Source organism: Anser brachyrhynchus (genome assembly GCF_964034855.1).
Source record: "Anser brachyrhynchus genome assembly, chromosome: 1".
NCBI classification, from domain to species: domain Eukaryota; kingdom Metazoa; phylum Chordata; class Aves; order Anseriformes; family Anatidae; genus Anser; species Anser brachyrhynchus.
The window spans coordinates 121,971,315-122,257,709 of NC_137694.1; the positions used below are offsets into that span (position 1 = coordinate 121,971,315).

Genomic DNA, 286,395 nt, shown 5'->3' on the forward strand with positions numbered 1-286,395 from the left:
AGTGCCTGGAACTGCAAATAACCACAAACTTAAATATTTGGAATTTTTTCTATGACTGTTTGAAAGCTGAGCTGAGAAGAAAAATTGACCAAGACTATATTTTCAAATTCAAGAAATGCGACACTTGTTCAATACATTCCTAGTACCAAATCCATTCTCCTATTAAAAGCAAGAAAACTACTTCACAAAAATCTGATTTGTGTTACAAGTTCAGAAAAGTTTTTTAAAGATGTCTTGAACTTGTCTTTCAAGCCTCAGTCTTCTGGGTGATTTTGCAAAACTGCCATCCTAACAAAGGCACAGAATAAGGGTTGCATTGCACAGGTAAACTCTGGAGCCAAATCCCATCCAAATGAATGCACATCTCAGTATCGCTACGTCTACAAGGCTGATTTCAACCAGTCCGTCAAGGATACGTTCACACTGTTAGTTATGCTCACACTTGCATCTAAAGCTGAGCTGTAACTCACAGGCTTTGTAAACTGTTAAATCTTTTTGCCTTTCCCAGGGCACCTCGAACACCCCAAGAGCTGGAGAATAGTGGAAAAAGAGCATCCCAAGTGAGCTCATGCAGTAAGCTCTGCAGAAACCCCTGCAGCTGACAACCCAGGCATAGTAAAAAACAGCCAAAAAACATCTGCGGTTAAGCTGTCTGAGCAGGTGGAATTGCACCTACACCATTAGGAACAGCACAAAAGTCATTTAAAAGCTTGTTGATTACTGTGACTCAAATAGGATTCGAGCCTCTTCTAATATGGATACCAAAACAGCAGTTAACTAACAGCACGTGCTGCTGACAATTTAGCTTCTTACACTTACTAACCAGGCAAGGTGGGTTTGTTACCAGCACCTGGTTTCTGTATTGCAGTAATGCATTTTCAAATGGCTAGAAAAGGTGACCCAAGAATGGCTGTGGCCTCAGGGGTTTGGATTTTGTTGGGACAGCTGATGGAGAAGCAGCAGCTGCATTCAGAATGGCAGTGGCTCCTTGTACAATTCTACCAGTCCTGTATAAACCCTACGCTCTTAAGAAGAATATTTTAAATGAAAGCCACTGCTTTGGAAATGGGTGGCTGGAAGGACTCCCAGAAAGAGAAAGCGAGAGATACCTGCTCCATTACGGTCTGCTTCAGGGATCCCAGCTGTTCCAGCACTTTCTCATACTGAACTGTTACCAAAGCCTTGCAGCACAGATAAACTTCAGAGATAATCACTATTTATTGCAGACTTCTAACCTTTTACTTTAATCTTTTCTACAATATCTGTGCCAATAATAACAGCCTAAGGCAAGCCTTTTTCCCTTATTCTTCCACTTTCAAACAGAGTAACGTTGGTCTTTTTAATCTCTCCTCACGTGGAAATCTGTTCTTTCCTTAGGCTGGTAAACTGTAATGGCTCAGATGATACTGCTGTCATTTTTATTTTTTATTTTTAAACAAAATGATAAAAACTGAATATTGAAGTTTGACCTAGTCCAGCTGCTTCTGCAGTAGGCAGAGCACGATCCCATGGGAGAAGAGCTGGTGCTGAGGGTGCACACCCGGGGCAGGCTTCAACCTCTGACACCAGGCTGGGTGGATTCGGGTGGGGAGGGATGCTTCATTCCTGATCCGAACAAAAACTGTTTAGAATAAAATATTTGGGAGGAAGCTCCCAAATGCAGCACCCATCCAGATTTTTACTGTTGTTACTGGCAGGATCCCATTTCTTAGGCCACTTTGGTATAGCCAGCCTCAAAGGTGGGCAAAATTGGTATCTCACTTTCCGAACTTCCATTTCCCCTTGAGATGACATCCTCCCTCTGACAACTGGTGCCTCGTCTTTCTAAAGGAATATTCCATGACTTACGGGGTAAGATTCCCCCATCTGCCAGTGCTTTGCTGGGAATAGGGCAGCCCATGGGTGGGCTGTGAGGAGCCACCTTAGGATGTCCCCCTCCTGTCCTAGCGCACAAACTCTTTCTTCTCTGGCAGCACAGCAGCTTGGGCCCGTGCTTCACCGCACCGCCAGCAGCTTTTGTACACGTAGATGCTACCTCTCTAACATGGAAAAATAATAATAATAATAATAAAAAAAAATAACTAAGCCTAGCTGTAGTCAAGCTTCAGGGCTGACAGATCTCCAACTTTAATCAAGTGCTGGAACATCTGATGCTCTGCCTGGAGCCCTCTCTTCTGTAGGCTAGGATTAGGGGAATCGCTTTCATCTGGCAGGGGGTGGGAGGAAGGCTTCCAGTCCTTGTGGCTCTGGCAGAAAGCCCAAAAACGTGACCCCGAGCACCCCGGCAGCCCAAAACGTTGGGGGTAAACTCAAAGACCCCGCACTTTTCCCTCGTAACCCTGCTGTTCAGGGGCCCGACTCGTGCTTTCTGGGCTGCCCTTCCTCACCCTCCCCTCCCCGCCGGGGGAGGCTGCTGGGGGCGAAAGGGGCTCGGCTCCGGCTCCCTCACGGGCTGCGGGTCGGGGGGACCCGAGCCCCGGGTGAGGGAATGGGGCCGGGACCGGCCTCCGACCCGGGTCAGGGGCAGGGGCGCCACGTCGGGGCCGGTCCCGGCGGGCAGGGCAAGGCGAGGGGAGGCGAGGCGGGGCCGGGCCGAGCGCCCTCCGCAGGAGGAGGAGGAGCCTCCGGCCGAGCCCGGGAGCCCGCTCCGAGGATGTCTCCGTCCCACTCCTCCTCCTCCTGCCCCTTTGCCGCGCAGCCCTCAGCCGGGAAGGGCCGCCGCCGCCGCGCAGCATGGCGAGCCGCTGCCTGCGCCTGGCCGCCCTGCTCGCCCTGACCGCCTGCCCTGGCCGCGCCTACCAGGGTAGGGAAGGGGGCGGCCGCCGCGGGGACCGGGAGCCCCCCGAGGGGGATGAGGGGGGCTGCCGAGCCGGGGCGATCTGGGACGGCCCCGGGGAGCGACCCTCGCCCGGCTCGGGGGGACTTCGAAGGGGAAGGGGAAGGGGAAGGGGGGGCGGCTCTGGCACCGCTCGTTGTCCCCTTCCCCGGGTGGAAACCGGCCCGGTGCGCCGGGCTTCTGGTAGTTAAAAAGTCCTGTATTTGTGGTGTTTGGCCTCTGGTCGTTTGCACAGGGTTTAGCGGAGTTTGAAGGGGGGGGATTTAGGCCCGGTTTTGGCGGGGAAAGAAAATGAGCCCGCCGCGCTGCCTGCCCGTGTGGAGCGGCCGCGCCGCGGCAGGTCGGGGGGGGGCTGACTGGGGACACTGCGGGTACAGCCGGGGGTAGCTGGTGTGCAGGCGTGGCTCAGCAGGTGTACGCAGTGAAAATCCGGGGGCAGAGGTGTTGGTTCAAATGCAGGTGCGTTACTGGGGGTTGACACCGCAGAGAGGTGATAACCAGGTAAGGAAGGTGTCTGGTGCGGTTGCCAGCTGTGCGTGGGGGCAGCCGCTGTTTGTTGCTGGTTCCTACTCTTTGCATCCAGCAGCCATCCCTACGTAAGTGCTAGCCCTGTCTGTGTAGGGCCATAAAATGTCCTAGTGATGGTATTTGTGAGTTGAAGTTAGCTTTTCTTGGGTTTGCTGGCATGCAGCAACAGATTTCTTTCCAGCGTGAAAGATGCTGGAACGCGCGTTTGTGTTCTTCTTTACAAAACACTAAGGTATTGGACGCATCAGTTGCTAAATCAACAAAGACAACAGAAGTTTCTGTCCTGGCATTTCTGTGAGGACTGTTGTGCTGCCAAACTCCTTATTTTCTTAGGAAGATGACTGGATGCCTTATTTGCGGTTCATGTGAATGTTAGTCTTCAATTAGTTTGCAGAGGATGCTAATATCCTGCTCTTCTCTTTCCTCTTAGAAGGCCAAATGTAACTTCTCCCATCTCAAAAATACACTTTTTGCATGTAATCTTCAAGCTGACCACACAATAGCCTGCTTGTTTCACCCTTCACTCATTTGAAAGTCCAATTTTCCTATTAAGCTTAGCGATAAAGGCTCCAAACTGTTTAAATCATCAGCAGCTGTGTTTGTAAACCCTAATATCGAGTTAAGGTTTCACATTCCATTTCTTCTGTTTATTTTGTTAAGAGAAAATGTGATATTCTTTCAAACCTTTATTCTCAACATGAACTCTAGCATTTTCTTTCGTGACACTGTGTTGGTCTCTAACTGTGCTCATCAGGTGACCGAATGCCTTTAGGTAAATTGAAATAGCTTCTCCAAATAATTTCAATGGGAGGTATGTGTATGTGGCCCCCTTGAATACAAATTATACGTGCGTGTACTGTAATGAACTGTTACTAGGAACTGAATGCTTTTTTTAATTGACAAAGCCAAGGAGCCTATTTTAGAGCCACACAAATTGCTTATTTTTGGTAGCAGATTGTTATTTAAACAGCAGGAGTAATTTAATCAGCTCTTGAATTCATAACTTGATAAAACTGAAGTTTTTATTGTAGAGCGTCTGTGCTCCATAACCCAAAGGCTATGGTGAATGATATACTAAATAAAAGTAATTTAGGTGCTATAAACAGAGTTCTGTGATCTGTATTTGATGGTAGGCAGTGAAAAACATTGAGTGATGAGTTAACTCTGTCCTTGGGATTAGGAAGGTGACTGAAAAATACCTGAATTCTTAGTTTCTAATCTTGAAAGATTTCCCTTGGTTCTTTTACATTGTTCTGTTCAAAGCCCGTGATGCGCTGGTGAAATTTCTTTCATGGCACTTGTAAGAAAAAAGTCCATTTGCCCTTCAAGAGCGTTTTAGAGATGCACCTTTTGGAAGTTAAAACAAGGGGATGTGTTTGTTTATCCCTAGGGAGTAAAGAGAGAAACTAAAGACCTTTGAGCTCTTGAGTGACTCTTTCCTCATCAGGTTCTTCTTGCCTTCCCCAGAGTTCTTCCCATCTTTTTTTTTTCTTTTCTGGTTTTCAGAGCTGTGGAAAGCCCAGGTAGATCCTTTTTCTGTTGGGCTCAGGCAGAGCACTGATGACCTTCCGGTAGGGCCGGATGAGAGTACAGCTAAACATATGTATATAGGAAATCACTTGTTCAGTACTACAGGTACGTGGAACTGAAATCAAGTGATGCTGCATGGTATAAGACTGTTGTAGTCATGTCTTTACGCTTCTGGTAGACAGTTGTAAGGAAAAGCTAACCTCTGACAAAAATAATGGGAAGCAGTTATACTGCATTAAAAAAGAAGCTGCGTTTTAGAGGAAAATACTGGTGTGAAGGGTTTACGAACCTCAAGAGGTGCCATTAAGATCACCTAAGGAATATGTAATACTAGAGAACTGTTTTCAAAACCTTTATGATATTTAAATAATTGAAAAACAATATATATGCATAGTATGTTTGTAAACATATATATATGTTTGGATACTTGGATATATGTTAAATAGGAGCAGACCGATGTCTGTCTGGTTGCGGGAAGGGCAGCTCTTCTCAAAGCTGTAGAGCAAGGGGTGCATCTGTGGGCGAGACTTCTCAGTGCTGCAGCCTTTGAGGGAGAGCCACTCCTTGCCCAACTGAGCTTATGCTGCAAATAGACAAGGGATTGAAGGAGAAAACTGAAAGAAGTAAATATTTAAGATGGCTTAGAGTCGTGTGGCAGGCTTTAAAAAAAATCTGGCGTTGCAATTAGTGTCTTGATTCCCAATTATAGCTCCTATCCATCAGACTGGGCTGCAGCAGTCAAGAAACTGTCTCCAAGCCCCTAAGCAGCTGGAGTTCTGCATTGCCAAGGGTGGGGCCCGTTGTGTCAGCTGAGGTTTTCCTTGTTGCTTTTTTAATGCAGTTTGCTCTCTGCCCGTTAGTCCTAGGTGACAACTTTCGTAGAAGTACGTACAGGACCCACTTGTGTTCTTGGTTCTCTGTGTGCTGGTCCCCTGAAGCCAACTGCACCGATGCTGAGCTCGTGGAGGATGCAGACCTGGGTGTCCTTCAGGCTCTCTGAACCCAAACACAGAACAGAAAGGCACAATCTGCCCTCAAATAGCTTGCAGGCCAAGTAAAAGACAAAAAACATCACGTGAATACAAGCAGATAAGTATGTCCTAAGGCACAGCTTTATCCCAAGAGTTGTCCTTTGGACCAGTTGTCTCCTCCTAAATAAGTTCCAGATAGCTGGATGACTGTATGTGAAGAAATAAGCAAGGCTCCCAGCCGCAGAGAGACCTAGCAGAAATGACATGTTAAAGTGACCTCGAATGCAACAAATGTCCTGTTTATATCCGTCAAGAACATTGTCGTCCCTTGGTGCTGCATCTGTGCTTTCTCACATAAAGTTGGCCATCGTCATGAGGTACAGTCATTCCCACCGAGTGTTATCAAAGCACCGTGCGTTTCTTTCTGGGTGGTTCTTAAGGGATCGCATCCTCAAGGACGGATGTCAAGGAGATGCACTAGAGCTCAGAAGCAGTTACTTTTCACTCCTGCCAGCTGCTGGGTGCCGCTTGCTGCTGGTCCTCTGCAGTAGTCGATGCTAGCAGGCATGACACAGGCTTCCTGGGAGACTAGAGTGTATGAACAAAGGGTTTATAAAAACTTGCAATTGAGGTTGCTATCAGTGCAGGTTAGAATCTTGTCTGTGAAAAAGTATAAATGAGCGTGTGACGTGGAATATCTAATACCCCAGTTCTTAAACAATTTGATGGTGTTGAGATGCATTTCACTGTAGTCCCCTCGCTTCTCTGACAGTTGAAACCACGAGATGTCAATAAACTGAATTACTGAAATATGCTTATTTTTTTCCTCCACTATACAAATAAGAACGGAATTGGTAACAACTGAGTCAAATTTGTGGCTGTTGAAGATGCAAGGAAAAAAATATTTGGCATTCTTTGAATGGGCCACTGTGTTGAAAATTCAAGCTCTTTGACATATAACCTTGTGCAAGTTGCTTAGGCTTGCTTGCTCTTCCTTGCTTTCCCCCTCTGTAAATTAAAATAGCATAAATGTGTACCATTGTGAAGTGATTGGAGAAGCCTACGTAAAAAGTCCACTGTGCAGATACTGCTGTGTACTGATTTACAGAAAGAAAGGAGTTGGAAACGGGCACAGGCTTCAGCCCGTGCTTTCAGGTGCCTTGATACAGTGCCTACAAACTTTGCATAACTGGCTGAAGGCCAGAGAGTGTGTGAAGAGCACCATTTGCATTCATGTACTATAAAGGCACAAACATTGAATGAGTATAGACTTCCTCTTTATTGTTTTTTATTTTTGTTGTTTGGTTGGGGGTTTTTTGATCCCATGCTGGGATTTCTTGCAATTCAGTTACTGCAGGTAGGCCATCTCAGAGGGGTCGCTGAAGTAACCTGGAGGGGAGGCACTAACTTGATTGTTTCATAGCTTATAAGATGTATAAAAATATTCTACTTAGGTAGTCCTGACTCTTGAGCCTTGTACTGTGCTGCCATACGTGAGGTGAGGGCAGTGCAAGGGTCCCAGGAGCACCTTCATGGGGAGAGGTAAAAATGTTTTTTTTGCCAACTTGGTTAACAAAGTAGATGTTCTTTGAAATACTTGGCTAATTTTTCTGCTTCTGAAATGTCAGTGTTTTTGTTTTTTCTTTCATTTGCTGCTTCAAGTTATGTCATATGTGAAGTACCTGTGATATGCTGGGGATAGTTCGTTTCACAAGATCTTCATTTAAATTTTTTTAGTGGGGTAAGTTGAAAGCTCAGCATGCAGAGCATTGCTGGCGGGCCGTCAGTTCTCTGCCACTGCTTCTAACTATTAATTATGTTTAAAGGAACGCTGTTAAAGCTGTTCAGACTGAAAATTTATGCTGCAATACCTTGAAAGTGGCTCCAAATTAGAGGTTTTAACTTTGATTCTCTTCTTCCCTGTAACCTGAGAGAGCTGCTTTAGAGGTCTGCCAGATTTTGACGCAACTTTAACTTGTCCTTTTGCATATCTCTACGTGAAGAGAGAAGGGGGTTTTATATTCCTTCAGAGATGACAATGGAAATAAATTTACCCAAGTTGATAAGTACGGAAAGCTGAGCTTTACCAATGTCTTCTGTTAGTTTTCCTGAACAATCTTGACAAAGTTTTGTTGTGCTTGAGGAGGTAAATGGTGTCTTTGCTGTGTACTTAACACACAGAAATGTGAAAGCAGCAGGTATGTGGAGAGTAAAGTTCTAGCAAGTGCAACGCAAGGATGATTAGAAATCCTTCCCCCACCTTCCATTATCTTTAACTAGTGTGTCTTGGCAGCTGCAGGTTTTTTCCTGAGAGAAATGTCTAAAATTACATCTTCCCCTTAAGTTCTGTGAAGATGAAATGAGAATACGTTTAGCATGGGAGCACTTCAATAGCCTGCTACCAGCATGCTGAAGTGAATCTGTCAAAATATCTTGGTGCTGGACTAGAGTTAAACTTTTCTGCGAAAAGGCTCATTTGAGGAGGAAGTGTTGCTTATTGGTTTCTTGTTTGTTCTGGATTCTCTATGTGCTTCATGTCCAGAAGTCTCTAGACTGGCTGGCATGCTGTTTCCAGGCTTGGATGGCTAGCCTTCATCACCAGCTATACATATATATATATATATTTTTTTTTTGTGCGCTTTCTTCTCTAGTGCTTAGGAAATGCAACTTTACAAAAGCAGCTGCTTTGTGTTCCTTCACAGAAAAACATCACTTTATAGGGTACTTCTGGGAGTTTTGCCTTCCCTCCAGGAACCACTGTGCGACTGCTTTTGCTGATCAACGTGGGCTCCTCTCCCCTGCTGCCTGGGCTTCCTTGTACTTGTCCCTGCTGCCCAACTGCTGGGATCTTTGGCAGGATCCCTCACTTTGGCCCCTGTTGGTTCAGATGCTACAAGGTAGGGTTTGGAGGCTCCCAGGGGTGTCTGCAGTACAGGAGAGGTTTCCCAAATTCCCAGCAGGGCCCTCTGGTGCATCCTACACCAGCAGTGCCAAACTGCAACGTGTTCTCCTTCACCCTCCCCTGCAATTTGGCACAAAATAAGCAGCAAGGGTGAGATGCGCTTTATTCTCGCAGTGGTGCTGTCCCTTTCAGCTCTTCTGCAGCTCTCCCCTGGGCTGCTTTCGGCTGTGTCCCGAAAGCTGCTGCCCCCCTGCAGTGCACAGGGCGAACGAAAGCCTGGGAGATGAAGGCACCCCTGCAGCATTGGATCGCCCAGCCTCTGCCAACGTGTGCAACTCCAGTGGGGGAAAGTCGGGCGCTTTTGGCAAAGGCTTTAGCCATTTGAGCAGATACCACTTGTATAGCTTCGTGTGTTGTGCTTTAGTCAATGAGAACGTGCTTTCAGCTGAGGACAGGTAACGTAAGTGTGGTTTAGGCTAGGAGCTGTTGTGAAAGCAAGTTTTACCCGATGCGTAGAGCCCAAAAAGAAACAGTGAGAAGGCTTGAAATGATACATGTTCTGGGTTGCTTTTGTGAGATGTCTGCAGGCCGTCACGAGCTATTTTCAAGGGGCAAAAAGCCACAACCAAAACATTCAAGATGCATATCAAAGATTTTTTGATTGTGTTTTTATTTATTTGAAACTGGTGAGTAAATACCTATACATGTGTGTGTAGATCTTTGGTTTGTACAATGCTTGAATTGTGACATGCAGCCGTGTCCTTCAGGGAGGCACAGAAGAAACTTCTGCAGCTTTGCAGGAAAACATAGCAGTAAATTTTATGGTATCTTTTGCTTCAGATCTCGCAGTAGACAAAAATATGCATATGTGAAAATACTTCATATATGTAATTTGGATGATTTAGAAGCTTGTGTTATAATGAAAGTTTGTTTTGAAGACTCTGAAATTACTATGTTGCTGTTACAGAAAGAATCCCTTTTTTCAGTCGTGACAAATCTTAAATTTCACCCAGCTCTGTACGGACAGGTTTTCTTACAATTGGAGATGTGATTAAAGACGACTGGTTTTAGTCTTCCCTACTTCTTGCCCTCTTCTTCTTTTCAGGAAATGCCATTGCTTTTCAGGGTACTGGATTTAGGCATGCCATACATCTATACACTAAGAATAGCAGCACGCTTTGGAAGCAGTCGTGTATTCAGGCTTCTCCAGCAGTGCCTTGTCATGCTGCACGGTTTACCCGAAGCCTGCACTTAACCAGCGTGGGCTGGCCAAGTGAGTCACTTTGCAAAGTCTTTCCCTCGTGGCTGTCCCATGAGTTTTAACCTAGCAGGGTCTGTGGTCCTTACTGGTGTCCCTCAGAGGTCTTCTGCCAGACTTCCTGACACTGGCTTGCCGGATGGGGTGAGATGCTGCTTCCAACTCCCACACCAAGCTAAAAGCCTCTGCCAATTACACTTTTCTTCAGAGTTTTCAGACAATGCACTTAAAATAATGACTTACTTTGAATCTCCCTGTCTTGAGTCTGTCCGTTGTGGCTCTCTATTTATAATGTGTCGCTCATAAGTAAAACAGGCCAAAATTTGCATGCCTCTATCCAGCTATTCTTGAAGATTAAAAATGTGTTGGCTCACAGCCATTAACTGCTCTAAGCTGCCCAGAGACAGATACCAGAAACAATGCACCAGACACTGAGTTATGGTGGCAGGGAACGTTTAAATAAAAAATAATAATAATAAAATAAATAATAAAAAGGTCTTTCCCATATTTTATTTTTTCTGGGAAAGGAGTGGATGTGAGTGCTCCAGAAAGCTATTACTTGCTGAAAGAAGGTATGTTCCTTATTAATGTAGCAAGGAAGAAAAGACATGGCTTGTTGAAGGTGTCTTCTGTGAAGGCATCTGGCTGGTAATTTGCTTCTACTTTGTAGCACTGATTTCTTTTCAAGACATTAAGGGAGCTGGTTAGCCTGTGTCTGCTGGATCCCTTTTATAAATGGTTTATCTGACCAGAGAGCACACTCGGAAGGCTTTGGCTGAAAACCTTCATATAAGGAGCAAGCACTATTATATGTGCCATGCATCATATTAAGTGAAAACATGTGGCTGTGTTTAGTTATGGAACTGCTACAGGAAGCTCCTGCAGCTCTTCAAAACTGGAAAAGTATGACCTGAGCATGACTGCTGTTTGGGGCCTATCCATACGCTCGCCTGACTAGTCTCTCCATCCACCACAACATCTGGATGAGTTTCCTTTTCTCGTAGGTATCAGGAACCACGTTCTGAGTATCTCACTGCTGCTGGACACGCCGTAATTAGACAGGAAATCTGTGTCTGGGAGAACCAGGAGATAACTCTTAACTGGGAACATGCTTTGACTTCTTGTTGACATCAAATGAAGTCATATGATCAAATGCATCAAATTCTGAGCAGTTCTGTAATGAGGGAGGGCAACACCTGCATAAATGCTAGCAGTGCTCTTTGTGTTATCACCAATACTTTTTTATCCTTTCCACCAGCACGCTGGAAGTTTGCAGCAGTTAACTGCCTGAGAACTTGTCAGCAATGTGTCCTGTGGTCTTTTCTGCAATTGTGAATGCCTGAATTCTTTTATTTTTGTTTCTTCTGGTTGATGATTCTGTGTCTGGGACTGAGTGTTGAAACCAAGAATATTAAACAGCATCTGTAGATGACTTCAGGGCATTTCAAACCCCTTAGATACCAGTAATGGCACAGGCTGCACGTTGCTGCCCTGCAAGTTCTTTGGTTTTGCTATTACTCAAAATCATCTTCTTGCAATATTTCTGGCTGCCAGTTTGTTTAGGAAAATCTTAGATGTGTGGCGTATTTATAAAATGCCTCAGATGTTTTATCTGTAAAATACATTAAAACCACATACATTGCTTGTGTGCAGTAAAAGACAACTTGTAGCTCATCAGAAAGATAACGTGATTGATTTATGGCTGTCTGTTTCCCCTGCTGGAAACGTAAGCCTGTTTGTCAAAATGAATCAGTACAGAGGAATTGAAAATAAGTCTTCCATTTCACGTATAAAATATTTTCATATCTGTAAGCTCCTCGCAGTGAAAGCAGCTTTTGATTTATTTGCAGCTGATGAACCTTGTTTCTGAAGTACAGTTCTGGTCTTTCTCTACTCTTTTGGCTGTAACAAAGTTAATTCTTTATTGCATCGAGACTATGAAGAGGAGGGGGACAGGGAACAGAAAGATTCCATATTGCAGTATGTGGCGCAAAATGAATTCATTTATTGCTAATGATTTTGGTGGTGTAAGGGCTGATGCTTCTCAGGGTTCCACTTCACACAGAGCTGTCTTCTCCAAAATGTTTTGAGTCTGATTTAGGTGAAGGTAAGAGGGACTGACGAACAGCAGAAATGCAGGAAGGGAAGGCATAAATAAAATCTTGTGGCTGTATAAATTAGCTCTTGCACAATTTAAATAAACTTCAACTGAAAAACCCAGCACACCAGCACTGTCAGCAAGCTGCAGGCTCTTATCACACCCATCCCAAGCTTTTGTGAGAGCTGATGCAGCAACTTATGTTTTCGGGTATATTTGCTTGAACGGTTCTTTTAAAACCACTCTATTTAATTCTTTTTAGTCACTTTTAGTTTCCTCTGTGGAAGGAGCTGTGAGGAGTCAAAGCCGTCACAGTGTGTGAGTGAGCAGGGGAGGAGGAAGGCTTGGCAGGCTCCACCGTACGGCAGTTTGCAAGTTCATACAGGATTGCATCTCTTCCAGGCCTTTAGTTGTCAGCTGTCTGCCGTCAGCATGCTTCAGCCCCATAACAACCTCCTGAAAACTACTGAAGACCAGAGCGTGTTTTATATCGGGGGCTGGCTGCTGGATTGGTCCTACTCATGCTTCTTGCTGGGGCAGCAGGTTGTCCAAGGGTGGTTGAAACCAAACCCCAATGTTACTGCTTTTCCCCAGAATATGTTTTCTTCCCACAGAGCTGGCTGGGTTAGGGATTTGGTGAACCGGGGTGCTTTACTGTCAGACCTTGTTTGAGGCTGCCCATTTGTCTGGTTTCACGTTGGCAGATGTTGGCGTGTCATAGGCTGCTATTGAGCTGGCTTCTTTGCAAGGAAGGGATGCCAGGGAGCCCCCTGCTGCTGAGGGGCAGAGTGGTGAGGGGCAAAGGAGTGAAAAAGCAGCAGGACACAGCTTGTGTGACCCCTGGCCTTCTGCCAGGACTGTGCGCTCGGTGCCGCGTCCCGTTTTCATGTGCGTAAAAAGGCCAGTACAGGACTTCGTTCTGTGAAATTTCATGTTTGGTTGAGCTGCATAGAAGACTGTAGAGTGTGTGTGTGTATATATATATATATATAAAAGGGAAAGGTATCTTGGATTTCTCGTTTCTGCATAGCAGAGTGTAGGGCCAGGGCCATCCTGGCACAGCGAGGGCCAGCAGCGGGGCAGAGGCCTTGTCGAGCGGCCTTGTCCCACCATGGCCAGGCCGTGAGCAGAGCCAGGCCGGGGTGGTGACAGGGGCCCGCAGGGACCCTGGGGCTGTGGGGACATGGGGACAGGGCAGCTCCCAGTCAGAGCTGGGGGACCTGGCGGGGTTGGAGGCTGGTGTGGGTGCTATGGGAAGCCGTACGTGTCTCTCATGTTTGACCTCCAGCTGGATTTTGGGTTAAGTTCCACCTTATTTAGGGTTTATTAGTTCCTGGTAATGATTTAGATGATGGCTGCACTTTTCTGTGAGATTTTTTACTAGCTTGGTACTTTTTTTGTGGATTTTTTTTTTGTCCAGAGTGTTTGACGTGGCACCCATATCTCAGGCCTGTGTAATAAATGTGCAGTTTGTCTATCAACCTTTAAGAGCATGCCCTGAAATCTCACGACCAAGTCTTTCAGGCTTTGACACTTCCGTGACGAGGAAACCTAGTGAGAAGCGTGATTGGGGCCCCTACACTGTCTTTAAAAGGCAAAACGACTGATCTTTGCTGTATGCCCATTTTATTAGGTAACAAAATATTTTGATGCTCAGAAAAGAAATGTAACTGGTGTGACTAGAATGCAAACAAACCCATAAATCTGTTATTTAAAAATGTCTCACTTGCTATGAGCTTGGCTTGTTAAGAGCCTCTAGTTTCTGTCTTCAGGATGTTTATAGAACTTGAACAGTTTTTCTGTACTAAACTGCCTCTGTTGGCAGCTAAAATTGGTAGAACTAGCTGTTAAATCCCAGAATGGTTTGGGTTGGAAGGGACCTTAAAGATCTAATTCCAACCCCCTACCATGGGTAGGGACACCTCCCACTACACCAGGTTGATCAAAGCTCCAGGACTATAAAAAGGACTATATCCTAATGAAGGATTTGAAGGACTATATCCTAATGAAGTAAAGTGAACCCTGATCTTGGTAATTTGAAGTTGGTCATTCCTGCTAGACGTTGTTCATCAGCAGTAGATGTCAGCCTTTCCTTAACAAAAGGTTGCCCTGTGAGTTCATATTTTTCTGATTAACCCCATTGCTTCCCAGCAAGTGCTGCCCTGATGTCAGGAGGCTGAGCTGGACTTCCACTCTGTGCTGTGGTGGTGTTTCCAGATGTCCTTCACAGAAGACCTGGTAGCCCTAGCTGTGTCTGAAGAGGAAGCGAGCAGGACTGCTCCTTCTGGTGTCTCCTTCTCCAGGTTGCTGGCTGAGCTGTGCTGGGTGGCTCTGGTGAAGACAGGACATGGTTACCAATGGAGGATGAGAAGTCCACAGCATCTACTGCAAGGACTGAGACAAATATATATTTCCATTCTGTCTTCAAGCTTATACCTTTTGAAAAAAAAAATATGGATTGGCTTTGTACATATTTCTCTTCTCTATAAAAAACTTTTTTTTGGAGTCCATCTGTAGCTGCTCTGGCCACCTCTGCTGTTTCTGGTAGTCACAGTGAATTTTCACTGCCCTTTTCTGTCTCCTCAAGGAGTAGGGTGTAAATTCTGGAAAACTGGCTTTGGTGCATTGATTTAAGTGGTGATTGATTTAAGTGGTTATATTGGTATTGCCAGGTTTCTCTTTGCCCTAAACCAGTAACTAGGGTTCCAAAGATTGGGGACATTTATGTTGATTTCATATTTATTTTCTAGTTTGGGGCATTTGAGGATGCAGGTTTTCTAAGCATTGTCTTTGGCAGCAAAGCTGTATTTTTATTTATTTATTTATATATTTTTAAATCTAAAGCTAATTCTTCTCATAAGTAATGTAATTTCAGGTATAGTTTAAAAGAATCACCAAATGATCAAAGTCTATTGTATCAAAAGCCAGCAATACAATATAGTTGTTTTTTGTTTGTTTTTGTAATACTCCTGTCACTTCTGTGATATGCATGTGTCATTAGCGAAGCTGAGATTTCAGAGTCAATATCCTCACAAATGACCTTGGTGACCGCTTTCAGAAGGAAACTTGTTTATTCTCTTGTTCTAAATGTGAGAACTTGGAGAATATTCTTTCAGTTGGGACTTCCCACTGGAAGGAGTATTAATGAAAGAGGAGTGATGATTTGGAGAGAGCATCCCAAATGTTCCTTTAAAATCTGCATTATTTTATGCTGGCTGTAGCAAACTCCTTTGAGTCTCCCTGAGGATATAATTAACAATCATTCATTTAAACAAAATGAGCAAGCCAGTTCTCATCGGTTGCTTTATACACCTTCTGTGCTTTTGGCTGTGAACTCCATGTTAAATATTGTTTGCTTTGAGGCTGTTTTTAATACAAGTCTTCAGAGATGAATTAAATTCCTACCTCCTGAGTCTTGACAGCAGTCGTTTCCTTTTCAATTGATTAGCTTGCTATTTAATTTTAAGCTCCTCTCTACCTGATTTTTTTTCCTTTTAAAGTTCCACCTGTTTTTCCATCTTGTTTCCCAAGTTTTTGACCTGCTGACTGCCATACATGGCTCTCAGTTGTTCCTTCAGCTCTTCCTCCCTAGTGTGATGTCATTGTTTTTGTTTTGTTTCCTTTCATGCTACCCTTGCAAAGCACTGGCAAAGTGTGAGTAGTCGTGGAGTCCTTAGAAGTCTATTTTTCTTCCAAGGGGTCCTCCGCTATTAATACCAACAGATCTCCATGCTTTCATCTGTTCATGGGGTTTTTGCAGGTGCCATGGATTAAACAGCAAACTTTCTAGAGCATGGGCTTTGTAAAACAATGTGTGTGCTTCCAGTTTCTCAGAAAAAGAAGTTGCTCACACGGAATTGGGACTTAAAGTACACTGCGACAGGCTTCTGGACTGCCATTGTATTTATGCATGAAAAGGGAGAAAATGCAAGCTAAATTGGGAAGATGTCCTGCTTGAGCCAGTTAAGGATAATGATCCACAACAGTTATACATTGGATCGTTACATTACAGATCTTTACATCACGTTGGATCTTTACATCTTACATTACTAAGCATATATTACAAAATATATATATACTGTACACATATGTTGCTTTTTGTAAGTGGTGACTTGAGCAGAGAAGGTAAGGAAAAGTAGTGTAGGGGAGAAACCCTCGAGGGAGCTCACTGCCAGCATGGAGTATACAGTAGCTCTGTGTTGCTTCAGACACTGTGACTGCTTATTAAGGAGTAAGGTGAGATCACAGTCAGTAACTTCAGTCATTAAATGTATGTTTTCCCCCCTCCTCTCCTCCTGTTTTCTAGGATCTTGATAGAGGGTTTCCTGTGGAGTACAGATAGCTCCTGATGCTAGCTTTCAAATATTGAAGTAATGTTGGATACTTAAAACTGGGATATTTTTTTTTCTAGGGAGCCTTTCCTTTAGTCTCCTTATAAAATCTGAAAAATGTTTGTAAAATGGCAGAGCTTCAGAAATAACACATGAATTGTGGATAGAGAGAAGGCAGGAAAGTAGTATACCTGGTGCTATACTATTAAAAGTTAGATATTGAGATGTGCCAGTTTCCACTGTCTGCATTTAAAATAATGAAGAAAAATAAAAGAAAAAGTATTTTCTTCCATCTGTCACCAATTCAGAATAGATCAGGGCCGGTTTTCAATCTCTTCCTTTGGAAAGTTATCCTAAAGTCCCTTGGAACTTGTCATTAAGGAGATTTTCAGCTTAAATGTGCTTTGTTTAATTAGCTAGTTACTGGCAGTTATGCCTTTTTATTTATTTATTCATTTATGATTTGTTGTAAACTCATGTTGTAGGAGAAAAGCCCCAAACCCCCAATTCTCTGCTCAGTGCAGAAGGTGGCATGGCCTGTGAGCCCTTTGTGCCGCGGGGGTTTGTGCCGTGATTCGTCCTCAGGACCTGCTGTCCTGCTGGAGATGTGCTCTGCCATGGGGGATGGGGACCACTGTCGTAACAAATCGTGTTCCTCTCAGCAGGTTTTCGTCCCAAAGCCCACCGTAGTCCTTCGCCCTTTCGAGCAGCCTGGAGGCAAACTGGTCCTTGCGGCCATTTTCTGAGGGTGGCTGCTGGCTGGAGTACACAGTTCATCCCATGTCCTGGTGGTTCTCCAGCCATCACAGCTCTTGGAAACCTCTGGTGAGACCAGGTGCGCACAGCCGAGCGATGCTGCCAACGCACCTTTGTAGCTTTGTTTCAGGGAGGTGAAAACTCTTGAGGGCCCTGCCAGTTCTCGTGACTGCATTTATAGATCCCTGTGATTTTTAGGATGCGTAAATAAGATCTGTCAGCAGAAGGCCTTTGAAAATAGTGCCTCCGGACATGGGTTATGCGTGTCCGTATGCAGTACCAGTCTCCAGAGTCCTGGCAGAAGAGGAGCAGTGGCTAGCAGGACGCAGGTGGGAAGTTCTCCGGTCAGGCTACGAAACCTCTGTGGAGAAAAGGGCCGCAGGCATGTAAGGGGTATGTAAGTGCTGTGAGAAACTAGTGTGGAAAACCGAGGGCAGGTGGAGACATGCTGCAGGGTTATAAAGCAGCTGGAATTTCCTTGATTGCTGGGAACTTTGTGCTTAGATGAGGTTATTGTAATCTGTTTGAACGGCACCAAAGCTGTGAAGGATTGAGATGAGCGGGTGCCCGCCGGGATGGGGCAGATCTGGGCTGAGCTGTGGACAAGTGCTCCTGATGGCTGATGCTGTGTGAGAGCAGCAAAGAAACAATCGATGCTTGTGGATGTCTGGACCACGGGCAACATACGGACAGACTTCGCAGAGCCTCCTGTCTTAGTTTGTCAGACGATGTGTATTTTTCTGTATCGAGAGCCGTCTATACATTTTCCATGCACAGCCCTCTAACTGCTGTCAGTTGCTGCCTTCCTGGTCTGTTTACACTCTGGCTTACACTTACCTACGGAGCGTATGTGCTCAGAATAGCAAATATATTATTACATAGCATGAATCTATGGTAGTTGTGTTTACATAGATGTAACGCAGTGTGTTTATATAAAGAAGTTAAAGAATATGCATTCTATTCACCTAAACTGATTTATGTTTCAGTGTTCGTGCCATATTTTTCTCCTCTTTGGAAGCAGTCTGTGGTATTTTGACCATCCCTGATCATGAGAAGAGCCTTTATTATTTTTTTTAACCATTATTTATTGAAGAGGTCCTTAAGCAAAAATCAAACTTGAAGTTCCTCACAGCCTGAACAAAGGGAATATTTTTCTCCAACCTCTCTCTATTGGCCTCCTGCTGGCATAATATGCTGCCATTCTAAATATTCAAGGATGTCTTTTGTTCCTCTGTCCTTTTGGGGTTTTATTTTGTTTCGCTGGATTTCCAGTTTCTAGTAAGCTCATCATCAGATGCAACCTTTTAAAAGGGAAGGGCATATGCTCTTGGGCCTTCTCCTGACAGCTTAAGAAAAATCTTGGAAACCAACTTCTTCCTTTTTCTCTGCACCTAGTTATTTAAATGTTTAATTTGGCAACGAGTCAATGAAAAAAAAACTAACTGGCCGATCTGAAAATCAGCATTTCATGAGAGCGCTGTTCATGTGCGTAATGTTCTGATTTTCCTCCGTGAGCCAGGCTGCCAGCCTGACCCCCATCGCCCGTCTGCTTGATGAATCATTGTGGTACCTTGTGGGATGTGCTGCTCGGCAGTCAGGGGAGCGTGGACCATGTGGGAAATGAAGAGCAACACAGGAGACGAGTGGTATTTCTCTTGAAGATATACCAGTGTCAGCTCCCAAGTATATCTTTATTAGCTTGTTTAGCTTTTTTTTTAATTAAACAGAAATGAACACTTTGTTTCAATAGCAAAGGCCTTTCATCCATGTTTCTCCTTTTCATCTAGATTTTCCTTAAATGAATTTTCTGTTGAAAAACAGCTATATGTATGAACATATATTTTGCAACTCTGCGATTGTATTTTAAGCAAAATGTGATGAAGTCCTCTCTTTCCACTGAGTCATTTGAAATCTCACAGGAGCATCCAGTGCAAAGCATACGTCAGGATTCTGGAAATCCCTCATTTCTTCCTGGTGAATATAAGGACACAATTGTAGTGAAGGATATTCACAGGTTTTTTTGGTTTTGTATTTTCTGTTTCAACCATATAGTATTTAAACAGTTACCCAAGGCCTTTGGACATTTTATATGTATGCTATAAGCAGTATGCACTCCTCATCCTGGCACTAAACCCATGATTATAGTAAAAGCAGATATATTATCAGGGAGCACTGACGTCCCTGCACTGCATGCATGTGTTGGCAAGGGCGTTCGTAGCCTCTCGTGAAGTCTGCCAGCCTTTCCCTCGACCGCCGCGTTGTTAAGGGACTTCTGCCAGGGTTGGCTCGGAGCCACCTGCACAACTTCCACTTCTATTGCCAGTCTGGAGGGGAAGAGAAAAATAACACAAACCAGTGGTGGAAAGCGTTCTGCTTTGGATTTACTGTATCTAAGATGTCTACGTATGTGCACAAATGGGAGCAAAGTGGAATTGTTATTTTGCAGAGCGTTCCTCGATCAGCACTAACTTCTGTGTCCTTGCCATTACTCTCCCAAAAGCCAGCGGCGGGATGGAAAAGAGCACGGGCAGGGCTTGCCTAGTTCTGGGTATGTGATTTCCTTGAAATAAACGAGACCTTATGCCAGTATTAATTGTTTTCCTTCTCACTCAGTATTTGGCAGCACATGAAAAGAGTCTGTTTTGTAAGCTGAAGGGTGTACAGTGATGGTTTTCTCAACATGTGTAATTAATCTCCTCTGCAACACCTACGTTGCGTGGTGGCAGCTGCAGTTTCCTCATAGTCACATTAGGTCACAGAAGGCAAGGAAAGAGGGAAGAGATTGTCTTCGGGGACAGGAACCTGTGCCTGCATTTTCCTAATCGGATTCGTGATTTCTGAGTAATTGGGTGGTTTTATTCCACAAAGCATAAGCTACTGCTGGCACGCAAACTTCAGGCCTCTCTGACCTCTTTTGAACTTGCTAATTATGAAGCTTTCTGTTCTGCGTTTGGATTGTGCTTTAATTACGACAACTTTGAAAGAGCTGTACTTTGATGGGATCGCATAGGAGGCATCTCTCTTGAAGCAAGTTAAAACCTGTGCTTTAAAGCAAGCTATTTGCATCTTAATCAATGCTGAGTTGTGGTGAATTAATGTACGTATAGCCCCGAGGGGATCTTCCTGGTATAGGATTACCTTCTGTGCCTGAAAGAGTTTACACCTGCAAGAAATAGAAGCAAAACAGCGGCGTGTGGCTTATGGGTGGGCACAGAAGCTCAAATCTGAGCTATCCACGTGCGTATCGCCATGCATACAGGCAGGGAGACTTCTAGACATCACTGGAAGTTAGTTAATCATCTGGGCTTACAAAGCTGTGTAGATGTTTATTGAAAAACCTGGTAACTTGGTCTGAATAAGTCAGCTGGATTTGGATTTGCTTGCAGGAATATGCTGTGGTTCTCAGGTCAGCACAGCTCTTGCTGCATGTCAGGTTTCTGTGTTTTAACTTGCTTCCCCCTGCGTTGCAAAGACACTTGGGACTATTGACTGAGTTAAGCAGGAGGCTGAAAGGTGGCATGGCCAAGTGGGAACATCCTTCGAGGAAAGAAGAGGCAAGTGTTGTCTTTTGAGTTACTGTGCATGTTGGAGGCTGCTTAATGCAATCAGTCGCCATTAAATTCTCTCTGTTTAAATGTGTTCATTTATACAGGTTGCATTTGGCTGGCTCTCATGCTCCTATTTGCTCTCCTTTGAGTTCTGTAACAAAATAAATCTTAAATTTGTTGTGGCTTTTATGCCTTACAGACCGGATGCAACCAAACAATTGAGTGTGCAGTCAGCTTTTAAACCAATACTGAAATCCCACCGAAGCCAATGACATTTAAGCATGAGTCTTGCAAAAGTGAGGTGTAACATTCAACCGGTAAAGGATGAGATCAAAAACCTGGCTTTCTAGCTTTGCTACTATCATAAAATGAGTGCAGGTATTTTTACACCCAAAGTAAAGCTCTCTAATATGAAGGTCGTGACCATTTTCAGTGCCCTTTCTGGCTCCTGATGGACGTCTTCCAGACTTCAGAGGTCTTACCGTGACCCAGCCCTGCCTCGCTGCAGCAAGCTCCGCGGTCTGCTGCACGTAAAGCTAAGGTTTTGTCGTTTTGTTCATATATTTGATGTGGCTTTAAAACTCGGAGGCAAGATGTTGGTAGAACTAAATGCAGATGGCATGAACTTACTGGTGGAAACTCATTATCTGCATTTTACATGTTTAAACTCATCAGTTGCTTGAATGTAGAAGGAATTCCCAACTACTGAGCTCTGTTTCGAAGGATAGAGAGCATATGGGAATGAGCCTTTTCTTTCCTCTCAGTACCAGGAATAACTGGTGTCTGTAGACCATACAAGATGCTATCTAGGCTCATTTAACTTGCTTTGTTTCTCTGTGTGCAACCCAACGACATTACAACTGACCTTTTTTTCCTCCACACTTTTGTTTTTTATTGTTATTTTTTCTCTCTGAGATTTGCCATACAGCTGACGCTGGAAATTGGCCTTAGCACTGTATTTTTAGGGCTGTGTTCTTTTTTTTTTTTAACATTTCCCAGCAATGTTCCAAAAATTGGAAATGTACTTATCTTCTCTGAAATACATATTTAAGTAAATTGGTGCTGTGTTTAAGACTTCAAGCTTCAATAGAAACACAAAGCTGCAACTGGCACGTTGACTTTAGCTGCTGATTTTTACAACACAAGTTGCAATTTTAGGTAATCTTGTAAACCCTGAGCAAAAGAGCATGAGAAAGGGCATGGGGGGGAGGAAAAAAAGGCTTTAGAAATTCCATGGTGGAAAGTGACAAAATAGTGTTGCCTGAAAACATCAGAGCTCTTACTAATCTGCATCTGTAAGTGCATTAGATGCAAAACTCTTCAGTTTGCCTGGTGCTAAACGAGGGAGGAGAACAGAACTGTCCAGAATAAAGCCCCGTCTGCAGTCAGAGTGCAGTGGCCTCTTCCACCTCAGTGCCTGAACTTGTACTGTCTCAGGGTAGTAAACCGTAAAAAGGTTCTGACTGGTTTCACGAGGAACACTGTTGTGGTCTGTAGCTTATTTTCAGTTGATCTAGGACAAGAAGCGTTAAGAAGTTTGTTAGTCATGGGAAAACAAATTTTCTGTGGCTAATCTGCCTCTTGCAGCCCACGTTCCTTCCTTTTCTCCGTTCTACAGGATTTGTAACACAATATCACATTAAATGCTGTTCATGTACGCACCTGCCTATGCAGTGTCTGCCTTGAGATTAACTTCTGGTCACCTCAGTCTGCCAGCAGACCCACATGGGTGAACGTTTGCCATGGGAAGATCATTCCTGGGCGCATCCCTGAATTTGCCCACGTGGCATCGCTTACATAGTCAGTGACATCAAACGGTGGGGGCACAAGTCCTCATTCCTTTTGCCCAGGCAGGTGATCCCAGTGACCTTGGTCAAGGTCTTCTATTGAATAATTCTGCTAACATTTATGTGGAGCTGAAGGCTTTCGTGTTCTGGTTATCACTTACTGGTACTTTGTTTTTTTTTTGTTGTCATTTTTAAGAAACCAAAATGATATTGCTTTCTCTTTTTGTGCGTTTTGATTATTTTAAACCTTGCCTTGCTTTCAAGGCTTTGGGAAACCTGATCTAGTAGCAGGCATCTCTGCCCGTGGCAAGGGGGTTGGAAGTAGATGATCTTTAAGGTCCCCTCTAACCCAAGCCATTCTATGATTGCTGCTTGTCAGAATTAAATGATCCAGTGAGAAAATGCCTGACTTCGGCTTAGATAATCATAGAATCATTCAGGTTGGAAAAGACCTCTAAGATCATCCAGTCCAACCTTTAACCTAGGACTGAAGTCCACTGCTAAACCATGCTATGAAGTTCTACATCGACACATTTCTTGAAGACCCTCAGGGATGGTGGTGACTCAACCACTTCCCTGGGCAGCCTGTTCCAATGCTGCACAACCTTTTCAGTAAAGAAATTCCTCCTAATATCCAACCTAAAAGTCCCCTGGTGCAAGTTGAGGCCATTTCCCTTCATCTTATCACTTGGTGCTTTGGAGAAGAGCCCAATCTCCACTTCACTATGAGGTGATTGTAAGGTACGGTGAGGTATCCCCTGAGCCTTTTCTTCTCCAACCTAAACAACCCCAGCTCCCTCAGCTGCTGTTCATAAGACTTGCGCTCTAGACCCAGCTTTATTGTCCTTCTTTGGACACCCTCCAGCACCTCAATGTCCTTCTTGTAGTGAGGGGCCCAAAACTGAATGTAGTATTCAAGGTGTAAATTCTAGTGAGGCTCACCTGAGCCAAGTACAGAGGGACAATCTCTTCCCTGGTCCTGCTGGCCACACTATTTCTGATACAAGCCAGGGTGCTGTTGGCCTCTTGGCCACCTGAGCACACTGCTGGCTGCTGTTCAGCTGGCTATCCACCAATACCCTCAGGTCCCTTTCTGCTGGGCAGCTTCCAGCCACTCTCCCCCCAGCATCTAGCGTTGTATGGGGTTGTTGTGCCCCAAGTGCAGGACATGGCACTTAGCCTTGTTAGCCTTGAGAAGGTGCGAAGTTTGTTGTAGGATCAAGATGGCTAAGCAATTCATGATAATTCTTACAGTTCTGGGGAACTTTGAGGTGGTAGGGCAGAATGAAAAGCTTGTTTTCATGCTATGGATTAATACTGTGTAATATCTGAAAGGTGTTTTTGTGCAAGCTACCTACCCGTTAGAGAGGTTTTGCCTTTCATGGGCTGAAGTGGTGTGCCTAAGATTTAGGATCTTGTTTTCCGGAATAACTTCCTATCCGCTTAGGGGTCTGTGTTGCACAGAGGAATAATGTACTTAAAAGAAGTTGTTGAGCAAAACTGAGGAACAGCAGGAATCTTCTTAAAACTTCCTCTGCTGTTTGACAGCATTTGTCTTCCTTCTCTGGCAACTTGGTTGTCGTTCTTAGCTATCGGTCTAGGTACTCCCATCTCAAAGCTTTTGCAGCCTTATCAGTAGGGAAAGGGGAGGGTGATCACATCCAAGAAATACAGCGTTTTTCTCAATGCATGTTTGGCTGATTGTATTTAATTCATACTTCTTGTATTGTTTGCAGTTGTGGAGCTGACACTGGAATCTGTGCTAATTCACAAGTGCAGCTGTATGCTCTGCTTCCCTCCATTTGTTTTTCAGAGGACCAAGGTCCCAGGCCAGGAGAGCAAATGCTGGGCTGGCCGTAAGCACGGAAATAAGAGCCATCATCAGAAAGCTGCCTTCACAGGGTGTAGACTGTGGTACAAAAGCAACGAAATACTTTGTTAGATGACTGACATCGAATGTCAATGTCCGCAAACAATTTTGAGTGGATTTAGGGTCAAACAAGCGGCCTCCCTGAGGCTGGTGAGGCCACTTAAGGAGATACTTAAAAGTTTTGTTGGAGGAAAATTGGTGAAGCCTTGACAGCTGACATCTGTAGCACACTTGGAGGAGATTTGGCAAGCACAAAAAAGACAACGTTGCTCTTGAAATGTTCTGATTCACGTTCAGTGCAATGAGTAACTACTGTGTGTCTGAGCGTCTCATTAGGTTGCCAGTTTGAGCACTAAATGTAAATACTTGGAGAAAGATCGTATTTCTTTTCATGAATTCTAGTTACACAAGAATTTTTACATCCATCAGCATGCTTAAATGCTTACTGTTACCACTTGTCCTGCTCTGTTTTACAGTTTTATCCATGGATCTCTTAATTCAGCACAGACTACTGAGTGGTCAATAACAGACAGTACTGCACATTTTCTAGTAGCTTGCCTGAAGTTTCATTAAAATACTGTGCCCTAATAAAATATAAGAAAAGGTAAAGATAAAATATAAGAAAAGGTAAAGCTTTCGTGTATAACCTCTGGTCATAAAAGTGTAGTAATTATTTTGTGAATGAACGAATCATTTTTCCTGACATAAACAGATCAAGTTCCATAGGTTAATCTCATGGGAGGTTCATGATAAAATGGAAGTGTTACTTTGTGGGTCTTGCTTGTAATCTGCCTGAACAAAATCTGCAGCCGGTTTTTGTAGGGTTTTGCTGCACGTCCCGTGATGTGAGATGTCTGTCAAGCAGCTCGTTGCTCGTCCTCCTTCCTTGAAACACCTGGGGTTTGTACGGTGATAATTTTAGCACTTTGAACTCAGACGAGTACTTTACCTTCACAGGGTTTGGTAGTTGATTTTGAACTTACGTAAAGTTCCCATGGGTGATGTGAGAAGACATCAAGGGAAAATGGGAGTGGGCCCCTCCAAATGGACAGCAAGGAAAAGCTTCTCAGCACTTACCCCAACCCAGGCCTGCTATGATTATTAACAGTAATGAAACGTTGCTCGTTAGAAAAGAAACCTGACTGCTTTCTCACTTCCAGCTATAAAATGTGCTGGAATTGGAAGATGTCAAACAATAGCTTTCTGGATATGTTCATTCTATTTGTTTTCATCCACAGCGTATGGCAGCAAATCATGAAGAACAGAGCCTTATTTTAGGGCAAGGGTAGGAACACCTCTGAAGGCCATTTTTTATTAGAGGACTTTCAAAAGCATTTAATTATTTCTTATCTAAGGAAAGATAAATATGTGAGAGCTCACATAGCCCTAACTTATGCTGATGTATAAATGCTAAAGTCACTGCACAGTAGAATTCAGACAATTAGAAAAAATGTTACCTCACTGTTTTCATTTTTAACTCTCAAACTGAGTAATTAGCTAAGAGTATCCCAATTTCTGACAGAATAATACATGTTGAGAGAGGTGCTCATTCACATATCAAGGTCTTCACGGAGCCCTCAGGGATCACAGCTTGCTTTTTTATATTACACGCTCAGACTTCAAATGCAGCAAAGTTTATGTTGAGGAGTTTTTAAGATGTTGCTGTTTAGGCATCAAAAATTCGACAGCGACAACAAAAATAAAAAATCCAGAGAAACAGCTCCCAAGCGATAGGAAGTCTGTGCTGCATAAAACCCCAGGTTTCAGGGGAGAAACTGGAAGTTAGCTCCACAAGGAGTGAACTCAAAGCCTTTGAAAACTGGCAGAGGGATCCCCAGTGATTACAGTAAGCTTTGAATCAGATGAATTGTATTTTTTTACTGCTTTTATTGCAGGCATGGCTCTTGATTTTTTTTTTTTTTTCCAATGCAGGAACCTAAGTGTTTTGCACAGCTGTAATATCAGTGCAAGGGTTTGGTCTGCAATGGGGTGCACGCGTCCCCCTCTTCCCTGCAGCTCCCAGAAGGTGCTGCTGAACACCAAGGTCATGAATCCTGGGCACTTGTGCCTGACATTCAAGTAATGCAGCAGGAAGGGTCACGGGCGATGTAGAGTCTCTTCTTCAGGTGGTCCAAGCCCTGGTGAGCAGTGCTGCATTGGTGCTGTGCAGGGACCTGCCCCGTTGCAGAAGAACCCTATGCACTGTGGTTTCTCCCGTGCAGCAGCTCCAGATACATGGGCTGGGTTTCTCTCCTGGGTTTTGGATGAAATGGTGAGGAAGTAGATCAGGGAAGCTAGGTTTGCCATGGCTTTTAGCTCCTTGGCTTAGCCTGCTAATTGCTTTGTGCTGTTGTGCGGGGAGGAGAGGGGTTGCCTTTGCCCAGCTGGTGGGGCAGAGGAGAACGTGTGCTTCCTTCCAGCTGGTGGCCTAGGCTGGAAATTTAGAGACAGTGGCATAAATGGAAACATGTATGGAGGGTAGCAAGGTCAAAAATGCTGTGATGCAGGAGTGATGCATTGGCTGTACAAAAAATCCTGAAGGAACAAAGTTAAGTTGTCCAGAGGCTGGTGGGGTAATGAAAAAAGTGTTACTGGTTTGTGGGGAGTCTCTTGATAGATGCTGACAGTCATGTGGGTGAGACAAACATTGCTTTGGTAGCTCCTTCATCCTAATACTAAATCATCCAAGTCATTAATGTCTGATGGGTTTGATTTCAGCAGAAAGTGGCGTGCTTTGCACATGAAATCAGTAGCTTACTGAGGATCTTAAATTGTTTTATTTAGCCTTATTCTAAGCAGCGGACTACATACAAGCCATGGTCTTGGACCTCAGCAACAGGTGGTGAGATATCTCTGCAGCTGTAATTTGGGATACCATCTGTGAGAAGCTGCTGTAGAGTGGTGCTGAGCCTCCTTAGCATCTGTCCGTTGCATGCCAAATTTTTAGCAAGATATTGCAGAACAGAAATCTGCGTGAGCCCTTCTTCTTGGAGAAGGTTTATCTAGAATTCAGACTGGATGGTGTGCTTCTGATTTTAAACAAATGTCATTTAATCTTTTGAAGGCTTTATTGATGGTCACCATGATTTATTGATGAATGACTTTAAGGTTTGCACTCTGAACGGTTTCTGATTGTTATAAAGCAGTTTCTACCGTTGTTATAACAAAACTTATAGGTGTTGTGCAGATCTTTAGAAGTGCAGGAATGTACAATTTATTTTGAACAACCACAGAAGACTGCTTGATAGCAAACTGTTTTTGATATGAGTGTAACTTGTGTTTGCAGGTAACGTAACTCAGTGTTCTGGTTTTGGTGTGAAGATCACACAGGTTGTAAACGAGGGTTGTTCTTGAGTTACACACATTTTACTTCTGCTGTTTGGCCTGATGACTGTTAACAATGGCCTGATGGCCACTTACACTGTGGAACCACTTTATAGTGAAATCTTTGGTGTGGCCCTTCGCTTGTGCCTCCTCTGCTCAAGAGATCAACTTCTTGACGGGTGGGCTTTCCAAAGCAGAGGAGCTGTGACGTGAATTGTGCAGCATGGCATTGCACGACATAGCTCTAGGAGCTGTGAGAGAGATTTTCATTTCACTTGATTATCAAATCAATTTGCCCCTTCCAAATTCACTATAAATTGGGTCTGCTGTGAATCTGAGCTTCGGAGAAGCCCATGCTAATGGCATTGCATAGATTATTGCATCCTAATCTTGCATGTCTTTTGGCAAAGCTTTCTTTTATTCTTAATTTATATTTCCTTTCTTGCTGTAGTTTTTCTCTCTTTATTTTTCTGTTGTAGGATCGGGATATTCACCCCTTGAAGACGATGAAGATGTGTATGCACGCAGTAGATATAAAGGTGAATGCTTCGCTTATGTGCTAATTGAGGATCAGCTGGTTGCTGAGGGCTTCCTTTTTCTTTTCATGGATTATAAAATCTTGCAGATCCAACTCCATGGGTTTTTTTGTTGTTTTGTTTTCCCATGGATTTGATATCAAGATTTACATTTTACCTTTTTTTAACAACGGAAATTAGACCAAGTCTCGATCGCTACTCATGCACAGAATAAGTAACTTTTGCACTGCTGTGGCTCTTGGTAGTTCAGGCTGCAAGATCATGAAAATCTGTGAAGAGCTTCTCTTCTTTCTTCTTCATACATCGTAACAAAACCATCAATGATAAGCTGACTAAAAACCTGGGCCTATTGATGGTAACGTATAGAAGTACATGCAAGAGAACGTGATTTTCATGATTTTTTTCCATAGAATAGTTTTCATTTCAGGTAAACTTGCTACCTGAAATGTTAAGTGAAGTGTGTTTAACAAATGAACACGTATGTTGTAAAACAAATTCTGTAGCTGGATGAAGGAGTGAATAGGCTTGCATGTTTATAAAGTGAATTCAGGTTTTCTTCCATATTCTAGAAGATTTTTCTGTTCAGCAAGATTGAGAAACTTTATGCCACTAGTTGTAAATCTTCTATTTGCTATGCCCATTTTCTTGAAAAAGTCCATCTCAATATGGCTCTCCTCTGCCAAAATCCATCAGAAGCCCAAACAATAAAGAAACTTGGTATTTGTTTTGTCACTTTAAATGCCAGCTATTGCTTTTTAGTAAACTGGTCTGTGAACATTCAAGAATTGTAATGTATTTGTTTTGATTACTTGAGAACACTGGATGTTGGTGTTGTGTTGCATGTTAGTGCTACTTCACAGAGAATTAATGGGCCCTAAAGAAGAGGTAAGTCATAAAGTAATTCAGACATTTCTGAGCAGCAGTTGTACTGTGGTTAAATTGCTGGTTTCATAAAGTTCTTACATTCCTCACAGTAAAATACTTCCATGTAAAATTTTGCCTTAAACCAGATGCATATTTCTCTAAAGCTTTGTTTGTGTAAACTAATTTTTCTTTGCCTTTTAACATGTAACCCTCTGTGGACCCTTAGAAAAAGAATCCCAGAGATCATGAAGATAAATCAATGCCAATTCATGCCAGGGCAGGCAAGTAGTTAAAATGCGGATTCTGTATAAATTCCTTTTGTACGGTGATCCAAAATGGATTATATTAATGTCAGCCAAAATGTCACTGGGGTAAGTGAAACATAATGACTCATTCACACAGATATTAAAAACTACCCCGAGCTTGGAAGCTCTACTGCCAAATGTTGAAGATCAGACAATGTGAATCTAAGAGTATAAAGCATGGAGCAGAAAAGGCTCGCTCTTCATTAGCATACTTATTTAAGTTGGTAACAGGGGGAAGGGGAGTAGAGAAGGACAAAGCGAGGAAAAATGGCCTAAGTAGCTGTGTTCAGAGCAGCTCCTTGAATGTGCAGTCCAGCATTTTGGTTATGGCCTATTGCTTGGTCAACAAAACTTCCCAGTAGCAAGTAACTAAATGAGATTGCTTAACTTGTGTTAACATACGTGAGCAGTGCTGTGTTTTTTTCTTTGCACACATGCACACTAAACAGTGCACAAGCAAGCACACGGATTTGTCCATATTAGACACGTGCAAACAAAAAAAATGGCAGTTTATGGGAGGGAACTGACCTCCTACCAAACCCTTTTGTCTCCATCTGGATGTTTTTCAGCTTGCTCAGCTTTCCAGAGAAACATTGCTGAGACTTTCTGTATCTGCAGCATTTTTACAGAGCTTTTCCCTCCCTCCCTGGTGAACCTGCTGCTCTGCTGGCTGGTGTACCCGCCAGTACAACAGGTCATTTTGCATGCTGATTACGAAGGAAAACTGAGACTGATGTTTAAACAGGGCTGAGGGGGCTGGGGAAAACGATGCTCTCAAAAATGCTTTCCTTCCTGCCACTTGGCATGGCTGTCTTGGATCGCGTTTTACGAGGAAAAGCTTCCCAAACACAGCAGTTCCTGTGTTCATCACTGCTCTAATGCCAACGGCTCCGATGGTCCTGGTTCTCCTAACATGTTTTCTCAAACACTGTAGTGAACAAACAGTAGCCCCAGCTGTAGAGGTAACATTGTGGCTTTGGCCATTTCTGCTTGCGGTCTCTTTTCCAGTGGTTTCAGATAGAGCTGAGTCTTTGAAGTGTTTTACTACTAAATGATAATGCAGCCTATTGTATCGCTAAGGAACGGTGAGAACTGTCCATTAAACAGAAAAAAAATATAAAGGACTTGTACCTAAAAACTCAAATTTCATTTGCTTGAACAGAACCCTTGTGAAGCTCCAGAAGAATGCCCAGGAAACTTGGAGCCTCTCTTACAGCCAAAGCCTCCAGGAACAGGGCTGATCTTGTCTTGAGGCAGGGAATAGATGTGTGACCTCTCCAGCCCTTATGCAGCCCTAATATTCCAGAAATACTACACGTAGCTGCTTAGCCTTTGAAAAACAGTATGTGCCTTCACTTAAAAATAAACAGGCTTTGATCTGAAACTTTGTAGTGTTGTTTGATGTGCTTTCAGGCACATAAAGCTTTTCAAGTTAGCTGGTTTTTATTCAGTGATATCAGTTGGTCCAAACCCAGATCCTTGCCTCCTTATGAACCCTGCCTCACCCATTTTCTCCTAATCGCTTTCAGTTTCAGAGTAAGCATAATAATATTTTAGATCAAACAGATGTTCCTCCTAACCTCTTCCAGTTATCTGCATCCAAAAGCATGTCTGTTTTTGTTTTTTATTTCTAACAGTATCATTTGGTCCAGTAAAAGAAGTACTACCCCTCCCTAGTAGCCTTGCCCTCTTTCTCTCTGTAGACCACCATAGGTGCCACGATACCACAGCAAGTTGTTCTTTTTTTCTTCTTCAGCATTCAGTTTGTGCATTTGTTAGCTGTTAGCCATTTTTTTTTAATATAAGTGTAGTTGTTTACTCAAGGCAAGCATGTTTGTAAAGCCACAAAAATTCTGAGAAAAACTCTGGCACGATTGCAGTACCTGGAGCAGCTGCTTTGCCTTACCGACTGGCCTCCCGATCGTATTGCACAGTGTGTTTGTCTTAGCGCCCTTCACCAAGGAAATTGGTCATGCTCATTTGCAGTTTATGTACGCAGAAAACCTTAGGCATAAATAATTAGAGCTGATTAGCCAAAAAAATGCCTAGCTAGCTCAGCCTGGCACACTGTGCATTACCCAACTTGTGCCCCTTCAGTCAGTGGCGTTCCCGTACAGACTTCAGGCTTAGGCCCTTATTCTCATTGACGTCCGGGGCATGAGAAAAGAGAGTGAGACAGAAGGGATTGAAATCTGGGAGGGAGGGTTAGTCAGCCCACTGAAGGGGTGATTATACAAAAGGTGTAGTTAGCTCAGGAGGAGGAGGAAGATTTCTGCAGCAGATGGAGGAGGCAGAGGCTGCCTCTGTGAATCCAACGGGCAAGGCCTGCCCGCAGGTCTGAGACTGCGCCCACAGCAGCGGGGTCAGCAGCTGAGGGGGCTGCAGAGATGGGCACTGCTGTTGCTCATGACTTGAGCAGTAGCTGACTGACTGTTAGTTCTTGATAGCTTGTGCTCCTCGTGGGCTCTCGCAGTTTTCATTTGGTTCACAGCAAGCACTGTGAGAGAGCCATGATGATACAACCCTTTAACAGAGTGGCCTGAATCATAGAATCACAGAGTGGTTTGGGTAGGAAGGGACCTTAAAGATCATCTAATCTCAACCCCCCGCCATGGGCAGGGACACCTCCCACCAGACCAGGCTGCCCAAAGCCCCATCCAGCCTGGCCTTGAGCACCTCCAGGGATGGGGCACCCACAGCTTCTCTGGGCAGCCTGTGCCAGTGCCTCAGTCAGTTGATAAATTTTCTTTTTTCATTTTTTCTGTTATTTATTTATTTATTTATTTTGGTAGCTATAGGGTAGAGATTAAGTTGAAGAACAGGGATCAGTTCTTCTAAAACAAACAAACCCACCCTCCACCAAACTATTTTTTCAATATTGTGAGGTAAATAGTATGTATTTGGCATTCAGTACTTTCAGGAAACAGGAGGATAGGTGGGGAAGAAAAAAAGAGTGGTTGTGGGCTGGGCCAAAAAGCTGAGCTGCACTCTGCCCCAACCTGCCGTTGGGCTCCTCTGCTGATTTCCCCCTGCCTCAGTTATGGCACATTTGGTGGCGATGCAAATAATGCCACGTATGTGTCTTTGTCAAGAGATTTCAGATGTATTGGTGAAATTCAAAAATAAGCATACCACAGTGCAGTAAGACTTCTTCAGAAACCAAATAGCCTAGAGCTCTTAGACTAGTCAAAACCCTGATAACGAGTCTCTGATCTTAGTCCTCAGGTACTCTTACTGCTTCTTTGCGACCAACACAGCAAAATGTGGGCTGTAAATCCAGTGTCTGTGGGGAAGGAGCAAATATGGCCTAGAGACATCCTACCCTGAATATAAACTGTAACAGCCTGTGTTGAGTTTTGCTTTTGTATGCAAAACTGATCCCAATCATGTAGAAAAATGTACATAACTACTACAAGAATTAAGAGTTAGAAGTAAAAATCTGCCAAAGCGTTGCTTTTTTTCCAGAAGTTATTTTTAAATGTCTCCTATGACTTAGTAAGGATGAAAGCTAAAACTCTTTGTCCAGGGCTTTGTTTTTTATTTTTATTTTATTTTTCTCTTTTCCCATCTATCTGGCAGACTTCTCTAGGACCTTGAAAGTTTTGTTACTACATCCCACATGTCACACAGTGTCACGCAGGATTTCAGGCCCTGTTGTCTCTCTCTTTTGCCTTGCAGTCCCTTCATCCCTGTAGACATGTCCTTCTCAAGTCTTGGAGCTGAGAAGGGGCAGGCTTAGTCACTGCTTGTGTAGGAAACTCCTGCTGAAAAGCTGCCCAGTGCAGAAGAAGCAGTGCTTTCTTAGTGCACGCTGTTGTCAAAGCTCAACACAGATTTTGAAGCTTTTTCTGTGAAGCAGAGATCTATCTGATACTGCACCCATCGGTATGGTGTTAAGTACTCACAAGAAGACAGTATCTACATTGTGACTACTTTAAAGTGATGACTAATTATTAAAAATTTAGTTTTATAGGCATTTGGGTTTCCCTTTCTCCCACAAATTTGGCAGAAGCATTATCCATGAAGTCCCAGCAAAATTCCAGCTTTCCTCTGACTTGGCAGATGCATCCACAGGCTGAAGGAGCTGGGCTTGTTCAGCCTGGAGAAGAGAAGGCTCTGGGGACACCTTACAGCAGCAATCCAGGAGCTATAGGGGGCCTACAGGAAAGCTGGGGAAGGACTCTTGGTCAGGGAGTGTGATAGGAGAAGGGGGAATGGCTTTAAACTGAAAGAGGGTAGATTTAGATTAGATAGTAGAAAGAAATCCTTCACAGTAAGGATGGTGAGGCCCTGGCACAGGCTGCCCAGAGAAGCTGTGAATGCCCTGTCCCTGAAGGTGTTAAAGGCCAGGCTGGATGAGGCCTTGGGCAACCTGGTCTGGTGGGAGGTGTCCCTGCCTTTAAGGTCTTTAAGGTCCCTTCCAACCCAAACCGCTCTGTGATTCCATGATCCACGTCACTGTCCTGCATCCAGGAGCAACTAGAAAGTGGTTCTCCTCCTCCAGGCCGTGGGTCTATGCTATTAGGGAAGGTGGCCCCCTACCCACCTTTGAGGTGAGGAGTACAACACATAAAGACTGGACTTGTGAGAACTGGATTTAGAGCGTGATTTAGGTTTCTGAAGCTTGGTTTCCTTTTCCTGTGTGCGTGCTGAGTGTATGCTCATAAAGGAACAGACACCCTCGGAAGGATTTGACAGGAGGAAGTGCAGGTTTTGTGCTGTCACATACATGCGTTGTGCCTGAATGCACACGTTGCACGGGGAAGCTTCAAATGACTGCCATAAACAGTTAAATTAAGGTTAGATCTTTCTCAAGACCTCCTCAGGTGGTCTTCTGGAGCAGACGGTTGCCTTCAGATTTAACCATGGCAGTGATACTGTACGCATTTGCTGGTAGAAGGCTGTTTTGTTGGTGATACAGAGAGTGTTTGAATGTTTCAGTGTGGCACTAGAGACCTGCTGAGAACTGTAAGGAAGGTGTTGTACTTGCCCACTTTTCGGTCCAGCTTTAAGCCTGGGTGCTAACTTGCAAATTAAACTTGCAAAAATTTGTTACCAAAGAGAAGTTAGATGCATCCTTTAAACACAAGAGGAGGGAAAAAAAGCTCTGTCTGTCATCACTCTGTCCACATGGTGGCACACTTATTCCATGGAAAAAAAAAAAAAACAGATTTCCCCCTCCTACCCCCCCAGTATATTGGCTATGAGCTTTAATGTTTGTAATAAAAAAGAGCTGCCAGGCTTTGAAGGCCTGACCTTCTGCTGTGTGAGCACTGTTACTTCTCCACTGTTGAGGATAGGGGGCTTTTTAAATAAGATATTTTTTCTGTTTCTTCTCTGTGACCTTGAATAAATTTATATTTGTGTCTGACCTTTTACATTTTGTGAAGTATTGTGTGTGTTGTTTTTTTTTTGTTTTTTTTTTTTTGTTTTTTTGTTTTTGTTTTTAATTCTCTGTGCTAGAAACACCATGGTGCTCTCCCATTAAGGTGAAACATGGTTATGCAAACTGCAGGACACCTCAAGGGGAATATTACAAGAACGTGCTGGGGACAAGATGCGACATTCGTTGTCAAAAAGGCTACGAACTGCACGGCCCTCAGCAGCTCATTTGTCAGTCAAGCAAACGCTGGTCCGGGAAGGTGCTGTGCAAACGTAAGTAGTGCTGGGCTCCGTGCGTGTGGGCTGCTCCCCAGACTGGGCAGCCACTGGGCTCTGCTTGTTTTGGGGCTTGGTGTAGCTGCAGCCTGCGAGTGCTAGGGTGTTCAAAGGAAACAGCCATCTGCTGATGGTCGTTTGTATTATAGACATCAACAATTTGTTTGGCTACGTAGACTGGCTTGTCACCTGAGGATGTTGCAGGAGTACATGGCATGATAAGTATCGTGAGAGGACAAAGATAATGAGTGTGGGATTTTTATGAGTGTGGGATGTTGATTTGTAGGGAGAGTTTTATGACAAGAGCCATAAAACTTCTTTAAAATGTCATCCATCATGGGTTTTGTAAGCTGACGCTATTTGTCTCGGGTGTCTTGAGTGGGCTCTTGCAGTAAAACATTTTCTGAGAAGACAGTAGCTGAGTGACACTACTCTAAAAAGTGGGATTTCCATAAATCCGTGTTTCCCGTTTTGCAGAGAAGCGCTGCCCCACCCTCTCCATGCCAACCAACGGGGGCTTCAAGTGTCTGGATGGCGCCTACTTCGGCTCGAGGTGCGAGTACTACTGCTCGCCGGGATACCAGCTGAAAGGCGACCGCATAGTGACGTGCATGGACAACAAGGTTTGGAGCGGCCGGCCAGCTTCCTGCGTGGGTGAGTAGGATGCTCCGTCTGCATCTTGAGGGCTCTCTGGACCTGCTCCTGCTTGGGTCCTGCAAATGAATTCCAAAATGTGCTTGTGTCTGGTTCCTGGGGGAAGAAAAGCAGCTGTCCTTTTTGGAAACAGGGAACAGTTTTGCAAGGGATACAGTATGCTCTCTGTCCCGTAGTACTCAGTCACAAGTGGCCATCTTTCTAGTGCACGCGCTGTCAGCTCCAGGCATTACCACTTTAATAAAGATCATAGAATCATTAGGGTTGGAAAAGCCCTCCAAGATCATCTGGTCCAACCATCCCCCTACCACCAATGTCACCCACTGAACCATGTCCCTAAGCACCACGTCCAACCTCTCCTTAAACACCGCCAGAGGTGAGGCTACTATCAGTGGTCTGTGCTTTACAACACTTACAACAACCCTCCCTGATCTCATGGGTAACTCTTTTTCTAGGTTGTAATTACCTTGCTGCTTTTCTAGCAAGGTCTCTGTGCTGCCATGCTGTCTGTCATGCTGCCTATAATTTAATGATAAAACAAATTGGAAACTAAACCCTTTTTCTGACCTCCCTTGTTGCATTCGGGTTTTGCTATCAAGGCCTCCAGCCATTCCTGGTGAATATGGGTGGATTATAGTCATCAGCGTGCTTGCAGTGAGCTAGGCTGAGTTTCAGCCAAGTTCACGCGAGTTACGCCAGCAATTTGCATTAGGTAGTCAGCAGTCTCCTTGGAACCCCGGCTGGAATAACTGTTTTTATATCCATACATCAAAACGGAGAGAAACAAATGTTGAGATTTAACTTTTCTTCTTACTAATGAGATTTCAGCAGATAGTGAGGTCCCAGCTGGTGTTCTTGTTTCTGGGAAGTCTCTGATTAAAGGGTCAGCAGCTACCCACAAAAGAAAGCAATTTATGGTCATCTGAATTGGCTACCAGTAATCTAAGCTCATGGATGGCAGGATATTTATGCTCAGGTTTTTTTGTGTATGATAATTTGGTTTTCCTCAGAGTGCCTGTGGTTCAGTCTAGGTTAGTAGATATCTTTGGAGTCTCTCCACTGTGGCTTTCCATTCGTAGAATTTTATTTAGTTTTCCTGTTACTTGCTGTTGTACAAATGTATAAATGATCCTGCTGCTTAGATCCAACCTGTTTGTGGTATCTCTTGTTTTTATTTACAAAAACGAGCTGTGTCCTTCTCAGTGGTGTGTGCAGAGGAAGAAAAACAAACCTTTTTAGGTTTGGGAGTGATAAAATGTTGTTTCTCTGTATTTCCTGGCACTTTCAGAACCTCATCTGCTTGCAGCAACAGGGTGCTTATTACAGAGGATGCTGTCTTGCAGAGTAGGGGGTAAGCAAATACGGCTTGATCAAAAAAGAGAAGCTAGGGATAGCACTTACACTTCTTTTTTGTTCCAGAAGTGCAGGTTGGTTGTTATACAGGATATGATTGCAAGTCCCAAGTAACCCAGTAAAAGTAAGACCATTATTTAAGTTCTGACAATACCACACAGAGGTATGGAGAGGACCCCTTCAAACCTTGTGTGCACACAGTTCTTGCACTTAGCAAGTTAAGCACTTAGCAAACTGTTGAAGATTATTTTTGGCCTGTTGACAGGTAGGAAGGGGACTTTTTTTCTGACCGGACATGACCGTAACAGCATAATGCGGTTTGTGATTCAACACACATCCCTTACTGTAATTCAGTAGTACAAAGACACCGTCAGTGAATTGGGCCAAAGCTTCCCATGGACCAGAAGAGAACTGGCTGAGCAAAGGCTCTTCCTTGTTTTCAACTGAGGATTAAAATTAACGTGAGGGGAGCAATGAAATGCAAAGGCAAGGGGTTTTTTATTATTTATTTATTTGTTACTCTAGACATATGAACAATTAGTTGCACTGTGCACAGCGGGGATGTTTCACATGATCACAGGCACGGGCTGGTAAAGCTCATGTCACTGGGAACAGGTAGGGAGGAGACCTGGGGACACCACAGGTATTACCATAAGTATGGATAATTACTCCAGACCCGAATTTATAATCCTCTTGAAAACACGGGGCTCTCCTCTACCCGTTCATACTCTAGTTGCACTGCTTAGCATGTTTGCCCATAAGTGCTTGGGGTTCACAGTGCAATATTGAAAACCCATGTAGGAAAGGGATCAGGCTAGTATCATTGCTGAAACAGGTATTCGTTAAAATGGGAAATATTATTTTTTCCAAGAAAATTAGGTATGTTTTAACAGTCACTTATGGAAGTCCTTATAGAATTCCTACAGTATTCTGTCCTAAAAAAGGAGCCTGTCTCCTGTCGCTCCTGTAAGGAGAAGGATGTCCTTCAAGATGCTGAAATAACTTTGACTAAAAAAGCTCAATGTATAGCCAGTTCGGTTATCAGTTAGCTAAAAATGCCAATGCTCACTTGAATATTGTATGCATAATGCACTGTAACATAGATTGAAACAGGTATTTTCCTCCAGAAGATTGAAAAATGTCACCTTTTTTCCTTCCATGAAGGTTTCATTTTCCTGCAGATTGTCTAAGAGGTGCTGTGGTAAATGGCTTGCACCGTGCTAAGTCATCCTTCTGTCACCTCCTCGGAAGATCGTATGGATAGGTAGTAAACGAACAGCTTCCAGCCACGATGCCTGAAACAAGCTCTGCACTCTGAGTCATTAATTATACAGGCTCTGATAATGGATGTTTTGAAATACAGAGCAGTGCCTTTTGGAGGGGGTGGGGAGAGCAGAACAATGTTTTTCATTCACCCTTTCATGCTTTTGAGTCTCTTAATCTCTTCATGCTTTTGACGCAGACTAATGTTTTGAATTAACTTCCAGCCATCGGTAACATCATCAGCAAGCAGTAATGACAGGGTTTTTATGTAGCAGCAGGCTGTTTACCTACCCCACACGGACTCTTAAGTAAGCATTGGCCATTCAATACCATCCCCTCTCCTTCTTTCCTGGTAAGACCTCTCCTCACCCCAAGCTCACAAGCAACTGCGAGCGAGGCAGTAAGGGCCACTCCCAGAAGTACGTAAAACAGAGTAAATCCAAAAGCTATTTAAAAACTTAGCATTTTTGCTCCTCGAAGTTCAAAAGGCTGCTTTAAAATTGAATACTCCTCCGCTGAATATTCCTCTGCTTTAATGCTGCCATTTCTGCAACACTGCTGCCAAGCATGGGACAGGGTACCAGTTGCTGCTGCTGAGGAGCCAAGAAAAGTGGTATCTGACCAGAATGTAAGAGCAGTGGCTGAACAGCTCTGAATTTTTTTTAAGAAAACTCCTTTTCCCTGCCTATGCTGTCAACTTTGCAGGCAAGATTCACCCATTGACTACACAGCTCTGCCAAACAGCTTAAATAAACGGCTCTGATGTGTCATCGGTCTTTCAGCAGTGATGCTGCAGTAACAGCGTAAGAACAGCCGTTGGGGGCCGGAGCACCTTGCAGTGTCCTGGCTCCAGCTCTGGCCAGGAATTACGTGCTAAGTGAGAGTCTGCAACAAGCCACTGCTTCCAGGATCTTTTTTCCCCTCCTCTAAACCCCCCCCCAGCAGTCAGCAATCTTACCTCCGCTGGGGTTTGTTTTGGAATCAGCTTAATTTTCTAACCTCCAGGTGGGCACCTCACTCATGTCTCACGTTTGCACTGAAGATTTGGGGGGTTGTGTTTCGGTTTTGTCACCTGTGCGTTTGCCTGCGTGTTCTGTGGTCACCACCTCTGCATTTAATTGATTTCTTTTTTCTGCCCTGTCTTCCCTCTGCCAAGCTGTGGCCAAGGTGCTCACGCTGCAGGAGGACGTGCGAAAAAGGACCTGAGAGCTGGAGCTGCTTGGCGTAACAATCCCAGAGGCCCCTTGAGATAAAGAGCCTCTTCGGTAGACAGCTGCGTTCCCGTGGTCCATTTCAAAGTGGAATTATTCTTTCTGGTGGGGTTCGTTCAGTGCCTGTTGAATGCTAAGGGACATCGGAAATGACCGAAGAAAATATCTTTTCCAGGATTTTTTACGTCCAGCTAACAAGGCTGCCTGGGCCCTGGCTGCTTGGTGGTTTGGTTCCTGCAGGAGCTGTATTTCTTGTCTTGGTGATGTGGAAGTCCAAGCTGGGTTGTACCAGCCAGTCTTCTCCGTGCTAAATAATGCAATGAGCTTTCTAATGAATTAAGTGCTTAAAGCGCTGGGTCCGTAAATACCGCTCAGACTTTTGTTCCATCCTCACATTTATTTAATTCATCCTGTCAATACCGGGGTGCTGAGCTGTAGCACAGCAAACTGACCAGGCAAGAAGCAGACGTGGTGAGATCTGGCTGGTTTTCACCCTAGTTCATCTGTGCCATGGGTTACTGAGAGCAGCGCAGTTTTGCAGAGGAGGGCAGAGCTCTCGGCTACGGTGTGAGCAGGTCTCCACACATAACAGGAATGTATTCTAAAAATAAGGGAGTGAAAAAGAAACATGAGGAAAGGAGACAAAGTGCTCCCTGCAGCTGGAGTGGAAGCTTGGAAATCCTGCTGACTCATCCTACAGCAGGATCTGTGTGTGCCCTCACCGAGTGCATAAGTTAAAAGAAGCGTAAAGAAAAAAATAAGTGTGTTATGTATCTTTAGTAAAGCGTGTTAGTGTAAAGTACAGGAAACTTCAAAAGCTGTTCAGAGGACTCTCTTTATTTTTGCTGTACTCTGTGTAGTGTGAACCTACTCTTGCTAGCTCCAATTTCTAGTAGGATCTAGAAAGAAATGAGCAGTTATCATACCAGTACTATAGGGAGATATACATTTCATTGTTTATTAAAAAGAAAAAAAGAAAAAAACACAGTTTTTCTTTCTGTAAGGTAGTTTGTAATATTCCCCATGTTTTCTGAATAACGTTGGTATGACACTTACTTGCCAGTGCCTCCCCCCCCCCCCCCCCCCCCCCCCCCGTAAAATTAAGACGGGAGTTCTTCCTATAGGACTGTCTCACAAAGATGCTGTCTTTGGGGTTGGAGGAATACTCTCACAGAAAAAATAGGGAGAAGCCAATTTTTTGGGGTCCTGAGTTCCTGGAACACCATAGCAGGGTTGCACTTGCCCTCATTATACTGGTAGGAAACACTGTGTTGCTTTAGAATATGAGGGTCTATAAAATCATCTTATATATTTGATGCTTTATAAAGACCTAAACCTTTTCTCGTTTAATTTCCTTTTTTGAAAGACAGCCAGTTTGTAATTTGCGTCTGCCATGCAAATGAAAAACCAAGGCCTGCCACCCTTTAAATATCAGCAGCATTTTAGGGATTGTCTTCTATTTGCAGGTGAAAAGCAATCCCGTGTCACTGCTTATTTGCAAAGCCTGGTGTGTGACTCCATGGATTTAGACTTCATTTTGGGCATAACCCAAGAGATGGTAAAAAGAAACAAAAAAGAGACTAAGTTGTTTAAAGCAGATGTTTCAGTGCATGTGATGGTGTTTGGACTTGGTTCACCTGTGAATTTCTCCTCTGCTAGCTGTATTGACAAGGAAAGACAAGTAGCTGTGCATCACCTTTATCCTGCACATCAGCATCTCTTATCATCACCACTGGTCTCTTTCTGCTGAATGACAGTCGCAGCATTCTGGTAGCACTTAATCAAACTTTCACTCGAGCTCTACATTTTGCTTTGTATTACCTTTAAGGCATTATTACAAGAATTACTTGAGAAAATCACATGCAGCAGCAATTCTCAGCAAAATAATGATGATTTTATCAATCTTCTGCTGCTTCTCTTTTGCCATTGCTGCAGGAAAAAATAACCAACAAGTTCATGGCAATGTGCAAAGTTAACGTGCAGAGACAGGTTTATGTTCGGCGCTTTACAGACATAGGTAATCCCAACAAACACTGCACAGATGTACGACAGGCAGAGCAGGTAAACAGAAGGTCCGTGCTCCGTGGGTACAATCTCAGGCATCCTTCCTTAGAGTTCAAAGCTAAAGGCACGTAATTTTTTGGCAATATGTTTTAAATGGTGACTATATAAGGAAAGTTATGAGAGGTACTTCGGCTCCGCCTGCCTTGGTTGGATCAGCCCCGGTGTTGAGGAGGCCACCCGAACGCGGCCCCGGGTTACACCAACGGCAGGGAGCTGTGAAGAACGTGAGTTGCTAGAACAGACGCGCAGGTGCCCATTTCTCTGAGGTTTATTTCAACAGATACAGAGCCTCCGAGAATCCAGTGCCCGAGCGTGAAGGAGAAAACCGCAGAGCCCAACAAGCTGACGGCCAGAGTCTTCTGGGACACCCCGGAGGGAAGGGACACCGCCGATGGGATTTTGACGGAGTAGGTGGAAATCTCTGATGTCTGTATTTTCTCTTTTTTTATTCCTAGGATCCTTGGTTAGTAATTCAGCTCATGAGGGTGGCCAGGACTCTTTCCTCTTCACTCATTAAAGATGCTTATTTATAGCTGTCGTGTATCAATGACCTGTAAAGAATTGCTTTAACTGAAAAAGAAAAAAACTGACAGCTTGGAGGTGAATCCCCCAGGACCTGGCATGTAGAATGGTAGCAGATTGGTGTGGTTATGTCAGAGCTGATGGATTAAATAACAGTAGCATTTTGATTGCACCTGCGAAATTTTCCAGAGCTTCTTTATGGGTCTCTTCTCATAGTCGACAAGTTCTTTTACACAAAACAATGAAAAGAGAATACTGCATTGGAGGTAGGGAAAGACAATTTTGACTGTCTTTAAAAAAAATATTGTGTCACAATATTTGTGATCATTTTTAAGCTTCTTCCTGAAGCAGTGCTGGCTGTCAGAAGTCTCTAACTGCTGTTAAAGAGTTCTTCGGTTACCTTTAAAGTAATGCTTCTCATTTGAAACTTAGGTAGCTATAAATATTTCATTTAAACTTAACAGTTTCTTCAGAAATCCTGTTCATCTTTATGGTTTCGCAGTTCTACTTCCCAGAAGAGCAAAGGTGCATATGCGATGGTGCCACTGTCTCTGATTTGCCCACCTATATCATACAGGATTTATATCCATCTATCTAGCTAGCTTATTGTAAGGGTAGCAGTATAGTGTGTGTATATATATATATATATATATATGCTTCTTTCAGGAGGCAAGTTAAATCTTTTAAAAGTATATTACTGGACTGGTTAAGCTTAACCAAAATTTCTTGGGCGTGACATGATGGTTGGCTATGCTATGAATTGTCTTTTAGGAAACACGCACTCCTGGACTGCTCTGCTCCCTTCTTGTCAGCAGGACAGGGCCCTTTTGTTAAGAACAGGACCTGCATATCTGACTGCCCTGGTCTCTGCTTTGCAGTTTCTTCCTGTGCTTGCTCTCAGTCTTCAGTCATGTAGCACAGCCAGACAAGCTCAGCATGCACCAGACTTCACTCTTTTTAGGCTTCTACAGCTTTGGCAGTAGGACAATACTGGTGAATTTATGAATGTTTGTCCCATTTTATCTCCTGTTTTAGTGTTATTTTGAAAGGCCTGCCACCAGGGTCACATTTTCCAGAAGGCGACCACAAAATCCAATATACTGTATATGACAGAGCTGAAAACAAAGGCACTTGCAAATTTCTCGTTAAAGTCAGAGGTAAGACTGATGTTTTACACTATAAATACAGGCACTGATTTGCATCTAGCTTCGGAGGCAGTTTTAGAAACATCCTCAGCTCTATATTTGTCTGCATAAATATGTGTATATAAAGTTTATGTTGACTCTGTAACTGAGTGCACCATCCTGCTCCTGCTGGCTCCCTGGGGACCCAGGCTTGTAGCAGAGTGGGCACCAGGCGCTCTGCAAGTTGGGGAAGGGCTCTGCTGATCAGTCCTGCTCCACAACATTGAGCCCGTGGGCTGCTGAAAAAAATAACTGAGGGAGTTTTTTCAGCAATGCCTCACATCTGTCAAGAAGGTTTTCTCTTTCACCAGGTGTTGCAATCTGGAGTCAAATCCATGGAGAAGGGATCTCTTTGTGCACCGTGACCTTTGGTCACCCTATACCACAGTCACATGTACACACACACACGCACATCTGCGTCATTTTAATTTACATATGAGTTAAGAAGGGGGTTGGTTTTTTTGTTTGTTTGCTTGTTTGTTTTTTGGTTTTACATCCTTTAACAATAGAGGTAGCAAAGAGAAAAACATCTTCCATCCTGGTATTCCATTGGCCGTGCTACCCGAGTAGCGAGCGGATTCATGCCTTGTCTTTCATTTTTTTCACCTCTTTCTTGCCTAAAGTCAGGCGCTGTGTGAAATTAAACGTCCCGGATAATGGCTACATCAAGTGTTCAGGTGATGGAAATAACTACGGTGCTACGTGCGAGTTCTCCTGCATTGGTGGCTACGAGCTGCAAGGAAGCCCGGCTAGAGTGTGCCAGTACAATCTGGGGTGGTCGGGAGTGGAGCCAACCTGTGCACGTAAGTGAGTATTTCAGCATTTACCGGAAGGGCTACCGGAGCACTGGTTCTCACGGAAGAGAGAATTTGGGAAGGGGACCTGGGGTGGAATACAGCTACAAACTCTAATGCCCTAGAGACAAGAAACTCGGCATCTTTGTCTTCCTGCCAATTTGCATTTACACCTGGAACATCGGCTACCTTTGGCTGTTCTGTCCTAGGAGATAACGATGGTGCCTTAAAACTGGCAGTGTGTTTCTGCCCGGACCTTTGTACAAAACTTTACATGCTGGAGTCGATCCACCTTGTAAGCCAGAGTACAGCTTAAGATAAAATCGTTGGCTTCTATGAGGCCAGTCTTTCACCTGTATCCTCTTTATATTATTCTCTTGTTGCTGTGCTTCTGGTACCTAACAGTTGTTTGTCCTTTTAGAACTAGATCTCTTTTCAGTTATGCTCTATAACTTCTGTTTTAAATTTAATTCTAGCCATGAATATTAATGTGAATGTGAGGACTGCAGCTGCGCTTCTGGATCAATTTTATGAGAAGCGGAGGCTGCTAATTATTTCAACTCCTACTGCAGCCAACTTCTTCTACAGGATGCAGTTGGGAATGCTGCAGGTAAAGCACAGTTCAGGGTGGGTTGCAGGGGGTTGTAGCAACCAATTTTACTCTTTAAAGACACAGGAGAACAAGCTCTACTGTTGATGTAAATCTGTAAACTTCAGATGCTGCACTGCAGCCAGCAGAGGATCTAGCTGAAGTGGTGGTGGTTCTGGATTAATCCTTTTAATGTTTGTTTTACTTTAAACATCTCCCCGGTTTCTAATTTGGCTCTTTTCTGGATTGTACTGCCTCTGACTGACCAGTTACTCAATCCCAGGCAGTTCTGGCCCTCTTCCACCCTCCCAAGATTAATTTAATATTAAACTTGTGCTCTAATAAGCACTCCCTAACTCAGTTCCTAGAGGAGTTAGGAAAAAAAAAAAAAAAAACATCCAGCACTTCAGTGGCTACACTTCATGCAAACCAGGCTTACAGGCTTTGTAACTACAATATGAAGAATGTGAAGAAACAGAGAGAAATAAAATAGAAATAACTTGTGTATCAGCAGACAAAGGACCAGAGGCTCAGCATAGAAATCACCCGGAGTGGAGATACCACTGTGGTATTTTGTTCCAAAAAAGGAAAAAAAAAAAAAAAAGAACACCTGGTAATGGTCCTTATGTTATTTTTTTTTCTCTTGTTGGGTTCTTGCTAGACTAAGAGGTGTACCTCAAAAATGTATCTGTGTCCTGGGGAAGCAGCCAGTCCTGTGTTCTTTCATAGTGGCAAATGCTTGCACATTGTTTCTTTTCCCACAAGTGGAACAACATCCAGAAAGAATAGTCATTGTGATATGAACGTGATAATGTTTTTAACTGCTGGCTTTGGTCACAGGTGTGTTAGAAACAAAATGAAAAGCTTTTCTTTTCCCACAGTAGATTACTTGGGCAAGAAAATTCAATATATTGATTGAAATGAGGTAGTTTCAAATACTATTTTAATGGCTGTATTACTTTTCCCACTGCTTGGTCAAGCAAGTTGGCATGAAAAAAAATGACTTTCTGCAGTTGCCTTCCGTTTCACGTACTTTGCTTTGATTTCCAAACGAGATTACTGGCACAAAGCTTAATACACTGATACGTTGGCATCTTTTCATGTCATTACAACACAAGTATACATTTCTCCTAGGTGGTCCCTGTGTGGTGGTGTTCTCAGAGTAGCTAAGAATCCATCATTTAACTGCCCTTGGAGTTGTGAGGCTGTAGTTCTTTGCAGCGGGAATGAGAGACCCTTCAAAGCACGCTCATTTCAGTTTAAACCGTCTCACTAACACAAGATCAGACCAGTTACGAACAACAACCCAATGTTCTCTCTAACATCTCTCTCTCTTCTTCTAACCCTTGCAGCCAGCACAGTGTGGCCTAGACCTCCGACATGTTACCGTTGTTGAGTTGGTTGGTGTCTTCCCCGCACAGATAGGAAGAATAGGGGTAAAGCTGCTGCCCCCATCACTTGCACTGCAACTCAGGTAAAGTGAGGTTTGGCTACTGTTGTGTGTGCACTGTAGCATATACAATGTATTGCTTTTGATTTCCTGCATCTTATTATCTAAATAGGTGTATTATACTGTAGTGTACTTAGCTCAACATGGGAAGGTAGCTAGATGTTCATGAGTAAGTTTCAGCATTAGTTCCCTCTCTATTAACTGTGAAATAGCTGCTGAAAATTCATAGGCATTTGGGATTTATGAAATTAAGAGCATAGGCTTCAGCGTGTTTCGTATTTAAAGGGGCTGACTCTTTCAAGTGCTGTGCCTCCCTTGCTTCTTTGCTCAAACCAAATGGCACTGAATTTAGGTGAGCCCTCTGTGCATCCCCTTATGTCTTTATGGGTCTAAGTCACTGAAAACACTTCGTGTTTGTATTTGTGCTGGAGCTGGCCTGCTGCAGTCCTGCCGGCCTGCAATCACTTTGCAAGAACAGCCTCGGAGCAGCTGCCAGCGCAGCCCCAAACGTCACCACCGGCTCATCGTGGCTGCGGCCAGGCCAGAGGAGAAGCAGTGGTTGTTTTTTGAAGTCCCCCATGTAGATATGATATGGGCAGTATTTCAAAGGGCAAATGAGCTCAGCCTCCCCAGCCTGACCGACATTCAACAGTTTTACTGAGGTCTAAACTGTTTTGACTTAGTTTTGGACAAGCAGGGGGTTGGTTTTTACTTGAAAGGGAAACTTCAAGTGCCAGCACTGCCTAGGGTTAGGAGGACTACAAGAGCCAAAAGCAAAGGCCTGTTTGGCAGGGAAAGAAGTTGTTACTTGGGAAAGAAGTCCAGGAGCATTTTAGGCAGCATCTTCTGTGATATGCCTAAGAAAATGGTGTAAATTTTTATTTGGAACAATAAAAATGTGTTCTTCTCTCAGGCTCCTGACAAGTCTGAGAGTTTTTTCGGATCGAAAAAATAAATAAAAGCATTTGTTCCCTATAAAAAGAAAGGGAACACAAAGAGGTGCTTTTTAGTTAAAAAAAAAAAAGAAAGAAAGAAAAAAAAAAGTGCATTTACTAAAGTTGAAGTGGTTTTCTTGTGGCTTTGTAGAAAATAAGCTCTGGTAATAACCCTGTTCCCTGAGTCCTCCTGCTGCCTGCCACCCCACTCCCCACCCCCAGCCTTCAATTTCAGAAATTGGGCTGCTATAAAACCTGCCCTGCACTCAGTGGAAGTTAGCTTTCCATTTGATTTTTTTTCCTAGACTCTGTTGCTACCACGGTATGAGTTAGTATTCCAGTTCTAGAAGGCACTTAAATCAAAATGAAACACTCCCTGAAACATCTTGAATAGAGATGCTGTCCAGAGTTAGTACTCTGTCAACTAACCAGTCACAGGTACCCTAGTTAAAACTTCAGCAAACTCGGAGGGGTTGGCATTTGGAGTTGTAGAGGGTAAACATTTTCATTAAGAAACCACATTCCTCCTCTGCCTTATCTCACTTATCACCATAAATTAGCTCCGACATTGTTTTAGTTTGAAATCAACAGCCAAGCTCTCTCACCATAACAAAACAACAACTAGAGTACTTGAACCCATTGGAAGGCAGAAGAAGGTCAATTTTTATGCTTCAAACATTTCTGAAATCCAGCTCCCAAGAGACCCTCCTCTTCACGCCAGCTTTCCTGTCCTGACCCCATGCCATCACAGATGCCTGAATTTATTTTCCCCACACCAGTGATGTTGACTGTATGCATGTCTGAGGATCTTATAATTCATAACTCCTCCAAGGATGAGATTAAATGAGCATCAAGGATAAACTTTTCTTACTGTTGCACCTCCAGAGGAGCTTGAATGACCCATTTCACCACTCCAAAGGAAAGGACTCTGCCCTGATTAGTGGTGGCTTTTTTTTTCTGCTAAATTGGAGTTGCCACCAGGTAGGTAGTTACTATTAGGAAGCAATGAGAACTGACTCCAGTAATTTTGCTCTGCTTTTTTTGCTCTGTTTTTTGTTTTGTTTTGTTTGTTTTATACTGCCTGGCAGCAAAGAAAATAGAATAGCCTACCTGTAAATCTTGAGCTCCATCACATTTTTTCTTTAGGCAGTGCATATAGTATTGTACTCTGTCTTTTTTCTTCTCTTCTGAGAGCAATAGGTAGGGCATGTGCCATACTGCCAAACCAGACGTCTGAGAAGAAAACAGCGCCGAGTGCAGTTACTCTGACCCTCCCTTACCGCAGAGGTACAGCCTTGCAGCACAGGCAGACCCCTGCTCACTGCCTGACTCCATTCTTACAGCTGAGACAAAGCAGACCCTGTGTAGCGCCCTCTGACCATCCCCAGAGTCCTCTGCCTGGAGCCAGCAGCCTGGCTCTGCCATTTATCGCTGTCTGAAGTGCCTAGGCACGTGATGGGCTTTCACAAAATGACTTCCTTATTTTGCAGGCTGCTGCTGAGGATCCCCCATTATAATTTCAACATCGTGGTGATGGACAAGCACGGAATGGACAAGGAACGCTATCCTTTCCCAGCAACGCCAGCCGAGCTCTTTGCACTTATTGACAATTTTCCCTTGAGAAAAGAAGAGATGAAACTGCAAGCAGAAATTGGCCAGTCGTGCCCCTAATTGAGAATTGCAGGGCTTGCATTTGCCAGTGATTTTTTTTTTCTCCACATAATTCTCCCCTTGGTGCTACACAAAGCATGGCTTTTGTAATCACTGATGTACAGATTTTTTGTGTGTATTGTTAGGTCTGTCCAGCTGTGTAGCTGCTCTGCATAGACATATGCATGATGCTTTTTTGTACTTTCAGCCATCTTTAGAGAAACGTGTACGTAGGATTACCAACCAATGGAATTTCTTGTACAGACAGCAAAGACCTGAGGCACGTCTCTAGGAGTTTATTTTGGATTTTTCATTCAGTGTAAAATTGGGGTTTCTTTCTTACTGTTTATAAGTCTTTTTAATAAAATATTGTTTTGCAAAGAAATAATTGTCTAACCCTCAGAGATAAAGTTGACTGATTTACTCAAAAGTTGAATCAAACTACCCCTCTGTAAACCATTTAAATCAGAGGCTAATGTTTCTGTCTGTAGTGTACAGCAACCCAGCAGTGTCTTTCAGACCCGTTATAATACAGTCAATCACAGACACCACGTGTAAGCCAAAGGCAACACGAGTACCTATTTTCAGCAGTGGCAAAGAAAATAGGTGACGGCAGGAGTATGGAAATCATTGCCAGAAGGAATTCAGTAACAGAAGAGTGAACAACACAGAAAATGGGTGGTAAATTACTAGAGGCCTTATACTGCGATACTTGATAGAAGATCTGCTCCTACCTGGTATGTGTCTGCTTCTGGTGTTACGTGTCCAGTGACTTGGAGTAACAGATTTCTTTCCCTTTTCATCTTGGAGACAGATCGGGCTCTTGATTTGATGGCAGGGGAACATCCCCTACAGGGAAGCTTCATCAAGGATTTGTCATTTCCAGATCTGTGGAAAGATTTTTTTTTTTTGCAACGCATCATTTACAATTTAACAAAAAAAAAAAGTTCACTGCTTAGCAAAAAGTGTTAAGAGGCAATCAAAACAGGAAATAGTTCTCTAGTGTTTTATTATAATCCACAATCTTGACAATCCATTGCAAAGAATATACATCATGCATGAAGAATACAAACCCAAAGGAATGAAAATTGTAAGTTAAAGCTTTGGACGCTTGCTTACAGGATCAGGTGCATAATTTCACATCACTGAAGAGCATTTCAGTGGCTGTGCTGTTCATACTGTTCAGAGCAAAGCCTTTTTTTTCAGCCAAATGCTTGTTTGTCTTTGACTGTTCAATTTTACACTCCTGTGTCAGCAGGGGACCAGTTTATCAGCATCCTTAAAGCATTCCTTAACAAGGAATACAATCTTTCTTACACACTCTCTGAAATTAGGATTTAAAAAAAAAAAAATGTTGCTCCTGCAAACAAATTAATGAGGGAGTGAATGTGTAGATAGGGAATTCAGTCCTGACACTAGCTAAGAAAAGTTCATTTGTAGACTGAAGTGCAAGGGTATCGAGGCAGAGGGCTCTTCTGCGCAGAACGGTCTGCCTCTGAGCTCGTTAGGAGACTTACCAAACACCCGAGAGTAGGCATGAAAGCCTGATGCAGCCAAGGCGACTGCCTGCAGAGCTGATGCCAAAGGCAAAGAAAATCCAGATACACCCTGACCTCTGCAGGTGGTGCCAGGTCTGTGAGCATGACCAACTGGAGGACAAGGAAGCCGTCCTTTGCATGAACTTTCCCAGCACTTCCAAGATGCAAGGACAGGTTTGATGACAAAAATCACAGAAATAAAGAGCATTTCTGTTCCAGACCTGGCCAAACCAAAAAGACATCCTCGATCAACTACAACGGAGTAAAGAAGGTAAGCGCCAGTATGCCGATGGATACAGCAGTACCCCACAAGTTTCCTTTCTTCTGCTGCCTGCATAACACTGGAGGTTATGGAAACCAGACAGCACACCAAATCACTTTGTGCCTTAAAAGTAGAGCAGCCAGCCTGAAGACACAGCTATATACATACTGCTATGGCCACAGTGCACTGGCTCAGATGCTTTGGCATGCATGCACCCATAACAAGAGAGGACAGGTGGTTTCCCCCCAACTCTCCTCAGTCAAAAAGCACATCAACTAATCCCCAATGATTTTTTCAAATAAATCTGGAGGTCTGATGGGTCTGATTTTTCTGTTGTATTCATGCAGTTCCAACCTGCTGCTGCTCCATTTTGATTTGGGTGCAGAATCAACGCATCCAGTTATCTGTAATGCCTGGCGGAACAGGAGTGGGGCTTTACAATCGCTACAACCAGGAAAGTGATTGCAATCACTAGGCTGTTAGAGGAAATCGAATTAAGTGGATGGAAGTGCATAAGTGATTGGATTACTGGTTAGAGTTCTACACAGAACATCTGTTGAAATCTTGTGTTTATGTTCTTGATTACGAATATCAGCTTCTTGGCATTTTCTGTTGTACATTTTTGTGGGGAGGAATGGAACAGTGAAAAACATCATGTGCCATCTCTGTTTTGGAGTCAAATCATCCTGCAAGTATGGTATGCAGGAACGTGGCAGATTTGCCTTTCAGGAAAGGACTGTTTGAACAAGAGACTTGGTATTATTGGCTTTAGCCCAGCTTTTGTATATCTAAATAAATCCCAAATATTCAAATATATTCGAGTAGTTCATCCTGTAGACTTCTGGTCCCACAAAAATAATGTTGTGTAAACAAGGTGCAGTACCTACACTAGTGCTTTTTTTTTCTCTTTTTTTAATGTTTAACAAAAAATTTACCTCCCTCAAAATCACGCAGGTTTGAGTTTTTGTTGTACTTCCAACATGGCTCTTGCCACAGCTGTTAATCTTACCACTGCTGTCAAAATGCAAATCCTGTTTAAAGCACAAATTGGGTTGGGAGGATTAAAGGCTGTTTCCAAGAAGCCGGACCTGCAGCGATTCTTGTCCTTTCCTCTCCCCCTCCAGGCTATTCACTGCACAAGTGACAGATCACAGTGTGCAGATAGCGCCACAGGCTCGAGGTTTTTGCATCAATGTGGAGATACTTTTCAGTTGTGAATGTGTTCTCAACAACCCAAGGAGCTCAGTCATTTTAGAACTGAACAGAATTTCTGTCGTGTAAAATCTTTTGCAACAAACGCTGTGATAGGTTGTAGGAGGCAGCAATTTCTCATGACCCCAAACAATTCTCTAAATGGCCTGATTTTCCCCCAGTCCTACCCAAGAATCTACCTATTTGATGAGAACGATCCCTGCCATCATCGCACAACCCAAAACCATTCTACATCTACAGAGGGAGAGGCTAACGTCAAAGTTGCATGTCCCTAACTCTCGAAGCTCAAACCCTCTCCTCTGGGACAGAAAGCCTCACATTTTAATGAAAGCACCAATGACCCTTGCAGCTCCGAACTGAGGCTCTGCGCTAAATGACTGCAGTGTGTCGTTTCGTTACAGCTCGGTACTTACATAAAAGCATGAGTCAGACTGCATAGCGTAATTAATGAAAACACAGCGGCTAAAAAGTAACCTGAAGTGCATTTAAATACTCTTACAATCACAATCCGCTTTTTAAATTAAGGCAGTGAAATAATGGAGCTCAGGTTATGCAACATTGGTGCTCAAGCACTGCCAGCCACTCACCTCGGTCCCGGCCTCCCCTGGCAGTGGCTGCTGTGCTGCACGTCCACAGCAAGGACAAAACGTGTGCTTCACACCACTTGGATTTTTCAGGTGGGCAGGACCTTGAACTAGGGACTGGGGAGGAGATCTGGAGATGGAGGAAAGGAACTGAATGCACGGGGTTAAGACACAGGTAAAATAATTCTCTAGCAAGGTGGAAAAGTGTGTATTTCCAATATTCTTAGCTAGAAAATAAGTTTAATGCTTATGAAATAAAAATAAAAATAAAAATAAAAATAAAAATAAAAATAAAAATAAAAATGATGTAATATGTAGAAGTGAAGAAAAAAACAGCAGAGGGAAAGGCTGTGAATGGAGTCCCATCTCTGAAGACATGCCAGGCCTCTGCTGTTATTATTACATTGAAATGAAGCAATGTGCTTACCTCATTTAGATAATATGGGATATTCCTGAAAGACGTGCTTATAGTTCACTGTACTGAATTTTAGAAGAGATGTGACACAGCAACGTTTCATTATTTTAATTTTAAAAGATAGAACAATAATCTTGACAACAGCTGCAAATGTATTACCAGCCATCTTTGTCCACAAAACTGAACATACAGTGCACAGTACAAAAATGTTCTGGGCAGGAAACATTCTGTTTTGGCTAGATTTGGGCAGAACTTAACATACTGCAATGGCATTTACTGCTACCTCTGTTCAAGTCCAGCAGAATAACCAAACAAATAGCTAGCAACAGATTTTAAGCAGAACAAAGGCTGCACGAGGGATACATGACATTCTCTATTTGCTGCAACAAATGACTACAGTTGGCTTTAAGCAAACCCCAGCAATTAGAGCTACCCTCAAAAATACACACCCAACTCTCAGGAGCAGTAGTACATTATAGACGTGTTATTGCCACAAAGCAGAACTGTTGAAATAGGTAATCTAAATAAAGGGCCAATATACAGCAGGGGTGAGTTTCAAAAGCAACCTAAAGAACACCTAAAAGGAAGTTGAGATTCACTTTCCAGTGTCAATATACACAGTATAATTAACACTGAATTATTACCACTTACCAAATGGCATTTGCAAACATGAAATCACTAGGCAGGAAATTCAGGGGACACAGTGGTAAGGTTCTGCTAGCAGGCTTCTCTGTATCTCAGACTGAGTTATGGTAAGAGACATCTCTGCAAATAAAAGTCTGCATCTTATTTTGGAATTAATTGCATGTTCGTACAATTAATTGCAAGTTCTCTAGGGTTCTCAAGTGTTAACATGTCCACACGTAAAAATAAATAAATTATAATCATCTTTAAAAAATGTATCAAAAAAAAAGTTTATAAAGTGCACATGGAGATGACTACTTCTGTCCATCAAAAATGACAATCGTGTGTTAGGGAAGGATAATTTCAGTTTTTACCTCATACAGATGAAAGTAAGCGGAGTTATCACTTAACTACTGCATGTGCCTTCTTCTGGGTACTGTAGATTCATGTTTGGGTGGGACGTGGGGTCACAGTTTGGCATACTGACAGAATCTTTGGAGAATTTCCTGGTGAGGGTTGCTGAACTGAAGAGAGGGATGGAAGGAAAAGATCCTGCAAAGATTCAGGTACAACCCTTAATGTCTCGTGTGAACCCACAGACTAGGCAACTGTGGAGACAGGACTCAGCTCTTTTTTTAAGGTGTAAGAGATCCAAGGAGCCTTCGTCCACTCAAGCAAACCACAAGCTTTACGTGTCTGAAGTTGGTCAATGTGCATACCTCTTGTGAAGCCAAAATAATGCCAGTCTTTATGCAACCTTCCTGTTACCTCACCGTATCAATTGGAACCAGTGGATGCTCAATGGCTGCTCTGCTGTTGTAGTTTAGTTCATATTTGCAGAATACAGCCTTGGACACTTGCACCTGACAGGGCCTAACCAGGCACGAAAATAAAATCAAAAAACAATACTTAAAAATGCTTTTTTTTTTTTTTCCCACGATACCTTTGCATAATCTGTATTGGAAGAGACACAGAACGGTAGGTTTCCAGACTAATGCATGGGAGGTGATCATCCCCCTGTACTCAGCTCTGATGAGGCTGCACCTCGAGTGCTGTGTTCAGCTTTGGGCTCCTCAGTAAAGGACATCGAGGCCCTGGAGCGTGTCCAGAGAAGGTCTACAAAGTTGGTGAAGGGCCTGGAGCAGAAGTCCTGTGAGGAGCAGACGAGGGAACTGGGGTTGTTTGGTCTGGAGAAGAGGAGGCTCAGGGGAGACCTCATTGCTCTCTGCAACTGCCTGAAAGGAAGGTGTGGGGAGCTGGGGGTTGGCCTCTTCTTGCAGATGCGACTAGAGAGAATGGCCTCAAGTTGTGCCAGGGGAGGTTCAGGCTGGAAATGAGGTGACATTTCTTCTCAGAAAGAGCAGTCAAGCATTGGAACAGGTTGCCCAGGGAGGTAGTTGAGTCACTGTCCCTGGGGGCGTTCAAGGAAAGGTTGGACGTGGTGCTTAGGGACGTGGTGACACTGGGTGTCATTGGGTGGGTGACATTGGTGGCAGGGGGATGGTTGGACCAGACGATCTTGGAAGTCTTTTCCAATCATAATGATTCTGTGATCATGGTCAAAGCATACTCACCATCCCACTACCTTTTCTCATAAACCATCTGCTAAGCATCTATGTGGGAATGAAAAATCAAAATGTGGTGTCTAAAAGGCATTTAAGGCAGGCAATGGCACTTTGATCAGTACAGGAAGATGGCAATAGCCTCACTGCCTTTGCAGCTTTCCTCTCACCCTCATTCAAATGTAATATGATGGATGTGGAGGAGACAAGGAGTCCATTTTAACCTATTTTAGCATCTACATATGCAAACGAGAACTTTTAGAAGCCTAAAGTCCCTGTATAACTGATAAGCTGAATAGAGAAACTTCGAGAAAACAGGTCTGGATACTCAAGTCTGATAGCAGGGCTTGGACAACCCTCAGCATCAGCTCTTCCTGATGGATACTGGCAATAACCACACTGTCAAGAGATTATTTACTGTCCCCACTTGACGCTTTACAGCCAAAGCTGTATTTTAATTTTTCTTTAATGGGTCAAACCCTCAGAATCTAATCACAAGGAGGGAGAAGACAGCAATGAAAGCCCTGTAGTTCCATTGCTAGTAACGTGTATCATGTTTCACATTTTAAAAAAAAAAGTGTGGAGAAAAGTTCTTCTCCACTGAAGCATCTTAAGTTATTCAAGTCTGTGTGGAGAAATATTTTAGAAACATCAGCTCTTCTCTGCCTAATTACTCAGGATGGGAGTTTATGAGTCAGTGTTAACATTGTGGCTATTTTCTCCTAAAAGTTAGCCTTAAACCAGCCATACATTCTCAATATCACAAACATACATACATAAGGAAGGCTTTAGTCTGACTCCCAGCTTTCCATCTTTTTGTGCAGCCTAGTAATACATGGTACACGATGACACACAATTACAGGCAATTGGTTCAAATATCTGGGAAACAAGAAATCACATCTGCAGTTAATCATCTCATGCTTTTTCCAAACCATAAATCATTTTTGCAAAGGAAGAGAACAAGGATATAAGAGAGATAATTAAATGTGACATTTTCCACAAATCAAATCCTTCCTGTTGGTAACATCACAGAATAGCAAAGCCTTCCAAATTGCTCTGGTGTTTACACTGATGATCATCATCTCTCTGAGGCTCATTTGAGGCAGAGTATGATATGCATTGTATGTTACCATAATGTAGAATTGTCACTGCCAACCTAAGAGGTAATTTCACTGTACCTACTCCAAATCCTATCAACGGCTAACACCACTGCCTTGGCTGAAATAAATACTCACTTGAAATTGTTCCCCTCATATGCTGAACTGCAGGTGATGCCTAGAATCTGTTCATAGCCTGGTCTATGCTTTGAGATGCAGGCCGAAAGAGAAATTTTGGCTCTTCCAGAAGCCCATGTATGAGCCAGGTGATGCCTTCCAGGTGAGTACATTCATCATAAACTCTAACACAGGACCTAAAAATGGGAGTAAATTGGGCAGAAGCTAAAGTAGTAAAGCATGGACTACTTCCTTTCAAAGCAAGACTAGATTTAACTACAACGTTGATGCTTAGAAGGTTAGAAAATACCCTTCAAAAATTAGATAAATGCTCATAATCCACTTTAAGTAAGAGGTTTAGTTCAGTTCCAAATTATTTTAAGGTTTTCAATCTGGTGAAAAATAAAGGTTTTCACTGTGGGGTCCAACATGGAGGATTTTTTGTTATAATTTTCCCAGTTTAAACATCAAAATGAAACAAAAACAACTCAGACTTACCGCTGTTCCTCTATAAGCCTAGCTGGAATTTCACCCTGAAGAATCATTTCCTTTAGATTTAACAGGCTTTATCTTTTTAAACCAACTTACAGCAAGTGAAAAATCAAGCATGTGGCTCCATGTCAACGTATTATTACTCCCCAAATAAATTCTGGTTTGTGGTGCAAACAAGCAAGACAACTCAGTTTACTGACTCTGTAGAGACATAGTTTAGGTGCCAGAAGTTAGGTTTGGTTTCACTTTGGGGATGCTGATACAAAAAATCTAGTATTTAAAGAAAGTCTATTATGATAAAAGAAAGGTCATAAAATGTATGTGCTTGGTATTTGTGCTCTGCTTCATCAGCTCACACCATCTGCAGCCTAGGATGAAAAGCAGGCTAAAACTAAAGTAAGCTTGCTTCACTGCCCAATTTGACCAGGATTTCAGATGAAAATGAAGAACAGATGAAGAAGGAAAATGAAGTCAACTGGAACAACTATTGACATTTGATTCCCTACTTGAGATTCTTTATGGAAATTCCAAAGATGACTCAGCAGTTTCTAAAACTGGGGGTATCAAATTGGGCAAAAGCATTACCTTCAATGGCATATCATAATTTTAACCAAAAAAAAATATTTTAAATCAATCTGTTTTTATAAAACTAAGATTCTATTTTTAACAAAAATAAATAAAACCAAATGTATCTAATAATAATAGGATTTTTAAAGACTGCTTGCAAACTTCCCCACAGTTTCAAGCCACTCAAACCAAAAACAGTATGATATTTTTGGGGGAGGAGGGAAAGAGGGGAGCAGTGGGAAGGAATGGATATTAAATGTTAACATTTTGGATTCAGCTCTAAGTACATTTACTGACTATACACTAGAACAGCAATGGATGACAAAATTTTAACCTACACTTACTTAGTTATGAGTTCTCCATATGTTGTTGCTCCATCTAGAATTCCTGCAATTTCTACATTGTGAAGAACAGCATTTCTCTCTCTCAAACAAGTAAGATTTTATGGCCTTTATTCTTCACAGAAATCTTTAAACACTGGTGTTTTGATAAACATTTGTAGAAAAATAAGGGATAAGTGTAGCTATAGATTAATTTACCCATTCAAATAGGAAGCTATGTTCCAATTCTGAAAGATTTAGAGGATTTTTCATTCAGTTTACCAATCTTCCTTTGTTTCATACCCTGAGCAATTATGTGCGATGCAGTTATATTTTTATCCAGACTTGTGCTGTCCTTGAAAGAGTTTATAATCCTCTCTGATTATGGTACTACTGCTGTTTAAATGCTGCAGTAGCCCACAACTATACAAAACAGCATGTTCTTCACAAGTGACCTGAATAAGACTGCAGAGGATGGCAGATCTAAGCAGGTACAAAGATCCCTTTACGAAACCAAAGAGCAAAATTACTCTTGAACACTCGTTGTGGTTAATAAGATTAATGACTGAATTGGCCAAACCTACAGGATCCCAGCTCCTTCAGAGAAAATTCAACGTTTTTTTTATGCTCCAAACGAGTATGTGTCTCATCTCAGCAACTCATCAGGTGGGACAGGCATGTGAACATATTCTCTCTGTTCAATGACATTGGGAGATCTTAGCTAGAGCTGTCAACTGAATGAAAGACATGGTAATACCACATAGTTGTAAAAATTTTATAGGGATTTGTTATTATTTTCATTAGAGGCTCTTTGATCACATTGAACCAAACCTGCCTTATATACAGTGCACTGAAATAACCCAGAGAATGCTGCAACATTGGCACTTTATACCCCTTCATCTGCTGACTATTTCTAGTGTGCAATGACGAGTGCATTGGCTTTCCTTAGAGGGCTGCTTGGTCCCAAGCCTGCCTTCCTGCACACTGCATAGCCCAAAAAGCAAACATGAAAAAGAAATGTTGTTTGTTATCCTTCAGAACATTATGGCTTCTCATCTTGCAAATAACAAAGCACAGACTCATTCTGAATCTGCTTGTACTGTATCACTACTGTCTTCTAGGCCATCTTTGACCCAGGAAGAGATATGTAAAGCAAACTTTACTTACTAAATGACTATCTAGAGAGTTTGCTAGCTCCATGTCCCCCACCAGCAGAGGTGTTTACCATCTGTGCACCAGTTATCAGAAGGGACAGAGAAAGCCAGTCTGATCTCTGTACAAGGTCAAATTCTCACGAGCTTCAGGAGAAACATAATCTGTCCAAGAAGCCTGGGTTAAAAACGTGTGCATGAAAGTGCAGAATGCATTAAAATTTCACTTGGAGCCTTAATATCCAAGGCAAAGAGTACAATCCTTCACCACTTTCCAATAGGCAAAGTGTGAGGAGTTGAACACCACTGAAATCAGGAGTACCTGTGGTACCCCTCATTAGTTGAAAGTCTTTCAGAGTCTACGTTTTCCCATGCTGGATCTCAACATTAATATCCCCTCCACAGAAGCTCCAGGACTGTCAATCATCTTTTGCCAGAGGTGCTGCTCTTCTCCTTGAGAGTCCATCCAGTCAACCTCCTTGCCATTACTTACACCTGGCAATTGCAAAAACACAAACCATTTTGGTGTATTAGTAAGCAGTTACTTAATATCATTGCTCATTCACTCCAACAGTCTACAGAAAGATGGCAAGCACTTTACACCCCTGCCTGTATACAGATTTACTCCCAGAGAGCACCAGTTTGTTATTCAGCTCCTTTGTGGTACATGGATGCACATAAACCTCCCCACTCCGCACCACAAGCAAGCTTCTCCTAACTGAGGAAGAACGAATTCACATCTCTTCCAGCTAATACCACTGTCAGCGGAAAGGCTGCTGCTGGTTAAAAGTAGTTTCTTCCTCCTCAACAGGATTCTGAGAAATGCTTCCAAGCTATTCCTGGTTCTTCTAGGCTTCTCAGAAGTGCAATTGGGCACCACATATTTGTGTCTCACTCAATGAAGGAAAGAACTAAATCATCTATACAGATGACATGTTGCCTTTTCTCCCCTTCCAATCTCCCCAAATTCCCATATGCTATCCACACATTCAATAACATTTCTATCCCTCATGTACATGAATCACTTGGGGTGGGAAAAGAAGAGCAGGATAAGAGCAGAATAAGAAAAGCAATCACCAGTTAGATGGGACCTTACCACTTCCAGTGCTCAAACGGACACCTCCCAGAAAAATATTACTGGAGAGCGACTCTTTGTCCCACACAGTTAATTCTAGGCAGACATTATGTATATCCCGGGAATTCAAGCCACTGAAAGCAAATGTATGATTCCACTGGGGGTTCACATTCTTTTTTATTATGGGAGTTTTGTGTTTTGTAACTTTGCTGTCATCTGGGAGCAGGTATCTGGGACATATAGAAATGGAAAGTTGAATATGTCAATAGGATGTCATATAATATCAACAAAGAATAATAATCACGTAGAGATGTCATATAATATCAACGAAGAATAATAATTATGTAGAGATCTCAAATAAGATCAAGAGCCCATTTCCCACTGTAATTAAATTAAGCGTATACCAGAAGTGCATATGTTGCATTTGTGCTCCATTTGTTCTTAGAGTTACAATGTCAGTTATCAGAAAATGAAATTATGTCTCCTTGTCCCATACCTTTCACTTTTTATAAAAATACTTATTTCAGTGAGACTAAATACAGACAGAATCATAAAAATGTTGGCTAGAAGGAGCCTCTGGAGTCACCTCGTCCAGCTTTCCTCTCAAAGCAGGTCCTCCAGAAAGAAAAAAAAAAAAAGAGATTGATAAAGAAGGAACTTCAGAAATTTGGCACCAGTACTTTGAATTGCCTATCACCCTACTGAGAGCAGAAACACTGATACTGTAAAGTCTGACATCCTTTTTCACATTTGATTTTTAGTGAAGAATTCCCTTAGTGAAACTAAGTAAAAATAATACTCTAGTTTCAAAATCAGAGTTCAGTACACATTTTCACAGTCTGTACCTTCACATTTTTCAGCAATGTTAATAAAATAACTATGGAGTTGCACATGAATATTAAAGGGTCGGGCGTACAAACAAATTATATCACTAGACCTCAATCATGCTTCCTGTCCAGGCTTTTACTTGAGAACAAACATGAGCTATTTCATTGCAGCAGGCTATTAAATTACTTTAATTTAGTATCAAAATAGCAGTGTGGATCAGACTACTGCTGTACCTCTATGGGTTCATGGCAACGTTGTTATGCATTTAGCCATGACACGACAGACAACCAATCAATAGTCCCAGGAAAACAGACGCCTGTTTCACCACACTGAATAACCCATGTCAGCAAGAGCAGATGCCACTAACTAAAAATACTCCACGGAATTATTGGCCACACGTTGCTACTGCTAACATAAAAAGGCTTTGAAAACATTTTCTCCCTGAGACCTGTTGCAAGCTCCAAGTGGAAAAAAGCCATAGCGAGATCAGACACTCTATTTTTCAATAAAAGGAAATGCCCTCACATGTAACAGAAGAGAGATGGCATAGGAGAACAAATGCATACAAAGAATAGCTCAAACTTTTTCTATATGATGCGTATGAGCTCAGTGATTGTTCAAAGCACACTGAAGACTAGGACAAACTCTCAGCTCTGCCTACGAGTCAAGGGCAAGATGTTTTGTACGGTCACTGTTTAGCAAACAAGACTCAAACCATTACTGATAAACTGGAGCATATCTAAAAGTCACCAATTTTCAAAACTAGCACTGAGACCAAAAACTGGCAAAGAAAAATATTTTAAGATCATTATTTCCTTAATTTATGAAAAATTCAATATGATGAGGTGTGCAGAATTATGCTCATTTTATTCAAATGCAGGTATATCCTATATGTAGTGTTTTAAATAGTCTGGATTTTGACTGTCCAACAAAAATGCTTCTTATTGAATAAAAAAAGATGTAAATATGTATTTCATATTATATACATATATGTACATACGTGCATATAGGCATACAAGAGACACATACCCAACATTATTCAGAAGAATGCATCTTTAAAATCAAACCTAAAAACCATTAGAGCAGACTTTTTAAATGCCTTCTGTCAAAGAATATTAAATGTTAACAATGAGAAACAATTAGAATTAAGACACTGTTTGAAGTCAGTGATAGACTTTCTGGGAACCCTTAGGACTTGAATGTGCTCGTTGACGCGGTACTGCATGACAAAGATCTTCCCCAATTAAACACTAAAGAAAAAAAAAACTACTTACGGTAAAAGAGAGAAAAATCTTCTAATTTAGCATACTTATTTGACTAAGAACAGAATTTCCTCACACACATCATGAGTTTTCTCTTTCTGCATGTTTCAGTTGACATCCACTAGAAAGAACCTCAGCGTGATGGAGCAAGCCATCAAGCTATTTGCAGTTTTATAAGGAATTCCAACAGACTTGTTTCTTCCTGAAAACAAGGTTATTTCTCCTAGTCAAATATATATATACACATATATATATGTATTGTTTCAATTTGCTGGAAACATAAAAGTCACTGTCAGAATAGGTGTCATCTCCAATGTGTGAACCCCAGTTTACATCTTCTTGCCTTCAGGAATAACTGATGTTCACCTACCTTTCTCTGCCAACTCAATGGAAGTGTTTTGTTTATATTCTCTAACAGTGTGCACCTTAGCACACTGAATATGTATGTTTGAATGGAGTCAGTGATACAGATTAAATACTGTTTCTTGACTGAGTCCAGACATGCTGGTATTTAACCACTGGGACAACTCATACCTCCCTGCCCTTAGCCAACAGCATCCTTCGCCATACCATTTCAAGGAGCCAGTTGCTTTTCAGTATTGACATCCAACACACACATATACAGATATATTGAAAAAAATAGGGCCAGACAAAATACTCTTCAGTGCAGGCATTAAAATGCGGAGGAAAATAAACACTGACCCTTTCACAAAAGTGTCTGATGTGCCTCCTGATTTCACCGCTGTTAAATTCTTAGCTTCTTTGATGAGGACTTCTAATATACCTCCAGATGGTAGACGAGTCTCTCCCTTTTTTCCTTTTTTAAAGCTCTTCTTTCCTACATACACAACAGAGTTGCAACATCGTTATCACAATCAGAAACTATACACTGCAAAACTGATTAGGACATCTAAGTTCTCTTGGCTGGATTCTTTCACTCATTTCCTTCAACAGGATTAAAGCATTTCTTATAAGCAGATCCTGATTGTCAAGGGTATAGAAACTGAAAAGTCAAGGGCAGAAAATCACTCCGCACTTGATAAAGAACTTGACTGTCTAACCAGGTATCCCTTGCTGGACACAACTGGGTGTCCTAACTGAAGTCCTTTCTGAATGTAATCATTGGTGTGGTACTATGCTGAACAGAAAGAACAGCACATCCTGTGAGCCCTGCTCTCTTCTCAGAATCCAATTCCATCACTGATGTTAAAGCAGCCTGACACCACAAGCAAGGTATGTAACATCTGTCCTAAAATTTAAAATGCAGAAATATACTGTGTATATTCCTTTTGTAAGGATAAACTGCTCCTCATAGCCCATGGCAAAGGACACGGTGCTCACTGACACACTACTGCATTTGAATGGCTACATGAGGACACATACTTGTTGCTGTGGATTCTAAGGGGGTATATCATCAGGGATCATGCACATCGTTTGGAAGTGGAAACATCAGAAAAAAGGATGAGGAATGATGTTAAAGTGTTACTAATTAAAAAAAAAAAGTGTATATCTGTACTTTTCAGACAACAATTAGTTTTTGAGAGAAAAAACCTTGGGATTGCTTCAAGCAGAGAGAATATCATTTGTCAAGAGAAGAAAAAGAAAGAAAAATAAAAAGTCTAATATACCTATCAAATCCTAATGCTAAACAGCATTATTGTCACTAAGAAAGAACTCTTCTTGGACTACCTGTACCTGGTACATCTCTCAGGTGCTATCCCGTGACTGCTTTCTCTTCAGATGATTGCTGTTCCTCATGCTACTACAATGCAAGGAGTAAGTATATCCCTTGCTCATTACTAATGAAAATAATGGGTTACCCCAAACAATTCAAATAATATTTTACAGGATTGAATTAGAGGTGTAATATGGCAAAACTGAACAGAAGTTAAAGAAGCATGAAAAAGACTTAAAATGAGGAGATAGATAAAGTTATGGACAATTAAGCAAGAAGAACTAAGGGAAGTTTGTTACTTTGATCAGCTATACACTGTATATAGCCAGCTGAACAAAGGACACACAGACTACAATTTAGAAGATTTATTCATATGTGGCTATCCTTGATCATATTAACTAATGTCTGAGAATTTTTTAATTAGGTAAAATCCATGCACCAGTACTTAACTATGGCACACTCCTCTTTCCCTTCCCTCTCCTTAAGTCCAATGTAATAGAAAAGGATGGAGGAAGAGAAACATACTCATGACTCAAAAGTTACACAGATAAAGACAACTAATATATTTAAGTCTAATTTCAATCTTCTCTAATTCCATTACTTCGCACTAGTTGAGGATTTTTAATACTCAGAGGGATGCTATCATAAATTGCCATTAACGTTTGCTTTACCTTGAAACTGCCCTAGAGGAAGCATTAGGTTTCTGTCTGGGGGAATGTAACGTAAAACAACTGTCAGTTCTCCTTTATACTGAAGCCCAACATCTGTTGCAACCTCCACCTGAAAGGAAAAAAAAATTAATCAAAAACCATAAATCCAGCTAAGGTTAATCATTCACTTTCTCCATTTGATATTTAATTTTATTGTACCAATACTGTTTGAAATGTTTCTTAAATATATCAAGACTTATCATCCTCCTTTCACATAATTTAACATTTCAGATTGAATACGATCACATTTTAGAAAACTTTATGGGGAAATGCAAGGGAATGCAAGCTCTCAGAAGAACAAAGCCACGTGGCATTAGACACAGTGCAGAGAACAAAAGCAGAAAGGAGAGATCTAGCATGAATGAGTGACGCAAATAAACAAAGAACTTGAACTTATTTCTGAAGAAATTGTAGCTAATTTAAGCTGACATTCTGATGCCCTTATTTACACCAATTAGGTTTTAAATCCATAATTGGTTTCATGTATTTTAGAAGAGTCACTCTCGAGTCACTCTTGAAATAGAGATATGGGGAACTACGGCAGCAGAAGAGAGCAGAGTCCAGCTCTGAAATAGAAAACTGAAAACTAAGGTTATTCTCAGTATCCTTTTCCACCCAATAATATTTCTGGTTCCTTCTCTTTTGAAATGTTTGAATTTCACCCAGAAACAACACATTCAGTAGTCTTCAGAAGTACCAAGATGGCACCAGTGTCTGATGCCAGTTGCTAAAACAGAGGACAAAATAAAAGCTGTAGTAAATGGCTGTGGAATAATTTTAACAACAAGAAATTATTATTTAAATCTTGCTAGTTAGGCAGTTCATTTAGGGCCTAAACTATGTAGGTTTAGCATCAGATTTCCCATAAAGTCAGCAAGGATTACTTTTTCTGTTTTTCTGGTGGACAAATGACAGCATAAGTTCTTACATCAGGAACAATTTGCAAACCTTCCCCTCTCCAAAACCGCGTATACCGTGACTCTAGACTCTTCCCCCCTCTTCAACCACAGAACTATTTTCTGATTTAACCATGCTCCTCTTGAAAATTGGCCACGCAGTGCTCATAGAAGAAATAGGTCTTAAGTCTCCAACATTTTCACTAAGGCAGCTAAATGATTCATGATAAAACAAAGCAATGTAGTAAAACCCAGGGAACATTTCACTGCCATTCCTTTCTGTATCATGCAATTCATGTGGGAGAACAGCATGTAACTTGTTTGTATGTTAACCTGTACTTTTTTTTAAATTTCAAAATGCAATAATTAATCTTTCAGAAACAATATTATCTTTGCCAAACAACAATCTTAGCAGCATTTTAAGTTCAGAAACATTATTTGTAACAACTTAGGAAGCAGACAAGACCAATTTTGTGTTTGCTTTCTTTGGTAAAAAAGAACTAGTTTAAAAGTTCTTTTAATGGGTTTGGAAATAATCAGGCAAGACCTTCCAGTTGGAATGGCTTAAATGCTTAACACATCATTACTATTTTTCCTGAGCAGGACTGTCTCGAGACTTTTTTTTTTCCTGTTTGATTAAAAGAAACCACCCATACCCATACAAAGCCCCCAGAGACTGAACTGAGAAGACAAAGAGATTACTGCATGAAAAGACGCTCAATTTCAGACCAATGTTGCATACAAACTGTAAGCGAAACAAATACAAGATACATCGACCACAGTAGAATGGTTGGTACTAAATAAGAACAACATCTAACACCAGCCAAGGATACAAGAGAGATGCAGCAGACATTTAGTCTACTCCAAGAGTAGACCCAACAAAAGCAAACTACATGATGCAAGTTGGGTGAAAGTTCTGCAAGCTTGTAAGAAGGATGGTATAATCCTGGCCTGGACACAGCGCTGACTGAAGTTTGTTTGTCTTCATTGGCCACTTTCTCTTCCTGGTATCTCATGCCCCTTTTGGGCTATAAAGGAAAAGCTGATGGTCACTCTCATTAATAAAGCTAAACGAGGAAACTAGGAATGATCTTCCGTGCCAGTTTTAAAGCGTGAGGTGTCTGAGTGTTAAAAGGAGACCAGTTTCCTTATGTATTTTCTGGCTAATTATTTACTGAAGTATAAATTTGTGACGGCTTAGCACCAAAAAGAGCTATACCAGGAAATTATAAAGCAATCAGACTCATCTGACATTTGAGGGTAATACACAAATCAAACAGTCCCTCCTAAACCCCAAACATAATATTTCTTTAAATATAATGAACATGGAACAAAGGAGTCACCTGAGTCTATCTCCACGTCATCTGCAATACAGTCTTGGATTTTTCTACAACAAGAAAAATAAACTTTCCGAAATAGCAGTTTAAACCCCTGAAATTCCTAGGGATCCCAGCTGCTGCAGAAGCAAGCAACTGAGAAGCCTTTAATCCTCGAGTTTACAATGGCTCTTTGAATCTCTTCCAGAAATAAACACCTTTGCCAAAGCAGGGGGGTGCCCTAAAGACAGAAGTCATCCTATCCTTAGCTAAGTACAGTGAAAGTCCTATTTCATAAACCGACTGATTTGCCTGATGAGAAGCCTCATCTTATACCTTCCTAGTCAAGGTAAATAAGAGATTAATAAGTCATTTTGTTACAGCTGAAAAGTGTGAAGCACACTGAACTGAATCAAAAAAGGTCTTTTGCTTTACTGAACTGTTCAGGTTTGGGTAGGGGGGAGCGGCAAAAAAGCCCTTTGGTTTATCTTCTATTTTCTGAAAGAAAAAATAAATCAATTTCTTTACTAGGTCATTTTTCCTCTGCAGTTTGTTGCAAGACAAACTTATATATTATTTAAGGTGCTGGGTTTTGTTGGTTTAAGTGGCCAACCAGACAAAAAGTTTTCATGAAGACTTCAGGAACGGTGGGTTTTGACTGAATAAAACACAAAGATACTATTTTTATTGCCACATTAGACAATCACAAAGTCACCATTTTAAAAACGTGTTCCAAAGGAAAAATAACTAAGCCTTGGTAAATTTGCTTCTCAGCAGTTTCATTGGCCCCTGGAAGTCCTTACCTTGGGCTGGAGCACAAACCACTCATCGCCCTGATTTTCAAAGTTCCAGGAATCGAATGGAATTTCCACTTCTCCAAGAAAGCTGTTGCGTCCAAATCTGTCATAGTGCCAGACAGAAAGCTGCAGGGTCCTGGTTTCTAGCTGTGTATGACTGATGACATACTACCAACAGAAAAACAGAAAAAGGAACCCTCAGAATAAGCACAAATAATAGTTTCCATGGAGCCTTTTACAGCAATAGCTAAATTTCATGAAGCCCACAGCAGCTAATAAATGGAGCATGAAAGAGAGATTTGTTTTCATTGCAAATAAGATGTCTATAGCTAGAAATCTCACAGGGAACTGTTAAACCTCTTTTCTTTTTTTTTGCTGTATTACTTACTGGGTATTTATGGCTGTAAAGTCAACAATGATGATTAAAACAATCATCCTGTTAATTCCTTACAGCTTATGTAAAAGAAGTAGATCGACAGCAAAGTTTATTTTGTAAGAAGAAACCCCACTGGATCTTTCATCCCTAAAGAGAGGCTGCTGTACACTGTTTTCTAGAAGTAGTGTTTTCTTCTCCTATTCAGTTTTATCTTTGTAACTTGTGAAAAATGGTTCTGAAAACAAGTAAAACTGTATCTGCAAAGCATTCACCAAAATTCCTCAGTAGCACTGTTGGTGCAGCTTGGTTGAAAGCTATTAAAAAATTGATTGAAAGCTATTAAAAACTCCTCTGAGGTAGCAACATATCCTAACAAATATATAGAAAATTATAAACATCTGGAATTCTAGCTCTGCTTTCAGGGAAAGGACTACTAATTCCATGAAATTCACCCTTCTTCTAGTGTTAATTGAGAAGATCCAGATGTCTTCTTTTTTTGTTTGTTCTCAGGAACAATATCTGGACACAGACGTGTTCTCCAGAAGCTGAAACAGTCAAGTCAGTTGGCTAGCCACACAAGTAGGCTATTAATGCATAGATATGTCTGCAATGCTTATATGTTAGATGCCAACTGTGAGAGCTGCACTATTCAGCAATACTAGAATAAAAGCCAAAGATGGAAGATATAGATGTATTTTTTTTTCTTTTTTTTTAATGGTAATACCAGTTGCAGCAAATAGATTTAGCTCTCGTTTACCTACCAACAATACAAGTAAGCCCTCTTGGACACAATCTGCATTTTTAGCAAGCTGCTAGGTCCTAATCCTGCAGTTCCCTACTAGCAAACACGTTCAGTGCTAACTACATTCCCTGCTAAAGAGAGTCTAACACCTTTTTTTTTTTTTTTCCCCCTCCAGTTCAGGCAAATCTTAACTTTACTAGAAACCATTTAAAAATGAGGCTGTGCAGGACACTCTTCCTTGGAAAGCAGCCTGGCCAGACCAAGTATGTGTAAGTTTGCAAAATCGTTTTGTAGCCAGGTTAGGTCAAGTATACTGGCCAACGAACATCTATTAGCATCTATTATATGAAACTTATTTACATTTCTTAATCACTGAATTTCCCCTCAGAATATTTCAGGATAATACAGAAAAGTTTCTGGCTTCATGGCAGCTGTCTGGGATGACTCTTGACAGTTGACAGGAAGCAGAATCACCAGGAGCCTGCGGTCCCGGTGCCAGGCAGTGAGCTGGGCACTCACACTCTGCCATTCCGCCCTGCACCACAGAGCCAAGCAGGTAAATAAGCAGCTTGTGAGGAGCACAACATCTTTCCAGCCTCTGTAGGCTGGACATGGGTATGAGAAAAGAATGGAAAGATCCTGGGCACTTGGGCTCCACCAGTCAAGACAGTAGTCTATCATTTTCTTTTGCAACACAAAATATACTTCAGTCAGCTTTTTAGGAACACAGTGAAATGGCAACAACAGCTTCACTAGCTATCAAAGAGCTTTTACTGCAAAAGGTTATTTTCTCTGAGAAATCAGTTAGATAGGATTTTTTAAGCTAGTTCTACCTCAGTACAGTTGTAACTTAGGGCTTGCAAAGTCTTTAAGGTGTGCTTAAGAACTCTGAGCTCAGGTTAGATGGGAACGTCAACAGTTTTGAAAAAGATACACGCAAAGTAATGTAAGTTTTACCTGTAGAGGGGAGAACCAAACAAAAACAATTCCTCAATGCTGAAAACCAGAAATTAAAACTCATAGGATTCCTAGATGTTTTGCTTAAATAACTTCCCTTTGAGGCATCGCTTTCAAATTCTAATCCCCATACTGGAGCACTTACAGAAAATGCTTGTGAGCACAAGTAGAACATTCATCACAGCCCATGAGAGAGGCAGTGTTCTCACCTTCAGCGTCTCATTAAATTCTGGATTGGTGCTGTTACTTTTAATTTTGGTCTTGCGTTTACTTTGGCGGGACTTATCAGGTAGAAGGTATGCTTTGACATATCTGCAGATCAAGTAGTAAATTATTAGCAACGAATAGAAATGACCAGTTTGAGCAAAGACTTGCCATTCCAGCATCAGTAACATATATGAGGAAATTAATTTTTGCAGTCTAAACAACGTACACATGTAAGAGACTTTGTGAAACATGGAAAGGTATGGACTTTATCTAGAAACACTGCGATGTTGTTCTGTTAGGCTTAGAGTAACAAAAGGGCTAAATTAATTTACAGAACTAATTTGCAGAAAGCTTTCCTAGCACTTCAGCTTTTGTAGTATATTACTGACTGATTACATATGACAACACATACACTGAAAATACAGGAGAATTAAAAACTTTATACCTTACAACAGGATTAGACATGATTAGAGATATAAATTATTAATTCCTAACTATGAGAGAGTTTACATTATATACTGAAAACTAAGAATACACAGAAAGCTAAAAGACTCTCATAAAACACGGTCCTTGAAAAGTGAATCTATGGATTCACAGTATGAAAACCAGAAAGCTATTTCCCTCCCTCCCTCTGAAACACCATCATATACTTTAGTATTGCTTCTGAAAGTAAGAAATCAATTCAGTCTCCCTATGCATTCATATTTTTTGTCCTTTTGAAGAGATTGCTAGCAAACAGGTTGATAATTGAAGTAATATTATTGTTTCCCCAGAATATGGCCATGCTGCCCTAAGGAATATATTGGAAATATATTTCACATAGGGAATCCAAAACCAACCATCACCCAAATGCTGGTTTGTAGCAACTGGATCTTATGAATTCTCAGGTTTGTATCACAACCCCAGGCTACATCACTGATGACTACAGAGAGTAATGTGTTAGAGGACAGCCCTAGCAGGGCCTAAAAAGGAATTTTCTGTGCTTACGGATCAGTCCTTTGCTTTTTCTCATCTGCAACAGCCAGGTTTCTGCAGCTTTTCACCAAGATGTTGAGGGCACCTGTTTTGTAGCTGTAGTTGATTTGGAGAAGGATTTCACCGCTGACCTTCACGTTGCCATAGTCACCAGTTTCACTATATACGCTCAGCATGCTGTTAATGCTTGTCTGGAGGGAGAGAGAAAGAAGCTTAAACAAATTGTATTTTCCGAATCTGCTTTTTCATGCAGCCACAACCCTACAATACTGTCTCACTTGTTAGGACTTGCTATGAAAAGAGACATAGGATAGAAGAGAAACACCACCTGAGTCTATTTGATGTAAAGGGAGTAGGAACTGCAACTAATAATAGCATAAATGTCTAGACTGTTGATGTTTTTTACACATGGGACTCAAATCTATTTATAAACATGACTAAATCTAAATTACTGCCATTTAATTCATGCATGAGCTGAAGAGCAGTCAGGCTACATAAACCGTAAGCTCACATAAGTTCTAAGCAGATAAAAATGACCTCACTGTCTCAGCTGTCCACCTAAATTTTACTGAGTCTGAGATAACTGCTGACAGAACCATTAGAAAAAATTATGATTCCTGTAATGAAGATGATAAAAAACATGTTTGGTTAAAGTGACACCCATCCCTCGTTAGTAATTCTAAAAGAATGAGCAAACTTCCGATACCCGTTGTTTCTGCAATTTTCCTAAAGCCAAAAAAGGTTTAGCAAAAATCCCACAAGATTTTCCACTGTGGCATAATATATCACAACCCAATCTCTTGTCACTGATACCCTATGCCATATTGCTATCTGGATATCCTCTTTCAAAAGATTACAATTGGAAAAGAAGTAAATGTTTTTAAAGAAAATTGGACCAATGTGCACAACCCTGGAACCAAAGGCATTCTAGAAATCTGGCGTACATTTTGTTTTGAGTCCTTGAGCAAGACTGCTCAAGAACATACATAACCATGTAAATCCTATCACACAGGAAGCTTGCAAGACAGACAGGCACAGTCTGGAACACAGAGGGATAAAAGAGAGAAACCTTCAAAGTTAAGCAGAGGATTGAGGAGAACTCACAGTATCACCATCTGTTTCAGGCACATTTAAGTAGGTCCATTTTCTGTCAGAGGCTTCTGAGAAGTTCTTTAAAGAAGGCAGTGGAAAAGGTCAAGAGAAAAGAGCATTAGGTAGCTGTAATAGGAAAGAGTAAGTGCAGTGAAAAAGCTTTACTGATACAGACAGGTAAATAAAGTTTGCGTTGCAAAGCCATAGCGAAAGAAAAGGAAAAAGGCATCACCAAATCGGAGAAATGCAAAGTGTTTTCCATATACATCAAGTATTGAAGGGCTCTGAAGGTAATAAAACAGAAGTGAAGTATCTGCTGTATCAAAAGAAAAAAAATGTTTTAGAACACCAACTCGGCAGATTTGGGTTTGTATTGGATTGTATTTGGATGTATAGAATTATAGAATATCCCGAGTTGGAAGGGACCCATAAGGATCATCTAGTCCAACTCCTGGCACCGCACAGGTCTGCCCAAAAGTTTAGACCATGTGACTAAGTGCACAGTCCAATCGCTTCTTAAATTCAGACAGGCTTGGTGCAGTGACTACTTCACTGGGGAGCCTGTTCCAGTGTGCGACCACCCTCTCGGTGAAGAACCTCTTCCTGATGTCCAGCTTAAACTTCCCCTGCCTCAGCTTAACACCGTTCCCGCGGCTCCTGTCACTGGTGATTACGGAGAATAGGTCACCTGCCCCTCCACTCCCCCTCATGAGGAAGTTGTAGACTGCAGTGAGGTCCCCCCTCAGCCTCCTCTTCTCCAGGCTGAACAGGGCCAGTGACCTCAGCCGCTCCTCATATGTCTTCCCCTCTAGGCCCTTCACCACCTTCGTCACCCTCCTCTGGACACTCTCCAACAGTTTTATGTCCTTCTTGTACTGTGGTGCCTCACACAGTACTCGAGGTGAGGCCGCACCAGCGCAGAGTAGAGCGGGACAATCACTTCCCTCGACCAACTAGCAATGCCGTGCTTGATGCACCCCAGGTTACGGTTGGCCCTCCTGGCTGCCAGGGCACACTGCTGGCTCATATTCAACTTGCTGTCAACCACAACCCCCAGATCCCTCTCTGCGGGGCTGCTCTCCAGCGTCTCGTCGCCCAGTCTGTACGTATAGCCAGGGTTGCCCCATCCCAGGTGCAGGACTCGGCACTTGCTTTTGTTAAACTTCATGTTGTTGGTGATTGCCCAGCTCTCCAATCTGTCCAGATCTCTCTGCAAGGCCTTTCCACCCTCATCCGAGTCCACAACTCCTCCAAGTTTGGTGTCGTCGGCAAATTTGCTCAAAACACCTTCTAGTCCTACATCCAAATCATTTATAAAAACATTGAAAAGGACTGGCCCTAAAATGAAGCCTTGAGGGACCCCACTAGTGACCATCCGCCAGCCAGATGTGGCCCCATTTACCACAACCCTTTGAGCCCTGCCCGGCAGCCAATTGCTCACCCATCGTATGATGGTTTTGCTTAGCTGTATGCTGGACATTTTGTCCAGTAGGATCCTATGGGAAACCCTGTCAAAAGCTTTTCTGAAGTCCAAAAAGATCACATCAGCTGGTTTCCCTTGATCAACTAGATGGGTGATCTTATCATAAAAAGAATTCAAATTTGTTAGGCAGGACCTACCCCCATGAACCCATGTTGGCTGGGACCAATTGACTGCATTGTCCCCCAGGTGCACTTCAATAACTTCAAGGATCATCCTCTCCATAATTTTACCAGGCACTGACGTGAGACTGACAGGCCTGTAATTGCTAGGGAGTACATAAATGTACTCCATTTATGTCTCCATGAACTTAATTCTTTCTTAATCTCGCCAAAAGCTGAGCATTCATATATTGCAGAGTTGGTGCCTTTGTAAAAAACTGCAGTTTCTCTGTAGAGTTTGTAAGGATATGTGAAAAAACACACATACATGTTTAAACATGCCACTCTGGGGAAAAAGTACAGTAACAGAATGATGGGAAAAGCATTTCTCCCCTCTGCTCATTTGAGCAATTTCTGGCAGTCTAACTAATGAATTCATGGGAAACTACATCTTGAGCTACCTCGTTCCCTAGCAGCTAGAGGGAGGAAGGAAGAACAGAGTTGAAAGGAAGGGCCACACAAAAAGAACTGGTCTGTGACAAAACGCAAATCTCCAACCATCTTGTCTAAAGGCTCCACAGCAAAGAAAGCTGGAGCGATAAGCAGGCTTGTGTCCATACGGTGAACATCAAGAGAGATTAAGAAACTAAACCAGCAATCATTCTTAAAAAAAAAATAAAAATCCAAAAAAGTTAGTTTTATACATCATGTAGGAATAATAAACAGCAAAAAGTTCATAATTTTTGTATTTTTCTTTTTGTTTGTTTTTCTAATTTGGGCTAGCTTTCTTTATCCTTTCCTTTAAACAAAAAAAAAAAAAAGAAGAAGAAATATAAAGCTTGTCCTTTTGTTACCTTGTATGGTTGACTGAGATTCCATGAACAAGACTGCAGGACAATTAGCAACACACACTGACAAATGTGTCATATTTCTTCCTATTCTTAACACACCTCAAGCTAAATCTCAGCCTTTACCTTTTATGCATTCCCACCTCTAGCATAGATAAAATGGGTATCCTTGGACACTGTTCGTGAACTCAAAGATCCCAGTACGTGATACAAAATGCCAACATTATCCCTGTAATGGGAAAATAACAATGCACGTGCCCACCTTAAAAAACTAACAAGGTTACACCAATGTGTGGAGGGAGAATAGTTATTCTTCTGAATCCAAGTATTCTTTTCCTTGATCTTTAGGTACATTGGCAGTAAAGGGACAAATGATTGGGAAAACAAACAGTCAAAACAAACAAAAAAATAGATGTCCTCTGATGCTAGAATTTATGCAAATGCAATTTCTGAATTGCATTCAGAAAATGAATCCACAAATGAAACAACACATATTCAGTAGAAATATTTGACATATTTGACTTCTTTCCCCACAGACTCTGTTCTGTGGCATTTACAATGGCCTTTATATATGCTAAATGCAATATCCTTAGGAAATCTACTCATTTTCCACTTTCATAAGTAGTAAACAACTGCTACATATGGAGGTTGCTGAGCCTCACTTTAGTCCATCACTAAGAATTACATTTGTTTCACATCTCTTATTGGTGCAGTAAGACACTGGAAAAGCTCAGATTTACTGACATGATGGACCTCGACAAAAACGCATTAATGTGTTTAGGAGAGGAATCAGTGAAGGATGCAGGGAAAACTCAATACAAAGTTCATGTATTAGCTTTGGGTAAACACAGACAACAATACCCTAATGCTGAGATGCAATTCCTGTTCAGTGTCACCTTTCATTCGCATTTTTGCTCACACATGATACAGGCAGATTTAAGTGTCTTTACCTTCTTGAAATATTTCCTTTAACCTCAAATGCTCATTGCTAGAATACCTACGCAGTACTTTAAATTCTCATATTTAATAAAAAAAAGATGCAAACAGAACCTACTTTTCATTAACAACATTACTTCAATGTGACATAATAATGTAGATAGCCATTTGATGGACAAGCAAAATACAGGAAAAAATTCTGTACAACGCAGAAGGCTCAAAGGCATACAGCAAGCAGAGAAAAGGCAAAAATAAGAGAGAGGGAATAGCTAGTAAAACACACTTAAAGAAAGTCACAAAGAACCTGTAAAACTGACCTGCTCTAGCAGGGAGCAGCAGCTTTGCCATTCAAAACTTCTCCATTAGCATAGCATGCAGGGACACTAACAATCATTTCAGGGTGAATACAAAGAAACAAGAGCATTGAGATCTGAGATTACCTCAAACCTACAGCAGAGGAAAAGCTGTACTCTGCTTAAGAAAAAGGTTGAAGGGAAATCTACAGAAATGGACAAAACCCAATGCACAGACAGAATACAACCTACAGTACGCAGATGGAAGGTTCTCTAAATGCAGGTCCTCAGTTAACGGGCTAAACTGAGAAAGCTCTTCAGCACCTGCAACACTCATATCAATATTCAAAGGAAAGAAAAATAATTCTGCCTACAAAATCAATGGGGCCAGCAATGATTGGAGACAGTGAGTCACAGTCAACCTCAGGGAAGTGGGTGGTGTTAGACCAATACCAAAAAAGCTACATTTGCTCAGGTCTGATTTGGTGCAAAGTGCCACACATCTCTGTTGCATCTGTTTCTTTGAATTACACAAATTAGAAGGGACATGGCCAGATCTAAGATACCAAAATGCTCTGCAATGGCAATTCTCTCAGCTCTTTCTCCTCCCCAGGTAAGCCGAGCTTGGGTTCAGTCAACACCATCTCTTTGGGATCGAGAATTGAAATGAGCATTCCCTGGGTGTTACCTGCATGGAGACTAATGCAGATACAGCCTAGAAAGGACAGCTCATTGATTAATGTCATGGACCATATTTTCTCTTCCCTTTTAGCATAAGACTCCTCAGGTCTCTTCATCCTCCTGAACTCTCTCATCTTCTCCTTCATGTTTGTTGCAGCTTACTGGTACTCTATGTGCTCACCAGAGCTATTCTTAGCACAAGGCATGAAGAATAGTGGCCAGAGAGGGCTCCGTGACTTTACTGAAGATGCTACGAGTTGCTCACATCCTGAGTGCCAGACCCCAGAAATGTGCAACACAGCAGGTATTTATAAGCATGTTAAAGGCTATTTTTATCAACCATTTTCTTTCCCAGCAAATAACAGACTGTAAAAAGGGCTACAGAGGGCTTGTTACACCAATTTTGTTGCATCTCAAGCACCTGTAACAACCTGAAAATGCAACCATCCTTTCAAGACCAACGCTAAGCTGCAACAGTTAGATAACCATGAGACTCAAACAGATGATTTGCATTATATAGTTTCTGGGCGTGACCAAAAAAAAAAAAAGTATAGCAGAAAAAAATACAATTATTTCAGGAAATAGAAAAGTCGTCACCAATCCACCCTCCCCTCCCCCCCCAACAGCTCCCTCCTTACTGTAAAGAGAATACTTTTTGAGATGGGGGTGGCATAGCAATCATGTTGTGGAGAATGGGAGAAGCTAGGCTGGGGGTGGACAGAAATGGCATGCATGCAAATGCACAAACAATTATTTGTGTCCCAAGAACCTTAACATTCAGAAAGTGAAATGAGATGAAAGATCACATCACAGCCTTGTTCTCTTCATTTCAAGTGAATTAAGATTAAGTGCTCCTCTGTAAAACTGAGTAGTCACATACTGCAAACATCTATGTTTTGCCTTCCCAAATATCAGCTTGGTAGTAACTTGAATGTGTGGAGAAATCTGCAGATGAGTACACAACATGGTGCATGCTTTCCATGTGCTCTGCAGAACAGCATCTTAGCTTTGAACAGCCTTAAAAATATAATAGTCAGAAAAACTATCTTAAAGTTAAAGGATGTTTCTCAAGTGCAGGATGAAAAGTGATCAGCTATAAATTGTTAGGAAAACTACTAAAATATAAAACAGAATGCTGCTAAGTGGTACAATGTTAAACTCCATTTTGGAAGAAGAATGGGTCTTATGTGAGATGAAAAAGCATCTGTTTTCTACTCAGGATCTTACTCTTGATAATGCACTTGTCAGATGTCCTTGTTTCCTTGAATAACGAGAGGCCACTATGTCATCAATATCTTCTTCTGTTTCATCCAGGTAATCCTAAATGACAAAAAAAAACAACAGGGAATTCAGTCATTGTGTTCTACTCTATATTTGGTCAACCAAATTGATTTTGTTTCACGTATTTTCTGCTTCAGGAAGATGGTACATGATGCATCCAAAATTCCAATCTCTAGAGGAATTTTGATTTACATTTTCCACATCTTTGCACATAGCAGAAGGGGAAAAGAGGTCACCAGGATTTCAGGTTTCAATTGCTTAAGAACTGAAAAAAAATGTAACACACGTTTCCTGACTTCTTCTGTAGACATATAACTCTGTATGTCCAATAACTGTATAAATAAACAAAATCCACTTCCACACCTGCTAACAATCCCCTTCAAATTACCTTATTTTACTTAGTACTGTTTGCATTCAGGAGTTTGGGTTTGGAAATGTTAAGAGGGACGTAGTCAGCATTTTTCAAATCTTAATAAAAGGAACCAGTAAATTAAGCTCTGATGTCACTCAGGGGATCACTGATACTGGTTTACCTGAAGCCATTTGTAGTCAGAAGCCACCACCAATAGATGACTGATGTGGCTACAATCCAGGTTCCGTGTTTTTATTGGATGTATTTTTACAATCCAGTGATCCAGCTTTCAGATTATTGTCTACATTTATATCAGTCACACTCTCACACACTAACAGACAAGCTTACAGTTAGTATTACACTTGCACCCTTCCACGTTATCTTTGGTGACAGATGACAACTCTACAAACACAATCACAAACATGGACATGCTTTCTAACAGACAAGGCTGAAAGTCCCAGGTTATTGTCAAATCACACGGAAAGAAACTTGTCCTGACATCATACACACTGAATATATTTGAGGTGTAAACAGCAAAAACAACAACAACAAAAAAACCAGATGTGTATATTTTTATAATTATTACATTTCTGTATTATTTCAATAATAAAAACTGCAGAAAAAACAGTAACTGCACACCTTCATATATATGATTGAATTTTAATAGCACTGAATTCTAACACCTCTCGTTTATATTCAGGGAAAAAAATATTTTCATTTCTAAAACAGCAATAAAGTAAAACCCAACATGAAACTTAAAATCCAACTGACAGTCCTAATAGGACTGTTAACTTGAAGTTACAAGAAAAAAATCAGACAGCTACCATCCTATTGAGAGTAGCTTGGAAATTTCAGGTTTCCTTAAGCCTTGTGGCAGGTATTTTGAGGACTGCTTTCAGTTTTAATTGAAATTGAATGTTCAAACCCCTTATATCTGCTTTGCAGCTATAAAGTCCCATGTGGTGACCTACCTCACTATTGCTCACTCATTCTCTCCCTCCCTTAAACTAAGCAGAGATGTACTGTATTCGAAGTCAAGAGTCTCATACTTCTGTTCTAATCAGGAAAAACAGAATAGAAGAGAAATGCTGCAGGAAAGCTGAACTGTCACAATTTTTGTAAAGATCTGCAGTCCATTTATTATTAGTATGGCTAAAACTAGCTGTTATTTCTCTTCTCCTTTCCTCCAGTGACTGTACTGAAATAAAACCAGCTGAAAGCAATGCAAAATTTTCTATTACTACTTTTCAATTGCAATTGTGAATATTTAATGTTGAGCAAGGGGAAATGAGGACAAGCCATCAGTTTATTTGGGACCAAAATTTACATACTGAAGCAAAAATTCCTCTTAGCTTCATGTTTTTGCAATGAGCCTCCTCTGTTGGTCTCTTTCCTTTCTGCTCTGAATACGGCACCCCAAAGAACAAAGAAAAGTCACGGATACTTCATACTCTAAGGAAAAAGTCCATGGAGACGCAGCAAACTATTCTGGGGAGACAGATTGCCAAATCCTTCAAAAGTAAACAAATAAATCAAAACAAAAACAAAACAAAACAAAACTTCTACTCTCGTTATTGATTTTGTTCCTGCCAATATATCAGGAAGAAGCAATTCTGGTAATACATCCTAAATTTTTTCCTTTATACTGCTGTATATGTATATGTAGACTTAAACAATGCTACATTTTGATTGCTGTATAATTAAATACAGGACAAAAAAAAGTAAGGTAACATCTTCAAGTTGGGGTGTTTCAGGTTTTGACACTCAAATACTGACGGCGCTTCACAAAGACAGCTAGCTGATCACCGATTTTTGTCTGCAAGCAGATATATAACATTAAGACAAATGGTTAACGTTTAACATAAGATCTTAAATCATTTTGCACTACAATGATTATGTTTCTCAGGAGGTGTTACAGAACAGCAGCGACATAATTGGTTAGTGTTATTAGCTTATAAAAGCTTATTAAAGTTAGAGCTGGTAGGACATTAATCTCAAGGTCTCCAGCGGGGGTTATAAAATGCACATTATCCAATTATTCCTAATAAAGCAGCTGAGCATGTAATGAACACTACTTGGTCAGAAATTCAGCACACACCTCTCTAGATAAGGTGCTCGCGCTTGAGCGCAGCCCTGCATTTAACTGGTTCCCTGTACTCCTTGAAAAACACCTCCCGCAGTATGCAGGTTTCTGGAGACTGTCCCTTTTCACTACCAAGAGCAGTGTCAGTTAAAGAAGGAAAATACCCATTCGGTCCTCCAGCTCATCTCTCTGCAAATTTAAGGGGTTTTATTGATAAAACCGGGAGCAAACAAGCTAAAAGGCTTTTCCAACCCTTTCAGCTGACAAATTTCAGTAATCTGCTTCTCCTATTGACATGTGGCATCTCCCACACCACTGCTGCCAACTCCCATCACCCAGGAGTAAGAGGCTAAAGGATCTCAGCCACATCCACCAGCCAGCCAGGAGAAAGGAAGGCGTAACTTTTCCCAGACTGAAGGAGCTGTCATTACTTTCATCAGACATTCTCCTTTTTGTCTGTTATGTCGAGCACCACAACAGCTAAACTCCAGCAGGAGTACAACCTTCATCTCAAAACGCAGTACCCACAGTGAATGCCAGAAGGTGTCTTGAAGGCAAGACACTGAAGGAGTCCCATGCATCAAGTTACCCAAAAAAACAACATGGTAACACTGAAGAAAAAAACTTCTTAGCAAAGAAGTTGGAGAGCTGCTGAGACGAGATGCAATCTGAAATTTCATGTGGAGTCAGCAAAAAAAACCACTGAATTCTGTTCGAAGAACAGAAAATCACTCTGCACTTGGCTTTTCTGATGTCCGCTTCAGAGAAATCCCTAAGTGATAACTATCACACCCTTAGAGCACAATTAGAGCAGGAAATCAAAATTAGAGCAGGAAACCAATGTAAGATATTTAAAGTTTTTATTTTCTTATTGCATGCTTCTCTTCTTCCATCTTTTCCAACTTCTTAATCAAGAACACAACCTTTTACTAAATTACAACCCCAAACATTTATTTTTGAAAGTTTATTTCAACATAAATCTGACACATAGGAACGGCTTTTTTATTTCTTAAGTAATTAATCCAAAGAAAGCATTGCTGCAGGCAAATTCTCTGAGTGGTTACAAACAACAAAAAAAATAGATGGGAATCCCAAAATGTTTTTTTCTAGCAACTTCTAAGTATCAAATGCTACAAGAAAGGGAAACATCCCCCATGGCCAATGCCCCCTTGAAAAGAGCAGATGTTAGGGAAGTACTGTGACAACAGACAAAACATTACTGTTGCAGCAGGTAATTTTTGTTCCTCTTCTCTTTCCTTCTAAGTGAAACACACACATTTGGAAGCTTCAAAAAAAAACTATGATTAGATGAAGAAATATTTGAATTACTCCCTTTTTCTCCTCATGCGTATTTAACAAGCTGGGACTTTTTTTTATGGCATTGATGCACATCTGCAACTTGTGTAGCCTGAATACGTGCATAATATGAGGGGGAAGTTGATCATCAGTTCAGGAAAGGCAGTCCATACAGAATACATAGAAAAAGGAATGGAGATGCATGGGAGAAAATGATAAACAGGAAGAAGAGATCAGCAACAGTGGTGGAAAAGAAGGAAGGAGCTTTGTCTGCTAAAAAAAAAAATTAGGGCAAAAACCAGAAACTGATGAAGATTAAAGCCTTTAAAGCATAGCATTTTTCAGCATCAGAATTAAAATTTAGGGAAGTATGAATTAACAGAACTTTGTAGCATCTATAACCTACTACATGAAATTTCTTTTCCAGACAGTTTTCATTCACTTAAACTCAAAAAACAGGAAATTAATAGCAGACTGTTATTCATTGAAATCATTCTACAGCCAACATACTAAAAAAATGAAGCCGTTTAAAAATTCATTAAATATCCCCCAAATTATTATTTTTTTCTTTCTATTACTTATAGTGATATAGTGCTGGTTTTCTAAGTCTGAACAAACAGGATTTCTGCTAGATAAACATTCACATATTTATAAACTCACCAGGTCCTCATCTAAGGCACTAGGTACAGATTTGCTTCTTATGCTCAGGGTATCCTCTTTTCCTTCAGAAAAAGATTCACTCAAATCTATCTCAGATCGGCTACGGTCTAGAAAAATAAAAATAATGAAAATGTTCATTATAACTTGTATTAAAAATTCTTTCTGTTTCACCTTGACACTCTTTTATAAGTGTTGTCTTAAATTTTCTTTTTAAGTAAAAAAAATCAAAACTGTATTTCTGCAAGTATCTGTCACAAACTCTATGGCAACTGAACATCAAGATGAAAAATGGAAAAACATATTTTATGATGCTACTCGGCCTTCTGGCCAACACTTTTTACCCTGCGCTGTTGTCTGATGTAATTGTCTCTTATGGACAACACTACAAATCAAGCTTTTGACTTTGTCCGTTAGACCTATGAGCTTGGAATATTGCGAAACCTGCAGTCCAAGCATTTGTAGTGATGATCACATTTCATACCACCACCAAACTCCCTCCACCATCTCCTTCAGAATTAAGCACCTAGAGATACAGCTGGACATAGAAAGTGCTTCTGCCATCACTGGTGTTTGTTCCCTGTGCAGAAAAGGACAAAGTAAATAAGTCTCAAAACCCACACAAGTTTTTTCAGCCCTACAAGTCTCTCATCCCATAGTTAATGGCATAAGAATCATAGAATATCCCGAGTTGGAAGGGACCCATAAGGATCATCAAGCCCAACTCCTGGCACTGCACAGGTCTGCCCAAAAGTTTAGACGATGTGACTAAGTGCACAGTCCAATCGCAGAGAGATTTTACATGTCTTGTAGAAATATTTCCTTAGTCTTCCCCATTAAAATCTTTTGTGGCACTACTCAAGAAATTGAGAAAGAAAGTGAGGGAAAAGCATACTTTTAGATCCTGTAGGTAGGAATTGGTGAAATTTCAACTGTTCGCTCTCTACCTGGGCTATAGCTGACATGACAGGAAAGGTCACTGTCCTGAGCTTTATGTCCTTTAAGATCCTCCAGCAAGAAGACAATGAAGAGTCTGAGGCATGTTCCCAGGATGCCTGCAATTTTGCTCAGCATCTATCTGCTTTGGTAACGTGAGGCCAGTTCTTAATTACTAAGAAGCCCTTTAATTTATAAGGCAGCAGAAACAAGAGAATCAATCTTTTCAGAAAGAAAGTAGTAGTCAGGAAAGCCTCTGTCAGGAGTTGCATAATGCAACATTCTCAAAGAAACCCTGTTGCTTTCAAGTAGAAAAAATCTAAGGTGAAGAATGTAACTCCTTTGATTAGCTCTGTGGGATACGCCCCTAGGTTTCTGCTTTGGGATAAATTCAGCTGAAACCAAGTAAGCCCTGCTGTCCTTCACAGAGAAAGCTGTAAATGTGAACCCACCTTTCAGGCCTGTAAGAAGATGACTGAGTAAAAAGCAGAAGAGTGCAGGGCACTCCTGCTTCCTATTTCAGGTAGAAAAAGGAGGATCTCCATCCACTCTTGCAAAGTGGCTCTGACAGCATCTCCCTGTGCAAGCCTCATTTCCCTAACAGCCTCCAGTGAAATGAGGTAAATCACAGCCGAATCAACCGGTTCAGTGCATCATGTGTAAAAATGAAATGACATGAAGGCTGTAAGGGACTTGTTCTCTGACAGCTCATTGTTTCTCAAGGTGATCTGTTTCTGGGCAAAGTGGGTGTGAAACGTAATTGCAGAAGCATGGCAATATTTCATACAGATTGCACACAGGTAGTATTTTACACAGTTGACCACAAAGGGAATGATTTAACAAAGTGCAACCATGAATTAAATCTTGTAACAAGACTAAGAGTATGTGATTTACTCAAATACTAACTCTATGCTAACATTATCTTCAATTTTTTCAAACACAAAACCTAACAGAGTGGCATAATCTTCATCAGTAAAAATGAAGAATTTGCAGAAGAAATATCAACAAGTATATGAAACATTTTATTGTACAATATGAATTAAAAACAGAAATTGCAGAGCCACAAGAATAGGAAATATCCTCAGATGATAAAAGGTGGTGGAAAAAAGGAACACTTAATACTTGCCTGATGACAAAGATACTCTAGAAACTGCAATGGAAGGTGTTCCAGATGCTTTCCTCCTATGCTGCTTCTTTACTAAATCTTCGGGTACACTTTCACTTGCTGGAATAACCATGCCATTTTCTAAGCCTGTGTTCTACCCAATAAAAAAATGCACATCCCATCAATACAAAAAGTGAATTTATTCACCATCAGTCTACAAAAGCATCATTTCTATTAATTCCCAGAACTCCAAAGCTCCTTTAGAACCCAGTCTATTACAGAATATATCTAGATTATGATCTAATCTGTGTTGCTTAGCACAGATCATGAATAAAATTTGTAGAAAGATGCAGTTCATGCATACTTTCTACGCTTGCAACAGAAGAATCAGAGCAATACATCAGAAGTGACAGAAGGAAAGTAAAACAAATCTTTTCAACGTTAACTTAGCCTAGAAACTAAAGAAAACAAAAAGAAGAATAAAAATAAAAACTATTGGCGTTATACTAGCATAGTAATTTCAGTCATGGTAAAACTAAGTGGACTTGAACTAATTAAATTATGCCAGCATAACTCCTTAAATAAAGCTAATATGCTTGATATCATTATGGCTTTTTGCCTTCCTGTAAAGGAATAGCTAACAACATAATTGCATCTAAATTAAATGGATTTGTCTTTTTCAACCAGATCTAATGCATCTGAAATCAAGTCAACCTGTGTGCCAAGAAAAACATAAATAAAACAAGTATTAACATATTTACAGCTCCCAAAGCTGTCCTTCATATATACCGATTTGTTTTTAGGAAGGATAATATATTAGAAAAAGTATTTGGAAGCTGGAAAAAATGGATGTGCTCTTTCAATGAGGGTGTGAGCAAGAAGGCTCATCTACTCCTGTCCAAGCATTAATGATAAAAGGCATTACCTCTGACTATAAATTTGACTTTCCTTGTACACTTAGGTCATGGCAACTTGAACAACCCTCTAGAATGATCCTGATTTATTAGGAGCGGTGACTGAAAGAAATTCAGGGTGCCCCACCCAGTGCACAGCCAGGAACAGCTGCCTGGCAAACTGGCAGGCTGTCTGGGAATGAAGACGGCTTCTGCTTCTGGCTGAGGTGAGCCACATCCTTCTGCTTACTATGAATCAGCCAAGGTTGCTGACTCAGACATGGCTATCAACATCCTTAGAGACCTAACAGCCAGTAAGAGGAATCCCATCTTTCAGTTTGATAAAATATCTAGTGCACATTAGATGTTATGCCAAAATTTACACAGAGTCCAGTGTCCAAATCCAGAGAAATAGCTAAAATTGGTATGGCCTGATTTTCTACAAGTGCTGATCTTCTTCCTTTGGAAGTCAGTGGGAGCATGCTCGACCCTATGTGCTGGAAAGTCACATCCTTAGTCACAGCACTTACTCAAGACCCTGCAGTGCCAAAAATGCTTACTCCCATCCCTTGTGCTTCCCACTTGAAAATCTGTAACTTATTATATAATGCTAGACATTAGCAGCAATTTTTAGACATAAGAAAAATGTCTGCCAAACCACAAAACCGCATCACTGATAGAGCAAGACAAATTCTTTTCTAATAGATAACTTCACTGGACCCAACTGAATTAAGGAAGAAACAAAATCTTCTCTGTTGAGCTTGTCCCTCCTGAGCTACAAATTGATCTAACAGGGCAGATACCAGCCAGACCATCTTGCTTGGCGCCAGCCGTATGGCTGTATTTGGTGTCAGTCCTACATCAGTGAACTTACCCTGCTATAATCTGCAGTCATGCTGCGTGTGCTCAGTGCTGGAGACCTCGGGAGGGAAGGTATGGAAACACCGCTTCTGTTTGCAGGGCCCACAGCCCCTTTCAGATGGCCTGCAGCAGCTTCTGTATCGCTGCTGTTCAGCGAAAGAGTGCTCCCTCTGGGAAGGAGATAAGAGTAATAAAGCATTATTGCTTTTAGCAGACCATGCAATGAAACAGCGATTAAAACAGTTTACTAGAATTACATTGCCCTGGATGAACTGTGATCCACTGCAAGGAAATGGTCACCTGGAAAGACAAACACAAGCAAGGGTGAATTAATTACTTTATACCTACACCTATTTTCAGCACTTCTGCCAGACATGTAAATAGCCTGTGCAGGCATCTCTTGTCCAGGCTGCCCTCTGGGCTGCAGAAGCTGCATTCCTGCGTGTTCGTTTCATACTACTTTCACATCCCAACAGTAGGTACAAGGCCTCCTGTGTGACACTTCCCACCAAGCTGCTCCTCATTCTGAAGGAAAACTACCAGACCATGACAGTTCTGGCCATGTCTGCAGCTGATGGTATTGCCTGCACTAACCCTACAGAGTCTAAATTCCTCAGCTGTACACTCTCCTTCCTCTACAGAAAAACAACTGTCCTCACTCCTGCCTAGAAGAGCACTGTCCTGTTTGCATTGTGATAACGACTCTTGACCTAAACTGGCTGATTATTTCAACTAGCTTGGAAAGCTGTATGACTCTCTTTGCCAGGTTTCTTGTTAGTCAATAGAAGTGACAAAAAAGAATCTATGATCAGCATACCAGAATCCATTTGCTGTCTAACACCATAACAGGCAGATTTTTTTTTCCATGGCACATTTTCTATTAGAAAATATCGATTACTCTGTGTGAACAATCAGTGCTAGAAAGGATAGGCTGCTGTTTTTTTTGTTTGTAAGTTTTGCCTCCTGAAAAAATGAACATTACTTTAAAATGTATTTTAATGTTTCCAGTGGAAGTTCTATTTTCATTTCAAATTTGATTTACAGCAAAAGTAGAACTTCCTGGCTAATCCACTTTTCTCTCTTTCTCTGCAAACATAAGTTCAGCCATTTTCATTTTTCTTTCTAATTTAGAGAACTCTCAAAGAGTCTTGCAAGACAGTAACAATTCTGCATAAACTCCTACTTACTACTTCAAACAATTACTGGTCAATAGCAACTGAGGCAGGAACTGCAGTCTTTACCACATGGAAAATACAGCATCAGAGGACGGGGGTACTGCAGTTTTGCTGGAAAAAAAATGCTATTGAAACTTAAAGCACATTTTCAGCAAAAATAAGCTTGCTTAATAAATATTTCAGATCTGCAGGCATCTTCATTGTGCTAGATGACATCTGAATTTCATGTTCACTTGGCTTACCCTGTCATATCATGTTTAGGGTAATTGCAGTGAAAATCTTCTCTACCACAATGGAAATTTTTATCAGAACTATTGCTGAACTGAGAAAATATGTTCAACTCTCACCACTACACTAAGCAGTGAACACAGATGCTGAATGTGCTGAATTCACGTCAGTAGAGTTACTGAAAAAAAAGGAATACAGAGGAAAACCCCAAACAGCAGGACTGTCTATTGATGTTGCACAACCATATTTTGTCCCTTAGTGAACATATACAGTAACCTTTTAAGCAATTGCTATTCAATTTATTGCATTAACAATAGTAGATTATGCATAATAAACACACTCCTACGCATGTACACTTCACATACATGCACTGCTACTTTTTAATCTGATGAATCAGTGATCAACAAACCCTAAAGAATGTGTTTTGGTTGAATTTTAATCCTATCTGCTCACATAAAGATGTGTTTTCAGTGCCGTGAAGTCAGAAAATCAAGGTTACTGACTGTCATCTGTATTTTGTCAAAGCTCCTGTATTTAGCTGCACACTAAATTAATTTCTAAACCTGCCAGTGCATGACAAGTAGCCAAAATGTTGAGAACATGAGTTTTATTGCATGTCACGCCGCTTTTGATGGATTGTTGTGACTTTCTGTTATGAAAGCTGCTGTTACAGATTTTTTCCTCACTCTGTAAACTAATGTAAATCAACAGAAGTGTTCAGAAGTCATACTGGACTGGGATAAAAAAGCTTTCAAAATGTGTTACAAGGGATTCTGTAGTTATCAGTCGGACTGAGCACTTGAGCATCAAATCTACTGTGCAGACCTCTCTAGTCTTTTGCTCTTGTTCCAGTCTGCTATTAGAGGGAGGCTCAACTTATTTGATGCACATATTAAGTAGACAACAAAAGAAAGAACCTGTTATAAGGTGACTATACCATGCATTTCCATGTGGTAGACAAGACCTCAGTATGATGGATGGGGCAGTGTGCTTGTGTAGATGAGTCTAAAATTCCTATACTATTCCTCCAAGAAGTATCCTGATAAAACCACCTAGTTCATTCAGTTCCAAAACCAGTAAACATCATTGCTGGATCAGAAATAAACCAGTCCAGGAGATGAACTCATGGCCCAAGCTTCCCTGTTCCCAGCTCAGTACAGCTTCGCTTAAATCAAAATGTTAGGAAAGAATAAAAATTCTCTCTTGGTCTCGCTGATGGTAGGTGAAATACTTCAGTTTTGGCAATGCTAAAAGATGAGGGCAATTACAAAAATCAAAAATGTGCAAGAAAATCTAAGACAGCTGCAGCGCCACAACATACTGTTATATTCCTTTAATTTGCAACTCAAAACAGTTAAAGAGGTTAGCCTGGGAAGGTTTGTTGTTATTTTTAATAATTACTACCCGGCTCTATAAATTAACAATGGAAGAACTAAAGCAAGCATCTTTGTGTATCTAATTAAGTATTTAACCACACTTATACAAGGTGGGAATTTTCATCCCTCTGCAAAAATCCAGATTGTAAAATTTCTAGGTGTGTGCACCTCAGCAATATATATAGGTCTACATTCTGTATAGATTATCCAACTGAACAAGAAGAAAGTGAGCCATTTTTTGCCTTCATTTTGGAAGTGGGACATGAGAGAAATACTGCATGTAGCATTTTATAATGCAGTTGACAGAGGCAATAACAGAGATTAGGCCCAGAAGAATGATAAATGGAATTCTATTTGAAATAACTGTGACAAAAATTTTAGAAAGAGAAGGGCAAACAGAGCCCTTGAAAAAGAAAATATAAATTATAATCAATTAACATGTCATTACAAAAGCAAAACTTTGGAACAAAGGGCCTCAGTTCTGTACCATGAGCACAGCTTGCTGAATTAAACAACAGAAAACAAAACCCAAGACACTGACAGCAATCAACATGCAAATGCAAAGCATGAAAAAAATGCAAAGAAAAGGGGGATGGACAGAAGTTTGTTGTTGTTGTTGTTGTTGTTTTTTATATTAGCATAAGCTCTGCTTCTCAGGTAGTGCTCATGCTGGGCATTCAAAGGCAGAGCAAGTCTGGGGACTGGCATATCCCCTTAGGTCAACCCCAGCATAAACTAACAGATTTCTGCTGCTTACCTCTCAGAACAAGGTGTTGACTTGCCACTGCACAGACTTTGGCTTTCAGCTTCTGGGCCTATGTTCCTTCCACTTTCATCTTTTGTATACGTAATTTCTCCTTTGGTAACTGCCCTAATTAGCTTCCTGATGAAAACAGGGAATAAAAAAATAATGTTTTACATGTCACAAGATCTTTCCCAGAAACTGCAAACTGGCTGAAATATCACAAAGTGCACTTTGTATTCATTTCACGTCTGAACAATGAGCAACTCTGGATATAATGGTCAATAAAGTACCCAATCTAGATATCAAGCCGATTCCTACAAACAAAAGCAATATCATATTTACAATAAACTACTTTAAGACACAGGACATCAAAACATGGTGACTTCCAGCCTTGAACCAAAAGTATCTTTTGTGAAAATTCTCATATTTTTACAGTATATACACATCAAAGGATTTTTGATCAAATGTGCGTATTTTCTTGTAGGAAATTACGCTATGTTTATTTTCCCTTAAAGATCTCTTTGTGGTTCCTACGATTATGCACAGCAATGCCCCAAACACACTACTTTCCAGAAACATAACATCACCCCCTTACACTGCACTATGTGGTCTAAAAAGCCAGAAATGAAATGAGGTGTTGCAAAATAACACTATGTTTCACAGACTTACAAACAACAACAGTGTGGTAGGGTTTCTCATGACACTAAATTTCAGAAGGAGTTGGCCCCAAACTGGCTTCGCTAAAGCAAATCCACTCATGTGATATATGAGCATGGAACTTGAGTGAGGAAGAAGGAGCAAGGAAGGAAGAGAAGTAATTAGTTACTTCTAAGAGAAGCGGCCGATATCTTGTAGGATTACTTCTATGGGGAATGTCACCACTGCAAAACATTTCAGGCTGCAAACTTAAAAAAAAATGCTGAAAACCACTAAAATAAATAGCAGACAATAAAAAATACTTTGTTTCTCATAGGTAAATACAACTAAAAGATCTGTACAATGGATTTAAATTAAAAGAGGATTAGAAAAGTAAATTTTAATGCACTCTCACTATAGCTACCAATTAGCATGATTTAGAGCAACATCAAGGTTCCACTACAATAGATTCCCTAAACCAGTTCCTTCTTCACCTTCACTTGAGAAGGCAGAGGTTTTCTGATGCTCTTTTTCCCACTATTAAAGAGAGAAAAATTACTTGTGCAGATTTCCTAAATGACTAGAGCAAGGAACTCCATACCCAGAACTCCTCAAAAAATCAAAAAGGTGTAGAAAGCTACCTACCTACTCTATGTCTGGTAGGATCCAGAGCTTCAGCCATGACAGAAGCATTCATCCGATCTTTCTTTCCACTCACCCAAAAGCCTCAAGTTATGTCCAGACACCACCCACACAACCATATATTCACTGCATCTGTCCCTGTGCATATATTCACTGCATCTGTTATGTCCTCTAAGGGCATAGCCAAACTGGGGTTACACACATCGCAGTCTGTAAAATGTCCAGCAACATATCTGCTTATTCAAAATAAAGGAGCACTGCTTGATTTTTAGACTAAATTTGCACATATGGAAGCCAAAGGAAAACGTGACTTGTAAACCAAATCAATCAGTCAAAACAGGCCTTCCGAATACTGTTTCTTGCATTTGCTTCCTCAGCAAAACTGCTTTTAGAGACCCACTGTTACTTCAAAGTATAAACAGGAAAAATCCCAGAGTAAAATTGCCTTCTTTCTGCTACCTCTATAGCTGAAGGGTAATTACGGCTGCATTTCCTAGGAGACAGCACTTTACTTATAGTAAGCAGATTTTAAATGAAGATTGTTTCTAACTGCAAAATTTGGGACTGATGTGGAATGCTGGAGAGACTCAAAAGAAAATCCATCCAATATATGCAGCTGTTATCTGATTTATCAGTTGTTTTTTTTTTTTAAAAAAGGCTTTACCCTATCTTTCTAGGTCCGCCAAAGACTGATTTATGCCCAGTTACGGAGGAGGTTGATATATCTGGCCCTTTTTCTTCATTCTCTTGGGGTTGATCTGTGAATGTTCTTTCTTCATCCTTACTGGAAACTGTATCTTCAGTGGAGGGGGAAAGAAAAAATAAAATCAATGTTTGCACAAATAAAGGCAGCACATGTCAAACAACCTGCAAAAATAGGCTTTCCATTTTTCAATACTAAATAAAACCATATTATAAACCATCATACAAAAACAGCTGGGGAGGGCTTTGGTTTCCCTTTTTAATAAAGGAAAATTAAATTTTAAGTAGTTTGAAATGTTTTTCCACTATCAGCTTTACTGTTGAACTATGCTTCTGAATTTACCACTGACAACGTAGTTAAAAACCAAAGGACCCAAAATACAATTTTGCAGTGTAAAGCATTTTCTGTGTTAAATGAAAGAATGTTTTCTTAATTAAAATGTATGTTCATCTGGAAACAAAATGTGGGAAAAAATGGCTTATTTTTTCCAAATATGTACATAAAATGTAAACATATAGTAAAAAATCACAAAATACCCAATTTGACAGGTTGCATAGTATCAAAAAAACAAGAACATTAGACACATGCCAGTTTGACAGTTTCTGAAGAACACTGATAATGGAAAGATGAGCATTTTGCCAATCAGTATATTTGCACCAGAATTTTTTCCAAGAGCAGTAAACCTGTCCTTCCGCTAAAAACTTCCAGTAACTACCACATTCCTACTGAAACTGATGAATGATACCTCTGAAAATAGACTACCTAAATACCAGCTTCTGTGTTCAGAGTGAAGTAGTTACATGAAGAGAAAAGCATCAGGATTCAGAAAAAACTCCCATTTATTAAAGTAGGCAAGGTACCACAGCAGCTCATAGCCATGGTATGCTTGCTTCACTAAGAACCATGGACTTTTTTCTGTTCCTTAATTTGCAGGTGCAATTTATTGGAGATATCTCGGTAAAAGGTATCTCTTCATTCTTACTTGGCTTTCCAAGTAGTCTGGATGTAGCCCATGCTGCAGCATACAGCACAGGAGTTAACATTTATCTTTCCTATTCGGAGTTAAAAAAAGAAAAATGGAATCATACTTTTTACATATCACCATTACAAATAAGAGAGTCAAAGACAAAAAACGGTTGGTTTTAGATCTTTGCATACAGCCAAGCTTCCTGGCAAGAACTGAGAACGAACGTTTAGAGTCCCTGCTTCTGGCTTTACAGCTGGACAATGATGTCCACCTGTTAGGAGTGTTACATTTTGAGCAGCCCTCTAGCCCCACCGAGATACTTCTTCATTCATCTATAGCTTACCTCTCCTATATACTAATCATTCACAAACCAGTGCATAGTAATACCCAAACGTGAAATAAAGATTAAAATATTTATTATACTTATACCTTCTACAGCGAAGAATGAAATATAACACAAGTACGACACTCTGAAAACAACGTTTGAATGTATTAAACATACACGACAAATCTCTCTCTCGAGGTCCCTACCTGGGGATTTGCGTAGGATAGACTGTCTGACAACATCGGTTCCAAGATTTGACTGTCTGAAGCGCTTGGCTCTCTCTTCAAAAAACCATTCTCCTGTCACAATCCTTAGCTGTCTATATGGGGAGAAAAAATAAATAAGCCAGGGAGACGTGCACATTAACAAACTTGGCCAACCAAAACTGTTGCTTAAACCCACATGTTTCATCATTCACCCATTACGCTCACAAATTCTGGACATCATTTGCACAGTTCAAAATAAGAAGTAAAAAGACTGAGAAGCTCGAGATAGGAGGACAGGTAGCAGAAAAAATAAAATCCTTTTGCTTTGTGAATTAAAAGTAATTTTCATCACATGGAAATTTACTTAGTAAAAAGTGTTTCAACCACATTTACCAGATTTCCATAGAAAAGATGAAAAGATAGAAAAGATAATACATGCTATCTCCCTTGTCCTTTGGATAGGGAGCTACTTAACTTCGCGGTTTTCAGCATCTCCAAAAATGTAAGAGCTGTAGAAACAACCACAATGTATAGAGCAAAAAAAATAAAAACCACAACCTGCCACCCAAGTCAACAGTTCATTGACCCACTCTGGTTATATAGAGTTTGCTGCAAGCTCCTCCGTATTTTTCGTGCCCTACTGCAAGTTTCACATGCTGCCACAGTATATGCAGTTTCTTCAGATGACAGCATTGTTATGAATTAGCTACATGTCTGAGCTTCAGAGCAATGAAATTTTGTCTTTGCTACTGTTTTGGATAATGCTGATTCTACTGGAGGTAACCGGAAATTTCTGAAATTCTTCTGCCTATATTCACAGAAAAAATCTGGTATTGTCATTGCTGATTTCCATAGGTATGTTTTTGAAGCTAATTGCTAGCCTTTCCCTGAATGAGTTTCATTATGCTAAAGCATCACTACTTCTATTGTCCCACTGTGTACAATTGATAGCAAAAAGCTACTACTCATGAATACTAAAAAACAAAACAAAAAAAACACACACACAAAAAAAAAACCATCTTTAGCTCCAGGCATGTTCCTGATTACTTTATGCTCAGTAAGAAAAATTAGTTACAAACCTATACCAGAAAAGAAATCATCTAGTCTTCTGGGCATTAAAATTACTGCTGATGGATTTAGAGCACTGATCAGTATCTCCTCTATTAAATTACTTGCTCGAATGAAGAGTTTGACTTGGGAAAATACTAAAAATTACAGAATAGGATTCTGCCACTGCTAAAAAACTACCATTATATCCTCAGTTCTTCCTCACCTATTAATGAATTATGCACCTTCACATTCCTCTAAAAAAAAAATCGAAATACAAAATGTGCACACAAATGAGATAATAGAAGATTGTCTTATCTCATTGTTGCAGACTTGTAATGACAAAAAGCCATATAATTTGTCATCATCACAATCAGACAGTCATTATGTTAGGCATTAAATAAAATCTCTACATTTCCACTCAGAAATTTTTTAAGACTTTTTTTTTTTTTTTTGAGATACAAACACTGGAAAGGATTCATTGCATTAGAACCTATGCAGTATGAGAAACAGTTTTTTGTTGAATGTGTATTTTCACAATTCATTTACACCATGCACTTCCCTGTGCAGTTATTTTTATGCCAAGGTTTACAGCAAGTTTATTGCTTTATATCCCAACATAAATCTGTCATACCCGTGACTGTGACATCATTCTACTACAATATAAGTGACAGTTTACATGGTCTAAATGGTTCATTCATTTTTCCTCAGTTACTGCCAGGTTTGACCGCAAAGCTCCCCAAGTGCCGTTCTCCCCTTGGATACGGATCTTATTTATGTCTCATATCTCACTAGCAGTGCTCAACTTGACAAAGAGTATTCCCCACCCCCTTATCCAGGCAAGCGTCTTCACCCTTCTCCATACTCAGAACAACCTATGATCAGGGTTTTTGCAGCATGGGAGTCTGCCGCACATAAAGCCACAGGCTTTTACAAACAGAAACTTGCAATTATTTCCACACCCAGCCCTGAATGGTCCCACCAACCCAGAAGGAATGACTGTGGAGGACTTTCGCTTTCTCTTGCCACCCCCCTGTAAGAGTAATGACCAACCCCACAACTGCCTTCCTGGCAGCCTCCAAAAGGCACACCAGAGAGAGGTTAGCCTATTTGGGCAATAACAGTTGATTCCTGTGTTTTCTGGCAAAGGATAAGTCAGCCATCTACTCTCAGTAATCTCCCTCTGCAGGCTGTAGCCCACTGCCATCAAATAGCCTCTAATTACGCAGCTGCTGCCCTCTTCTTCCTTAGCCAAGGAAGCTCAAGGCCATTGCTGCCTGTTGTGGCAAACACAAACAGGTCCCTCAAGAAGATGAAGGTGTGAGCCACCCCCTTTGCAGGTCCAAGTGGGCATTAGAGGCTGTGACAGCCAGTACCATGATGGAGCTGGACTATGTGCCGGTTCAGCTAATGATGGTAAACTGAATTACTGACCTCCTTCATCAGGCTGATCTTATTAAGCAGTCAATACTGCACTGTGAATAGAGATGTTCTCCTCCAGACTGCCAGCTCCTTGGCAGGGCTACCCTGAGGAGGCCTGCACTCCTTCTGCTTCAACCCCACCAGCACAACCAGGTCTGAGGCACAACACAGCTGTGGCATGAAACAGCAAATAAAGGGAGAATTGCCTTTGATAAGAGCTTTACCCAACTTTGTTACCCACAGTGAAGGGGAAAAAAACACATCAATAGCCATCCACTGTGTCGCCCAGAGCAAGCCTAGAGGCCTCCACCTTCACATCAGACCTTTTGTCCTTATCATGACCAACATCACTTTCAGTCTTGGGTCCCCAGCTTCTGCTAGCAGTCCATTTTTTTGTGAAAATGTCCATACCCAAGAGATCACTTCTACAAAAATACCACTTTTAAAGGAATAAGGCGGTGAAGTGTTGTACTTTTGACTTTCTAGCTCGCTCATATTGGTTGGGATACGTGTATATGTATTCTTCATGTATGTTCAACAATTCATAGAAAGCCTAGGGTTTATATCACCTTAATCACTCATATATTTCGGGAATACCTATAAAAATAATTTGTGTTCTACACAAATGGAAATGAATTCAGATTAAATGACTGTCCTAGTTTCTGACTTGAGGTTTGAACTTCATAACTGCATTGACGTTCTGAAAAAAAAAAAAAGAAGAATGAGACAACCATCTTACATTAACGTTATTTTTATGCATTTATAATTATTACTGTCTTTCCTGCTGAGCAAATCTTTCTCCTGTTTCTGATGCAGAACTTAAATGAACCATTTCCATCTAGATAATTGTTTCAGTGGGAAGAGAATCAAGGGCATATACACAACATTACATAAAACCAATGTTTGCTGGTTTGTTTTCTGTTGTTTTTAAAGTGGGTTCAAGTTCCATGCTGACTGTAATCATGGTATATATATGCGTTTTCTTTCCTTTTTCAGTTAGCATGTAGCATACAAATTAAAAAAAAAAAAAAGTGAAAAAAAAAGCGTTCTAACAAAAGGTGTTTAGACCGGCCTTCCTGGGTATACAACAGATTCTAAAGTCAGTAGCTTTAGTAAGAAAGAAAACAATGTTATAAATTGTAATAGCAGTAATTTTTTTCATGATTGCTCTTCCATATATTCAAAACAGCCAGGAAAATTTTAAAGAAAATCATGGACAAGTAGCTACATTTAACACAAAATACCTTACATATTAGATGAAGTTATTATATACATAAATTACTGATCAAGCTACTCATATAGATATGTGAGAGGGACTACTTTATGGTTCCATGCTTCTTCTTCCTCTATGATCTCTCAATAAACAGATTAACTTCATCAACACACTGCTCAGTTTCAAAACAGAACATAATCTGTGGCATGAAATACTATACAATACTTATGAGTTTGGGGCATTCTTAGGATACTTACTAGAAAACAACGTTTTTTTTGCTAAATTTATGCAGGAACTCAAACACTTCTATATTTAGGTAAGTTCTCCACAGAGGCTATTTAACTTGTAAGCTAGTATGTTCCTAATGATACTCCAAAGAGCTGGATGATGTCGGGAATTTAGATTAAGTATGGGTAGACCTTAGACTCTGGAGAAGAGCTAATTAATGCAAATTCTTTAACTGTTTTCTGGAAGCACAATTTAAGAAAAATGTTGGCTTGTACAAGTACCTTGTACTACAGGAAAGTTGCTTGCAGCATGTGCTGACCGACCATCCACTAGGTAGAGATATGCCTAATGCAAGCCAATGGTAGAGCTTTTATAAACTGAATATGTCTATTTAAGCTGAAAGTACTATTTGGCATTTATATCCATTAGTCTATATCCATTCAGCCGGTAGCTCTTACTCTGGCTATCAGACAGGGTTACAGCATGGATGATTACATGGGTATTCGTTTTCAGTAGTAAATGGTCTTGATAGTTGAGCTGTAGTAGGAAAGCTCTCAGTGCAGCATATCATGAACATAGTAATGTGGATGCATCTTTGTATGCTTTCTGCTGTTTTAAAACAAAGTGGAAAATGATGGTTGGACCAGATGATCTTGAAGGTCTCTTCCAGCCTTAATGATTCTATGATTCTATGATTTTGTGTCCTTGCCAACAACTCAGCTTGTGATTTTGCACTCTCAATTTTGCAAGACACTTTATCGTTAAACGTTCAATTACAAAAATTCCACTTAAGATGGGAAGTCCCAATTTTTACCTTTAATCTTTTTTTCTGGAGAAAAAAAACAACAGTGGTAGAACAGTCTGACTGAACATCCGACCTAACACTTGCAGTAGAGGAAAGAGATTCATTCCAGATTCCTTGTCCTCTCCCATTGTCCAAGTATTTCACTTCTTTGGGAAGAAAAATTTGGAAAAAATGGCAGGACCAGAGGCTGGATAATGTGTAGCCTATAAATAAATACCCCAAAACATACACACCCATCTTTGCATGCATTCAATTGAATGGAATATTTTCTATAACATTAATTAATTTCAGAGTATTTTCAATAAGCAGGGAGGCTTATTTAATAAATAGAAATCTGTGACCCTATTAGAAGAAGGTAAACTTGCCTGTAAGTTTTTGTTTTGTTTTGTTGGGGGGAAAGGGGAGAATCTGAAGAACACTTGTATTCTAAAATAATGAAGTATCTATTTTCAGACTCCTAATGTGCATAAATGTTACTAAGATACTGATGAATTTTCATGACGCTTTGAAACAACATAACGATTTCAAAGATGAAGACAAATTTCCCATTACCGCTTAGTTCTGCTGTAATAACTCAGGCCACCTAGGCATTTTTATCTTGCTGAGTAACTCGAAAATAAAGGCATTGTTTGTAGATATCTAGACACATTCATAATGAAAAACACAAACAGCATCAAGATGCAAAATCCGTTTGTCAGCAGACTGCTCGAAGAACATGATTTCCCTCAATCTATCACTGACCATTTTTCATGCTAAATTTAAAACACCAACCAATCACATTTTAAGAAGATGCAGGGAAAAAAAAAAGTGACCTTGATGGCAAGTTTCTTTTTTAGCACCTATGTTTGAAAGCTACTAACGACCACCTTTGTTTCTCGTATGCAGGGAATGGAGTAGAAAACTTGCTTTTTCATCAACTGCATCACTGCATACAGGCTCGATTTGCCTCATTAAATACACTAAAATACATTAAAAACACTACAACATCTCATCTCATCTTATTAGTAAAGACTATCTTGTTCTCTCCGTGACAGCAGACCTTAGAATTCGGGAGAAGACTTAGCTCTAACCCTTCATGACCTTTAAATGATTCATCTTGCAACTTTATATTCTGTTAATATCTCTCATGGGAAAAAATAAAAATGAAACAGTAATTTTCTCTTTATGTACATTCAAGGGGAATATCCTTCTACAGTAACTGGAAATTGTAAGGCAATTTATATACAAACCTCAGTCCATTATCCTTAAAAATCCTGAGAGACATCTCCCACTTTTCATGTTCCAATTTCTTTCCTCAAATTCACTAAATCTCTTTTTGAAAGTGTTTTAGAATGTAATTAATCATAGAATCGTAGAATATCCTGAGTTAGAAGGGTCCCATAAGGATCATCTAGTCCAACTCCTGGCACCACACAGGTCTACCCAAAAATTCAGACCATGTGACTAAGTGCACAGTCCAAACGCTTCTTAAATTCAGACAGGCTTGGTGCAGTGACTGCTTCCCTGGGGAGCCTGTTGCAGTGTGCGACAAACCTCTCAGTGAAGAACCTCTTCCTGATGTCCAGCCTAAACCTCCCCTGCCTCAGCTTGACACCATTCCCGCGGGTCCTATCACCGGTCACTAAAGAGAATAGATCGGCGCCTTCCCCTCCACTCCCCCTTGTGAGGAAGCTGTAGACCACGATGAGGTCTCCCCTCAGCCTCCTCTTTTCCAGGCTGAACAGGCCAAGTGACCTCAGCCACTCCTCATACTGTGTTGCAATGAACTTCTCCATCACCATAAGCTGTTCTTCAAGCAACTATGACTTTAGTGGAAGAGCAGAAAAAAGGTTTTAAATTTTTTTGGTAGCTGGACATAAACCTACCATAAATGTTAAAGCAATGATAACACTTCATCACAGGCCATGTTACAGAACATGCTGTACTACAGGTATCCCCAACTCCTGTCCTGTGAGTGGGTAGGCGGGACTCAAGATGCTCAGAGAGAAGAAAAGGTCAAAATGCACTAAATGAAGCAACTAACAGAAGCTGGCTGATATTACCCACACTTTCCTTTATTACCATGATATTCTTTGTTTCAGCAACAATTTTGGATTATTATTTGTGTAATTCAAGGGATTTCTCCAGTAAACTCTGCAGTACTTGTCAACATCTCTTTTGTTAAATACACTCAATACCCAGTATCCGAATTTCTTCACTGACACCAGATGAAACACAGCAGGCTTCCCAAGAGCTCAGAAATGTTCTGAATGTATTCCTGCAGGTAGAAGAGATGACTGCATACTGTATTGTACCGGTTACTGCTACCACCATCACCTTCAGTGGAAGTTAATAAGACATTCTTGGGAACAATTTTGGCAGAACAACCAAGAACTAGCACAGCACCAAAACCAGAAAAAGTTCATCAAGGCCATGAATCCTTCCCAGTGTCTTTTAAGGGTCTCAGCATGGACAACAACATACATACGTTATATCAGGTGCTAGTGTCTATGCTGGTATCGACATAAACTTCATTCATCAAGGTTGCTAAAAGAAAAGCCGGAGTTAAAAAAAAAAAAAAGGAAAGATTCTTAGCACATATTCACGTTTTGCAAAGCCACTAGTATAGTAAAACAACTCAGTTTAACAGACTCACTGTATGCAAATAAATGCTAAATAGCTAACGTTTTTTTCCTTCCTGTCTTCCGTTTCCTACTCACGCAGCATAACTAAGCATCTCTTAACACAATTCCCATTTTCTTTTCCTTGCTTTCTGCCTTTCAATCTTGCTACAGGCCCTCTTTCTATTACCTTAATCAACTCCTCTTTCAAATGTAATTCAAAAAGCCTAAAAATCCCATTTTTCCTTGCATTTCTCACTTAAGTGAGACAGAGGAAAGCAGAAATGAAAGAATTTAAACTAGAATTATGCACAGTGATTGGATTTAACTGAAATACCTGTCTCCAGCATTCACCTCTACACTGTCCACACAGAAGATAATCTCTTTGTGTTCTCCTAGCAGCATAAAAAGCATTTTAGAGATCATTAACTTCCATTATAGCCCTGCAAAAGCACTAGATATGAAAGAAAAGAAAGGACAGGAATAGATTTCAATTTAGTATTGATATCAAACACTAACGATACCTTAGCACTTTAAACAAATTACACCACAGTTTGTAATAACTTAGATGCAGGCTTCTAATGGAATTCATTTCTAACATGATTGCTAGGACCATTGCTTGGCATACAGAATGCAACACAATCACGAGAAACAGGTGTGGCATACATTTTGAGAAGTTTCCCCACCCATTTTTCAGCCACAAAACAGGACGTACTTTACTGATGTCATCATTCCTGAGAAACATTTAACCAACGTTTTTAAAACAAGATTCTGCAACCTCCCCAAATTATATCAATAATTTTTTTTCATACCACCTAATCTAATCCTTTTCACTGCAAATTAAGTATCTCACTGCTTTTTGTAACCAAAGTCAGTATATAGAACAGCCTATATGCATCCACAATGAAGCTGCCTTTGTACATTCAAAACTCAGTTATTTTCATTTTTTTGCTTGCCTAGGCCAAAAATTTCTGACTCCCTTCATTACTCTGTACGAACCATGCCCTAGGCTTGTGATCTTTATTTTCTACTGAAACTTCTCCAGATGACCAGTATGATGTGCGCTACTGTGCTGGGTCTGCCTGGGACGGAGTTACCTTTCCCTGCAGCAGCCCACACAGTGCTGTGCTCTGCACTCATAGCTAGAGCAGCACTGGTATCACTCCAGTGTTGTGTCTATTGCTGCACAATACTGGCACCGCATCAGGACTCCCTCCAAGCCCCCAGGAGCCAGCAGGCTGGGGGTGGGCAAGTGATGGGGAGGGGACAGCAGCGGGGCAGCTGACCTAAACCGACCAAAGGGATATTCCATAACATGTGGTGTCACACTCAGCAATAAAAAGGGGGGCTCTCGTGGTGGAAGGGCCTGTCCTCCCAAACAGCCGTTACGCGTACTGAGGCCCTGCTTCCCAGGACGTGGCCATTTCCTCTCTCTCTGTGCTTCCGCGTGGCCTTTTGTTTGTTTGTTTTTTTGTTTGTTTTTTCCTTTCCCCTCTCCCTTTTCCCTTTAATTAAATCATCCTTATCTCAAACCTTGAGCTCTTTGTGTCTTATTTTCTCCCCCTTCCTCTTCGAGGAGGGGGAGTGAGACAGCGGCCGTGGTGGAACTCAGCTGACCACCCGCGTAAAACCACCACAGCTACACAAAATGGGGCAGGGTACTCTATACAAAACAGGTATTATCATGTATTTTGTAGACCGTAATTCTGTATTACATCCTGTGTGATGCAGGACTTTTCCACAGTGGCAGAAAACTGTTGATTCATGTGCAGCTTTTCATTCAGTACAACATCCAGATTCATTCTTAAGGAACAGCTGCATAAGCTATTTTTATTTTTCTCATTCTGTGTTGCTGCAGCTGTCTTTGCCCAAGTGGTACTTGCATGTGCCCACAGGGAGCCACCATTTACTTTTACTTCAAACATCTTCTCTAAGCTGTATCACTTTGAACCCCAAGCCCATCCTTCAACACGTCTGCAACACCTCGCAGTTTCACGTCACCAGCGAATGTAATTGGTAAACTCACGTGCTGCATCATCTAAGTCCTAAACTAAAACACCGACCAGTAAAAACCCAGTGAAAATTCTGCTCTATACCACTGTTACTTTGATAGTGAAACACTCTGAGAACAGAGCTTTGTAGTTCTCCTGGCAGGTCTGCAATTACACAGACACCATTTATTTTGGGGCACAGTCCCCCTTGTTTATAAGCTTTTGAGAACAGTATGAGAACCTATCAATAGGTTCACTAAAGTCAACTTATAAGACATCTACAGATCCTCCTCTATCCATGAGGTCTGTCATCCTATCAACGAAGGAAATTAAATTGCTTTTGACATAATTTGTTTTTGAGCCAGCTCTTACTCATCGTCCTGTCAGCTTCTCTCAGCTTTCAGACAGTACCATGATCATTTGTTTCAGTATTTTTAGAGAAGTTAAAGGTAATCTGACAGGGCCAACAAATCCCTTGTTCTTCCTTTCTTTGTTTTTTAAAGAGCAGCATTATATTTGCCATTCTCCACTCTGTCATCTTACCTGAACCCCATCATTTCCGAAAGGCACAGTACTCAGGTCACCTCAGGAACTGGCTGAAGCAAACCACAAGGAGTAGTTTGTCAACATTTCACAAAATCAAGTACTTGAACATGGTTCATCTTAAAAGAGGTGAAACATTGTTCTCTGGTTGCATCCCCCACTGAATGCAAGAGAAGGTTAAGGCATCTAACTAACAACCCTTAGAGGTTAGCCTTCTAAAGCTGAAGTTAGAAGACAAAAACACTAAACTCCATGTCCTGCTGCATTAATTCTTCATTAACTGTCTAGGTAGCCAAAGTCTGACATAACTACCATTTTGGATTCACTTTTTGATACAGCTTACAAAAAGCTTTATCTTCCTGATATTAGTTTGATAGTCTTCAAAAAATGAACAAACAACAAAATCCCCACTCCCACTCTGTGAAATTACTGATTCTTCCCCCCCTTAACGTAATTATTTTATCACATCTTTTCTTTATGTGTGCATGTAATTCCCTTATGGATGTAACAACATCCAGTTCTTACATCACGATACTTAACCGAGTTCTATTGCACAATACACCTCTCCTTTCCTTCATGGTTATCTTGCTGAGTGAAGCTACGAAGTTCCATATTACTATCCCAATCAAGGGCAATATTCCTTCAAGTATATATGAATTAAACACATGTATTTTTGGACATGTAACATCTCCTTGTTTATTTACTTGATATCCTGCGTTAAAATACCAATTCTCTGCTTTTCAGCAGTGTTCTTCTATCCTCCTCCATTCTCCATACTTAACATTCTAACAGTGAGAAATGTGAAGATTAATCTACTTCCTTTTGTTTTACCTCCCACCATTGCACAGCTTACTTTAGAACTCTCTCTTATTCTAAACAACCAGGGGAAAAAATATTATAAATACACCCTTCTCCCTTTATGCAGAAATGCCCAGTTACTGTAAACACAGGAAGAAGCAAGGATAAAACCATGCCTTGAAATGCTTGGACTCACGATTTTTACATCTCTTTCTTTACAAATCCACCTACCACATCAGTCAGAATGTACAGTCCTCACTTGTTCTTAATTTTGTTAATTTTCAATTACTTGATTCTTACATTTATGTCTTACTGTGAATAGACTGTCACCGTTTTGTAACTGATTTTCAGAGCATTGCACACCAACGACCTAGTATCTGTGATGCTTGCAGCTTTCTTTAGAAAGCAAGCTAGTTGAAACTAGCTTGGAACTGGAAAAAAAGATACTGCGAAATACTGCAGCAAATCAAAACAGCAGAAAGCCTCTTACCTTGTTTATCTGCTATGCATATACTTTTGTGCTAAGAGGAGATAAAACTAACAACAGCATAAAATTACTTATGGGGAATTAATCTGTAAATGTATCCATAAAAGCTGCACAACTTACGCAATCTTAGCACACACCGAGCATTTCCACTGCCCATCAGCTCCCACGACACGACACTTAGTGCAAACTCTAAGCTTGCAGGTTTGGCACAGGTCTCCTCTGTCAAAGATTAAGCCCAGGCTTTTCTGACAGCGAACGCAGACTCTGCTGTTATCCTGTTGACAGTGTCGGTTTCCACCTTTCCTTCTCACTTCCAGAAGCTCATTTTTCAATTTCCTAGAAGGAAGAAAATAAAGGGCTTGAATTTGGAGATACAACTGATTTTTGTATGTTATTCTGATGAAACCTTTTGGAGATCAAGCAACATTTCCATCTTCCTGTGATTTGTATAAACTTTCTAACAGATTAAGATCTAGCACTATAAACTACAAGACACAAATAAGGACAATATAAGTGTGTTTTATATATTAACTGCATTTCTGACACATACATGGCAAAGAAGAATACATCTATCCCCAACCTCTCAGACATAAAGCCAAAAGGAAAATCTGCAGCCTTGTGGTTGGTGTGCAGACAGCTGAGCAGTTCTGGACCACTGGCAAACCATCTTTGCCTGTCCCTCATCAATAATTCAAGTCATGCTGAGCCCAGGTTGACTGCAGCTCAAAACTGGGACTACTCTGTGCTTCCACATTAGAAAAAGAAAATCTCTCCTGTAACTAGTGTGCATTTAATACTATGCCAGGGTAGAGTTAGCTAGGAAAACAATTGCAATTCTGCACTGGCCTCTCAAATCTTGAAACAAAACAAAAGCAAACACCTAAATAGATGTGGCATCATGGCATAACACCACTAATTTTTTAAAAAATTGAGAATATCAGTTTAAATAACGTAACCTGAATGTTACCAGTTCCACCGCTGACCCTGAAGGATAAAGGTATCTGCATTTAAGACCTACTTTAAAGACTGCAATTTCAAGGTTGCATGAGTCAAGTCCTTAAGGGAAAAATAACCTTATGTGAGAAGTAACTACTACTACTACTACATTCCCAAAGAAAAAAAACAATAATAATAAAAAATCTAGGGACTCAAGCAGGACTCCGTCATAACCCAAACCTCTCACTAAGAGCTCCTTGTACCTTTGTTCCTGACCTCTACTCCAGAGCTTTCCCTCCCACACCAGAGCCTCAAGCTCTCATCCCTCACACCCCAACCCACAGAACCATCCAGGTTGGAGGCAATGTTGGAGGTCACATAGCTTAAACTGGTGCCCAGAGCAGGGCCAACCAGAACAGGTTGCTTAAGGCCTTGTTCAATTGAACCTTGAATAACTCCAAGTAAAGAAAGCACACAATGTCTCTGGGCACCGGTCCCACAAACTGACCAACCTTATTCTTTTTTTAATGAAACAAACAAAAAGAGTGGAATAAAAAAGCTTCCATAATATCTAATCAGAATCTCCCATATTCCAGATTGTTCACAATGCTTCTTGTGCTTTTACTGTCGTGGAGACTAGAACAATTTCGTTCCACTACAGGCTTGAGAGCAGCAGCAGTTGAAGGCAGCCACCAGGTCTCCCCTTTGCCTTCTCTTAATGCTGAGCAAACCCATTTCCCTCAGCCTACAAGATGTAGAAGGGGCTCCAACCGTCCTTATGGCCCTCCATTGAACACATTCCAGGATGTCTGTGTTTCTCTTGTACCAAGGAGCGCCCAGCTGGAAACTCTATTCCAGATACGGTCTCACAAGTGCTCAGCAGAGGAAATAATCGCTAGCCTCAACTGCTAACGTAAGCCCTGTATGCAGTCAAATTTGCTATGCCCTCTCAACATGCCTCAGCAGAAGCTCTGTCCACTCAACCCCCAGGCTCCTATTATCCTCTCAACTTTCTCAATAAACAACCTACAGTGCCCCTGCCCACTCCAAGCTCTGTCCTTACTTTCCCCTTGCCAAAACTTCTCCCGTTCTAAGCTCCTGCACCTTTTCAAATCCTTTCCACGCTCCAACCTACCCCAGAACATCCCCTTTTCCAGGGCCCCAGTTCAGTTCCCTCGGCTTTAGGCAGCTGGGTATTGCTGTCTCCCCATCCCATTCCTCCCCTACACTTTCACGCACTGCCACCAGCCTCCGGGGCCCCTCTGCCATGAAGCACTGCGGCTAACTGGACTCACCATCTCCACACATACCTCAAGAGAGATTCAAAACACCTGGTTACCAGTTTCACTTAAGGATCAGTGAAAAGATCAGGAAGGAAAAGACTCTGTGAGCACAAAACCAATAAAAGATTATGGGTTGGAGCCCCAGTGAAGGAGGCAGAGAACATTGTGTAGGTCACCAGGGGCTAAGCTTTGACAGCAGTAGGTTATTTGTGGCTACGTGGCCTTGTTACAGGGATGGCCGGCATTTTGCTTCCCACTGGGGTACCCAGGAACGAGAGCAGCTCTGCAGCCACCTGGTCTGGAGATGCTCAGCCTCAGACAGCTTTTGAAAAGGGCATGTCCCATCACTCCAGGTAGCAACTACAAACCCTGGCAGGCATTTTCCTCTGCTGGTCTCTACTCAGAAGTGATTTCTTCGTCATACAAGGTTCTGCTTTGGATTCTTCTTTTGCCACGTTAAATCCAGACAGCTCTTCTCCCATGCCATAGACTGCAAGAGTCTGTCCAGGCTTCCTGAGCTTTCTTGGTACTTTTCTAGCTGTTCTTGCAGTTCATTGATTGCATCTCACATCTATCTACCTCCTGCAGAGATACAGATAGCTACAGGTCCGTGTCCAATTTCTTCTAAGTACAACCAACAGCCACTACAGCATATTCAGTTTCACTCATTCCCCTCCCCCCAAAATAAAACTTCCTCTGCATCAATGCTGAGTTTACGTGGCAAGGTGTTGGAAGCAAGGGACCATTTGAGCTAAAAAACAAACAAACAAACCACCAGTGGCTCACTGCATTTCAGGAACTCTGTGGACACTGATGTTATCTTTTTAGTACCTATCAGTGTGTCCTGCAGGCTGGATCCTAGCACATAACGTTAAAACAAAACCTTCACTGAACTCCTTCCATTCTGGCCTCCCTGCCTACCCTCCACCCCAGCTTTCAGGTCCCTCCTTAACAAGAAGCATCGCTGAGCACAACATATGTGTTTTAAGTAGTTACAATTTTAAATATGGAAATCTCTCTCTCCCCAAACCAATAAGCACTGATTTTTAAACAAGAGCTTTCTTTGAGAGCAACATGTTGAGAAAAACTTATCAATGTTTCAGTGTTTCTTTGACATTACAAAGGCATTGTTCCTATTATCCTGTTATTATTAATGGTGGTCACAACAGTAATTTCCTCTCTTCATATGGTACAAAATCTTGACTCCTTATCAGATGCTGGTTGATCTACCAACACCATGAATTTTGAAAAGCGTGACTTGTTGGTTTTTGAATACAGGTCTACATTCAAGGACTATCAGGAAACCGAAATAAAATAAATCAATCCACAGCTTCCCTGCTCACTGTAACATATAAAATACAAACATTAAAAAGCAAGCAAACAAGGTGTGGACAGATATACCGAATCTGAACTTTGGGACTCCCTAAACCACTTGCTGAATTGAACTACTGATTGACTGTAACAAATATGTTCGTATCTTACGAAAATAAAGAACGAAAATGTCTTGAGGGCCAGAAAGATTAGAAGGAGGTAGGTGAGTCATCTAAAAAAAAAAAAATCCATCATCATAACAGCCACAGCGTAGTTGCACCAGCTTCATAATACTGAACAGGGATAACATGTGCGGCATGTAGCTGGCCTGACTTATCAATAGCCTTTATCTCCCCAGTATGGGAACCAGCTATATCGTAAACATTCAATTTCCTTTTGCCATTCCAACATTTGAGCACTCCTTATTTTTAAAGGAATCTCATTAATCATGCAGTTAGACATTTTTAATCTCAAACATTAAACAACAATTTATCTTTATTGATCCTCTCCTAGTAATATCATAAAATCACAGAATCCCGGAATGGTTTGGGTTGGAAGGGACCTTCATGACCACCCGGTTCCACCCCCCTGCCATGGGCAGGGACACCTCCCACCAGACCAGGTTGCCCAAAGCCCCATCCAGCCTGGCCTTGAGCACCTCCAGGGATGGGGCATCCACAGCTTCTCTGGGCAGCCTGTGCCAGTGCTTCACCATCCTTTGAGTGAAGAATTTCTTCCAAATATCTAATCATAGAATCATTCAGGTTGGAAAAGATCTCTAAGGTCATCTAGTCCAACCTTTAACCTAGTAAAGTAATCTACATCCATCCTTTTTTAGCCATTCCCCCTTGTCCTATCACTGCACTCCCTGACAAAGAGTCCCCCCCCAGCTTTCCTGTAGGCCCCCTTTAGGTTTTGTAAAGTATCTGTAAGGTCTCCCCGGAGCCTTCTCTTCTCCAGGCTGAACAACCACAGCTTTCCCAGCCTTTCTTCACAGGAGAGGTGCTCCAGCCCTCTGAGCGTCCTTGTGGCCCTCCTCTGGACTGGTTCTAATAGGTCGATGCCCATAGTAAACAGAAAATAAACTCTGCAGAAGCCAATTTAATAAGCTATTGGAGAAAGAATCCTATAATACACTGAAGTTTCTAAACCATCTATAATAATAGCCGTTTGATGGATGATAGATAAGAAGAAGAAAATTGTTACTGACAATGATAGCAGAATATTTTGCCATTCCTCTAATTGTGAATTTATATTAAGATTTCTCTCCTGTTTGATGAAATACAGAAGTGAATTGGAGAGGAGTTTTCTTGTAACTAGTATTCCAGGTAGCACTGAATGACTTAATCTGAACCCTTCCATATGGGGCCTAAAATACCTTATAGAGTATCAAAGCAGAAGACAAAGAAGACAACCTACAGCAAATTTAAGAAATGGCTCATATACTAGATTAGGTCCACCGAAAAAGTAAACATGAAAAGGTGAGGCCTTGAAAACATAAGGAAAAAACATGCAGGCAGCATAGCCAAGGAATGACCAGCAGTCACAGCTCCAGGCTCTGTCGCCCATCGCATGCAAGAAGCACAAAACAGCCCCCGAAGGAGCCTGGCCCTTCCCTACTGACTGCCTCCTGGCTCCACGCATCAAAGGTGCTCGTTCCCTTGCAATTGCAGCCTCCAGAGATGGAACATCACAAACCCTTACCATCTTGCACAGACCAAGAAGCGAAGAGTAGCCTTAAGAGAGACATTTTTCTTAATGCGCTTTACCTAAGAGAACATTTATTCCCCAAGTTTAGAAAAGCTGAATAGTTATACTGCTCCAAGAGGCAGACAGGCGCTGCTCAAGCCATTCACTTAAACAAATGTCATCACTGTAACCATGATCTACTTGCTCTGACTCAGGTAACTCATTTCTTTCAAGACCCCCCCTTTTTTTTTTAATTTCGATTGGATTTTGGCAAACACTTATTTTGGAAAAAATAAATCTACCTCATTTCCACTCTCTTTTTTGATAAGCACTATAGAAAGCATGGTATGTGATTCCTCAGTTTGATTTTTCAAATTGCTTCTGCATCTTCCTTCTCCCCCTTGTTTTTAAAGACTTTTTCATCTTAAAAGATGTAGAACAACAGAACTCAAGTATTCCTAATTTTATTTTGCTATTCTAAATTTTCCAGAGTTCAAACAGTTGTAAAAAATTTCATTTAAAAAAAAAACTGTTCTCACCCAACTACAATTGAAGACCTAACCAGAGAAAAAAAAAAGTTTAAACATATGAAATTGCTTCAGTCTTTGTAATGGCTTTAAACTAGAAGAGGGTTTAGATTAGATATAAGGAAGAAATTCTTTACTCTGAGAATGGCGAGGCACAGGCTGCCCAGAGAAGCTGTGGATGCCCCATCCCTGGAGGTGTTCAAGGCCAGGCTGGATGGGGCTCTGAGCAATCTTGTCCTAGTGGGAGGTGTCCCTGCCCATGGCAGGGGGTTAGAACTGGGTGGTCTTGAAGGTCCCTTCCAACCCAACCCACTCTGGGATTCTATGATTCTGTGAATCTTGCACCTGTTCGTCAGAAAGTGAGTTCCCACATTCTCCATCTAGAGCTGGGCAACTGCTAACTCAGATACAAGACAATTTTTTTTTCTGAGCAGAAAGTGGTAAAAACAGTTCCTGGAGCTGTGGGAGAAAGGAAATTTCTTCACCAGACTGATTCTAAATGCCTTCTGTAAATGCAGCCAGATTCCCTCCACTGTCTGACATGATATCTGGAAAGTAACAGTAAATATTGACAACTCACAAAATGATTAGCTATTACCAATTTACATTGGCATCTCCTTGCATTGTAAAAATAGAGCCATTTGAGTATCGAAAATGTGTTAGGCACTTGTTTTACAAGCAAATATTTTCACATTTTGCTTATAGAACAGGGATTTTTTTAATAATAAAAACCATCTTAAGAATATCTGAGTATGGAGGTATACCGGTGACAATGAAAAGGGGATGACAAAGAGTGGATTTGCAAAGAAAAAGAACTGGAGTGATGAATAGCAGAATGGAAAGGAGGCACGGGAACTGAAGTTATATTGTAGAGGAATAACAACACCTTCAACAGATGAACCTTTTCATGACCTACTCCTTCAACCTCTCCACTAAAAACTATTACCAAGATTAAAAAAAAAAAAAAAAAAACATACAACAACACACCACACCACCCAAAATGCACAAATTGCCTGTTGGTTTCTTACTTACCTTCGATGAAGTCAACTGTAATCAAAGTATAAGAATATCAGAGTTAACCACCATCAGAAATTCTTTCACCAACAGAAGAAAGAACAATGGAGAGCAAAACAGGCACCTCTGCCCTTAGAGTACCAGCAATAGGAACTACTTTGTTTTGAAAAGTCTCTGGTTCAAAGAGTAACAGTGCGTTAAAAGAAATAATTCACTTTTCAAAAGTCACAGATGCCAGACACACAACTTCCCTTCTTCTCATCCTTCCCATATGGATGAACAATATGCTTTAACATATGAACTCTTTCCTTAAGATATTATTTATAGTCAGTGTTGCAAAAAACAAAGACCATATACCATACCATATACTGATTTATAATCATTTTGTGCTCACAAACAAGTCCAAATATATAATCAGCAGGTAAGTCACTTACAACTCTTGTTACTCAGACTTAAAAATAAAATAAAATAAAATTGCTGGAGTATTTGCCTGTAGTTACCACAGGGTGGTATCCATGCTAAGTTTCTCCTATACTGTAATGGAGTTAATACGTTAAATTGCTTCTGACTGATAAGGAGATGCCATTTTAGTTATGTGAAGAGACAGGAATGCCAACTTTCTTTGGCAATACAGAACTGAGATTGATGCAATCCTTGTACACCTTCTGGAAACCTAAACACTGGGGGAGTGATTTAGGTAATTACTCAATAAGGCCTTACTCTTGGAAGAAATTGGCATGTTCCTTCTTTGTTTTCTCAGTTCAGCAACTATTAGACTGGTGTCTCCTCTTCTAAAAGCCTGGCAACTCACAGCTTGGCTTTGTAAACAGTGACATGAACCTTTGTATTTTAAAAGTTGTCTAGGAACACAGTCAAGGTGAGAAAGCAGTGTACATTAGCAGCAAGCGTGTCATGCGTGTTTGCTCTGTGGTAGCATATTCATATTGAGGTGAAGTGCTAGCTCCAAATGTCACAGCCATCAGGCCCAGTTGCTTCCATAACACCACAGCTGGGGAGGATGCAGCAGGGCACATAAGCGAACCAAGAATGAGATGAAACGCACCTGCTACAGGGCACACCTCCCTTTCAGCACGCAGATCCCTCTAATGGTTTGGTTTTCATTTCATGATGTTATATGGGTTTGGATGAAAAGGGTCTTAAAAGAATAAAACTTCAAAACCAGTAAAACGATAGGAAAAAATAAACATTTCAGTCAAGAACATTCAGTTCAGAGTGTATTCACTGACATACTCTGGATGCAAATTTCACACTGGATGCGAATTTCTCCCAGCAAGTCAGATGTTCAACCCTACATTCCCCACCCCACCCCCCCGCTCAATTTCACTATTTGTAGCTATTTTAGCTCTGTGTGATTGAATGATTTGACCCTAACAATCTTGTCCTTTAAAAACCATCATGATGACTACTCAGCTGATATCAAATGTACAGTAGAGCAATATTTAAGACACTGTAGGCTATTTTCACAAGTAATCTGCAACTTTAAATCCATATTCAAACAAAATTTCCAGTGACATACAACACACACTTTAAGAACATAACTAAATCCTAGTATTTATTAAAATTGGTTACTTTTTTATTACATTTTTTATAGTATCAAAACTAGACCACAGAAAGCATACGTGTTGCCTTCTGTGTTTTTCTCACATGTAGGTGAAATATTTATACATCTTATCAAAATATCAGAACAGCCACCTGCATTCCAGAACACCAGTATGAGCAGAGTGAATATAACTCTTAACAATTTCAGTGCTAGGATGTCCTCCTACACTTACTATTGCTTTCACACTGAATAGAGACTCGTAAAGAAAGACACTGTAAGAAGTTGATACCACTTTTTTGTTTGTTTTAAGAGTAATCAAGGTATTACTGTGTTTTGTTATTTTTCTGATGACTTTTGAAGACATAGAGAAAAAAAAAGAAAAAATCTGTTATCAACACAGATTCAGAGTACAAGAGACAAATAAAAATTCTTCTGTGTAGACTAGAAGCAAGTATCTTGCCAGAATGAAAAAATGCATTAAAAAAAATACAAAAGGACTTGTTCTTCTGCGAAGTACTTCAATAAAACATGTAACAGATTGCACCAAATGGAATTTCAAAGACAACACATGTTCCTCTGAAGTATACTTATGAGACATAATTAAAGATATCCTTGCCAAGTTGTATTCAGAAAGAAAAATTATGAAGCCTCCCAGGAAGCAGTTACCCTCCCAGCTTTTTATAGTTTGCATATCTTGGAAGTCATTTACAGACTACATTCCACCCTTATCAGACACAATATGTTCCAGTGACAATACTCCAAAAATACCCTTAATCTAAAACCAACTGGTTAGTATAGGTGCCAGAAGTATGTACGAGCCTAATATCACAACCTAGGTTATCCTAATTAGCATCACATTTCAGATTAACTTCATTTCCAACCTTTTCTTGAGGTGCCCTTTGCATTTGCACCAAAATACAGATAACCCTAATGCCACCGGTTCCTTAGCTGAACCATGTCCTCCAGAGGTGCCTTCGGTTCTCAGTAGGTTTGGCAGTGATTTTCAGTACCACAGAAAGAACAGGTAAGTAGCATTTTTAAAGACATCATAAAGAACAAGAAACAACAACAACAACAAACAAAACACACATACAAAACTTTTAACTCACCTATTACTGCCATGTCCCACTTCAGACTGGTACACAGCAATAACAGGAAAGAAAGGTTTGGGAGGTTTGGGAAAGCTGGTGACTTGTTACACTCTTGCTCTTAATACTGAAGGCTTTGATAGATGACTGATACACGGCATACATTTCTGAGGCCAGAGCCTTCTAAAACAAAATACTTACTTTGAAATGCTTATCCTATTACAAAACAGAGCACAATGCCTGGAACAAACAGTGCTCCATCTGTTTTCTTGTGTTCTGTTTTCTTCTTCATCTGACAAATGATGAAGGAAGTTAAACAACTAATTTGCCCACTCCATCATAAAGAAATTCCCTTTCTTGCCACTCCTGTACCAAGACAGGCACGCCAGTTTTAGCCCACTCCATTTAGATGAACCACTGTGCTTGCCCAGTTAAAAGGGCTGCACACCAGCAAGGGCACTGCACTTAGACCTGGTTATCTCAAGAGAAGAAGCCTTCCAAAGCCAGTGGCTAACTCTGCATGGTTTCCCAAATAATAGTTTTGTACAAAAGAAGCCTCAGCAGCACATGTCTAAAAGGCTTTTTAGGAAATCAAAGGGAAGAACAATGCAGCCTGGCCTTGGAGTTCATGGACAGAAACCAGCAAATGCTGGAAATCTTCCCTTTGTAATCCATTATGCTTGGCAGCCTCGAGTGCGACACTGAGTGCTGCACATTATCCACACTGAGCCTGTTTCTCAGAACCGACACTAGATAAAAGGACAGCAGCAAGAAGTGATGGGAAGCAGCAACAACATACTGGAAAAGCATTTGAACTTTTGCAGAACTGGTACTTCGCTGAACTAACTGAATTTGAGTCATCATCTGAAATAACTGGATCTCAGACTGCCTCCACACGTTGTTCTCTCAACTCTGATTTTACCTTTTTTCTCAGAAAAGAACACGTGAGCTCTATTAACACCCCCTGAAGTCTCTATGCCACCCATCAGTTTGTTCTGAGCCACACCTGAGACCTTCAGTTTTATTCTTTGATTTATTAGTAAATCTAAGCCATGTGAAAAATGAAGTGTCCCTCCTCCTCCCTGCTCTGTAAATACTGCAAGAGAAAGAAAAAGGTTGTTATCACACATTTCCCCTGTGTTGCATGGACTCCTGTACACAGCCCCCCCCCACACACACACATATTCTCTCCCTGTGACACCTCCCAGCATCCCCCTCCCACACAAAGACACAACACATACAGCTGTTCTCAGAGGACAAAGCTTCAAGAGCCTGACTAAAACCTTCCATTCATGTGGGATAAATTTAGCCAAACCGGGCAAAATCTACAGAATCTGAAATTCAAAAACCATCGCTGTATATTCTCGCACTTGTTGCCAGCATGAGTGTTAAGCTCTCAAGGACACTCTGAACATGTCTACTAGAAAATAAAGTATTTCATTTCTAAGAAAATTAAACCATCTTTTATTTTAGTGAAACACATTTTCAGTATTTGAAAGATGTTCTTGAATTCAGGGCATCCATGCAGAAACCCAGCTTATATATTCATTTCCTTGAGGCTAATTGAACATTTGAGAGAATGAAAAAGAATTCTGGGATTTTAAATGTAGTACTGAAATCAACCAAGAGAATTTGGATGTACTTTTAGAGTAAGCACTCAGATTTCATTACGCCATATTTCCATTACATTTTAAGCTTTCTACAAGCTTATGAAAATCGAATGGCAGCTTTCCAAGAAATACTGTAGTTCTAAATGTTATTAAACTTGAACTATGAATAGGCAATACATTGCAAATTAGACTTATATGAAATGATTACCAGAACAAAATCACTAGCCTTCTTGCAGTTCCCTACATCAATACATGGCCTGGGATTGAAGTTTGAGGTCCATTAGCTTTCTTACTCTTTTGCTTTGAAGCAATGGACACATCACGATCTTCCATTTATAGAAGGCCACACTAGCAAGCAATTTTCTTTCTTTCAACACATTTTGACTTGTAATTAACTGTGCCACCTCACAAAACTTATCATTCTCCCAAAGCATTTAGAAAATCTTCACTGGGAGCCATATAAATATCTACACCAGAGAATTATTTTTTAAAGAAGAATAATAAAAAGGGTTACCTTATCCTTTTATCTTCAACTTTTTTCAGATATTCATCTCTCTTCAATACTCCCAATATCATTTCCCTTTCATGTTCCAACAAAAATGACAGATTGATGATCTCCAAGTGCTTCGCCATGATTTTTCAGTGAGTCCTTTGTCCAAGCAATTCTTCCAATGAATTATTTGCTCAAGTCCCAAGGCACTTTTGTGTCCGAGTTACAAGATTCACAGTTGAGGTATGTTGAAAAATGCTTCTTGAAGTTAACCAGGTGTCAAAGCTGTATTGCTCTGCCTTCCAACTACACAAGAAATAAAGGTTTCCTCTTTGCTTCTTCCTCAAAAAAGCCACTAATTTTCCTGGTTGCTGAATGCCCCCGTGTCCTGGCTGATGCTCTCTGGCACGCCGCAGGCCTTCAATCTGTGTTCAGAAACAGCTGCAGAATCAACTTCCTGGCATAATTGTAGTTCAGAGCCACAAAATAGCTGGGCATAATTATTTCAAACTATCTGAAAGTCAAAAGAAACAAATGGAAATCATCTTGACGTTACCATTGTGGTCTGATTTAAGGCTTAATCAAATACCAGTTTAAAAACCACCAAAGAATGAATGCCTACTTGCACTGTCAGGTTATCTCAGGGAATACATATATCTCATATATTCTATGTTGTTGTTTACTTACTGTAATGGATGATTATCATACTCCCATGAGGGCTCTGTCTAGTGCAATACAATTTGCAATTACTTCCCTACTGCAATACACTTAAATGACTGTATTCACCTTGTAATACTTCCATCCTAATAGTAATAAGCATCAGGGGTGGGGATGGGGGGGGAATCTATTCATTTTTCTGAAATCACTTCAAGAGAAAAGTAACAATTAAGAAGTGGAGAGACTTCAAAAGGTAGCACTGAAGGTAAGACTCACCCAATAACATGTATTTATCTGTGTCTCAGCAAGTCACCCATCACGCGCAATTCACAGTCAATTCAGAGAAACAGGAAGGAGTGATTTATTTACACTCTTAAGGAGTGATTTATCCACCTACTGTAGACATTTAGTTTCAGATTACAAGTCCTAGAAGAGCCCACTAAATACAACAAAACCCAAGAACGACTTGTTAATGTGTAGCCACCCTGAAGTAAGACAAACTTCACTCTGTATGTTTTGTCATTTCAAAGCAGAAATTAACTTCCAAGCAAAAACAGAAGAGGCACCCTAGCCTGCAGTGGAGCATTGAACTTGACCCTCTTTGGAAAAAGTCACCAGGAAGCTGCTTGAAAAAGTATCTAAAACTTCTGGTCAACTGGTTGGAACATCCAGCCCTCACAGTCTTGTAAGTAAACATCAAGTTTCATACTGAAACAATGCATGACCTCCAAGACACTTTAATAAAAAGAAGTTACGCGAATAGATACTCACTGCACTTTGAAAAGTACACACACTTTACATGTAATATATGAACATAAACCACATTTACACTCAAAGAAGTGCACCTACATTATCATAAGTGCAAATACCTCTGTGTTCATATATAGGTGCATGTGTGCCAAGGATAATGCAGATTTATTTTCTATTACGAATGCTGAAAGAACTAAAAGAGCTTTTAAGAATTTTGACATTTACAGGAGAGTGCCCAACCACAATGCTCAATGCTGTTACAAAACCTGTTAGCTTTCTTCCTCATTTTCCAGTACATACTTATTTTAATAGCAGCCCTTGCTTCTTTAGCTTTCAACAGTTTGGAAAGCTTTTGACAAAGATAAATAGCACAGAGAATTGGAGCAACAGTGCTCACTAGGAAGGACTACGGGTATTTGACAAAATATCCTTCAGTTTTCATTCATAACAACTGCTAAAGAAGCAAATGCTGTTGTCAATGGCATCAAATGAAATTCTTGTGTTGTTTTTCGTTAATATACCTCAGAATCTTGGTTTTGATTAACTTTATTCTTCAAGTTAGCCGACTACTTATTAGCAAAGGATACAGAAGTCACAATTTAAATTTAAATGAGATTCTTCCTTAGAGTATTCTTGCATGGGAATTTCTTCTGATATTTCCTAACCTCTATTTCAATTAATCTTAAAATTTTTCAAATGAATGAAGATGATGATAAATTATACACAAGTAGCAATATATGTATCTTCATCTAGTTTTTCTTTTATTTTTTCCCCAGTACAACATTAATATAAATCTCGGGATTACTTCAGCAATACAGATCCATATCGCTGTCACTTCTATCAGGGAAAAAAATGGGACAGAAAAGTCACACAACAAACAGCACACAGTCAATGCAAGTCAGAAATACAACTCAGGACTGCCAATTATGTACTAACTGTCATTGAAAAGTGGGAAACAAACATAAACCACAGAGTGCTAACTCTGGCTAGATTGTAATATTAAACATATAAATGTCAAGGAATGAACAACACGTGGAAAATTTTTACTTTGTTTCTCTGCATTTAAGAGAGAAAAAAGAAGAAGAAGAAAAAAAGCACAGGATCACTATGCTAACTCTTAGATTCTTGAAAATAGTGTTTCTTTCAATACCATGCCTAAGGCCAAGTTATTTGTAAGCAAAGGAAGAAATCCAGTATGTAACTTACACTTATCTATAAGGGTAAATTCTTTCTTGAACTGCCAAGGAAAAAGGCCTGGTGAAAGCTGTACTTTCAACCCAATCAGGTCTCAACATCACAGTGGTCTAGGGAGCATGGGGCTCTGGCACAGAACAGCGACCCAAGCCCAGCAGTGAGAGAACAAGCTAAGTTGTTTGATGGGTCAGGGTGCTCTGAATTTTTGTTTGCAAGTTTGCCTTGCAGCAGTAGAGTAGGTGGCATATAGCATAATTCCGAGAATTTTTTTTTGATGGAGAAAAACAAGTTCTATTGGAAAATGGAAAACCAAAAGGTTAAGGGTAAGGAATGAGCAATGCAATTAGAAACTGAGTGCAACAAAAGTGTTAAAAATTGCTCCTGATAGCACCATTTCTATCATGACGATACCCTGCAGGTAACTGTTTTTGTTTTTGTTTTCAGTAAAACAATGCAGTAGTATGACAAGCAGGCTGATAACAATAGCGTATCTTGTAAGACGTATTCTGGTATTGGGAATTCAGGGTTGAGAAAAAACACTCCAGAAGACCCTTCTGGCTGCATCTTACCTTGACATCTGGACATATTCTCTGAGCTTTTTTGTTTAACTCTAAAGAAGCTGGAACTCTTAGCAGAATATCTGGAAGCCTCAAAAATTCCCTTTGGCTAAGCATAATGCCTATCCTTGGATATCCTGGGTAATTTTGCCCTCAACAGGGGGAGGCAGGTTTTTCCAAAATATGAGGTCCAAAATTACTAAGGTGACATGCCACAACTGTGTATTGGGCTTATGCAGCAAGGCTTTGGTAGGGGATGGGCTGCAGTGGCAGCCTCTGTGAGAAGAGATAAGGACAATAATTGGGAGAGGTAACAGGGAAAACATGGAATGGACATTGTTAGAGAATATCATAATAGTGAGCAATTTGTGTTGTAACGTGGTGAAGGGATCATGGGTGGAATGTGTGTAAATCTTCCACCTTTATCAGTGTTTTGATGACGCTACGTTCATTTTGGTGTGGGGGTTGTGTTGTTGTTGATATAAGCGAAATTTGTGAAGACTGTGAGGAACATCAATGAATGTATATTTAAATGATAATTCTTAAATATGTTTTTCACAGAAGTGAGGGGTGGATTGTACAGTGCTTACATGGCAAGAATTTTGTAGCAGGGGGGCTGCAGGAGTGGCCTCCATGAGCAGAGCCCAGCAGCTGCCCCATGTCAGACCAGAGCCAGCTCCAGCCGGCTCCAAAGGGACCTGCTGCTGGCCAGAGCTGAGCCAGGGAATGATGCTGGGTGGGCCTCTGGGAGAGCAGATTTAAGGAAGGGAAAAAACATGCAACAGCAGCTGGGGGAGTGAGGAGTGAGAAGCAGCCCTGCAGCCCCCAAGGTCAGCGCAGCAGGAGGGCAGGAGGTGCTCCAGGCAGGCAGCAGCAGTTCCCCTGCGGCCTGTGCAGGGAGAGGCCCCCGGTGGAGCAGGCTGTCCCCCTGCAGCCCATGGGTCCCACACGGAGCAGATCTCCACGCTGCAGCCCGTGGAGGAGCCCACGTGGAGCAGGTGGATGTGGCCTGGAGGAGGCTGCGGCCCATGGAGAGCCCCCGCAGGAGCAGGCCCCGGGCCGGAGCTGCAGCCCGTGGAGAGGAGCCCACGCAGGAGCAGGGGGTCTGGGGGGAGCTGCCGCCCGCCCGTGGGGGACCCGTGCTGGAGCAGTTTGCTCCTGGGGGATGGATGGACCCCGTGGTACGGAGCCGTGTGGGAGCAGTGCTGGAAGAGCTGCTGCCTGTGGGCAGCCCCCGCAGGCTCAGTTCGGGAAGGACGGCATCCCGTGGGAGGGACCCCGCGTGGAGCAGGGGCACAGAGGGACCGTGAGGGAGCGGCGGAGACGAAGCGTCAGGGGCTGACCGCAGCCCCCATTACCCTGCAACGCCACAAACTTAGAATCCAAAGTTAGTTCATTTGTCACTTGGAGCATAGGGTCAAGGATGTAGACTTTGGAACAGAACTAAGTATCAGTAAGGGTGATGAAAACAAACAGATTTAATGGACTTAAAATTTAAGAGATAACTACTCTATCCTGAGCCAGATGTACACCAACTGACAGGTCATTTCATTAATGGTCTTACAACTTTTGCCAATGAGGAAATCTTGAACTGCAGAACATGTACCACCAGCAGCAGAGAAAGCAGCTGCTAGTAGAAAAAGCTGGTAGGATCTGACGTCCATGTGAATGGAGACACTTTAGAGCCACAGATCAACAGGCAGTCACTGCAAACCCCAGCCATGGTAAGGAACAGGAGGGGAAGTGGCTGGAAGTGCCAGTGGTTTGAAGTCATGGAGCACAGAAACACACAACAAGAGGGCAGTGAAGGAGAGACAGGAAGAATGATGGCTCCCAGCCACAACATAACATTGCAGCTGTTCTCAAGAGTACCACTGCCTGCCATGCCAAATGAGATTGGCTTAGAAACTCTAGAGCAGACTCAATCAACGGTAGCCTAGTCAACAAAATCCTGGTATCTGGAAATAGATCCTTCAGTCCCATTTATGACAAAAATCTCATGGATGTTTTCATCATATAATTATGGGATTTTGCAACTGTTAGAAAATATGTTTTTACCTGCTTGTATGTTCAACCAAGTTTACGTAGGTTACAATATCTTGTGAATTAGCAAAGATATTCTCTTATAAAGAGCCAGAATGGCAGCCAACTGTTTAATGATTTTGCAGTCAGCACTAGCAAGCCAACACTTACCAATGAGTGTCTTAGAAACCAGCATCTTCAAATTTTTCTTTTCCAGATTTTCTTCTCCGCTGTGAAATTGCCACTTCGCTTGGGGTGAAAAAATAATTGGATTATCCTAACCAGTCTCTACCTAGCTACCAAAGTTTCAGCAAATATCTTAAGAGAAACTCATACTTGTTCAGACCAGATTGCTTCTAAAGTCATTACACCATTAACTCTGCTTAAGCAATATTCTCTAACCTAAGCCTGCCGAAGTGCTAGGAGCAGTTAAACTGCGTAAGCTAAGTTTTCCCACTTCTTAGTTAATGCTACTATGGCAAGGACATCATTTAAAAAATTGTGTTGAATTTCAAACACTGTCTTCCTTGCTCCATGGACTGTTACACGAGGTGCCATGCACAGGTACACACAAAACATCACCTACTTTATAGCAGCAGACTGTGTTTTAGCTCCCATGCCCTCCGCGGTAAGCATTTTGTTTAACAAATATACGTATAACAGAAAAGAATAGCAATTATGAAAACAACAGGGACACTTTCTCCATAAAAACGGGAAGCTAGTAAGTAAATGAGATACTGTTTCTAACAAACTAGCGCTTAAGACTTCCCTGCTTCACACAACACATGATTGGAGACCAGGCCTGTGGTTCATGTTAAGATTTAACCAGAAAAAATGGTTCCTCTCCTGCACAGCCTTTTGTTCTCTCTCCAGAATAAATCAGCTGACAAAAGCTGAATATATGAACCAACTTAAGGCTTGAAAGCTTGAAAACAGAATAAACCAGCTAGCTTTTAGAAACTGACAATGTCTAAGTAAGTCCTCCTTTTAACAGACCTTTGATGTTTTATTAAGCAGCCCTGTGGATAGTTGGGAATTGTCATTGTTTTCATCCTAAACTGAATGAAGATCTCACACAGCAGAGCATTTGGTGAACGCTAAATCACAAATGAGGGCACATGGAAAAATGCAAAGCTCCCTAATAGGATGGGGTTAATATTAATCTACGTTCAATTTGGGCCAGAGCATTAATTTCTTCATTCAGGGTAAGGCAACGATCCACTGCTGGACTTGCGGTAGAACTAGTGAAGGATTAGGAAGGAATGAAGTGACAGAATGGCAAGACCATATATATAAGTGAGCCTTTTGAGTATGGGTTCGTTTTCCCTTGCCTCATGGAAAGGAGGTAATGAACCCCTCATGGGGACTATTTATGTACTTTTCCCACTTCTGCAATCCCTGTGGGAATGGTATTTCCAGAATAGATCCTCCCTTTCTGAAGCTATTGTTGAGGGAAAATGCACTAGAAATAATACTTGTTAGCACAACGATTGCAAAGTTAGACACAGCTGAACAATAAGGTGCACTTTATTCTCCTGTATCCTATGTATCCACTGTATACGGGTACCCAGCCTATCCAGAGAGCATTCGCTCACTCTCCCAAAGGGAAAGAACTGGTTAAGGCTTCTTTCAAAAGAGGAGAAACCCCAGCGTTGCTGCATGGAAGAACATGCCATTTCCTCTTGCTAATTGTTAGCGCAGCTGCTTGTGACAACTAGAAGCCCAGCACCCCTGAAATTGAGTCTCTGTGAGGGATGCTGATTAAAACCAGAGGAAATACAGTGAACCCACTGCAGCCTGCTGCACCGCTTGTCACCACAGGTGCGGTGACCGCTACTGTCCCTGCTGCACGTGCCCTGAATGCAGCAGGTCGGCAGCTCCCAGACACCTTCCCCATCTCTCCCATCTCCGCAGGAAGGAGGGGAAGCATCCTGCCCCGGGGAGCGAGGCAGAGCTGGGAGGCAGCGAGACGAAGGGTGAGGAATCATCTTCTTTTCTTCAATTATCAAGAGGCTTGCTGCAGGAAATTACTCCCGCCACCAAGCCATTATGTTTACTTCGTCAGAAGCTGGTACGAGGAACCATTTCGTGACTCAGCAACAGGGGCTGCGTTTTCTATGCGTGCTGCAGCAGCAGGGGGACCATGGCATCGCCTCACGATGCTCCACTGAGGCAGCATCACCTACTGCTGGCTGGTGGGGATTCCTTTGCCAGCAGAGAAACGTGCTGCACATATTTACTAGCACAGGAGTATCCGGGACAAGCACAAGCAGGATTTCTGTACTGGCACAGAAACTCTTACCAACAGCAGCCAAACACAGCACGGTGTGGTGGGCCGTAACTGACCAGATGAGAAGTTGAGATGTGTTGTCTCTCAAAAAGGCGCTGACCACGAATTGAATCACAGCTGCCCAAAGCACGATGGCAAAGCTGGAGCAGGCATGATGGCACTGCTGCCTCTTGCACATGCTCCAAGAGGCCACAACTCCAAACCCAGTGCTGGCACAGTGTAACACAACGTGATGGACTCTGATCTGATGTACCCAGCTTTGGCAATCAAATGAGAAGAGAAACATTTCATATGTGCTGCTTAAAACACTCCAGTCCTACATATCCTGAGGTCATTCACACGGGGTTCTGAAATGAAATACAAAACTAAGATGGCATTACTAGGTAGCCATCAAAACATGCTCGGTGTCCATTTATCTTTTCTGAGGCCCACAGCTGTATACAAATCTCTGATGGGAGAAGGATGGGAAGGACTGTTACCAACAAGTCTAATAAAACATCAGAAAGACATAAAAGGCATTTGATATCAAGAACCTTCAGCAAATGTAAAACTTACCACCTTCAGAGGGTAATACCCAACTCACCTCTCTTCCTGCTTTAACAAAAGCAGACCGCTTCTAGCATGCCATATACAGGAGCAAGAAAAACCAGCTACCCTTCTCAACAGTCTGTTTGCACAGCACACACGCCCAAGTATGCTAACTAACCACCAGGTATTGAAACACCAGGAAATCTTTGTTGCACCAAATGAATAAATATGCAAGGTAAGGAAAAGCAACTCTTCCTTCTTTGGCAGATGCTAAAGTCAAGTGGCAAGAAAAGAAAACCAAATTTGATCTCAGTTAATGGTACACAGATTAGCCTGAGAGCTTTACTCAGTATCATAATGCAAGTAGTAGGAAAATGGATTTTTACTTTTTTACTTTTTTTTTTTTTTTTTTTGACAGTGACCAAACTTCAAAGATCTTTAGATGTGAAAGCTGTCAGATTTATGAACTGGCAGGTCAGATATTGCATTAAAGAAAGGGTCATGCATGTGTGGCTGCAGCATTGTCTGACAAGACAATACCACCATACAATCTGGTATCTGTGCATGAGAATGAATTTAAGCTGAGAGAAAGGCCAAAACATCTGACTTTCTAAGTCTCAGCCTCCTTAACTCATTTAGTCTAAGTGTGTTTGATTTCATAGTAATAAAGATTCAAACAAAAACAATGGATTCAGAAGCAGGCTTTTTTTTTTTTTTTTTTAGGTCAGGCACCATGCCAGCTTTCTCATAATGTCTTGGCAAAGTTCTTATTTAGCTACAAGACTGCAGTTTTTTTCTCCAGCCATAGTCAATGCGTTCAAGTTTCATCTAGTTTCCAGCATTGTTGTAATAAAATCTCAAATTCAAAACCCTAAGTTTTTAAAGTCTAAAGCCATAATGTTAATGCTTATTAAGCCCATGAAGCATTCTACCTTATCATGAAAGAAATCAGTAAGTTAAAATGCCTAACTTGTACAAGGAGAGAGTGATGAGGAAGGCTCAGCACTGCCGGTGATTCATTCAAACCGTGCTCCTAACAAGAGGTGTCCGTGTGTTTATTTTTCAGCCCTTAAAAAAAAAAATAAAAAGTCTTCAGGTAACATTGGAAAGCATTTATATATAAGTAAATGTGTCATATCTTGTTTCCTTGACATAGCAATTGAGGCTTGCCGTGCTCCCCAAACGGTCAGGCTACATAGTGCATGCAACAAGTAGCCTGACTGCCCAGTGAAAACTCCCTGAAGGACACACAGCTTGGCCTCCCAACAACTTCATGCTATTTTTTTGGAGTATGTTATGCCAGGAGAAAGACATGCGCAGAGGAGCAAGTGCGGATCTGGCCCACAGGTTGAAAGTTCACTGGCCAGCAGTCATTTCTGAATACGAGCCCACACTTCCTAGAGATCCTACAAAACAATAAAATTGAGTTTAACCCTTTAGATGAAGCTTTGGGATACACAAGTCTCTAGTAACCTTCCACATACTACACTGCTTTAGCTAATATACTTACAAGTCAAACACAAGGAGGGGGAACAGGGTGGCAATCTTTTCCTTTTGCTTTGCTCATCCTTCAGTAAATACATTTCACTATCCTGGCTGAGTGTTTAAACAGAAAAGACAATACATCCCAGGGTAAGTATAGAAATAAAATCCTGTATGTCAGCTTGCAAAATTAAGCAAACAAAAAAACAGATACAAACCAAGGAATGAAGGAAGTAGAAATATATTTCTATTGTTAAGCAAAAACATCTGTGCGATATTAAATCACCCACGAAGATATGACTTAAGGCTTGAATCATCTCAATCTTATCGCTTACTCACAGTTTGTATGAAAGCAGTATTCATACAGTACGTAATTTCACATTTATGTTATTCCTTGTGCCTACACTTTCTGTGATGAAATGGAAAATATAAAGCAATGAACTGAGGTCTAGAACAGAACAACTTTATACACAGCTGTAAAGCAAGTTTTAATATGTACCTTACGTGTGCCTTCTTCGGCAATTAGGTAAGTTATAAATTTAAATTCCATAAATGTGAGTTTTGGTTAACTAAGACAAGTTAAAGAAAGTCCACAAACTGCTTACTTTAAAAATTTTATAACATCCTTTTCCAAGGCATGACCTTTGGGAGCAAGAAATCTCTTCTTGATGTGAGGTTCTCTTACATGGCAAAAACAACGCCAGCAGATCTCCCAACCCTTCTTTCTAACCACCAGCATCTCTTACAACATACCCCTCCAGCCATCAAACACAATGAGTTTAAAAGTTAAATTAATACGTATGATATGACACGATTGCATTTGACACCAGGACACCTGAAAGGCACTGACACCTCTTACAGGCCAGCAGCTGCTGCTTCATGGTCTAGTCTTGACACATCTCCATCCTCTCTCCTCCTTCAGTGCCCTCTCTGCCGTTCACTGGGACTTGAGGCTGCTCCGGCAGCAACCACCACGTGTAAATGTGTGAGATCTCTGGGGTGCTGGTCTGTGCCACAGCATGTCAGTTGAAGCTTCTGTAGTAATGAAGTAGAAGCTGCATGGTAAAACAACAAGACACTCTGACAAACAAGCCTATTAGGTATGAAAAGAAGGCTTGCTTCGTTTTGATGCAGCAAGAGACTGATTGAAATATCAATAGATTTGCCTGATTTTTTTTCCTCCAACAGAAAAGCTCCTCAACAGAAAATCACAGATTCTGCAGAATCTTACGAGGATTCTTCAGAGATTTCGACAGAAGCTCGTTCATATTATAAAGCTCAAATGTTTTTGCTAATTTGCTGAATTAAGTATACTCCAAAGCTGGTGCTTTGACTTTATCAAATAAAACGTTTTATTTTGCAGATAAACTCAGGACTATCAATCTGAGGTCTGGTCCACATGATAAAATTCTGTCAATGACTTCTCCTTCTCCATAACAGAAAATGAGGTGATCTCTGAGCTTTGCAGTAGGGCAGGGCAGCACTAAGGCTGCTGAGGGGCTGCAGCCAAGCTACAGAGCCAGAGAAGCGGGAACCAGCATTTGGAAGAGAATCCACCAGAGAAGCTGGGGAATCCCCCTCTTGGTTTTGGGGTGATGGAGAAGGGAACCATGGACCTTGCATAGGAGTGCTCTGAAGGAGGAAATGTGTGGGTGGGTGTGCAGGAGATGAAAAATCCAGCCCTCCACTATTTCAGCCTGTTAGATGCTAGGCACTCACCTTTCTGCAACATCCGTAACGTGTAGTAACACTCAGCCATTATCACGTGCAGTGGGTGATATTTGATTCAGTAAAGCAACTGGATTCAGGTTTTAATGAAATGAAATAAATTTGTTTTCACACATAGCAAAAATAGTGAACATAACCATAGATTACACAAGTTCTCTGTAGAGGCATGAAAAGATCTTGAAGAGATTCATCTCTCCTATCGACTCTGACCTAGTCATCCCCATCTCACTCCCCAGGCAAATGAGACAGACAAACAGGCATTTCTGGGGCATGACTCACCTCATCATGAGAAGATTTTAAAAAGGTCAGAGGAGCCCCTGTCTAGTAGCATCCCTCTCTCTCCACTGACTGCGAAGGAGATGCAGCATGACTACCTCAAATGCAGGCATACAAAACACGTGAGCAAATGTACTCATTAGCAGTGTAAAACATGACAGAGCTGTTCAAAATGACACTTGTCCAGAAACCTACCAGAGGATGCAATAGCTTAATCATAAAGTGGAAAGAGCTTAGACAGTTGCCTTGTTTTGTTTTCCTCTATACACAATGCCACAATGTTTTGTTTTTCTCTATATACAATGCTCTCCTAAACAGAGAGCAAATAAAGCCGGTCATGAAATGCATCAGTGCATTGTCCCACTGCATCCACCTCGAAGTGAGCATGGGTGGGGAGTCTGGACTTGAAAACCTATCAGTTAATCCAATAAACAACTTCAGTAAAAGGCTACCTAGTCTGCCTGACAGAAGCTTACAGGATCAGCGTCTTTTTTATACACTGTGTAAGAAGCCAATAAAAGTGACAGAGTCCTCCAAAAATACCGCTCATCAAATGAACGGAGCATCTGAGATCATTATTTGTTGGACGTTTTCAAGCTCTTTGCCCTCTCAGCACAGCCAGTGCCTCAGTTGTACCTCTCCATGCAGCTGAAGCTGCCAGAGCTGAACAGACTGCCTGCCTTCGGTCTAGCTTGCACAAAAAGCAACAGCGGAGATTCAGCAGCACAGTTTTCGACACTGGCCAGCAAGCAGCAGTCAGACACAGGGCTGGAAGAGTAAAGTTCAAAGCAGGTCAGTGGATCGTTGTGTGCGGAGTGCTCCGAAGTGGAAGGAAGCAGACGTAACTGCCGAAGATGACTTTATAGGACATGACCAAAGACACAGATTTCCACTGCAGAAATATTTTTGAGACCTGAGGCCTCAACCCCTCGTTGTTAGCATCCAAATTTTTCAAATGTAAAAGCTACCTAAAGTACACTGCACTCTGATACTTCATGCTGACTGCAGGGGAGAACACAAATAAATAAATCATGAGCTGTTTCATATATCCTCCTGGCCATGACCCATCAAGCCAATTCCACAATCTAATACCAGCGGGTGCTGTACAAACAGCAGGAAGGCACAGAACACCTCAGGAAGCTGCTTCTGCTCTGACACAGCATAAAACACACCCTTATTCAGTTATCTTCACATTCCATATATTACCATAGCTTACGCTTCTCTCCTTTCCAGCAAGCTGTGTAATTCCAGCAGCACTACAAATGAAAAGCTCAGGAACGTGGAGGTGGGCTTCCAGAGTTTTTTCCGGTCCTAGAACTACTCTTATAACATTTGGGGAAAACAAACAAACAAACACACACATGGTGGGCACAGGCACCATATTCCTGGGATGCTAGATTTTAGGAGAAATGGCAACAGAGAAATTATTCAGAACGATGGTGCAGAGCTGTGCTCGCAGGATATTAATCATTACTTGACCTTTCCATAGCAGCCTTCTGCCGCCTTTTGGCCAAGCTTTACTTCGGCTCTTTGCATAGTAAATGTTTTGCCTTCTGCCTTGCAATACACGCACCTTATGCCACTTGATACGATGCTAAAATATATCATTATGTGAAGGTCAAACTACCTCATCGGTCTGGGTTTGAAATGGAAAGCACAGTTGATGAACACTTCCAGAAGGAAAAATCTATGAAAGATGTTTCAGAGAGGGACGGATCGTCTCCAAGATGGTCTGGTGGACGCAGAGCAGGCAGCTGAAGTATGCCAACATGGAAGGGATCCACAGCCTCACCTGGAGGGCACACATTCTCCAAGATGATGGGCACAGTCAGGGGATGCCAGCAGCAACAGCTCTTGCCACTGCTCCTGCCCATTTCTAAATTACTGCCATCAGCCCATCACCACCTGGCTTTTGAAGCCAATTTCCTCATTCGCCGATGCAGCTTTGAGAAGTTAAGCATACACTTATGGAAGACTGGTTAATAATTTATCAGTGTCAGAACTGTCACATTTTTTTCCAGCAATCAAATGCCGTATACTCATGTTCCACAGCTGAGCATTTCTCCTTGCAGACGGTGACAGCTCTCTTTACGTATCGTGTACAGCATCTACAGTTTGATAGATGTCCTCAGGGAGTATATAGGAGTGATAAGGACAGTTTTTGCTTGGGAATACTGAAAGGTTAATAAGATTTATATATTCAATCACTGCCTCACGCAGAGATTTGGGGTTGGTTTCATTACTTTTCAAACACTTATTAATATATCAGCTTGTTACACACAGCTCAAGCTCTTCAGCCTAGCAGACACCCTCTGAAGGATTAGCACAGACAAGCTTATCTTCAACAAAGTCTGGAAAAAATGCCTCCCTGCATGATAAACCTAGATAGCAGAGCAAGAGAAATACTTTTTTTTCCACCCCATTTTGCCCAGGGAAGTGGTTGAGTCACCATCCCTGGAGGTCTTTAAAAGACATTTAGATGTAGAGTTTAGTGATACGGTTTAGTGGAGGACTTGTTAGAGTTAGGTCAGAGGTTGGACTCTGTGATCTTGGAGGTCTCTTCCAACCTAGACGATTCTGTGATTCTGTGAATCAAGTTATTCCCATTGGATCAAGTGATCCCATCCCATTGGCAGTAAAACAAGACTCACCTGCAGATACTGCCCCACATTTCCACGTGCCGACATTTGGCTACTGACAACCATTTGGGTTCTCTCAGAAGCTGTAGAGAAAGAACCTGTCAGGACTGAAAGTCTTATTTTATAACAGAAGAGCAAGCTTCCACAGATAAATAGGAAGTGCATGATTTTGAGTATTTACTACATTTTTTTTTTCAAAATCATTATTGCAAATCAGCATGTTCAAACACACCTTTTCCTCTTTAAGCAAAGCCCCTTAAAGTAACCTTTCCAGAAAGCAGAGTGAAGGCAAACAAAAAAGATGTCTTCACAAACACTTACTCATCATCCGAAATTAATAAGCTATAACAACTCCTGCCTTTACCACTTGGGAATATCAGCAGCAGTCCAACTCTAAGCAACTAAGCTTGTGTATGCACAAAATTTAAAACAATTGCCCAACTATGAATGCTATTCCTGGAATTCTTAAACAAAAAACCCTAAGCCATGAAATGTCAGACACTACCTTTGGCCCAACACCAGACTTTCAGCTGTTCAACACCTTAAAAGCATACGTAAATTTTTTATTCTGCTCACTTGGAACATTAAGTTTTTAAAACACACAACCACAAAAGGTACTTTTCCACAGAAAAGCAAAATCCTTTAACTTAATGACAACATCTGCAACATGAGAGGGGAAAAAGGGAAGGGAAGGAAAGGAAAAGAAACAATTCCATAACTCAATGCATCCCAATGGCTGGGCATTCCAGTCACAGAGCACCTGATTTTTCAGGTATACTGGGCATCCACAGTTCCACATTATTTTAAATAAATGTAGGGACTCCCAGCACCTTTGGATGTCAGGCCCTGAAGTATAAAATACTTTTTGCACTTAACAGAAAAAGCTTCCACCCCTTCACAAGCCTTTAAAAAGGATAAAAAAGCCAAATCAAACGAAAATAAAGTTAGAGCAAATATTAATCAGGGCCATAGTAAAACCCAACTAATAATGGTCATTACGATTTCAAACCAGTGTTTGAAAGCAGGAAATACAACCGGAAGCTAACAAACAATGGAGCTTTGTCTTCACCAAATGATCTACTCAGCAAAAGGGACAGCCCGGTAAAGAAACACCTCAGACTACTGAAAGTATCAGGAGCATAAAACACCCTCCCTTCCAATTAACCAGCTTTTGAGGGAATTCTACTTGGTAAAAGATTTGTGAACCTTTTTCTTCTCAGTGGCTTCAAGCATAACCCAAAAAACTCCAGACCAAACGCAACAATAACAGAGGCTAGTTTGATCCCTTCTGTAAATCTTCATGTTCTCTGCAGTGGTAACTGAGGATTAAATACTGGCTTAAAACATTATCCAAAGACAACATTGTTAGTAGAATCACAGAATCATGGAATCATTAAAGCTAGAAAAGCCCTCCAAGATCATCTGGTCCAACCATCACCCTACCACCAATGTCACCCACCAAACCATGTCCCTAAGCACCACATCCAACCTTTCCTTGAACACCCCCAGGGACAGTGACTCGACCACCTCCCCGGGCAACCCGTCCCAATGCCTGACCGCTCTTTCTGAGAAGAAATGTCTCCTCATTTCCAGCCTGAACCTCCCCTGGTGCAACTTGAGGCCATTCCCCCTTGTCCTACTTGTCCTATCACTAGTTACCTGTGAGAAGAGGCCAACCCCCAGCTCCCCACACCTTCCTTTCTGGACTTACAGGGGAACTAATTGCACTAGTAACATTCCCTTCAAAAAATGGAAGCACTGCACATTTCGAAATCTCGTGGAATGGCAGATGGAAAAGCTTCCTAATTGAGCCCAGTATTGTTCAGCAGCCTGTTTGATCAGGCACCTCTGCAGCACAGTGATGCCAGCCCATAGGTCAAACACAGTATGAATTCAAACATTTGCAGAGAGCCCGCAGCACGCAGAGCTGTTTGCATGGAACATCCTCAGCAAGGTTTCCTGCCGTAGGGAAACCTGTGGTGTTCAAGCAGGGAACACCACTGCATTAAACAACACTAATTCAAGGAAAGCTTAAACTTTTTTAAATTAGAGTTCAGACAGTTTCTTTGGTGTACAGCAGAGGGAAGAGAAAAGCAGTGCAGATTCAAATGTAATTTCCTAGGAAAGAAATCTATTTTTACATCATTGAATTTCATGACCAAGACATGAGGAGCTTAGATATTTTATCCATTTTACCCAGTACACTTGGTAAACTCATACACAGGTACATTTATTAGATGATGGTAATGATCACTAGTCAGAGCAAAATGGCTGGATGGTCTCTCTACTGCATCATTCAACTTTGCCAGCAGTACATAAAAAGATTGAGTGCATCAATATAATGCATTTCAATCAACTGCCTGGTAGCTCATCAAAATCATTCAAAGAAAAAAAAAAAGAGTGGTAGTGATGGAATTCTATTTTTTTTTTTTCATGCTACAGTAAGATTTGAATGTCCTACTGCTAAAATGGGCTACAGGCACTACTGAAAACCTTCAGGAATTGCTTATTTGTTTAATTTCATATGCATCAGGACAAAAAATTACCCCAAAACACAGTCTATTATGTTCATGGAAATCCAGAACACTGTTAGGGAGCTTCTTATGCCAGGTCTGCTCTGTGAAAATTCCTCCATGCAGTACAGCTTGAATACAGATGTGATAAACTACCACAAAAAAGAAATTAAGTTTCTTCTTTATACAAATGACCTCATTTCTTAACTTTTTTTTTTTTTTTCCTCTGGAAGGGAATTCTTATTACCAGCAATGTAGACCTGTCAAATCTCATCTGTTAAGATTCATTCAGCCCCTATCATAGGCTTCCCTTCTTGTCGTGTCTCCATCACAGTAGCACAAATGCTTTCCCCTGATCTGTGAACTCCTGAAACGACGTAGCTGAACAGTTCATCACACACCTGGCAGATGAGAGGATAAAAACTACAGTGCTGCCCCATAACTTGGCATCTCTGCTGGTGTTCCACCACGAGGATGCACCGTCCACAGGTGGCGTTGACGTGAGCAGATCCAACCCTTTCAAACAACCTGACGTGCACTGGAAGCATCCATCACACGGCTCACCCATGGGATGTTCTCCTCCTTGTTAGTGAAGGGAGTAAGCCAGGCTACCGTAAAATAATTTGTTTAAATAGAAACCAAGCTTAACTGCTTATACACAGTCCAAATGTTTGCAAACAGGGAAGTTCTACCCATGAAGACAAACCAGGAGAGAGACAGTTACATTTCCAGGTCTCTAGGTGTGGACTAGAATTAGTTTAATAATGAATCCACTGTCCCCAGGCGTACTTAGCAGCAGGCCTTACTGCTGTGACAAACCAAGAAGATTACTCATGACCTACTGTGGGGGCAAAGAGAGCAGAAGTAGATAGATGTTTTCAGACCCTGGAAGACACCCTCCAGTGTGGAGAGGCAGATGAGAAATCAGGATTAATCGACTGCCTAATTGCTAGGCACAGATTACTCAGCACCACTCATCTTTCGTTCTGCTGCAGAATTGGATAAGTAGGACTGGGGCCATCAAATTCAAGAGAATGTTGGGGAATACATAATGCTCATCTTATGTGCATTTACATCTATAATATCACACGAGACTGTTCTCAAAATCCAGCCATCAATTTGTCTGCTCATATAGAGCTCTCTGAAGTTTTCATCAGTGTTTCAAATATTCTTTTCTCCTGCAGTAGCAGGCAAAGCTGCCCTACAATTCATTTAAAGGCATTTAAGGATAAGACAGTTTTAATGTTATTTGGCTCTCTAACACGTAAATCAATTTTTGTCTGCTTAGTAATTTATTATAGAAACTTCTGAAATAAGTGCCAGCCTTACAACTAATTTTCATGTAAATTATCCTCAAATACCGTAAATCTTGGGACATTTCTTAAACACTTTTGTACGTTGTCATGTAAGTGATTGGTTTACCCTGCTTATGAGAATCTCTATCACCCTGTAAGGAAACGAACAGTGATAATCCCAGAGAGGAACAGCAGACAGATGCTGAGGTGAAACTGTCTTCACCATCAGCAATGCACAGCAGATCTCCTGGTTCTCCTTACTCCAGCTCCTAGCTATATAGGAACAACTCCTCCTCTCATCTCAGGATGCTGTTTGGAGGCAAAATTCATGCAGGGATGCCAGGCTCCCCGATATCATGAATATACCAGACTTTTCAGATTGAAAGAATGTGCATATTTTAGTGAAGTTTTATTTTATTTTCTTTTTTCATTTATTTTTTGTGCTAAATAAGCTCCCTTCTTTCTTGATTTGCCTATGAATTTTAGGGGGCCAGGAAACCTCCCCACTGCAAACTGTTTTTTCCACTGTAAAAGGTTGCTTTTCTATCAACTTTGCCAAGTTACCTATCAGAGCTGAAATTTTCCATGGCACTCAAGTTGAGGTTTGGGGACAATCTACAGCCAAAGTTTCTGAGAAGAGCTAGAAAAAGAAAATCACATTATTACATCTGTGAAAAAGTAGAAGCAATCTTCATTCCCACTAATTCATATAAAAGTTGTAGGCTGGGACTTAAAGCTTAAACAGGAGAGGAAATATTTTCTTTCATGAAATATATTATTGTGGAAGATGTTAAAATAAATCTAATTAAAATGAAATTTTAAACTTGTGAAGGAAGACATAGCTCATACAAATTTGATAAAGACTTGCTAGAGTGACCAATAACATGAAGACAGACAATTTTCAAGGGTCAAATTTAGACTGATTTGGGGGGAACAGAAAAATACAGAACGAGAAAACACCCTAAGTGTGAGACATTCTGGGCAACCTCATCTATAAGCATTGTTATTTATGCCACCTAGAATACATCCAGACCAACTAATTACCTCACTTCTCACCCAAACCAGAAGTGAGGATCTTTTGAGCACATTCCATAATCATTTCTGTCTGCACTTACACAATGAAAATGAAGTTTTTTGAATAGCTGAAACTATTTTCTTATCAGAAAAGAAGGGATAGTATGTATCAAACCAAGTAATTCATTTGAAAAAGAAAATCTTGTCTAAGTCTCAGAACTATAAATGGTTTAAAGGTTAGTTAAATGGGTAGATTGACAGAGAGGCACATAAACCTTAGACTGTGGACTATCTACCCTGGGCTGTTTAAATATAGAAACAACTCCACTCAGTAAGTTTCACTGAACTTAGAAAGCTTGTCTTAATTTTCACTGTTATCAGGTCTATGTATCTGAACCACTGCAATTTAAACTTGAATAAGGAAACACAGGGGTAGTGGTTCCATTTAATTTTGGGAGCTACAGAAAATTGTTGGGAGTGTGTGGAAATAAGGCATTATTCCATATTTTCCCCATTTCTTCCATTCTTTCAAATGGAGAGATAGAAATGCCAGCCTCTTTGGACCTTTTTATCTTGACCCACTGCAAGTGTTTTTATGTTTTGCTTTAAGAGATCATAAAAGAACTGCACTAGCACGGGTCATGAAATCTCAGCGCAAAATATCATGGTTAATGGTTGTAAGCCTTAAATACCATCCTGCTGTTTTCAGCTTGGCTGACTGCCCTCCTTCAAGAAGTGGGTAACTACCATCCTCTCGCCCCCCTGAACCACTCCCCTGCCCCCCCCCCCCTTTTTTTTAAATCACCATTTTTCTGTGCAGTCTTTTAGAGAAGTGAAGGTATAACGGTGTTTAGGTACAGAAGTCATTCTGTCCCAAGTATTCCACTGGAATACAAGAGTGAAGAACTATTCTGCCATGGGTTGGAAAAGTAACTCGTTACTTTAGAGATGGGAAGATTTTTGATTTTGTTTGAGCTTGAGGCAATTATTTTCTTCAGGTTTTGGTCACCACTACAACAGTCATTCTGATCAAATTCAGCCTAGAATAAAACTTACTCAAACCCATTTTTATGGGGTTCAGTATAGATTTTATTCTAATCCAGAAATACCACAAACCCTGGAAATCCTACTTTAATTTTCAAGCTTGTCATTAAAATCTGCCCCCATAAACACACACATCTCAATTTCATATAACTTAGGTTTTGGTAGAAGAATGTGAGAGCTGACAGTTCTGCCACCACCCTCCAGAAGTTTTCCAGATGTGCAGAGGCATGTACATGTGTGTCCATATGCATGAGGGAATGAACCATTTATAAAAAGAGTAATTGGCAAAATTACAGTTTATTTCTAGAGAAATAATCCTGGACGTCAAGTAACGCACATTTCACTACAACATCATGACGGCTCAACTGTTCCTATACATTGTCTCATGCTGATCTTGCGTTTACACTTATGTGATAGGGTTTCAAACCAAACCAGCTGGAGAAGTGAGCCTCTGTTACTGGAGTAGAGCAACAAAGCCCACAGGCAGGAAGCCAAAATCAGGCTGTACTACGCTGTTTATTTTAGAACTGATATCCTCAAAACACCAACAGGTGTTACAGGAGGTGCAGCAGTAATAAATAAGGTGGATCAAAACTGTGGGATTCCTCAAATAACAGAAAACTTAGTGTATTAACTGTCATTGCAAATAATTTGATCGTGCTCCCTTTGTTTAATGATAGAGAAATTCCATAGTACAAAAATTGGCAACTGGCAAGTTCAGAAACAAATGCTTGAATATCACCTCTGACCAGTAGAAAGATTTCTCCTTAGCTTTAGGGAGTCATGCATGAGGCCTGTTTTCTCTTTGCATTATCTGTATTCCCTGGTAAACAGAGAATATCATACGACAGGGATAATGCATTAACCCCAGCCATGTTTTCCACTGCTATTTTCAGATTCCCTCTCAACAGAACTAGGTTCTGTCTTTGTGCTGTGTAGCTTTGAAAACAAACCACAAGCTGCTCAGGTATACTAGGTCCTTCAAAACCAAAGAGACAAACACACCGGGAGGTAGAACACAACTCCTTCTAAACCACAAAGCACAGACTGCTAATTGTCAGTGGCTTCCTGCTTATTCCCTCCCCTGCCCCTCGAGACATGATGTTGCATAATCCTGCTGCATAACCCAAGCAACTTTCCTAAAAGTTGCTATTTGGGAATGCATATTAGTGTAACAGCAAAGGAAAACCCTTTACAACGGCATTAAAGAGTGCCCGAATTACTTATCTCCAGGAACCCCAACATAAACATACTTTTAAGACCTTGTATATGTATTTTTACCGCTTGTCTTCCCAAAATGCTATTCAAGTATCATCTTATTACTGAAAGAAGAATACATTGTTACATATTTAATCGTTTATAAGTTACTGGCCTTTTGATTTTTATTTTCCTCCCAAAACAACAACAAAAAAGTAAGTGGAAAGATAACAATGGGGGATCTTACATTCACAGCAAGGCTCAAGAAAATATCCAGTGATGAAAAGAAAGCTTTCAGTCTCCTCTCTTAATTTATGCACTAACAACTGAGTATGACTTCATTGTTGTCCTCAGGCATAAGCTATCTGAAGATGTATTTGCATAGTTATCTAACAAATTCTGTTTCTGATTTAGAGTTTCCTATTTATATGAATATATACACATTTATTCTTCCCAAACACATCTCCAGCTTTTACTCTACACAGACTACAGTTAAACTCTAATGTTGAACTTTTGAGGGTATTTCATTGTCTTGACCCGTTTCACACTTGTGCTCTCCTCTCTCCCAGGAGCAAGCCACAGGTGCCAGACAACTGGGAGCATGCAACAGTCCCCAGCATATCCTCCTGCTAACTATCTCGGCATCTTCACCTGATGTAATGAGAAGACAGGATGGACAGAAACCCTCCAAAGCCAAGAAGGAAAAACTACTTATTTATCCTCTGGCTTCAGATTGCACTTATGTAAGTGAAAAGCATCTCCCCTGGAAAACCAACGATGGCAACAAGACAAGAAGCTCTGCTCCATTTAGTGACCCCTGTCTTATTACCAGTTATTTTGTCATTTGGATTCCCAATTTAAAAAAAAAAAAAAGCCACATCTACAACTACTTGAGACTTGCACGTGGTAACATTGTATTCTGTTCTTCTTACCTTTGTTCTGCCTCTCAAGTACTACAATGAAAAAAACGTCACAGCCTAGTCTCATTCTCTCAGCATTACCAAGAACAGGAGGGCCAAAAGGGATAATTTTTGAAAATGTCAATAATAAAGGCAGTTCCAAGTAAGTGCAAGTTTGTACACCAGCTGCAGTCTGCTCACAAACAGAACCAGAAGAACTGTATTGAGTCAAAGGACAGGAGTACCAAACTAGGCTCTGATCATTTCTAGTGTTAGGGCATAGGTTTTTTTGATCGTCCTATATACCATGCACAGTATTTACAACAAACTATTCCACAATCGTTTGTACAGTTAAAGATCTTTAATTTTTCTTCACTCATGGAGTTTTCAAATTTAAGATCTGCTTTTTGTGCACTAGTGATGCAAATAAAGAAAAAAAAAAAACATCCATGCTATATTGTCTGGTAGCTTTCTTTCCAGTATCACCTGAATCTTGTTCAGATTTAAGGTTAAGGAACAGTTACTGCTTTTCTAACATGCTTTTTCAACTGAAGGGAGAAAGGTCAGGCTAATGAAGTATTATTTGTGATATTACTACACATTTTAAAGTGATGTTCTACAAACATTTAGCATGTCTCTGAACCAATGTGTTATGTTTGAGGTGAAGCTTAATAATGAGACTAATCCATTAACAAAGCCCTCTCAGAGCAACCTCCTCAGAAGCCAACATATGACTGGCTGTGGAGGTTCAGTGGCTGAAAGCCAGAACCTTTACGGCGACAGCAGGCACAGAACAGGCCAGCAGAGAGACCAAGTGTGCTCTGCGCTGGTGCGGCCTCACCTTGAGTACTGTGTGCAGTTTGGGGCACCACAGTATACAAAGGACATTAAACCATTAGAGAGAGTCCAAAGGAGGGCTACAAAGATGGTGAAGGGTCTGGAGGGCAAGACGTATGAGGAGCGGCTGAGGTCCCTGGGTTTGTTCAGCCCAGAGCAGAGCAGGCCGAGGGGAGGCCTCATGGCGGCCTGCAGCTCCCTCACGAGGGGAGCGGAGGGGCAGGCGCTGAGCTCTGCTCTCTGGGGACAGGGACAGGCCTGTTCTGAGAAGTCATCAACACAGTACTTTGTTGATGATTTACAAGTTCTACTACTGATGTTTTGTTACTGTTAATGTAGATCATAACAGAATTTGCTCTCCTCACACAAAAGGCACAGAGCTATACAAACACCGATGAAATCAGAAGCAGGATTGCGCCCAAGCTTGTGCCTCAGTTAAAACCATCTACAGTCTCACTGGAAGCTGAAGGATGTGGACAATGAGCACAAATGCTTTAGAACATTTATTTCTCCTCATTTTCTCAAAAACGAGTTTTACTGTAGCAACCTAATCATCAGCATTATCTTCGCTAAGTTAGTGAGAAGGCTTTTACATGCACCAGTACTCCACCAAGCCTAAAGCTGAATGCTTAAGTGCTTTTACTTCCACATGTAGTCTTTTTATAGCTGGAAACATGGTGTGGAAAACAAACGTTAAAAACACCCAAAATTAATCAGAAATGAGCTCATGATTTCAATTCAAAGTATTTTTTTTTATATATAACTACTACATTATGTATTTAAATTCTTACTTGAGAATGTGAGTTTTCAGAACTCATTTCCCACAAATCATTCTGAAATGTTTTTGCTGCCTTCCGTAATAGAAATGAAATATCATCAGCGAGGTCATGATTCAAAGTGACTTCAGGGTAAACTACAAATTCCTGGCAAACCAGAGAGCTTCTCAAACATGAAGAAAAGGGCTGATCAGGTTAGACTTGCAGCTTACTACAGACGCTAGTATTTGAACAATGCTCTAAAAGATTATCGCAATCATAACCAGAACAACCCCCTGCCTAAAGACATTGAGATTAGCAGGAAATCCAGACGAGTGTTATTTCTTGTGTGCAATGCCAACACCCCAGGTATTAGTAGAACGTGCAGTTAAATTGACCTAAATGTTCTCCATTCAGGTCCTTCACTTTGAAAAGCCGAAACCAGACAAATGTTTACCAACGAAAGTACAGGATCCAGCAATATACCAGCTCCACCACATGTTGAACTTGTCACGCCCTCATCTGTCAGTGCATTCCTTACTCACTGCAGCGCAAGCCAGATGACACCCGTGTTTGCACTGGTTACTCATACTTCTCCACCCTTCTTTGCTGCTATACTTTCACTGAAGGATGTACACCTCTGAGCAGAAAGAAAATACCACGAAGGCATACCCACCTCACTTGTTAGTTTTCAGTTGTGCCTAGTGAATCATTATTCTCCAGTGCATTAATCCTTTTTCCTCCATACTGCATCCACCTTGTTCCTATTTTTCTGAGACTGAGGGCTTCAAAACTAGGCAGTGTTTACACAACACTCCCACTATAACCTTAGCTATGGCTTCTTTCTTTTTTCCTTCTCTAACATTTCACGCAGGTAATAACAATGGAGAAGGCTGTACTCTATATAAAGATGCCGCCAGTAAACAGACATGCTCACTAGTATATCACCTAAGCCTACTTAAAGTACATCTATAGATCGAAGGGACAGCAATACTCCTGGAGAGAAGCATATATTTATACCTTAACTTCAGAGCATGACAAAAGTCAAGGAACCTGCTTCATAGTTAGCAGCCATGAGAAAGTTTGCAGGTACAACAGTCAGTGTACAAAAAGCTGCTAGAAAAAGTGTGTTCTGCAATGTTACATAACACTTTAGGCAGCCATATTGCCATTTTTTATTATTTATCTCCAAAAATGGTCTGAACCTACTCGTTTGAAGAATACTCACTTTCATTATATTCATGTCTTTTAGATCACTTTACACAAGATGAGATTTCTGATATTACCCCTCCATATAAAACTCATTCTCTTCTGTCCCTCTTAACAGACTCCATAACGCAGTTAGTACTATTTCTGCACTAAAGTGAATGGAAGGTAATTTCTACAGCAGACCTTTATTTAATTGACAGTATGTATGAGTTATACTTCTCTTATCCTTCTGAAGTTATGTCCATGTGTAAGCACCTGTCATCTTTGAGTTTATAAGCCTGTTTATTATTTTAAGCAGGCTTAATATTCTGAGAACTACAATTCATTTCCTTTTCCTCCATTTTTCTCCCCCCAGCCTATCAGGCCCTAGCAATTTTGTGTAGAGACTCAAGAAAAGGAAATGAGGTTTTAGATATTTAGTGTCTCTTCTTAAATCTGACCTACCTCTTCCATAGTTCTGAAACGCTCATGAAATGAGGAACCAAGCTCAGCTTCAACTTGTATACAATTGCTCAAAAAGCAATCAATCCTGTCATGTAGTAACTGCAAATGAAAAATATCGTTGACAAATGGCTTGCTTTCAAATAGTGTTTTCTCCCAGAAGTCTGTCAAATAATAGAATCCTTGGAAACAACGTTCCCATGGTCATGGACATTTGCTTCCATGGTATTCAGATAACAACCTAGAAGTTCAATACCATATGTACAAAAAAAATTCCCTCAAGCTCGACTCTGCTGTTCTAGCCATAGAAACGCATTGGTGCTATGTACAATTCCTACACTGTCTCCATCTCCATTATACATTAAAAAAATGGTACGTTCATGCTGTGAACATGTTTCGCTTTCATCTGCTGATGCACCACTGCTTCCACTATTCATAAGGTGTACAGGTGAAGGATATTAGTCTAACCCTAAACCCAGCAAAGTCTCAGAGAAGAGATACTAATAAGTTCAGTTGCATTCAGATCACAAGCCATCCCAATGCATAATACAATCAATCCTAAAAGCAGTCTTCCTTGCAATAGAAGTCTGCAGTGAAAGGTTATTTCTCACACATACACAAAAAAAAAATGGCAAATTCATCTGGAACCAAGACACAGACCAACTGAAACAAGAACTTACGTGTCAACAGCAAGAGATGCCCCTGAGAATATAAATGTTCCAGAGATGCATTGAAGTGAAGGTGCAGAGCCAGTCTCTTAAATAAAGAAAACAAACAAACAAACAAACAACAACAAAAGCAGATCATTTAAGGACATTCCTGTTAACACTCATTTGCAGAACGTAGCATGAACCACTGTGGAATTTTGTTTCATCTCTAAATTTCTAAGCAATACAAAAAGCATACCGAGGGAAGAGTTACAGTGAAAATAAAAAGGTGCAGATTACAGTAATTGCATTATGAAGAAATTCCAGTTCAGGCCAAGGTAAACATTAAAGAAAAAAAAAACACAACCAAGAACACACAAATTCAGCTCCTGCACAATTGGCTCTACAGCTATGCCTCAGCATATTGGGAGGGACACAAAAGATCCCAACACACAATGGTAAAAAATAATTAAATAAATTAAAACCCCACTGAACTGGGCCGCTTGGTCACAACCCAGGACAGCCTAAGATAAAAGCTTAAACAGATCTTTCCTGTTGCAGAGCAAGGCTGCTCTGAACAGAAGGCTTCATTGCCATGCATTGCATGTATATGTTTGTGGTTGTCCTGCATAAATAGATGGAAAAAGTGCTCTAAAGATCCGAAGAGAAATATACCTCCATCAGCTTCCTACATCTACTATGCATACACCTTTTACTACTCCCCTTGGACTCAGGGCCATGCTGTTCTTCAAGGTTCACTCTTCCAGCCATTCTTAGCTATTCTGCTTTCTTATGTTTCCAGGCTCCAGGACAACACATCAATACGTTAATCCCTGGTATCAAGAAAGTTTGGTAAGAAGGCAGAGTACGTGTAGGCAAGGCAGCAGCAATAAAGAACTGGGAAAACAATGTGCTCAGTCACTCAGCAATCCTGCACTGCAGCTGACTTCAGCCTTCGCTCTGTCAGCAGATTCCCTTTCTCCCCACCTCCCCAAAGCCAAATCTTACTAACAGAGTTAATCATCAGATAGGAAATTCACCTCTCCCCTGATAAGGAGATTTAGAAGAAATAGCATTATGTAACAAGAACATGTTTTGTAGATAATGCAAACAAGGAGATGACTGCAACATCACACCGTGAACTGCTTATTAAGATCCTTCATACCTACTGTCTTTCTACTCTAGAAATGCAGCACCAGCCCAAAAAAGGCTTTTTACAAGGAATTTTGATTGAACTATTCCTCCATCCCAAAAGAACTTAGGAATTCAACTACCATGAAATCTATAAAAGTCAAAGGATGCTGATAAGCATCTCTTCAGAGTACACATAGTGCTAAAGGCAGCTTAGAAACATTAACATATTAAGTTCCCTAAAATGTTTAAGCACACTGATACTGTCTGAAAAGCATAACCATACCTCCAAGCCTGACAAAATGCGTTCCTCAAACCTTACTCAGATCTACAGGCAGCAACTCTCATCGTCAGAAATTCACTGGAATCACGTAGATGACAATCAAGCACAGAGTCTCCTGGCTGTAATTGCACATGGGGGATAATTTGATTCAGAAACACACAGACAAACATACAGCCAAAAGCTAGCCATCAGTGTTACTTGAGCAAAACCAAAGAAAGTTAGGGGAGTAAAGGGAACGAAAGGGAATTATAGAGTGTGCTCTCTGAGACAGCACAGCTCTCCTGACTACATGCCTAACAGGCAATAAGGGGTTGTCACGATCACCTGTTCCAGCCTCCCCCCTGCGTAAGATCTCCCCATACTAAGTACTGTTAAAAACAGACCTGCCTTTAAACCAAGGATGTTTTTCTGAAAAGTTTTTTTTTTTTTTTAAGTGAATAATAAAAAAAGAACTTACTGGTCTAACGAGTGTTGTTATTTGAAGAAACTGCACTCCCTTTCTAGTCTCCTGATGTCAAACTTCAAATTTCCAACACGGGATGTTGTTAAACCTTTGCCAGCTTGACTTAAAAGCCCATTATTCCTCACCTTTACATTTCCAGACAGTGATCCCATCACTTCCTTCACCCTTTTGGATCCCCCCAAGACCATACGCTCCGAGAGGCTGAACGGCAAGGGGTCTGTAAATGTTTCTTAAACCGGGGTGGGCTGCATCTGGCACCAACACCTCCACCTGAAGGGCACGTAGCAACACCTGTGGACCCCACAGGCAGCTTCCCCTCTCCCCACACCCAGGGAAGGGCTCGTCCCCAGCTGCTGCCCACCAAACTCCTCGCACCTTTCCCGAGTCACTTGGGGCACAGAGTCCCCTGACCCACTGCGTGGTGTGAGTCCCTGCTCGCTGTGCCGAGACGTGTATTTGGCTGAGCACGCTCGGCAACTACCAAGTAACCCAAACTGCTGTATATAAATATTATTACACTTAATAGCCAATAATCTGTTCTTCATGGGGTCACCTAGGCGGGGAAAGACCCTCCCGACCGCCACGTCCAGCCCGCCCTCCCGACCCCCATCGCCACCCCACGTCTCTTAGGGCCACAAGGCGAAGCAAAACCTGGAAGGAAGCCCCGCAGCCCCCCGGCGGGGCCACTCGGCACCCGGGCGCCACTCACCCGGCTCAGAGACGGAGGGGAGGGGAGATGGGGGCCGCCGCTCCCCGCCGCCCCTCTTGCCGACCGGCTCCCCGCTGCCTCCCGCTGTCCGCCTTGCAAGAGACGGGCACACGGCAGCGCCTCCCGTCAGGGCACCCGCGCTCCGAGGCGGGGATGGCGAAAGAGAAGGAAACCCAGGGACCTAGGAAATAAAAAAAAAAAAAAAAAAAAAAGCAGCGACTGCGATTACGGGAGACGGGCGGGCACGGCAGCAGGTGCAGCCCCGCGGCCCGCCTCCCTCACCCCTTCGCCGCCGGCCCGGCCCGGCCGCCCCTCAGCGCCCCTCGGCGGCGGGAAGGGCCGCCATGTCGGGGCGCCTCGGGCGGCCGCCGGGATGGGGCAGGGGCAGCCCCGTCCCCCCGCTGTCACTGGGGGCAGCCCCCAGTTTTCGTCTGCTCGTCTCGTCTGCAGTTGGGTTTTCAGCCCAAAATGGGCTCGGGAGGGAGAAATAGGTGCTGTTGTGGGCGGTGGGTGAGGGAAGCGTCCGAGGGGTGAAACAGCACTGAAGGGCATAATGTAATGCATAATGGAAGTCCAGCCGTCCTCCCTACGGCTGTAGGCAGCAGTTCTTCAGTTTTATCGCTGCTGCTTGTAAGGGTTCGAGTGAGGGAGATTTATCAAGCAGCTACAGGTCTTACAAAATATCCCCCAATTCAAAAGGGACCATGCAAAATGGTATCTGGTTTCATCCTCGTGAATCAAATGATTCATCCACCCTTGCTGGCATCCCCAGGCACACGAAGAGCACAAATAGCAGGTGCTTGAGAAAGACAAGGAAACTTGGACCTCTGTGTATTGCCTAGTGTGTTACAACCGGGTTTGAAACCCGTACCATACACAGAGGTAGGCTACATGCGAATACTGAAGAGCAGGTCTTTTTCACAGCTTTAACTGATTTTAAAATGATTCCAATGTTCATCACTTTCAGAAAATTACCATGTGCAACCAAAATCTCCAGCTCTGTTCTCACATGTAAAATTTTAGCGTAAAAATTGCAGCTTGTGCACAATAGTGACTGAATGTTACTTGTTACCTTCAAATTCCTAGCCTCCTATTTTTAAGAAACTATGGTGCTTGTGTTATCCCAAACAACCATATGTTGGGAAGTTTACATTAAGGAGTTACAATGTTTGCTGGCTTGGTATACAAATACAACTCCTTTGAAAAGTAACTGGAGTTTGCTGCCTGTTACACTCACCACAGCATTCTTTCCCGTGATCAAGAAAAGCTCTGAATGGATCAGCTCTAAATTAAATGCTCACGTACATCATTTGGCTGTGATTACCAAAATAAGACATTGGTCTCTATAACAGTGTGAATCAGTATCAATAAAGATACAAATAAATATAATCTGTAATTCTTAATTTTGAGTATTAAAACACAAACTTCAGATTTACATGTTTGGTTTTTTTATATATATATATATATATATTTAGTTTCAACTTGTAAAGACTGTTTTGGGGGCTGGTGAATGGAAAGAAGGGCTAATAACCACTTGCACAACAGCCTGATGGCTAAGATACAGCCATGCCCACCAGACTAACCAAGTACGAGGAGAATTTCTGAGAAACGTCACAGACTTTTTGTTTTTCCATTGCGATAGAAAGCAGCTGTCCACAAAGACTGGAGAACCATAGTATTCTGGTAGCACTGCCCCATGCAAATCCATATTCATAATTATTAAGTGCCCTTTGTGATCTGTAACAGACCACATGAACAATGGGCTTTATAAAACATAATTACAGAAAATAGATTTCTAAATACACCACGAGGCCTATTTAGAAGAAACATAAAGTATTCATGCAATGATTTCATTGGTGACTTCAATCTCAGTTGCTCACACTTACATAATTGTAAGGAATTACCCCACTATGGTCCCTAGCTGCAGCTTTGTTAGGAATGACTCTTAGTATTCATGGCCCTTTTCCAGAGTGCTATGGCAACGCTCCTGCCCTCTGGACAGTGGTTTTCTGGTAGGTTTTCTTCTCTGGATAAACAACTGCTAACTCCACACACCAGAAATCAACAAACTTTAACATTTATTGATATTCTGGTTCACACAGCCACAACATCTTCTAAACTCACAGAACTCGCACAAATTAAACAGTTCAATAACATTAATAAAGAAAACCTAGTTCTCGTACATTTCAGTTAGCAGTATGGAGTGCTCTGCAAGCTTTTATTTCTCCTCACCTGAATCTAATCTATCAGTAAATATCAGAAAAGTAGGCTGCTGCTGCAGTTTGATAGACCAAAAAGTTTTGAGTAAGAGATCACGTGGCATGGAATAGAAAAGGGAATTTTTGAGAATCACTCATAGCTGTTAATAGTAAGAGCTGTAGTGGGATAACTAGAAACATAGAATCATTCAGGTTGGAAAAGACCTCTTAAGATCATCCAGCTCAACCTTTAACCTAGTACTGACAAGTCCAGCACTAAACCACGCTACGAAGTTCTACATCTACACATTTCTTGAAGACCTCCAGGGATGGTGACTCAATCACTTCCCTGGACATCCTATTCCAATGCTGCACAACCCTTTCAGTGAAGAAATTTCTCCTAATATTCAACCCAAACGTCCCCTGGTGCAACTTGAGGCCATTTGTCTTCTTATCACTTGGTGCTTGGAAGAAGAGCCCAATCCCTACCTCACTATAGCTTCCTTTAAGGTCCTCATAAACTACATGCATTTCACTCCTAAATAACATACATGTAAGGAGCAGAATCTGAAGACAAATTTGAAAAAGAAAGTTTGGTCAAGGAAGTTGAAATTTGCAAGTTCCCATCATCCAGTTGATCATTCCCTGGACTATTTTCCAGAAGTGAAATTGCATCTCTAACAAAGAGGGACAACTGCTTTTTACCAAGTCTCTTTGCTCAAGGTTTTGAGCTGTCGGAGGTCTTCATTAAAAAATAAAATAAAAAAAAAATCAGCAATGCCTTTCAATGCTCAGAAAGTTATAGATTTTGCAGTTTCTTATTTCTGCCTATTTTTTTTTCAGTGGTTTGAGTTCTTGTATGGTCTACATTTTAAATGACGAACTTTTTGGCATTTCTGTAAAAAAGGGTCCCTTGTCAATTTTTAATGGTGTTTGTGACACTGATGTGCTTCACTCTGCAGCCAGTACAAGATGGGGGAAAAGATTTTAATTTCAAAAAAGAAAAAATGTCTGTTATGATGCACTAACGAATAATGAGGCAAAATAACATTTCAGGAAATACAGAAACTTCTGCAGAAGCAATAGCATTGCTATGTTTGTTTAGATCAGTCATCGGCTTTTTTGGCATTCCTCCTGGAAAGAAGATAGATTTATTTAAACAACATTAATAAGCCATGTCTTATGAATTTTATTAAAACATGCACATATATTATTTACACTGAGCCTGTTACTTCTCAATTCCTGATTGGTAAGTGTATGACATACAAGGCTGGATGGAATTCCACATCACCCTGTAAGCTATGGTGTCTTCAGTGTGCATCAGAAACGTTTGTGAGATCAGTGTGGACAAGTAACCACCTGATCTGGAACCACCAGCCTTTCTTAGGAATTGGATTTTGTTTTTTTCAATAGTATTGGGCTGCAAGTCAGAGTCTTATTCATGACCTTTCTTGCCCTACCTTTTTTACTTACATGACATGAAGAGGTTTTCTTACTACAGAGCCAAGAAACTTTCCTATGAGAGAAAAATAATATTTCTCAAGCTTCATTCTACTTATCCACAATTTTCCTAGCCTTCTCTTCTTCTCCGTGCTGAGCAAGTGATATCAAAAGCAGGATGGACATACAAAAGGTGTTCTACAAGAAGAACAAAGCCTTCTCTTCTACAAAAGAGCAATATTTTGAAAAGGCAATTACTTAGGGTTTTTCTTAATGTTAGTTATTACAGGAACAGAAAAATTACATGTCACAGGCTTAGAAGTGAAAGAGGGGGAACTGCTGTCATTAGCTGTTCTGAGACAAGGCCATTTCTGTTTCATCCAGTGAAAAGATTTAGAAAAGCAGGTATTTACAAAAAGCTTTTCAGGGTAATTACAGTGCCTCCAGTTCTTTTTAAAGGAAGCAGACTTAGAGACATATTGAATGCAGCAACACATTTGTGCTTTCTCTCTCACACATCATAAAATGAGGAATCTGTCCGCTTCTGCTTCAATACATTTAAAACAAAAAGAATAAGAGAATACAATATGGGTGTCTCACTGTGCTATGTTAAGCCAGTACTTGAATTACTTACTGCCTAGAATGAATTCACACAAGCTAACGTAATGGTCTTAGAGCCTCCATTACTGTGTGTACTATTTACTCTAGACAAATATTTGATATTAGCTAAGGCATTCTTCGCATGAGCAAGAACTATGCAAAATGACTAAAAGGCGTAGAATGATGTCTTGCATAAAGAAATGTTAAGTTAATATCCAGGCATGCTGTGCTCCTCTGTAGGACATTCAGAAGTATTTCTTGAGGGAACAGTGAAGAAACTGTTAAAGGAATCTGAAAATGTATGAATTGCCTGCAAAGCCTAAAGTGGTAACACAACATATAATTTCATCCTAAGTGTACCAAGGTGCTTCTTAGAATTACTTACCATTTTACTTCAAAATAGCTAGCTACAGTTCTATCACTTAGCAAATCCATCAGTAAATATCTATATTTTGATGAACGTTTTATCGCAAATAATTTTAATGGCCCCTAAAAAATACAGAAACATTTCACTGATTTCATGAAATCAGTCCATTTCCTATACAAAATACCTTTGTGAAGTTCAGCAAGAAGATGGCTTAAATCACCTAATAGGTTTTGATCGTCTGCCAATAGACAAGCTTTAGGAATTTTTAAGAGATGCAGAGGAAAAAACAAAACCACCCTTAAAGTTCCACATAATACAGAATAAGCAGAAGCAGTCTGGTCAGAAACTGAAAGGACATTTTAGATCAAATACATTGGTTCAGCTTGTCCTTGACAAGAAAATAGCTTGGGAAGTGAAAAGCTGCATTCTGCATTTGAAACAGGGTTTGGAAAAACACCTTGGAAGGCTAACTTCTATCTTCACAGAAAGCAATCAAACAAAAACCCTTCCATTTATTTAATAAAAGAATTCTTCACCCTTTGGAAAGTTCAGTGTCATAGTGAGAGTCACTAACTTGTCTTTCTTTCATTTGCATTATGTTTTGCTCAAAGCACTTGTTCACAGTTGTAGTCTTATGTGGTTACTCTTGATAAGAGAAAAGCTGTCATCTCGAATGAAGTGTTTTTCCAACATGGTTTAAGTGGCTTACAAACACAGCCCAACTGTGTTTCCTTGAACACTATAGAAAGATAATATTTCCTGTAGGTACTTTTCTATGCAGAGATCCACTTTTCTCTTTGTAGAAAGCGCTTATTCCAAAGAAAAATCTGCTGCTTAGAGTCCTTAGGGCACAATCCCATCTGTCTTCTGGCTATCCCTCCCTCAGCACATGAAGAGCACTGCTGGTCCCTGTATTTCCAGTTCAGAGAAGCCTTCTAGTCCAAAAAAAAGAGTTTCTTTCCATGCTTTTCTGCAGTATGTTGGACAGCACTGTGGACGATGTTTTTATTGTCTCGGCCAGAATGACAAAAAGGTATTTTCAATATCTCTTTCTTTTTAGCTGGAGTAAATGTTCATTACCTTAAACCAGGACTCTGACAGACACAAATCATCAAGATTTCTTGCTGCCTGAAGTAGCTTCTAGTACAAATATTGATACACAATTACAATATACAAAGTTTATCAAAAAAAAAAAAAGCAATCTCCTAATATATAGGGAAAAAGACTTTATGTTTATGTTTGGTTAAAAGGCAATGTTAGTACAACAACTTGCAGCCACTGAAAAATGAAACCTACTGTTCACTACTTTTTCCTCTTTTTCTCCATGGTGCTCTGCCATCTCTCTTGCTCTGTTGCCTGTTTGACCTCTCAGTAAGTCAGTTCAGTCAAGCAAACCAGCAGAAAGTTACTCAGCTGTTGTAGTTGTTTAGTGAGGTACATCCTGTGCTGGTTTTACTCGGGTGGGCAGCCGAGTTCCACCACGGCCGCTCTCTCACTCCCCCTCCTCAAAGAGGAAGGCGGAGAAAATATGACGCAAAGAGCTCAAGGTCTGAGAGAAGGATGATTTAATTAAAGGGAAAAGGGAGAGGGAAAAAAACAAACACAAAACAAACAAACAAACAAAAAGACCGCGTGGAAGCACAGAGAAAGAAAAAAAAAAAAAGGTTACTCTACTTCCCATCAACAAGCGATGTTCGGCCACGTCCTGGGAAGCAGGGCCTCAGTACGCGTAATGGTTGTTCAGACAGGCCCTTCCACCACGAGAGCCCCCCTTTTTATTGCTGAGTGTGACACCACAAGGTATGGAATATCCCTTTGGTCGGTTTAGGTCAGCTGCCCTGGTGATGTCCCCTCCCCATCACTTGCCCACCCCCAGCCTGCTGGCTCCTGGGGGCTTGGAGGGAGTCCTGATGCGGTGCCAGTATTGTGCAGCAATAGACACAACACTGGAGTGCTACCAGCACTGTTCTAGCTATGAGTGCAGAGCACAGCACTGTGTGGGCTGCTGCAGGGAAAGTTAACTCCATCCCAGGCAGACCCAGCACACGTCCCCAGAGCAAGGAGTCGGAGCAGCACCAGAGCCTCTGCCAGGGAAGACAGGATTGTGCTGCTGAGGAAGAACATTGAGGGAAGAGGGGCTTGAGTGCTCCTTAGGCTGGCACTGAGCCATCAGATCAGCTGTCTTGTGGTCTTTTGGTGTTTGCTTCACCTTAAAAATAATGAGGTTTGGTGCTTTTGTGTTTGTTTGTTTGTTTTCCAAACAGAAGAAAATAATAAAATCACCAAAATGTAAATTTATCTGTGTTTGGACCTGGTGCTTAGGGAGGGACATTGTTTAATGTGTGACATGGGTAGTAGGGTGATGGTTGGACCAGATGATCTTGAAGGTCTTTTCGAACCTTAATGATGCTATGATTATTGATAGCTTTTAATTCATCATCTAGTGGTATAGCATTTCACAGCTGCTGTAAGCTGCTGCTATTAAGTACAGTATCAGGAATGCATCCCTGCAGTGCTGCAGTGGATATTTTCACCTCAGTAAACCAAATAACAGCTTAGAAGATAGGTGTTCTGGTCATGGAATACAACAGCATTTTATCTGACTTAAAAGGTTACCCATGTACCTATGTAAACCAAATAGGAATTGAGAATTTCAGGAAAGGGATCACACACTGTTCATGAACCATCTGTAGTGAATTTTGCTTTGTAGGACAAAGTCATTCAATACATTTTGAACAAATAGATCTGGAACCATTCTAAAATGAACTCAGCCAATTTCTGATTAAAAAAAAAAAGTAAATAAACATGTTCAATTTATTTGCTTCTGGGCATTTATTTTAAAATTTTGATCATTAGCAATTCCCACTAAATTACGGCTGTAATTGGTCCAAAAGATGTTAATAAAAATGCTTTATAATCAATGTAAAAAACTAGTAATACATCCTGAAGAGCCTAATATCCAAGGGTACATTGCCTTTGACCAGGTAGATATATTCTCATTTTGTTATCTTACTGGAACAAAGGCAGCAGTTTCAGAACCAGGAGGAAAAAAAAAAAAAAGACATAGGATGGAGAACGCCTAGTCATATCATCTATAATAGTTTTTTGCTTCTGCTTTCTGCTCTTCAGTTGTTCCCGCTGTTACTGCTGTGTATTTATCAAATCATAAGAAACATGACTGAAGTGGAAGAGATGATAAACAGAGCGTGTATCTTCCTCTCCTGCTTGAAGAAAGTCAAAATTCAAAGGCTTCCAAATAACACTGTCAACCCTCCTGTGTTTTCTGTCTCTAATTGCTGAGTATTATTGAATAAAACCATGCTGACAGTTATTGTGTAACACTTTCTGAAGATAGCTAGCAGCTCGAAACGTGTTGCTTTCAGATTTACAGGGGAAGCCTTGACAGCAGCATTTGGGTCTTCATGGCTGTAGCCAGCTGACCTTGGCAGGCTGACAGACTCCAACCCAGCCACGCTCCCACTCCCCCTCCTCAATGGTATGGGGAATGAAAATACCATGAGAAAGCCCGTGGGTCAAGATAAAGACAGGGAGATCCCATAACAACTACTGTCATGGGCAAAACTGACACGACTTGGTGAAAAGTAATATAATTTATTGCCACTTAAAATAGAGTAGGATGGTGGGAAAACAATGACAAATCTAAAAATGCCTTACCTCAACCTCCTCTTCTTCCAGGGCTCCACTTCACTATCTAGTTCCCGAGGCTTCTACGTCCTCCTCTCCCACTAGCAGCACAGCAGGATTGGGAATGGGGGTTGGCGTCCATCCGTAACAGTTCCTCTGTGCTGCTTCTTCCTGCTCAGAATTTTCCCTGCTCCAGCACGGGTCCCCCACGGGCGGGCGGCAGCTCCCCCCAGACCCCCTGCTCCTGCGTGGGCTCCTCTCCACGGGCTGCAGCTCCGGCCCGGGGCCTGCTCCTGCGGGGGCTCTCCATGGGCCGCAGCCTCCTCCAGGCCACATCCACCTGCTCCACGTGGGCTCCTCCACGGGCTGCAGCGTGGAGATCTGCTCCGTGTGGGACCCATGGGCTGCAGGGGGACAGCCTGCTCCACCGGGGGCCTCTCCCTGCACAGGCCGCAGGGGAACTGCTGCTCCCTGCCTGGAGCACCTCCTGCCCTCCTGCTGCACTCACCTTGGGGTCACGTTCTCTCGCTCGTCTCTCTCACAGATGCTGCATGGCATTTTTTTACCTGTTCTTACATGTGCTTTCACAGAGGCACCACCGGCTTTGCTGGTGGGCATGGCTTTGGCCATAGTGGGTTTCATTTTGGAGCCGTCTGGAACTGGCTGTGTCAGAGATGGGGGCAGGTCCAGGCCTCTTCTTACCGAGGCCACCCCTGCAGGTCCCTTGCTGCCAACATCTTGCCACGTAAAACCAGTGCAGTAGGTTTGTGCCATTTTGGGGGACCTCTGTGGCAGTACAGTGTGCAACAAAACAGCAAGCCAGATACTTCTGTTCAGCTGAGAACAGGTTGCAAGAAGGGATGCGACTTTTTTTCTATGCTAGAATATCTTTCATTTTGCCAGTGGGTTTCGTAAGTATTTGCTGGCCAGAAGAGACATTTTGAAATTCAGGTTACGGTGGACTTCCTGCTCCAAAAAGCTCCATACAGGCTGTCAAATGCTTGTCTTGTCCCCACCATGCTTCTGCTCTCTTCTCATGGCTCCTGTTTTGTTTGTCTGCCTCAGACCTACCCTGTCCATACTATCTTTAGAGGTAAAACACTCCCTCAAATTTGTTTCTCTGATTGATGGTATTTTCTTTTAAAGCCAGTCAGGTTACTCCCTCCTGGCTGCCCTCTGGTTGCCTGAACACATTAGAGTTTCCGGGAGAGCTTGAGAAAATCAGAGCTCTGAGTGTTCTCTTTTAGGATGAAGTGCCACAGATGCATCAGCGACCTGTTAACGTGTTGCAGCACCTTACAGGAGAACCAGTCCACCAAATACACAGACCACTGCCCCATTTATGATTTCCACAGTTTTGCCTGGGCAGCATGCCCATGATGCTGGCAGTCAGGGCATCTCAGCAGGGGAGAGATGAGGGAAGGCCCTCACTTACTCCTGAGATGAAATAAGGATTGCTGCCAACTACACATCAGTATCTGGAAAGCAAAAAGCATTCCCACGACAGACATAGCCCTAGTGGCCGTCAGATGCAGCAGCTGAATGCAAAGCCCTGCTGTGTTTATGTAGCTAGAGGATGTAGCACAGACAGGAAGCATATTCAGTGCAAATATAATTTTTAATTAAATAATGGTGGTGACCTCTAGCAAACTTACTCTAAAAAATGTGCGAACGATTTTTCTGAGATTTATAATTAGACTCATCTGGGTGGGTTTTCATAAAACTCTCATAAGATTTGCTATTAACATTAGGATGATCTCCTTGCCAAATCATTCTTTTTATTCTGGAATATAAGGGTGCTAGACTTTCTAAAAATAAAATGCTGTAAAAACTGTCAATATTTCCACTCCAGTGAAAATCAAATATTTTCATGAAGTTCATTTTAGGAAATATCCTAGACAGTTTTGCTCTAACCTTCCAAAAATATTGAACACGAAGTAGAAAGTTACACAGTTTTTGACCAAATAACTGAATTATTATTTCTAAACAATGAAACAGAGTCTTGCAACTGAAACTCCTAAACAACTTGCAGTTGTTTGATACCAAATGATTCGTAAAATAATAGAACATTCTTCATATCAACTCATTAAGAAAGAAATTAATTCTTATTCCTTCAAAAGCTCATAGTACCATACTTCAAAGACAAGCAGCACATAAAGCACCGCTTACTGCATAATGCAGGTAAGCATTTACTTTAATTTGTGCTTTTAGTTTGTTCTTTTGAAGATATGTCATTAGCTGGCTGACCATTTGCTTTTACCGAGTATGTCGTTATTGCACATATAAAAAATGTGTAGCTTCAGAAAATTCTACGTACTTAGAAATCTAACTTGAGTACATAGTTGTTGCTTCATTCTCATGCCAAACACATCATGTTAACTTTGCTTACAGAAAAAAAGCTTCCAAAAGTCCAGATAATATTAACCATGAAACAGAATGAAAACCTCATATGCATTTATTTATGTGATGTCATAACACTAATGCTACTGGTCTGGATCATTTAAATGGGTAAGTCTCTACAGTGGGTGCTATGCAAACTTACTAGCACTGGAAAATTATTCTACCTTGATGTGCATCTTAAACACACACTACAGACAATAAATACTTAATGCATATAACAGTGTCAGCTGGTCAAGGTTAACCCTAAAATTAACTGTGTGCATTGTCATACCACAAAGCTCATCTGAACTCAAGTCAGTTTCTAAAGGAGCCAAAAAGCGATTGCAACACAGCCACTCTACTTGAGCCTTTGCAACTCAGCTGTGCCAGTAAATGCCATGCTCTCTGCAGCTGAGCTGACCAGCAGCCAGCAGCAGGCTGATGCAGCAGCAGCAATTCCACATTCACACTTGCTCCTACTGTGCTGCACGAAGCAGATCGCCGAGCTCTGCACTGCACTCATGTTCTCAGTCATGATCACAACATGATTTCCCAGTACCCTGAAGATTCCAAAAATACAGATTCCGCCTTGACAGACCATTTGTAGCTATGGAAATAGCGATGTCTCTGACAATTCATGGAGAACTTTTTAAACAATTGTTGAGTGGGCATTTAGCTCTCTGGAGGAGTTCGAGTAAGTCACTTCCAGCTATCATTAAAACATCTCTCAGGAAAAAAAGAATCAGGAAAATGAATCATTAAAACTTCAGCTAGGGCCAAACACCCATGATCTGGCCAACATAAAAGCTGCTGTATAGATCAGGCCAAACGTCTGTCTGATCCACTGCTCCACTCCCTGCAGTAACAAGTAGCAAACGCGTAGGAAGAGAGCAAGAACAAGAGCAGTACATGCTGATTCTCCCTCCAGCATCCAGCCACGTGTAGCTTAGGAACTCAGTCAGAAAAATTACATACCAGTATTCAACAGATTTTTATTTCAGTGTTTTAAGGTAGATCATGAAGGTTTAAAATGTTTACAAAAGCTGAAGGAAAAATTTGCTGGAAGTGAGAGAGAAGCCATACTATTTTAGCTGTACGGGTATACCCATTTTTTACTGCCTTTGTTCAAGCAGTGGTGAATCTTCACAGCCTGCACAGCCTGCCCTCTTTCCAGCAGGCTAAATCTTCTACAAATATTTGCTTTTTAATCAAAAAATGTCTTGAGCTGATCTGTTTATTCCCAGTCTTTTAAGAGCTCCTGTTCTGCATTTGGATGAAAGCCTTCAGTGCTTTCAAATTTAGGGTTGCATTTCTGAGCCACCTCTTTCAGCACTTTTCACATTTCCTATCACAGTTCACAGAACTAATTATACTGCAAGCCATTTGCATTTTCAAGCTTTCATTTTGCAGCAGTGTAATAAAGAATTAGGCAACATAGTCAGGTAACTCCCCTTGAAAAGAAGTGTACGGTTCCTTATTACAATTTAGCATTACTCTTGTAAAATCAGTAATAGCATTAGTCATTCCCAAGGAAAAAAAAAAAAAAAAGAAGGAAAAATATTGTTGCTTTTGGTAATTGATATTAGGTGAAAAATTAATTGGTTCAGAAAATAAAAAAGAGGAAAATAACCACTCAATTGTTATGAAAGCTAAAAAAATGTAAGCCTATAACTATCTCAAAAGCTGATTTAATGCTCTCTAAAGAAGAATGCAGGCTAGCTGGATGCCTGGCAGATGTTATCTAATATGTTATTGATCCAGAGAAGGTGATTCCAAAACCAGGTCTGCTTCAGTGCTTTATTACTCATACTTGGATTTCTCCTCCGCTAATATTTAACAAAAACCTCTCTTAGTTCAAATTAAACCCATTATTTCTTGTCCTATCTTTTGTCATATATTGGCCCGTTAATCATTTTTTAGTAAATTGGTACACACTGGGACACCTACGAGAAAGACTGGGGAAGAGATATAAAACAAACACAGTTCCTCCACTAACCACATTTTCTAAGCTTCCTTTCAGTCTTGCTGCCTTCAGTAGGAATTGCTTTTGTGTCTCTGTCCTGACACCACACTGGGCAGAGAATTACATTTGATGCCTGGCAAACACCGAGAGCAACATAATTGCCTTCTGTGCCTTTCATGATATTCTTCAACGTATTTAGTTATTTCTAACATCATACTTCGCTTCCCATTTACTGAAATTCCTGCAACACTACTGCCTAGCCAATTAGTCCCCATTTTGTATTTGTGCACTTGATGTTGGTTTTAGATAGTACTTTGTACCTTTTATGAGATTCCTTCTTGTTGATTTCTCCAGCCTATTCAGTATTTGTAATTTTGATCCTGTCAGTCAACATGCTTGTAACTTCTTTCAACATGCTGTCATTAAAAAGCTTTCCTAAGTATCACTTTTATTGCATGATTCCAGTTATTGCTGCTAATGCTGATTAGCTCTTGGGGAGGGGGAAGAAAAAAAAAAAAAAAAAGGTCGTCTTGTGTTTATTTCTCTTACTTTGATAACCCTTCATTAGGAACAATTGGTTACCTTTTCCCTAGATGATGTATTCTTACTTCAAGTGAAATTTACATGTGAGAGCATAACAAGACACATTCACTACAAAATAACATGCCTACTATTTACTTCCCCCTCATCCATTAAACCATTTGTCCTACCAAAGATCAAAATCAGATTGTTTGACATATACTCTTGATAAATCTGTGTTGGCTGTTCGCGGGTGATGTTGGGTGTTTATTTGTAAACATTTCCTGGATTAATACGTGTTCTGCCATTTTATAACCTAATAGTTCTCTGGGCGTTGAGCTGAGCCTGACAGACCTCCTGCTGTCCTCCTGTCTGTAAATGGGGGGGGGGGGGGGGGGGGGAACAGGTCATTTTTTTGCATTAGGACATCAACACAAACACGTACATACGCATCGGTCATTCAGGATCCTGATTTTCCATGGAATCTGCCAAGATGATTGTTACAAAGAAGGTATTTCTTTGAATATTTTAAACAGAGCTGAAAAATGGTTAGCAGCTGGTTTCATTTGATAGTGTACTGCATCTCAAAGATACAAAGATCTCTGAAAATACAGAGGATAAAAAAAAAAAGAACAAGATCCAAGGCTAAGTCCTTTTTAGCGCTGTTAGCTTTTTCTCCTGGTTGCCAGTGCAAATACAACATGTGCTTCCACTAGCTTTTATTTTTTAAAAAATAAACATGAAATTTTATCCCTAATTTTGAACCGGTAACACATAAAAGGATATTTTGTTTTACTTGTAATAGCTTCATCTTGTGAAAGCCCAGGAAAATATTGTGCAAGTCAGCACAGAAAAATCTTTATACTGAAGGAGAATTTTTATGTCCCCCCTCCCCAATGATTACATCCATTTGTGCTTGCTCATAAAGATCTGCTTTTAAAGAGATTTACTCTTCACGTTCAGCCTTCTCATCCTACTATACCCATCAGCAAAAATTAAACGTGAAAGCCAGTTTCAAAGCAAGGCAATATAGAAATGTTTAGCTTCGTTTCCCCCTATACTGCCATGTTTTAGAGTTTTTCCAATTCGCGTACAATTAACACTGAGCAAGAGGCACTTTTTTAAGCACGTATCTATCCAAATACATGCCACCAAAACTGAAAGTAGAACTGAGGCAACCTTGGCCTTCTGTCTCACCTTCAGCCTGGTTTAGAAAGACGAGAGCAGTATCAGAGGGGGCAATAAGAAAACAAAGAGCTTTCCCCCAAATGAAAGAACAAACCCCCCGTAATTTGAAAAATCTGCACTGTTTGATAGTAGGCATCTTTCGTGTTCCCCAGGCAACTTCATGGGGAGAGAGAAGACGTAATTTCTTTACACCTATAGTGAGTAAAATAAAACCCAGCGTTATTTCTTTATTATAAAGCGGAAGTAAAAGAACCGCTTATTGCAAGTCACCATGCTGACAGCTTTGTGTCAGACACTTTACACTCATCCACAAACGGGGGGGGCGCATAAAAATCCGATTGCTTCTCATCAGGAACTTCTCCTGTTGCACGCCCTGTACCTCGAGCTCTTTACATTCACCACAAGGGGGATGTATATAATAATAGAGCTACAAACAAGTATTTCACCGCCTTTATGGCGAGGGCAGCAGGCTGAGGCGTGCTGCCGGCACATACGGCCGCTGGGGGACAGAGCCGGGCAGGGCACAGCAGGGCAGGGCAAGGCAGGGCATGACATGGCAGGGGAGGGCAGGACAGGACAGGACAGGACAGGGCAGAGCAGCTCCAACTCGTACGCCCAGTGCCCCTGCAGCTCCTCAGCCGCCGCAGGCCCCGTCCCCGCCCCTCCATGCCGCCGGCACCACAGCGCCCCCCGCCCCCCGCCTCCCGCCTCATGGCGCCGCCGGCACCGCCCCGCCGAGGCGGAGCCGCGCAGGACGCGGAGGAGCCGCCGCCGCCGGAACAGCCGCCGGCCGCGCCGGGGCCATGGAGGACTTTCACCCCCACAACGACGAGGTAGGGGTCCCCCTGCCGGGGCTCGGGGCTGGGGCGCCGGCCTGGCCCCGCTGGGCTTTCGGCTGTTCCCTGCCCGTGCCGCCTGGAGGCCGGGGCCGCCCTGCCGGGGTCCCCTCTCGCCTCTGCAGCCGCCCGCCTCCATTACAGCTGCCGGTCTGGCCCTGAGGTTTCTGCCCTCGCCCGATTTGCCATCTAACTTTTTGTTTTGGGGAATATCCTGACGCGTAGCATAGGCAGTGGTGGTATTTAATCTCCGTGGGAAGTGCAAAATCAGCTGGTTTGCGGGCACGCTGGGGACCGAGCTTTTGGGACCCACTCAAAGGTCGCTGGCAAAACAACACCAAATAACACACGTGTAGTGCTGGGACAAAAGTGGGACTTCAAACCTCCGTTGTGTGTTTACTTCTCTATCGGAAATAAAAAATAATTAATTTTTATTACAGATGATCTTCAACGCTGATGAGGCCCACAACATAGTTAAGGAGGTAGGTGTTAGCCATTTAACCAGTACGTTGTGATTTCAAAGAAACTCTTTACCTTACTTTGCAATATAGTGAAAAGAAAGACTATCAGTCAACCATCCCAGATAAATTCAAACTTATACGAAACATAAACTGTTATTTATATCAAATTATACGGAGCTTCATTTGGAACTGCTTTAAGCTTCATCTAATTACTGTCTTCAACTACCTAATGGGGAAAAGATGGCTGAGAGAAGAGAGAGACAATTTGCTTTACATTGGAAAGACAGGGGATGACAGTCACAGGTTGCATGGGAAAATTTATTATATATATGTTTTCCTTTATCCAGCTAGAGAGTAGATAATCACTAGAGCAGGGTGCAGAGAAAGCTTGTGGAGTCTCCGACCTTAGACACTGTAAAAACTTCACTTCAACCTGATGAAACTTGGAAGTTTAGCCTTGGCTTGAGCAACAGGTTGGACTACATGAGGTTGTTACACTATCAATGTTTTTTAAAAAAATATTTTTACACTAAAAGAGCAGGCTGAGAATGAGTAGCCTGGTGGTCCAAAATAAATGCCAGGTAACTAGAAAGTGAGTAATGAAGAGTCTGTGGTATACAGATGATTGTCAGGTTTTACAGGGAAATACCATTTTTATAAAGAAATTTCTAGAGGGATCCTGCAGGTCCTTTCCTACCTGCCCTGTCAGGAAGGGAAAGGACTGTATTTCTAGAGCTGCTCGAGGTCACAACAGCAAGCTCTTAGATGTCAGGTAAATGACAGTTCAACCCTTTATATAACTGTCCCTGCCTTGAAAGGCCAGACAGGTTCTCTTTATTTTTACATCTGATGCTGGGAGTAAAGCCAAGTGTTTGTACCTATGATTTAAGGCTTAACCGGAGCTGAAGAGTTCTGGCATAGGACGCGTTTTTGGAAAAGACCAAAATACCTGAAGGATCGCTAAGCATCCTTGTCCCTCTCTTACCTTCTGTTCTGCTTTGTGTTTGTTTCCATTGAGTCATTGTCTAGCTTTATACAATGTGATCAGAACTAATTGAGCTTTGTGGGATCTGGGGCACAAATCTCTTACACAGCCTGTAAGTGGGTGGTGAGTGTACACGATTTATGCTACTGAATCAAAGGAGAACATAGTTGTATTTAACGTACCTATTACAGATGTAAATTTCTGCACACTTTCATGTTGAGAAATTCAGTTTCCACCAGCATTTAATTCTGAATTTCTTTAGGAGTAAAGAATGAAATTGAAGAGTTACAGTTATAGAGCAGGTTGTCAGTCATTTTAAGTTTAAGCAAGATAGTTGGTTGGCCATTCTATGGCTGTGGGAGAATATGAAATTTTCAAGCAGTTCAGATATCCCTTATGCTGCAAGACACAACACTTCAGTGTCGCTTGCTCTTAACTTTTCCTCGTTTTTTAACCCAAGACACGTGTTTTGCTTTGGGGGCTCTGGCTTTTTGGAGATTTTGGTATATTGCTTACAGACTCAGAAAGGTTGGCCGGCTCTAGCGACATTATTGATTAGAGTGGTACAATTTCCATTACAGCAGCATCTGAAAGCTGAGCTGGAGTAGGCAGTCATTGAGAATGGTGGGATGTGTTAGTATTTTCATTGGTAAATGGATCCAGTGGCTTAACCTGGCACTTAAAGCATATGGCTAAGGTCTTTCCTACACAGAATTTTCAGTCAGAGCCTCATTTTTCTCCACATAATAATGTGGTAAATATATACTAAAAATAATTTTCCAAGAAGGCTCATTTTACTTCCCATTCAGTAACTGATACGTGGTGAGCTGAGGTGATTTAAAGTAATCCAATTGCCAGATAAAATTCTCAGATTATGTGAGACATTTTAAACCTTTACATTTTAAAGTATGGTATATTTATTGTAACTTTTTTTTCCCTCTATTACAGTGCATAGAAAGTGTCTTAGGCAAGGCAGATTATAATCACAACAAAGTCAACCAGTGGACTGCAGCTATAGTAGAACAGTCGCTGACGCATTTGGTAAAGCTTGGGAAAACATACAAGTACATTGGTAAGTAGAAGTAACCATACTTTTATCCCTATACGGTCACAGTGAGTAATTGTGGAAAGGTTCATTCCAATGTAGTGCTATATTCAATAAATAACATAAACTGTAAACAAAGAGCAGATACTTGAACTCTTCTGTTATACAGATTTTTACTAATTACTGTGGTAAAACTACAGCAGTTTTATTTGTGCTAAGCATGCTGTCAGCACTTAGCACAGAAGATGCTAAGATGTTACACAGTCTTCCCTGACTCTTAAGCAACCCCAAAATAATTATATCAATATTTTGGTATCAGTTCAGGAAATAGATGCTTTATCTTAAGTTAGTTTTAATAGGATTAAGCTTCTTATAAATACAGACATTTAAAAGATTTTCGGTTCTGTAAGATACCTCATGTCCCATTATTTTTATATGCATATCTATGGAAGAGAAATTGAGATAATTACAAGTTTCAAGTGCTTCGGTTCTTTTGTGGAGTGTTGATATAACAGCAAGAGTTTGCACTGTGTTCTGGTTTTGAAAGTCTTGAATTCAGACTGTCATTGGTTTTACAACAACTGCAGGTCAGTCTAGAAATGCTTTATTACTGGAGTGTGGTTTCAGAGAGCTGACAAAAGTAATTTTGGGAAACAACTCTTGTCAGGTGTGACTTCTGTTGTACCTGTGAGGACAGCACATGCAATCCAGTTCTGATGCACACCTGACACGAGCCATATCTAAGCAGTTTAAAAGATAAAAAGCATAATCCTATTAGCAAGCATTTTGTTAAAGCCATTGTCGTTATGTGAGTAAAGATAATCACAAAATGAATACCAAGTTCTTGAGGAGAATACCGGGGGTGCCAGAATTGTCAAAATAGGCGTTGACTTAGCTGAATGCTGCCTGCCAGCCATTTGAAATCACAGTGTGTGCTTGAAATTGTAAATAATTCACCTCTTCTGCTTCAATAATGAAAGTCCTAATTTTTGACTGTATTTTTCAGTAACTTGTGCAGTGATGCAGAGGAGTGGAGCTGGTCTACACACAGCAAGCTCATGTTTCTGGGATACCACAACTGATGGTAAGCTTCCTCACTCAGATTAAAAAGTTGTGGCAAAAGAAATGTTACCTGTTGCTCAATTGTAATAGTTCAGCTGAACATTTTGGAAGAGTGTTTACAGAAGCAGTAGCTTCCAGAACTAGAGCCTTGTTTACAATCCCAGGGGAAATGTTTTGTTAACAATCAGTGCTTGCATTAAGAGTGACTGCTTTGCAGGTGGTACAAAGCAAATGTAGAAATGCCTTCCTTGTGAAACAAAAATAAAAAAAAAATCTCTTCAGTAATTGTAGATCAGTTGAAAAGGCAATAAAACGTTCACAGTAAATGTAAGCATGTAATCTTAAACATATCTGACTGCTGTAAACAGACAGTGCTACTCTGAAGGAGGACAGAACTTGGTTTAAAAAAAAAGTTTGACTACAGTGTGTGTTTCAACTGCCTAACCATCAGATAGTTTACAGGCTTTCGATGCTCTTCATTGCATCTAAAATAGTTCTAAATGCATTTTTCCCGGGTTCAGGATATCATGAGGAAATTAGATTAAAATAATCTTCTCTGTCACAGACTCAGAATGGTCTGTTTAGAAGAGGATACCAAGATATAACGTAAAAATAGAGATTGAATTAGAAGATTAACTGAGGTTAAAACAAAAATCATTAAGTGAAGTTATGTAAACAAGCACAATTTGATCTTCATGTTTTCTTGGTTTGTAAAGCCAAGATACGTTGATAGTTGATATATACTGATAAAACAGGAAAAATACAGAAAGTAAATAAACTAGAATGTATTGGATCCAGGCTTTTTCTCTCGATTTCTTATGAGATTATCTTGACAATTTCAATATCAGATTTTCAAGGATTTTTGCAAATCCAGCTTTTTAAAAGAGATACTGAGATTGTTTTGTTCTTGCAAATTGTTTTGAGGCTCACATTAGGTAGTAAGCAATGTCCAAGTTAATGAAAATGTTCTGAGGAATTTAGTCTACTTATAGCCATGATGACATAGTTGTAGTCACCTTATATCATATGTGAATGATTTGTAGTAATTTGACTTAGTTTACGTAGAGGTAAAATGAATATAATAAAGACACTGGAATTCTTTTTTTTGTTTGTTTTGTAATAATCTCTTTTAGGAACTTGCACAGTGAGATGGGAAAACCGAACAATGAACTGCATTGTGAATGTGTTTGCTGTTGCTATTATCCTGTAGCTGACTGGAAGATAAATACAAGCAACACCGAAGCCTTTAAAAAAAAGAAAAAAGTTCCAAACACATGGCTAAATATTTCAGACAGTTATATTTTTATTTTTTCTTTATGAGGAGTTGTAGCAAATGGAACTTCTCTACAGAGAGCATAGTCTTAGCCAGTTCTCATAGATTAATTATTTGAAATCAAGCAAAAAAATATTTATATATAGAGAAAGCAAGTTTAATAATTTAAATATTCAGAAGTATATTAATAAGAAGATGCCACAAAGATCAATAGAATTTATATCAAAGTTAATATCAAAGATACTTTATTTAAGAGGAACATAAAATATCTAATCAAAGAAAAGGTCAAAGGGTAAGCAGGACCTCTCAGGATTGTGGTGCATTTGGGAACAAATTATGAACACAACTCTGAGTGCATGTGCTGTATGCAGTATCAGTGCTTCGTGTCTGGTTAAACAAAGCTAACTGTCATATTGGATGCTGGTGCTTCTGAAATTGCACAAGCATCGCACTTCAGTCAAGTGTGAACTTCTACATTGAAATTAGATCCATTCAAGCTTTTCCCCTTGAGGCAGAGGATGACTTCACTAGGGCAAAGGTGCAATATACCTGGGCCTAACGAGATTTCCAATTTTCCTTCAGAACGAAGATCATATTTATTGTCAGTTCAGGGAATGTCATGGGTCAGACATTAGTGCTGAACTCATAATTACTTCCTAAAGCATTCTGAAAGTACTTGTATCTGATTTTATTCCATGACTACAAATTTGTGACAAGCACTTTATTGATTCCTCCTGCAATGCAAGAGTAGCCAGGAGCTGGGGCAGTAAGACTGGGCCCGCATTTCTCCGAGTAGGAGTAAGTTGTTCAAAGAGAAGGCACGCGCATTTGTAGAGGCTCCTGTTACCTTTGAAACCATTTATCTTGAAGCAACATATCTGCTCTTTATAGGAGTATTTCCTATATTCTGAGTCTAGAATTGGACCTTAATCCTATGAAAAAATACAGTTAAGTTTTAAGCACTAAGATTTCCCATCCTATAAAGATTTATGCAAGTTCTTTGCTCATCGGATGAGTTTTAACTTGAACTATTCCACATGGAAGGAAAGCATTTGCACACACAAGTATTTGCTGGATTGGGGCCTACATTTTTGTTGATTAATGCACAAGTTATATGATAAAGATGTATCAATACCGAAAATGCCTAAATGATTGCTGCCACTAAGTGGCAGCTACATTGTTTTATCAGATGCTGCTTAAGGATAGAATGTTTTCTTTATTACTGCATGTCTTTGGAAGAGACTGGTGACTACCTAACAGCTACTGTAAGGCTGCAATTTTAACAAATGAGTATTAAAGCACTATTACACAGTTTTGTTTGTTTTTCTGATAACTGACTATGAGGACATGTAGCAAGTGTCCTGTACAAAGAACAAACTGAAAACCATGTCGTTGCTTAAACTGTGTATACACGTAGCTAGTACAAGTAGAAGGAACATGTAGGTGTAATTTACAATGCTGTTCAAAATCTCTTGCTTTGCAGACAAATAGAATTCTGCTTTTACCGAAGTGCAAGTGAAACTAAGCACTGTAACATTGCCTTTGCCTTATGGGCAGGTGTAGTGTGAAGATGTGTATGTATGTTGTACTGACCTTCAGATATGTAGTAGTTCAACATTATTTAGGTGAGGATAACAATTTCTGAACTAGATCCTGACTTTTAAGAGCTGAGTAGTGAAACTAACAAAAATCATAGAATTGTGTGGGTTGGAAGGGACTGTAAAGATCATCTAATTCCAGCCCCCTGCCATGGGGGCTTCCCATAAAGCCTTCCATTAGACCAGGTTGCCCAAAGCCCCATCCAACCTGGCCTTGAACACTTCTAGGGATGGGGACAGAGTTTCACTGATGTTTGGGACTGCACAAAGTGGAAAAAATAAGTGGAGTAGCAACTGGAACAGGTTTTGGTAGGTTTGATACAGCATAAGATGTGAGTGAGTAAAAATAGTTGTGGTTGTTATCCCTGTTCAGTAGGTGCCATGGTTAGAAGGAAAATTCCAAATAGCCATTCGTAACTCTTTTGGTGTCTTTGCTTTTCTTGAAAATACAATGCACTGAGCAGGGCTATCAGTTTAATGAGACTTGGTGAAGGTTCCACTGAGAAAAAACTTGGAAAAAAAACCTTGCTTAACTGTAAGACTGCTTCATTTTTCTTTCTACCAAAACAAATAAAGATCTGCCTTAGTTGTATTTTTGCCTCATGTGCTTGATCAATACAAATAGCAACTGAGAACAGTATTTCTCTTTCTTTCCTTCACTTGTATACAGTAGTGAGAACCTGAGAAATTTATTAAAGTTTCGTGAGCATTTTAGAGAGAAGACTCATCAAAAGCTAATTCCCAAACTTGAACTGGATTCCCACATCTCTTGTCTGAGCATACCAATTCCTTGTACTGCTTGACATGGTGATGCAAGTTACAGTTTTTGTTGGTCCAGAAAGATTATTATGAAACACGGGGAAAAGTACTTGCATTCTGCATCATGCTTTAGCAAATTTAACTTTTTATGTTTTTCCCTTCCCCATCATCTGTGGGTACAAACAACTACTTGTATTTAATATAACTCTTAAAATGAATTCTGACCACCACTGCTTTCCCAGAAGATTTTCCAAGTAGCTTGTTTTCAAAGATAAAATTCTGGATTGTAGAATATGAGAATGTGCAATAATATTTCAATAGTGCTTTCTATCAGTACAATGTTTTCCTTAGTTCTTACAGTCATGGGGATTAGTTATTGTTAACAAACAAGGGGTTTTACTAACAGGACATAAGAATTTGTATCAAGGCATAGCCCATATATATTGAGCTATATGTTTCTGTACACTGTTTCTTGGCAAAAGACACCTGTTCCTCTCACACAGAAAGGTATATAAGAATTTTGTTATCTAAACAGAAAAGTGTGAAAGGGAAGGTAGGGGAACAGATTCATTATTTTCCTTTCTATTACTTGCCAGCTGTCCTTCAGCAAGTGTCACCTTACTGATGACTGTCTTCCCTTCATACTTGCTTAAGGAAACAAGTACAATTCCTTGTATGTTCAATTTAGTTTCCTGTAATCTAAAGCACTTTCCCAAAGCCACTGAATTCCTGGTTTGTAGGTAGCCTATTTAGCCTACATGAATGTCAGAGCACTGATGTTTTAAACATCATAAAAGAGAGAACATTAACTATTGCTAGCCTGTATGCATTAGTATAGTAGTTATCATATAGAGAAAACAGGGCTTTGTTTTAATACAGGCAGTGGATTCTTCGGACAGGAGCGCAGCAAATCCTGTAACGAGCAATTCCTAACTGATTATGGGGATGCACCTTGCTGGCTCTTGCATAATCTAACAAGGTTGTTCTGTCCACATGTAATTCCGAGGGGGATTTTTCAATTGTGGTGTCATGTAAGTACAGAGCAGACCAAATCCAGCATCAGAATATCCCGAGCCAGTAAATTCTGCCTGTGTCTCTGCAGGACATTCCCAGACCAACACCAGCCCCAGTTTGTCTCTGGGTGAGACTCTCAGCTCAGGTGCAGTATTCCGTGAGTGCAGCGACAAACCCAGCTGCAGAGAGGCTCCAGAGCTATGTAGTCAGGTTTACGTTGCGTAGCACCCGAGTTGCTGTAGCCCGTGGGGCCTATGCCAGGTGAGGGGGCTGTGGACATTGGCTTGTAGAGGGGACAGTTTCTCTCTTTCCCCCATGAAGGAAGGAAGGCAGCAGTTTAACACTGCTGAGGGAGATTTTTCTAGTCTGACGAGTCTAAGTTACTATTGAGTAAGGGGAGGTTTTAGCTGATCTGTTCCTCGAGCATTTGTTTTTAAACACAGGAAGCATACTGTGACAGCAGGTTTGTTTGTTACATAAAAGGTTTTTAAAAGGGGAACAAAATGGTACTAGAGTGACAACTACAGGGTTCCATGTAACTCTATTCCATGGTCTGATCTAAAATTACTTGAAAACAAGAATCAGGGTTACAGTAGCACACCTCACTGGTAGTTACAGTTAGAGTCAAGAAGACAGACATGGTTACTGGGCCAGATAGTACAAGTGCATGAAGGAAAGACAGCCAAGTTTTGTAGTGACATGCTTTTAAATAGATTTTTTATTTATTTTTTATTTTTTTACTGTGTCTGAAACTTAATCACAAAGTTTGTAATCTATGCTAGGTAGCTTCACAATGTGGACACCACACAGCTCAGAATCAAAAACCATTAAAATCCCCTATCTGTGGGGAAGGAGGCAAGTTGGACTAACTGTTTAGCTGCAAGAAACTCAAACTTCTTTCTATTCAGCAGGTTCCCTTACTGGCTATGATCAGAATGATTTCTGAACAGCTCCTCTTAAATCAGAAACAAGCATCAACATTTTTGCAACCCCCTTAGGAAGAAACTAAACATTCTCTGCTGACTTGTAGTTTGCTGAAGTTTTTGGGGCGGGCCACCTTTATTCAGTTCAGTAATAATTTCTTCGAATTATTCAGTTTTGACCAAAAAGAAGGGTGATCTTTCTATATATACTCTGGCTTGTGCGCACACACACAACACACGTTACATACTTTTAAAGATATATTCATCCTTTCTGTTTATCTACTTCCCTCACAATTAGGGGTCATACATTAGTAATCTTCATTTAGGATTTCATCTTTTGTTATTTATTTCCATTTCAGCAATGTTGAGATATCAAAACAAGGGTTCCAACAGCATTTGTACACGTAAGTGTCCTTGCCATAGAGAACCCAATTTTGTGTCTGGATCCTAGCAGCGGCAAGCCAGCAGAAGTGGGAGGGTGAGGTAACAGCAGCGGTACCGTTGCCTTTTTGTAACTCACAGTACTATTCTTTGAGGTGGTCACCACTTCATCCAATTTCATGCAATAACTCTGGAGGCTGGTTTTCTGTATGGGTTTCTACAGTGGTTTTAAAACTGGTCTGAGCAAATGGCACATGAAACCTACTGCAGGGTTTCAAGCGATGCTGTTTGTTAGTTTATAACTAAATGTCTTCAGAGACATGTAAAGACCTCACTGATCCTTGGAGCTAAATAGTGTTTGTGCTTGAGTCGAACATTTTAGGAGAGTAATTCTAAACCAAACTGCGACCACTGCTGTAGCTAGGTGGCCTGCCAGCTTTGTGAACGAATTATAGCTGCATATGGATCAGTATGGATCCCCCAAATGACAATTTAAACGCCTGCGCGTAGGGAAGGACACGGCAAGAGCTGGCTTTGGAAGGGAAGGAGTTTAACTTGAGGGTTAGCTCTGCACCCCCTCACGGCCCCCGGGAGCCGGGGCCCGGCCCGGGCCCGCCGTTGCCCGCCCAGCCGCCGGCAGGAGGCGCGCCTCGGGCGGGCGGGAGGCGGCGGCCGGGCGGTGGGGCCGGCATTTCTCCTCAGCGGCCCTCCCGAGGCCGGCTGCCGGCAGCCAGGGGGCCCCCCTCGGGGCTCGGCCCCGATCCCCCCGCACAAGGCTCCCCGCGGGGAGCTGAGGTGGGGGAGACCGGTCCCTGTCACGGCCGGCCGCTTGTCTGCGCACACATGAAAATATGACCACCACCACCACCCCTCCCCGTGCAGTGTTAAAAGCACTAGCACATAACAGTAGTTTTCTTACAAAACTGTATCGGGCAGTTATGGTTATGTCATCCCTCTCGAAACGTATGTTTTCTGTGAAGTTGTCATGGCCTCCAGGAAGCATGAGGCTGCAAACCGCCCGCTGCTGTGAGCCTGCAGATAGCAGCCCCCCGGGCACTTCCCCGTTGGGAAGGCAGGAGTTGCTGCAGCAGTTACTGCGGGCTCTGCGAGCTGCAATCGCCTCTGCATGCTCTGGTTTCAGCTATTTTTATACTGTCTGTACTGCCCTCTTGGCCTCATAGGTGTGTGCTTTTTGTACACGTTCAACTCTATTTGACTTTTAATCCCAGTGTTGCTACCATTAAAAATACTTCTCCGTGACCAGAGAAATAGGACTGACATATTTGTATTACACCACAACAATAGCAATATCTATTGATAGCGAACAGATGTTGGGCAAGTAAAAATAGCCTTGCCGTTAGGTGCACATATTGCCAGCCTCCTTCATTCAGCTGCTGGAGCTGGTCAAGGGGCTGTACAATGTTGTAAAAATTTGCATGATGTTTTCTCAATGAGAAGTCAAACCTGAAACAGAGAAAAGCAAAGAGAGATGTGAGAGGGCAAGGGAAATGCCAACAGCTGAAACAGAAACTTAAGAAAGAAGACAGGACTCCAGCTGTTTTATTTTTGATTTTTCTCATGGGCAAATTTAAATGAGAGGCAAACTCCAATCAGTGGGCCAAACCTGAAATGCGGCTGAATTTACAAAACCCTTTTTCAATATCTGTTCCTTCCTGTAGCTCCTATCTCATTTCTCTAGGAAAAACAGATTAAACAAACCATTTTGGAAACCCAGCTTAAGAATTGCTTGAACAGTAGCAGTTGGAATGTGTGATCCTGGTTCTCCATAATAATGGTAACAGTAGTGGTAGCACTGCTGTTACTGTGTCATTATCAGTGCACCACCTAGAAGCACTAATTCAGGAATGGTGTCCCACTGTATGTTATTCACATGTAAAACAAAAGCACAGCCATAGTCTGAAAGCTCTTCATATTGACTGCAAAGACAAGAGGCAATTGACGGATGCAGACAACCCTAGGAGCACAGAGAAGCAATATTACCCCCCAAAATTGGGGTTCCTAGAGAGGAATTTGAGTCCAACAGCTGTCTCAGGATCAGGGCAGAGAGTATGTGGATGGAGACAGAAATGGAAAGAGATGGCTGCACATCATAGCAGCAGGGAGGAGAGGAGAGGACAGAGCGTCCTGGCCAACCCGCCAGCAACAACTGGGTAGGCCCAGCTGGCTCAGAAGCTGGCTGGTGGTTTCGTCTGGTTCTCCTAATTGCAGCTGGAGTGTCTCCAGAAAACCGCTGAAAACAGCCGGTAGCCTTGCTGTGGCCAGAGCCGTAAGGGAGTATTTGAAGCAGGTAATGAGCTTTGTAGAGGTTTATAGGGAACTTCTCTTGAGAGTGATCAGAGCATCAGAGGGTACCTGCTCATAGTTTAAAACATGGGACTGGGAGGATGTTGTCATTATCTGAGAGTTTCTGACTCTTGCTTTTGAAGACAGATAGGAGGTAGGCTATGACCAGCTGTGAAGCTAATGTGAATTGAGTGTATTTGCCACACTGGAGAAAGGAGACCTAAAGGAAGATGTACAACTGTCAGTGATGGACTAGAAGTAAGGCCTCTGCAGCAGTGTGTGGGAGGGATATGATGGGGGACAGATTCAGCAAGATGGAGGAAAGGGAATGAAGGAGGGGGATGATGAGAGCCCATATATGAGTCTTGGCTTTTGAGGCTGGATACGAAAAACACCATCCCCAAACTTACACTGAAAAAAAAATCTGCATGTCTCAGGCTTGCGAGATGAAATACTAGATGGTCTGACTCAAAGATACCACCGAGTTACAGGTTTTGTCTGCAGTCAGTGAGAGGGAAGGTGGTGGTGCTGGCGGTTGGGGTTGAATCAAGAGCTCTTCTTTTAGTAACTTTGAGGTTGAAGTGGTGGTGACAAATCAGGAGAAACCCTGCCTGTGCTTGAGTTCATCCATACCACAGTTCAAGCCATCTGCCATCACAGTGGCCCTGATGAGACAGACTGAGCTCTGCTGATGTTGTCATCGCCCTGGCCAAGTTGCCCTGCCTGGTAAATGAGCTGATTTGCAGCTCAACTTGCATGTTAGTGGGCAGGTAACATGGATATCAGGGAGTTTGGGCTGTGGGGCAAGCACAGCCCCTGAGCTAAGCTGATGTGGTGGTTTTACCCTGCTGGGCGGCTGAGCTCCACCACAACCGCTATCTCACTGCCCCTCCTCAAAGGAAAAGGCGGAGAGAATATGATGAGAATGGCTCAAGGGTTGAGATAAGGACAGGGAGATCACTAAACAATTATTGTCACCGGCAAAGCAGACTCAGAATAGGGAGATAAATATTATTTATTACCTATTACTAACAAGCTAGAGCAATGAGAAACTAAAAGCAAACTAAAAACGCCTTCCCCCCATCCACCCTTTTCTACCTCCTTCCCCCAGAGCAGTGCAGGGGAATGGGGGAATGGGGGAATGGGAGTCGAGGTCTGTCCCCAACACTTTGTCTCCGCCGCTCCCTCACGGTCCCTCTCTGCCCCTGCTCCACGCGGGGTCCCTCCCACGGGATGCCGTCCTTCCCGAACTGAGCCTGCGGGGGCTGCCCACAGGCAGCAGCTCTTCCAGCACTGCTCCCACACGGCTCCGTACCACGGGGTCCATCCATCCCCCAGGAGCAAACTGCTCCAGCACGGGTCCCCCACGGGCGGGCGGCAGCTCCCCCCAGACCCCCTGCTCCTGCGTGGGCTCCTCTCCACGGGCTGCAGCTCCGGCCCGGGGCCTGCTCCTGCGGGGGCTCTCCATGGGCCGCAGCCTCCTCCAGGCCACATCCACCTGCTCCACGTGGGCTCCTCCACGGGCTGCAGCGTGGAGATCTGCTCCGTGTGGGACCCATGGGCTGCAGGGGGACAGCCTGCTCCACCGGGGGCCTCTCCCTGCACAGCCCGCAGGGGAACTGCTGCTGCCTGCCTGGAGCACCTCCTGGCCTCCTGCTGCATTGACCTGGGGGGCTGGGCCTCACTCCTTACTCTCCCAGTCACTGTGATGCAGCATTTTTTTCCCTTTCTTATATCTGCTCTCACAGAGGCTCAAACAACATCACTTACTGGCTTGGCTCTGGCCAGTGGTGGGTCCCTTTGGAGCCAGCTGGAGCTAAATGTTATCTAACATGGGGCAGTGGCTAGACTCTTCTCACAGAGGCCACCCCTGCAGCCCCCCACTACTAAAACCTTGCCATGTAAACCCACTACACCTGACAATATGGATGTGGTTGGTACCAAGTAAAGGGAAATGAAGATCTTGGAAGAAGGTCACTGGAAAAAAATTGGAATTTTCCAAAAAAAAAAATTGGAAAATTGGAAGCACCAGCAATTGTTTAAAATAATTTCTTGGTAAAAGATGGAAGAGAAGAAGGGCTGGTAGGTATATTACCAAAGATAATTTGGGTTATTTTTTTAAAAGATGAGGATGAGTTGGTGGACAAAGAGAGAAATTAGGTGAGAGATTTCCTCTGCATCTTGTGTGGCATTTTCAGTATAAACAAATGCTGGTCCTGAGCAGCCTTTCCCACTGACACTTTCTCTGACGGGTAAATCTGCACATAAAGCTGCAATACCTGCTAGCTTGGCCCCACAGCGTTTTCTCTGTTGATGCTGCCCCCATTAGCTGGTGATGGTCAGTGTTTTCATCCATTATTAGAGGGAGAAGGGAAGTCCCAGCACCTTGAAACAAACTAAGTGGCTGTGGACATTAGCGACATAACATCTGTTACTTCTAAAGGGGAAGTGGCAACCTTAATGTGGTACAGCTTAGCCTTTGCAAATGACTTGAAAATAACAGGAGGACTTTCATCATTTTCTTGGGTTCGGGGCTAGTTTCTGTTGCTTACATAAATGCAAGTGTACCTATTAGATCTTCCTCATAGTAAGCTGTATTACCCTCTGTGTAGCTCTGAGAAATGCAGATATTTCATTTATTGATTGATCGAGTGAGTGAGTTTAACAGCTTTGGGCTGATGTTTTTCCCATCCAGCTTAACAAGACAAGACTCATGTACAGACTCTCATCATCTCCCTTCCTGAATACTGCTGGTCCCTTTCCTCCAGCCTCAAGATCCTCTCCCCAGATGTTGGTAGAGAAATCTTATCTCTAGTCTATCACTAATACATGAATTTCAATAGCTTATAGTTCACCACCACCACCATCATTCTAGAGGGATTTAGGGCATACAGGTTCCTGCAGAGGGAATCGGTACCTAAGGGGCTTAAATAGGAAGGATATTGCCTTCTTGCAAGAAATCAACAAGAACGCTGGCTAAATCCTGTAAATATACTAATGTATTGGCCTTGTTATGAAAAACTGAGACCAGCACTCATATCACTATGGTTATCCTGGAGGAGAGGGGATATTCAGAGTAGTTGTTTAGGGAAATGCTCATCACACATTGCAGAGCTGCTGGAAGGCCCCAGGCAGTGATGTGGTTGGCAGTCCCCCGACGGTAACTTCATTCATTGTGATGGCTTCCACTTTGGTACCAGCTGAACGTCTGACAGATTAATGCAAATAAAGGCATCAGGGCATTTATTAACCCAACAACAACAATGAGTAACTTTAGGCAAGATTCCCCAGCTGTTCACAACACGGGTTTTGCTGCCGGTCTCAGAGGGTGTGAAATAGCAGTGAAAGGACTCACTTTCAGCTGCAGCAGTAATTGTGGCAGAGGCTAAAATCTTTAAAGGGTTTCCTGTAAATTGAAAGCACAGTAATATTGGGTAACAGCATCGGTTAGTACTCTGCAAATAGCATTTTATTGCAACCCATGTTGCTGTTATTTACACACTTCTTATTTACACACTTCTTATTTACACACTTCTTATTGTTTATTTTGACTTGTAGCATTAGGTTTTGCTGTTGACTGCACATGTGAGACAGACAACAGTGATGGAAAGCGATCCAAATATTTATTTAACCATTTGCAGCTCTAGTACAGTGAGAGTATTTCATGAATTGTTAACAGACAAGAAACTTACATAATTTTGGAGCAGAAAGTAGTTGCTGCTGACCTGCAGGGCTCTTTATCTGTATTTTCAGGGGGATTTGCTCTAAAAAAACTTTCCCACAATTGATTTGACAATCTTTTCTGATTATATCCTTGCTGCTGTCTGAGGAAGGTTCACGTCTCTGAGGGCTTGAGTGAATCTGCCACCTGAAAACAGGCTTGACCTAGCATTGCAGATGAAAGGGAAGTATGAGAAAAAGGCCAAGAGGGTGGTAAAACCACAGCAGAAACTGTCTTCACTAGCTGCTTGTGGGATCTTGCCAGCCCTGGGTCATCCTGCAGAGGCATTCACTTACACTTTGGCTCCTTGGGATGGCAGGGTAGAAATCTCTTCAGTTTAGAAAGGTGGGAAAGCTGCGATATGAAACCAGACTCCTGCTGTGCCAAAGTGCTTTGGTGTTAACACTGGTATTAGTGATGTCTGGGCCTCTCAGCTGCAAAGAGATGATGGCAATTGCCCTGTCCCAGTTCTTCCCTGTGCCATTTCTGCACCCAGCTGGTACTGAGGAAAACTCCACCTGAATTTTTTCAGCGCTCTCAGTCATATAAAGAGAAAACAGTGTAGAGACTCTGGACTTCTTCATGGTCTAGTCTAACTCACAGGCATGTAAAAAGGCAAAATCAGTGTAAGAATCACCTACACTTTGCTTCAGAGTTACTTGACCAAAGATGTCTCTGCAGTCCACTTGTTCTGGAGGCCATGAAAGTCATGGTCAGTGGTATTTTTGTATTTTCTGGTCTTAATACCTGTCCTGCTTTCAGCTGGGATAGAGTTAATTTTCTTCATAGAGGCTGGTATGGTGCCTTGTTTTGGACTTAGGATTAGAATAATGTTGATATCACGCTGATGTTTTAATTGTTGCAGAGCAGTGCTTACACAGAGCCAAGGACCTTTTGGCTTCTCACACTGCCCTGCCTGTGAGGAGGCTGGGGGTGCCCAAGGAGCTGGGAGGGGACACAGCAGGGACGGCTGGCCCACACTGGCCAGAGGGATGTCCCATACCACCTGGCATCATGGTCAGCAGTAAAACGGGGAGTTGGCAGGGGGCTGCTTGCCCAACTGCTTGGGGACTGGCTGGGCATCAGTCAGTGAGTAGTGAGCAGTTGCATTGTGCATCACTTGTTTTGTGTATTCTTTTATTATTATCATTATTTCTCTTCTTTTTCTGACCTCTTAAACTGTTTTTATCTCAACGCACAAGTTTTGCCTGTTTTTTTTTTTTTCTGATTCTCTCCCCCATCCCACTGAGGGGGAGTGAGCAAACGGCTGTGTGGTGCTTCGCTGCCTGCTGGGTTAAACCACAACACTACCAGTTGACCTACATATGTCTTTTAAAAAGTCCAAAACAAAATCAACCAATAAGTTATTTGCAGGGCACTTTGCTTTGTGAGATACTTTTATTACTATGAAGTGTCTGTTCTATGGGAGAGAGATGGTCTGACTCCCCGCCTTGGCTGACCTTCCTGCGCTCTCTCTACAATAATGCTCAGTGAGGTGTGTGGGTATTGGGGATGGGAGCAAGTTTTTTTTTTTTTTTTTTCCCATTACCCTCATTTCTGAACAATGCAAATGAAATGTAGGGCTAAATGCAGATATGTTTTACAAGGCAAAAGTACAGAATTTGACTCACACATGCTGATATACTAGAACAGAGCAGCTCTTAAATCTCCTTCACTGTAGAATTTAAAAAGTTAAATGTGGGGAGAAAATCCTACAGAAGCTGTCTGTCTGGGCAATGCAGAGCTAGCTGCAGCCTTGGTCTCTTCGTAGCGACAGGGAAGGTGGCAGCTGGATCACATTATGCGTGATGCATAGCATGCACTGCACCCCGTGCTTCTCCCTGCACTTGTAGGTGGGCCCGAGCACTTGCAAAAGCATCAGAAAGCCTGAGGGAACTGGAGGTTCTCAAGAAACTTGCAGAGCTGGGGAGCAGGAAGGGGTGGGTGAGTGAAGGTGCAACAGCAGCAACTGGTACAAGAGGATGAACGGGGATAAATCGGTGGTAGCTGAGCGGGCAGAGACACACACATTAGTCAGACAGAGGAGTACCAGTGGAAAAGGAGGGATGGAGTTAGCAGACGTGCAGAACAGAACTGGAAAGCATTTGTAAGCTTTCAGCAATTCTTTCAACACTTCTCCACTCTCCTGCTATTAATTTCTGCTTGTCTGGGCTGGCTTGCGTGTTGTGAATGTAAATGAGGGCAGTGGGTTGCTGGGGTCTCTGTGAAATGCAAAAATTAACATGTGGTTCACGAGAAATGACTGCTCTGGTTTGCACCTGTGGAGCTGTCGCTGTTGCACACAGACATGAGGATCTTGATCCTGCGAGCACTTATAACCATTAACATCTTAATATATGCTACTAACTTCCTTTGAGCATTTATACATGTGTGTTTGAGGTGTGAGAGCTTACACCTGGCTATGAGTTCTACAAACAACAGCAAAAACAAACAAACAAAAACCACTGCAAGATGGAAAAAATAAGAACAGGGAACATGAATTTCTTAAGAATACCCAAATTAGAGCAGGATTCTGTGACAAAGTGTCATAGTGAGACCCTAAAGTTGTTACTTGCTTGTTCAAAAGTGTCGTCTGTTTAACAGGCAGCTTTTTGGTTGTTTTTCTGTTTCTAATTTGGTTTAACCCACCATTTGAGGACTGAAGTGCAGAAAGTCCCCACCCAGCAGAGAAAGTCTTACAAGACTGAAAAGAGGAAGACCTATTTTGCAACCAGGGTGGTTTTGCTCCGGGACATGCATGATGGTGAACAGGCAGAGTAGCATTCTTATGGTAGGTTAAAACTTATGAAAACTTGGATTTCCTTTCCATGTTTGCAATTTTGCAACTGTTTACCAGGGAAGGAAGGAGGACAAGGTAAGTCCCAGAGCATACTGAGGTCTCAAATGTATTATATGGATATGAACAGGTGCCTTGCACCCTCCAGAACTACCGTCCAGTTTCCAAAATTAAGAAACTCCAGTGGAAACTGGAGCTGCCCAGCACCCCGGAGGATCAAGGTCTTGAAGTGTGAGGCAAACTACAGTGGACTGCAAATCAAGGACACTGATGAATTAATTAACATCTTAATTCAGATGACTACATGTGGAAGACAAAATATTGAGTAAGAAGGGAAGGAAAACATGATGAGCAGAGGCCACATTTTCTCTCTTCAGTCACTTTGAAGTGAACTCCTAATTGCTTCCATTAGTTAAGCATTTATGTTACTAACCCAACAACAAGCTCCTGTTGCCATCAGCAGAGCATTTTTCTTTTGAATAGGGAATTTGCGGAACTGGGTGGAAGGACAGATCAGGCCTCAATCCGCTTTATGACCTCCAGTACAGCATGAGGTCAGTACTGCATGTCACACAGGCTGTGTCCCTATCCCTGTTCCTATCCCCGGGAGTGCCGAGAGGTCCTTACCTCTTCTAGAGTCAGCCCTACAGAAGAGGCAGCGCTAGGACTGAAGGCTCCTGTAAAAGGACAGCCTTAAAGGGAGACTGGAAGGGAGGATGATTCTGGAGGGGGCCCGAAGACCTCCATGAGGGTTGCCTCAGCAACCCTAATTGCTTGTTTACTTCGGCAGCCAGCAAGTCAGGAACCTGGTAAAAGTGGGGGAAGAGTTTTGGGGTGGAAATTGATCCTTGTCAATGAAAGTCTGCTCTGCTCTGCGCTGGTGTGCCCTCACCTTGAGTACTGTGTGCAGTTTGGGGTGCCACAATATAAGAAGAACATAAATCTATTAGAGAGTGTCCAAAGGAGGACAACAAATATGGTGAAGGGTCTGAAGGGCAAGCCGTATGAGGAGCAGCTGGGGTCCCTTGGTTTGTTCAGCCCAGAGCAGAGCAGGCCGAGGGGAGGCCTCATGGCGGCCTGCAGCTCCCTCACGAGGGGAGCGGAGGGGCAGGCGCTGAGCTCTGCTCTCTGGGGACAGCGACAGGACCCGAGGGAACGGCGTGGGGCTGGGACAGGGGAGGGTCAGGCTGGGGGTTAGGGAAAGGGTCTGCACCCAGAGGGTGGTTGAGCACTGGGACAGGCTCCCCAGGGAAGCAGTCATGGCACCAAGTCTGCTGAAGTTCAGGAAGTGTCTGGACAATGGTTTCAGACATATGGTCTGATTTTTGTGTGGTGATTTTTGTGGAACCAGGAGTTGGACTCAGTGATCCTTGTGAGTTCCTTCCAACTCAGGATAATCTATGATTCTATGATTCTATGAAACATGAGGCTCTGTCAAGTCCTGCCTTCTACCACTGACTGCCATGCCCACCCTCCCTGACACTGCTTGCCCCAGCTGTCCACAGGCACAACCCTGACGTGTCCCTGCCTTTCAGAAAATCTTGCTGGTGCTTCCTATTAAGGTCAGGGTGGCAGGCAGCTTTGCCCAAAGTGCAGAATACCATGTGCAGCTTCCCGAGCAAAGCTGAGAAGCCAACCTTTTTTTTCCAGGACAGGCCCTTGAGAGCCAGCAGCGTGACAGCAAAAGAATCTGTTTATTGTGAGAGCTACCCCTGCCACCGCCCCCATGACAGAAAATCCCCAAACACACGGAAGGAGGAAATTTTCAGCAAGGGGCCCGGCCTATAGCAGTGATCTATTTCCAAGCAGTGTCATCGGGCCACAAAACAGGACTGTCCTGTAGGCTCACCTGTAGCCTGCTGCCCTGGCCTTCTCCTGAGGATGAATGAAGAGCACTGCATGTTGTGCATTGGAGGCAGTAGTGTTGTAACCATGATCATCTAGGACTGGCACGTCTCAAGTGGCTCACAGAAATACCACCTATGTGGGGAACGTCTATAGACCAGGCAAGCATTTGGAAGGAGGGCTTTACTACATTAGGAAAAAGACAGCAGCGTTGAAAACAATACCACTGACATTCACCCATGCTTTGCTGAAGAGTAGGGAGGACTTGATCTAGTTTCTTTCTTATGTTTGTGTTTCAGTGCTATCTGTAGTGCTATCTGTTTCACTCACGTATCCTAGATTAAAAAAGCACCCTTCATATTTCATATTTCAGACCATGATTGATAATGCATGTCTCATATTTCAGCAGTATTTAATAAAACAAACCTTTGAAAGAAACTGAGAAGTTCTTGCTTGCTCTTTTACATGTTTTAGAAAGACAGTGGTTTATTGATATGCACACGATTCCTTTTTTCTGAGTTTGAGGTGACCAACAGTCCCTGGTATAAACGTGCAGCAGGTCAGGGAGTGTCATTAGAACTGGCTGTGAAAGGAAAGATCCCTGGAGCTGTAAGAACAAACATGACAATGTTTAGAAAATGGTGAATTAAAATGTACCCCCTCCAAGAATCTTCGAATGGTAAATATGCTGTATTAGACCCCTTCTTCCTTCTTCTGTATCGATTAGACCCCAAACTTCCAGTTTGCCTGCTTTCTGACAGTGTGAAAATCTGATCATATGTCCATTGAAATCAAAGCCAGATATTTCAGAGCTCTCTGCAGAGGATGACAGCCTTACTCTATTTCAGTAGCAATTCTTTTTATTCCAAGGAAGAAGTTTTTTAAATTCTGTTTAAGCTCTGTTATGATTGAATAGGCATGTTTCAAACATTATTATGTGGATTTAAATACGGCCCTTTTGAGAATTGAAGAAAAGAATTGAAAAATTCCTCACCAAGAGTTGATCTTTACTAGCATTTACCAACTGTGACTTCTGCCCTTCAGATGGTGATACAATTCAGTATCATATAGGTAAGTTTCGTATTAATAAATAAAAATGGTAAGCTGTCCTTCTAAAGTAGCATGAAGTGCTTGGATAACATTTAAAAATGGTGTAAAGGGAGAACACATCCCGTCTGGCAAGCTGGGGTGTAAAATATGCTACATACAACCAGAAGGTTACACAAACTTGTGTGAAGTTACAAAAGGAGGTCACCACTTTTATCTGTGACTGCAGGAACCTGTCAGCAAGGTCTAGTGTTGTGTAGGCGCTATTGTAGGGCTTGGCAGAGGAGTTTTAAAGGCAGTAAGCAGGTGACTGGGCTGAACCGGGCTGAAATAAAATATGTCTGTTTCAAGTTTTTTTTTTCACCTTTTTTTTTTTCTATGCTGCTGGCTTTAAAGTTTTCTTTTTTCTTTTTCTTTTTCTTTTTCTTTTTTTTTTTTTCTTTTCCTGCTGCTGGTATTGAAAGTATCTTGGTTCCTTTTTTTTTTTTTTTAATAACCTGTTACCTGTACTGTACATACAGAAGAACTGTGCTTTGTATGGGTTTCTTGCATACATGCAAGCTTTATTCATACCTGTTCCAGCTACTGTCCCCATGGTATTTGCTTTCTCAAACCTATTTCACTACTGTCAAAGAGGAGCAGCTGAACAAGGGCCAACAGCCCTGTGTGCATTTTAAAATGCTTCACGAAAGAGCCATTAAACCATTCAGTGACGAGTTCTTTCAGCCTTGAAGTCAGAAATTTAGAGATGTGAAACTGAGACAGTTCGAAGCAGCTGAGCGATGGCTTACAGAGCAGAGGACTTGGTTTGGCACCAGCCTCATGGTCCCCGCTGCAGCTGGGCGATGGTGGCAGCGGTGCTCTGACATCCAGGTGGTTCATTTTCACTTCTCTTCTTCCCTAAAGAGAAACGGCTGCTTTCCAGCTGCCCATGCTATCTCTCGGACGAGGCATTTTAGCCTTGTGTATCTGGGAGCCTGAGAGATGCTGGTGTGCAAAGCAGATTTCCTGTTGTAAGGTCCAGTTTTTCCTACTCACCCTTTCCTAAGTCCTCCCTCATTCCAGAGACTCCCTGTATCCAGGATAAGCTGTCTCTTAATAGCAAGCATTATGCCAGAATGCTTTATTGTTTAATAGCATTAAGCTTTCTCTGTGTGAATTGGTTCCCAAATGTAGATGGCTGCCTTGAACCTTCAGCAGTCATTATGAATAACAGGAGGATAAAGACAGTTGAGGGGAATTCCCCTCACACAGATGAAGAATAAATTTTTTCTAAATCGCCAGCATGTTGGGGGGTGGGTGGGCAGGCAGTGCACACTTTCTTAAAGTAAAACTTGACTCCTACTCTACTGCAGCGCCAGAATAATTCCAAAGAAGCAAAGGGATATGCATTTGTGTAACTGGGATTAGAAGCTGGGCTGTTCTTCCCAGAAAAAGAGATCCAGTCTTTAGACTTTGTATTGAATGAACGACTGCCACATATTTGGGAGTTAGAAATTTTCCTTGTTAAAGATGAAGTGTACTCCTCGTGGGTCAGCTTCCGAGTTACTGATGCTCTGCTTGTTGAGCGTGTCAGCTAGGCCCTCAGGTCCACATAGAAAAACACCTATTCTGGAACTGTTAAGAAAATGAAAACACGGTCAGGAACTAAATGTAGAGCAGCTGGATGTTGTTTGTGCATATCAATCTTATGTTCTGTAGCTGCAAGGTTTTTTTTTTCCTCAGTCATGGAACGTAAAGGAGAATGGTATATCTTCCCTTTAAAACCTATAACCGCTTCAAACTTGCAAGGCATTTTCTACTGCTTCTAAAGCAGATGGTGGGCTAAATCTCAGCTCAGCAGAAGTCAGTGAAGACAATTCTATGGACCTCAGTGGAATCAATGAAGTAAAGCCTCAGAGTTTATGACACAAATTCTTGAAAGGAACTGTTCCATTTTTCCCACAAATTTTGGGTGTTCAGCCAAAGGCCATCTATCTCTCTCTATATATATATATAATTTTTTTTTGAGGTAGAAGGTATTACTATTAGAGGTATTTAGAGGTCAAATGACGTTCCTATCTACTTCAGCTAGGAAGTTGTGATATGTTTTTTCTAAAACGTCTGCTAGTAATTGCATACTGCATGAAGTACCTCACCAAACATGGATGATTTTTTTTTTTAAGCTGTACGTTAAAAAAATTTGGTCAAGACTCGAGGTCATGTCCATGATTAGAAGATACTTGGAGATTGTTAATAAAATACTCTAAAATACTTTCCTCAAACTTTATAAAAGGAACAAGGTTGTGCTATTATGGCATTCAGACAGAGGACTATCAGTACAGGTTTACCCTGGATGCTGCCTTGCAATGGTTTTGAACTCGTTTTCCCAGTTAGGTCTTCCATACAAGGTTTTCTGTTTAAGGCCTGTAATCACATCCTTCTCTTCTTCATGATGCACTACAAAATGAGTGGCCTGTGGGAAATGAAAGACAAAGGACAGCATCATGTCAACATGCACTGAATTAATTGCAAACCAAGAACATTCCTGAAGAATTTATGTTGTTTAGAAAGGAAAGTTAACATGAGTATAGTCCTGACTAGTAGTGTCCATCTCCCCTTTTCCCCCTGATTGGGTTATCTCAAGACTTAAAGCCATGAAGTGTTGAACACTGTGAACACACAGAAATTACATTTCTTTTGGAATGAACTGTTTTAGTCCAAGAACTGTAAAATAAAGCTGTAAATTAAAACAAAACTTCCCCTACAGTTACAATAATACAATTCCCATGACCTTAATGAAGTCCTGCCAGTTTGATCTCTGCCAGGCTTGATCCACATGAGGAGGTCTTGTCTACCTTCCCTGTGTAACTATCACCTAGACCAGCTAAGCTAAGTAGGGACAGGAAGAAGAGAAGTGGTTAGGGCATAAGTTCAACCCTTGCAGAGTTCTGCAGCACTATTATATGCCAGAAAAGTTAGAGCGGGAACTTTCTCCCAAAGCAAAAATTGTGTGATTTTTCTTCTTTCTTTCCTGTTTTTCCATTGTCTGTGTAAGGAAACTTCCTACCGTGCTGCTACCCTATCCCTGTAGCAGAGCTATGGCACTTCAGGCACATGGCAAATTTTGCAAAGGTGAGACAAAAGTGAAGTAAAACATCATAAAAAGTAACAGAGTGAGCACCTTTCCTGACTGAATCACACATTCTCAGGTGGGTCGTGGAGAAGCAGCTCCTTTGTATACCTACAGCGCCCTACGTACAAGGGATCAGATGGGAGAACTCATGAAGGCCCTGAAAAGAATATGCTGCCATTGCTCAGATCTTGTGCATTACCTTCTCCCAGATGCCATTAATTCTGCTTTAGGCAGTAGTAACTGCTTTAGAGACACTTGGATGATCAGCTGAGGTTGATGTTGTGATGAAAGACTACTTTCTGGAGTGCACAGAGAAAGTCAGAGTGTACATTAGCAGCTGATCTCGTGTAATTTCTAATGGGTAATACCTATCTGCACCTAAAACCTCTGAGAGCCAGGTGGAAGCCCAGGATAATGGCTGTTCAAAAATTTAGCAAAACATAACACACCTGCCTCAGTACATAAGGCAGTGATATTTTCTGCAGTGTTTTTACCTGAGATTCATCCCAGCCTGTAAGGTAGATGTTATAGCTGAGAAACTCCGCGTTATTTCTCTCCTGCATTTGAGTCTCCAGAGACTGCAAGAGGTCAGCAAACCATTCAAAAGCATGAGTGTCCCTGCAAAGCCAGTAAAAATAGATCTGGAAGAAACAAGAGTAAACTGTCAGGGGACATAGTCCTTTAGGTTTCCGGGTTTCTGTCTGCTGACTAAATGAGGATTTCAGAGTTCTTGTAGAAATTGCCCTGACCAGTTCAGTTAATGGGTAGGCAGTACTGAAGCTATTCAGGGGTTTTGACACTGGGAGGGTTGTGAAGCAGAATGAGCGACTGCAAGAACAAGGAAACATCTTCGTATTTGTCTTTCACTGGTGGGTTACATTTGTAGTTCAGGATGTTTCCCCAGTTGTATCTTGTAAAACAGCTTGTTAGGACGTAAAATAATGACCTGGAGGTAGATTATATCTCCCTCTCTGCTGATGGGGAAGTTAAATTAAAGCAGGCAATGAAATCAGATCTGTCCTCTGGATATGCCCATAACGGTGGAGTGTGACCCCACGCCTCTGCACAGGGACTTTCCAGGCACAGAAGGCAAGAAGAGGATGGCAGCAGTGTGCTTCCACTGACAGAGTCGCTCTCTTTGTTGTTAGGGAAGACACACAATATTTGCATGGGCTGTAGTTAGTGCTTGGGAAGTATGGCATGTCGTTTTGTATCTAGCATGGCTTGAATGGCACCTCCACCACAGGTGGAAATCCCCAGGACCACAGCCAGGATTTGCATATAGGATTTTGCTCATAGGGTATTTCTCTTTTCATTCTTTTTTATTTTTTTTAAACTTTTGCTTCCCTGTCTGCTTCTCTTGTGAGATAACTGGGCTTTTCTTTCAGGATTCATACATGCTTGGAGCCAGATCCCTTTTCTGGGCCTGTTTCGATTTGGGCTGTCAGCCCTTCAACAACTACATGGGTTCTGGGAAATTTCTGTGACGAAGAGGATACGTACCTTCTTAAGTTTTAGGTTGGTCGCATCGTGGCAGTATTTGTACCAGACAGACTTGAGCACAGATGCAAATGGCGTGACCCCTATCCCAGCTCCAACAAGCATAACAGTTTCATAACTGAATACGTCCTCACTGGCAGTTCCAAAGGGGCCGTCCACAGCTATCCTGAAATCAAAAGTACTCTTAATAAATCAATAGTGAATATTTGTTAGCACCATTTAAAGTAACAGTAGAAAGGTAAAGTATTTGTCTGTTAAAATGCATGTTTGGGCTGAATGCTAGAAAGTAAAAGAAAAGGTGGATTTGATCATAGGAGGGAACTGGAAGGAGCAGTCCAAGGTCAGCATCTGTGATGGAAGTAGTTAAAGACTGTATCACAGGTGCCACCAAACTGGCTGAGTAAAATTTAAAGTGTTTAAGATTTTGGTTGGCTTTATGACGGAGACTCTTTGTACGTACTTGGGCAACTTCCAGGCCTCCTGGAATTCTTGCTTGTCACATCCGCAGGCATTGAACAAGCCCTCTGTCCAGTCCCCCACAATACGGACATGAATACTGAAGTAATCCTCTTCTGGGGCAGAGGTTAGAGTGAATGGATGCCATTCCAGTTTAGACACTGCTGGACATTTGACAAAAATGTATTGTCCGACCTCCATCTTGAAACCCTTCTTCATCATCTGGAGCTCAATCGTCTTGAAAGGATGAATCACCACCTACAGTAAGAGGGACAAGGGGAAAAAAAAGACAAAAGGAAAAGGTTGTCTTCCCTGATCACTGGTTTTATCTATGTCCTTCATCACCAACATCACCCTTTCCTATGAAGGCAAGGAAAGGAGGTGAAACTTTGTTCCCAGTAGAACTGGGAGTGAGAAGCAATGCCTGACAGCCAGGTGAAAGACTGCAGAAGATGCTGAATTTTTGGCTGAGGTACCTTTTTCACAGTCTACTTGCAGTCATTCCAAAAGGGACAGGTCAGACTGGAACATCTTGTAACACATCACCAGATCTGTGTATGCACGTTGTTAATTCTAGGTGCACCTTACACAGTGGCACAGTGTCAATGAAGCTGGATGTATGTATCAACAAAGAGCTATCATACAGATAGGGAATTAGACAGAAAGTACCACTGGAAACTGAAGTTTTCATTTTGTACCTGGATGGGAACTATAGTTGTACCTATTGTACCTATATTTAGCCAAGAATTAACAGTAGGAATATTCTAGAAGCAAGGCTAGTATTTCAGTCACTGCAATTTTTTAATTCTAAAGTTGTCTGCCAATGTTATTTTCAGTTTTTAGAAGAGAATCCAGTCTCTCTGTTTATTAATGTAGGTATCAATAATAGTGCTCAGCACTGTGGAAGAAACTTCCTGCCAACAGGGAACCAAGCAGGCACAACAGACATATTATGCAGAAATAGAGATATTTTGGTAAAATTGCTATAAAGTATGCAAGAGTATAAGAGCCTTCCAATATGTCAGCATGGTGCCAGGGAACAGTAGAGGCATCTACTATGATCCCCCAGATCCTGCTATGACTTGAACAGGGTAGGTCCATGAGATGCAACACACTGCCATGTGAAGAAATTATGTTGGGAAAGGCCGGGAGAGTTTCTATGTTTTTGAGTTTGATGTTGTGATAATTTGCCTATCATACTTTCAGAACCAGCATTAATATCTCTGCAACACACCATGGGGACCTACCACCTAAGTTCAACATTAGCTTTGGCTGTGCAAAATAGGTACCCCCTAACTCTCTTACTCAGAAGACATTTGTTCTGCTGAAAAATCCGACTTCCTAAATATCCAGGTAGTTTTGAAAACAAAAATTCGTTATCCTAAATTACTCAGAAGGCTGTGGAATATTTACATTGGTGAGCATTTCCCTAGATCTGAAGAAAAATAATTCTCTAAGATTCAGTCCTGTGCCTTAGCTAACTTCTTCCTGCACTCTTTTAAAGACCGGCTTGGAGACAACTATGCTTAGATGTTAATGGTTAGTATTATTTTTGCATGTTAGCAGCCAGGACACACCTGCCAGGTCTTTAATTGACCACATTGTCTGATGTGTAGGCACTGCTGGCTTTGCTGCACCGTCTGGAAAAATTGGTAATGTTTTGCCCGGTGTTAAGCATAGCATCAACACATACCTTTGTGATAACAACCTTCTGCTGTGACCTCCAAAACCGCACCAACCTCTCACAGAGGTACAAAAACATGGGACCTACTACCCACTTCCATGTCTGTTAACAGAATAAAATGAGAAGTCAGATCATGAAGATGGCAACTTACATTACACTGAATTCTGGAAATGCTATTAACAGGAGTTAATTTAAGTTACTTATCAACCAGAGTATGGAAGCCTTAAAATATATGACACCTTCAAAATAGCTTCTGCTCAGAGAGAGAATTTTTCTTTGTTGAGAATTGCAGTTGGATTTTCAATGGATACAATAGCTATAGCAATGCACTTTCCTATGGGTGATTTTGTCTCTACCTTAAAACTAAGGTAGCTAGGTGAAATGTGGAATAAAACTCTCAATGTGTTACTGACTCAGGTTTGTATTACTGCAGGGAAGTTTTCTGTTAACAGCTCTGTCTGAAACATGAATGAAAGCCAGCCTGGTTAGTCAGTAAGAGCTGAAGTTTCAGCTCTTGATGTCTGGAGACAATCATTTTCTGTTAATGATTATCGATCCGTTAATAATATGAAACTATTATGTGGATTATAGCACTTTTTAGGAACCTCCAGAAGCCGCAAAATACATTTTTGTAAACACATACTGCTTTACGTAAAGTAAGCTGCTTTCTACAGTGACTGTATACATTATTTAACAAAAAGTAAACTCTAAACACTTTTGATTGGCTTTACACTCAAAACAATTGTTCTTACCATAGGAGGATTCCCTGAAAACTGGGGGATTGGGCAAACTCCTTTTTTCCCCCAGTCACTGAAGTTCTTATAGCAAATCTGTGGATTATGTTCAGCCAGACTCTCAGCAGTCTGTCCACGTACAATACGCCTGAAAAAAAAATTGCAAAACATTAAGGGAATGAAATGTAAACGAACCTACTGTCATGAACTGTCACTTATTATTATTCTGTTTATGTACTATTCTATTTCCGTGAAGTTATGGACTTCTGCAGTGCTAGTGTACCTTTTGATTCAGCTCTACTGCTCTGACCAACCCACAAAGTTCCTATTAAAATAATAATAATGAGGAGGAAAGTTTGTAGGGGAAAATACCAACAACAAGATCAGATGAGGAACTAAGGGGCATGTTCATTATAATTTCCAGTATGTGGTCACAATAGGAAAACTTCATTCTTTTCAAATCAATCCTACTTTTTCCTTCAATAAGAAAAACAAAGCAGAGAGTGGGCTCAATAATCAGTTTCCTAGTGATCAGTGCAGAAATTATTACTGTTATTTAGCTTAGAAATCATAGAGAACCCTTTCCAAAGTACCTCCTTTGATACTTTCTCTCTCTTTAAAGCTGCACAGTAGATGTTCAGTTGGTGTGAATGGGCACAGGTCCCTCTGGCTCAAAGGAGCTACGCCAGCCAAACCAGTTTATGTCAGTTGATGATCTTGACTCCATATTCTGGCTTGTGCTTTGTTTTGTTTTGTTTTGGTTGTTTGTTTTATTATAGAGAAGCCTGATTGCTCCAGTTCTAGCTTTCCAGTAGCAGAGCTGGTGCTGGAAGAAAATTTCAGTTTTGAGGACAAAAAATATATTCAGATCTTGGTCATTATTTCCTGCCTCTGTGTGGAGTTTTACCAACGTTAGGGCATGAGAGAGTCCCCAGAATGATGGTAATTAGTAGGATGAGGGTGATAGCAAAGAAATGCAGATTAAGATCTGATGACTTTCCCTAGAAATGGTCTGATGCAGGTTGGCTTTAGGCCAATATGATCCTGTTGATATTTTCTTTCCATGACTTCTCTTTCCGTGTTTCAAGATCAATTTCCTTGAACTAAACTGTGTTTCTTATCTTTCAACAAAATTTGGTATCTAAGTTAAAAGTGTATCTGGCTTTAAGTGACAAACGTATCAGAGGATTATTACAATGCCTGTGCACAATCTTGAAAGTTAAAAGATTTCACTGCTGATAGATGCTAACGAATCGCTTCCTCATTAAGGGTTTCATTAACATCCTGCCTGAAAAATAAAGGGAAAGAATGACACTGTCCTAGGAGCATCACGAGTTGCAGTTTGCAGGATCACCAGTTGCAATTCACTTCCCCACTAGTGACAATGGCTTCAGCGGAGCCGCCCTCTGGGGTGATTTACGGGAACAGGAGGAGCCCATTTGCCGCCTGTTTTCTGACAACCCTCACCCCCATCACTTAAGGGAAAGAGTGGGCCTGGTGGTTTTTGCCCTGGCCTACAATCCACTCAAAGTTTGACAATGCTGGGAGCCTGTACAAGAAAAGGAAAACCATTATTTTCACTTATTATGCAATGTAGATGCTCTTCCAGTACTGAAATTAAGCTTTCAGTAATATAGCCTTATAATTACTTCTTTTTCTGCTACAAGTTTTGCTTTAACTTCCAAAGCAGGGTGACCTGAATCTCTGTACTCTTTCCTCTTTACTACAAGGGGAAGGTTTGGACTTTTGTCTGTGACGTAACTCATGTGCAAAGAATATTGGTAATGGAAAAATGCTTTAACAGCCTGTAACAGACAAGAATCTGCCCCCTTCTTTCCATTAACTATATTTGCCTCAGTTTTCTGTATATATGTATGTATGTACATATACCTGTGTATGACACAGCCTTCTCTTTTGAGATACGACACCGATGTCTCTTTCAAACATACAACTTTGAGAGTGTCAGATCATACTTATTTCATAACATCCATCTTTACACAACTAAGATTCCTTTCTTGAGCATACAAAGACCATCCAATATTTTTTCAGTATAGTATCACTTTCTCTAAACTCAAAATGTCTTTTGCTTTTAAGGCAAAATACGATGGAGCTATCTTTGCCTGAAAGTGATCGAAAACCTGTCCTGCATATGACTAACGGCCAACCCTGAGTTCACTGCCAGAAATCATCCTTCCCACTACAGATAATAATATTCCTGTGTTTATCTCCTCCCAAAGTCTAGCTGAATCTCTCTGACAACCACATTGACCTCTACTGCTGCCCAAACTCTTCGTATTTTCAGTGCTGTGTTATTAAAATGAAGAAGGTATAGTCCACATCCAAGTAACCAAAAAGTCAACTTTTATGAAATACATGCTACTCACTGACTGCTAGAAAAAGCAATGCTTGCTTTCTGATAGCATTGTGTAGTAGCTGCTGACAAGTCTGGACATTTTGTCGGTAATTATATGGTGTTTGCTGAAGGAAACACGAGACATTTGTTCTTGTCCTTCAATGTTTTACTCAAACATTCTTCTTGTTTTGGAAGTTGAAATGGACTATCATGCTGCTGATGATCCTCCTCTGTCTTCTATTTTTGCTCTTCCTGTTGTAGTCTCATTTCTGTCTTTTTTTTTTTTTCTAGCACTAATGGACTAAGAGGAAGTGTTGTTGAATAGTCATTTTTGTTGGGCATTTTTAAAGGACACTTTCCAGTGCTCTGAATCCTTAGCTATTTTTAAGGTAATAACACCTAGAATTTCATTTTAAATGGATAAAATAGTATAATTATGAACTATGAAATGTGGCTTGGATAATTTAGCTTTTTTTTTTCTCTGAAAAAAAATTCAACTAAATTCAACTAAAGTTCATTTTTCTAAGCAGTAAAATTGCATGTGCATAGTCCTAAAATTGTTTCAATAGGCTATTCAGATAATTCAGAATGTATGGAATGAACTAACTGTTGGAAAAGAAGATGTTTGGCATTTAAAAGTTACAGAAACTCACAGCTGCCTGTATTTGAGCTGCAACAACTAAAAATCTATTATGAAATGCTGTTGATAGTAAAACCCCCAAAACTCATCCAAGTCTGAAAGATAAATATGTGTTCTTATAGTTATCATTTATCCCACAAGATCCTAGGCCTTATGTTATTACTATTCCTTTTAGGACACAAAGATAAAGTAAGAATTAGAAACTGGAGCCTTGGAAAAGAGCTTTCCAGTTTAAATATCAGAAAAAGCTTGTTATCAGTGAACTAATATGCCCGACTCTCATAAGCCTCATGCACATGAATAACTTGTTGCATGCATCTGAGGGCCTATTGGCCTCAGAACCCGTATTGGCACATCATTACCATAAAAAATAACTGCTGTTTAGTGACTAAAGTCTCTATATACATCTGTGGGTAGAGAGCTTTAAACTAAAGTATAGTAGTTATCATGTATTGTGTGATAAATGCAAATACTCACCCAGCACCATGGATGACAAGGCCAATAAAGAAGATGACAAACAGATGATGTGTGTACCAAAATACTTCAAAATATGACCTTCTGATGGTTTTGGTGGACGACGTGATGATTAGTATGAGGGCCAGAGTGATGATAACACCAGTGAGACCAGCCAAGTATGTGAAAGCCACATATAAGCCCCCCACGGGATTCTGTAAAATAATTGAACACATTGGTCTAAGGAAGAGACTGCATCAAAGCTGAGCCAGCTGAACCATCAGTCTGTCTCCCTTGCCAAATTCTTTATCTTGTTGCAAATCTTTAAGCCATCTTGTATGAATTTGCCAACAATGTTTTGAAAACCCACTCCATTTTTGTTTTACTGCAAATGTACTCTTACTACAGTAAGTGGAAGTGGAGATAAAGGATTTTCTACCTATTTGCACACCAAGGACTGTTTCTTACTCTGCCACTGCTCAGCACTAGGGACTTGGGGAAAAGAAAGATTTTTGCGTAACTCTGTTTCTAGAGCTGAGGTCCTACAACCATATTTAGGAAGCTAAATTAAAGTTAAATTAAGTGTTGTGCAGCTGTGGTTCTCAAAACTTATAAGTATGTCAGACTCTTGGTGCTTCTGAGGAATGGGGAGATTCCTTTTTTTTTTTTTTTTTTTCCAACGAGAATTTAGAGAGCTCAAGGTCAAAACTTTTGCTTTGATTTCCGTCTGCCTAATCAGAAGACTTCTTTACAGGGCATTTGTTTTTATGAAATGTTTTAAAACTACTTTGAAATCCTCACGTGAAAAGATATAAAGTATTATCAAAAATCAGCCACACTATTATCAACCAACGTAGGGGAATGAATTACAAAAGACTGTCCTGCAAGATGGTTCAAATTGCAGATTGTGCACTCCATAAATAGGAAATCTGCTGAGATATTCTTACACGATTACCTAGATGAATGGAATAATGATTCTTCACAGCCTGCTGTCACTTACCGGAATAGTTTGCCTATAAAAATTGACATAGCTTTCTCCTGGCTTATCACCAAGTTTCGAGAGCGCAGTTGTCAGAGTGTCTTTCTCTTCAACACGTGCTTGCACGCTCCACTCTACATTGAATAAGTGCGCAATGGTGTGAATTGCTAGGAGTGACAGGAAACAAATAATTAGGGTTAAGCACAGGGTAAGTACTCAGTGTTCTGGGGTAACATTTGGGTGAACACTGTAACGTTTCTCAACATCAGCTTAGAACCTTTGCCACTCTCACCCTCTTCATCACCATTTCAGATCACTGATGTGTGTTATCGCTAAAGCTTCACCATCTGAAGTTTACATCTTTTACTGGGTAGAGGAAGGAAAGATGTAAAGGGAAAACATTTCTAGAACATCTTTGTTCAACAAAGGCTTTCAGCAATTCAAGTTGAAGAGCAGTGCCCTAATTTTATACTTGAGATGGCTTAAATTATTTCTCAGGATCATACAGGAATTATGTAGAATAGTGAAGCAGTGAATCTGGATCTCTTTGGTGTCAGATTTGTTAGGGTTTCTTTGCTCTTCTGTTTGGCTAACAGTCATTAGTAAAGTTTTTGCTGGGCTGGACTTGTCCATAAACTAGCACACCTGAAGTGTTTCACATTATTTTCACTACATGTTATTGCAGGGGTTAGCTATACAACACTTCTCAAATATGTTCCACTTTTATATCACTGGATAAATCAGGGCCTGACAGGTGCAGATCTCACATCCCTGAACAATTCCTCTCTGCTGCAGACCACTTCTGTGGCCTTACATAAACTGAATTGCCCTGTTCCTTTCCTGTGAAGTGGTGATCTCAAGTAATCTCTTAAGTACTTGAATACTGTTCTAAGATATATGATTTGTAAGATACTTGAATTGAGAAGTGACAAATTTTTTGGAAAAAAAAAGACAGAAAACCTTTAGTTTACCTAATAACACATAAAACACGAAAACAATTCAACGTCCTGCCCAAGTTTATACAACCCTTTCTTTAATAATTTCTATTATTTTTTTCAGATGTACCAGCTAATTTATAAGCCTAAACAAAAAATATAGCTAGAGTACCTGGTTCTCAAGGCATTGCTAAATACCCTTTATTAATCAGTGCCATGAATTTTGCTAACAGTGCAAGAGAAAGGTATCATTTCTTACTTATCTTTTGTTCTCTGCCAGTTGCAGATTAATGCCTGAAAACTTTTAAGCCTTGATACATGCTGACTCCTTTAGGTTAATGAAATCAGCTCTCTGCCCATATCCATAAGAACTTGAATCCCACCTGAATTTTGCCTAAAATGAAAAAGAAAGCAGTAAACAAAGAAACATTTGAGTACCAACCAGTATGAAGGGCGATCATCCATGCCACCATTTTGTGAAAGGTGAGGTTCCTGTCCAGCTGTCGTCTGACACGGGTAGAGCAGCACTTTGGGGATGAAGAAAAAAAGTATTTGCAGACTACTTGTGATGCCTTTGCATACTTATTTAAATGCAGGGAAAACAAAAACATAAACAAAAAATGGAGGCCCTAGCCACACCAATTGGTCACATTGGTGGTAAAGAATATTTAGAAATTCAGAATTCCTAAATATAAACAAAAATATATCACTCCATACTTAAGAATATAATAATAATATTATATTTTAATATGTCCCATTGAAACAAAGTATATGATAATGAGAAAAAAATAACATGCAGTATGGCAAGAATATATGTCTTATCTGTGTTAAATTTAAATTACATGTTATAAATGGAGGGAATCATCACACTCTGTCATGCCAAGACAGGGTTTTCGTAGGGACTTAGGTTGCCAGCTAGCGTCAGGATCCTGTTGTGGTTCACACTGTAGAAATGGACTGTAAAGCCTGGCTATAACTGTCATCTCAGAGAACTTCCACTCCAAACACAGCAGTCACTTATGTTCCTAAGTGATTCCTTCCCCAAAATGCTGGGTGTACTTGCCAGACATTCATTTGCAAATTGTCACTGGAGTTATCCAAAGGGAAACAGGAATAAATAAAAAAACCCAAAAACTCTCTGCTAAAAAAAGCTGAAGAACTTGGCTCTTAAGAAGAACAGAATGATATTTTCAATAACGATTATGACAGGTGCCTAAGAGACACCATCTACATTGCACTGTAGTCAGTGAGAGTTCTATAAATTAAAGTTCTTGTAAAGCTAGCATTTGTTGTCTCCACGCAGTAGAAAGCATAAATATCCTGTGTTGTGTCCTTATATTGCTTTTGCTGACTGCCAAAGGTAACAAAACACTAAGCAAGCTAAAACATTATACGCCTTGGAACCATATAAATGTTTCACACAACAAATTAAGAGAGATCAAAATTTTCTTCGAAGTGCTTGCTGGACATTAACTTTGTAGACAGTTGGGTAAAGTATCTTCCCAGCTAACAAGGTGGATCTGATCATTCCAGATCATTGTTGTTTGTTTGTTTGTTTGTTTGTTTGTTTTTTTCCAGCTGTGACTTTGATTAAAAGACAAACTTTAACACTACTGCAATGACTTCAGCGGACTATAACAACAGCCAGAATAAATTTGGCCTTCTCTGCATCATGTGCCTTGAGATATAATTAAAAGGCTTGTAGAATAAAGAGTAGTTCAGCATGGAGGTGCCCATCCTGCTTTTCTGCCTTGCAAAAACCAGGTAGGAGCACCAGATCTTGCTGTTTAAGAAGTTTAAGACCAAGCAATGGCAAAATGCTGTAGTTAAGTTCAATAGTGAGGCTCATTAACAACAGCGATGAATACAGCAATAAAGGGCATGCAAAAACAACACAGCTGCTGTTCTTTCAATTAATAATAAACAACTTTGTGGTGTATCATTTCTGAGTGGCAGAATGTAAATGGCCGGAGTTTCCATCACATTCCTATTGAACAATTCACCCCTCTGCCTAACCCCGATGGCATTGCTACTGGAAAGGCCACTACCCCTTCAGTAAGTTACACGATATTTAAAAATCCTGATTTTCTTATGAGATCCTCACAGGTTTTACTTCCAGAGCATAGCTAATTAGACAAAATGGTAGAACAAGCATAAACAGCTGTACCACTGCACCATGGCCACCACAGTCCTGTCCCTACCAATGGCACACTAAGCTGTGCATGTTTTGCTTAAGGTATACAATTACCTACTTCCTGAGGTAATACAACACATTGCTATAGATATATTGTATAAAATTGATTTATATCTATAAATATATTGTGTATATAATATATAAATATAGAAATACATAAAAAGCTATTGAGATTTATTGCAACAGGCGACTGAAGTTAAACAAACTCCAAACAGTCTTAAAATCCTATTTTATGTCCCTCCCTCGTGTCCTTGCACATCCTCAGAGCTCTGAGCTTCCTCACACAGCCTGGTGCTGTCAGCTGCAGGCAGGCAGCAGAAATGAAGCTGTAGATCTCTACATGGTTCCAACTTGCAAACTGCAAGAGATGAGCAATTCAGGACAAGAAGCATTAGGACCCAGTTACAATACAATTCTCAACCCTTGGAATCAGTTTTTAGCATTCCAGTTATGTTTCTGAAAATGTCTTCAGCTCTTTCATTGCTTTGAGCTCAGAAGACTTCTTCCCAACCTGCTTTCAGCCCAACTTTGGACAGCATTGGAAATATAATTTAGGAGCTTAATGTGGCAGAAACAGCTCACTTTTTCATCCACACTGATTGTCAGAGTATGTACTAAATGAGTGTACAGTGTGGGTTGTCTCTGATTATGTTGTTACGTGTTCCCTCAGCTGACAAGGGTCATCCATTTTGTATTAATAAGGTTTGCAACTTGTAGATACTTTTGGAGGCCTAATAATCATAGCTATGGAACAGAAGCCTTTTTTTAGTATGCCTGAATAAAATTATTTTATCTTTCTGTCTGCATTATTTCTGCTGTAATAGAGATCTAGATTTCAGTAATGTGATACAGTCAGGGCTACCACAGAAACCACCCCAGATATCACCTAGAATTGGTTGTCCTTTTTCTTAGTGGTGGTTCCTTTGTGCTGTGCATAACATACCTATCTGGGAGCTAAAAATGGTCAAAAGGCTGGTGAACTATTTCATTCTGAGATAGAAATGCAATGCAGAAAAGAAAGAACGTAATTTATGAACCACTTGAAAAGTCCCATTGTAAGTCTGTGAAAGCATACATTTGCTGTAAGAACTGAACATGCACAGACAGAAGACATGGGTTAATTTCTTGTACTATAAATGGGTATTGTATCATTGACAAATGAGGCAAATACGTGTGAGCATCACCAGTGGTGTCTGGCAGACAGAACAGGGTCTTCGCATCCAAGGCAGCATGATGCCCAGAAGGCAAGAAAAAAGGGAAGCCGTCTAAGTCAAGGCTAAGTATCTCAACAGAGCTTTAGGCATACCATTGGTATAGAGACCTCAGTCTTGCTCATAGCAAAACTCTGGCCTTCTCTACTTCTTCAGAGAGGACATCCCCAAATAACAGTGTATTTGGGGAACTTGGACTGTCACTTGGGCATATTTGCAAGGCTACTTGGGTTATTATCTTTCATAAATTTTGAAATTCTTTCTTCATCTTACCGCACTTGATCCTCTGAGGAAGGAGAGCAAGTTTCGACATACTGGCAGCAGAATCAGCATGCAGTTGAAATTCAGACAAGCTGCAGGAGCCCTTGCCAGAGCCAAGGCATGCTGTAATTGGAGAGATGCTATTATTAAATGAACTACCTAAGAAGTTATCCAGGAGACAGATAAGCAGAGATTTCATTTATGTATTATATCACAACTATTAATGAGTGTGAGATCTAGAGTTAATTAACAATGCTTGCATTTCAGAGTAGCCATGCTCTGGCCTGGTTAGGGGCACATATGCAGAAAGAAAACTTTCCTCCAGACAGACACCTTCTATGCCCAGTTTTGAAATCATATGTTTATATGAGAAGCTCCCTCTCAGATCTGACAGTTGGTGGCCGAGCACAAATGCAAGTTTAAGTCATCATGAGAGTTTTCTGTCCCAACGCTATAAAGAAAGATACCCTGCTGTGGTTTCAGTTGGCTGAGGGTTAGGACAGACAGAAGGACAGCTTAAAAGGGAAGTGGTTGAGTGTTCCAAAAGACAATAGGAGTGGATCAGGACTAGTCTTTCTTGTAATTAACATTGATATCAACGAAGCTTTGTCTTGCTCATAAAGCTCATTTTAGCTTCAGAAGGTTAGTGCCTAAGGCTCCTGCTCTCACCTGTCCCTTGTGTGTGCACCTTTGTTGTCAGTAAAGAGAGTCTAGGGAAATTCATTGCCCCATCTTTTAGACATGTGTTCCCTTGATGTTGATCTTCACATCCTGAATAATTTCAAATTTTGACAAAGACAGTTTGGAAGGAGGCGTTAGTGACCATATTAATCCAAACACACTGAAGGGAAGAGAAAGATAGTGTGTGCTCTCCTTGCATTGATTGGGACCCTTTCAAGTTTCAGATCACAGTAAGAGTAAGTGACTTGGGATTACACTGAGCTCTAGTTATCCATGCACAGATCTGTGCCCTGACAACAAAAGGCAGAATTCGATCCATAGATCTGAAGCTATATGCAAGAGCAGGATTTCCTGCTTGGTTGAATTAAACCATAGATTTGCAGAGCTTTTACAAAATGCTGTGTACTGTAATTTGAAGCTGAGAGTGATTTTTGTGTCTGTGATCAGGCTTTTAAATTATATGAATAAATGAATCTTCTCTATTGGCCATGACCCTTGGTAGTTTTGGAAACACCTTCATAGTTGCACACATAATGTCGCATCAACCAGTTAGGTTATATTGAACAGCCCAGGGTCCAGGATCATGTGACTGCTTTTCACACACTTGATGAATTACAATTGCTTTTCAGAGCTGATAACTATGTAAAATATTCAGGCTATGAAAAAGGGAAAATGGTTGCACAATAGTTCCAATGGCAATATTTTATTCATCTTCTGCTAAATAAAGTGGCAGCCACACGTTTACTTTAATTATCAGGAGAATAACAGTTACCTGGAAACACCTTTAGGATGTCTCTCTATTTTGCATACCAGCTTTCTATTCAGAAGCACTGGATGTCTGTCTGCATTATCTGTTTACGTGTGAATTTAATTTCTACATGAACCTGCTGCTCCAGCAACTCGATCCTGTTTCAGTCACAAAAAAATAGGGAAAAATGCTATGTCTATGCTCAGCCTATGCCGAGATAACGTATGTTTTGTACTTACACCAAGGAGTTCTCTGGTGTAGAAGAATTTTGATGGGATATCATACGCAAGATAGAACCACCAAAAGAGGAAGACATTTAACCCCAGCCACACAAGCTGAAAGAGAAACAAAGAGGAAACTTTACAGTTTGTTGTTAAAGAGCATATAGCTGAATCTACACAGTTCAAAAAATGGTCAGTTAGTTCATTGTGCTTCTATTTGCAGAGTTAGGTGTGCTGCAGGTGGAAATGGGCTTTAAGGAGCACAGGAGTGGCAATAAACCAAAACACAGATAATGGTAGCTGAAACTTTTGCATAGTTTGAAGGACTTACAGTTAAGTAAGGACTGCCACATTACAGGTGTCTCGCTAAGTCTGTGAGTCTAGATAAATCTCCACACATCATTAAAAGTTCCAAATGGAAGTTTGCCTGAAAATATCCTTCCCATGCAGCACAAGTCCAGGAAAATGAAGGGATTTCCATCAGCGTAAGGCAGGATATGGGAAATCCCCAAATCCTCATTACAGAATTAATCTAATCGCAGGATTAAGTGCTCTTGAATACGTGTTTAAAGTGACAGTGTGCCAGTCCCATGTACAGTAGCCTGACAGCATGCCCAGCAGGCCAAGATGTTTGGTGTGATCCCTGATGGATTCTCACAGTCCTTGGTGCTGACCCATACAGAACATGGAAAGTTAGGGGCCATCCATACTCTTCAGCTAGGGCCAATGGAGACTGAGTATGGTGGGGTTAAGGATGCTATGTGTCTGTTTTTTTGAGGTAAATCAATACAAACTGTGGCGGTCCTGTTCCTATCAAGCACTGGACATCCCTGTAGCTAGTCAGCATATAATAAAGCCGTAGTGAACAATGCAGAATACTTTGGTAAGGAAAGTGAACTGTCTGTCTACTTAGCTGCTTTCTTTACTGGTGACTCCTTTAGTTTGTTTCCCTATTAGCTAACCTTGTATACCCCTGAGACTAAAAAAGGAAATAAAAAAAAAATCCTACTTGAACAACCTAATGGCCTCTTAATTCTGTTAATATTTCAGTTCTGGTGAAAAAAATATACCCGAATTCACCTCTTGGTAGTTTCAACTTCCTCAAGTCACTGCGGGTGACAGCAAACGTAGTTACTCCTTTTCAAAGCACTGAAGTGCTAATGCTTTGTTCCTAAACTAGAGCTAAGCACCTACAATGTCATATGTAAGTATCAATTGTTCACAGCAGCAGAAATACATTTTTTGAACAAAGACATTCACATTTCAGTCACCACAAATACAGATTGTCTATGCCTTTTTTGCATTACTTTCAGTATTTACATATACTAACCCCCCTTGGCAGAAATCCCATAAATGGCGTTACATTTTTATTGTATATATTATATACAATAATATTATCATATCATATCATATCATACCATATCATATCATATCACATCATATATCATATCATATCATATCATATATACACATATTAAATATTGTATATGCGTAGCTCTTGTATCATGTTGATGTGAAAAAAAAGCGAATGCTGAAATACTTTCTTGTCCCTAAGTTTTCTCCAAGGAGGACTGCCTTGCCTTAGTGTTTGGCTCTCTTAAATGGGAGTGAGATTTCTGGTACTTTTAAATCTTGCTTGGAATGAATTTAACCTTCCACAGCTACTCCATGTAAGCTATATACAAACTGAGTTCAAATGCTAGTTGTCCTAACGAAGGATTCATGAATCTCTACTCTAAATTCTGGAATCTGACTCTAATACTAATTTTGTATCCTCAAGACGTGTCCACAGTGCTTTCAGTTACATCTGCTTTTTGTTACAAAAGTGCAAGAAAGGCTTGTTGTTGTGATTGCTTTCTATTTTTGAAGTGCACATGGTTAACAGTGATATGTAATGTTACTCTTTTTCCTTAAGTCACTGTTGCATCCAAATAAAATAGATACTTACATTTATTTCTAACAAAGAAAAAGAAAGTTAACATCTGATCATTTCTAAATTGACAATAAAGCCGATCGCAATCAAGATACCAGACAGGGCTCCTAAAACATCATGTTCTTGAAGTGTGTCACTGCACTTGCTGCCCTAGTTTCAGAATAATCAGATAAATCATTCACTGACACAATGAGATCTGCTTATTAAAACTTTCTGCAGAACTTTCTAATGGATACAAATCACAATAAAAATTGTACTTACAACAACAAAGATGGACAGTCCTTCATTCTCCACCCAGTTACCCATGATTGCCTGAGACGAGAGTGCACAACAGCCCCGTTCTTTCTGGGATAGTGTCTCTGTCTTCTCTCATAAGGAAGTGAGAGCAGAAGCTTGCAGCAACCTGTTTCCTTTCTCATTCATTTAGGAAATAAGTTAACCATTGAATCATATCCACAGTTCAATTTCAAACATGTTTCTACCACCTTTACATATAACTTTTCATAACTCATACATATATAAACCATTGAAATAATCTTTTCCTCATGATACAGAATTTGGATAAAATAAATAACACAACTGGCGAGGTTTTCTGCTGAAAAATATATTGCCACTTTATGTAACTTTTAATGCTGAAGTGTAATACACAAGGCACAGAACAGTCATCTCCTCCCCAGCCTTGTCTTTTTTATCACCTCAGGTCTGAGTTGCCATTCCTGCAGATCTCTTTTGATAAATTATCAACAGAATTAATTATCTTTCAGTAATTTAATGTTCACAGAAGCCTTCAAATGTAATCTAACACGCCTCTTGTTTGGGACATACATGCAAACCTTGCCACTTCCTCTTTGCTCGGGCCAAAAGTGAGGACGTGTCACTTGACAGTCTGTTTTTCATATTTGGTACTCTCACACAGTTATAGTCCTGGGAATCCTGTCACTATGTAAGAAAAAAAAAAAAGTAAGGTAAACATTTTGCTTCTGTGATTAGAGAGAAGAAATAGAAAATCATCCACATGTATTTTAGAGCTTGTAAGCCCACGGACATTTATCCCAAGTGTATTCATTTAAAAATGTATACATATATTTGTGGGAAATTAGTGATTCTGAATGTTTTGCCTCTGTGGTATCACAGTTCCCAAACCTGCAATAAAGAGTGCAAAAAGATAGACTGGAGGAGACTTTGGGATTAAGAAAATACATCTTTTGTCAAGGTACAGGCCCTAGAGAGGAGAAATCCTTTTACACATGCCTCATGCTCACTTTTTTCTCCAATTCCACCTATTGCACCACAGAAATACAGATCTCCTCCCAAAGCGACTGACACAAGTCTGTCTGATTTCCAAGGAGGTGAGATGTATGTATGGATGATGCTAATGCATTCTACAAAGATCTTTTTAAACTTTAAAAGCTATGTCCTTCCCTTCCCTTCCCTTCCCTTCCCTTCCCTTCCCTTCCCTTCCCTTCCCTTCCCTTCCCTTCCCTTCCCTTCCCTTCCCTTCCCTTCCCTTCCCTTCCCTTCCCTTCCCTTCCCTTCCCTTCCCTTCCCTTCCCTTCCCTTCCCTTCCCTTCCCTTCCCTTCCCTTCCCTTCCCTTCCCTTCCCTTCCCTTCCCTTCCCTTCCCTTCCCTTCCCTTCCCTTCCCTTCCCTTCCCTTCCCTTCCCTTCCCTTCCCTTCCCTTCCCTTCCCTTCCCGGCATTATACAGAATGGTTTGGTTTGTGATCTCTCTCTGCCAGAGCCATGCCATGTGGTTCTGCTTTCTCCAATCCTGCAGAATTTCATGGCTCCCCAGAATTTCTTTCTGGGAGGGCCAGGTGGGGCCTTGCACAATACTAACAGTTGTAGAGCACAGGACCGTTTTCAGAGGCTTGATCCTGCTCCTACTGGAGTAAATAGCAAGCTTCTTATCACACCTGTATAACTAAATTTGTTGGGGCCTGATTCTGGCAGTGATGGGACATTTGGTCAGGATGTAAAACTGAAGATGTGGGCACCCAGCACAGTTCCCTGTGCTCTTGCTCTTTTCTTCCCGTCTCTACTTCCAGCATACTGCCCTTCTTAAATTTCTCCTGGAGTATGGCCTCCGTAAGGTGACATAACTGGGATTTGAACAAAAATCCACTGCAGAAACAACCTCAAACGTATCTAAACAAAGCTATCTGAGTGATAGAGATGACTTTTGAATTACTATTTCTTGATCCATAGTGGCTAAAATGTAGCCTTGTTGAGACCAGCCCTCCTTCATCTCTGCACATCGGCAGGGCTGTCAGTATTTTAATCATCTTCCTCCACAGAAGCCTCCCAAGTTTCAGTAACTGAAAACAAAATCCAATCTTCAACACCTGTTCGGTGGGGTTTGCAACAACTTCATGTGACGAGCAATCTCTGTGACGAGCCAGGCTCTCCCATGGTATCATCAGTCGCTTTGATAGCCCTGCAAAATGGATGCCAGCAGAGGCTCTGCTCCCCCATACCTGGCTCATGTTTACAGAAGAAGCCTTTGGGAGCTGAACAGCTGCAGTGGTCGGGGAAGGAAAGGAGTCAGAAAGACTCGGGGATGTCTATTCTTGCTGTCAAGACTAGCCCGATCTCCCCGCCCAGAAACAGCAGTGCTATCACTACATTTTCTTCCCCAGTTCAGGCCAAGTTACTCGTGGCCTCTACAAACAAGCGTGGGCAGCCAGGATGCTCTGAGCTTTGGCAGCCCTAGCGTGCCTGGCAGCTCCTCAGACACTGCAGCCACTGAAACATGGGCTCACTGCCTCAGGAGGTTTCTCAAGGGCCATAAACCAGCAGGGGCTGATCTGAGATCTGTCACAGTGGTCACAAAACTTAATATCCTCTTGGCAGCCTGAGTAGCAGCCATGAAACAGAATGTGTTTTAGCTGCTCCAAGCCTAGCAGATATCAAATACTCATAGTTTATCTCACTGCCTGAATTGAGAAGAAGGGGTAGAGGGCTTGGATCTCTCGATGTTGTGTTTTGTGCCTAACTGATGCTTGGAAGCTTTGCCATTAATGTGAAAAGCGACAGCACAACACGCAGCTGGCTTTGCCTGGTTTCTGTACGTAACAGGTGTGAGAAGAGCTGGTAGCAAAACCACCCACATGTCACCCTTGATTTAATTCTGATGCTTGGACCTTCTGAGCACGTTAAATATCATTGGTGTAATATTACCAAGACTTGCTGGTTTTGTACTTTGGTCTCATTAAAATAAAAAGCATCATGGACAAGAAAAAGCACCACTGGCAACTGTGTATTAACCATTACGTAGGAGTGTGTTAAACTGAAGTATGAAAAACTTAAACACGTTTTTCTTACTCTGTTTCTAAAATTTCTCTCAAGGTCGTTGATTATTCACGTCATTTTTCATCCTTCTTTTAAGTGAAAAGTTCAGTGAACAGTGGTCCTTTCTCAGTGTGACAGTTTGAGAAAGTAAGTCTCAGTCTTCTTCATTTCTTTGCAGTGATTTTACCCCCTTGCTTAGGAGGTTACTTCAGTTTCTCTGCTGATCTGTGCAATAGTGTTCTGTTTGTAGGCTGAAATCTTTACTTTGAATGCTGTGCAGCCCTTGTCACTCAACCTTCCCTTGATTCTACACCAAAAGAGGTAGAAGTGGAAAAAAATCTTGTCAATACGCCTTACGTGAAGGCTAAAGCCCCATCCTTAACCTTGTATCTGTTCCCAAATAGCATAATTTCTGGAGCTTTCTCTGCTGCACCACACTTAAGACCTGCTTTCACACACAGTCTTAAGTTATCACTGTATTGACTTCCCTTCACTCAAGGGAATGACATAGTCTGAAACTCCTTCCTTTCTGTTTTGTTTACAAGGTAAATTATTCCATGCTGAGACCATGACAGAAAAGTGCATAGATGTGAGCCAGGAAAAAAAAAAAAAAAAAGCCAGTGAGACTTCAGTGAGGACTGGCAGATCCTTCTATATATTTGCCTAACATTACCACTGTCAGTGTTGCTCTCTGCTCCTGTACTTCGCCATGCTGCATTTTGCAATGACCATGTCAGGCCCAGGTGCTAGTATTCAAAACATCCAAGTATGATCAATACAATTCTGGCCACATCAGCCCTAGCTTGTAGTCAAACAGCACAAAATAAATCAAAATGTCTGTACACTGCTGTGTTGTTGGAAGGAAGATCAACCGCCAGTGATGCACCCTAAGTACTGAAAAAAAAAAGTTATCATGTTAAGCTGGCAGTAGTTTCCAGGTAGAGGCTGTAGTAAGCATAGCATTAGGATAGCATGACCTCCCATGCATAAAGCCAGAGGCCAAAATAACCCAGCTTTGTGTGGGACTGAGGAGAAGGAACCCCAACTTGCAGCCTTCAGGCAGGCTCCCAGGCTTTATGATCTGCCAGTCCGGCTCTGCGACTGGCACACGGCCAAAACCTATTTACTGCTCCCTGTGCAGCTACTTCTCTTCACGTTTTCTCCCGTGCTCTCACCACCTACTGCCTAGGAGGGGTTCAACCACCCAGGGCCGGCCGACCGAGGGCCTGCAGGCGGCGGGGAGCGGCTCGGCACCGCCACCCGGCGGGCACCGGAGGCCCTCGGCCGGGCGCCGGGCCCCTTCCCGCCCGGGCCTCGCCACCACAGGCACCTGCCCTTTGGTGTCACGCCCGCTTCAAGCCATGCTTGCTTCACAAAATTCCTCTCCTACTCCTATATGTCAGCCCTGGGATGTCATCTCCCATTTCTAATTAGCAGCTCACAGGTTGGGAAGGGACCTCCAGAGATCAACTGGCCCAGCTCTGTGCTTCCAGGCAGAGCCGTGCTGCTCCCGGCTTGCCTGCCTTGCCACATCTAGATGCAGAAATAAGTGAGGTGCACGGCTGAGCCTGCGCTGGGCAGAGGAGTTAAAAATGTCTGAGGGGAGAGGACTGCTCTGATTGTGTCAGCGGAGCAGGCCAGGCACCCCAGTGAGAGTTGGCTGGACCTGTGCATAGAGCCTTTTGCAGTGGTCCCTGGACCGGTCCCTGCAATGAATCTCCCATAGGGTTAGGGATGTCAGGGTTAGGGCTAGGGTTAGCTCTGAGGAGAGACCTAATCTCTGCTGGGGCACATTTTCATTCATAAAGCTAATATGCAGTCTTCAAGACACTGGGGAGTCCGTGAAATTTTACTTTTTAAATCCCTTTTCCTGTAAAAGTTATATAAGAAAATGAGTCCGCTGACAGTAAATGTAAGTTTACATTTTGTGTTAAATGTCAACTGTCAGGGATCTGCACTTCCACTGGGAAATATTCCAGGAGATGAGAAATCAGAAACAAGAGTGAAAGTCATGGGTGTGAAATTTAGGTAAAATATCAGCATCGTGGCAGTTCACTGCCCACTATGGTCTGCAATCTCCAGGCAGCAGCAGCTTTTTTTTTTTTTTTTTTTTTTTTCCTCCTGTAACCAAAAATACCACTTTCTCAGTGTTTCCCTTAGGATTCCATCTCTGGCTCACGTGGGCTGACCTTTGCAGCTGTAGATCTGATCCTAGAGGCGTCTGAAAACCTAGCAGACTTGACTCATCACAAGTCTTTTGGTGTTAAAAGAGAGGCAAGCTGCCTTGTGACATGATTTCCCCGTTGTAAACATCTATCACTTTTCTCTCATATTTGACTTTGAAAGCCAATTTTTGAAATTAAGACTGTCTTCTTACTGCATGAGTAAACCATACTGAAAATTTGGGGTGCTGCAGCTATAAACGCGTTCATATCTACTGTCACTTCTAATGTAGGGATCACCCGCCTCTGCTACACAGCCTCTGCTGGAGACGCTTCCCCTCTCCTGAGGGGAAAAGACAAGGCAACAAAACATCTGCTCTGAGGAGTTCAGATGTCTGCAGTGCTGTGCTGAGAGAAAGGAGTGGGCGGGAAGGTGAATTAGTGCCAAGACACAGAGGAGTTACTCAGGAGCTTCCTGGGAATGGTCTGAGCAGTGCAGCATCCCCACTGGAGGTGAGTTGGGACCAGGAGCTCTAGCACTGTGGTGGCCCACCGACCGTGCAACACCCACATGCACCTTGAGCACAGAGCCAGCTTGGGAGCATGCATGTGCATACAAGAGGCCTCTCTTCCCAGAAGGGTCTATAATCCCAGGTGTCCTGGTTTTGGCTGGAATAGAGTTAATTTTCTTCATCGTAGCTAGTGTGGTGACATATTTTGAATTTAGGATTGAATAATTCTGATAACACACCAATATTTCAGTTGTTGCAGAGCAGCATTTACACAGACCCAAGGACTTTTTGGCTTCTCACACTGCCCTGCCTGTGAGGAGGCTGGGGGTGCCCAAGGAGCTGGGAGGGGACACAGCAGGGACGGCTGGCCCACACTGGCCAGAGGGATGTCCCATACCACATGGCATCAAGGTCAGCAGTAAAACGGGGAGTTGGCAGGGGGGACTGCTTGCCCAACTGCTTGGGGACTGGCTGGGCATCAGTCAGTGTGTAGTGAGCAGTTGCATTGTATGTCACTTGTTTTGTGTATTCTTTTATTATTATTATTTGCCTTTCATTTTCTGTTCTCTTAAACTGTCTTTATCCCAACCATGAGTTTTACTGTTTTTTTTTCCGATCGTCTCCTCTGTCCCGCTGGGAGGGAGGAAGGTAGTGAACAGCTGTGTTGTGCTTTGCTGCCTGTCAGGATAAACTACAACAGCAGGTCTAAGGTGTACCTGCAACATGATACAGCTTTATCTGTTGGCTAACTGGTTGTCCTAGTGGCTGTGTTGCTGCAGAGGAAGAAATAGCACCAATATAACTACACAGCCATAGAAGTATTCCGGTATCCTCCTGTATGCACATGAAGAGCATATGTCCCAAATACGCCAGGTGGGAACACCTCAGTGCCTACAGCCTAACTATACAGGTGCTTCACATTGTTGCAGTTCATCTTATAAATACAAATGAGTGCTGTGACAGCTTTTTGCTGATTTTTCTCTCCCATTTTTCAGCATGGGGGTGACAGTGCGACCCAGTTCAGTTAGCAGATGCCCGTCCACAGCCGGACATCTGACAGCTACAGCCTTTGGCTCAGCTCTCTTTGTACGGAGAACTGTAATATCAATAGGGGAAACACTGAGGAATGATCTCATGTTTAATGGACAAATCTAAGGAAGATTCATAGAATCATCGAATCATTTAGGTTGGAAAAGACCTCCAAGACCAAGTCCAACCGTTAACCTAGCACTTCCGAGTCTACCACTAGACCATGTCCCTAAGTACCACATTTACACGTGTTTTGAATATCTCCAGGGATGGTGAGTCAACCACTTCCCTGGGCAGTGTGTTCCAAAGTCACACAATCCTTTCAGTGAAGACATTCTTCCTAATATCCAACCTAAACCTCCCCTGGCACAGCCTGAGGCCATTTCCTCTTGTCCTCTTGCTTGTTGCTTGGGAAAAGAGACCAACCCCTACCCCACTACAACCTCCTTTGAGGTAGTTGTAGAGAGCAATAAGGTCTCCCCTGAGCCTCTTTTTATCTAGGCTAAATAACCCCAATTCCCTCAGCTGCTCCTCATAAGACTTATTCTCTAGACCCTTCACCAGCTTCATTGCCCTTCTTTGGACATGCTCCAGCACCTCAATGTCCTTCTCGAGGGGCCCAAAACTGAGCAGAGTACTCAAGGTGCGGCTCCACCAGAGCCAAGTACAAAGGGACAATCACTTCCCTGGTCCTGCTGGCCACACTATTTCTGATACAAGCCAGGATGCTGTTGGCCTTCTTGGCCACCTGAGCACACTGCTGGCTCATATTCAGATAATATGACACAACGAACTGTGGCACCAAGAAGCAGGCTTTGCATAAAGCTTTTGCTTTAAAATTATCCTTTAGCTAGGGTACTAAGACGTGGCTCATCCTTGTGCCAAGACTGAGCATGAAGCCTACGTGCTGCTAAGTCATACTTAAGCTGCCTCTTAATAAAGATGACACTTTTCCAGCAACAAAATTCACTGGACTTACATGTTTCTCTTTGCTTATTTGTCATGATACAACTTTAAAAAAAAATAATTTTTATTTTTATTTATTTATGGATTTGCCTTGATGAGTTGGAGAGTTGTCTGAGAGTAGCTTGCAAAACCCTACTTGGCTTAAGTGGTCTTGGGTTGACCTGAGGCCCTGCACTGGGAGCATGACAGCCTGCTCTGATACACTCAAAAGCCCTGAGGCAACCATCCGTCTCTTTGAAAGACTTAATGAAGATATAAATGACACATCACTTGGACTTTTAACAGTGATGACTTTCTTCCAGGTTGAATTACCATTGGATCACTACCTACAGATGCCTCCTGTTGCAAGATTGTTTACAGGACTTCACACCTCCCTCTCTAATACGTACTTAACACTTTCAGAGAAACCATTATTAAAAATTACATTAAAAGAAGTAGATTGGATTGGGGAATAATTTTTCTACATTATTACTCTTGGTTTTGTTTTTATTAGCTCTTAATACAAGGTTTGACGGCTTAATGATATTCTCCCTTTTCCATTGCTCAGGCTTTCATAGGAGTAGAGATAGATGAGAGACACCTCAACTCTTTCTCAGCTGGGTTTAGAGATCATTTCTCCTAAATATTTTTCTGCCAAAGCTAAAGGAGCTGTGTCCACCTTGTTCAAAATCAGATCTTTTACTGCTAATTATAATTGCACTTTCTTTTGTATTCTGGGGTGCAACCCCGCCTCAATGAGACTTTCCTTGCCTGTCATGGAGAATCTACCAAATCATGCTTCAATCCTTTGCCAATAATTTTTCCCCTACAAGTACATTCTTACACACACTAAAACTACATTTAGTTTTCTTGTACTCTAAAAGTTTTTGTGAATCAGTGATACATTTAAGACCATAAGTAGTTTGTATTTTTTAATTTTAGATCTCCTATTAGTAAATCTTTTGTTTTGTTTTGTTTTTCTTTTCTTTTCTTGCCTGAAGAGACAACTGTTCATTTGCTGGTATACCCTAGAAGGAACAGTGATGTTTATTAAGATAGCAGCTCAAACACATAAGCCCTTGACTGCTATCGGACAACTGATTTATAGCTGCCTACTAATTGATTCCTGCTTGGGACCCTTGGGGTTTCCAACTCACTTTGTACCAATGGCTAATCATGCTGAAGAGTCAGGTATAACTGGCAGTTGAGTCACTTGATGAGTTACTGGTACAGCACTCTTCAACCTTCTCTGAATTTGCCTTACAATCAATCTTTATGGCACAACATCAACATCGTTACTGAGGTCCATGTTTCATAGCAAGACAGAAGTAATTATTTACTTATCACATCCCTTGCCTGTTCCCACTTGATAATCTGTCTCCCCTTCAATATTTTTATTTTCCTCTTGCTCTAAAGTAGCTTGGTTCATTTCTGATCCAAACAGCCGAATCACTGTAAGACTTATCTTTTGCAATGTCTTAGGTTTCTCTAATCAATTATATTTTATCTCTCTGTAGAGAACAGACACTGACTTCACAGGGCATCACATCCTGTTAGTTGATAAAGAAAACCAGATCCAAGCAGGAACCATTCAGCAACTGTGTGGCATTAAAAGCTCTCTGATATACTGCACAAGTCATTGCTTTTCTTTATGTGTATAAGGAAGGTGTAAACAGCTGAGCAAACTGCATGCATTATGTCAGTGGTAATATTTGTGCTCTGACCATTTGCATGGTGATTGCCTATTTCTTGATGAGATACAGAACCAAAACTGATGTGTGTACTGCAATGCTATGTAATTACAAACTGTGCTGGTATAAAAATTGACAAACAGTAAAAAGATAAATTAAAACCAAATGAGGCTATGCCTAGATTTGAAAGGCCTCAGTTTTTGAGGCAAGGTACACAATATTACTGTACCCAGACTCCTTACTTGGGCTTGCACTGTGCACCTTATGAGAACACCAGTGGATAAATCTAGGTTCTTCTTCACTTGAGTGTTTCTGAATTGCCCCATACACTTCTGTAGGATTGCAATGACCCTTGCCTTGCCTTGCCATCCCTTCTCTCCCCTTCCCTTCATATTTTTCTTTCCTTTTCCTTTAAATATATATATATTTCACTCGTGATTGGGCTTTTTTCTCCTTGTTGCTTAAAAATAAGAAGAAAATGAAAGAATAAGAACATCCAAACCAATACATGGACAGTGAAAATATATATTTAGGAAACATCTAATTACTCTGTGGTTGTAAGCTACCTTACTTTCCCTGTAGTATCAAAGTTGATGCTACAGTTCCAAAGATGATTCTACACCTGTTTTAGAAAATCTCCTTCCCATTCTCTTTAAAATGCATCTATTTTTTTTAATCACATCTGTATACTCCTGAATACCGTACTGTCCACTATTATTAACATTTTCAATGTAGCAATGAAGAATTGATGCATTCCATGAGCTCAGCCAATTTCATAGCCAAGTAACTTTAGCCGTAAAGATCAACTGTACTGAAAAATGCAGCCATGTGTTTCACTGCACTGTTTCTCCATTTCTATTTAAAATGATCACCATGAAGCAACAGACAGCAAGAAACAGCAGGAAATGTATTCTACAGAACATAACTGATGTTAGGAGGGCCATCAGCTGCAAAACTACTGCAATTGCAAGCATCTCACTTTCTGTTATGTGTGCGAAACACAGCAGCTCTTACTACAACACAGATTTATAAGAGCATCAAATCCACACATAAAGAAAACAAAATGTTACACTGGTACATTGACTGTAAGTTGCTGTTTTGATTTTAGCCTCTGCATTAGAAGCCAGGCTTGAATTAATACTCACCCTGACTCTCTCTGGCAGTGCTCTCCATCAGACCCATCCCTGATCATGTTGCTGAAAGTATCTGTAGCCGATTCAAGTTCTGTACTGACAGGGCACATTAATCAGATGAAAAGAATAGCTGATGAAAGAATTTCCAGAAGTTAATATATGTAATATTTATTCCCTGTCACTTTATTTCCTCTGTCAAAATGGGAACCTTTACAATTATGAATGTGAAGGCACAGAACACGCACTTCAGACAGGCTGTTTCTAGTTCATTAAAGCAGATCTCACCTTCAGGACCAAAAAGTTTCATCAGTGATGTTATTCCAGAAGAATCTCAGTAAGCAACTTCCAGCTAATTAGCATCTGTCCTCACTTACCTTCATTTACCCATTAACATGAGTCTGTAGTTAGAACCCTTTACACAAATAAGCATTCACCTCTGAATTTCACATCTGAAAGGTGAAATTGTCATACCTGAATACAGACACTTATGACTTCTGTAAAATTTCATTTCAGCAGCACGAGATTTTCCTTATGACTGTGAGAAACCTGGAAAAGGATGAAGCTGTTCTTTCTTTTTCTCCAGGATATAAAGTTGTTGTTTTGGATTTTGGAGTTGTGATTTTGGAGCACCTACCTTGTATTTTGACTTTAATATTGCGGTGAACCTGAGAAACCAAACAGTTTTATTAAACTCCTTTTTACAGGTCAGTAAGAAATTACATAATCCTTAACAACTCTTACTTTAAGTCTTCTGTCTCTAGAGATTCAAATTTACCATCTCTGCCAAATTACTATATATCATGTTTCAGTGATGACTCCTGAGTGATTGGAGTCACTTCAACTGCATTTTAAAAGACTGAATTATAAATATCTGCTACGATGCTTGGCTTGCAGAAATCTCAGTTCCAAATACAGTTTTCTTTGGTTCATAAGGCTTTCAAGTAGGTGGGAAGTAATAAAAGATGGTTTACTGTTTTAGACTAGATACTATTGGCTGCTATGGAAAAATGTAGGCAAAACAGGGGAATAATATATATATTAAATTATAGTACAGTTTACCAGCCCCAAATATTCACCAGTCCTGAGCCAAGCTGCAAATGTCACCAGACTGGCCTGCAAATAATCAATTCTTTTTTTCTTCTAAAAAAGGGTTCATTTTAGTTGTCATACATTTTTCAAGTCTAACAACCCCCTGTCTTTTAGTTGAATGATTAGAAACTTACCTTAAACGTGGTTTTCTGCCATCGGTGGAACAATACCAAAAGCATAGTTTCCTGTAGAGTTCATATTGCACCCTATAAACTGAAGTGACTCCTGTTATGTCCCACGACTTTTATAACGTCCTCATCTTCTTTTCCCTGTGTATCCCTTCATCCCCACAACTTCTAATCCTCTTTCACTCCAAGAGCGAGAGGTAGCAGGTACATGGATCACTGAGTGCGATACACAGCCTTATCACACCTAAGAAGAGCGCTGATTGCTTGGCTGGAGTGGGCTTGCTAGTGGTCAGCCAGAAGGTCAAGCAGGTAACTTAACGTTGAAACCTTGCTTATCAGTGGGTTCATTCTATCAATCTGTATCTTCTCCTGGTAGCTGATAGTCTTCACAAATGTGTATGTCTTTTATTTTTCCCCTCAGATTTCTACCTTCAGAAAAATTTAAAGTTGCCAAATGAATTTGGTATGTACTGGGGAGAACAGGGATGACAGAGAGGCGGGATGGTCACCCAGACTCTTCTCTTTAAGAAACCACATTGAAGACCAAAAGTAGGGATTCTCTTGAATCTGTAGGCAGATACTATTACGATTTTTTAATAAAACAACCACAGAAATTATCAAAACTGTGCCTGAATCTGAAATATTTACTTTTAAATCTGCATTTGATTTTTTTTAAAAAAGTGTAGTTGTCATTCATTTAAAAATCATCCCCTGAAGCTAAATCGAGTATCTGTAGGAAAGGATTGATTACTTTCTGTGCTTTAGGGAGGGAAGATAGTGGTGTCCATCACCACCAGTACCTTTAAAATCCTGTTTGCCATTTAGGTGGCATGCTGACATTTCAAGCTGATACATATATGTATAAAATAGATATCATATGACTCCACAGTAGTCCTCAGTGAGGATTTTAATGGCTATTCTCAGATCAGAGACAAGCATGTGGTAAACCCAGAAGAGCATGAAAGGAGTGTGCAGGAAAATGTAACAAGGTCCTTTATAAGGTAATGACGATTCCTTTCTGCTTCCCAACGTAAAACAATTAAATACATAACTAAATCTTGACAATAAATAACCTAAATTGATCTTGTTTTTTAGGTCACTTCTTTTAAACCACTAACAGTTTCAGCTGAGATCCCCACCAGCTAAGTAGCATTAGAAGCACCGTTGGATTTAGGTGAAGAACTCTCAAATCAATCACAGATTATTCTGTCAGATTTACTTGAAAACATTTCTTCTACTGTGTGGTACCAGGTGACAGAGTGTTATATAACCTTTAGCTTGGATTTCTGAATGCAGTATACTAAGAACTGACACCAAAACAACGCAAGTTAGTGTTTCAACATTTTAATTCATGTTGTTTTACAAGTATAAAAGACGTACCAGATCTTGCATACTCATATCCATGAACAATCCTTACTGAGCAATCCTTTGTGTGACTCAGGACTACTCATGTGAGTTCAGTTTTTAACATTAGCCCTATACCCTTCCATTGAACATATACACCTCTAACACTGAAAAATCACAGTAAATTCGCAGCAAGACATCACTCTTTCATACACATACATCCTTCCTAGCTAATACTACCCTTCTCTCAGTGCTGCCACTAGGTGTATTGATAATAATACTATCTAGACGGTCACTATCCTGGGAAAAACTGCAACTCCTGGCATTATAGCACACTTCAGAAACATAAGCTTGTCCTCTAAAACACTGGTCTTGATGCAACAGAACATCTTTGTCTCTGACTCCCTCTCATTCCTTCTTTCTACCAGCAATGGCAGCACCGCAGGATCAAAACATACACAAATCAGCTATATGGCTAGTCAATCTGCACGTGATGCTGCGGTGACACGAGGCACAGAAAAAGCAATGGCACTCACTGTTGATGAGGCACAGCAAAAAGAAGGACAGAAAAAGCAATGGCACTCATGTTGATGCTGTGTTTAAACTGTATTTGGCTAGTATTTGGCTAGTCTGTACCTAAGGCAAAACCATATGACAGTGATATAAGCCATACAGTCTTATTTTCAAAACAGTGATTTAAATATTCAGGCTTCTATGCATGCACTTGAGAAGACTAGTATAAAAATAGGAAGTAATATGGTACATTCTCTAAAAATATGCATATACATTAGTCTTCATCATTAGCATGTAAAGTTGAACGGTACTCACTGCATATATATACTGGACTCCTGGCTGTGTCGTTTACAGCTCCCTCCTGTTGACTTCCCTGTAGCATAAGCATTTCACTAGCTGAGGTTTGTGAAGTTTTCACTGTTTCAAGTGGCAAAATCACAATTGGACCATCACTTCCAGTGTCCAAAGTCTGATTTAAAGACTCAAGAGCTCTCTTCTTAGCTGTGAAGTACTTCTACACATGAAGTCACTTTGTTCTCAAAGACTAAAATTTCTCACCTGGGTGCATATGTAGTTAGGCAATGACTTTAATTCCCTGATCATCAACGACCACCCAACTATGAAGTTAGATATTCGGTTCTAAGAATACCTGAATAATTGGCCCCATGTGCTGAACTATGAAGGTTTGGATTTAAGGGGTCACATTCTCACTTGCTCCTTTAACTCACCATTAAAAAAAAAACAAATGGAAATACTCTTCTACATCTAGAAAAGTGCAAGGTAATACTATACTGTACCTTTATGTACAGAAGTGCAGAGAAACACTGTAGTGTCTTCAAGGAATCACTTCACTATTCTAATGCTACTCAGAGAGAGAAGTTAGAGAAGAGATGTTGGGTTTGGGTGACTTCCCCAAATATATCAAGTACATTCCCATAGTAAGCTCATGCCAAAAACTCCTATTACCACCCACCAATAATTTAATGAGATCTACATATACATACCACACACATACACACATTGAGCAAAATGAAAAACATAACTCCATGATAAAACTGAAGTAGGAAGACATTCATTTACAGTGCAGTAAAGGAAAAAATAAAAAATAAAAACAGCTTAGCTCTGTGCAGCGCTGCATGTGACATCTCATTACAAACGACCTCAGACCCCAACTTGAGACGTTTCTAATAAAATGGTGTTGATATCGTCCCTACTGAAGAACGTCTCATCTTCCATAAAGTAGGATGGAAGTTAAGCTGAGGACACTAGAAGGTACTTTGAATGATGAATTGCTTTTTTTCCACGAGCAGCCACAATGTGTCGTGCACAGAAGAAACCCAAGGTGCTAAGCCATCAAAGTGCAAAAAGCTTTCACTTAATTTTTTAAAATGCAGTTGTTTTTGTGTATTTTACTAAATTGTACTTCTTGCCTGTCCACCTGCTAAAGTTTTCTCAGTGATTTGCAAAATACAGAAACACTTTATTTGTGGTGGTGAGATAGTGCATTGAAGAAAAAGTCAGCAACTTCCATTTTATTTCAGATTTCAAGCCTGTGGTAATTCTGAGGTAAAAGAAGCCTGAGGTTTTTGCAGTACTGATATCAACCTAGCCATAATACATCATGGCCTCAAAAAGGACTCAGTCTTTTCTATCTCCACTTAACAAGTCACTGAGTTGCCTGCTTGGTGTACTACCTAACTGCTGACAAACACAGTAGCACTTGTCCCTACTAATTTTAGGCATCTAAAATGGAGACATGGTCAAGACTAGTGGTCAAGACATCTGGTTGACACTGAGAAATAGGCCTCCAGAGAATGATCCGTGTCACCTAAGACAACATTTTAAGATGCGCTGAATCACTCACTGGAGATGTTCCCTGGAGAGCACATACCTGACTAGTTCATACAATCCACCTAGCTTCTAGGTATTTCAAGTCATGTAAAGTGAACCCCACCCTAATACAAGAATAACACAAATAATAAAGTATTATTTAAATGATTATATCAGAACAGTGAGCTATTCCAGAACATTACAATTAATGTGTTAAATTTAATTCCCTTACTAACAAGCAGCAAATATGAAGAGTAAAACAGTGCATAAGCCAATAACCCCTCTGTCCATTCTCAGTAACAGTCACATTTCAGTATTAGTGCTGGCTAATTAGCCGTTTCTTGGCAACCTAGGCAACTGTGCATTGTAGAAGTCAAATTCTTATGCCACAGAGAGAAGAGTTATTTTATGACATTGATTAGAGTGTAAAAAAGTCTGCCATCTGAGGAAAGCAGACCACAGCTATAGTCAATATATAGTCAAAGACTATGCTCTGTTTCCATGCTAGGGTGGCATGCCTTAATGACATCCTATCTGAAATAAAATGCATTTCCTTCCATCCTCAGATTTCCTGAGTAAGATGAGAATCAGGCTAGTTTTTGAAGGATGTCTTCTACAATGATTTCAAATTGAGCACGTGATAATAAAACCATGTCAAAAAGAATCTGAAACACAAGTCCACAAACAATGACTGCTTTCTACATTCATACATAAACACGTACAGGTACACATACCCATAAACAACGTTTTCCATAAAGGTAGGCTTGTCAGTCTTCATGCAGCGTACACCTGCAAGAAAGAAAACCCACCCACAAGACACAATATCCAAGATGCCCAACATTCCCAGCAGGTGACCTGCAACCTTCCCAAGGCACATACTTGTTTCCAGTTATACTAGGCATTGGAAGAAACACTTTGATGATGATTCCCATTTTGAGAATCTGTTGTCTTGTTACTGCTCTGTGATTCATCAGCATTTTCAGATGATTTCAACTCTGCCTTGTCTGTTACTCTGGTGGATTTGAGAGGCTTGCAAACAAAGCAGAGGAACTTGAAACAGGAGAGCAAACCTTCGGTAATGCTGGATGAAAAGAGTTTTTTGCACGGGTGACAGAACTGGTAGAACACCAACATGAAGAGGACAGCCATGCAGTAACCTATCAGGAGCTGCAAGACCAACAACGGGGCGCAGACGTACAAGTAGATATCGGTTTTATAGATGTACCACATCAGCAGGAGGAATGCATTCTCAATGAATCGCAGCATGTAATACACAGTCAGACAGTACCAGTTTTGGGACTTGTTAATTAAGTCAGGATCATTGAGCTTCACCTGCACTGCTGACCAGCAGAACATGTTAATGCCTGCGTACAAGAAGGTGAGAAGGCACAAGACAATGGTGGTGCCGACCCTGCTCAATGCCTTCTCTATGTTCTCGGGAAACGGGGACTTGCTTTGCCAGAAGAGAATCCACGGGTAAAAGAAAAAAACAAAGAAATTCACTAGCACAACGGGGAGAGTCCAGATCTGAAGGACTGAGCTGAAAAGGACCAGCACTATAACCCGTGTAGCAATCTCAAAGCTTCTCCACATGAATATGCAGAGGTAGGCAGCTGGTTTCACACTGATATCGTAATCATCATACTTAATCTTAATAGCCAGGATGTTGCAGCGTAAGGCGCCATATACAATTGACAGGAGAGAAAGGACCATAAATACACCTACAAAGAGAAAAGACAAATCAGAACCGTCATCTTCACAGAAGACATTGCATCAGAGTAATACAGAGATGCAACTAGTTGTCTTCACAGCACTTCTAGGGATTCCTAGCAGGTTAAAAAAACAAAAAATCCATTCCTTGTATCCACTTCTGGGTTCTTACTCTAACCCTGTGTCGCGCTTTGGTCCCCATTTGTTACATTTCCTAGTAGACAGAAAGAGAAAAGGCAGTGAATAAAAATCACAGGTGTCTCCCCACCACCTGCCCAGGACTGTTTGTACATGTACTGTCCTTGGTGATTACACAGCTCAATTTTAAGAGGATGAAAGTTGCTCTCAAGCAGTACTTTCACAGTACTCCCTAAGGCCCTGGGGTGCTACTCACCCTCTGTACAGATGAAGGACTGAGCCACAGAACCTAAAACTTATTAGTTGGGCACGCAGACACCACAATGCTTTTGATGTACTTTGTTGAAGCAAATTGTCTAAGCTCACAGAAGTCTTATGGCATAGAGCTCAAAACTGAAAGTCAAAGCAGTTTAAAGCCAAAGCCATCTGTACCTTTTTTTTTTGGCCTTTGTAGACAACTATTTGCTCACGTATCTATATTGTGATTTCCTATACATGTATTTTCCTTATGCAGCTATCTATATCATGCATTTAAAAACAACATTTCTTTTAAAAATGTCTTAAAATTTAGACCAACTCTCAGTATCTCCCATCTACCCAGTATCCCTCATGCGAAGGTTTCCCTGTATTAATGTTCTGTAGAAAGTAAAGGCAGGGACTGGCTGTTACCTGGCTTCTACTCCAGAAGCAGCAGGGCAGAGCTTTCTGGCACTGCAGAAGGGACTCCTGACTTGTCACATGAAGGCTCAGCCTGCTGTTTTGAGAGTCCTCAGGCACATTAACAGCTGAGTCTCGACAACGAGAACAAAGAGAAGCAGAGTACAGACTTCTGAATTGCCCTGTAACAACCAAGATGCAGCAATGCACAACCTCTGGGCTACAGCACTCTGTTAACTGATTGCCAGGTAGGAGATGTGCAAATTAAAGTGCTGAATTAACAAGCACACTGAGGATGGGAACCAACTAGGAGAAAGTTTATGACCTAAGCAGGTATAGATGTACAAGAGCCCTGGACATACATAATAAACACAGAAGCATCCCAGTGTTCAGGAGTGCTAGCTGTGCATTGTTTCGTCAACATCTGCATACCTTCTATGCAATTTTTACCAACATGCTGATACAAGGGACCAATTTCAGGCAACCCCATGCAATACTTTTAGTTCCAATCTGCATTGTTTTCATGCGAGGAACACTTTAAATTTTAATCAGTTAAGCACAGTAAAAATTATTGTTGTTGTTGTTGTTTTGTTTTTTTTTTTGTATTGTGTGAATGAAACTAGCCAAGCTAACTGGTCATGCTACAGAGCACTATATTGCACCAGACAGAACAAGATAAACAGAGCTGGCAATTCTTGATTATGTCAATTACTTTTGTAATGCTTAGCAGCTAGTTCTTGCTGCAGCCTTTGATTAGTTCATGTCATTATCCAGTACATGAACGAGATTGCCTACTTTGCTATAGCTATTTAACCATGACTATCATTTTTTTCTAATTTAAGTTACTAATTTCTGAGCACGACTTTGAAAGAAACAAGTGTATTTTAGGATCTCTAATAAGTTTCTCACAGATTTTTCCCTTCCTTTTAGCTAAACTCTCTCCCTCAAATGCCTCTGAATTACTTTGGAAAAGAATTAATTCTTTTTATCTAAATTTTGAATAGTACTCAGTAAACTGAAAAAAATGTCATTTTAGATTGTAATTTTGTACGTGCCAGTTTCATGTTGCGTATATTCTCTGAAAATGGTTATTTATTTTCTTGTTTCACACTTAAATTTGTAATGTGCATTTTTAAACGTCTTTCTTACAGTCCTACTCTTGATCTGAGTATTGTTAAACATTAGAAAGCATTGCCTAAATAAGGAAGAGCAAGTGAATGGAGTCAGTAATACCACTGTGGTTCTTTCCAAAGTCACTCCTGTGGCTCCTTTCAAAATCTTTCCTGTACTTTTGTGTTGAGTCTAGAACTGTGAGAGAACAAATAACTTCGATGAGCTAATTAAGCAAAATAATGCTCTGAGAGTTTAAAAAACAAAAGCACACAGAACAAGTAAACCACATACACAAAAAAAGCCACTGTAGAAAGAGTCCTTCTGTCCTGGAACTCAGGCTTATCTTCTGCTTCTGATTCCGTTTTAGGGATTCTCAGTGAATCTCAAACTTGCCCTAATAACTCAAACCTTCTAAAGAGGCACTGCTCCACTGATAGAAACTACATTCATGCTGACTCTGGTTTAGTACTGTAATCCAGTTCAGCTGCTTTTCCAAAAGCTCAGTACTGCCACCAATCTACCAGTTCAAACATCACTTCTAAGTCTGTGATAAAGATGGTTTTAGTCAACCACATACAGAAATGTGGAAAGGTGATGTTATTGTTGCTTTCCCTTATGATCTGTCACTTCTGTGCCTGCTCACGATAAAGGAAAGTATCTTCCTTTGAGAGTTCAAAATGCTTTAACAGTTCTTATAAAGGTGGCATTTCTGTTCTTCCTTCCTACTATATATATAGCAGAAAGCTATACTTTTCTCACAGATCAGAGATGCACAGTCCCAGAATCATTCAGGTAGGCACTGTTTTACTTTTTGGTTTTGTCACTGCTACAACTTTTAATTGAAAAAATGAATCTTTTCCAGCAGAATGATTTTATTTTTAAATGGCAGGAAATCCCCCTTTTGAGATTATTTCGTGTCTGTAAACAACTTTACTGCTGCTAATAGCAATTTAAAATAAAACCAAACACACTTTAAACTTACAAAGGAAACAGATCTTTCACATTTGATACTGCACGCTGTGAACTGGCCTTTTTTCAAGGGTAGTAGGCCAAGTCATGCAATCCTTCCACCTCCAGCCAGCTATTTTTGTCATTTAAAATAACTCAGGTCTTTTCAGCACCTCCTGGCCTTGAGCTTCACCAGGTGGTATTACCTAAGCAAAGCAGTCCTGCTGGCTGTCCAACACTGTGTAAGCAGTCACAAGCCTGATGTCAGCCATACCTTAAATGCAAGGTTTCAGTTGGCTCTAAGACAATGCATGATAGTGACAGATGCTGTAGCATTTAGTACAAAGTGAAGCCCAAATGCAAAAGAGAGACTGTATTGGGTTTACATGGCAAGGTTTTGGTAGCAGGCAGCTGTAGGGGTGGCCTCTGTGAGCAAAGCCCAACAGCTGCCCCATGTCAGAAAAGGGCCAGCTCCAGCTGTCTCCAAAGGGACTCACTGCTGGCCAGAGCCAGGCCAACAGGTGATGTTGTTTGAGCCTCTGTGAGAGCACATTTAAGAAAGGGAAAAAAAAACCCTGCTGTGCCACAGTGGCTGGGAGACAGGAGTGAGAAGCAGCCCCGCAGCCCCCCAGGTGAGTGCAGCAGGAGGGCAGGAGGTGCTCCAGGCAGGCAGCAGCAGTTCCCCTGCGGCCTGTGCAGGGAGAGGCCCCCGGTGGAGCAGGCTGTCCCCCTGCAGCCCATGGGTCCCACACGGAGCAGATCTCCACGCTGCAGCCCGTGGAGGAGCCCACGTGGAGCAGGTGGATGTGGCCTGGAGGAGGCTGCGGCCCATGGAGAGCCCCCGCAGGAGCAGGCCCCGGGCCGGAGCTGCAGCCCGTGGAGAGGAGCCCACACAGGAGGGCTTTATTCTGCTTTTGCAACTCTTTACTCCTCCTCATCTTACATTCTTGGCAGACAGTGAAATGACAATTTTGGACAATGACAGACACTGGCAAGAATCTGATCGTCCAGAATAAAACATCCAGGGAAATTCATTAATGCCGTGAACTACACAAGAAAGACACGACACGGCACGACTATGGTTAACAAGGGATTAGTCAAGGTTGCACATTCCTTTCAGAACTGTTTGATTCAATAGTGGAAGGAATAATGAGTTTCAATCAGATCTAAAAGGGACAAACCATATTACAGAATCATAGGATTACTTAGGTTAGAAAAAACCTCCAAGATCATCAAGTTCAACCATTAACCTAGCACTGCCAAGTCTCTTGTCAGGAGTGGGAGGTGGCATGATGGTAAACAGTTTTAGATTCATGGATGATAGTGTCCTCATTACCACTGATCAAGCAGAATCTACACAGAATAACAGATGAGGTAGTGCAGAAATCCAGAAAAATATAGACTGATGAGAAGACAAGACAAAAAATATCGAAATCAGAAGACAAGAAGAAAAGCATAATAGTTATAACATGGACAAATGTAAAGGAGTGTGTCAAAGAACAGGGAAGTTGAAGAGATCTGAAGTGTGGAAGAAGAGCTGGACTTGCTGCTAATTACTTTGATAATGCTGCAAGATCCAAAAGGCTGAAGTCATGTCTCTGCACATAAGAATCCCCATGTACACATAACAAATAAGCTGAGACTGTGGTATGCATTATTCCTGCTTGCTGTGGAGGCCGAATAATAGTGATGGAAAAAGATATTACTGCCAAAATAAGCTAGCTGAAGAGTGCAGAAAGTCTCAAGACTTCAGAAGGTAAGATACAACAAAAGGAATATGGTTACGGCTTAATTTTTCATTGACTCATAGGATGGTTTGGGTTGAAAAGGACCTTAAAGATCATCTTATTCCAATACCCCTGCCATAAGCAGGGATGCCACCCACTAGATCAGGTTGCCCAGGGTCCCATGGCCTTGAACACCTCCAGGGATGGGGCATCCATGGCTTCTGTGGGCAACCTGTTCCAGTGCCTCACCACCCTCTTAGTGAAGAATTTCCTCCTAACCTCTAATCTAAGTATCTCCTCTTTTAGTTTAAAACCATTCCCCATTGTCCTGTCATTATCTACCCAAGTAAAAAATTGCTCTCCATCTTTTTTATAAGCCCCCTTTAAGCATTGAAAGGATGCAGTGAGGTCCTTTTCTTTTTCAGGCTGCTTGTCCCTGACTCTCTCAGCCTTTCTTCATAGGAGAGGTGCTCCAGTCCTCTGATCATCTTCATGGCCCTCCTCTGGACCCACTCTAACAGTCCCACATCCTTCTGGTGCTATGGGCCCCAGGCCTGGATGCAGCACTCCAAGTGCAGCCTCACAAGGGCAGAGCAGAGGGGGACAATCAACTTCCTCGTCCTGCTGGCCACTCCTCTGTTGATATAGCCCAGGACGTAGTTGGCCTTCTGGGCTGCAAGAACGCACTGCTGGCTCATTTTGAGCTTTTTGTCCACCAGAACTCCCAAGTCCCTCCCAAGAATTCATCAGAACTCATTTTTCTGGTGAATGAGTTCTTATGGACACTGCCATTGTTCTAGATCACTGATTAAGAAAATAAACTTAAACTTATTAAGAAACTTAAACTTATTAAGGAAATAATCAAAATTCTTTTGATTTCTGTATTTTACAATTACACTGGACCTGCTATACAAGTAGCTTCTGGGAGACATGAAGTAAATACTGCATTTCCTGGTGGTGTCTTGCCCTCTCTTTCTATTCATACATATTTCCTGAACTCCCTGGTGAGCCACCTTAGCTCTGGTTGTTTAACTTCACTTCACCCACAGAAGATCACTCATCAGTCTGTGAGAAAGAATTTACCTTGGCAGTGACAAATAAAAGTCAAAAGTAATAGGGAGTTACAAATCATTAAATATGCGTTTTTCTAATGATCTGGAACTCAGGGCTTCTCCTTGGCAATCATGACCAATAAGGTCAACACTAGTTATAGAAGAAACACTATAAAAAGGTGACCTTTCTTAAGCAAATGCCGTCTCCAGCGAAGTGCTTGGAAACCGTGCTAATTACACTGCTCAGCAAAGGATTCAACTGCTTTGTCCTTATCCCAAATTGCAGATTCCATGGTTATTTGAAGAGTCTACCTTAGTTGTGAAGTACTCAGAAACTCAGGAGCAACGTCTTTCAAGTATCAACTGCTATAACGTTAAACAAATACTTTTGTATGAAGACCTTCACCTGTTGTAATATCTCTTTATGCTGACTAACCCTTCAGCATACTTTTGTCTTCCATCCCCTAAGCTGTGAGGAAAACCCTGACATTACTATAAAGGCTTCTTCAAAACAAACAAACAAGGCCTTCAAAAGACCTGTGGCCTCTCAAAGTGTCGTAGCTACAAGAGCCATTTTGTATTTCAGGGGAAATCCTGCATGTTCTCACGGGTGCCAAAGGCCTTTCTCACATCAAAAAGTTGTCCTACCACCACATGGTGCAGGTTCTTCTACTAGCAGCCAGCCACCGAATCAAGATTGTATTTCCACAGAGCTGGATCACATCATGGAGCAAGACGTAAAGAGTCCCACGGAAAGAGAGATGCATCCTGGTAAGTCCGTGTGGTGTAGCATTGCTTTGTGAAGACTTAACAGCTTGGGTCCAGAGATGAGATGGTAACATTTGCATACTAAGTTATGCCTTTTGATTCCAAATTCAGAGTCTGGCACAAGTAAAAACAGTTTGTGGCCTCAGTCACACTGCATTCCTGAAAGTGCACCTTTCATAATGTGTCATGACAAAATATACTCTGCATTGTAACCCAAGGAATTTTCTAGAAAGTTTCTCAGAAGCCAAAAGAAAACAGAGTTGTTTTTTTCTCTTCATGAAGACAGCTCAGTCCCTCCAGCTGCCTCCTTCTCATGCCGTAAGGGCCACTTATCAAATTAACGCTTCTACGGCAACCGAAGTATGCTAAAGGAAATGTTAGTCTCAAACACGATGACATAAACTTTGTCAGCAACACCACTGTCAAAAGCTACCAGATGAAACCATTTGCAGTGTGTTCAGTTCTTGGCAGAGGCAGCTACTCCTGACTGCTGACCCTCCTCCTCTCCCTCCCACCAAATTACGAAGGCAATGACAACAGCTCTACCTACTTCTGGCAGCCGTTATCTCCTGCTGCAGGACACAGATGTAGAGCTGGAGCGTGAGCTGGGGGGCTGAGCCGAGGAATGCCTGGATCACGGAGGCCCTGCTGAATGCAGACCTGTGCGTACACAGCTTGCCTTCGGCCTGGCCCACTTCCTTCTCAACTTCTTCCGAGTACCCATCCTTGGGCATCTGCCTCTTCTTCGTGATGCTGACATACGGCTCTTCGACTCTGCCAGCATGGAAGTAAATGTAAAAGACTTCCACACACCTACAAGCAAATCAGTAAATAGAGTAACAGGAAAAAATGAAACAAAAGCACAGGTCTTCCCACTGCTTAGTATTTTAAGCCGTTTTGTACCAAGTCACTAAGTCTTTTGTTTATAAAGCAAACCTTACACATTTTCTCCTCTTGGTACATTTGTAATAGGACAGATTTTGCTATGCAAAAACACGAACTGCATGTGATGATAGGGCAGTAATCTGGGAGTGCCTTTGGGGCTGCTTGTAGGAATACTTGGACATGGGAAGAGGTTTAGTTGTTTTCTGTGAGCTGCCCTTGTCCTCTGCTGTCCTGTTAAAGTTCTTTAACTACTCATCCACTATAATGTTCATAGTTTCCCAACCCAGGACCCAAGTTGAAAGTGTTTCTTTAGATTCTTTCGCCTTCTGGTGTTATCCATACACCTGTGACACACCAATTGGACACAACAATAAATCCACTTCTCATACCTTTGTCTTAAGCAAAACATCTCGAGACATCAGAGAGAAGCTCAGAGTACAAGTGGGTGCATGCACCTCAAGCACAGCTGGACTCAAACCCTTGCTTGCTCAAGCCCTTGGTCCAAAAATACAAGTAACAAGCAATAGCAGCAATAATGAGAACAAGCAGCTTAGCACCCTGCAACTCATGATATTAGCCTGTTTTAAAAAGATTTAGAAACAGCACCTTTACTCCTTACGTTTGCTTAGATTTATTGCAACATTTAAGAAATATGAAACACAGTCTCGCAAAAATATTCTAAATAAGAAGATGCAATGTTTTCAGTTCCTGCAGTTCTTCATTTTTTAAACACTGATGATCCAAACCCTGTTTATGTAGCTCTAACTTGCCACACATTAACTTCCAAGGAAAAAAAGTTGTGCCAGTACATACATTTCTATTCACAAATTACATATTGTTTTAACATATTTTATTAAATGTTGCCTCTACCCATGCATGGAGAATAACCCATATGTTAGGGGGGGAATGCAAAAGGGATGAAGGGGTTGGCATCAGCAAGTGCTACAGCAGTGAGGATAATACAGCTCCCTGGGTACTAAAGAAGAAAATGCAGCCTCAGGCAGACTTCTGAAAGGAAAGTTTCTGAAGCTTCCTTCCAACAATCAATTTTAGACTAGCAGAAACTCTACAGACACTATTCTAAAAGAGTCCTGTGGTATGAAAGTGTCAAGGTTGGGCTTTGGTGTCAAGCAGGAACCGAACCACTTAAAGGAACAGTCAGCATTGTCTGAGAAATAATAATGAGCAAGTATCTGCTGAGGTATAGGCAAGGTCGCATGATGAGGGGGAAGAGAGAGGAAAGAAATGCTCTATTTCTCTCACATTGCATAGGGTCCTGAAGATACAGAGCCTGCTGTGGAGAAGTCTCTATATAGCAGAAACATAAAGGACAAACAGTATTGGCTACTGAAAAAAAAATTATCCTCCGAAACCCAAACCCAATGTGGACAAAACCTATTTTGTCTTTTATGCCTAGCACTGCCACTTCAAAACGAAAACCAACTGATGTGTGAGCTGCACAATTAATGATGGATGGCTTCCACTGAAGCTCTCTCCCAGCTGAGAGAGGACTTCAAGGGGAGTGGAAACCTCAACTGCACGGGCACTCTGTGACACCACTTCTAGTCACAGCTCTTCTCATGGCTGGACAGGTATCTCGTCATCTTCTGGTGTAGGCATCATCCTCTGATGAGGACTCAGCTGTCTTCTTTCTCTCCATGGTGCCCTACTGAGGTTCATCTCTCCCTGGTTGCCTCCATAGATAATAGCTGCTGGAGTGTTTTCTAGGTCAAATTTGGCCAATGTATTTTTGTAATGTACAAATAAGGCTCGTCTTCTATTTCAAAGTATCTCACAATTACAAAGCATAGACCTACGCTCGCCTCAGACTATTAGCTTTCATTAAGTTTTCAGCTTTCCCCACTCCTCCTCACCACCCCCCAGCAACCGCCAATTCAGTCTTTTGGAGGAAAGCCTTTAGAGGCCTTTTAGAGTGAAGTCTGCAGGCTGATCTCAAAAGCAGCACTGATAAAAATTCATTTTCCCCCCTAACTGGACCACTCGCAAGTTTCAACTGCTCTAGATGGAGAGCAGTTTCAGTACACTGTAGTACTATCCTTGATTCAGTAGGCTTTGGCTACCATGCTCACTAAAAATATCTGAAAGGCCTGGTGCGCTGGAGGCTCCATTCACAGTGGTGACTTTCTATTTTTTCTTTGTTAAACTTTTCAGTCCCTGCCAGCTTTGTTCCATGTGAGAGAATCCATACAGCCAAAAATAAAGTGTGAAAAATTAATAAAGCACAATAGCTTATGAAGCCAGCAGAGATTCTGAAAACAACAAATTGATTTTATTCCAAAAGAGAGGTCCCAGAACATTTATGTCCTGCTTAGTATTCACCACCATCTATTCATCCTGAGCTGAGGGCAAATCTGAAGCTATTACGGAAAATGAGATCTCAGCATCAGCCTCTGAACTCTTGCAGTGTATGATTAAAAGCAGATATAGCTGAGGGACCCATCCAACAAATTTGAGGTAATCCCATAAAAGAGGTGATAAGATTCACAGTATTTGCTACAGTCAGTAGTCCTATTACCAACAAAAAGATAGGTTTTGGAGCAAGCATTTGATTTGTATTTATTAGCTAGGTATTAAGGAACAGTATATTGGCTCCGCGTTTATGATGGGAAATTTTTATTTCCATGGAGGAAAGCAAACGTTTCCAATACAGCGTGAAATGAACGGTCTGATCAGCACACCTTACAGCCAGAGGGGACTTTAACCAGTACAACAGAGCAATACAAATGATATGAGCAAGCACTCAGACTTCACCAGTAGTGATGCCCATCTTCTCTCAAGTCCTAACCATCCCATACAAGAGTGTATCTGGAGGTGATGCCTTCTGGGGCCCACAACAAATACATTCAAGACTGCACCTGGTGCCACAGCCCATGCAGAAGCTTCAAGCTCTTCTACAGAATGGGGAATTCCGGAGAAGACCCCATTGATCACTGTTCATTGTTGCTCTGGAGGAACAGGAGTGGGACGTCCCAAGTTCTGCACAAACCATTTCCTGCAATTCAGGGATGTTTAGGGCCCTTCAGCAGATCCTCATACGGAGTCAAGCAGAAGGCCTTCAGCTTGGAAGTTACACAGGATGCAAAGCAATGACAGCTGTAGTACAGGCTAAGAAGGAACTAAAATTAATTCAAAGAAAAAAATTATCAAACCTACTCTCCACACTGGAAGTTAAGAAGTGGGAAAAAGATGTGCTGCTTTCTCCTCTGTTGCCGAATCTTGGCAGAGGGAAGAGCTGTACTTTTTCAAGGGTCCTGATGGTGCTTGCAAAGAGTGATTCAGCAGCAACACTTTCGTCTTCCACACTGTCTGTAGGAGGAATAATCCTATGCCTGTTAAGAGCAAGCACCTCATTCCCTCTTTTAATCATGGATGCGTGGGATTTAAATACAGGCAAAATAATGGTGCTATGGAGAAGGAGCAGGCAATGAAGACATGGAACTTCCCACATCCAACAAGTGCTCCAAGAGCAAACATCCATTTGAGAGGCCTACCCAGATATGTTCATTGCAAATGTACAAATGGATTTCTCTGACGAATCCATTTTAGCAAATCCTTTTTCTTTGGCGAAGCGTGCAAAAAGACTGATCACGCCTACAGAATTACTTATCTGTGTCAGACAAAGATTTGTTCTCATTTTTCTACCTTCCAACTGCACTGACTTTCTGTTCATCGCATCTTGGACACCTAACACACCTGCTCAAGAATAAAGGAAAAATAAAAACAAAAACAAACCTGAAGAGGGTCTAAGGCATATTCATCCCATCTGGAAAAGAGGGAGACGCACCAACAGTTGTAAAGCTTAGAGCTAGCTGAATCTCCTAAAGTCACGTCTGCCAATGGTAGTCCTACAAGGAAAAGAGTTTTTTAGACCTGTGCTATTCTGAACTATAAAGCAGGTCACTAGGAAAGAGAGACCACCCACAGGAGACAATGCTTCTGCACAGCAAGACTTATTAAGCTAAAATGGTGAAGATAATGCGTATTAGATTTCCAACTGTAGAATTATGTCCCCAAAACATTAATAACTGATCATTTCAGCCTACCAGTTATTATTAACCTACCTATTATTTCCTACAGCTCACAGATATCTAACTTTAGCCATAACAACTGCTCCTCTGGCAGTTTGACTCAAACTTCCTACTACCTCTCCTTTGCTGCTGTCCGCATGGTACATATGTGCACATCATTTTGTTTCTCCTTATGAAACAAAGCCTGGTCCCATTAAAAATCTATACTGTATATCCTTGTCCCATTAAAATCTGGGGAAAACAGTCATTACTATTCAATATATGGGTCTATTTTATTTGCTTTCAATTTTTTTTTCACAAGAGAAGTTCACCTGGCAGACGGAGCCAACTCCATGACCACAAGTCCTGTCTGTCCAAGTCTGGTGGAAATCTACGTTCCTTACCTCACTCCCTTCACCTATCAACAGCTTGCAGAATAGAAAAGGGCAAACAAGTTAACAGGGGTTTCTGTGGCACCCTTCATGAAGAGTTATTTGCATTTTGAACAAATCCTTAGGTGCGGAGCAATACACTAGCAAAAATACATCCAGTGTTTTTTTGGAATTGTTGCAGTACCTGAAATCTTGAGACAATATTGGTGTTATAGGTGCTGTACAAATGAACAGAGAACAAAGAGACAACCCTTGGTCCAGGAGAAGCCAGTAATAAGCCAAAAAGATCATTGCAGTCTTTTCCAAATAAAATAAAAAGGTCTTCAATCTCTCATTGAACTTGGCTATCATTTTAAGTCATCTTTTGTGTTGTAATTTATTTTGTATGGTAAAGTAATCTCATCTGAGAAAAAAAAAAGAAAGAAAAGAAAGAAGAGAAAGTATACAAACATTTTCTAAGTATCCAGACGCATCACTGCATTCATGAGAAGTGGCACCAACCCGAAATGCTGCAGGACTCCCCCCCCAGTGCCCAGAAATCTGCAGTCAATTCGTTCAGCCAACTACTGCGAGTTGTCTCTGGCAGCCTACGCCCTGGAGATCTGCGTCAGGGCACCAGAGGGGATTAGGAATTTTACTCCACAAACTGCTCTGACTTCATAGAGACACTGTTCGTAGGGGGAGAAGGAATTAAGAAGGGCAGGCGAACAGCACTCTTCAGGTACAGCACGTGACCTCTGCAGGACGAGGGGAGCATCCTAATTTTAGTGCTTCCAGCGGCAGGCCAGCGAGTGCCTCGAGAACAGGTGGAGCGTGGGTGTCTGGGGAAAGCGGCGGCATGCAAGAAGGTTTCATAAGAGAATATGCTTTTTTTCTCCTGTAACACAGAGGATTCAAAATAGGCCGGACCATTTGGCTTGCTAAGCTAAATACAATCCCTCCCCTACCAAGACATTTCCATGCTGTTCTCCAAAATTCAATCTTAATTTTTAGGAGAAAGAGAAAGGGGAGAAAAATTTCTTCATGATCTTAAAAGGTAGACGTCTCCCACATGTACACGTGCTGTCTGTCAACCAGTGCGCTGATGTTTGAATATTTGAGTCTGAACAGAGAAACACTAAATACCCTGTATCGTGCCACAAACCCAAGAGAGATGGTTAAAAAGCTAACGTTGGCTTTCTTAAGGTCAGCCAAAGCAGACCGGCCTCTATTGAATTATACCACCCTGTGCAGCCTCCAGGCTATTTAGCGTTTCCTTCTGATGTCGCAAGTGCACAAAGCCTGCGACAGCTCTACCGTCTGTGTCCTGTTTGAACTAATTTGACCCAAAAAACATGCTGGGCTGTGGAAGAGAGGTGTAAGACCCCCACTGACGAGGGACCGAACACAGGAGATAGCATGAGGCTTTGTGCTGTGGCCACAAATTCTTGGGATCCAACAGAGCTCACAGTGCACCTCAGCTGGCTCTGTCTTGTGTCCTGGTGTGTATTTTGGATAGAGGCGATAAAAGGCTATCATTCAGAACAGAACATCCAATTTTTTCCCCCTTTTCTTCAGTCCTTAGGGACTACTGGGTATAAGTAGCTTTGAATTAAAACAAACAAACAAACAACAACCAACAACATAGGACAGAGACAGAGAGAAACAAGCCAGCAGCCCTTTTTAAAACAAGGAAGCAGATGACTAACAGCATCAGGGCTCTCTCATTCAATGCACCAAGGTTTGCCTACACGGATGGGACCAAATGGCCTCAGGGACACTGTTTCTCTTCAGCTCTCAGTGGTAAAAGCCACAGTGAAGTGATAATACAGCAACATGTTTTGCCTTCTAGCTATCCCCCTCCACTTGTGTACACTCCAGTCCACACAAGACAGTAAGCCTACTGTGCAAATCGGGGAATGGTGACATATTTCACGTGCTGAAAACACTTGAGCATTCCCAGCTTTGATCTACACTTGATGCGAATTGACATGTTTCCTCTTCTGCCACACAACAGTGTTTAGTGGCAGCAGAAGGGAAGGCAAGGCAGAGGAAAACAAAGTCCCTTACTGTCCATCTCAGACCAACCACTTCACCTTCCCACCCTCCTGTAATGTATCCTGTGAGTAGATACATTTCTCTGAATCCAAAGAGGTTGTTTTCTCCGAAACTTCCTCTTAATTTGTAGAGTCCTTGCAGCCTTTAGCTGGAAGCAAGTTTTTCAGGTGGCATGTGTACCACCTTCTTTTAATTAATAATTATAATTTTGGTTATCCCGGGGCTAGAGAGAGGCTGATTCATACTGCCTACACGATGCCATGGGACCTGTGGCACGGGCACACCACAACACCTCCAAACTCTCTGGAAATGCTGAGGTAGCAGATATTGGAGGAGGTGCACACACACTCACTGCAGCCTTCATGGACACGAGAGGGCTCCCAGATGCCCACTGGTTTCACAGCAACGACTGTGGCTGGGAGTTCACTGACAGCAGAAAACATTTCCTATGTGACACGTGGCTCGTGTTGTAAATAGATAAGCTTACTGTTGAGATGGAAAGGAAAAGTGAAATCACGCTTGGATAAGGCTGAAGCAGAAGTCTACATCTCTTCCAGAAAATTAGAAAGAAAAATTTCTAATTTGTTGTTGCTGTTTATGTCCTTAGTTACTTCTTCACATCTTGCAGCTTCCCATGACAGTCGTTCCAGCAACTGTTTTAGAAGGGCAAAAATCCTTAACAACCTCTTTATTTTGAGAGTTCTCTTTGGGTCCACTCCTGTTTTCCAAAGATAAAAATAAAAATGTGCAAGTATTTTGTTCTTCGCTTTTAGAAAGCCAGAGCTCTTCAAGAACCTGTTATGCCATAACACAGTAATTGTTACGCCATAACATGGTAATCTCTTTAAAGTATTAACAAAAACAAACCAGCCAGGGATACAGAGGAATTCAATGGGTTTTTTTTTTGTGAAGTGTAAGACGTTCTGAAACACCCAAGCTGTTCGCCCTCATCAGTTTGAGCTTAACAAACCTCCCATCTCCTCGCCATCCGGGAGTTTCAAAAAGCTGGGGACACTTCCCCTGACCTCCGCTCCACAGATACCGCACTTATTCCTCTTGTCTTTTAAAGATCTGACCACAAATTGGAAATGAAAATAAATTCCCAAATAAACTGCAAACGAAAGCCCCCAGCCAATGTTTTGTCGTAGGTTTTCACCAACTCTCTAACTTTTAATCTGCCTTTTTTTTTTTCTTTTCCTAAGGGCGTTTTCCATCAGTTGGACTCAGGTTGTAAAATTCTGCGAGGCGACTTGGGGCAGCTCGGTGCCCGAAAGAAGAGACCGGCTGGGGCACTACCAGCATTTCCGACACGCTGGGACCCTTGCTGTCCTGTTAAAGGGGAGACTGAGCAAGCCTTCCCTTCCCTCGTGGAAGTAACCTTGGGGTATGCAGCTACGGATGAAGCAGCAGCGAACAAACACAGCCAGCGCGCGGCTTATCTCATCTGCGAAGAGCCACCCGGGCAGAAGCTACGCGCAGAAAACACCGAGAAAAAAAAAAAAAAAAAGCCAGAAGGAAGGAAAGCAACAAAACACGCACTGTAGGGCTCTGCAGGGCCACAAAACTCCTGCCCCCAGCCCCTGGGCAGGGTCTGCGCCTCTCCCCCCCGGCAACACGCCTTTCGGTGCCGCCCCGGGGCTCGCAGGCGCCGCCACCCTCCGCCCCCCGGGGCTCCCCGCAGCCCCCCAGCAGGACCGGGGGGTCCCTCACCGACCTGACGAGGGGCCCGAGCTGCAGGAGGTGCAGCAGCAGCACCAGCGGCCGGTCGCGGCTCACGTCGCGGTGGATGAAGACCAGGCTGAGCTGCACCAGCGCGCAGGGCAGCAGGGCGAAGAGCAGCGTCAGCCACTGCCACATGCGGTCCCCCGCCGCCCGGTACGCGCCGCTCAGGCACAGCGCGGCCGCCGTCTCGGCCACGAACAGGACGACGGAGACGAGGACGGAGCCGGGGAATTTCATCGCCGCAGGCGCAGCCCCGGCCCGGCACACAGACCCGCGCACCGACCGACCGACCGACCGCCACGCAGCGCGGCCGCCGCCCGCCAGAGGGGGCCGCAGGGCCCGCGGCCGCCGCCCGGCCCCGCCGCACCCCCCTCAGCTTCGCCTCGGCTTCGCCTCACACGCCCCTGTGGCCACAAAACCCGAAGGATGGCCCGCGACAACCGCTGGGCGGTGGTGTGCTCGTCCCACAGCTTTCCACTTCACCGGCAGGGGCCAGGAGACGCCTCCTGCCCGTCCCTCTCCCCTCCAGAGCTCTGTGGTGGCTCGGGATGTGCCTCGGGGCACCCTGCGGGTGGCAAAACGAGTAGCCTAAGGGGCAAGGCAGGCCTCTCCATAACATCCCGAATCTAAACACCTGGAGAGATATAACACCCCGAATATAAACACCTGGCAAGACACAAAGCTCCTGAGGCATCAGGTCGGGCCTGCACGTTGCGCCAAGGAGGGGTCTTCAGTCGCTGCCTCTCGGCGCAGACCCTCGGTCCATGCCCACCAGGCTCTCCCTTCTGAGCTCCTCTTTCTCCTGGCTGGTGCCCAGGTAGCTGCGGATCTGCTTGTACACATCAGCTAGGAACCGGAGAGCTAACAGGAGCACGCAGGAAAGGCAAAGATGTGGAGTCTGGGATCCTTTTAGCCAATTAATGGCATAGCACCAATAGCTACTTCTGCATGCCAGCTAATATTCTGTAATGCTACCTAGGTTGTCACCAGATTTATAGAAAAGGTGCCAATAACACTTTGTTTGGGACGTTTCTTGAACCGCCTCTGCACTGGCAAGTCACGAGTGCCATCACTCACCTCTAGCTGAGCTCAGCTGATGGTGGCAAAGGGGCAACTTTGTTCTGGGTGTACCTAGGTCATTGTGGTGCTCTGGTACTGGGATCAGAGGGCTTTTACTGGGATATAAGCAGGGTGAAAATAAACAGAGCGACAAGCTTCAACCCACAGGCCGAAAGCAGCCTGTCTTCTGTTATCTCCTGTGACGCAGCCATGGGACAGTTCTGCTGAATCACTCAATGCAGCCTGGATGTTTTACCTAATTCTCACATAAATGATTTTACCTTTGATAACACAGTACTGCTGAAAGCCCTGGAGCCCTAAGTCACTGCTCCAGAAAGAAAAGTTGCCGGGAAGAGAAGGAATTGACCGGAAAATGAGGAATTAACAAATCCAACACAAAATCATACTGTTCAAAGTTGGACTTTTATTTAAGGCAAAATATAGTCACAGCTTTAATATTAATATTATGGATATACACAGTTTGTTCTGCCACTATGAAGCTTAGTATTATCTCTGCTTTTAAAAAGCTATAAAATCTATTTTCTATCATAATCTACAATACAAAACTAATACAATAAACACATTCTGAAAGATCACAGTGTTTAAAACATTAGAAGAGCAGGGGTCCTGCTTTTAAACAATAAGGTGCATTTCTAAAGAATCAAATCACCTTGATTCTAAAGGGACTGTACCACAGTATGGCTGCGAATGGCTGTTACACTGAGACATGAATCTAGGGTGCAGCATGTACTCAAATCAACACTCTATGTTGGAATATATTGAATATTCAGGTGTTGCCAACACAAACTAGACGTGAAATTACACCCTTTATTGGTAATGCCATTTAGTTTCCTGTACTTCTAATTGGTATTGGCTTTCATGCATATTGCAGACATACTGAGTAAAAATGGGTGTAAAACTGCTATCAAATAGGGCCCTGCATATACAAGCACCTGTGCTTTCCTCGTACCATATGAACAAGTCTCACTAATCCCGTGGGACTCACGTTGAGAAAAGCCTGCAGGTTTGGGGCCCAGAATGATGCAATTCTGCCCCAGCTTCACACATGTGGAAGGCCCTAACCTCGCATGCCTGAAATCAAGTGGAGGTTCACCATTGAGATCAGTGGGTCGCATATCTGGTCCCGAAAATGAGAGCACAAAGCTGAAACAGTAGCAGAATTAGACTGTTAGAAATATTTCTTCTCTTGTGTGGTCATGGTAATGAAGACAAAAACAGAGCCCAGTTTCAGGTCAGACAGCCTTTCTCTTCTGTATGAAGTAGGAATAAATATTTGAATAAGATTTGTTTTCTGTTCACTACAGGTTGTCATTAACTTCAGGACTTCTGGTAGCATGTGTGAATCGTAGAATCACAGAATGGTTTGGGTTGGAAGGGACGTTAAGGATCATCTAACTCCAACCCCCCTGCCACAGGCAGGGACACCTCCCACCACACCAGGTTGCTCAAAGCCCCATCTAACATGGGTATGTATAGTCATGCAGTATTGTCGATGAATATCACTGCATTATAAAATATCTTTTATTCAAATATCATTTTACCACTAGTCAAAATAAGTTTTTAATGATTTTTTCTGCCATTTTAGTTGGTATTGCTGTGCTTGACCTAAATGCCTCCACCTTCTCTTTGGGTCATGCAATGAACAAAGCCAAGGGACCCTCCTTGTACATGTTAAACATAAATGCAGCTGTAAGTATTTTCAAACAGATTGCTGTTTATAGATTAACTTTTTTTTCCAGAGTGAGCGTGATGTAAAGTTTTAAATATACAGAGTACAGGACCAACAGTGACATCAATGACAGTATAAATATATCAGAAAATTTATTAGGTGAAAGACAGGTCAAAAAGTTTGTGCATGTTGGCTTTCTCCCTCTTTTTTTTTTTTTTAACCGTATAAGCATTGATAATGTACATCACTTTTATTCCATTAAATGATAGGAGTAGGCAGTAGGTTCAGCTACAGGCAATTCCTTCTTAGGCAGATTTTTTTTTCAGCATATGATGACTTTGCTGTAATGACAATGAAGAGTTCAAGGCAGCTATAACCTGTTGAGTACAGCGCATACTGTACCACAGCAAACTGTGCTATTCTCTTGGAAAATGCCTATTCACATCCCTAAACTGCTGTATTGTTTTGTGGACCCTGAGCATTTTTGGGTTATGGCTTTGAAGTATGTTGTTCAGTAATGTGATTTTTGGTCATTTTCTTATTTATTTTTAATTTAGCTTTATGCCGCTTCCTACTTAATCCAGGACATCTCTATATAAACTCAGAGCAATCTGAAGTGTGCTGTTAGACAACAATTGCTCATCTGTGTAATTCTTCACAGGAAGATTACTCTTTAAAATCCACAGAGCAATTCTTACTCCTGATATACCAGTTTTCCTACAGATTAGAATATGCACTCATGTTGGTGAATATTCAATGTATGTAGGAAATTACTGCACCTGAGATTTATTTGGCAGACCTCTGAGATACACTCTGTCCATGGATCTTATAGGACAAAATTTCAAGACAAATAACAAGGTTATATTCTCAAAATGCATGCATATGTTAATATAGTTTGCTGTTTGCATAAAACATGCAATATCTTGGCAGATGCTATAACTGTATATGCAGGTAATGCTTGACATACAAAAAACTGATTGCTCATGAAAGTTTCCATTTTCACACATTGCACCTGTATGTTTCTGAATATATCAGATACCTACATTTATTTTTTTCCATGGGATTTTTTTTAAGTCAATATTATCATATTCACTGTATGTCCATGTAATTATTATTAGAACACCAAAGTGGCATTACTTAATTTCACTGAGTGGCGATGAGGGTGACCACTTCACTTGCATTCATTTGTGCATATTTCCTAGAACTATTTGAATGTGTATTTGGGGAGGTTTGGTTATTTCACTTATTTCTGACTGAGATACTAGAGAAGTGAACGTGTTCCCTAGAAAGTCTCCCCCTTTTGTTTTATTTAATGATGCATGTCATCGGTTACAGTTATTTTACAATATAACGATTTTTCCTTAGCAGTTGGGAAACGGCCAAGCCAGTGAGAAGAGACCACCTGGGAGTGTAAAAATAATGTAATGCAAATAAGTGGAACACTCCTCTTTGGAAAAATCAATTGATCTTATTTTCAAGAATAAAAGACCCAGGCTGCTTGTTTAGCCTTCCAAAGTTAAAAGTCTTTCCATAGACTGGGAGAGAAAGGCAGGGAAACTGAAGGAAACAACAGTGCAAACATAGCAGATATTGAAAGCAGTGGCACAAAACAAAAACATTATCATGCTGGGAAGTTGTAAATGGCAGGGAAAAAATAAGATATATTCATATTAGAACTGTACTGTTGCTGAAACGGATTGCATGTGGCTATATGAATCCTAAAATCACTAAATCTTCACATCACAGATCTAGTTTCCCTCAAAATTATTCTATGACAGTAATTTATGGATGACCTACCAAAAGTCATGAATAGCATATAGCTCTTTAAACTGCTCTGTAATCTACAGCTTTACTCACAGACAGCACCACACAAACACAGGTACATCACAAATAAGCACCAATACCAGCACGATGCATCCCTTTTGCTTTAACTGCATAATCAGAAATACTATTATATCACTTAAATTCCTATTGCCTACACTTTAGAAACTTAACACAGTAGAGAGACTAATGTGCAAATGTGACTCGTAACTTGTGTTTTACACTTTTAAAAGAGGCTTCTCAAGTTTCTGGTATCACAGTCTTTTGTCACAGCACCATGGCACAATCTGTTCAGAAATACAATTTTTCAGTCTATTAGGCTTGGTTTTGGAGCAGGAGGAAGCAGCATCCAGCTGAGAATATCTAGCGAAGGACACGTAATTGATTTCCCCAAGCAGTACGAGAGGAACACAAAGGACCTTATTTTTTATCACACTAAAAAGTGCTGATGGCTCTACTCAGGTTGCTGTCTTGTCCATGCATTTAATGCAACAAATAAAGGTTGCAACAGCGTATATGTAAAATAGTAAAAGGGAAAAATAGCAATTAGAAGATTAAAAGTAGGAAAAAAATGGAAAACTGTGCCCATTTAATGAGTGGTATTTTCAGATGAGCCCTAGGGTATACTGACACTGTTCAGAAGCTGTGACTACAGCACATACCTTAGTCCAATTGGATCAGATAAGAAAAGCAACAAAGCTGTAAGAATGAGCTCAAACTGACACATCCAATGTGACAGATGAGTCACTGTATTCCAAGATTTTACACGATGTATCCTATGAGACTGGATGTTTATGTTACTATTATTTATATCTTAAGTTTCAGTAAACACACTTTGTGTGTTGCTCTTGGTGACCTCAGTGCTGAACTTGTGTAATTTGCAGAGAGATATGTGGGACCTAGATTTTGAAAACTGGGTGGTTGCATGGGTTTTCTCATTGCTGACCTTATCAAGTGAGTATTTTCTTTCTCATAGGATTAGTATCAAATGAAGCCAAACACATGGCTTCATATGTGGAGAAGGGTTGCAGACACAGAAGATTGTTTTGCTGGTGCTGCAGAAAACACCACAGAGCAGATCTGAACCTTCTCTGAACCTAAATCAGAAGAAATTAAATCTACAAAGAGACATGGGGTGGGGGTGGGGGGAGCACCAGAAAACTGGCACTGAATTCTTCAGATAGATTTTCTGCCATTTAGAAGAATTATATTAAAAGATAAATGACGGTTGGAAGTTAGGCATAATAAAATAGATTGATTTTATCTACTACTGTTATGGTAAATTTTAACATATATGTGGTGTATGTTACAATATCAGCATTCATGACCTGGTCAGGGTCTAAATTACTGTATTTTTTTATTGTGCTCTAGACTTACTGAGGTTTTGGCAAAGGTTTTCTCCTTCAAGCATCTCCTGACAAATAAATGAATAAATGGATGCAATTAAATGCTTTGGCATAATGAAAATTAAGAAGTAAGTGCTGGGGACAAAATCAAAAGGTCACGATTACTCTGCTGATCGGCGTAGATTCTGTTAAGGCTTAATTTTTGTTTGTTTGTTTGTTTTTTGACTGTGTAGTTATCCGAACACTAGGCTTTTTATTTTATCTATTTTTTTACGTTTGCATCTGTAAATAAAATAATTGGCAATAAATGTAGGATTGCAACAGCCTGTGCCAGATTGTGGCAGAACCCATTTCTCTATCTTATGATAAGATAGAATACAATTGCAATAGCCGTCTAAACACTCTGACACAAATGTTACTTACATATTTTAGCTGAGTGCCATGACCCTGCAATACAAATTGAGACCAACAAGTTGTTGATCATGGGGAAAAAGTGGATAGGCCAAGTGTTACCTTCCTTAATCTTTTGTGTAAAAAGTTTCCACTTATGAAATAGATTAGCCCTATGCATGACAGTAAGCAACTAGAGGAGAATCCCAACGGGCTCAGGATCTGCACTGCTGAAAATGGACTCTGCTCTGATTTAACCGGTGCTTTTAAACATGGCTGGGCAGAGCACATGGACTTTCCATTCACTTCTGGATTTAGCCTCACCTGTATACCTCCCTATGAAATACCTGTACACAAAAATGTACACATCTCACTGCTCACAGTGATGAAGTGACAGTAATGGCATCCTTAAAAGACCTTTTATCCCACAAATAAACCTGTAACAAATGTATATTGAATTTTAACATTCATCGAAAGATTCCCAAGTACTTGCTAAGCAGATACAGAACTACATTGCTTTAGTCACCAGCGAAATATGGTTACTCCTATGTTTAAATAATTAATTAGAGCTGCACAGTGCATGACAAATAGCAGAAATCCTAATCCGCAGCTCATAATAATGCAAGTCATCAAGTTAAAATAAGAGTCGCACGAGGAAAAATAGGATTACAATATTAAAACATGGAAGGATTGCAAGACTTGGCTCCACGTTATAGCCTGACCAAGGCCCACTGAAATCAAATGGGAACTTTAATCCATTAGGCATAAAAAATAAAGAAATTGTAATCTCCTTCAGCTGGGAATGCAGGAAGAGAGACTGCAATGCTTGGCAGTGCACAGAGGTCATTTTTTTCACTCTAACTGCAATTTTTGATGTACTGGCCTTCCCGATCTGTCTGTAAAGGTAACTGCATTACATTATTCCCATATAAATAAAAATATTTAAATATAGGTATTAGTTTTATATTTTTTAGTACAAATTACGTATTTTCTTTAGTTTTTAATTATCATAATATATATATAATACATATAAAACTGGATATAATTGCAACCTTAAGTGCTAGTGCAACTAGTGTTGAGGAAATCATTTATTTCTATAGATAGAAATAATTGGGGCATATACATTATTTTGTTAACCAGGAGAAGAAGCAGTTTTGTTATCATTTTTTTCTTAAGCTGAGTATGCCATCAAGGGTTTGCATTCAGTTTGCAGGGTCTTTAATGAACAGTTCATAGGGAAAATAGTTCTTCCATTCTCTGAACTATGTATGTCTTTGTTCAGAAATGCTGCTATAGGTAATTAATTCTTAAAGGAAGCTTTTGCATCACTGAAAAATACCTATCTTGCAATGCTGTACTGTGAAGAAAGCACCTGTCTGCTGTGTCTTTGCCATTTACCTTTTTCATCCAAGTCTCCTCCAAGGCTCCATTCATCTTCCCTGTGAAAGGGAAGGTATTGATGAGTGACACTGTTACGGTAAATCAGTAAAGGAAACCAGCTCCATACTACAGACTGTGCTCTGAAAAGAATGGTCAAATTCAGTCCTGATTTACATACGTGAGACCCCACTCACTGAAATGAACCTGTGAAACTGCCAGCTGAATATGTAGCTATCTACATAACTATCATTATGTGCATATGATGATGAAAGAGCTCCAAGATACAGGTATTTCTAATACATGGTACTAGTACTAGTAAACGTGGTTTAGGTAGAAAATCCCAGATTTTGCCTTTGTGCAGTGCAGTGACATATCTACAACACCCTCCCCGTTAAGTGCATTGCTGCAGAAGACTTGCTTTTACAGGTCTGTTTTTAAAACATACTGGATGTATCACTTTCTTCCTTCTTTGCACGTCTCTGTAATTCTACCTTGCCTTTTCTGTTCTCCTGTGTAACCACCAAATTAAGTTTGATAATGCCCCTTTCTCTCTCACTTGAATAATTAGATTTTACTTCTTATTACAGATAAATATCTACCCCCGTCAGATTTAATCACTTCCCCCCTTTTTTACTGACCCATTTTTTTGGTCACATGCTTCCCTCCCAAAGCCCCAGAGTATTTACTCCTTCACCTGACTCCCAGCTACGTTAAGGCTAGCATTAGTGGTACCACTGGCTTGTTTTTTGTAAATAGCCTCTCCCAACACATAAGTGAAACTGCAGATGCCCTCTCCCGTTGCCACCGGGATGCGGCCCAGGAGAATGTTATTCTCTAGACAAAGACACTGAAGAGAGGAAACTCAGCTTGGTTGGGTTGCAGCAAGTCAGTCAGGAAACACACGGTTCCCGAGAAGCCTTCATACAGACTGTAGACACTTTCTAACGCCCGGGAACCAGCCTTAAATTCTTCTGTAAATAAGAACTCTGCAAACCTAAGAAACAGAAAAAAAAAGAATGTATTATTATTTGGTGTCCCTGTATATCTACTTCCTTGTTGTTTGAAAGCATCTTTTTAATAACGTTCAACAATTAAAGAGTAAAAGGTTTATTATTTAACCTTATCTGCAATTTCTACACTATTTGATTTCCACTCTAAAGTCAGGTCCATTAGATTTAGAAGACCCAAGCCTTTGTGATCTCTACATGTGTTGTGCTTCGAGAGCTACACATTGTTCTGATTTCTATAATGCATATCATTAAGCAAATACTTTTTCATAACTTTTATATCGATTGTTATTTCAGCAAGACTCAAGCAATGTTTTGAATCGACAGAACAAATTATGTAAAGCTGAAATAACTAAACAAACTTCCAAGAACATGGCTGAAAATAAGTCACGATAATTACCACACTACTTCCTCTCATTAAGGAAAACAATAACAGAATCAGAATACTATCATATTAAACGTATAGTAAATGACAGAAATATAAATCAAAGATAACTGCACCACTATGACAACTCTCAGTGGGCCGTGCTTTCCCGCATCAACCAAATTGGACTTGACTCCACCAGGTAAGCTGGGTAGGACAATGTCAAACTGGCTGAAGCTGGGCATTATAAATTAAAAAATTGCAAAATGCACAGCGCAGCAGGTCCTGTACTTCTTTTCCATTTATAGTGGCTGGGGTAGCATGAAATGCTCTGAAAACCAGAACAAATCGATACGATGAACAGCATCTCATTCTACCCTGCGGTTGACCGGTAGGCTGGTTTCTGACCTCAGGTCCGGTTGAGGCCTGGCCGTCGGCTGTTCCTTCTTTTCCCTCTGCAGGGATCCCAGGCTGTGGGCAGGGAGGAAGCTGAGTGAACGCCGCTGCAGGCGGCCGGGCCTGCACCTGAGGCCCCAACGCTCCCAGAGGGCTGGAATCGCAGCCCCTAAGCAGCTTTATGTCCAGTAATTGAGGCTGTCTGGTGCTACCCTCAAACCAGACAGGTAGGAATGCTAACCTTTGTGCCCTGTAGATGTATTTTGAGTTTCCAGTGAGCCTATAGAGCAGCAGGAACACGTAAGCACTACCAGCCACTCCATGGCATATGCCAGGTCCCTTCTTCAGCAGGCCTTTCTGCCAGGTTAGCTCTCCGCAGCGGATACAAGTGTCCAGATACTGAGGCTTCTTGGAAACCAGATAAGCTTTGGCAAACAGATACGCAATGCCTAGGAAAACAGCAATGAAAATAGTCTTGTCATAAGTAGCATACATAATAAAAAGAAAGATAATACATAAATACATAGTAGATTGACATGCAATACACCTGCAGTCTCATGCTCTACACACGTCAATGTTACATGTCTACATGTAGAGGGGAGAGTATCTGCTACACTAAAAAGCACAAGGCAAGACACACTTTTGCACTCTGTCAAAACACCGCTTTCAATCTTTTCAATGCTGTACTTAATTTAAGGTTTCCCTCTAATATTCCCAGTCCTTCAGCAATTTAAAACAGTAGCCACATTTCTGTCTTGAAAACAATAAACTCTTACCACTGCCTTCTACCATTTCAAATCCCCTTTCACCTCACCTGTTTACACTGACAGAAACACAAGGATGGGCAGGACAGGGAATATAGTTTCTTGTATTGGCAACAGATACAGTTTTTCACTGAACGAGAGAAGAATCTTGTCTTCTCTTCAGCAGGGCACATGCTGCTTTAGTCTATCTATGAACAGTTATGAATACAAACTTCTGTAAAAAAATGCTATTCAGCTTATTTTTTGAGGGACTGGAATAAATGGATCATAATCTTCAACAGAGCATTGCACTGCTTAGTTCATGGTAACCTTAAAGGAATGCACATGACATTTAACCAAATCAAGCACCTAAGGGAGTATTTCGAATAGCTCACTTGTGGTCTGAATATGAAGTAAATATAAATATGAATAAATAAATATAATATGAATATGAAACTGAAGTAGCTAAAAAGTGTTCTTGTAAGCTACATGTGCTTTACTATCCATGAAGAGTGACGGGATACAGGATTTTCCGGGAAAGAACAATAGCAATTAATGAATTTAGATGTCTCTAAATGTTGTCTAAATTAACTTCTTTATGCCCTTTGGGATTTTGTCACCTTGGCTGAGTCTCACTACATTTCCACTAATAATTAAACCCACATCAAAGTCTCAAGATACTGAAACAAAGAGGGATCTTCCCCACAGATTTCATCACTAGGCCAGTCACACCATAGAAGTCACTTTTTTCCTCTTAAAAAAAACTGTTTTCATGTCACTTCACTAGAGTGCAAGAGCAAGAAGCTTGTTCCTTTAATCATACCAATAAAAATATAATGCCTCAGCAGAAAGCACATGTGAGGGATATTAATTATGATGTACTTTTTGTAATTTAAATAGAAACCTTTAAAAGCAACGCCTCAATGCTCATGGCCATTCTTGAACAGAAGTCAGCTTCTCTGTAACCTAGGTTCATGTTACAACACCAATAGGACTGGTCAGCAACAAAATTCTGCCTGGGGTTAAAAAAGCAATTTCAACATACAGCATTAATTGCCAGAATTGTTAGGGTATAAGACTTGATTCTGAACTGACAGACAACAGCCTTAACTCATGAACCCAAACAAAGTATTTACCTTCTCTCTTAAAAGCAGTTGTATATGTGTGAATTTCAGAAAAAAATGCCTCTTTCTAGTACAAACTCTCCGTCACATGAAAATATTTTGACCAAATTTATGCATTATCCATGTAATATGCACAGGCTTAACCTTTGATTCTGATAAGGGGGGGAAAGTTCTGAATGCCTTCCCTGAACTCTCATATGTGCCTGTATCTGTGTTCTTTTGGATACAATTCTCTGTCCAGGCACATGTTGTCTTTGGTCTGAGCTGTACCATTCTTTGAGGCTTTGTCATGAAAGGGAGCAAGAGTGTAAAACACACGGGTCAGGCCTTTTCCTGCATGGCAATGCTTAGCATTACAACCAGATCCTCAGAACTTTTTCAGCTACGATCACATACATTTATAAACTAAAATAGGATGTATGCTTACCCTTCCAGCTGCTTGAGCAATAAATAAAACACTATTAACTGCAAGAAAAAAAATTAAATAGTTCACCTACATCTCATAAAATGTCAAAATCAGTGAAATTTAACCTGAGATTATCTTCTTCATGGAATCACCTAATGTGGAAAAACAATGTGATCAGCATCTGGCTATGCATAGTATTAATGGGAAAAGAACCTGGAGCTCCATGACACCAGTGGACAAGCTCATTCTCCCTCTCGATTGTCTCCCCCAGCTCAGGAGGCCAGTTGCTGTTCTGCTCTTGGTCCATGAGGAAATCGACACTCTGCCACACAAGCTCCTGATCTGCTGGCTGCAAGTACTCGTAGTAGGAGAGTAACATCTGAAGGATTGATGAAAGCCCATGTGCTGCACCTGCAAGGAACAGCAACAGTCAAAAGCAGAGGGTAGGTTTAGGTGCTACCTCCATCCCCCTGGATCACCTTCACCTTTCCTTGTCCAGCGCCATGGCTCTTTGGTCTTCTTTATGCATGTTACAATAGTGCTTTAAATGAAAGCATTTCAGGTGCATGAAACTATGATTTGTTACTGCTTCTGTCTTTTCCAGTTCTCCAAGCTAAGGAAAAATACGCATGGATTTTGTCTGCTCTCTCTCTGGTATGACTGAAATTCTGTCCATGAAGTTAAACTGAACATTAACTGAAAACTGTTTCAAGATGTCATTTTTCTCGACACAATGCTGAATCTGAACCATTGCTCTGAAGTCTCTGTTGAACCCAAACTGAAACTGGGCCACAAAAGGCATTTCCAGTTACTGATTGAGAGTATTATCCAGCTAAAACCTAAAGTTCAGTGCAAGAACTGTCTGTACCTGCCAGGGTCGGTGGAGCAGTATTGCTCTGTGACATCTCTCTCTGCTCCCCTGCCAAAGAACTCACTAATATCTGCAAACAAATCTCATGTTTTCTGCACTATGGCACAGCGCCTTGAGGACCCCACTGGTGACCTGCTCAATAACTTTTCATCACTGCTTCAGAGGTGCTCCAACTGAGCTGCTCATGATGGGTGGGAGGTGACTATACGCTTGAGTTGTACTGCAATTACTAGAAATGCTCTACAAGTCTCTGCTTGGCAGCATCAGCTTACAAAGTACCTCCCCTGACACTTCTCTCCAGAATTCTTCTCCGCACAGGCAAGGGTACCAGCACCTCTACCTGCCTCCACCTGCCAAGGGCAAATGCACCAGGGCAGAAAGGAGGGAATGAAGCTGCTCTCTGCTGCTGCATAGGCACCTTTTGTACCCTCTAGCGCTAGAATCAGTCCTTCCCTCCAGCTCCTCAATCCCATACAGCAGATTTAGGAAGCTTGATACAAGCTGTGACACTAGGCTGAAGCTGCATTTGCTGCTGGGGTACAGGAGCTGGGGGTTGGGTGTGTTGGAGCCCTTCCTGAGCTTGAGGACAGCTGCAGGCACACACTTACTGTGCTATCTGTTCGAATATCTGCTGCTACATGTTTTTTCCAACTAGAGCTGATTGTGCCCTGTTAAAACAGTTAATGTACCCGCAGAGAAATAATCTCAATCACAGCTAGACCCAAACTGGAACCAGACTGAAAAGGATAAAGGTTCAATTATCCTATTTTAGAATAATGAAAATTAAACACTTTTTTTCACACACCCAGGAATAAGCGTTTCACAGCTAGAAACACTGCTTTTAGGAAAGGAAAAGGTCCCAGCTCAGTCAGGAGAAATCCCACACTGTATATTTTATATATTTTATTTCCGAATCATCTACTGGCTCAGCATCTACACACTGCATTACTTTTGAAGTATTTGGTGTGTTTTACTCACCAAGATACTCTGTTCCATAGTAGGAATACATGAGTGGGAATGGTTTCCTCTTCTTCACTGCATACTGCTTTCCTGATTCCAATATGGCCAGGCAAATCGATTTTATTTGCGCTGGGGTCAGCACCTAACCAGACACATCAAAAACAAACAAACAAACAAATCTATTATAATAATTTTGTATTTTAGACATTTTTCAGGACTCTGCTGTTTTCCTGGTGCACAAGACAAAGTACTGCCTTTAATCTTATGAACATGCTATAATATAAATTTCTTTTAAGAGCTCCTTACTTAATACAGTAAATGTACATAATGTTTCTCAAAAACAGAGTTTGATCCCATCTCAGGAAAGTGAATGTCAAATCTTGGGTGCACAGAGGTGAAAAGAGGCCCACGAAGAGCCTTCCTTTCCCAGAGATACTTGAACCTGATGAAAGCAGACAGCAAGCACCAGGCAAGCTGCAGAACAACAGCTGTGAGACTGGAGGAAGAGACAAGATGAGAAGACAAAAGAAAACGTACCTAGAGAAGAAGTAAACGTTACAGGCTTTATTGGGACATACTGAGCAAGGCAGATTTTCCTTCAAACAAGATAAAAATAAAAAAAAAGTGTAAGCAAGGAAGAGGGTATTAGACATTATTAAAAAAGCAACACTACCTATGTGGGTTCAGAAACATCTTACTAAAGAATTACACCTTCTAACTTCACAGAAATGCTAACAAAAATGAAGTGCAAGAGATTCCTATAAAGGGAGGCTAGCTATGCTTACAGGACTTTGTCATCAAGAACAAGTCAATGCTGCCTTTGTTTTAATGGAGTGCTAGGAACTGACTAACGCCTCACTCTAAGGTGTGTTGAAACTAAACAGGATTGACAAATCTTATGTTCCACCAGACGTGAACTTTTTCAAGTTGCTGACCTGAAGTATTCAGCGAGGAATCTGTTTTACAGCTTTTAACTGCAGCTCTAATGATAGGTATTTCACTACAATCATTTGCAAGTTCCTCTATGTCGGCCACTTGTGCACATTATTGACCAGTACCTAGGTCATTGAAATAATTCAGCTCAGCTCAGCAGCGTTTTGGCTTTAGGGTGCCTGTATGGCACCTGTGTTTTACAAAAATACACTTCAGCGTATGAAAAGTGAACTGGTAAAGAAAGGGAGAAAAAGCAAAGTGAGACAGATAAAAGAAAAAGGCTGTAGGATAGCCTTGACAAGATAGATAAAAATCCTAAAACTAACTGGAATAACAAGATAATGTCATTAAAATGTTTCTGTACATATTTGCTCTTGTAATTTGTATTATCAAAGGTCTTACAATTACATAAATTAAAAAAAATAACATTTGCAGTAATTTTGGAGGTGTTATAAACTATACACTTTGGCAAGTAAAATATGCTACAGATAGTTAATGTCACTTAGAACTTGACTGAAAAATCTTGTTTGTCCATCTTACTTTACTCCCTGACAACAAGGCCTTTTATTACTGCTACTCCAATGAATTTGTACAACCTGGAGAACAACCCAGTTCTGCTCTTGATTAGTGTTCTTTAATGTTACTGCAGCAGAAGTAAATAAGCTCTTAACATCTGGAGACTTCACTCATTTCCAGTCAGTTTAAGATTAATTGTTTCAGCTTCACTGAATTTAATAACGGCTTAAATCCTAAGCAAATGAGAAGATCACAGACATAGAGAGACACGCTGCACTCTCTCCAGAGTTCTGATTTATGGTCTTGTAGCTTGGGACCTAATTCTCCAAATCCTATACTTTGTACAGGATCAGTAACATAACCCTTGAAAAATAAAAGTAAAGGTTAAGATCTCCTCTTTGTAATGCTGGAAGGCAAACGGATGCTGATTAGAAAACTGAACATCAGTTCATTTTCTATAAGCAATGGTTCCTTTACTTAATAAATGAACTGGATTTCAATGTAAACCATGTTTTGATCAACTTATTTTCATGTTCAGCACATTTAATTTTTAAATCGAATTAATGACAATTTCAAAATGCTGATTGTGTTTTTTAAATGGATTTCAATTTCTACCCAAATCCAGCCTTACACGACACTGTGTAAAGAAGTATAGGCTAGTAATATGCGTATTGTTCATCATTTTTTAATGTAAATTAAGTGTAAGAAGCAGAATGCTTAAGCACTAAGTGTATGAACAGTATACCCTTTTGACTAGCTTAATGCAATTATGTCAGCTAACAAATACCACTTTTTTTTTTTTCTCCAGAATGGAAAAAAAGCCCCCATGAAAAGCCAGATGAAAACTTAATACTTAAAATCATGATTAGAATGGATGTTAGAAATCAACCCATCCTGAGGCACACCCATGGTACTGAAGAGAGAACGGAGAAGAAAATGACCTGTATATCTTGAAAGCAACCTTCTCTCTTTGGCCACTCAGAGTGGCCTGTAAGCATGAGGTAGGTGGGAGATGTGTACTAACAGCTAAATAAGAAGAATTTTGTGCTGACTCCAAACACTTCTAGCCAAGCACCTCAATCCACATGTCCGAATAAGGCTGCTGGTTTTCAAAACACTTAAATATGAGACATTTGTATTTGCTCCTTATTCTAGAAAATGGTTCACTGAGATGAGAGACTCTCATCATAATTATTAGTGGCCTTCCAAAGGTTTAATGATCTGATACCACACTTAAGATCCCCATTGGCATGCTACATTTTATTTCAACCAAATCTGTATTAAAAGCTCCTCAAGAGATCTTTCATGTTGCCAAGAAATAAAAACTATGGGCAGTCTCTGTATGCTCCATCTCAGCATCTTTAAAAAGTAGCAAAAAACGTATCACCAAACCAGCAACCATAGAATACGCTAATCATAACCACAGCCGGTTTAACTGTGATGCCATGAAGTTCATTTTCACTTCAGCGTAGTCACAACGCCTACTTGCCCCTGGGAATTACTGAAGCAGTATGTTTAATTAGAGACAGCAAAGAAATAGACTGATCGTCCCAAGGTCTTTAAAGGATAAGTTGCATATTGCTATCACGTCCTCTGGTGAAACCTGTACAGTGCTTTAATGAAGAATAAAGCCAGTATGAGGATCTGCTGCCCAGAAAACAAACAAACAAACAAACAAAACCCCATACACATATCAAGCTATCTCAAGCTATATTTTCATAAACTTTGATGTCATTTAATATGTGCTTGCTACAGAGTAGGTAAAATTATTCTTTATGTCAGTACTCAGCCAAAAGACTACTGATATTAAGAGATATATTGCTGGTTGTTTAATATTTCAGCGCTTTTTGTATTTTTAAAGACATCACAACCTGTCCTGTCACATCAGAAGTGCTCATTTCAGCTTCCTCACTGGATTGTAATTTGAAATATATTTCCATATGTATTCTACATTTCTTCTGCAATTTCCATATCAATGGGTTGGGGGAGTTCTTTATTTTCTGTTTTACATCATTGCACGGCGATGCCGTGTGCTGTTAAAAAACCTGCTCCATTCGCACTGGTGACAGTTGCATTCCCACATACTTCTTACTTTAAGCACAACAGTTAAGCAGTACTATGACACTTAGTATTCACACTATATTGTCAATGCCTTGGAGCCCTACTTACAGCCAGCAATGCTGCTGTGATTGCTTCTAGTCTCTCTGCTTTTCTCTTGTGTCACTCCAGACAATATGCCTTCTTCTATTAAGGCGTTCCACAAATATGTGAATTACTTAAGCTAGGTGCTTTATTCAGTAAATCCTTGTTACAAGTCAGCAAGGAAGGGCTACGTCTAGATCAATCACAGAACATCAAGCTTTTTTGTTTTTAGAGGTCTTTCTCAACTCGAGATTGTTTAGTTGGAAGTAAATAATTTCACAACTCCATTTAAAGTACTAAGAGAGATTTACTAATAGATTGATTATGACAGTGCTAGGCCCTACAAATGTGCTTCAAAAACTGCAGACAGAAATCTTCACCTTGGGGATTAGGCAGAAAGAAGCAGCAGAACTAGCTTTTCATTGCTGCTGATTATAACAACATTTTCAGCGCCTCATCATTCTTCTGAATGCTTGGTACAAACCCCTTGGCTCATGAGTTGCCCTTTGAAAAAACTATTGCATACAACTGCATATGGTATTGAATATATCTGATGGCTGTAAACTTTAAATTCTTGGATCTCTATTTATTTTCTTTAAGCTCTTTCTTGTATGTATGTCATAGAAGGCATTACTGAACGCTAAGCATCATTATGTGCTTATAGATGCATCGGTACTTTGAGGAGGTAACTTGTACCCTTACATTGTTGTGGAAAAAGCCTTATTCAAAGAATCACAGAATGGTTTGGGTTGGAAGGGGCCTTAAAGATCACCTAATTCCCCCCTGCCCCTCCCAAATGGGCAGGGAAACCTTCCACTAGATTCTTCTATGTATGTAATATTTTTTGAGCTTGTACATAGCCCATCAGACCTCTGTCACACTTCCAAAAAAACATGTACCTGAATTTGATCACATGCTTCTTCTGATGCCATAAAAAGTGTCAAAAATAAGCTGAAAGAATTGGGTCAGCCTAAAAACCTAACAGGAGCTTTGCCACTAGTCTCATATTTTGGAAGCCCAGCAGAGGGAGCTTGTGAATTACTTATGACACTGAAAAATGCTGTCCAAAGATACATTTCTTTTCAGCTGACTCAAGCAGAAAGGTGCTGGAGCCATCCTGGTAGTTCAATGACACCTTACTGCACTGCATGATGTCTAAGTTCACTTCCTGAGCTTGATCTTTTTCTCCCAAAGACAGGGCTTGGGATTGTTCAGGGACCTTTCCACGCAGTGTCACAGGCAATTTTTTCTTTCAGATGATGTTAACACCTGAAGCCATGAAAGAGTAGCGGGCACAAAGACACAGGGGGCTGCCTCTCCGTAGTGTTATTCCAGTTTGACTGATGTGGGGAACCCAGCTCCAGCTCTACAGCTGTCTGCATTCCCTACAAACAGTGTCAAGTACACTAAAAAACAAAACATTTTTTAAAAAAATCTCCTGAAAACATATTTTTTTTTGATGAATGAGATTAGTTCCTGATGTGCTAATGATACTGTTGCTAATGCAGCACGTTTCATGCTGTAATATCATCAAAAGTACTTTCTAGAGAGCATACTTTCCCAAATTTCTCATGTTAATACAACTACAGGACAGGACGTGTAGACTCAGCACAACTACTAATACGATGCCAGTCCACTGCCAGTGCAATCTTGAGTTAAACAGACTTCCCTACAGATCCCATTGCTGCTTATTTTTAACATGTCAATTTTCAGTTCTTTGAGTCCTGTTCTTTTCCTCAGCAGCATGGAAACAGCAATGTCAGTCCTATCCTGTTTTGTGGGTCACTAAATCATGACTTCAACAGAAACAGAAGAGTGCATTTACTCCTGATGAATTATATTATTGGCAAAGAAGACAACACAGCACTTTTATTATTGCTAACAATGTAGACAAATTTCCACAGGTCTCACTTGTCAGGACTGTATAGCAAATAAAACTATTAAATTTTGCAATTCAACCTCTCCTTTAGAAAAGGAAAAATTCAGACATGGCTGCAAATGAAGTGTTGCAAAACACGGTGAAGCACTGCTGTTATTGTGGCTAGCAGGCTGCCTGGGAGCAGCTGGTGCTGCTACAGAGCTGGCCAAAGGCAATGAGCATCGTTATTCATTGTGTCTCAAGGTGAACACCAGAAAGACTCAAGTTAAAACAGCAGCCAGCCTTTCCTCAAGCTCTTCCTATCCTGCGTCAATGAAAAGAGGGAAAGTGTCGATTTCTCTGGTTATGCTCTGTTCCTCTTCCCTATCTCCCCCTCAAGTCATGACAGACCCCAACATCTCTCACTCAAATGCACTGGCAGCTGGCTGGATACAGCTCGCTACTCCTAACACAGCAACTCTCCTAGATCCTGGGAAGGAAACGGAAGGTTCCCGTCTCCCTCTTTACTTGAAGGCACCAGGGAAGCACAGCACCCAGCTCTCTGTTGCTGGAGAAGTGAAGCAGGAAGGATGCCATGAAGCAGCTTGCTAAGAGTAGTTCAGATAACCAACACAACTGAGCAGGTATCAATCAGCCTGTCTACTGAGAGGTTAGGCACCACATCCAATGCATGTCCTGACCTACCTAGTGGAGGGTTAGAGTTACCAGAGAGCACACAGACAGCAACTTCATTTTAAGCACCTGTCCCTGGAATTGCACATGAATTTCAGAGCATGAATTAAAGAGAATGTTTAAACCGGTACAAACGTAAGACATGCAAATTAACTGAGAAACAATCTTAGCTTAGACGCTTGCTTCTACATTATAGAATTCTGCCCAAACTTTTTGCAACATACAGGTAAAATTGTGCTCTGTTTAGCCTCAGTCAGAAAGCACATCCGTACATGAGTCCTGTAGTTAACATATGCCAGAACTACAGCACCAAGCTGTCATATCCTGACGGGGGATCTAAGCTGCGCTCAAGGTAAGCGTTCCTGACAATTATGAATTATGAGTATAAACATCTTCCAAGCTGGGCGCCTTGCACTCAGGTTTGAGGAACAAGCTGCCCAGTGTGTTGTAGCTGTGCTGCCCCAGGATCCGTTCCCATTTTTAACACGGCTAAGCAAGGAACATCTGCTCTACCCATGTATTTTGGATCAGCTTACTTCCCCTTAGCAGTGGGTCTGCCGGTTCACTGGAAGTCAACCCGTGCCTTCATCTGTTCCACAGGTACTTTGTGTAGTAGCAGAGCTGTCCTGGTGCTTGAGTTGGCTGCTGCATGTAACCTGTGCCGAGACACAAGAACGCTGCCTGCGCTTCCAGCTCCAGAGCAGCAGGAGACAGGATTCATGAAACAGCCTTTCCAAAAGATTAGAGCTTTGTAACACGGATGAGAGAGCCTCCCCAGACACCGCAGTAACCTTGGCAGTGCCTCTTGTCTGCGCTCAGAAACGATGTAAGTCCAGTTTAATCCGGTGCTCCCATTTGCTGCAGCAACTTAGGCAGACCTCTCATTGGAAAATAATTTGTTAGTGTTGGCACGTCTGCATGTCAATATGAGATGGACAGAATGTCATCTCAACACACTCAGAAAAGGCTACTAGTTTTCACCGGGAAGGTGACCTAAGCTTAGACCTCTACGCAACAGAAACCAAAGAAAGTTGACAGGCCATATTTTAAGTTTTCCTGAAGGTCTCCAGAAAGAGCAGAAGGCTTCCATTCCTTCCTTCCTTTCTCTGGAAAGGAGAGCACTTGGCATCTTACAGGTAACTGATCTGATAAAATGTAAAGTGTTTACTTCTGAGGAATATAAATGTGCAAAGAGAAATGTTCATGCTAGGACCTCCTGCAATTATGCATTGGACCGCTGACAAGTACCTGAAGACATAGTTAATTTTGAAGATGCCACTAATCTAGAAGTTAAATCAGGCACTGGAAAACATTTTGCAAGGGGAAAGAGGAAACGACATTTCCAGCTCACCACCAAAATTTAAACTGCTATAAATTTAATGGGGCAATCTAGTTTTCTATGGGAAAATAGTAAGTTATGTGTAAAGTTCCTTCAAACTGATATTTGGTTAAGAAAGACAAAGAGACCACAGCATTGTGTATCACTTCCTACACCTGATTCAACTCAGCTTTACTACTGTAGTGTCCTGTCCCCGTGGAGGCTATGCGCTCTGTGGCTGGCGTGCTCCAGTACTCTTCATCTCTGATGGGAAGGGCCAGCTGGGTGCTACACTGCAAAAGCTGCCATAAAACTGAGACTGGTTGGCATAACTCGTCCTGGGAGAGAGAGAAAAGGGGTAAAGAGAGAGGCAGAGAGAGAGAAAAGAGTGAAAAACCTCTGCAGCCCATAGCCTGTGTTAACTAGCTGTTCCTGAAGAGGGTGCTCTACACACAAATTCAGTGCAGTATTGGCCCACGGTCAGAAGCTTGCATATAGCATATTTAAAGGGTTTAATGTTTTTCTACTGCACCCTTCACCAAAGTATCTCCGTGGCCAAGTTACTGTATAAAACCTGTATGGTCGCACAACCACATACCTATTTCCAGGTTATCATAACCATTATTTTCATGCTGCAATTGTATACGTCATTAAAGCTTCACCAGTTTAAACAGCAGTGATTTCATTGCTCTTGTGAGATTGCTGGAAAGAGGAATGAAAAAAAAATTACACTGGAGAAAAAACTGTAATGAAATAAATAAAAACTACAGGATGGGGACAGAGAAAGATTGATAGTTCCTTGACAATCTTTCTAAAGCTGTTCATAGTTCAATTCATCACAGGCAATACGGTCATCTTAATCACCCAGGGTAATGGAAAAGGAAAAGAGGCTTTTCAGTCTCTTTTTTTTCTTTTTTTTTTCATTTTGTCAAAGTCATTTCACCTATTAGATCATTCACGTTGCTTTTAATATTAAAGTCCCCATGGACCTGAATAGGTCTTGACTTGGAGGGCGTTACTCTTGGCAAGAAATGCTGGAGGTTTTTCCAGTTCACCTATTATCTAATATAGTCTGAAAAATGGAGTAATTTCATGACCCTGGGAATGGAGTCCAATAATTCAATTAGCAACCAAGTGAATACACTAGACTTTCTATGCCATATAATTAATCTTCTAAACTATTGTTGTTCCATGTCTTACTAATAAAACCACCGGGCAGGCTCACAGTTTAGTGAGAACAACAATAATTTTGCCTGAGGCAGCCTTTAAAGACTGAGACTACAGGAATACGGCTTACTTGACAGAGTAAAATGCTGACCTTGCTGGCAGAAGGTGAATAGAGAAACCCAACAGATAGAGCTGAGCAAACACCTAGCGCTTCAAGGATTTGATCCTGCTCTCCTTTTCGGCAGTTTGGAGGGAAGTTACTAGGCAGATGCTTTCTTGTTCACTGTTCTACACCAATGTAGAGTGCGTGACTTATATGCAATAAAAAATAGTTATCTTTTCAACACTTTTTCAATTCAAGGCTGTGTACCATCTATGCCTCTATTGACTAAAGCCGCATGTACGAACAGCAGCTCTTGCTGGAACTCCTGGAAAAGCTTTACTTTGTGTCAAATATACTCAAGGAGATTGTTTCCTGTGACAGGCAGGACACTGTATCTTCTCCCTTACCTAAATGAAAGAAGGTGAAGAACTTCTGCTTAGGCATGAGTCACCACCCCACTGGAGCTAGAATTCCAAGAAATGGTTTGCATTTCTGTTGAGACAGAGACTTACACGCTTGCTGTAAAGCTACTGCAAATACTTTGTTTAAGGAACTAAAAACCTAGCAGTAAAATGAAAGATTGCAGCTTCTATACCCAGCATCAAAATAAATACGTATACTGGACATTACACCTATATGATCTCATTCAATATTCAGTTCAGCAACAGGAATTTATTTGCCATTTGAACTGTTACGTTAGGTCTTGGTTTGCAGATGCAGCTATGATTGTAGTACACAGGTCAAATTTCCACTGTTTTCCAGGGGGAATTTTTTTCTGTAGGACTATAAGATTGGGTCTGGAGTATACATGTCAAAAACATTTTATCACTTTTCAACTAATCAAATATTACAAGTAAGCATCTGCACATCCAGTTATTTATGAAGCATGCTGCTGGATATTACAAATTACTTGTTCCTCCTTTTTTCTTTTTTGTCTTCCTCAGTGTTTTGTTTAGCTTTGTTTACATGGTTGCAACTCACAAAAAATGCTGGGTACATTTGAAACATGGGAAGATGGAGACTTCATACTATAAATTATTATGCAGCCTAATGTTTTTTTCTCTTTATGTTCAAGGCACTGAATTCCTCACCTTTCATCTTCATATAGTCTTCTTACCTTCCCCAGGGAACAATTCCTCATCTACCTCCAATGCCTTTAGGCTTGCTTTCCAAATGTTTGGATCCCCTCCTTCTATACAAGTGAACATACTTCATGCACAGGCTTAGTGAACGGAAAAAGAAACAGATAGGCCTCCTCAACTTCTCATGGTAATTTCAACTTCATGGTAATTTCATGTAATTTCATGGTAACCCATGGTAATTTCAACTTCTTCTCCCCCCCAAAAAAAAAATCAAGGGAGAGGCTAGTAGCTTAGACAACAGAACTACTAAAGCAGAGCACTGCATTTCATACTCTTCTGCCCCAACCAAAACACTAATTATTTTGCTCCCGACTCACAACCAATAGCGCTCTTTGCTAATGAATTCTGCTACAGACGGTAGCATTTGGCAAACTACCCATAGAAGAAGACTTTATGGCTTGTTACTGTGCTAAATTTACAGAGGTGATCTACAGAAGCCCAAGAGAGCACAATAATATTATTTTTTTCATCTGTTTCAAATTAAGGTTCAAGAAAGAGAACACGGTTGCAGCCACAGTTAAAGGCTCCCAACTGCAATGCTTCCAATTTTATTTTATTTTTCATTTACAACAAATGAAAGCTTGGTTTTACATATTAAGATGCTACGTATGGATGCACGAAATGCCATGATAGTGGCTGCATAATACCTGCACAGTGGTAACAGTTTAATACCTTAGCGGAGTCCTTGACCTAAAAATTCTTACAGTCACGGAAGAGTAGGTCTGAAGCTATATGTGACAGTTTCCATAGTGCTGTGAACTGCTTGGTGAAAATCTCTCCTAAATGTACTGCATCACTGTAAAAAGCAAACAAGAACTGTTAGGATGCATGAGAGTAATACCAAAATAGTTATTAAAAAGCTACTTTATCAGCCACAGCTCTGTTCTTTCTCCTGGTATTTTTCCATGTCTGTTCTCTCACTATCAAAAATATAAGTATATATATCAAGCAGAAACATATTTTAGAGACAAATAAGAGATTCTCCTAAGAAGTGAAGCTCAAAAGGCTGCAGTTCATTTTCGGGACAGGACGTAATTAATGTGATAAAGAACACAAGAAGTTATTTTATCTTGCAGCGTAAGAAAAAAATTATAGCTTACGAAAACCAGCAAATTAAAAGACAAAATATTTCTCTGTTCCCCTAAGATTCAAATAAGCTAGGGAATTTATTCCTGCCAAATTTAGCTGAGTCCACGTGCACTGTGGAGTTTTAACAAACTCGATGAATTGCTCTGTGACTAAGGGGATCATTTTTTTTACCAGATTTGTAGCTTATCTGCAAGGAGTGCCCCACCACTCTGACTGAATTAAATGACAGTTCTTTGGAATATTGTTTAAATAATTATTTCATCACTTTTCAGATAATGCAATCTTACATTGTAAGAACATTTAGGCCTGATAACTGTTACAGCGCTAGTTCACAGAATCAACTCTCAGAACTCAACACAACAATGTTAAAAGAAAGGTAAACCCTTGTGCTTCGGAGCATAAAGCCATTTCTGGAAAAATGCAGTTTAGTAATGTTACAGGCAACATATTTCAAAATTGCCTTCCACAGTGATTTGTTCATCTACTCTGAGCCACCTAGTACTGGTACAAGACATCAAACCAGATGGATCCCTAGAAAAAAATCCTGAAGAGGAAAAAAACGTTTGTGTACTCCCATGAAAATGTTGCCAGCTCCTCACTGCAAGCAAGAGGAAGCATTTGACTGTTTGGACAATGTCCACGTTGTGCTGTATGTAACACAGTTTGCAAACTGTTGCTCAAAGCTCTTCTGCAATTAGCGAGCCTCTGCCATGCAGGAAGAGTTTCTCTTTCTCTCTGCGCTTACACTTTGGGTGACTGGGACACAGAATTTGGAAGCTGGAGTTCTGGGCATTTCCCTCCAGGTGCTGCCTTAAAGAACATCTGACTACTTTAGATAAGTAATTTCAATCAGAGCTGCAATAAGGGATACTTGCTCTAGCAATCAGCACACTCAGCTTAGAGGTGTCAGCTTCAATTCGTGCACCATGTCAGAAAAAGAAGGGATGTGAATTTGAAGTTAGTGATGAAATCTCAAGGCTATTCTGTATAGGAAGGAAGAGACTCTAGCCTCCACTCAGACTGTGATTTGCTGAGTCCAATTTGGTCTTAAAACCTGTAAGGGTGACCAGAGGTGATTGCATCCTGCCCTTGCTAGTGGGAGAAGGTAAGATGCTTAGTTTGCTTTTACCCCACACCAGGCCGGACCCTACCCGGGTTTCTGTGAGAAGAGCACCTCCTGCACAGTGGGAGACACTGCAACGAGGAGACAGAAGCTAGGTGGGATGTGTGCCCCAGCTGCTGTTCAGGGCTGCAGCCCAACAGCCTCCTTTGGAGGACGTAGAGGAGAGGATGTAGTTACAGCAGGTCAGACTGAGTGCACAAAGCCACTGCTGTGCGAGGGCAACTGAAAGCTGTTGCATTAACACCACGGAGAAAAGAGAGCAGTATAAATCCGTACTAGAGCTGCACGGACTGTCAGCGATGCAGCGGCTGATAAACTCTGTCAGGGCTGAAGTGCCCCTCAGTGCAGCACTTGGGATTTGCATGCCTATCAAAAGCTGCCCAGGAGAGTTTAAGCACGTAAACTGGGTGGTTTGCACATTTAAGCACATCCAACCTTAGCCAGCAGCAAGGGAAAGTTCTGACTACAAAACTTTTGGGTCTTAGCATCCAGAGTGGGTTTTAGGCAATGGGAAGGCCCGAAGAATCACAAGGAGCGAATCCATAATGTCTCTGTTGGGTGGTACACCTGCGTGGGCAGCCCAAAATTTCACTGGCTGCCCTGATGCCATACTGTGTTCACCTCTGTTAGGACTGGTTATGACTTTTCACTTATATTAGTTGTTCATTCCCACACAGAATAAATACAAAGAAATGTGATGCTGATTTACATTAAAGTAAGTGCTACCCAGTTGCATCCAGACATACAAGCGGTGATGCGACAGACGTGCAGACAGTATGCCAACACAACCACTTCAACCGAGTACACGAGTAACTCAAGCCCTGTCATGTTCAGCTTACTTGAATCTCAGTTTCTTCCTAGCCGAGAGGATAAGTATTACAGATAATTCTCCCCAGATACATGCACTTGTACTGCTAAAAATAAACCTTCTTTTAGCTCATTTTTTAAATCTCTTGAACTGTTTTCATACCTTCCCTCTTCCTGCATACAGTATTTGGCACTTCTCTCAGTTCAGAAGCCAAAGCAATTCTTATCCGGTAAGCTGCCTCTTCTGGATCATTAATGAAGATAATACATAAGGCTGGTTCCCACATCCGCCTTTTATTAGCATTTATGATTAGCTTTGCTTGTGGTCTTTCAGCCAACTCCACATTTTCAATGTCCCCATCCAAGTCAGCCTACATTAAGTTTTCAAGGAAGATTATATTTGACACTGTATCAAAACCTTTATTCAAATGCAAACAGGGTACTGGCTACTGCTCTTTCATCAGCCACTAATTTTATAATTCTGTTATTTACAACAAGAGATCTTGTTTGTCTCACAAGACCTCTTTATTCTTCTGAGTCATGCTGCTTTACATGCATAGTCCTGTTATGTAGATATTTATGAGGCATGCGACATCTAGAAGTATGTCTAAATATTTGCTGTTGAGGAACAACACTGCTACCTGCAAAATTAGCTAAATGAGTTAAACCACACAATAGGATAATTCACAGGCTAATTGAAGCATAAATGGATCGCTTCAAAGTAGCATCAGCACTGCTTTCAAGCAAAGGTAATTCTAGAGAGCTCCACGCTGGCCTCACGCCACTTTTACTTTCTGTGATGATCTGCAATTTGTGCCATGCCAGTAAGCCGCTGAGTAGAAGTATTAGCTGAAACTACAAGAAGAATGCTGACAATGTAATGGAGGAAAACCGGACGAAGGTGATAAAGTCCTCTGACTCATCTGAATATTGCCCTGCTCTCAGACTGCAGGAGCTGACTGAGGTAGGAAAAGTCCTGGTGATCTCCGTGCTGGCTCCCAGATTTTCCTGGGCACATCGACAAGACAGTTCTGAAACAAAAGACAGTGGCCTAAGAGCTTCCAGTGGCATTGCCTTGCAATATACCCACAAATCCAAACGCAATTCAGGCCATACATCAGATACAGTCAACCACTTCTAACTCAACACCGCTACGCTTGAAGGGCAGAGTGAGGGTCATGGGATTACTCTGAGGAAGTGTGGAATACCATGCTCTTCAAAAACATAACTAAGTTGGGAAGTAACGAGATCACCATCCGCACTTTTCTCCTTGTTAAAAGATTGCCATTTGATACTGTAACAAAATTAGGAAATGCTACCAATTTTCCCTTTGTGCAACTTCCTCTCCGTTGTGACTGTATGTACTGCACACTCCGGGAGTACGACTGCTGTGCCAGAAGACGTGGACGTGGTTCAAACTTCACCAGGAAAAGACGACGAGGAACAGCAGCCATAAGGCAAACCATCCCACCGCCAACAATAATTAACAAGCATTCGCTGCGCTTAGCTGTTACCTTGCATTGGAAGGTCTCAAAGCACTGTACAATTAACTAACGGGAGTCACTGTTACCTCATGCCACAGGCTACATTGTGTGACTGCTGCCCTGGGAGCACTCAGTGCCACGCTTCTCTGCCACTAGATTTGCCGTTTTACATGATTATTCTCTGCAGCTTTATAGAGTAACTGTATGACATGAGAGAGGATGGCCTGGCCAGCTATTTCTGCTCAATTACCTGGGAGAACCGATAATAATTTTGTCAACCTTAATACTTAGCTGCTGGCAGAAGAGTTTACCTTTCCTTGATACAGCTGAGATTGATAAGGAGGGATGCAACTGGTACTGAAGGCTGTGTGGCACACTGGGGTGATGAATGGCTCTTTTTGACCTTTTCGGACTTCACGCAGGATCTTCCCTGCTGACAGCTGCAGGGGATTGGACATGACTGAAGAAACTGCAAGGCTTTGCCCATCGAAGTCCATAGAGGAAGTCTGAGGAGGTGCAATAGCGCTGAGAACCGGGTAGTGGGGAAAGAGGCAAAGGGAGCAGGAGCGACTGCAATTTATATTTAACATTGAATTTTTCTGGCCTTCCACGGGTGCTGTCCACATACTACCCCAGGGACTGTTTAGCCTAGGGAGGCTCAAGGGAGATCTTATCAATGGGTGTAAACACCTGAGAGGAGGCAGTAGGGAAGGCAGAGCCAGGCTCTTCTCAGTGGTACCCAGTGGCAGAAAGTTCTGCCAAAATATAAGAGAAAGCTTTTCTGCTGTGAGGGTGGTCAAACACAGGAACAGGTTGTCCAGAGAGGCAGTGGGGTCTCCCATCTCTGGAGATCTTCAAAATCCAGCTGGACATGGCCCTAAGCAATCTGCTCTGAGCATGGGGTTGGACCAGAACATCTTCAGAGGCACCTTCCAGCCTTGGTCATGCCTTTGAGCCAATCCAAATGTAAGTAAATGCATGTCATCACACTGTTCAGCCAGTTGTGGGGATTTTACTCCTCCGGAGATCTTCAGATTCAACTCTGAGTTGAATCATCTTACCTGTGTTGTTTTTTGTTAACATTTACCTCACAATATTTGTTTACCAAAATAAGCTAACGGTTCTGTAGTTCTTAGAGAACAAAATCAAAATATGAATGCATTCCTACTACGACTCTACATTTTGTCTTCTGGATTTGTACAAGTACATAAGCATTATTCCCAGACATTTTTGCTGGCATCATCAAAAACATCTATGTATGAGAACAGCAGCCTGGCATAAGCACGCTCATGATTGATTCAGCTCTGCAAGACCAAGAACAAACAAATCAATATTTACTTAAAGGGTCTGAAGAAGTTTGTTTTGCTGTTCTAGTGCAAAGAATTTTCACCGGGTTCATATTTGACTATCTTATTTCTGATCAGATTTAAACAGGTACACGTGAAATGTGTATCTTGGGGACCACTGCTATTATAAATGTAATTTTGACTAATCTATCTGGTTCAGCCTGAGAAAACTAAAATAACAAAGTGTTAGCCTTTTCACAGCTGGCAAATAGGAATACCTAGAGATCCAAAGGAATGAAGAACCTAGAGAAAGTGGCAAGCTTCAATACTGTGAACATCTGCAGCAAGGGTGATGCTTCCAACCCGACTATAGTATTATTTTACTACAAGACAATCTCTGCTTTTGTTAGAACACATTTCTGGTGAGCCAAAACACCTTTGGTGATGCTGAATGAAGCTATAAGAAACTTTTATCCAAATAAAAGGATAGATTTCCATCGACTCATGCTGCTGGTCAATCCAAGAATATACAAAACAGCCCTCATTGAAGACAGAAGATGCAAGATGATATGGAGCTTTATATCTACACTAGCAACAAAAGGAAATCACAAGAGCAGAGTAAGTTTAAACTCCAGACACTTCTTCATATTTCATTTATTCCTTGATTTCTAATGTAGACTAAATAATGACTTAATATGGGCCTCCCAAATATATTGTCAAAGCTATACTTCCAGAAGGAAACCCCATCACTGCCTGGATGTCCCCTGAATTATATTGGTACTCCTAGTGTTACAACATCGAGCAACACATTCCCATTTTTGTTCAGAGAATGAAGGAAAGGAGATTATCTATTTGATATTAACGAAACGAACCCCCTCCAGTTGAAGAAGCTTCTCATTTTGCTTATTACAGCACAACTTCAGTGTTTCGGTGATTCCCTGACTTTACACGACCCCTTCCTGCATCACTTATTCAGAGGTCCTAATGAATACCCATCCACGTAGCAGCGACCTATTAAAAGTCTGCTAGATTATAGCAGGTCATGAGACGGATGTGAGTCAGTGTCATGCTGGTGTGAGATGCAAACACCTTACTGAGCTGTATAAATAGAAACACGACCTGGAAGAAACACAAAGTTAAATCTCTGCTCGGTTAGAAAGAGCTGTGCCAGAACTACGTGTCCAGCTTCTGGCACTCTTCAGGAAAGGCTGGAGGGAGTCTGGCGGAGCACACGGGAATGACTAGAGGTGTAGAAAACATGATGCACGTGGGAAGATTAGAAGGAACAGGATGGTTTGTTTAGAGAAGAAAAGATTAAGGGCAGAAATTGAAGCACTCTTGAAATACATGAAGGGCTGCTGTAAAGAGGAGCAGAATAAACCTTTCTTAGTATTTCTCAATGGAGAGGACAAGGAATATCAGGCTTGATTTACAGCAAGACTTAGATGAAGCATTAGGCTAGACTTTCCAATAAGCAAGGTAACAAAATAGTGCCTCTGACAGCCAGGGCAGACTGCAGAACCTCCACCACTATCGGGTATTTGGAACAGGTTGGAGAGAGGCTGTCAGAAATGACACAGGCACAGGTAAACCTGCCTGGCGGGCAGGCGACAGCCTAAGCCACCCCTCAAGGTCCCCACCAGTTCTTTGGTTCTGTGTTGTCACTGTCAGGATTGAGCAGACAAATTATGCAAAATTGCCGGTACAGAATCTGCAATACCCACCACATTCCACGAAGTTATGCACTGACTCATCAGCAGAGAGCTGCTTGAACGATTGTCCCATGCTGCTGCTAGCCCCAGGCCCACACACGTCAGGAAGAGCAGCTTCCACTTCCCTGATACCGAAATCTGAATTGGACCAGTACGCTCCCAACTCACCGTCCTCAATTACATTACTAACAATTTATTATTCCCCATGAAATAAAAAAACATTGCACCAGTGAGAGGACAGAAGTATTCAGTGAAGAAAAGAATTAGCCACACAAAATAGCCAAATGCCTTGGACAGCCAGAAGGTGTCTTTATCTGGCACAATTCTTTTTTCCTGGGTCCTTCAATGCTGACATCCATTCCGTCTCACTCGTGACACACTGGTCTTCAACGAGAGATATTAAGCCTTTAAAACGAGGAATTCAGGAATGCCAAACTGTGGCAAAAATAGGTTTATGTTTCTGCTCTCACACATCAAAATACACCGATCTGAGAAACACGAAATGACTCAGCAACAGCTTGGACTGCTATTAAGATACTTCTGATCATGTTTGCCTGGAATGAAATAGCTATTTCAATTATTTTGCCTTCCTACTCCTTGAAAAAAATTAAGCAGCTCGCTATCACTTGCAAATAATCCTACAATGTAGATAAGTAATAATTGGTTTTGACTGTATTTAACTGAGCTCTGCCATAACGGAGTGGACACAAGGTTACGCAATATCACACAGTGCTTAATCTCATTCTTGTCAATAGTCAAAGAACTGCATGACAGACACAAGACAGAGGCATCTTGACATAATGCCTGAGCAAAAATGGTGACCCGACTGCATATATTGAATTTTGATTAAAAAAAAGGGGGGGGGAGGGGATACTGAACTTAGCTGACAAGACCCCAGTTTTTAACAAATGCCTTACATGATGCTGCGCTAGGATGCTCCTGCAGAAGCAGAGCAGGCCCATGGGACTCATATGTTTTAATTGCCTCCAGCTCCTTTCTACAGAGCTCCTCTGCTGCTTGGAGGCAAGGCTGAGGGTAGTGGCTTACTGGCTGAGCATCCACAACCACACGACACCTGCTCTGCAATCTTTACATAGGCTGTCAATAGGGTGCTGGGTCCATTTTAAGACTGTCCAGCTGAATTAACAGAGAAATTAATTAACAGAGAGAAGAGGGTCTATCGACTTAGTGGAGGAAGGAGAGAAAGGGATGGTTTCTATACCTGAGCCCTGCTAGTTGTGGCGCGCAGCTGTGCTGTGATTTATACACAAGCCTAATGTTTTAACAACGTGTATTAAATGACTATCAAGAAACGCAAGGCTTAATTTTATCCCTTAATGTCAGTGCTGTAAAGTGCAGAGGATGATACTTTTTCATCGGTAAGTGCTGTTAGCCTCGAGCTTCTTTCTTCTCTCACTAGAAGCTCAGTCTTTCACTTTTCTACTTCTTTAGTCTGGTAAATAAGGTTTCCTAACAGAATTACCGTTCAGGTTACACAGTAATTTATGGTACTGTGTGCATGTAGTAGGAGAATTTCAGTGTTAGAAGCAAACACAGGAATATCCATGAACATGTTCGTATTTGCTTCCAGGCATCAGGTAGTTATCTCAGTTATTTGTTGCAGAAAGAAATTAGGGAATAAGACATAATGTTGTGTTCTGAATTTGCAAGTGCTGAATTAGATGACAGCTATTTCTGTAAGTGTGTGTGCTTATGCAAAGAGAATGCAGTAACAGAAGAGTGACAAGCAAAAACCACGCAGACAAAAAAAGTATGTTTCCTCAACCAACTGTAGTGTTTAGTCCTCAACCCCCTCTATAACCCGTTTTCTCCCTGTCCATACTCTTCTGTTGTATGTTTCTCTTCTAAATTGAGTACATTATCCATCAAACCCACAACAGTTTACCAGATAAAAAAAAAAAAAAAACACATTTTTTTTACTTTCAGATTTGAATCTCCCCTGCTCCAGGGCCTAAGCTATTTCTTGCTTCTTTTTTTCCCAATTCATCTTTGAATTCTACTCCTCTTCAGACTTCTGTTTTTACATTTTGCTAGTATTTTATTTCCTTTGCTTTTAAATCTTATTGACTCTTTTTTCTCCTCTCCATTCAGTTTCTGTGAAATGTCATTCTTTTTCCCCATGCCTCCACTGTTTCTCTGCCTTTCCATACTCCCCCCCCCACGCATTTTCCACACACACACTCCTTCTGCTGTGTCATTCAGTGCTGCCTGATACCTCACTCTTACAGTTAACTGTGGCTCTTGGTCCTTTGTCAGAAGAAAGCCAAAAAATCACTATTAGCCTCTGTCATGCATGGAGAAAAATGTAAATGTCAAATATAGCTATCTGTGGAAACACAATTATAATAGTATATATGACATCGGTATAGAATACAACATAAAAATTTTGAACAATATCACACAGCGAGCATGAGAAACTTCTTGAAGACTGCCACCAAACTGACCATACCACACACTTCGAAGACCACCAGCTTCCACCCCAAGCCCTGTGCCTCTGCTGGCCCTGGTTTGCTGATTGAAATCCTCAGGCGGCTCTGGATGCTTCGGGAGATTCGGCCACTGCGTGTACTCAGCAGAATGGACGCAGCACCTTTTCTATATAAACGCCCTCTTTCTGATTGCTTTATTTCACTCCTCAGACCCCGTTACTCACGCTAGGAGCACATCAGAGGCAGCTCTGCAGAGGGCAAAGACACCGTGCACTCAATACCTCCGCTTCCCACAGGCCAAGGAGAGGTGCTGACAGACTCTAAGGGGTGACCTGAAAGTACTCCATGGCTATGATGAGCACGACGACTGAACTGTCAAGGCTTAGAAGTTAACTTTGAAATTTAAGCTTCGTAAACTTTGAAATTTAAAGGAGATTGAAGGAAGGTGGGAAAGTAAGGATCTATTTCTGGATATAAGAAACTCCTCTGGATATGTTTTTTTTTTATTAAACACAAATATTGTAATGTCAGTATTAAAGCTTAGGTTGCTTTTTCAGAAAAAAAAAAAGATGATGCTACACTGGAAAACAATTTTCCAACAGCACAAAAAAGTACAGAGATATCTGACATTGCCTTTGTATAAAATTATTTTTAGCAGACAATGGCAGATTACTACCACTCTTTAGCCATAAGCTTTTGAAATCCGTATTTCTGCAACAGAACATAAAATGTATGTGCACTGTCAAACCTGCATCAATCAAATCTCCAGTCCTGGCAGGATCCCCACCAAAACCTCTTTACTACAGCACTATTTACTGGCAGTTAAACAACATGCTTGAAATTCAACATTTTAAAACCTAAATTTTCTCCTTTATCTCTACAATTGGATATTCATCTTCCACCACGTTGAGCTGAATTCTGGTGGCCATTATCAAGGCATCACAATCTCTGAATTTGAAGGCTGCTTAAAATAAAGATTCATGTTGCCTTGCTGAAGAGAAATGGAATGGTTCTGAAACGCAGACCCAAACCATTTCAGAATGCTTTCTAAACAAATCCAGGTTTAAATAATTCCCTTTGTTTCACTTTTTACTTTAGAAAACTCCCATTTTCAACTCCCAGTTGAAATTCACCAATTTAAGCAAATTAATGCAAAATCTGTCCGGTGTGGCTTGGGAAAGCATGGACAGAAAAATGTACATTTTCAAGAAGCTGGCTAGGATCAAAAGCTTTTTTTTTTTTTTTTTTTAAAAAATCTTTACTGGTATCTCATTTAAATCCTCTGTGGCAAAAACTGACATCCTGGCTGTGTAGTGGCCTGTGTAAAATGAAATAATGAAATCAGTAGAGCTCCAGCTAGCACCACAGTGTTTAACATTACAAACACCCCATTTCAGATAAACGGGCAAATTCTTCCACAGATGGCTTTAAAGGGTATAGAAAGGGAATGAAATCTCACCTCAAAGGAAAACCCTTCCATTTCAGGCACGGGTCAGATAAAAAGCCCGACATGGGAACCTTGAACCTGGGGGTGCACCTCTTCAGTGGGTATTTTGCAGATCTCCCTTTGTAAGACCAATCCATCAAGTGTCTTTCATAAACACTATGTTCAGCATGAATAATCTCACATTACACTTTAAAAAGTCTTAAAGGAACATGTTCTAGGCAGGATTCGGGAAGCTCCTTCCTCTGATAATTTCTGTATCTTTTTCTAAGAGATGGAAAAAAAAATAGACCAAAAATGTGGAGAGAAGTAACCTACAGTAGCGTTGAAATGCTAGGTAGAAGGAAGAGGCTGAGGAACAAGTAATGTCATCCAGAGACATCTGAGGGGTTGAAAGAAAATAATTTTCATTCTCCCCCAGAAATACACTTGCTGGACCTGTCAGTGCCCAGGCACTGCACGTCATGGCATCTTGTTTGTCTGAAAAAGAACCCGAGGCACCTCTCTGCTACAGATAGGAAGGTCACCCACAGGTGGTGGGTAACCTCTTACGATGCCCGCAATGTCCTGCTCCTCGACTGAAACCACACCATCAGGCGGTGACGCCGTTTTGCCTCCTCGGTGGTACATAACTGCAACACAGCTAGCGGAAGTCAGTCAGGCCCATCGGTTCAGCCAGTTACTGAAAGAAAACCCGAGCTGGGCTAAAAGGCCGTAACATCCTAGCAGATGGTGATGCAAGAAGCCGCTTGAACTTCTGTACCTTTTCCTCCGTCATCCGACAGTGACATTGCCGGAGGCACTGCAACTGCCAAAAGCACACCATGCTCCATCGGCCATGAAATGGGACAGAAACGTCGCTGAGAAAGCACGAGGAGAGGATAAAATACCGTCTGAACAGGGGGCCAAGACCACCATTTTAATGGTCTCTTACTGCTGTTTGCACGAGCAAGCAGAGACTGAGTGAGCAGAATTAAAAGCAGAACTGATGGATTTCCCCAAGCATACATAATGAAGCAACACTAGAAACGTCAGAAAAAGAGGTACCTGAAGAAGACAGAGCAGAAACAAAATTTCCCCTTAACAGTGAAAACACAGGGGCTAAGGACTGCTCAAGTACAAGCGCCTTATCTATACCTAGCTTGTACAAATGATATGTTGTTTCTGCAAGAACAACATTTCACCTCTCTCTCTGTGAAGTACTGATTACAACATAATAGAGATTAAAGAAAGGATGAAAACAACCATCCTTCCTAACGCACAGTGTCTTCTGCATCAAGAAGGTCAGATCCTCTTAATTCTTGCCTGAGTAATCCTTACTCATGCAAAAACTCACAATTAATTCATAGGGGAAAAATGCTGTATTAGCCTAGAAGTCTGAAAACCAGCAGAATCCAAATGCCTTCTTCACAGGAGGGCAATGTTATTCAACTGACAGCATCTTTCAGGACAGTCTTAACTTTCTTAAGAATATGTGAAGCCTTAAAACACTGAGACTGTTTAGCAAAGGACCAAAACATCAGGGCACAGCAGCTGAGCTAAATTAGCATTTACTGAAATAAAGCAGTCCCCTTCCTGCCCTGCCTGGAAAAGACCAACACCAAACCCACAAAAGTAATTGTAAAATTTCCTCAAAAAGCCTTTCTTCAAGGGCAATCGATTTCTCATATGTAGGTTACAATTTGACTTATTCAGAGGAATAAATACCCATATGGGCAGCAGTGGCCAAATTTCAATGTGAATGGATTTCACTTTGTGCTGGAAATGTTTGCGCAGCAGCATCAGAAGAAGAACGTGGGCCACAAGAAAACATGCTGCAATGAGCCATGTGAGACTGTGCACAATCAAATTACAGGAGGTAGCATTTTCCAGCAGTTAGAATCACAAGGCATCGCTTCTATTCTGGGATGTACCTGGCCTTCTGTTTGACCTTGGGTAAAAAAAAAAACGCATGCACTCTCTCTGGGCATCCCTCTCCTCGTTCGTTAAAAGATGCAGGATCTAGTTTGGCAATGCACTAATTAAAATAATCCCGTATTAGGAAGGGAACTTTTATCAGTGGTCACAAATTTTGCTAAAGCATGAGCACACAGGCTACAGATCATTATCATCTTGCTCACTTAAGGAGCACAATATTTTAAAGTTTCAATTTTTATTAAAGTAAAAAATGAAGTTGTTTTATTAACACAGTTTAAATATTTTCATTTATTTCTTTCACTGCACATTTGAAATTACACTGTGGTGACAGAATAAATAATACTACGGAAGTACATCTAACTTACTGATTAAAACATCTGCAAGGGGACACAGACTACATCTTAATGCAACCATGGCAAAATAGAGCCTCTACGATTGTCCTTAACTCACCTGCCAGAGAGATTCCACAATATGTGCACACCTGTGCTCACCTGTGGGGAAATTTAACTCTTTCCAGCTGCAAAGTCTAATTTTTCAGCAAGCAAGCAAAGAGGGAGAGCTTTCCCCTTCTTTGCATTGCCTGTCAGACCACATCAGGAGGTTGCACCTGCTCTCCCAAGTGCAAGGACTGTTCAGGGATTGCTCTCAGGGGTGCAAAACAAACAGAAGGGGGAAATAAACGAGGCAGTGGGGTCCAGGGTGTGATCTCATAGAGCTGGTATATCGCAGTCCCCCCAGAAACACAGACATAGGTACCGGGACACACTCCCCCAGTGCAAGCTGAACTACAAAGGTGGCCTAGACCTCTGTGAGGAACCATCATCCCCTCAGACCGGTCCTGCCGCATCTACAAAACTTTCCTCTCATCGGAAATGCTGTCGGAATGAAAAGTTTGGACATGTTATGTTTACGAATAACGTAACAATTTCTATGTTTATGGTACTTCAGACAAAATCCTGTTGGCATGCTATGTTAATTGCTCAGTGCTGAAATGATTTCTGCTCAAGGTAATCAAAAAATTCACCTGGCTTAGCATGCTCCATGCCTCCTCTGGATATGCCGGAGCCTCCTCGGTGCTCCATTAAATGGATTTCCTCGGACTCCGACTGCCATGACCGGCACTGGACGGGGCAGGCACTGCTTCTCCTTGCAGCATCTACTTACTCCTAACAGCGGCTCGCTCTCCCGGGAGGAAGAAGAGCCAGCAGCACACCAACTTGCAAACCGGGGACTAACAGAGGGAGCACAGATCGGACCCGACACGGGGACAGGACCCCAGACCTAACGAACGCCGCTCGGACACCGCGCTAGCCACCACCCCAGCAGACACCAGACCCGGTGCCGTTGATGTCAATGCTCGTTCCCCGGGCCCTTACCTCCATGCCCAGCCGCTGCTTCAGCACCAGGGCGGCGCACAGGTACCCGGCGCGGCCGACGAAGAGCTCGTCGGAGCCGCACTCGAGGAAGGAGAGCGGGGCGCACACCTCGCTCAGCTCCCGGAACTTGCCCAGCGGCCGGGCGAAGTCGGGCAGCCCCAGGGCTCGGTAAACCAGCGCGGCCACCGCGTACACGCCGGCGCCGCCCAGCAGGAAGGCAGCCCGGGTGTCGGCCTCGCCGCCGCCCCGCTCCTGGTGGCGCAGGCAGGCGTCCACGACGCGCCGGGCCGCCCGCAGGTAGGCGTCCCGCGACGGGGCGAAGAGCGGGCACTGCGCGACGTGGTACAGCATGTAGGCCACGCCGGCCACCCCGCCGTACAGCCCGCCCTGGCAGCTCCCCAGGGGCGGCAGCTCCCGCAGGATCCGCTCGATGGTGGCCGTCACCAGAGGCACGGCCGCCTCCGCGTCCGGCCCCGCCGCCGCCGCCCCCTGGTAGTCATCGAAGCGGTTGGCGAAGCAGCGCTGGCTCGCCATGCCCCGGCTCTGCGCGGCGGGAGGGCGGCGGGCGGGGAGGCGGCGGCGCGGCAGGGAGGAGCGAGGGAGGCGGCGAGGGGCCGCCGGGGCGGGCGGGACGCGGCCGCCGTGAGGGGCGGTGAGGAGGCACCGACCGCAGCCCCTGCCCGCAGCACCCTCGGGGAGCCCTGGAGCGGTCCCCGGGCTGAGGGGGTGGCCGCTGAGGGGTGGGGGGACCCCCCCGGGAAGAGGGGAAGGGTGGGGGAGTCCCTGACAGGCTGGCACAAGGGAGGCTTCGGCTCCTTGCTGTCATGCGTGAGCCAAGCAGAGCTTGTGAGGAACGGGTCCAGGGCACTGGATGGATTCCTGGTTAACACAAACAAAACCACCACCAACAAAGGAAAAGCTTGAGGCGAGCGCTAAGAACGACCCCTGTGTGAGGGAAATACACAGTTGTCACATCTTCCCCTGGGTACGTGAACTGGTGCAGCAGAAGTGAATTTATCATCAAAAATCCTTGACTTCTGGTCAGCTGGCAGCCCCTGGCACTTCCTCTAGTAGATGCACCCTCAGTGATTCAGGGCCTCCCCATGGATGCTGGAAAAAGCATTTTGCCAGAGGCTCCAGCCAGTGCTGGCACGGCTTTTAGCAAGACCAAAACCGCTGTCCTCTGGACGCCAAAATATTTTCCTAGAGCTGTGGCTACATAGCTCCTTTGCACATAACGCCTTTCTTCTTCCAGTTCCCAGTACACAACAGCAGGACAAATAATGTGGTTTAGCTCAAAGAAACCCATTGCCTCCGGTAGGCTTTGGATTAAGGCACTTAGCAGCAAACGCTTCAAGCACCATGCTGTTGCTGTTGGATTCCTTTGAATTCAACACGTTATGGTCAACGTTTTTTCCTCAGATTAGTTTTTTCCTACATTTCCCTAACAGTTCCCTACATTTCTCAAACGGATAGATGTTACAGTGGGTTATCAGCAAATGCTACACATGTAAGCTTAAGAAATCAAATTACAGTTGATACAAATCAAAACATTTCTTATAAAGTCATCTCCTTTGCATGCATGTTTGGAAACTGTGATGTGCTGAGTTGTAACAATAGATGACACCATTGGCATAGAAATGTAAGTTAATAAACAGTAAATTAACCAAGATACTTGGTTGTCAGTCTCTGAAAGCAAAACTCCTTATACTTCTCTGAAAATGTTCATGGTGCTTCTAGGTTTGTACTGGCCCATTCCACAAGTACTGATATGGACAGACTTTTGCCCATTCCACAAGTATACATATTTGCAATGATATGTCCAGCCTTGAGTGTCCAGGCTTAAAAAATGATCTTGTAAGTGAAATTTTGGAAGTTTTGTTTTTTCATTCTGACACATTTTTTTTTCCCCACATTTTGAGGATGCTTGTTTCATATTTTCAGTCTTATCATTCACATTTAAAGGGCTGATATGTTCCTGCAAGCTTTTTGGGAGGGAAGCGTGTCGGATGAGGTCCTCCCATTGATGGTGAAGGAATCCCTTTGCTGGAGGTGCTTGTCTCCCTGCACTGAAAGAAACCAAGCGAGTCTCCTTGGCTTAGGTACATCTTTTTGAGAATCTCATCAAGTGGAAATGGATCTTTGCCGCTCTCAGCAGCAAAGACTTCAAGAAAAATACAAACTTCACAGGAAAATCAGTGCATTAGCAATGCTATTCTTAAGCAGGGTCAAGTAAGACTGCTACAATATTTTTTAGAAAGGATTCAGTAATCGCATGCAGAAGAGGAATGTCTTCAGTGCTCTCAAGAGTCTTTTGACAAAGTGAAGAGTGCTTAGACACTGTAGGGCTAGCGGAAGTCATGGAGCAATCAACAAGAAATGAGAACAACAGTTTCTGCTGTACTTTTTTTGTACAGGAGTATTAAACCACCAAAGGCAACAGAAGAGCTGAAGAAAAATTACAGAAATGCTTCTTCTAGCTGTATACAATTTTTTTTTAAATTGACTAAGTCTTAAACTGCATGTGTTTTCATGTATGAAAGTTTCATGCTTACAGATAAGATGTGTTCTGTATCCTTTTCACTCAAACCATGCATAGATGCACTCCTGATATGACTGGAAGAGAAGGATGGATCATAGAATCACAGAATCACTAAGGTTGGACAAGCCCTCCAAGATCATCAGGTCCAACCATCCCCCTACCACCAATGTCACCCACTAAACCATGTCCCTAAGCACCACGTCCAACCTTTCCTTGAACACCGCAGGGATGGTTACTCCACTACCGCCCCGGGCAACCCACCCCAATGCCTGACTGCTCTTTCTGAGAAGAAATGTCTCCTAATTTCCAATCTGAACCTCCCGTGGCATAACTTGAGGCCATTCCCTCTAGTTCTATCTCTAGTTACCTGTGAGAAGAGGCCAACAACCCCCAGCTCCCAACCACTTCCTTTCACGTAGCTGGAGAGAGCAATAAGGTCTCACCTGAGCCTCCTCATGTGTCTCTCATCAGATCATAGCCTGAGGTGCGCCCTCCTCTGTAGTCCCAGAGAAATTGTTGGCCTGTGGTGTGTGGCTTCGGCTTGAGAAAAAAGTGAATTTCCTCTCTTTCAGCCCTCTGCACTCATTTGTGTCCCCTAGGCATGCTATGCTTCTGGAAGCCACAGAGCTGGAGACAAGCTGCAGGTTATACTGAGAAAGGGTGTGACACAGGTGTGGTGGGTGGAGGTAATGGGTGAGGAGGGACTGGAAGCCTCAAAGCTGTTCTTCCATCTGAATAAATCTGTCCTTACAGAACGCATATTCTGGGTATGTGTTTGTCGCACGTTGATAAAATGTAGAATGATGGAATAACTGCGGTTATTCCATGGTTGGGAGGGACCTCAGGGGGTCATCTAGCCCAAACCCTGCTCCAGGTAGGGCTGACTACTTGTTGGTGTAGTTGTTCCTGCATGCTTGTTCGCTTCCACGTGCTTATTTACATATTCCTTTAGGGAATCAGCGCCATCTGATATCTCTGACAGGGCACAGTAGTGTGTCCTCAGTTGTAGTGTTGGGACTGGAGGCACTTCCTAACAAGTGTCTTAAAGGGTAGTCTGTCATTTGTCTTAAGTGCTTTTTTACTGATGTATCAATTTAGTGAGCCTTCAGGGTTTTTGCATACCCACACGGTTGCCAGTTTTGTTCGTACACTGCATTCCACCTCTCTCCTGAGCTAGAGGTGGAACATCGGGCTCATACCCAGGCTGAGCTCCAGCAACAGATGTGTGATTAGTGGTGTGAACTGCCACGTAGCTCACATGAACAGGGTTGTGCTAGGGGCTGTTCAGGCTGGTTTGAGCACACTGGCTCTTAAATTCAACGCTAGTTGAATTCCCAAACTACGTATGGAAATCAGCCATCAGTACGCCATACTGCCCAGTGCTGCTGTTCCCTCTCAGGAGAGCTTTGCCACTGCAGGTCATATTTGCAGCTAGCTCCTCTCCCTGCCTGCTCAGGCTTTGTCCTGAGTATCCACACTCCTATTGAGTGGCTCTGGGGTTTACAGGACCACCTCTGACCCTGCCCTGCAATCAGCGCATGGTTGATAGGCAGCTGGTTTTGAGCATTTGACAGAAGTGGGTGAATTAGGCAGAGCTGTTTCATGTCCCCATTAGAAAAGGAGTACCCATTTTCCCCATATGCCCTTTGTCTACCTTCCCTGCCATGGGTTCCTGAAGAGCGAAATGCCACTGCGCACTGCAGAGACCATGCTAGCAGCCAACACACAGAGAAGTCTGAGCAGGAGTGACAGTCCCACAGCAGGGGCGGTCCCAGGGGCTTCACACCATTGTCATTCACCCGCCACATCCTTGTCCTGGCAGTCTCTGGCTGCTCAGAGACTTACACTTATGGTTTCTTACCGTAAGTATTTTTTCATTTCTCAGCTTGGGCTGCCCTGTACTATATGGACTCTGCTCACCAGCCGTACAAAAGCTTTTGAATTTTCATTCCTTGACAATAATTGACAGTGATGTGTGAACCTATTTTGAAAATGAAGTACTTCTTGGCATCGCACAGTGGAAGCTCTTTTCCTAAGCCAGCCTTTTACTCCGTTACTTGTGCGTGGTCGATAATACAAACACGATTGCTGCATGACAGAAGTGATGTTTTAGTGCACGTATATTGCCATTTCATCACAAGGAAAGTTGTCTATCAGAAGATAAAGCACACCATTTCACAGAGATTATGTTAAATACTGTGTCAAATATTTATATTGTCCCACATCATTTGAATTCCAGTGGGATTACAATGACTGCTCTTGTGCTTTTATGCAGCAGACCGACATTCTGGGACTTGCATGTATTTGTTGTTAAACAAGCCGGGCTATGAACAGTGAAACTAATAAGATCTGGCATCTTACTGGTTTGTTTTCTACTTTTCATAGTGGCCATCTTACTCCCAGGCCTGTCTTCTGTCGGCATTTCTCACCGTGGTCTCTGCATCCCAGCCAGGCTGTTCCCATTTGGTTGGTGAGTGGAGTTGAGTTATAGCTGGCCCGTGCAAGCAAGGGGCTATATTGAATTGCTTCTTGCTCCAAGGGGGCACTAAATTTCTGTACACAGCTCAGTTTCATGAAGCTTAGGAATTGAATTTCTTTGAGGCTCTGTCTTTATTACCAAATTTGGTTGAAATTGGCCAACAGGTGCAAAATTACGGGAATAGTGTGAAATGATGAAAAGGTAGATGGACGGTTATGCATGACCGTGTATGCCTTGCTTCCTTTGGAAATGAGGCTAGAGAGGTTTTGTTTGGTTTAGTTTTAGTTTTGGTTTTTGTGTTTTTGTTTTTGTAACAAGATACTGAAAGTGTGGGCAGAGGCACTTATTACTTACAGAATTACTTCTGGTTACAGAATATCACATTATCCCCTTGAAAAGGCAGCCCTACTTTAGAAATGGTATCAGTACAGATAAAAACATAGCTACTGTTATGAAGTCTCTGAAGATTTTTCATTGGGGAAAAGTATTACATTTTTTCAGTACCTCTCTGTATGCTGATTTGCCCATTTATAGACAGGTGAATCACCACACAGTTGTTGTCAAATGCCGAGGCTCTCTGCAGAGCAGGAAGTTTGACATTCTAAGTTTGGGCTTATCTGGCAAAAATCTGTCTTCAAAACAGCATATGCAGACCCCATCCTGAGCCACCCACAGGCATGGTTATTCCTAGCCTTCCTTCCCTTGGCTTGAACCTACTCAAACTGGCAGGACGGTGGAGTTCTTTTTCTCAGATGCAACTCTCACAATCTTCAGTTTCTTTGTCATGCAAATTGTGTCCGATTTTGTATGTTCAAGGTGATTTCTAATGAACCAAGAGTACTTTTGTATGCTTAGAGAACAGTAGTTAATTTGCAGTTCTCTGCATGGCTCCAGCATTAGCCAACACGACAAGGAAGCAAGAAATCCCACTGTGCACTCCATTATTGATATTAAAACAAACTAGTTATTTTTGTCTGACTAATTAGTCTGTCAGTACAACACACATTGTCAATTTTAAATGTCCTTTTGTGTATCTATTCTACCATTGATGTTAATGTGAGACCCAAGATTTTAATTGTAATGTTTTGGTCAGATCCGGAATTTGGAACCATTTCAAAGTACAAGAGCAAAAATCAATATCTGAAATCAAGTAATGTTTTTACCTGAAAGCAGCTAACATTTTTATCTGTCACATTTTACTTGAATTTTCTTCTCTGTGCGTTTGCTGTTCCCTTTGTGCTGCCCAATCTCAGTAATTGTTGTGATGGAAATGTGAGACTTTTATTAACAAATCGTGCTTCTGCTTGCCAGGGCAGGGACCTCACCCAGCAGGCCTCAACGTACAGCACCTGCAGGTGATGAAGAAAACTGAGGATGGTAACCGAGCTCATTGCAGCCCCAAGATCAGGCACAGCTGCAAGCACAAATATAAAAATGTTGGAATTTCAGGCTATGTGACCAAATCTGACAAGAAAATGTCCTGGGGTCTTGAATGCAAGTAATGGTGAAGTTGGTTTTATGTCCTTGAGGAAAGTAAAGTGCTTGTAAAGAAACAAGCACCCCTTAACGGTATGCCAGGAAGTTGGATACATGCTGATTCTAATGTGGATAGAAGGTTTCCGAGTCCCAAGTCATCAAAAACAGTACAGAATTTGAACATTTTAAAAATTTCCATCTTTGCCACACATACTGACCAGATCTAACATCTCTTAGCTTGATGAATTTGAGAGGCTCAAGTGCCAGGTAATACAACGTGTGTTACAAGATATGTACTTACACATAGAAATACTCTATTACCCAGAAACAAAACTTCTTTTAGGTGTTGCTGGTTTTTGGTTTGGTTTGGTTTTCCTTTTTTTTTTTTTTTTTTGGGTCAAACTAGCAACTTTTCTGCAAAGCTGGGTTTGCAAAAATGAAAACTTTCATATGAGACTTCTAAGAACTTTCTATCCCAGCTATTTTCAGCAGACCCCAAGGAGTAAAGAAGCCTAGGTTAGGGCACATGAAGTCGCGCAAAATTGCATAGGTCTAACTTTGTGCAAGGAGGAGCAGCCTGGTCTAGGTGCTTTCATGAGTTAGCAGAATACTGACTTCTCTCCATGGGATCCCAATGAGTTATACTTTATGATGGCAGACCTAGAAAAACAAATTAACCTGGCTTAGCATGTATAGTTATTTCCCCCTCAAACAATAAAACAGGTGACTTAATTTAGGACATTGAAAATAAATTAGGTTGATATTCAAGAGAACTCCAGTTACCTTGGAAATTTTCCAGATTGATACATTTCAAAACACAACTCTCAATGTATTCACAGCATGGCTGGGTTCATAAGGGAGCTCTGGAGGCCACCTGCTCCAAGCCCTGCCCAAGCAGGGCCACCCAGAGCAGGCTGCCCAGGGCTGTGCCCAGGCGGCTTTTGGAGATCCCCAAGGAGGAGCCCCCACAGCTCTCTGGGCAGCCTGTGCCAGGGCTCCTCACCCACACAGCACAGAAGGGCTGCCCGGTGCTCAGAGGGAGCCTCCTGGGCTCCACTTTGTGCCCACTGCCTCTGGTCCTGGTGCTGGGCACCACTGAAACCACCCTCTTTGCACCCTCCCTTCAGGTATTTATGGACACTGATGAGATCCCCCTGAGCCTTCTCCTCTTCAGGCTGAACAGCCCCAGCTCTCTCAGCCTTTCTTCACAGGAGAGGTGCTCCAGTCCCTTCATCATCTTTGTGGCCCTTCACTGGACTCTCTACAGTAGCTCCAGGTCTGTCAAAAGAGAAAATACCAGAGGTCAGAGTTTTTAATTCTTAGGAAGCCTGAAGCAACGTATGGAGTACTTTTTTCTTAATACAGTGATAATGTTTTCTTGGGAAAGTGCCAAGAACATCTCAAAATCAATTTCTGTTCACATTTATTTACAGCTCTTGTGATTAGTATGCCGTCTGTCTTCATTTCATTGCTACGTTAGTCTGATGGGATGCATAGAAGCTGTGCTAGACTGCTTGATGAAGATTCATTTATCGGAGTTTATGCTATTTTGCTTGTTCAGCATCCCAGGGGGAGGTAATAGAAATGTGAAATACATTGTAATCTGTGTTGCTTTTTTTTAGTAAAAGCAAGCTACAAAGTCATAAATTGCAATAGTAGGAAGTATTGGACTTTGAACAAAAATATTTTTGCTTTATTTTTTTTTCCACCCTCAAATGTGTAAACTGTGATCCAGCAAATGTTTACACCTGGGATTTAGCTTATATATATGAATGGTACCTCACTGTTCTCAGTAATTATTGTTTGCAAGATCATGGTCTAAGATTGTTCCAGAACGCCATTAAGCGTTTTTGTTTTTCTAGTCTTCAGTTTGCAAATGCCTTTAAAAAAAAAAGCTGGAAGATGCATAAAAATAATTCACAGCATCATGAATTATGCAGGGAGACATTCTTGTTCCCTGTAGATAAGCAAAATGTTCAGGTACTGAGATATAAATTTTGGATTACAAAATTTGGCTCTGATTCAGAAAATCATTTGGGTCAGAAGTACAGATAACATCCTTAAAATAAAGGATCTGTGTCTGTGGGAAGCCCCCAGAGGATCAGTTCGGGAAGGACGGCAACCCGTGGGAACGACCCCACGTGGTTACTATAATTTGCCTATAAGCCAGATGTTTGAAGTTTGTTAATTAAAAAGGCAATGTAGAAAAAAAGAACTTATATGTATATGATAGGTATACACAAAAAAAGTATATATATGTATGTGTAAGCTCATTTTAAATTTGAAAATAAAATTTGCTCTGGCAAATCTGCAAGTCTTTTTAAAACAAAAGCACTGCTTTCTCTGATTATTACCTTTATTTTTACACCTTATTAGAAACAAACACAACCAAACAGTTATACCTACCCATATACCCTGTGTTTATTTGCTGGTTTGCACAGTGCTGTTGGTGAAGTCAGTCTGTTTTGTTCCACTTCATTGCTTTCAGCACTTTTGCAAAAAAGATGAACCTTGACACTACTTTTTAGAGTCACAATTGGTTTATATGAATTTGCCTGCATTTGCCATTTTCTCTTGCTGCCTGTCCTTCTCTGTTCCCCTTTTTCAGATTCAAAACCTGGAAAAAAAATCCATCAGCTTTCGGAAATCAGGCATTGAAATACAGCTTGGTGAGCAGCCCCTCTGCTGAAAGGGATGCTGGGCTCGATCATCAGAAGTCACTGCAATAAAAACTTCTGCCTTTGTTCTTGTAAGTGCAGCTGCTGTTGCTGGCAGGGCTGGACTGGCTGGCTTTCTGGATGACCCACATTTGGATTCTTGTTCTTCAACACACAGTGGCTTTCACAGATGTCAGTGCTGGCTACCTACTGTGGAGAAATTAAACCTCTGCACGTTAGCCAATGTACAAACTGTTCCCTCTCTTTAACATCACTTCACCTTCCAGTGTAGGAAGGCTCAGAGGCACACACTGGGGTACTTAGTCACATTTTCCCATATGCACCTTTAGATTTAGCTGTCATTTTGTACAGGAGATAGGTTTAAGTCTAAAATATCTCTTCTGATTAGAACAACCCTGCATTGGTAGATCAGACCGATATTTTCAATGGGCTTGACTCCTGTCTGCAGTAAGGTCCTGGACTTCCATTTGCATCAAAGTCCTATTCTTGCAGAATGTTTCCTGGAGCTGAGTCTGTATCAGTCTTGGCTGTCACTCCAGTTGCTTGGTCTGTTAAAAAGATGGAAAAACAATATATCCAACCTTGTTAAGCACAGGAATTTTCCACTGGCTTCCTCCCACCACTGCCATAGAGGGAGTTTCTGAGTGAGAGGGGACTTGTTCCAAGCATTTTATGGCCCAGTGATGACCTCTTCCTAAAATAGCACCTGAAGATCATTAGCTTCTGGAACAAGATAATGAGCTCCTACTCTCCCACCCACATACCCCTGCGTGTATGTCCTGGGGAGTGTGGGCACCCCCAGCTCACTGTCAGGCAGTGAGTGGAGTGTGAAAGGAGCTCTGTGGCACTCAGGATATGTTTTGCTGCCAACATATGACCTTGTATCCCTGTTCCTCACCTTATTGCCCACAGGCGGAACTGTTGAATATATGAGGTGAGGAACAGAGGTTTACATGCGTTGGCAGTGAGATTATTAGTTAATTCACTCCTGTTTTCACTTCATCCCCTGGCTGAAAACAAAGATTTCTGAAATGCCTTCTTCCAGCAAGTAGCAGAGAGAAGACAAGTTCTATGGAAGGTACATAGCTGGATGTGTTTTTTTCCACCAAAAACATGCACGGCCTTACTTTGTTAAATGTTTACCATCTTTGGCGCTTGCCTTTCAGTCCCAGAAAACTCTTGTTTTTCTTCTCCCAAGCAGTAAGATTCCCCGGCAGTAAGATTCCCCGTACAGGGTGAGGAGGCACTCCGATCACCAGGCAGAAGAGGTGGTACAGCAGCCAGGAAAGTGTGCTATGACATAGAGCTCCCTCCCTTTGTTGTCTTTTTCTCTTCCCTTGTCCTGCAGGCCAGAGGAATCAGGGCTGGCAGCTGGAGCAGCTGGCTGCTTCTGGGAGGTGGGTTTCATCTATGAAGAAGGAGAGTGTGGTAAATCATTGCAAACAAGTCAGATGTAGATGTAGCCAGGGGAAGTGTGAGGTGAGCCAAGCGTATTAGTGTCAGTCTCACTGTGTGGGATGTCAGGTCTTCATATCAGAGGCATAAAGGTCTTCATATCAGAGGCACAAAGGTCATTTGTGGTTTTGGAGCCTGTTCCTTAAAGCAGCATAAGCATGATTAAAGACTTGAAATTAAGCTGGTTTACTTTAAAATCATTTCACAAGATGCTTCTTTCTCCCACCTCTTTCTCCTCCATGTAGGCTGGTTTTTAATGATGTTAGGAATTAGTAAGAATAATATCGCTTCCAGCATGTGGCATAACTGAGATTAGTTAAGAATTCATGAATGCATCTGGAACAAACAACCCCATGTTATTGAAAATAAGACCAGTTATGTGATTAAAATGAATGCAATCAAATTTGAAGCTTCAGGCACTGCAGCTAAACAAACTGATATATCTAATCAGCAAACGATGCACTTTTAAGGAACATATTATAATTTAGAATGAAGAAACTACTTTAAAACTGTCTTCCCCATCCAACGAATGACTGTGCAGCAATATTTATACAGTCATAAATAGAATCTTTTAAATGGAAATCATGAAGGTTTTCTAATTGGACTTTACAGTTTAAAACTTTGCACCTAAGAACTTGATACAAGGGAGACATCTGGTGAGACATCCCCGTAATGCCATGCCTCCGCATGGAGTCACACCCGCAGAGCAGGGCTTAGCTTGCTTCAGTAGAGATTTCCTCTGTACCCTTCAAACACATGTATATGAGATACCCCGAAAATTCTTGTGTCTTGGAAAAATCTGACTTCTTTGTCATAAATTGTCAATTGAAGTATTTGTAACATGGGCCTCATGGACTTACAGAGCTGCTGTTATGACTATTACAGAGCGTTAAGTGACACTGCGGGTGTGCTGTTACCCTTGGTAAGTGAATAGGGATCCAGAAAGGAGAGGCGAGGTGAGGTGAGGCGAGGTGGCACAAGGAGAGGAGAAATAATTTCTGCATATGCCGTATTTTATACTTCTCTGTGACTTCTGCATTCACAAGCAATTTCTTATAATTTTTTACAAGTTCCCTGTTATTCTTTCATTTGAGGCATTTTAATCAAAATGGCAGTGATGTTATAGGGTAGTAAACACCTTTTAGAATTACTGCGGCCTTCAAGTACCTGATGGGGGCCTACAAGAAGGCAGGAGAGGGACTCTTTGTCAGGGAGTATGGTGATAGGACAAGGGGGAATGGTTTTAAAGTAAAAGAGGGGAGATTTAGATTAGAGATTAGGAGGAAATTCTTTACTCTGAGGGTGGTGAGGCCCTGGCACAGGTTGCCCAGAGCAGCTGTGGATGCCCCATCCCTGGAGGTGCTCAAGGCCAGGCTGGATGGGGCTTTGGGCAGCCTGGTCTGGTGGGAGGTGTCCCTGCCCATGGCAGGGGGTTGGAACTGGGTGATTTTTAAGGTCCCTTTCAACCCAAACCAGCCTATGAATCTAGGATAATTAAAGATGCATGTTGTATTTTGTTTAATGGCTGACATGTTAAGTGCTCTAGATTCTACATACAGACTCTGCTTGTCTTGAAATTGCCGTGTTTAATGGACACTGAAATGAAAATGCATTTCATTTGTTCCACACTAATGCATTTTTACCCTCAGATATTGCTGAAAGAATGATGTAAAGCATCCATGTCCTGCTGTGGTGGCTGTGTGGTTGGCTGTGTGCTGCTGTTCGGAGGGTGCTGGCTGTGTGATAACCTGGCACCTTCCCACAAGCTGCCTGGCACTGGGCACCACATGGAAATGTCAGCTGTCCCACGGAAAGAATGCATTTTGTATCATATTTTTCTATCTGATACCCTTTCTGGACCTTTCACAGAATATTTTTCATGCCTGCAGGAAACTTTACATTTCTGTTCATGCAAGGGTGTCTAGGCCAGGCTACTTCCATGAATGAGAAAGGCCAGGAACATAGTCTGCTTCTAAGGCCTGCCCTTCAACTTACCCTGCTTTGGGAAAGGGTGGTTGTGATGGTGGAATCATTGGATGGGACTTTAGTGAGTCTTGGTCCCACTCCCAGCCCTTCTTCTCATCTGCAGAGTGAGCAGAGAGGTGAACTGATCGTGGGCAGGAGAGCAGCTTGCCTGGTCAACAAGGCCCGGGTAACTGATGTGCCTCTTCTTCAGAGCTGACATCCATGAAGATGTCTAAACCATGCTCAGGTAGCTTGATAAATGAGACTATAAAAGAAAGGTATGAAAAGCTAATAGTAATTTATTACCATGGCATTTTATTATTTTATTCCTATAAGCATTTATATGGAAGTGGCACTTGTACTATGCAAAACTGTGTTTTAACACGTTTTTGAGTGCACATATTTGTCTGTATGCCTCAGTGGAAGCACAAAGCAAAGGTGGTCTGAAAAATTAAAGCCATTCCTAAGTTTGCTGTTATATTTGTGTCAGAGACCTAGATAACTGTTGTGTTTTTTTAGTTTGTTTGTTTGTTTTGCATTTACATTTGCATTTGTATTTGCATTTGCTATTTTTTACTTGCTGGAAACATTTCTGGTAACCACATGTGAGAAATACTGCAGGCACTGTATTTTTTTGCACCCACAATTAGAAATTGAGCAACTCGATAGAAATCCATTAGACCTACTTACTCTGTGCTATCGACAGGTCTGTTCTGAGATCAGCTGTCCACTTCGCAGCAGTCTAAAGTAATAGTTAGACTGCAGGTGAATCTTCACTTGAGGCTCTCTTGACAAATCCAGTGGCTTTCCAGATTTCTTCTTGTGTATAAACTTCAAGTTGAGGTGTAGGGGAGGTAATTTTAAATGACCCATTCTGCTGTCTGTTTGTAGTGCTGACTCTCAGGCTCTGGTTGCGGTAACACATTGCCCTTCTGCCTACAAGATTTCAGTGCTCCTGGGATGCTGCCCAGCCTTCCCTTTCCCTTCCTTGGAGCAGCACTGTTTGCACTGCTTCTTCTCCTAGCTCCTATCTTCAGAGCTGTGAACATCATAAGGTGTAATGACACACGCTACTAACAGTCACCACAATGCGTATCACTAAGCATAACTTCAGTTTTCACAATGAAAGTTGCTGGTCCTGGCAGATAAGGCTGGACATAGTATTTACACTCTGTTATCTACCACAGACACAGCAAAAACTTGCAAAAATTAGCAGAACTGTATACAGTCTTTTCATTATAAGTGTCTCATAGACCCTACTGAACACAGCCTGCAGAGGGCTGCTAGGTAACATTTCTCGAGTCTTACGAAGGATAGTTGAGACCATTCTCTTTAAATGTAACATCAGAAAAAGATTTTAGACTTCATCCTATAATTGATGATGTTTACCTTTCCAATCATGGCTGATTTTGTTTAGAAGAGTGTGAAGTCAGCACTTGTGGTTCTGTTATATGTTAGGTACTGAATGATACATATGCATGGCAGCTACTTCAGAAATCTTATTTCATTGCCAGTTTTCTGAAGAGAGGAAGGAAGACTATAAGGTTGTCAAATTCGTCTTAAAGCCGTCGTACTGGCCAGAATATTTAGAAAAACAAAGAAATAGGCCCTCAGTAAAAAATACACTGAGATGCACTGCTCTTTCATCAATCATTTTCCCTGCTAAGCTATATTTTCAGTTTGAGTTTGTAGGCTGCCCTAAACAGTAGGTTTCAGCTCCCTGCTTGTAGCTTGCTAGATTGTACTGCAGTGCACATAATAAAGATTGAATATTTGCTTCTGCAATAAAAGCTACCTAATCAGGTGGTGAGGACACAGATTCACAAATCAGAGAAACTCATCTCAGCTCTTGCCTTAGCTAATGACCTACTCTGTGCCTTCAGTATCTGTGGCAATTTCTCAGATATAAAGTAGGGAGAGTAGTACGTGTTTTCCATTATAAAGAGAAGAGCTTCTTAGGTTAAAAATATTTTTGAAATGTTACTGTGATTTTATTATGTTTTAATTCCCCGTGATAAAGAACAATGATATCTGTAAATGAGAAGTGAAACATTACTAAGACATAAAAGGGAAATGGAATTTTTACAACTCAAATTAGGACCAGTATGAAACCCTGTGGGCTTTGGTACTGAGCTTTTTAAAATTAGATAAATAAATCTACCATTTTAATTGGCATATTTTTTCTCTTTAACCTTCATGACTTCACTGAGTAATGAGTGAAACAACCAAAGAATGATATGCCATACCTATATGCAAATCATTTTTAACATGCTTATTGCAACAGATGCAAAGATTTAGAATCACTACAAAAAGAAAATTTTACTTATTGTGTTTTTCAAACACAGGTACACATATGCACGCTGACCTTTTAGAATTACTGGTGGTCTGAATAACCACAAGCAACAAACAGTTTGGAAATCTAGAAAAAGTTAAACATAAGAACAAGACAAAACAAAAATTGTCCCATCCTCTATGATTACTTAACTACTCCAAAATAATTCCTTTAGACATTGTTCTCTTCACATCTTCAGAGAGCACAGCATTGTTTATCTGCTCACAGGGATAAAACCAACTGTCATTGTTCTTTTTATTCTGTATAAGGGAGATGAGTTAATATTTCTTCCAGATGGGGAATTCTGCCTCATATGAGGAAAGTTGTCAAGAACAATCAAATCAAACAGCAGTATAAAATACGTAACAGAATCCCTCTGAAAAATTGAAGCGAAAATCTTTGCTATATTCCCATTCTCTTTTGATCAAATGCA

The 286,395-nt window shown here is 41.6% G+C and overlaps 7 protein-coding genes and 1 long non-coding RNA gene across 25 annotated transcripts; 3 read left to right on the top strand and 5 right to left on the bottom strand.

The window, feature by feature from the left end:
- Positions 1–2,614: 2,614 nt before the first annotated feature.
- Positions 2,615–51,387, top strand: SRPX (sushi repeat containing protein X-linked). 3 transcript variants are annotated; one of them, XM_080576281.1, is made up of 11 exons: positions 2,664–2,803; positions 28,219–28,278; positions 29,366–29,420; positions 34,908–35,099; positions 35,580–35,756; positions 41,928–42,054; positions 43,205–43,326; positions 43,977–44,156; positions 44,624–44,757; positions 46,089–46,210; positions 48,612–51,387. In XM_080576281.1, exons 2-11 carry the CDS (start codon positions 28,246–28,248, stop codon positions 48,790–48,792), a joined length of 1,323 nt encoding a protein of 440 aa, XP_080432407.1. In that variant the 5' UTR covers positions 2,664–2,803; positions 28,219–28,245; the 3' UTR covers positions 48,793–51,387. The 3 variants fall into 3 exon arrangements, with proteins under 3 accessions (XP_080432409.1, XP_080432408.1, XP_080432407.1); XM_080576283.1 differs by lacking the exon at positions 29,366–29,420 and having other exon boundaries at positions 2,615–2,803; XM_080576282.1 differs by lacking the exons at positions 28,219–28,278; positions 29,366–29,420 and having other exon boundaries at positions 2,617–2,803.
- A 1,492-nt stretch (positions 51,388–52,879) lies between these two features.
- SYTL5 (synaptotagmin like 5) lies at positions 52,880–115,230 on the bottom strand. Its single transcript, XM_080576264.1, has 17 exons — positions 115,094–115,230; positions 103,681–103,896; positions 92,427–92,539; positions 90,890–91,022; positions 88,960–89,085; positions 85,437–85,593; positions 83,691–83,823; positions 81,632–81,738; positions 77,187–77,279; positions 71,633–71,698; positions 70,541–70,719; positions 69,556–69,658; positions 67,278–67,439; positions 64,224–64,332; positions 62,580–62,715; positions 59,809–60,017; positions 52,880–59,207 (listed from the first exon to the last, which is right to left on the bottom strand). Exons 1-17 carry the CDS (start codon positions 115,210–115,212, stop codon positions 59,065–59,067), a joined length of 2,304 nt encoding a protein of 767 aa, XP_080432390.1. The 5' UTR covers positions 115,213–115,230; the 3' UTR covers positions 52,880–59,064.
- Positions 115,231–115,449: 219 nt separating this feature from the next.
- On the bottom strand, positions 115,450–144,901 carry LOC308187875 (uncharacterized protein). 11 transcript variants are annotated; one of them, XR_013944965.1, is made up of 5 exons: positions 143,912–144,899; positions 143,630–143,810; positions 141,077–141,152; positions 129,205–129,275; positions 127,328–128,727 (listed from the first exon to the last, which is right to left on the bottom strand). XR_013944965.1 is itself a non-coding variant. In XM_080576298.1 (4 exons), the coding sequence occupies exons 1-4, from the start codon at positions 144,191–144,193 to the stop codon at positions 115,570–115,572; spliced, it is 549 nt and encodes a 182-aa protein (XP_080432424.1). In that variant the 5' UTR covers positions 144,194–144,899; the 3' UTR covers positions 115,450–115,569. The 11 variants fall into 11 exon arrangements, 10 of the variants coding, with proteins under 10 accessions (XP_080432424.1, XP_080432417.1, XP_080432420.1 ...); XM_080576298.1 differs by lacking the exons at positions 127,328–128,727; positions 129,205–129,275 and adding an exon at positions 115,450–115,579; XM_080576291.1 differs by lacking the exons at positions 127,328–128,727; positions 129,205–129,275 and adding an exon at positions 124,483–125,604 and having other exon boundaries at positions 143,912–144,898.
- Positions 144,902–158,627: 13,726 nt separating this feature from the next.
- Positions 158,628–165,780, top strand: DYNLT3 (dynein light chain Tctex-type 3). The gene is made up of 5 exons (XM_080576302.1): positions 158,628–158,761; positions 159,205–159,246; positions 161,159–161,282; positions 162,262–162,339; positions 163,451–165,780. The coding sequence occupies exons 1-5, from the start codon at positions 158,732–158,734 to the stop codon at positions 163,525–163,527; spliced, it is 351 nt and encodes a 116-aa protein (XP_080432428.1). The 5' UTR covers positions 158,628–158,731; the 3' UTR covers positions 163,528–165,780.
- A 13,547-nt stretch (positions 165,781–179,327) lies between these two features.
- On the bottom strand, positions 179,328–200,958 carry CYBB (cytochrome b-245 beta chain). The gene is made up of 13 exons (XM_080576274.1): positions 200,339–200,958; positions 198,163–198,258; positions 196,507–196,617; positions 193,271–193,355; positions 191,915–192,060; positions 190,939–191,129; positions 187,487–187,616; positions 186,744–186,836; positions 185,055–185,308; positions 184,598–184,760; positions 183,589–183,735; positions 182,310–182,434; positions 179,328–181,596 (listed from the first exon to the last, which is right to left on the bottom strand). The coding sequence occupies exons 1-13, from the start codon at positions 200,381–200,383 to the stop codon at positions 181,470–181,472; spliced, it is 1,713 nt and encodes a 570-aa protein (XP_080432400.1). The 5' UTR covers positions 200,384–200,958; the 3' UTR covers positions 179,328–181,469.
- Positions 200,959–213,382: 12,424 nt separating this feature from the next.
- XK (X-linked Kx blood group antigen, Kell and VPS13A binding protein) lies at positions 213,383–234,254 on the bottom strand. Of its 4 annotated transcripts, XM_080576278.1 has the most exons (5): positions 232,911–233,049; positions 228,493–228,605; positions 224,405–224,667; positions 219,480–219,554; positions 213,383–217,462 (listed from the first exon to the last, which is right to left on the bottom strand). In XM_080576278.1, the coding sequence occupies exons 3-5, from the start codon at positions 224,586–224,588 to the stop codon at positions 216,636–216,638; spliced, it is 1,086 nt and encodes a 361-aa protein (XP_080432404.1). In that variant the 5' UTR covers positions 224,589–224,667; positions 228,493–228,605; positions 232,911–233,049; the 3' UTR covers positions 213,383–216,635. The 4 variants fall into 4 exon arrangements, with proteins under 4 accessions (XP_080432404.1, XP_080432401.1, XP_080432403.1 ...); XM_080576275.1 differs by lacking the exon at positions 228,493–228,605 and having other exon boundaries at positions 232,911–234,254; XM_080576277.1 differs by having other exon boundaries at positions 228,493–233,053.
- Positions 234,255–234,381: 127 nt separating this feature from the next.
- LANCL3 (LanC like family member 3) lies at positions 234,382–274,196 on the bottom strand. 3 transcript variants are annotated; one of them, XM_080576286.1, is made up of 9 exons: positions 274,021–274,196; positions 273,591–273,651; positions 271,036–273,104; positions 246,494–246,617; positions 244,858–245,055; positions 242,613–242,820; positions 241,472–241,598; positions 240,623–240,663; positions 234,382–237,775 (listed from the first exon to the last, which is right to left on the bottom strand). In XM_080576286.1, the coding sequence occupies exons 3-8, from the start codon at positions 271,567–271,569 to the stop codon at positions 240,655–240,657; spliced, it is 1,200 nt and encodes a 399-aa protein (XP_080432412.1). In that variant the 5' UTR covers positions 271,570–273,104; positions 273,591–273,651; positions 274,021–274,196; the 3' UTR covers positions 234,382–237,775; positions 240,623–240,654. The 3 variants fall into 3 exon arrangements, with proteins under 3 accessions (XP_080432412.1, XP_080432411.1, XP_080432410.1); XM_080576285.1 differs by lacking the exon at positions 234,382–237,775 and having other exon boundaries at positions 240,295–240,663; XM_080576284.1 differs by lacking the exon at positions 234,382–237,775 and having other exon boundaries at positions 240,295–241,598; positions 274,021–274,195.
- A 1,798-nt stretch (positions 274,197–275,994) lies between these two features.
- Positions 275,995–281,543, top strand: LOC308187891. Its single transcript, XR_013944987.1, has 3 exons — positions 275,995–276,047; positions 277,368–278,808; positions 280,141–281,543. It is a non-coding gene; the product is annotated as an uncharacterized lncRNA (long non-coding RNA).
- Positions 281,544–286,395: the final 4,852 nt, after the last annotated feature.

Bases quoted from the DNA above. Each gene is read 5' to 3' on its own strand.
- SRPX (XM_080576283.1), top strand. From the start codon at position 2,734: ATGGCGAGCCGCTGCCTGCGCCTGGCCGCCCTGCTCGCCCTGACCGCC. The intron at 35,100-35,579 runs GTAAGTAGTGCT...CCCGTTTTGCAG, and splicing joins CGGGAAGGTGCTGTGCAAAC to AGAAGCGCTGCCCCACCCTC. The intron at 43,327-43,976 runs GTAAGACTGATG...TCTTGCCTAAAG, and splicing joins ATTTCTCGTTAAAGTCAGAG to TCAGGCGCTGTGTGAAATTA.
- SYTL5 (XM_080576264.1), bottom strand. From the start codon at position 115,212: ATGGCGAAGCACTTGGAGATCATCAATCTGTCATTTTTGTTGGAACAT. The intron at 91,023-92,426 runs GTAGGGACCTCG...CCTCCACTGAAG, and splicing joins TATCCTACGCAAATCCCCAG to ATACAGTTTCCAGTAAGGAT. The intron at 62,716-64,223 runs GTAAAGCAAACG...TTGTGTATGTAG, and splicing joins TCCTCTAGGGCAGTTTCAAG to GAAAGAAGAGCTTTAAAAAA.
- LOC308187875 (XM_080576291.1), bottom strand. From the start codon at position 144,193: ATGCATTACATTATGCCCTTCAGTGCTGTTTCACCCCTCGGACGCTTC. The intron at 141,153-143,629 runs GTGAGTGGCGCC...TCTTTATTTAAG, and splicing joins CCCCTCCGTCTCTGAGCCGG to AGACTGGCTCTGCACCTTCA. The intron at 125,605-141,076 runs GTAAGTTCTTGT...TTTACCATGCAG, and splicing joins GCATCTCTTGCTGTTGACAC to CTTCTACTTCATTACTACAG.
- DYNLT3 (XM_080576302.1), top strand. From the start codon at position 158,732: ATGGAGGACTTTCACCCCCACAACGACGAG. The intron at 161,283-162,261 runs GTAAGTAGAAGT...TGTATTTTTCAG, and splicing joins GAAAACATACAAGTACATTG to TAACTTGTGCAGTGATGCAG. The intron at 162,340-163,450 runs GTAAGCTTCCTC...AATCTCTTTTAG, and splicing joins CTGGGATACCACAACTGATG to GAACTTGCACAGTGAGATGG.
- CYBB (XM_080576274.1), bottom strand. From the start codon at position 200,383: ATGGGTAACTGGGTGGAGAATGAAGGACTGTCCATCTTTGTTGTT. The intron at 186,837-187,486 runs GTAAGAACAATT...TTCTGTTAACAG, and splicing joins TTTCAGGGAATCCTCCTATG to ACATGGAAGTGGGTAGTAGG. The intron at 182,435-183,588 runs GTAAAAACACTG...CATTTCCCACAG, and splicing joins CAGGCTGGGATGAATCTCAG to GCCACTCATTTTGTAGTGCA.
- XK (XM_080576275.1), bottom strand. From the start codon at position 233,155: ATGAAATTCCCCGGCTCCGTCCTCGTCTCCGTCGTCCTGTTCGTGGCC. The intron at 224,668-232,910 runs GTCGGTGAGGGA...ATTTGCTTGTAG, and splicing joins CAGCTCGGGCCCCTCGTCAG to GTGTGTGGAAGTCTTTTACA. The intron at 219,555-224,404 runs GTAGGTAGAGCT...GTTCTCTCACAG, and splicing joins GGAGATAACGGCTGCCAGAA to TTCTAGACTCAACACAAAAG.
- LANCL3 (XM_080576284.1), bottom strand. From the start codon at position 271,569: ATGGCGAGCCAGCGCTGCTTCGCCAACCGCTTCGATGACTACCAGGGG. The intron at 245,056-246,493 runs GTGAGTAAAACA...TGTTCCTTGCAG, and splicing joins CTATGGAACAGAGTATCTTG to GTGCAGCACATGGGCTTTCA. The intron at 241,599-242,612 runs GTTAGCATTCCT...TCTGTTTCTTAG, and splicing joins TACATCTACAGGGCACAAAG to GTTTGCAGAGTTCTTATTTA.